This window comes from Pelobates fuscus, chromosome 3 (genome assembly GCF_036172605.1).
Source record: "Pelobates fuscus isolate aPelFus1 chromosome 3, aPelFus1.pri, whole genome shotgun sequence".
NCBI classification, from domain to species: Eukaryota; Metazoa; Chordata; class Amphibia; order Anura; family Pelobatidae; genus Pelobates; species Pelobates fuscus.
In genome coordinates this window covers 165,185,279-165,432,100 of record NC_086319.1, presented here as the reverse complement: position 1 = coordinate 165,432,100, position 246,822 = coordinate 165,185,279, and the positions used below count along the sequence as shown (strand labels likewise).

The 246,822-nt window shown below is 44.3% G+C and overlaps 2 protein-coding genes across 4 annotated transcripts in view; both read right to left on the bottom strand.

The window, feature by feature from the left end:
* ETV6 (ETS variant transcription factor 6) overlaps positions 1–72,853 on the bottom strand; it is a 90,455-nt gene extending 17,602 nt beyond the window's left edge. Inside the window, exons 1-3 of one of the 3 annotated variants that reach the window (XM_063447629.1) lie at positions 72,836–72,853; positions 71,723–72,007; positions 17,547–17,682 (exon numbers count right to left, since the gene is read on the bottom strand). In XM_063447629.1, coding sequence (XP_063303699.1) covers positions 17,547–17,682; positions 71,723–71,749 — 163 coding nt within the window. In that variant the 5' untranslated portion in view covers positions 71,750–72,007; positions 72,836–72,853. Of the gene's footprint in view, positions 1–17,546; positions 17,683–23,934; positions 24,017–71,722; positions 72,098–72,835 lie in introns of those variants that run through there. The other 2 variants (XM_063447631.1, XM_063447628.1) reach the window with 2 other exon arrangements.
* Positions 72,854–108,717: 35,864 nt separating this feature from the next.
* LOC134601684 (zinc finger CCCH-type antiviral protein 1-like) lies at positions 108,718–246,187 on the bottom strand. Its single transcript, XM_063446198.1, has 14 exons — positions 245,865–246,187; positions 237,825–237,960; positions 236,099–236,411; positions 175,999–176,328; positions 175,228–175,947; positions 167,849–167,950; positions 167,044–167,167; positions 164,940–165,102; positions 160,244–160,364; positions 147,111–147,207; positions 146,893–146,995; positions 136,369–136,499; positions 111,376–111,527; positions 108,718–110,733 (listed from the first exon to the last, which is right to left on the bottom strand). The coding sequence occupies exons 1-14, from the start codon at positions 246,149–246,151 to the stop codon at positions 110,444–110,446; spliced, it is 3,069 nt and encodes a 1,022-aa protein (XP_063302268.1). The 5' UTR covers positions 246,152–246,187; the 3' UTR covers positions 108,718–110,443.
* Between the last annotated feature and the right edge of the window lie 635 nt (positions 246,188–246,822).

Genomic DNA, 246,822 nt, shown 5'->3' with positions numbered 1-246,822 from the left:
CGGATTTGGCCTCGTATCGGACCATCGTCGGGTCCGCCAGGCGCTGACGTGACGTACAGTAACTGCTTCCGGACTCATGTATCACGGATATACCGTTTGTTTCTTCACAACGTTTTGGCGGCACTTTTTGCACACCGTATTCTCAATTACCGTTTCTCGACTCATACTATCACTCAGTTTTCACGTCGGCGTCGCTTATACGGGCTATGCAGGACAAGCTTTAGCGATCTGATCGAACGGGTGAACGGAATTCCCACCTGTTTCATATCGAACACCGAAGCATCACTCCGCCTCCATTTTTGGCCAAACCAATATTATTCGAATCCTTATCTGCTAATTAGGGACTTGTCTGCACGCCCGACATTCACGGGGTCCTCCATGCGCAGTCAATTCATTCGTCACGCATTTGTCGTCGTTTACGCTTCCCTTGATGTAAGCCTAAGTAGCTCATCGGGAGTTACTTTCGGTCATACTGGATGTTCAGATTCAAGGCGTAACACCTCATGCATCCTGTAGTTCAATCCTTTACGTTCTCGTGCCTACCAAGTAACCGCTATAGGGTACTTGCTATACGAGCACATATCGTCTTCATTTAGTCAAAGCTTCTTTTCTGGTTCCTCTCTCGTACAAACGTTTCCCTACGGTGGGTCACGGCTTGGCATTCTGTTCCTTGTTTTACATCACGGCTGTCTCGCCAGGCGCGGTTACAGTCCTTCTTCGCTATGGTTTAATGCAGGTATTCGCACGTGTACGATCAGGTTACGCTTTTCCACCCTGCCGCGCATAGATGGTACAAGTCCACATGGCCCAAATCGTAGGTGGAGCTTCTCTCAAACACAGGGCTACTAGCACGGCCTCAACTCTTACGGGATAATCCTTATCCTCACCTACCGGTACCCATTAGCTAGCAGCTCTTCTACACGAGTAAGCTCAATGGGCTTCCGAGTTTTGCATAATTTAAACTTATTACGTTTCCTCCCCCTCACAGCATACTACAAGAACTAGCTCCAGGTATAGCATTATCTTTAATAAACGCTAACCCTGACGTCTCAAGTCCCCTGCGGTATCCTCCGCTTTCGCCACTTCCGAAGCCCTGAAGTCGGACCTTGCTTAAGCATAATGGTTGAGATAAAAGTACACGCGGTCCAGATTTCCTCCGCAGGTCAAAAAAGGTATCAATCATGCCTGAAGTTAGAGGCTATGCAGGTAAGGCTTGTCTACTAATACTAAGCCAACACACTCTGCGGCTTACGATATGCGTAAGTATTGTACGTGGTGCAAGTTACTAAATGCGTTCCGATTATTATGGTTGCTCGTACAATTTTTTGCCACATCTCTCAAACAGTTCATGCTATACATTCGCTCCTTGTTTGTTAGTCTTGGCCTCAATCCGAATTCCTTCTCGGGACATACTTTCCGCATCAGGGCCGCCACAGCAGCCTCAAGTCGTCCAGTTCCAACTCATCTTGTCAAGAAGATGGGTCGCTGGAAGTCCTCGGCATACTACCGATACATTCCAAATCCAGAAGAATCAGGCTCGCTTTCTATAATACGTCTAAGTAATTTATTATGTTTAATAATGTCTCACACTTTTTGGCCCTCTTTTGCAGGCCTAACCTCACGTCGGTTTCGGCACACCTCAACCGACTCTCATATATTAAATTACACACAGTTTAGTGTGCGCCCCTTCCATAATCCCGTACACAAATAGAAGGCATATGCCTGAAATTGTGGGAGGGATTTAGGCCTATTTAAACCCAGCATTCCCCTCACTCACCTGTCTGCGACGATTTCGGAAATTCCCTCCCACCACACCCTCTTCATTTATCATTATACCTGGGTGGGCCCTCTTTTGCAGGCCTAACCTCACGTCGGTTTCGGCACACCTCAACCGACTCTCATATATTAAATTACACACAGTTTAGTGTGCGCCCCTTCCATAATCCCGTACACAAATATACATATATATACACACACACACACGTGTGTATATATATATATACACATATATATATATACACACACACACACACACACACACACACACACACGTGTGTGTGTGTGTGTATATATATATATATATATATATATATATATATATATACACACACACATATATATATATACATATACACACACACGTGTGTATGTGTATATATATATATATATATACACACACACACACACACACATATATATATATATATATATATATACACATAAAATATACAAACCAGTGCACTCGCTTATTAACTAAACAGATTTCAAATCCTAAATAGTACTATTTAAAAACACCTCACCTAGGTAGAAAATAATGGGGGTTTGGTATTTTCTACCTAGGTGAGGTGTTTTTAAATAGTACGATTTAGGATTTGAAATCTCTGTTTAGTTAATAAGCGAGTGCACTGGTTTGTATATTTTTTGTATTTTGGTCCAAGTAGCACCCTGTAATATATGCATGTTTAGGTGAGTGCAGCCCTCCTGACTTTGTTTATAATTTTGGGGGTCTAGGCCAACCCCTGGGTTTTGCACCCCTCCCTGTCACAGGTGTCTCATTCCAGGACCCTATTTAGCCTTGACTTGCAGAGAGTCCCAGTAAGGAAGCATTTCCCAAGTAAGTGGATTAATCTCATAAGAGCAAGCATTAGGCTGCTAGAGTAGGAACTGCCAAGAATGGGGTACTTTGATGCAGTTGGCAGGCTTATGCAATGTATGATCATATAATGTAACCAAACCCCCATTATTTTCTACCTAGGTGAGGTGTTATTAAATAGTACTATTTAGGATTTGAAATCTCTGTTTAGTTAATAAGCGAGTGCACTGGTTTGTATATTTTTTGTATTTTGGTCCCAGTAGCACCCTGTGAAGTGCCAAAGTGCATATATGTGCAGACAAGGGATATCCAATATAAATTTAAAAAAAAAAAAAAAAAGACTGATATACTTGCAGAGCTTCTGGAACAAAAAATACACGGCTCTGTAATACAAATAATACAACACCTAGTGCAATATGTTTGTGCAGTGCATAATTAACAATAAATAAATATGTATCTCACTCACACTATCTGTGTCCCCTGCTGAAGCCAACCATTGCCCAATTGAACCTCTTAACAAACCTAGCAGCCCAAGACAGGACAATCCACGGGTCATTCAACTAATGCCAAGCCCTATCATGCACCCATTGCTTCTTAATCAGCGCCATGCTGTAGAATTCAAGCAACCTCGTCTGGGCACAGATGACGGGCAACAACGGGAAGGCAAGCCCATGAACCTATTTTGAGTGAGATACATATTTATTTATTGTTAATTCTGCACTGCACAAACATATTGCACTAGGTGTTGTATTATTTGTATTACAGAGCCGTGTATTTTTTGTTCCAGAAGCTCTGCAAGTATATCAGTCCTTTTTTTTTTTTTTTATTTATATTGGATATCCCTTGTCTGCACATATATGCACTTTGGCACTTCACATATTTTGTAAATCTCTTAAAGCACTATAGCACTTTGGTATTATTGCATTTTAATCAAATGTGTTATATGCCCTTCAGATTTTTTTAAGTGTGATAAACACTGTATTTTATTTATTGTAAGCGCACTCACCATTACTTATTACCTATTTAGCACTTAGGAGATCTCACCAGGACTCCCAGTGAGTTGCAGCTATTTGTTTCTATTTATATTGTGTATGCTCGATATACATATATATTTTCCTCCCTTTGCGCCATTTAACCTTCTGTCGATTATTTATATATATATATATATATATATATATATATATATATATATATACATACATACATACATACATACACACATATATATTGTGCGTGTATGATAAATATTAGTGTATGTGGATGGATGCAGAAGCAGCAGAACCAAGCTGGACACGTAAGTGGAGCAAATAAAAACATGGATAAGCAAAATAAATATTAAAAAGATTATTAAATCCGGGGGCGGGGCCTGACAGCCAAGATGGCCGGTCGCACTTACTGAGAGCTCCAGCACCAGTGGGCCCAATTAAGCTCTTTCTGACCCACATACTGCAGACAGCAGCTCATGGTGCCCAGGAAGTGACACAGAATCGAACGAGGAACGAACGGATACCTGTCATGTCTCGATACGGTATGAGACTGTCAGCACCGGCCATGCGGCCTAACCCGGAGAGGGACCTAGCGCCTGGGGGAAGCGGCCGATCCCCCGGCGTGGAACACGTTCACTCCCGAGAACCCAGCACAGCCCTGCTACCCCCCCCCCTATGGACTGGCGGGGGATATCCCGGTCCTCGCTGGGGACGATTACCCCCACAACTAAGCCTGTAACTCAACAGAAACGCAGTACCTCCAAGGCTGCCACCATAACGGAGCCTGAGCAACCTGAGGTGGGGGTGGAGAAACTGACCGATAGCTACACTGAACAAGTAGACTACTCGGCAAGGCTAGAAGCGATCTTCGAAGCTTTCTGGCACAAACTTGAACGGCGCACACAGCATCACCCTGCTAACAAACATGGTGTCAGCTCCTCAAAGCACCCACGAGGTCAATACAAAATGGCAGCTGTGCACCAGCCCCAGCGCCCACAGGGCCAACGAAGCCGCCTAACCCTGCACGGCAAACAGAGGCCCCAAGCACCTGCCCGGAGAGGCAAACCTCCCTCTGAACGAGGAGCCCGACAGGACCACAGTCAGTCCCACCGTCCGCACACCCTGAGGGACTCCAAGGAACCGGAGCCCCAGAAGGCACGCGGCCCCACCAAGCTGAGAGGAACAACCCAAGGACCCGGGGCAGTGATCCCTGCACGAAGTGGGACAGGGAGATCAGACCGGTCATTGTGCCACCGCAACAACCTTCCAAGTTACCTGATGGGGTTTGATCTACGTCGGAACCCTGCACTGTTAGGAGGTTGCAGCGCGGAGACATCCCCATCATGGCCCGCAAGAGGGGTCGGCTGACCGGCACAGGAAGCAGCCGCTCACAACACGAGCAGAGCCCAGAGACACTCAGGACTAACCCAAACCAAGATGCAGAGCGCAACCCCCAGAGAGATATGTAACGATAAATATGTGCCACTGACTAATCAATATGTGACCAAAATCACTATGTGCCTACGAGTAGTATGTTATATACGCCTACTTTAGCATGATCCTAATGTTTAGCTATTTGTTTTGCAATCTCTACCCAAGCTTATTGGATAGCACTATAATGTCTTTTAGACATAACTCCAGAGAGCTTGCCACCTTCCATTTCCGAGCCGACAGGTCAGATTGCCTGGCGTCTCATTTAAGCCCTGTGCCCCTCTCACACTTGTGACTCATACACACACCATATAGCATAATCATACAACACATGAGTACCTCACATAGACTGCCTTTGTGGCTCTACCATCCACGTCCTGCATAAGCTCTAGCTTGATATGACCTGCAAGTAGCATTACTGAATAGGGCTCTTGCAACACCATGTTACAAGCATGTCTATTATACCACAAAAATGTGCATCCCTGTAATGTGCCTTGCAACGAAAACTGATACCTACCCCGTCCGTTATGTCTGTTGCGCTGGCGTGGCACCACGGACCAGCCTGTTATTCTTGTTACAACAATACCTAATAAGCGCTGACTTCGATGAAAGTTAGACATGGTCAATATTAAGTTAATGTTTCAGCTAAACAGACTAACAGATGTTAATACGCTAAGTTACGCCTAAATAATCTTTACCCTATCTCGCAAATCGGTCTCCATGCTAAAGCACGTTAAGCGAGATCCTTATCATCACCGGTAATATGCCTGTCTCTACAGAGTGAACCCAATTTGCTAGCATATACGCTAAAACCGTTCCTCTTATGTGGAAGTAATCTATTTAGTTCTAGCATGTTACTAATTCCCACAGTTACCGCATTAATTTAAACATGTTTGTAAGACTTATACACCTATACCCATGTAAAGCGATACCTTAATGCTATGTCTTTTAAGCCTGACAAAAAAGAAAATTGTGCCTGTTAAGAATATACCCCGCATGCTCGCGTGGGAAAAGCCTGAGGATTGCCTTCGGGGTACCTCATGCCTACCTGTAATTTATGCGTGCACTACAAAAATAAAGAATTAAAAAAAAAAAAAGATTATTAAATCCAGTATTTGCACTTAGTCCCAGATGGTTGGGAACAACACACACAGCCGACTGAGGAAGCTTTATATAAGCGAAATGCATCTTGGCAATTGACTACAACTGTTGCGGACCCTGGGTAACCCAGCTGGTTACCTCTATGCATGAAGAGATCCATTTCCCCCCAAGAAACTGGACGACACACAGTTCCAGGGGTACAACAACAACTTTATTGGCCAAACTCGGCTTTATACTTTCCCCATGCAAAGGGTGGATCACACATGAAGACAATGTCCTCCCAGGGGTCGTGTAATGGAACCGGAACCCCAGTCCCTTTGTCCCCTCTTCCCGCCACTCCGTGTCCCCTCCAAGGGCCCTCCCACTCCCAGGGGTCCCTGACGGAAACGGAACTCCAGTCCCTTTGTCCCCGCCACTTAGTGCCCCTCCTAGGGCCCTCCCTTCTCCCAGGGGTCTTCTTCACAGAAGTCTCTGTATCTGGGGGCCTGGGGGCGTGGGAGAGCCTGCCAACCTCCGCCATTGTCCCCGAAGGATGTCTCCACCAATCTCAGGGACCCCCAGAATGTTAACCGTCACGAACAGCCACCGTTCGCGGGGTCCCTGTTTGAAACCCGGCAAGGGAAGTGCCTCCTTTTGGGACACGAATGCTCCCCCTGGCCGGCGCTCATCTGTACGAACGGCGGCCACCCAGAGGAGCACTCATTAATTACTGCCTTTGTGGTTTCACACTATGTTGTGAGTTCCAACTTACTAATTGATTGGGGTGAACATTCCAATGGGTGCCGGGGAGGTCCTCATTCAGAAACCAAACTAGGTGGGAATCGATCTGCAAATGCACCCCCTGGGTGACGTTCGTCTAATGAAGGGCTGCCACCCAGGGGAGGCACGCACCGAGTCTTCCCATGCGGTTTGGACACCTCGTTATTCTAAATGAGGTTTTGTGGTGGTCCCCGTTCGGGAGGTGAATGGAGTCCCTACGTGGCGGCACTCCCGAACAGGGAGCAGGCAGCTCAGACGAACACATAGAGTGAAATACATGACTAAGATAGGGAAAATACACGAAACAACACATCACAGAACAACCCAGTCAATTCACAGTTTAGTGGTGGTCCCGCTACAAGAACCATCTGGGACTAAGTACAAATACTGGATTTAATAATCTTTTTTAATATTTATTTTGCTTATCAATAAATGGTTTTTATTTGCTCCACTTACAAGTCTAGCCTACCTCTCCTGCTTCTGCATCCATCCAAAGGGGTTGTATCACCCCAAAAGTTGACTCAAACCTTAAGGACCTATTCAAGGGGAGCTTAACTTAAAAATTAACCATTTAGTATATAAGCTTCCATACATGCTACACCATTGTTTGTATGTATTTTCTTTCTACATATACGGAGATCTATACTGCTACACAAGGGAAGGTGTTATCAGGCTCAGTACTATGAGTGTTCCTATTTCACATCCAGTTGCCCTGTACATTTAATACCATTCTGCACTATACACTCTCTCTTTTTGTGTTTTTCATATACTGCGCCTCTCTATATAACTTACAAAGGGTAGGCTAACTGGATGTTTTTTTATGTATAGTATTAAATAAGTTTTCATGAGCGCTACACTATATATATATAGGCCTAAAAAACAATAAAACATCTTTTGCACAGAAGTGTATTTCACCCTGCAATGTAAACATTGTGGTTTATAAAAACAACTACAATGATTCACATTGCAGGGCTAATATGACTGGACCACTGCATCCATGCCACTTCATTAAGATAAAATGGTAAGGGTGACTTTAGTGGTTTCCACTGACAATCTCAGAATTACCATCAATGAATCCTCGTGTCTGCAGAGAGTCATCTAAGTACTTATGCAATTAAGCTTTAGAATCCAGTGGCTAAGCCGTTTTTGTGCTGGTACAAAATAAAACAAATTAACTCCACTGTTTCCGAAACACAGAAAAGTTAGAAAAGAAAATAAGAGGAAATGAGAATAAAGATGAGACAAAAAAAAAAAGGCTTGATGGATGATTGGGTGGATTTATTGCCTTGACACTTTAGAAATACACAGCCATCACTGAAGCAACAAACAAAATATATATATCATTAATAGTAGCTTATAGAGTTCTGCCTCGAATAGCAAGGACATAGAAGATATATGGCAGAGATGTTTTTGCATTGCTAAGTGTTGGGTGGCTCTACTGGTTGGAAAGGTGACACCCAGAAATTACAATTTAGTGACATTTTCTGGGAAACTCCCGACAGTTAGACGGTGATCAGTGAACTCAAATGACTTAGCTTGGTCTTTTGTAAGACATCAGGTCACAGACTCCTTTATGTAAGAACATCTCCTGCAGGCCGAATCAGACTTGACCCATGTGTCTTAAATTGATGGCAAATGTCGATGAATGCAAAAGTAAGAAATATAATGAAATTACAGTGCCCAGCAAGTAGTTTTTCTGTCACAGATTGTAGGACTCTGTTAAATACAATTTGAAATGTAAAGTGTGTATTTTTATAAGCACCCCCCATAAAATGGCTTGTACGGACAATGTGCAGTCTGCAGGCGACTGCTGAAATTACCCCTAAAACGTAATTGTTTTTTTTTTGCTAATCCTCTTTGCCGTGATGACCTATTTCTCTTATGCTGGGCAAGCAGCCTGAAACGGTCGGAACGCCTTATGAAAACCATCTCAGGAGGCACCTATCTGACTTTCCTTAGTGCCTGAGAAATTCATTATCACGGTGTATATTTATATAGAATCCAATAATACCCAAGTTACAGTCATTTTATTTCTTTAGTTTTTAAGAACCTGTAAAAAAAAAGAAAAAAGAAAAAGAAATGTACTATAGATACAGTTTGCAGTATGCAGTTGCGAGGAAGGTTTGCAATATCTGATTTGTTTATATTAAGGATGGTGATTCCTGCTGCACATTGGTGAAGGAGTTAATTTTAGTCAAAGGCTGCCATGCACATTTTTAGTTGTGACTTGAATTCGTCATATAGTTAGGAAACGCTACCGCGTTCCAAGAACCGCTGTGCCGGAAACCTCATCAACCCACACAGGAAATTCCTTGCACTCCAAATTCCCCAAATAGGAAATTTCCCTCATGTTCCAAAAGAAGGGACAAGAAGGTGGGGGAGGGGGGCCACCTATCTGTACCTAGTCTGCGTTTGCACAGACAGGGGAGAGTAATTAACTGTATATGGAGACACATGGTGCTGACCAGAGCTTCCTATTTTGTTTTACAATACATTTTTATTGTGAGTAGGAACAGTAGAGTGCAAGCAGAAGTATAATATGTAAGAAAATAAGTAGAAGTGAAAAGAAGCGAATCGTACAGGTTTAACTGACACTTGTTTTTAAAGCAATGTAATATAAATGACTATACACATTTACACTGTTCAGTGTATATTACATACTCAAAATAAACAAAAAAGCATAGAAACAGCAGGGATATTTCTTGCAATAGCCATTAAAGAAACCCAAAAGCGTGCAGTGATCAGAATTTCACACAAGTCATGCAGTGCGGTGTAATAGGAACAAAATAACATGAAGCAAATGCAGGTTAGGTCATGCCAGCAGGAAATGTGAAACAGCATAATGTAAAGGAAATTGGACAGTTAGAATCCACACAACCTCTTAAAGGGTACCGGTCATGGAACTTTTAACGCATGGCTTGACAAATCCCAGGCGCCTGGTCGCTAAGGTGACTAGGAATTTTGTATTGGCACCTTGGTGTTTGTCAGTCCGTTCAACACCGGTCACCAGTCACCCGAAGGTGGGCATTTGTGAGAAATGGAGGGAGCTGTAATCTTCACGCTCATCTTACTCTGTTCCCTCAGGCATCCTGCTGTGATATGATGTCACTCCAGCTCCGGCATCACGAAAGAGTGCGTGACGGAGCAGAGCAAGAAGAGCATAAAGATTACAGTATCACAGCAGCTCCACTAAAAACCCAGGGGAAGGAACCACTCCACCTATTCTAAAGTTAGGGCTGGGCAGACTTGAAGCGACACTGTAGTCACCAGAACAACTACAGCTTAATGTATTTGTTCTGGTGAGTATAGTCAGTCTCTGTAGGCTTTTTGCAGCTTACATTGTCCCCTGGGGACACTTTCAGATGTTTGCTAGAGGTGCTTCCTGGGACATTCAGTGTCGCTGAACATTCCTCATAGAGATGCATTAATTCAATGCATCTCTATGAGGAGAGTCTGATTGGCCAAGCCAGTGTTTGATCCCGCACCTATCCCACCTCCTTTCTGATCTCAGCCAATCCAATGCAGATTGGCTTAACTCATCAAATCTAATGAGGTCAGCAAAGGAGGCAGATAGAGATAGGGGCGTGGCCAGCACCAGCAGATCAGCGCATCTTTTAAGGGTTTGTGTTTGTGTTCCTTTAAATTAAAATAAAACAATTTGTGTATGTCTCAGTGTGTGTGTGTCTGTCAATGTGTCTGCGTTTAGGTGACTGGCCCCCCTCTGATCGAATGGGAAAGATGATTTTACTCACCTTTTACCCCACGATGTGCCAACCTCACATCCGTGGCTGAGATCATTATTAAATCCAAGTTTTAGAGCAATTTACTTTTTTTGTAAAATTATATAACAGACATATTAAACAGAATCTGCATAACAAACCTCGTAGGTGCCCTGACTGCAATGCTGATGGCCACGTTGACCTAAATTTAGCAAAGAATTGACATTATGTGTAACTATTACAAATATCTCTATATGTGCTGCGTTTCAAGCTGAAAAGCTCTTCTGAAAGTAAAAGTGGTCATGGTTGATTGTTGGAGTATACTTTAAAAACAAAGGTTTCTCTGACTAACCTGGATAAGTAACTCTAAACCCTAAAGCCTCCAGTTTCAGCAATTCTCTACGTATTTCCATCAACCTGGCAAGGTCCAACTATTAAAGCATTGAGTTTAATGGTACAGTTCAAAATAAACACCATTTAACGTTCAACCAACAATATTAAATTGTTACATATGCACAGAGGCAAATTCTGATCATTAAAGGATTAAATCTTAATGACAGTGAAAAGTCACCAGTTCCTATCAATCAATATATTAACAGAGCTATACACAATCTACAACTTTAGAGGGAAAATTAAGATTTCACAAGTTTAAGCTGCTGCAGAAGCTCTTAGAAAGGCGAGCTGTCACTCGATCGCATATTTCCATCGGCGCTCCTTATAGATCGTTACATCATTACTGCTTCTCTCTTTCTGCAGCAAGGTTTCAGATTCCATGCTTTTGGGGCCACGGAGCCATGGCGATCTCAGAATGACACTGGACACAGTGCTTAGTTATACACAAGGTTAATAAGAAAAATAACAGCGAATTTAACAGTCAAGCTTGGCCATCTAAAAGCACAGGCTTTATTCTTGATCTTGTTTATCGATCCATCTAGACAGCAGCATGTGTATGCCAAACTTTCTCAAACTCTTATCCTAGGTTGTTACCACCTCTACTGGAAGATATTTTAAGACATCTACAACTACTTGAGTGAAAAGCACTAAACCTAAACCTTTAATCCCTCCATCCAAATTCAGACCATGTTCTCTTGTGCTAGCTACCACATTTACATTTAAGTGGTATGATTTTATTTGGATAAATTTGGCCGATTAAATCTGAAATCTGTATTTAATCCACCATAAAGAACCCTCTGAGTAAAGGTCTGTTATCCATATGATGGATTAGTATATAAAATATATAACAGTTTGTAAAAACCGAGTATCATAAAGAGTTAAGAAACATCCTCCCCTTCAGGAGAAAAGTTCTGTAAAAAAGCTTTCCCATGAACTTGTGCAATTTCTCTAGTCTAAAAATTCCCCTTTTCATACGGCCTGAGCTATGAGAGATTCTGAATGAAAATGGTTAGATTGGTGCATGACTGTTACAGAGAGCAGAAGGGGTTTGCTATGGAGGACGTTGAGGCAGGCATGGTATATTATGGGCATGCCAAAGTATGTCGTGTTAATAAGTTGCACAATATCATAAGAAGAATACAGTCACTTTCTTTAAACATATACCGGACATATTCTGAGCATTGTATATGGATTTCACATGCATGTCTACTATAAAAAATATGTGCTATTTCCCATGCTGCTTTCAGAGATATAACTCCTATAAAGAAGTTTCCCTTTTACCTGAAACAGGGTAACCAATTGTATGCACAACAATAGGCACCCAGACCACTTCAACGCATTGAAGTGGTCTAGGTGCAGTGTCCCAGTGACACTTAGTCCTGCAATGTAAATCATTAGCGTTTTTGAGAAACTGCAATGATTACATTGCAGGAGTAAAACTGACTCTAGTGGTTGTCAATCAGACAGTTGCTAGAGACACTTCCTGGTGGTTCTACATGAGGATATTCAGCGTCAAATAAATCCCCAATAAGAAAGCATTAAAGCAATGCTGTCCTATGGGGAGGGCCAAATGTGCTCTCAGCATATAAACATTAACCCCCCAGTTTGCTGTGGGAGGAAAAGCACCAACCCAGATCGGTGCTGGAATCAGGCAAGTGTCAGAAGTTTTTTTTTTTTAAATCCTTGCAACAATGGCGAGGGGGGAGGGGGGTAAATACAGCTTTGCATTCTATAAACTATAGAATCCCTTTAAATATATTTATTGACCGCGGAATTGATTATCATTATCTACATATTTTGATTATCTACAGATTAATTCTACATTGTTAATGGTATATTTATTTAAACGATTATTGCTTTATTTAAACTATTATTGCTTCACTACTTTGTGACATATGGTTGCTGCAAAGAAGCATGTGTATCTGGGGGGGGGAGAGGGAAGGGGGAGTTGGGGTAGTACTTTATTAGCAACCAAAGCTAAAATATTAATTTTGATTACTTGCTCCCATTCAGTGGACAATGATCAAAAGGGCAGAACAGATGACAACAACATGAAAATGAGTGTGATATAATTACCTCACTAATGATATCAAGGTGTAAAGCTGAAATGTGATTTGTTTGATATCAGTCAGTGAAATGAGACTGCTCAAACCACAAGGTGTCAATTCAAAAGCCTCCAAATAGAAAGAAAATTATTCTGCTGTAGTCACAATTTGGCTATTTTGCCCTAAATAAGGAACTTTGCTTTTCAGCTCACTGCAATTCAGTGGTTACAGAATAAAACCTGGAGTTTAATATAACAGTATCTTTGTAGGTTATATAACTATTCTTTCTGTAGATTTTTTCAGTCCCTAGCTACAAATATTTGAATTTGTATATTATACAAGCCATTTCATTAACTAGAAAGATGGAGAGCACAGCAGTAAACCAAAAACCAATGACATTCCTAATTCTTAGATACTAGCAAGCTCTAAAAGCACGGTTCGTGCTGGTCCCTAAGGCTTTCACTGGGTTACACAATGACATTTACTGCGCAATTTACAGACTTAAATCAAATAGCCACCAAAGGGACCTTGTTTTGCAAGTGTTTGAAAAAAAATCAGTTTTATCTCCTATCTAAAATACTGCATAATGTTAAATCTCTTTCGAGCAATGATTTACAGATGCACTGCATTTTGAGTACAAATGCTGTATTTGTGGGCAATCTAAAAATTCACACCGGAGACTAGATCTGTACATTTACCATATAGATACCATTATATAGACCAGAGAGATTATACATTGTTTTAAAAATGAGTTATTTCATTCTTCCAACTACCACCTGCTTCTTGTAGTTTTATTTTATTTTATATTTTTACTCCCCAATATAATCTCCTGTTTCTGGTTAAAGCTTGTGAATGTGTTTCTTATTTGTTTTCTGTTGTATTCCTATATTCAAACTGTACAGCTCTTTAGAATATATCGGTGCTATATAAATGCAAATACCTACAATAGATTAGGTAAGAGAAACAAAAATATTATCAGTGTCTACTGATAGTTTTCACTATATAATTTCTTGTAAGAAAAAAAATAAAAATCCACACGTGCTTGTTTCGTTGTATTTGTTATATTAAGGTTCCATCATCTGCACAAGGTGAGTGGAACAGAAGCGAAAAGGATTTAAAGGAACATACAATATTTGGTATGTTCCTTTTAACCCCTTAAAGGATCACTATAGTGTCAGGAAAACAAAGCGGTGGGTACTAAAAAAGACTGGACATACCCTATTTGCAATACCTTGGGTTGTCTACTTTTGCAAATGGTATGACATCATGGGGGTAATTCTCATTTCTGGGTTACCATACGTTCTAAAAGGCAACATAACCAATCTGGCAAAAAAATAAATAAATAAATAAAAAAGGAAATTCAAGCCTTATATTTGACTCCGTAAGTTTTGAAAACACTAAAACGTGTACATGGGGATACTGTTATACTCGGGAGACTTCGATGAACAGAAATATTAGTGTTACAAAATAATAAAACGTATCACAACAATTATATCGTCAGTAAAAGTACAGTGTGTGTGTGAAAAATGCATTTTTGTGATATGTTTTACTGTTTTTTTTTAACACTAATATTTGTGTTCAGCGAAGTCTCCTGAGTAAAACAGTACCTCTAATGCACAGGTTTATGGTGCCCTGGAAAGTTACAGGGTTAAATATAGGGCTTGCGAGCCAAATTCTCTGGACTTTCTGCCTGGGTTGTCGGGTAGGTCCCTCAGATTGTAATTAATAAAATGACTTAATTACGTAAAAATATTATATAAATATATTTGTGTTTATATATATATTTATATATATATGCACTACTGCAAGGGATTCTGGTTAGGCGTATGCAAATGAGCTCAACAAAGAACCACATTTTTTCCTCATAGTTCCACTTTGTACATGGATTCCTTGGAGTATGTGTCTGCTGTATACAACTGCTTTGAAACACAACTCAGGAAGAGGAGCAAAGCCAGTGAACCAATCTTGGACAGCTGTTTCGTTGTTAATGCAACTCAAGTAACACCAAGGCTCCATTGCAAGCCAGTAACCAACCTAATGCTGATGAGTTGCATTAACAACGAAACAGCTGTCCATGAGTGGTTCACTGGCTTTGCTCCTTTTCCTCCTCTTCCTCTGCGATCACATGGCTGGAGGGGGGGGGGGCAGATCAGGGAGAGGAAGTCTGCCTGTCCCAGGCAGACCCCAGGATCACAACCGCCGGCATGGGATCGGCGGGAACCCGATAAGTATGAAGGACGGTAGGTACGTTCTATGCCGCCCGCCGGCGTTTAGTACTGCACCAAAAAGGATGGCAAAGAACGCCCGCCGTCCTTAAGGGGTTTATGTTACCCAAAGGTAGGGAGGCTGAGTGGATTTCAATTAAAACAAAAATGTGTGTGTGAGCCTGTCAGAAAGAGTGTGTGTGTGTGTGTGTGTGAGCGAGAGCCTGTCAGAGTTTGTGCGTGCGAGCCTGTTGTCAGCGTAAGAGTGTGTGTGAGCCTGTCAAGAGAGTGTGTTTGAGACTGTCAAAATAGTGTGTGTAAGAGCCTGTTAAGAGAGTGTGTGTGAGAGCCTGTCAAGAGAGAGAGAGTGTGTGTGTGTGTGGGGGTAAGAGAACCTGTCAGAGTATATGTGTGTGTGTGAGAGAGCCTGTCAAGAGTGCGTGAGAGCCTGTCAAGAGATTCGTGTGCAAGCCTGTCGTCAGCATGAGTGTGTATGTGAGCCTGTCAGTGTGTGTGCCCTCAGATTGCATGAGGAAGGTGTTTTTAACTCACCTTTTTTCACATTTTCCCCATGCCGTGCCAGTTTTGCCATGGCTGATATTACCTTCATGGCTGAGATTATCAATGTTTATGATCTCAGCTAAGCCAATGCTTTCCCTTAGGAAAGCATTGGGAGGATTGTGTGCATGCGCAGCAAATGTACCAATCCGCATCTCCTCATAGAGATGCATTAAATTAATGAATCTCTATGAGGAACGTTCAGAGCCTCCATGCAGCGTGACCCAAGACTCTCTAGTGGCCTTCTGAATGACTGTCACTAGAGGTGTTACTAAGCAGCAATGTAAACTCTGCCTTTTTGCAGAAGATTGATTTAGTGCATCTCTATGCGTAGTTGTTGATTTGCGCAGCGAGGCGTTTTGCCACACATGTGCAATAGCCTCCCAAAAGCATTGGATTGGTTGGGATAATCAAGTTGGATGATCTCAGCCTTGGAGGTGGAGCCAGCTGCCAGCGTAACTGGTGCAGTGTGAGATAAAAGGTGAGCAAAATTGCCTTCTTACTGGGAGCAGAATGGGACAGTCACCTAAACAGTCAGGATTATATTGTTAGGAATACATGTTTGACAAACTGGGCCCATTTCTATTTATTCACGGATATTAGCCCCCTCTTCAAATGCATTCTCCCCTAAACAATGACAATAGTTCTTAAAACCAGCTAATACATCCTGTACTTGCATTCAACCAATGAAATGCTTCATTAGCTGATCAATGGTTACTTAACAGCCCTCCAATTAAGAGAATATGTCACTGTTTATATGTGGGTGTGGTTAAAGGGACACTATAGAGTTAGGAATGGAAACATCTATTCTCAATGCTATAGTTTTTATATCACTGTACACATGTTCCCCCTGTGAAGGGTTGAACAATGATATTTTACTCTTATATATTAGGCATAACACTAAATCCTGTCACTACTGAGTGGTTACAATGGCTATAATATTCAACTCCAACATATAAAAGTACCATTGTTATAGCCAAAGTTTACGCTCACCTACCTAAGTCAATCACTCTGGCTCCAACAGGCATATTCTTCGGGTTATAAGAATTTCCACTTTTGTCTCATTAGAGGTTTTATATTTGAGCAGATAGCCAGAGTGAAATAGGACTCATAGGTTAGCATTACAGTTGGCAAGTGAGCTTACACCTCAAGGTCACTATACTAAATCCCTTCTGTTTAAAAGTGTGCATACAAATAGAGTGAAAGGAACTTTTTTTACTTTGATATTTTTTGATTTAGTTTTGATATGCTCAGTTTTGCTCTATAAACCCAAACTTTTTCACCCATCTTTTCTTCTCGTCTAAAACAACTGCTGTACATGTTTTTAAAACTTGGGTTTCTGTAAGTTGCCATTGATCTATAGGCTTACACTTGGAGAAAGCGGACAATTGAACGACAAACTCCAAAAACCTTGCTGTACTGACGAGGCCCTCGTTATGGAATATGCTTGGCTCTGCTATAGAAAATGTAGTTAACATTCTTGGCTTGCTATGATTGGTTTGGCAGGGGTCATTCTACTATGGACGTGACAAGTTCCAAATGTATTACTAGAATTTTGTATGAACTTTTTAAAATGTGTCCTTTCCAGTTATAAATATATTTACTACAGCAAAATTCTTTGGCTCAAATGTGATCTAATTTTGAAAGTTAGCAGCTTTGAATTTCCAAAAGGGAACATAGCTTGAGGCATTCTGTACATATGACTGGAATAAGTGAGCTCTTGCAAATATGTAGACTAGGTGGGCGGTGGTACTCACGCAGGTGTGCCGGCAGCCTGACTGCATCCTCTTCCATCCTGTAAACTCGTGCCCCAGGTGCATGGAGAAGGGAGGGTGAGGACGTGTTGCAGTTTTGCCCAGGGCTTTCTGGGGGTGAACAAGAAATCTGCTCCTGCTGGAACATGAAAAAGAAAGACAAAAACAAAGTGAGGGTTAAAACAGAAGGGTTTATTTTCTTTCTAGTTTTTATGGATTGCCTGACCGCAGTGGATTAAAAAGAAGTTAACAGTAATTTCCCCAAAAAACGGTTGTGCCATACAAACCCACACATATCCATAATGTGGAGGTAGAGAGGAAGGGAGTATAAATAATGGTGAAGTATGAATTATGGATAAATAATGTCATCCTCATGTTCAGAAGAGATGATAAACTACAAAACTGAAGGTGAAGTGGTATATGAACATTTTCGGAACCCTGAGATGGTATTATTTTATAATGGACTGTTCAAGGTTATGCATCTTTTACACTGCAAGACTTTTTTCAAACAGAAACAAAAACAAAAAAAACACAAACTTTTTGCACACTGGAACATACGTGTCTTGACATGCCCAAGATTGGTTTGTGGTACACTCCTAAGCAACAGCTGCAGTTTACTCTTTGGCTCTTTCCCTTTCACTGATATGCCAGGTGAGTAGCTAGGGAGACAGAATTGTGCTGTCTTCCCAGATCTTCTACAGATATATCAGTATGGATAGAAGGAATTAATTATTTGTAGTTGTTGCAAAGATCAGATGCGCTCTAGAGCCATCCATAAACCACTTTGCTTTGCCTTCAGACTTTTTATTTTCCCACAATGCATGGTTCATAGTTGCGTATACTCGATACACACATGCATAATACAAACATAGAGAAGCAAATATAGATTAAAAAATGTTAAAGGACCACTATAGGCACCCAGACCACTTCATCTTAATGAAGTGGTCTGGGTGCCTGGTCCCTCTAGGATTAACCTAGATTAAAAGAAACTGCTATGTTTATATTAGGGTTAATCCCGCCTCTACTGGCTCTCTCATTGACAGCCGCTAGAGGCGCTTGCGTGCTTCTCACTGTGAAAATCACAGTGAGAAGACGCCAGCGTCCATAGGAAAGCATTGTAAATGCTTTCCTATGAGACTGGCTGAATGCGCGCGCGGCTCTTGCCGCGCATGCGCATTCAGCCGAAGAGGAGGAGAGCTCCTCAGCGCTGGAAAAAGAGGTAAGTTTAACCCCTTCCTCTCCATCCAGCCCGGCGGGAGGGGGACCCTGAGGGTGGGGGCACCCCATCTGGGCACTATAGTGCCAGGAAAACGAGTATGTTTTACTGGCACTATAGTGGTCCTTTAAAGTCAACATTTGCATATGAAAAATAGGGCAATGTCGTTCTAAAAATGCATTTATAATACTACACTCTAACATCACAACTGTCTTCCTGAAATGTTACAGGCTAGGCGATACATGCAACTTTATTTTTGTCTAGTACAATGAATTGATGGCGGATTAGTAATTTTGCCTTTTTTGGGGATTTGACAGTGGTTCCTCATTTCCCCCAGAAATAAAGTTTCATGACTTGGGCTCAAAATTGCAGCCCTTCATCAAAAGGAATGCTGACAAACCCACTTAATCGGCATGGGAATTGAGATATTCAGCAAAATGCAAAAAAAGAAAGGAAGCTAATTTGCATAAAATTTCCTTACTGTGTCTTAAGAAGCATAGTTTTATAAGTACAGATATATGTACAGATATATGTGAGCCATACACAGTTTGAAATTCTACATTAAAAATATTAATCTCAAACAAGATAGTTTCTCTTTATATTAGTCAATGGAATATAAAGTGGACTATTACTGATCATTTTTTTTTTTAATTATTATTTAAATTTGCAACAGCCTCTTTATAACCTACAAAATTGACGTTATATATGTTGGTGTTTTATACAAAGAACAACCTCATGTTTTATCTAAGAAGATGGTAAATTGTTTTTATTTAAAAGACGGAACTAAGTTTGTTTTTCCTGTCTCCACAGAGTAATCTGGTAAAACTGAGGAAGTAGAGAGTTCACTGCCAAACAACATTAAGCATCTAGGAAATCAGATTTTGCTTTTAAAACTGACTAGAGCATACAGACACCTCCACAAAAAGCTTAACTTTGATCAACAGTTCATAAAAAAAGGATAAATGGTGTGAAATTATTGTTTTGATCATTTAAATCAAGCATGTCAAACTTGCAGCCCATGGGCCGCATGCGGCCCACAAGGACCGTCTTTGCGGCCCGCCGAGTCGCGAGTACATGCTGGTGTTATAGCAGAGTAGGCACCTGCTTTCCCCATATTGCAGGTGCCTACTCTACTAACATTTACCCGGTTGGGGAGGAAGCAGGACGCTGGCAGCAGCAAGGGAGCTCAGCCCTTCTGCTCCTCACTGCTCCCTTGCGCCGTCTGAAGTGAAGCCGGGCGCCGGAATATGACGTCATATTTCGGCACCCAGCATCACTAAACCGCGCGAGGGAGCAGTGAGGAGCAGGAAGGAGATAAGTGTGTGTGTGTGTGTGTGTGTGTGTCTGGGTCAGTGTGTGTGTCTGTCTGTGAGTATGTATGTGTGTGTGTCTGTGAGTATGTGTGTGTCTGCGTGTGTGTGTCTGTCAGTGAGTATGTGTGTCTGTCAGCAAATGTGTGTGTCTGTCAGTGTGTGTCTCTATCTGTGAGTATGTGTGTGTGTGTATGTGTGTCTGTATGTCAGTGAGTGTGTGTCTGTGAGCAAATGTGTGTGTCTGTCAGTGAGTGTGTGTGCGTGCGTGTCTGTCAGTGAGTGTGTGCGTGTCTGTCAGTGAGTATGTGCGTGTCTGTCAGTGAGTATGTGCGCGTCTGTCAGTGAGTATGTGCGCGTCTGTCAGTGAGTATGTGCGCGTCTGTCAGTGAGTATGTGTGCGTCTGCCAGTGAGTATGTGTGCGTCTGTCAGTGAGTATGTGTGCGTCTGTCAGTGAGTGTGTGCGTCTGTCAGCGAGTGTGTGCGTCTGTCAGCGAGTGTGTGCGTCTGTCAGCGAGTGTGTGCGTCTGTCAGCGAGTGTGTGCGTCTGTCAGCGAGTGTGTGCGTCTGTCAGCGAGTGTGTGCGTCTGTCAGCGAGTGTGTGCGTCTGTCAGCGAGTGTGTGCGTCTGTCAGCGAGTGTGTGCGTCTGTCAGCGAGTGTGTGCGTCTGTCAGCGAGTGTGTGCGTCTGTCAGCGAGTGTGTGCGTCTGTCAGCGAGTGTGTGCGTCTGTCTGTGAGTGTGTGCATCTGTCTGTGAGTGTGTGCATCTGTCAGTGTGTCTGTGCATCTGTCAGTGTGTCTGAGAGTCTGTATGTGTGTCTGTCTGTGAGTATGTGTGTCTGTCTGTGAGTATGTGTGTCTGTCTGTCAGTGAGTGTGTGTGTGTCTGTCAGTGAGTTGTTTATGTGGCCCGATCCAGACTTTGAGTTTGACATGCTTGATTTAAATGAATTCTCCAAGTATCATAACCAGTACAGGACATTTCTGGTTTTCAAGTTTTGGCTGGGAATCATGTTGAAATTGCTAGTGAGGTATGTGCCTGCCCACTGAAGGTCAGAAGGGGCCTGTCTGGCTGGCTGGTCAACCGTCTTCACTACTTTGCTGCTGATGAACTCTCTGCAGGATCCTAGTGCTGTTCACAGCCTAATCGCATCTAATGATGCGCCTGAGCTGTGTTACCAAATGACAGTTCCCTAGTGTCCCCAGATGCGGGACATCAGTGAACTAAAGCGGGGCAGGACCCCACAATCTTGTCTGTATTGCTGAAATTGGGACAGTTGTGGGACCTGTGTAAATAAAATTAGGCATGAGAATTTATGATAACAAAATTTAAAAGGCATAAGTTAAAGTTAAACTTTGAGTTAACGTTAATTCGGACCAGAGCCTGCATATTAAAGGAACCTTCTAGCATTAGGAATGCACACATACATTGGAGAATGTATCCTCCATTAGGTCATTAGGTCCCCCCCACCCTCAGGGCCCTCTCCCGCTGGGCTGAAGGGGTTAAAACCCCTTCAGCCACTTACCTTTATCCAGCGCCGGTGACCTCTCCTCCCCCGGCCGACGTCAGATCTGAATGCGCGGCAAGAGCCGAGCGCATTCAAACCACCCATAGGAAAGCATTACTCAATGCTTTCCTATGGACATCCAGCGTCTTCTCACTGTTATTTTCACAGGGAGAATCGCGGAAGCGCCTCTAGCGTTTCTCTGAAACTGCTATGTTTTCAGCTGCAGGGTTAAAACTAGAGGGACCTGGCACCCAGACCACTTCATTGAGCTGAAGTGGTCTGGGTGCCTATAGTGGTCCTTTAAGTTATTGGATTTTCCAAAATGAAAGCAGTAAATAAGTATACTTGCCTTTAGTCCCCTGGTGCGATGGCCTTGCTGCAGCCACCCCTCCTTAGCCAAGTGATATCATCATTGCGGATAATCTCAGTCAATCGCTACGATGCATCAATCAGCATCTCCTCATAGAGATGCTTTGACTCAATGCATTACTATGCAAAGCAGTCTTCGTCTCTGTGCAGAGTTTGGCGGCACTGAACATCAGTCCTGCAAAGATTGCAGTAACACATACAGGAATGTATGTGAAAGCTACTAGAGGTGGTGTTATGCAGCACTGCCCTTTTTTTTGCCCTCAGAAAATGCAGTGTTCACACTGCTGTGGCTGCAAGGACAGTCTCTTTACTCCAGAACCACTAAACTGTAGTCTTTTTTCGTGCCTAGTGTCCTTTTAATGACATTTAGGGTTAAAATACAGCTAGGTCTGAAAATGTGATATTGCATCAGTTTTGTGAAATTCAATTGTGTGTGTCAGACGTGTGTGTGTAAAATAGGAAACTGCATCAAAACGTTTTCGATATTATTCAAAACATTACATTAAACAAACTATTAATGGACAGCAAGCACCATTCTTCACCCCCACCCGTTGTTAAACAGATTACCAACTTGCAGATAACGACTAGCACCCAATGTACTCTGAATAATTGGGTTCAGTAGTGAAACTACAATGTCAACTGTATGCAAGTCATCTGACAAACTAGCCGTGCCTGTAACACGAGAGGAGCGAGGGACCATGTGAGCCCTCACATAGTACCACAGAATTAATAGAATTAACATGCTATTTTGACTAATTTGCCCATTTAACACTATTTTTTCAGCTAAATATGTGCTGGTCTGTTCCTATGATGAGGTTTCGCAGATCCTACCAGAAAAGTAGCATTTCTCTAATTAAAGACTAATTAACTGATTAACTTGGTCTATGACTAAGCAACATGCCAAGTATCATCTTCAAAGAAAGATCACTGGTTTAAAGTTGCCCTCCGGCCTATACTTCTGAACAGTAATTAGCCCTCTTTATTATACAGTCAAGCAATGCTGCCTAATTAGATTGTAAGCTTTCTTGGTTATACACACTTTTTGCTATTTTTGAAATTTCCAGATATCAAACTTCAATGCAGATTCTCTCTATGACAAACACATGCTATGTGCAAAGGAACTGCCTGACAAATACAATTTTATAAAAATAAAGCAATCAATCAATGATTAACATTTACAATCCCAGAGGTGTGTTACTTTGGATTCCATAACAGCCAGTAATCCACTCTTCTTGCTAAAGTGATACTTTGTATAGCTATGTTATATTCTCTTAATTTTCAGATGGCAGGAAAAAAGTATATGCGACCTCAGGCACAATAAAGGCTGCAGACTACAACTATTATGGTAAGTCCTTCAGTAGGTAGCTAAAATATACCACAGTACGAGTGTCCAACATTGGCTGTCTTGCTGTTATGGACTTCATTTTCCATAATGGAGGCAAAAATAAAACAAAAGTAAAAATAAATAAATAAATAAACAGCTGGAAGGCCAATGTTAAACACCTGGTACTTTTATATAGTGTACGTTTAATAACATTCTGTAACATACTATTTATTTCATAAGCTTATTGTTCTTTCCATTCCGCCTTTCTTGCCCCCTGCCCATCTAGTGTATCCATCATCAATCATAAAATGATTTCATTTCTAACCCGCTTCTCTCCTGGCATTTTAATAACACGGCAGCTGCCAAAGTTTCTTTATATAGACTCCCGTGTGTGCATGCCCTTCCATACTCTGTCTGAATTTTTTTTTTTTTTTTTTTACACACACCCCCCTGTTTAATCAAAGCCTTAACCCTGCGACAACCAAGGATGAGAAACAGAAAGCTAAAAATGACTTGCATTAACTGGTATTTGCAGAGTTAACCATTTATAATCCTCTCCACTTATTCTAATACTTGTTACTTTGCCAACAGTTCCCCTTCTCCCCCCATCCCCGTACCTCTCATTTATTATTTCACAAGTGGTTTCTGTTGCTTTTTTCCTTACCCATTTCCTCCACCCTCTTCTGCTTCTCTCCATGTCCTTTATCTTTCTTTCTTGTAACCCAACCGCGTCCTCTTTCCTTGACCCTCCCACCTCCCTCTCACCCTGCCGTGACTTCTGTCTAGTTTACTTTCCCTTCCTAGTTTCTTTTTCTCATTCTTCCTGCACGGTCACTCCCCCTTTACATTTTGCTCATTGCTTTTTCTTATTTGCCCAATATTCATAAGACAGTAACCCTTAACTGTCAAAGGAGCCACCATCTCAAAGTAAAGCACTCAGGGCCTTGTTGAGCATGAATGGGTTAAAGGTCTTCCATCTATTTGGGAGAGTCTACATCTCTCAGCCACTGGATCAGATCCAATGAGAAACGGAAGTCAACAAACTGACCAAACTGGTTGAACGAACCATGAGTCAACATGGAAATGCCCAGATCTAGCTTTCTGAGCTGATCACATGGGAGTCTCTATTTACATTCAAGCTTACAATTCTAAGCCTGTTCTTGCAGCTTCATCAGCCACAGTGGTTCTTATCCTTTTTTTTTTTTTTTTTTTTTGACAGTGACACAAATTCTGTACACGGCATTATTTTGGTGATCCATTCTTAAATTTGTAAAATTAGCACATCCTCGCCAGCACACAATATATCTATAGTGACATAAATTCTACAATACATTCTGAAGTCTACTTTCTTTAGACTCCCAGTGTCAAAGTGAGCATCAATTGTCCTGGGAAAATCAGATAGGTTACAAAAAGAACACTTTATTTCGGTCGCTTGGCTATAGTTTCATGAATAGAACTGTTCCAATTAATAGGGTCTGCTGAAAATCGCACACCAGTTTTGGGTCCTGACCCAAAGGTTAGCACTTTATAAACAACAGTAACTAAATTACAAAATACTTGCCAAGAAACCCATTTATTTAGGGCACAAACATATACCCCATCTCAAGAACGATGACAGTTATACAAAAAGGTACAAAGAATTTAAAAGACAAAGCAGAGCCACCAAGTACATGATGATAAAGATGTTCTTAACAGAATCGTCATGTTCTACTGTATATAAAGTGGATATATGCTACTGGAAATATCTTCAAAATAGCTTTTATAAGAAATGCTAACACAACGTAGTTTTCTGCTTTTACGGAATAATGCAATATTTTTTTTCTTTCCATGTGACATGCGCTTTAAATACTGGTGCTTGAAATATGCTTCAGGCTCACCAGTAAAATTCCCTGGACAAACCAGTTTTTTCTTCTTCTTTTTTTTTTTTTTTAATTAATCTTACACACTGCTGTACTATGAAACTTAATTTTTTGGCTCAAATAAAAAAATATCTTTATATATTTTAGATTAGAAGTTCACTTTCTCCAAAAGTATTCAGGTCTTTTAAGTTGACATTTAGGTAAAGGTGGTGGTGGGAGGTGGGGGCAATAACTGCTGATTAAGTATCACAAAAAGAGGTAAGCAAAGGGTTTATTTAGAAGCAATTCTGGAACATGTGTCAAATGTGAAGCCATTTCCATAGAGAGAAAGGAAGTGTTCTACTTTTAGAACTTTGCCCCAGAACTTTTGTATTGGTATATCTCGAACAGGGGAAATATACACTTAGATCCTTTTTACACCATGATCTGGACTTCATGTAAAGAACTCCATGCAGATCAACAGACAAACACCTTATACTATGCAGAGAATATCATTTGCCCCTTAATGACCACATAACTGTCTATTATGTCATGCAGTGCAGGGCATTAACGCTCATTGACAGCATAGACCATCATGCATTAAAAGTATCAGCCGAGTAAAATCTCTGCTGGCACCAAGGAACACCAGATATCACTTCATACTTAAAAGTCCCCTCATTGCTGCACATAGGCTTTTTAAATCCATTTAAATATTGCGGCTCAACAATTGCACTTAGCTGTGGTAATTCTAAGCTTCCCCCATCTTAAAACTAGCAGCCCCAAGTATCTTTCGATACCGGAGGGTTCCTTCTGTCATCTGAGGCCACAGTTAGTGGAACTCGACTGACAGATAAGCTAGGTGAAAATGAGAGCTGCACATGGCCATTTAAAACTCTTTAAATCACCTTGCGCTCAGCTTTAGTGATTCTGGGCATGGCCCGGCGATGAGGGAGACCACCAGGGTCTGAAAAGTAATTGCCCAGCTCTGCCAGCTGCCCAGCACGGATCAGTTTCAGGAGCTGCAGCATGAGAGGGAGCTCACACAGTACAGAGTACTTACACAGCAATCTCTCTACTGTGTGAGCTGGAAATCTCTCTGGTGATGTCAGTACTGAGGTAGGATTATGGAGTGGGATTAAGAGCAAGATTAAGAGCTGGATTATTAGGATTGTGAATGGGATAAGGTTTGGATTAGGGGTAGGATTATGAATAAATGTGGGGTATCATTGTACAAGATAAAAGTAGGAGAAAAAAATGGTCTGTGAATTTTGTCAAAATAAATACACACATGTAAAAAAAAAAAAGTTACAAATAATTAAATATTTTGTCTAAGGTTCATGATAAAATGGTTGAATGAAAAAGTGTATACATGCTCAAGGGTAAACAGCCATAAATAGCCTGGGGGATGTACTTTGTATAAATATATACTTTTATGTAGCAGTCTTGGATTCTGTGTCTACCAAGTGTTGTAATCCTAGCATGCCCAATTTTGCTAAATTTTAGCTTTAAACCAATTGTGGTAGAATTAATGCATGGTAAAACTGCCAAAATGGCCTTGATCATAAAGGTGTTTTAATAGAGCATTTTCTTACAGGTTTAATGTTGGCTGATGTGAGTGGTAGGATACAAGGATATTGTAGTATTTATGCCAAGTATTTTACAGAATGTCATAATCAAAAGTAGAAACTTGTAAATAACGAGAGATTTTAATCCAAAAAGATAAATATCCATAAATGTCATAGCAAAGAGGGCACAAGAGCTTTGTCCATATTACAAAGATAAATGCTTAAAGGAACACTATAGTGTCAGGAATGCAAACATGTAATCATGACACTATGGTCTTAAAGGGACTCTCCAGTGCCAGGAAAACATATCAGTTTTTAGTTGCAGTGCCCCTCTCCCTCCCAGCCCCCATCATGTTGCTGAAGGGGTTAAAACCCCTTCAGTGACTTACCTGAATCAGGCTCCGCCCCCGCTCCTCTGACGTCGGCGGGGGGAGACCTAATGCGCATGTGCAGCAATGGCCGCACGCGCATTAGACTTCCCCATAGGAAAGCATTATTCAATGTTTTCCTATGGGGTTTCCGGCGACGCTGGTGGGCCTCATGCATAGCGTGAGGATGTCCAGAGTAGTTTAAAACACTTTTTGTGTTCTAAGAACACAGAAGTCCCTCTAGCCACTAGAGGAGGACTTAACCCTGCAAGGTAATTATTTCAGTTTATAAAAACTGCAATAATTACACTTGCAGGGTTAAGGGTGGTGGGAGTTGGCACCCAGACCACTCCAATGAGCAGAAGTGGTCTGGGTGCCTGGAGTGTCCCTTTAAGTGGCTGTTTAAATGACTGGCCCCCTCCAATTTCAGTAAAAAGTTGATTTTACTCACCTTTTCCCCAAGTCATGCCATTCTCACAGTGGCTGGCCCTTCCTCCATGGCTGAGATCATAAAACTTGATGATCTCAGCCCATAGGAAAGCATTTAATGTGCCAATCAGCATATTTTCATAGAGATGCACTGAATCAATGCATCTCTATGGGGAACAATCAGCATCTCCATGCAGAGCGTGGAGACACTGAAGGCCACCTCTAGTGTCACTCGAAGTGTTACGCCAGCAATTTACACACTTTTTTCTGAAGAGGCAGGGTATACATTAAAATGTATGCTGGGACTCACTACAGACACCAGAACAGCTACATTAAGCTGTAGTGGTTCTGGTGACTATAGTGCACCTTTAATCTTGGTAATATGGAGGCATCAACATTTTTACAACCCAGCAAAATAGAGTGGAAATTGAGACTTGGCAGTTGGCTGAATTTTACTTGTGGTAGCATATACCATTTGGCTACTGAGTAAATTGGAAATCAGAAGTAACATTATGTTCGAACAATGGAAACTATGAATTAAGAGATGCACCCTGAGACAATGCATTCTCAGCTACTATTGATATACTGACAGGACTGGGTGTGTTAGTTGACAAAAAACATTTTATATACTATTTGTGACTCGAAAGAAAGAAAGAAAGAGAGAGAGAGAGACTTTTTTTTTTTTTTTAAAGGATGAATCCCAACTGCGAGGTTATTGGGGTTTACTTGATATATTTGTTGCATAACCCAATTATTAACCAGGGTACAGACCAAATAATTCTCACTTCTGAATCATGCCTCCAGGTTACATGTCGGTTTTTTATCTACACACAAAAGACAAACATTTAAAAAAAAAAAAAAACATTTCGTGGAGGATCCCCTGCCAACATGAGCTCAAAATGTAACTCCAGCCCTGCATATAAAGCAGTAAGTACACCTGCAGTATCTTCCATTTATGTGTGCTAATTCAGCAGTGTTATTTTAGGACCTGTAAAATATTTTTTTATACTTTGTCTGTGGGGAAAGATGGCATTCTGAGTGTGGTAACTGAACACGTCGCCTGCTTATTGTACACAAAGACCTTTTGTCTAATCTCTTTATGTTTAGAAAGAGTTTGTCTCTGGCAATACCCGTGCTGTACACAAGCGTGCTGTACACAAGCGTGCTTACTATAGTTTGGCAGAGTATATATTAGAATATCAGAAAAGGCAGCATCTCCATAGCTCACTAGATATACATACACTTGGTGTTCACTTTAATAAGTATTACTTTTCTAATAGTGACTAGGAGCCTGGTTTGTCCGTAGAACACTTAATTGCTTGTGGCATGGGTTCAAGAAGGTGATGAAAACATTGCTTACAGAGTCTGGTCCGTGATGACATGATGGCATAACACAGGACTGTACATTCATGCTGTGAAGACTCCATTCCAACACAGAGGTGGTCTATTGGATTAAGATCAGCTGAAACAGAAGGCCACAGGAGTACACTATATCCTCACTCTATGGTATTTTAAAACACCCTTTTTGATATTAATGGTTTCCTGTGTGCCAAGAAAATATTCCACATGCCATAACACATCGCCACAAGCCTGAACTACTGACACAAGTGAGGATGGATCTATGGATTCATGTTGTTTATGCCAAATTCTGACCCTACCATCTGAAAATCACAGCAGAAACCAAAGCACATTAGACCGTGAGAGGTTTCCCCCCAATCTTTTACTGTCCAGCGCCAATGCCACAAAGCCTCAGTTTGCTGTTCTTATCCGACCGAGGCGAAAAAACTGGAGTGGTCCTCTGTGCTGTAGCCCACCCACTTCAAATTTTAATGTGCCATCACAGATGCTCTTCTACACACGTTATAAAACATTATCTCAGGTGCTGCTGCCTTCCCTTCAGCCAGTCTGACCACTGTCTACTGGCCTCTCTCAAATGGTGTTTTTAACAACAGAAATGCAACTCGCTGTTATCTTGCTTTTTGTATCAATACCAACCACTGTGTCTGGTACCAACAATCATTTTACAATCAAGACCACTTAGACACATTTCTTTTCAATTCTGATGTTTGGTTTGAACCTCGTGAACTATTTGGCAATGCCTGCAGGCTTTTCTTCACCGAGTTTCTGCCACATGATAATATTTGCATTAACACAGAGGTGTATACAGATATCAATTAAAGTGGCCACTGAGTGTAAATGCAAACGTATAGATTTTCTTAAAACAATCTGGTCCAGCTCTATGCTAACAATTAATTGACAGCACAGAACAAGACAAAATTCCTTATTGTGCTCTCTGTCACAGCAATTACAGCACATATACCATAGTTCTTTTGACTGTTCCTCTGCTGTGTGTGTCAATCTAAGCAATATACCTGCTGTAGCTCATTGTAGTGGTTATAGTGCAGGAGTCGTTAAGTGCCACCCTATTCCTTTTTATGACAAACTCTCTAAGCATCCAAAGTTTGAGCCATCTGCATGTCCCCGTTACAAACAGAGAGCTGTCCAATCTTAAATGGAAATGGCTTTCTGTTGGGTTGCTGGACTGCTTTAGACAGATAATGTGGAGGTGAAAGTTCAACATTATCAGAGCAGTTGCAGAAGGGCTGGGCTTTCGGAGCCATTAAAGGACCAATTTCCAAAAACTGTTTGAAAAAAAAAAAAATGGGGTATGGCACCTAAACATTGTTTGTGCCATAACAGTGCAATACGCTAGTGCTTAGAATGTCCTTTCAGATTCTGACTTTCTTTTCTGTGACATACTCACATATTTATTTAATATATTATACACACATTTGTTGGTTTTATGGAGATCAGCGATTCATTTAAAGCAGCTTTAGGACTCCCACTGCCACAAAAAATGGTATTTCATAAAGATAAAATGCAGTAAATGCAGATAAAGTACAGCACTGACATGGGCTCCTGGGAGATGAGGTTCCAGGAGCTGAAAAAGTTCAATCAGACCATCATGGAGAAAAGAAAGAGACTGCACCAACAACTGCAATGTACATAAACAAACATTCTGACCTGCACTGCAAATGTTGGTTACAATGCCTTCAGATATGAGTTTACAAAGCAATATCTAATAACATCTTTACTTCTTGACCCTATTGTTAAATACTGGTGTATATATATATATATATATATATATATATTCTTTATTTTAATTGTGCATAGATGATACAGACAGACTTGCAATGCCACAACAGCTAGTGCAAGCTATTCGGTCAACATAGATTAACAATTATATGGCATTTAAAATTTCTGCACATTTTTATAAGGTTAAAACATTGGTTCCCAAACTTTTTAGGTTCAAGGCGCCCTTAATATTTCAATATTTTTCCAAGGCACCCCAAGACAAAAAAAAATGTCTAGGTTGTATATATGTACAGCGCTGCGGCATATACTGGCCCCCTAATCTTGGGAGTGGCACTGGTAGATTACGTTGTAGTGGTTATGGTGCCAGTAGTGCCATAGTGCCCTGCAAGGGTAGGTACTCAAACTGTTTAAGAACAGTTTGACAACTTACCTGGGGTCTGCCGGGATAGTGGTGTAGTGTGTGTGTGTGGTGTACGCAATATGTGTGTGAGGGGTGCAGTGTGCGTGTGTGTGAGGGATGCAGTGTGTGTGTACAGGGGTGCATTGTGTTTGTGAAGGATTTAGTTTGTGTGCGTGTGGGGTACAGTGTGTGTGTGGGGGTGTCAGTTTGTGTGAGGGGTACAGTGTATGTGTGTGTGGGGGTACCGTGTGTGTGGGGGTGCAGGTTGTGTGAGGGGTTCAGTGTGTGTGTATGGGGGGCAGTGTATGTGTATGAGGGGTAAATGTGTGTATGGGTGGTAAATGTGTGACTGGTGGGATAATTGTGTGTATGTATGGGTGGGCAGTGTGTGTGTATGGGGGAGCAGTGTGTGTGTGTATGGAGGGAAGTGTGTGGGGGGGCAGTGTGTATGTATTGGTAAGCTATTGTGTGGTGTGGGGTCTGTGGGGGAAGGAAAACAAACACATAAATATATATATATATATTTATTTATTTTTTTATTAAAAACGCTGACAGACACAGCAAACATTCTTGCCACAGCTCGCATTGATGTGCCATCCTGGATGAACTGCACTGCTTGAGCCACTTGTGTGGGTTGTAGACTCCGTCTCATGCTACCACTAGAGTGAACAAATCGGTTTTCCTGACACTATAGTACCCTGGGGGTGCCCCCACCCTCAGGGTTCCCCTCCCGTGGTGAAGGTGCCCCTTCATTTACTCACCTTCTTCCACCGCCGGGCTCCCTTACCTCTCCTCCCCCGCCGACGTCAGCGGAGCAGAATGCGCAAGCGCGGAACTGCCGCGCGCGCATTCAAAGTGTCCATAGGAAAGCATTTTTCAATGCTTTCATATGGACGCTCTGCATGATGGAGGCATTAAATGCCTCCAGCGTCGCAGATGCGCCTCTAGTGGCTGTCCTGAAGACAGCCACTAGAGGCTGGCTTAACCCCAAATGTAAACATAGCAGTTTTTCTGAAACTGCTATGTTTACAGCAGGCAGGGTTAACCCTAGAGGGACCTGGCACCCAGACCACTTCATTGAGCTGAAGTGGTCTGGGTGACTATAGTGTCCCTTTAAAACTGTATCCTATATCTTAACTATTGCCCTCAGTCTGTGGATTCTCATCCCCAGTCCTCATCTAAGCTCTCCCAACCAGGAAAAAAAAAAACACATGCACAGTTAGCTAAGACCTATGCTCTGTGCCACTGCACTACTTGGTAAACAAGATAATTACGTAGTAGAGAGAAGTTGTAAAGAAGAAAAAGGTGACAATATCCTATTTATCTTTTACACATCTTCAAAGCTAGTGAGGAATGAGGAAGCAGGGGAATTTCTTGGGGACAACAAAGCATTAACCCAGCCGATCACATCACTACCCAGGCACATTTATGTTTCCATGTATTACTGCTTATTCATTCAAGAACTGGTAGGAAGGTTAAATTGTCACTACAGGCACAGAACAACTTTACCTTAATAAAGCACTTTTGGTGTATAGATCATGAGTGTGTACTTACAAAACAATATGACCTTTATAAGTTTGCTTATTTTTAAAATGTATTATTTGCAATATAAATGTCTTTGTGGAAAATTCTTCTTGAGTTACTGATATGTTCCCTGCTTTACTGTCCACATACTATAGGGATGTAAGGAGGACAATATACACCTGGGAGAATTTGTTTGTCAAGTTATCTGCATGTTTACAGACACGTATAGATCCCAAAACTTAAATGGTGTTGCCGAACCAGTATTACCTGCAGGTAGCTAATCTTAGATCAGGACACAAATTGATCTTTAGGGTTTCTGCAGCTTTACACATATGTATCGCAAAAAACTGGGAATCACTACTTTAGGTATGATGGACTGATTGATTCTGCACTAGAGGCTTCTGTATTTATGTCTGTTTCACTTACTGAACCCTGTGGGTTATCGGTTTTGTTTCACATTCATTACTTTGCTGCAAATTTGTTCTGTCTAAAAACATTAAAGATATACTCCAAGCATCATTTCCACGTCACTTATTTGAGATGGTCATGATCCTTGGAGTCTGTATGTGCAGCGTTTCACTGTGACACACTATACATATAGAGAAAACACTTTTTGTTGTTGGAGGTGTTACCTCCTGCAATGTCATTAGAGAATGGAGCCCAGAAGAGATCTGGGTTGGCTAATTTTAATACTGTGCATATTTGCTGTCTCATCAGCATGTTGCTACAGACCACAAATGCCGCAAAAAGTCCTTCCTTTAGCCAGTACTGTGTAATGTCCCTCATCCTCCATGAGAGGTTCAGGCTGCCAGGAAAACTTGACCTTGCTGCTGAGTCAAGGTCAGTTTCTCCTACCTCTCTCTCTTGCTTTTTTTTTTTTTTAAATATTCTTCAAAGTGCTAAGGAAATTTTTGGTAAATTCTTTACGATTGTCTATGACAGAGGTAGTCAACCTTTTAATACCTACTGCCCACTTTTGTATCTTTGTTGATGGTAATTTCCTTGCCGCAGTAACTAATTTTATAGTGCAAGTGCAATTAGAAAGGAGGGTTTAAAAAAAAAAAAAAAAAAAAAGTACTTAAATGTATATATTTTTTCATTTTTTCTAGTGTGCGTGTGTTTTCTCTAAATTTGCATCACCACTTCTTTGACTGACAGGTGCACGCCCTCATTGACACATGCACTGACATACACTCACTGACAGATACACAGTCACTGGCACACACATACTGTTCAAACAACCCACACTTTCACTGACAGACACACACTCACTCACTGATTTGACACACTGACAGGCACACACATTCACTCACTTACAGACACATACTGACAGCTACACACACTCATTGACAGACATACACACACACATACTCTCCCTGACAGACAGACACTCACTGACAGACATACTTACTAAAAGGGGAAAGCATTGGATTGGCTAAAAATCTGCAATTCTGATGACGTCACCCAAGACGCGGATCGGGGGCAGGACCAATTCCGGCGGACTCGCACGGCGATGGAAATAAGGTATTTTCATTCCTTTTAAGGGGCCTGAGAGGGGTAAGCCAACTAAATGGTGGGTTTAACTCTATAGGGTCAGGAATACATGTTTGTGTTCCTGACCCTCTAGTGTTCATTTAACCCCTTAAGGACAGAGCTTCAGAAGCTTATCTTTCACTTAATGACAACGGCATTTTTTGCTGTTTGCGTTCAACTGCAATTTGCATTTTACTAATTTATTGCACCGACACCTATTATATACAGTTTTTTAAAGGACAGAAAGGGCTTTAATTTGATGTAATATATATATATATATACATAAATGCTTATTTATTATTAAAAAATACAGAAAAATGCAAAAAAAATGAAAAATTTTGATTTTTTTTTACAGTTTTTGCAATAATAATGTGTGCACAATTAGTGCAGGTTAAGGAAAGTAATTAAAAATAAATTCATTTAGTTGTTCTGATTTACAGAATATATAATGTGTCTGGGATTTTAAGTTTGTTTTGGTAGTTACAGGTCACAAAACACAAGGAGTAAAATAAACTTTTAATGTGGAGCGATTTTAGAATTTGGTATGTTTGTCTTGTAAGCTTAATAGCCATAAAAGAAAACAAAATTGCCACACAAAAGTATATATTTATTTATATAAAGTAGACACCACGGGCTATTTACCTAAGGTTGTTTTGACACTTTCTACATAGCCATTTTACCGCCAACCTCTGCTAAATATTGGAGTAAAATTGTGTTTTGGGGTTTTTTGGCACACAAACTTATAACAAAGAACTTCTCATGTGTATTTTGTAAAGTTGGTGTGTGCTATTCCTGTACAAAGTTTTATTATGTGTTCATTTACTTCTGCTGAGTACAACGGTACCCCCATTGTATGTCTTTGGCACCATTTCGTGAAGCTACAGTGCCATATAGGAGACCTGTCCTTTTCAGTATTCACAGTAGAATTTTGAGAGACGGATTTAATGAGCCTATGCTTCCATTTGGGGTATTATAACAGTTTGACTGTTCAAAAAAACCCCACAATGGCCTACCATTTGTAAAAGTAGACACTCCAGGGTATATCATAAGGTGCATATTGTGCCTTAGCATGCCCCCATTTTTTCACCAATATATGCCAAAGTATGTGGTAAAAAACAATTTGGGGCATTTTTTTTACATACGGATTGCATTTTTGCTGGGCATTTTGTATATTTCATATGTGCCACTAAGTTCAAAACCTCCAAATTATGCTCAGCTAAGTCTTCTGAGTAAAAATACATCCCCAATGAATGTATTTGGCACTATTTTGTGAAGCTACAGTGTCATATTTGAGGCCAAGCCATATCAGTTTTTACAGAACTTTGAATTTTGACGCTGGGCCTATGTGCAATTTCCAAGCATCTTCGCAGGTTTTAAATTCAAACTACACCACAAAGGCCTACCATTTCTTAAAGTAGACACCCCAGGGTATTTCAAAAGGCATATTTTGAACCTTAGCGTGGGATAAATTTTCCGATAGCTTGTACCAGGTGTAGTGGTAATAAGCGTTTTTTCTGCCTTTTTGACACACAAAGTGAGTTTGCACAGTATATTTTGCAAACCTTATGTGTGCTACCACTGTATAATACTTCATATGTTGCTCAGCTATGTCAGCTGAGTACAAAAATACCCCCGTATGTACCTTTGCCAGGTATATGTGGACATCGGAGGGGCACATTTGGGACACAGCCATTCCATTTTTTTTCAAACTTTAAATTTTTACGCTGTGCCCATGTCCCATTTTAGAGTATTTTACCAGGCGATATAATCCAAATACCCCATAAAGTCATACCATTTCTTAAAGAAGACATCCCAGGGTATTTCAAAAGGCATATTTTGATCCTTAACGTGGGATCATTTTTCCGCTAGCTTGTACCAGGTGTAGTGGTAATAAGCGTTTTTTCTGCCTTTTTGACACACAAAGTGAGTTTGCACAGTATATTTTGCAAACCTTGTGTGTACTACCACTGTATAATACTTCATATGTTGCTCAGCTATGTCTGCTGAGTACAAAAATACCCCTGTATGTACCTTTGCCAGGTATATGTGGACATCGGAGGGGCACATTTGGGACACAGCCCTTCCATTTTTTTTCAAACTTTAAATTTTTACGCTGTGCCCATGTCCCATTTTAGAGTATTTTACCAGGCTATATAATCCAAATACCCCATAAAGCCATACCATTTCTTAAAGAAGACATCCCAGGGTATTTCAAAAGGCATATTTTGAACCTTAGCGTGGGATAATTTTTCCGCTAGCTTTATAAAAACTTTTTTTTACTTTTTAAAACTATTTTTTAAACTTTTGTTTTGCTTATTAATTTTTTTAAAGTTTCCTAAACTTTCGTAAAACTTTTTTTTTACAGATTTAACATTTTTCTAAGCTTTTTTTTTTTTTTACCGTTAACCCCTAACTAGCAGTAAGCAGCACTAACAGTAAATTCCCCATTTTCCCATAACTCCCACCCACCCCAGCTAGCAAAATATTTAATTATACAATATTTAAATTAGTTAATTAAATAAATTAAACCCCTGAGGGTTAAAAAATAAATAAAAGTTAATCGTCAGGGGTTAAAAAAAATTAGATCACAGTATAATACTGTGATCTGTATTTTAATCACTGTAGGCAGTGATCGACTGGTAGGGAAGGGGTTAATTTTTATTTGGACTGGGTAAAGGGTTTATTTTTTTTAATTTTTTACTTAAACGTTATTAAAACTTTTTTTAACTTAATTTTTAAACTTTTTAAAGCTTATTTTAAAACTTTTTTTAACGTTAACCCCTAGTTAGCCTAACACTAAATCCCCCAATTCCCCACTAACTTCCACCCTCCCCAGCTAGCTAAATTTATCATTTTAAAATATTTAAATTAATTAATAAAATAAATGTAACCCCTGAGGGTTAAAAAAAAAAAAAAAAAGAATTAACCCTCAGGGGTTAAAAAAAAAATCAGATCATATTAAAATGTAATCCCTGCCAATTGATCACTGTAGTCAGTGATCAATTGGCAGGGAAGGGGTTAATTTTTTATTAAAATGGGTAAACGGGGGTGGGATTTTAATTTTACTTTATTTTTTTACACTAGGGGGCAGGATCAGCACTGATCCGTCTCCCTGCACTTCACAGTGAACCCGGAAGTGCAGGGAGGCGGAGGTAAGTATACAGAGCACATGTGCTCGCTCTGACATGCTGTTAGAGCGGGCACATGTGCTGGGGCAGCACTATCGGGTGCTCCCGGTCTGCCTCTAATACAGCGGCAGACCGGAGCACCATTAACCCCACGATCGCCGCGATTGCGGCGATCTGGGGTTAATTTTACCGCATGACGGACGAGGTCCGTCACCCGTCTTTAAGGGTATCCTCAGGATGACGGACCTCGTCCGTCACCCGTCCTTAAGGGGTTAAAGGAACACTTTAACACACAAACTTGTATTCATGAAACGATTTAGGTGAACAGCCCGGCTCTATGGGAAAAATGTTTTTACTCACTTTTTTCCCCATGCTGCGTCTGTCTCGCTACACTGTACTAGGAAGCACCTCTAGTGGCCATCTGAGTGACTGCCACTAGTCGTTTTATTAGGCATGAATGTAAACACTTTCTTTTGCTCAGCCTGCAAGGACATGCTATAAACACCAGAACCCCTATGTTAAAGGAACACTATACAGTCAGAACACAAACATGTATTCCTGACCCTATAGTGTTTAACCCACCATTTATGTGGCTGGCTCCCTCCCCCACCACCAGAAAAGGTGAAAATTCACCTTATTTCCAGCGACCCATGGGTCCGCCGATGCTGGCCTGCCCCGATCAGCCTCCTTGGTGACATCAGAATTGCCGTTTTTTAGCCAATCCAATGCTTTCTCTTAGGTAAAGAATTGGACTGGCTGAAATCGGCAAGGAGGCGGGGCCAAACACAATTTTAGCCAATCAGCACCTACTCATAGATATGCATTAAATCAATGCATCTCTATGAGGAAAATTCAGCATCCCCATGCAGCGCACGGAGACAAAGAACGGCTCTTCTGCCTACTGTGCAGCACTGCCCCAGGAAGCACCTCCAGTAGCCATCTGAGGAGTGGCCACTTGGAGGTGTCCCTAGGGGGCAATGTAAATAATGCCTTTTCTATTCCTTCTTGTATTAAAACTACATTAAGCTGTAGTTGTTGCTTTAAATTAGTTAGATGTTTAAATCATTTGAAGTTATATTCAAAATCAGTGTATGAATACAATCACTCACATGCATATGTACACACAGACACATTGATTGTGTGTATATACACACACACACACACACACACACACACACACACATACATACATACATACATACATAGATACACAGATATCCCCACAAATAATAAATGGCTAAAGTTGGGCCAACACAAATCACACATTTTCAAACAGGCAGAATTACAATTTAGATACAGAGACATTCTGGTAGACTCCCATGTTTTTTTTAAGATGATTGCTCTTTGGTGGTATCCCTGTTATGATTAAGTCATTCTATTAACTTTATGCCGCAAGTTGTCAGGAATATTGTTCATTTATAGCACCACAGCAAAAGCAATATAACATAGTGACAACATAGTGAAAATAGTAAACCTAAAAGGAGAATGTATGGAGACATTCCATAAGCTTATCATGCGTAATGTAAATTCTCTTACCAAAACAACAGGCAACCTTCACTACTTGAGATGTTGTGGACTATATGTCACTTGATGCTTTGCCAGCATTGGGGGCTGTAGAAGCATTATGGGAGATGTAGTCCACAATGTATGGAAGGCCAAAGGTTGCCTAACCGTGCCATAATATATCTTTCTGCTGGCTACCAAGTAACTTGCAACAAATTTTGAAAGCCACTCTGTAGCAGCAACACTTTAGCACTTTACTACTTTAACACTTTAGTAATAAACATAGTATGGTTATAATGTTCTGGAAAAACCCTATCATTAACTAAGAAATACACTTAAAAACTTTCCAAGATATAAGCTCTGATAGACCAACCTATGGGGCTGTGGCATTCACTAATGTTCCTTCAGATGTTGAAAACTTTGACCTCTAACTGACATGGATAAGATCATCTTGCAAAACCACCTTAAATTCAGGTCAAAGAAACTCACGAACATATTGCACTTATGAATAAAATTGATTCAAGAAAGGGGTGGGGCTGGACAAAGTGGCAGACATCGTGCTTTGCACCAGCTTCTGTTGACCTCTCTACATCATGTTCCTAATGCCAGTGGGTCACGAAGTTAGGAAAAGTTTGAAACTGGATGTCAGTCTTGTGACGCTTTTTTAGAAAACATGGGACACAGCTTTGGCAGCCCAGCCAACATGACTCAGCTTATGCACTTGCTAACTGTAGCATGAGCCAAGAACACAAAATAATTGGTCTTGTACTTTATTTGATTTCCCACCCCATATTAAATCCCCTTCTATTTATTTTACAAGAGACAAATCTGATTACACATTCTCCTTCTAACTTAAGCTGAATTTCCATGAGAAAAAAAATGCTTCTATAGATCTTACCTTCTACACCCCTACCCCTCTATAGACTTGGGTAATGAGACAGCTACCTATTAAAGAATACACCAAGTTGTTGTTTTTTTTGACCCAAGAACTCTTGAATCAAACTTATCCTCTTTCTAACTTAGTCCCATTAGGTTTAGCACAGAATCCTCAGACTAATAACTTCAAACTTGTTCATGATTAAAGAGGACATATTTAGTTCAATCAAATCATATTGGTTGATCCAAGTATGTAATCAGAGTGTATCTAATAAGCAGCTAATCCTGGGTGAAGTTGCACTGCAGAAACCAACAAGACATTAGCTTTTTTTATGCAAAACTGAAGAGATTTAAGCAAGTACAAAACTACACGAATATGACTACCTACCAAAAACTCTTAAATTGTTCCTTTAGTATTCAAGAGTGTTCCTTTAAAAGGGAGACTAGAGGCACCAAATCAAATTGAAGGGACACTATTCACTATAACTATTTAATCTCATTGAATTGGTTATAGTACCTGGAGTCCCCTGGCGCCGCCCCTCCATTTTCAAATAATTTACCACCATATGAGTGTCCTCATTTGAGGCATGGCTCAGATTTCACACTTCCTAGGCCATAACAATTAATTCCAGCAATGGGCGACTGTGACACTCTCAGGTAGTCACTGCAGCCCACTGGTGCTCAGGCTATGATTCATTTTGCATTTCAGTTCTCACTCATTTAGTTATACAAAAACAACAAAAAAAAAGCATTGCTCTCTGCATCAAAACCCGATCCCCCTAGCAAAAACTCAAATTGTTCCCAATTGTAATGTCCTCTCTGGCAGTGTACGTACACAGCAAAATAGCTGGGAGAGCCTGCAATCTGTAAAGAGAAGATGGGGACAGCCCAATGAGACGCAATGCAAGTACCGTACGACATGTTTTGTTTTGCCTCCATTGATGCCTTAGGTATGTGGACCAGAGGCCATGCAGCACTCATATGGCCTTTATATTAACCGAATTCAGGGTGATGAGATCCTGTGCTATTCCACTTCCATGCAAAGCTCTCGTTAATCCCGGACTTTCCTTGCCCCAGCCAGAAATGTTGCTAACTGAAGAGAGTGGGAGTGTCAACTTTACGCTCCCTTCAATTTAGGACAGCTTTTTGGACAGATCAAGCAGTGCACGCAACGAGTGCCCCACAGCCGAAACAGGACCAGACTGTCCATTGGCCAATGCCTGGTGGGCCATTATGGCCATGGGCCACGGCCAACAGGGGAGATCATAGGATCTCCCCTGTGCTTCTATTCAGGACAGCACCAGCCAAAGAGGACGCTCTGATTTCCCCAATCGCCCTTTAATGCATACCACTCAACCATACCAATTTTGGCAGGATACTTCTGATTTTCGAGTCCTGTCCCACTGCCCGCCTTAGTTCCCTGCAGTCCTGCTTTTGGGGACACTAGGGATCTAACCCCAACAATCATAGCAATCAGGCAGGTCTGACGCCTTTGGGATCAGAGGTAGTGACATAATCAGGTCACTGGCCTCCCACACACAAGCGTCCCGATTCGGAGGACACTGGAGTTGAGAGGTGTGCATTAATGTACACAGATCTCCTTTACAGGTCAGGCATAACTTAATGCCAATGTGTGTGTGTGGGGCTGGCGGAGTAAGTCATTAGACAATTTCTCTGCTAAAAGTCATAACCAAAAAACAATAATAATAATCCATAGGTTAATAATCATACCCTGTTATACATATTCAGAATGCGGACAGTATTCCCTCAATAAGTAAAATGCCCCTATTTATATACATGCAGTCTATATGGCTGTGTATAATGTCACACTCCCATCTATATGCTCACAGACTAAATATGGCTGTTCTCTATACATAGTCAATATGGCTTTTGTTGTCTATAGCTGAATTATGTAATTCAGTCAGGTAATAAACCTTGCACTTTAATGTATTTCAGTTATAGTGCAATCTTTATTAGTTATCTTACTTACATTAGAGTGCAAGCTTTATTAGCTATCTGAATTACATAAGAATGTGAGTTTTATTGTCCAAAATAGGTGCTGCCTCTCCTAAAGAGGGATACTTAAAGGACCACTATAGGCATCCAGACCACTTCAGCTCAATAGTGCCAGGTCCCTCTAGTTTTAACTCTGCAGCTGAAAACATGGAAGTTTCATAGAAACTGCTCTGTTTCACTGAGGGTTAATACAGCCTCTAGCGGCTGTCTCACAGACAGCCGCTAGAGGCTCTTCCACGATTCTCACTGTGAAAATCACAGTGAGAAGACGCTGGACGTCCATAGGAAAGCATTGTGTAATGCTTTCCTATGGGCGGTTTGAATGCGCGTGCTGCTCTTGCTGCGCATGCGCATTCGGAGCTGATGTCGGCAGGGGGAGGAAAGGTCACCAGCGCTGGAAAGGTAAGTGGCTGAAGGGGTTCAGCCCAGCGGGAGGGGGGCCCTGAGGGCGGGGGGGACCTAATGACCCTATAGTGGAAAACGAGTTTGTTTTCCTGGCACTATAGTGGTCCTTTAAGAGTTCTGTCATTTTGTGTCGGTAACATTGCTCCTGGAAATTTATGTGTTCTGAGAGCTAGACCTAACACTTCTACTTTTCCATGTCCAGCCTGCATAACAAGCGTCCCGATTCGGAGGACACTGGAGTTGAGAGGTGTGCATTAATGTACACAGATCTCCTTTACAGGTCAGGCATAACTTAATGCCAATGTGTGTGTGGGGCTGGCGGAGTAAGTCATTAGACAATTTCTCTGCTAAAAGTCATAACCAAAAAACAATAATAATAATCCATAGGTTAATAATCATACCCTGTTATACATATTCAGAATGTGGACAGTATTTCCTAAATAAATAAAAAAGGTCCATACATGACAAGTGTTCCTTAAGCCGTTGTAGGGAATAAGGGAAGTCAACTACACTAAGTATGCAAACTGGTCTATTAAGGTGTGTTTGGAACGAAAAAATTGCGACAATTCCACAGATCTAAAAAAAAAAAAAAAATATGTGCCTGGTGTAAAGCAAGTAATATATATTTTTTCGTTTTTTATATAAACTGGTGTTTACATTGCCCATAGGTGAGGTGGGAGGTGTCATCAACCTAGAATAAATAGTCACGTCTGCCCTATACCCTGTACATCCTTTGGGGCCGGCTTGGACAATTGAGATGAGCACAAAGGCTATAAAATTTGACACACAAATTACAAATTGCTTACTGGGAGTAAAAATCGAATTTTTAGCAAGTTGCCATTTTCTATGCTGGAACACCGTGGAAAGATACAATTACTATACTAGCAAAGTGAGTAAATAGGATTTTCTGTTAATTTTCTCCTTTTTATTTTAACTGTTTTGTTTGTGTAACTAATTTGTTTAACATCTATTTCTCATATATATATATATATATATGTGTGTACAGTGACTATTTTTCCTCATAATGAATATTCTTTTATTAGTCAAAGAGAAACCATAGGCACCTTATGTCCCCCCATTTTGAGCACTGCAAGTGAATACATTGTGGTTCTGCACAATGGAAGAGTTTTTTCATTGCAATCACAATGATCTCAGCCAAAGAGGTGGGATGGAGCGATAACTCACGTCGTTTCCATAGAAACATAGAATGTGATGGCGGATAAGAACCATTCGGCCTATCTAGTCTGCCCAATTTTCTAAATACTTTCATAAGTCCCTGGCCTTATCTTATAGTTAGGATAGCCTTATGCCTATCCCACGCATGCTTAAACTTCTTTACTGTGTTAACCTCTACCACTTCAGCTGGAAGGCTATTCCATGCATCCACTACCCTCTCAGTAAAGTAATACTTCCTGATATTATTTTTAAACCTTTGTCCCTCTAATTTAAGACTATGTCCTCTTGTTGTGGTAGTTTTTCTTCTTTTAAATATAGTCTCCTCCTTTAATGTATTGATTCCCTTTATGTCTTTAACTGTTTCTCTCATATCCCCCCTGTCTCGTCTTTCCTCCAAGCTATACATGTTAAGATCCTTTAACCATTCCTGGTAAGTTTTATCCTGCAATCCATGAACCCAGCTCCTGGGCTCCTCTTCTACAGCCGCTAGCTCCGACAACAATTATGTCATGACTTCTGCGATCTTGTCCAATCCAATGCGTCTCATAGAGAAACACTGGATTGGAAATAGTCATGTGCGGTCAAACACTATGCTCCTTCAATCAATATGATATCAGCAACATTTGATTCCAACACAGAGTTTCACTAGGTTCTGAAGCAGGAAGACATCTAGTCGATTTGTATTTAAATGTGCAATGTAAACATTGCAATTTTCACAGAACTTTACATTGCACGGCTAAAATGACAGGACCACTGCTCCCACACCACTTTATTGGCATGAAGTGGTCTGGGTGACTTTAGTGGTCCTTTAATGTACTTGAGATACACTATATTCAACTCCAGTATTTCAGATTGCCTGAATTGATGATAAGAGATGCCATATACTTAGTGCTACTTTTGAGTAAAGAAAAAAATTAAAACAATACATTTGTGCAAAGCTACATTAATTTAAAGCGGCACTGTCATGCCGAATCCTGTTTTTTTTTTTTTTAACCCCCCTCCCGCTTCCACTACATCCAATCGACCCCCTAGTCAACCCCAAATGCCCCTAAGCCCCCCACATTACCTATTTTTTATTCTTTATATTCTGCCCCGATCTATATTCAGGGCGCCGCCATCTTTGTGTGGGTAGGTGAAGTCCCTGTGGGACACGTCATCTACCCACACTACACAGACTGTAAGATTCCCGCACATGCCCAGTGAAACACCTGGACATGCGAACGGGAATTTCATCTATTCATTCATTCATCAGACAGACGAATGAATGAATAGAAAAAATCAGATGAACAAACTAACACTGAGTATCAGTGTTCGTTTGTTCGTTCAGTTTATTACAAGGAGGGAGCTACCGGCGTGCAGCTCCCTCCTTGTAATATGTAACTATAGAAGCGGCAGGGAGCAGAGCTCCCCACCACTTCATAAGCCCCCCAGGTCCCCCCTCACTCTATCGGGGTCAATATGACCCCCATAATAGCACAAGGGAGATTAAAATCTCCACAATGCCCCTACTCGCTATACCGCGAGTAGGGGCATGTCCACTAAACAGTGAGCAGCCTGTGTCTGCTCACTGTAAAAAAAAAATTGTAATAAGGGGGGGGGGGGGGGGGGGGGACCTACTGTCCTCCCCCCTGGCCCCCACCCCTGCGCGGTGGGTGGGGGCCCTGATAAAACAATAAGGGGGGGGACACCTACTGTCCTCCCCCCTGGCCCCCACCCCTGAGCGGTGGGTGGGGGCCCTGATAAAACAATATGGGGGGGGACCTACTGTCCTCCCCCCCTGGCCCCCACCCCTGAGCGGTGGGTGGGGGCCCTGATAAAACAATAAGGGGGGGGGCCTACTGTCCTCCCCCCCTGGCCCCCACCCCTGAGCGGTGGGTGGGGGCCCTAATAAAATAATAAGGGGTGGGGGACCTACTGTCCTCCCCCCCGGCCCCCACCCCTGCGCGGTGGGTGGGGGCCCTAAATGAACCCCCCCCCCCCCATCAAGGTGACTAGGGATCCCAAGCCCCTAGTCACCCCCCCCACCCAAAACATTCTATCCCCTACCTACCCCCCTCACCCTAAAAACAGTGAGGGGGGAATAAAATAACTAACCTGTAAAAAAAAAAAGAAACTTACCATTTGACTTCTTTTTTCTAACTTCTTCTTTCTTCAGCCCCCCAAAAGGCCAAATAAAAATCCATCATACCCGTCGCACTTTAACCCCTTAAAGACACATGACATGTGTGACATGTCATGATTCCCTTTTATTCCAGAAGTTTGGTCCTTAAGGGGTTAAAAAAAAAAAAAACAAGCGCAAACAAAAATTAATCCATGTTCACCCATGGAGGGCACGCCGCGTACTGAGCTAAGCCTTGCCCCGCCCTGCAATTAGGCCTAGAACACACTGATTGGTTGGTTTAAGCCAATCAGAGTGCTCTGTGTCATTTTACACAGCGTGGGAAAATTCAAAAGAACTTTCCCACGCTGTGTAAAATGACAGATCACTGTGATTGGATGGTTTTCAAGCCATCCAATCACAGTGCTCTGTGTCATTTTACAAGCGTGGGAAAATTCCAAAGAACTCAGGGGTGGGGGCCAGGGGGGAGGACAGTAGGTCCCCCCCCTTATTGTTTTATTAGGGCCCCCACCCACCGCGCAGGGGTGGGGGCCAGGGGGGAGGACAGTAGGTGTCCCCCCCCCTTATTGTTTTATCAGGGCCCCCACCCACCGCGCAGGGGTGGGGGCCAGGGGGGAGGACAGTAGGTGTCCCCCCCCCCCCTTATTACCATTTTTTTTTTACAGTGAGCAGACACAGGCTGCTCACTGTTTAGTGGACATGCCCCTACTCGCGGTATAGCGAGTAGGGGCATTGTGGAGATTTTAATCTCCCTTGTGCTATTATGGGGGTCATATTGACCCCGATAGAGTGAGGGGGGACCTGGGGGGCTTATGAAGTGGTGGGGAGCTCTGCTCCCTGCCGCTTCTATAGTTACATATTACAAGGAGGGAGCTGCACGCCGGTAGTTCAATTTTCCCACGCTGTGTAAAATGACACAGAGCACTGTGATTGGATGGCTTGAAATCCATCCAATCACACTGCTCTGTGTCATTTTACAAGCGTGGGAAAGTTCTTTGGAATTTTCCCACGCTTGTAAAATGACACAGAGCACTGTGATTGGATGGCTTGAAATCCATCCAATCACACTGCTCTGTGTCATTTTACAAGCGTGGGAAAGTTCTTTGGAATTTTCCCACGCTTGTAAAATGACACAGAGCACTGTGATTGGATGGCTTGAAAACCATCCAATCACAGTGATCTGTCATTTTACACAGCGTGGGAAAGTTCTTTTGAATTTTCCCACGCTGTGTAAAATGACACAGAGCACTCTGATTGGCTTAAACCAACCAATCATTGTGTTCTAAGCCTAATTGCAGGGCGGGGCAAGGCTTTATAAGTCCCCCTTAATCACTGTGTATCAGTGTTAGTTTGTTCGTTCAGTTTATTACAAGGAGGGAGCTACCGGCGTGCAGCTCCCTCCTTGTAATATGTAATCTCTGCTTTAACCACACCTCCAGTGGGGCGGAGCTATATAAACCAGGGACCGTCATTCATTGTTAAACAGCTTAAAATGGGTTAACACTGAATGGAGAGCCAGTGCCAGGGGACTGCAGGCACTATAACCTAATCAATTAGATGAAATGATTATGGTGCCTACAGTGTCCTGTTAAATGCTCTGTGGAATTGAGTTGGTGACAGTACGGTTTTAAATAATAATATTGAAATAAACAAATAATTTTTTTTTTTAAATTGACAGGAAACCCATGATATATCATTGGTCCCCAAGGAGGGTGTTTTGCTTTTCAAACTAAACTTTCAGAAATTCTAAATTCCCTAGAATGTGTGCTTTAATATTTCAGCTCCAGTGGTTTCCTTTTGTCTCTATTTATGTTTTGAACATTTTCTTGAAAATGTTCCTGAATTTTTATCAGTCTTTTAGTTATTTTCTTCACTGCTATGATATGAAGTTCCACAACTGGAGTAAAATTAATTTGTAGGACAGAACTTTTATAAACATATATTATATTATATTATATTATTTATAGAGCGCCGTCAAATTCCGCAGCGCTTTACATCAGATAAAGGAGGCTAACGTGAAAGAAAAGAGAAAAAACAAAAACTATTGGGTTCCCATTTCGAACATTAAATGTGTGTTTGTATACCAACAATGACAGGAGCCAAAAGCAATATACTTGTGACTGCTGCTCTGGTCCAAGTGCTTTCAATAGGAAAGCACTTGACTGCTGACTCCTTCGATCACCAAATCCCGTTACCCTTCCATTCCCAATAAGTAACGCAACACCATGTTAAGTGGGTAATGGCAACGGCCACAGCTTTATTTAAACCAGCATAACCAAATACTTTCAGCTGATGGTTTTACCCAGCAGACATGTACACTTTAAACTTCTTCCAAAGCCTCTTCAGCCTGTCCTTCGTCATCAACCAAATTCAGGCTGCGACTCCCCAAGCCCGTCCGGGCATTATTCATTTACCCAACTTGCTGGCGCAGGAAACCCGCCACCGCAGACCCCACCCCTACTAGAGGGAGGGGGATGCGTCCCCCAAATCCAGCGCCTGTGTCATTATTGCTTGTAACCACATTTTAAATGTATCCAAACCAACATGAGTAAGATGTACCAAATTAGTATGCATAGCATTATGGTTATCTCCTTCTAGTTCAACATGAGGAATCACCAATCCACCCAAGCATTGTACGAATCGTGATATTGTCATGTTGAAGCGACATCCACCTTATTATATCCCTTTTTGCGTTGCGCGCTCTTGACCCAGGTAATAACCACCAGCGTGGATCAGCAGAATCAGCAGTATAACTGGTTCCGTCACATATCGCTGAAGCAATCTCTCCAGATAAAATTGCTGCCAGCACAACCCCCTGATCCCACACCACCTAACATTGACCTGGTGATGAGTAATCCCAAGATCCTGGTCATCCGACCTCTGGTCTACCTGACAAGCTGCCCAATAAATAAAAGAATGTCCAAGGATCCAAACATATAGAGAATATCTAGCAATAAAGAAATCAACCGAACATTAACCATACCCAGGCACCTATTAAAGGCCGCACATACAATCGAAAACCTGCTCATTCCCACCGACCCAGCAGTCAAATGGAAGAGTCTGACAGACCTAACCTGCTTGCCTGCAGAGTCAGACCGATGTGGAATGAATGAGTTGAATAACCACTATCATTTTTTTTATTTTTGTTTGGGAGTCCACTCCTAACAAGCGCAATACAGTATAATCCACTCCTAACGAGCGCAACACCAACATAAACATTCTAGTGAATTGATAATAACCCATATGCATGCACTGGAACGTATCTCCAATTATGGACGCTCCAATCCTAATCCAAATTAGAAATTTCACTTCTTTTTGAAACTAAAGAACCTCCTTCCTAAAAAGGGGTGACTGAGCTGTAGAACTCCCCCAATCTGCCGACGCATAGAGTTGCATAAAACACACAGAAAAGGCTACCCGAAACAGAATTGCCTCCAATGGGAAAACATAAATAGCAGGCAGGATCCCACCTATGTCTACATGAAAGTGCACAAATACAGGATGCCCAACGACCGTCACCAGTTTACGTCTCCAACAGTGCAATACCAGCTGAACCACAAATGCTTTAGTCACATCTTCCCCTTACATGAAGTGCATTAAGATTGAAAGAGCTGACATACCCTGTTCCACTGACACGGATGTCCCTCGATGCCGCAAGTCAGAAAGAAAGGCTAAGTGGATAACAACCTACTTTCTGAAGAAGACCAACCAAATTGATCCCACACCGTCAAGTATGCTGCCCAAGACTTAGGAGACAGGGATCTCTCAATCAAGTCAGTCAAGTTCCAAAACGGAGGTTCAAGAAGAATTCAGGGCCCTCCACAAGCTTCTGCCTCTGGAGTCATCTCCTGAAATTCATCCTCCTGGAAGCGAGAAAGAGAGTCGGAAATACATTAGACACACCTGGCACCTGCACCCAAACAAATTTTAAAATCCAAGCAATGCAGAACCAACCGTCGCAATAAAGCCCATCCCAGAAGAGAACCCAAAGATAACTGGTTAACGACATGAACCACACTAAGGTTTTTTGCATGGAAAAGAACCTGCTTCTTCGCCAAAGCTGAGACCCAGAGCTTGGCCGACGCTACAATCGGGAATAGCACCAAAAAGGAATCTGACCACGCCAACATCATAGCCCTCAGAAAAAAGCACCAAAACCAACTGAGTTGCAGCCTCTGTAAACAGCTCAAAGGCCAAGTTAGACACTGTTTTTACTGCGCCAAAATGTCTGACCATTGTAACCCACGAGGAACAAAACTCCAAACTCACAAAAGGCAAAGTAAAGTTAAAAGGTAGATGAATACCAACCACAGTCAAGGAAAGTAAGTGATTGAAAGCACGCCCCATGGGCATGACTTACAGCCAAAAATCAAATGGCCCTGTTGGGATTGCATTATTCAAATAGCCCAATTGGGAGCCCCCTAGATATGACACGAGATATGACAACCTGAAGCTTAGTCTGTATCTAAATCCCCAGGAAGAAAAATCGTACTAGTTGGAACCCCAAAATCCGTCACAACCCTATGAAAGTGAAACAAGTCCGTACAAACCTGAGAACCCGACTAGTGCAGAAAGAGATGGACAAACCACTACACTGTGATGAATTAGAAAACCGACAAACAAGAAGTCGTTGAGATAGTGAAGGAGAGAAGAACAACCCGACACCCACGCCACAATCCATTCCAACAAGGAACTGAGAAACTTAAAATATAAAAACAAGGAATTGAACAACCCATGAGAAGGCACATGTCGAAGAAAAATCAACCTGAAACTGACACCCCAACAGATGAAAACAATCTGGGTGACCTGGCAGCACCCGAAAAGCCGACTGGATATCAGACGTCGCCAACAGGGCCCCCGGGTACTACTCCACAAACCAAATCCAAAGCCCAATCAAAAGAAGTGTATCGCACCCGACAGTCCTCCTTTGAAATCCCATCATGAACCGAGGACCCCGACGGATAAGACAGATTTCCTACAGCTCCACCTCCTCCCCTAGCTCGGCTGCCAGGACCCCCTCCTTACCCCGAACCGAGGACAGGCTAGGAGCAACGCCTGAGACAGAGTGAGAGCCACTTCACCTGTCTTTCTGCCCTCAATGGCGTCCTCTCCCTAAGGAACGTAATCCTTGGGACTCCGACATCGGGTGGGGTTTTCACCTCTTAAAACAACGGACGGCTGGGTGAGCCCCAACAGATGCCCTTCTTGTGACCCGCCGATGCTCCTCCGGAAGTGCCAGCGGCCGACAGGGATTAATCAGAAGCAACCATAGGTTTCCGTCTTTCGAAATCCAAGTTTGGCCTAACCGCTGTATTTTTTATTTTATTTTTTAACTGCTGGTCGTATTTAAACCAGCATTGCCCCCTGTACACCTTATAAGCCCCCCAAATCAATTCCAGATGCAAAAAAACATGATGGGGCCTTTTCCGGAAACCTAGCTGATAGGATGCAACCAATTCCCTGAGGTATGGGGGATCTGCTTACCTTTTCGCCCTCAGCTGCGTCACACCGACGCAGTCTATCCGCCTACTCCTTGTCAAATGGTACCAAGGATAGTAAGTCCACATACACACCCTTAAGTATCTTTTCTCTCACCTCCAAAGACACATGTAACCCCAGGGGTGCAATGTCACAGACAGTTCCCCCTGAAGTACTCACCTCACTTGTACCTGAAGGGGGAGCCCCAGAGGGAAGCGCTGAACCCTGCACATGTCTGCTGCCCCAACGGTCCCTGCAGGCGCCGACCGGCCAAGCGCTAAGCGCAGAAATTACACCAATTCTCCTTGACCCTCCCCCACTAGCCCTTAGTCCCCCCCTAACTCCTGCCAAGCGCAAGCACACTCCAACTCACGGTTCAGGAGAAGGGGTCTCTCTATCCCAGGCCTATTCTGGTCCTTCTTGCTGTGAGGGTTCTGCAGTCCGCCTACCTGCTGTTCTGCCAGTGGAGCGGAGGCTCACACCCCTGGGAGTTCCAGTCCGTCCATGCCAGGCATGTGGAGGGGAATCCTGCGTCCCCCCCTGGTGCTCCTTGGCCTCCGGTCCAGAAGCTGGTGAGATCCTCCACCAGCACGTCACCACCGGGAGCCAGCTGTGCTTCTCCTCCGATTCCCCAGTCCAAGGAGCTCTGGGAATTCCGGATTCGTTGGGGGGGGGGTCTGTGACGTCTGCGTTGCGAGATTTGCAGACGTCACGTACGCGCCCCCCCGAGTTCCGGCGTCCGAGTTCCGGCGTTCACGCCGACGTCACTTCCACAGCCACCGGAAGAGAAGGGTGAGGACTGTGTGACCTCGCCTCTGGCGCCATCTTGGGGACCGCCATCTTGCTGCCCAGGCCCAGCCCGGCCATCTTGACTTCTGCAGCACCTGCTGCCATTCCTCTGCCTCGCGCTGCCCGCATCCTGCCGCCTGGAGCCAGCCTCACTCAGCCCCGGACCCTTTTGTGGACCCTGGACCTCCGCACTGGACTAGGGGACAGTCTGGAATGCAGTCTGGAATGGTGGGCCCGATGTCCACTCCTAGTCTGCACTTCCTTCACCGGCCCCTCCTAAGCAGCCTGCTCGCCCTGGGCACTGTGGAGCAGCGAGTTGAAGGATTCAGCCCCATGGGTCCTCTGGAAGGCCTGCAATAGGGTAAGCAGGGCCTCTCTAGACCCAGCAGGGGTGTGGGCCATCCTTTACCCCCAGTAGAAGGTAAAAGTAATTTCTGTCTTTTTTTTTTTTAAAAGGGAAACAGCACTGCCAGGTTTCCTCAGGGAGGGAAACAGAATTTAATAAAGTCATTTTTACAGACACTACCAGAGGAAAGACACTGCCAGGCTCCCTCAGCATTGTTCACCAGTAGTCTGGTAATTTTTCCCAGAATTCCATGCTTTCAACTGTAAAACCAACTGTATCCTTTTGGTTGCTATGCCAACTCCTCATGGCAGCAGTCATGCTCCCCCCTCCCTATTCGCTCCGGGGGTTGGCCTGGAAGGAGTATGTATACTTTGACTAGGCTTAGACTCACACGCGTATTATGTTGCGCATGCATATTAAAAGTGCCGGTGGTACATTTGGAAGAGTACCATTCACCTGAAAAAAGTTCAGCAGCCAAGTGCTTTTTCTTCTGGTATTTTGTGTAGTTACATTTTCTTTTGCATTATTTAAAATTTATTTACATAATGCAATAAAAAAAAGAAGTGTCACTTCTTTGAAAATTAGTTGCTCAATCCTTTAGTTAATATTACTGAAGAGTTTACACTGCTGAGGTAAACAGCAAAGACGCGTACAAAAATACACAGCATGTCCTGGTCAGGAATCTGTCATTTCACAGTGCTCGCTGCGCGCACATGTGCACTCTGGACTCCACTTGGAAAGTGCTCTCCAGCCACTTATACAATACAGGGGGCACCTTAATGTGGGTGCTAATAAATAAACAAGGAGACCTAGGGTCTTTGCAGGCCCTGTCCATGATTGGTGGGTGTGAGCAATTGAAAAATATAGAAGGGGGGAGTACAGTCAGTATGCCTGGATTTAAATTTGGCCTTTTGTGGGGCTGAGGAAAAGAAGTTGTAAGAAAAAAAAAAAAAAGATGTGTGATATTTTTTTCCTTCTTGGTTTTTTCCCCCAGGAGTTATTGGGCACCTCCCTCACTACTATTAGGGTGAGGAGAGGAAACAGATTTTTTTTCTTCTTTTTTTTTAATTGGGGGGGACCGCTAGCCACTTGGGATGTGGGGGACTGGCCACTATTTTTTTTAACAGCCCCCACACACTAAACAAGGATGGAGGTTGGTTAGACACTAGACCCATTGTTTATTTAATTATTATCCACCACATGCTGGCCATGAGTGGGGGGTGGAGGTGGACAGTGACCTGTTCACTCCCTATTTAAAGTTTAAACCCCCAAGCGATGCCCATAGGTAAGGGCACTGGGGGTATCGTTTGCCTTGTTCCCCCATTTATTTTCTTAGTGATTGATCAGCAACAGCTGCCTAGTCGCTATGTTGTAAATTATAGTGAATAGTTAGTGCTACCAACAATAGTTGAAAACATTTTTTTAGCAACAACTTTAGACATTTATTAGGTGTTATGTGGAATGTAATCACCTTATCCAATATATTCAAATGTAAATTATAGTTACCAGTTTTGAAATTCAAACTGATAATTATCAGCTCCCAATAAGACTTTAAATCGATCCAAACTAATACACAGCTTATCAGGAGCTCATATTGACCATCGGCTCTAATTAGAGTGAAGACTAAATTAGAGTGGAAAAATCTAAAATAGTTAATTTTGAAAAATATTTTCAACTTAGCCACAACTTTTTGCCTCAGCATTCAGATTTAAGTTGGCTCGGTCAAAAAATGTTTCATTTATTTAGCGATCATACTTTGACAAGTGTCCCCCAACTTACCCCCTTTCTCACATACCTTTTTCAATGTGAAAACTCAATTAGTGTCAGTGCCTGATGCTCCTCCCTCAACACTGGCATCTTTCTCAGTTCTACGCTGATGCTGGCAGCTCTCCCTCACTTGCCCTTCTGTGCATACAAAGTGTTGTGCATGTGACCCTCTCCGCTCCAGTTACAACATGCCCGCTGCTATCAGCTTTCTCAGAAAAGGCAGAGGATAAAGCAGTACATTAGGCCACACTACCAAGAGCACATCCTCCCTCTTGTCACCTTTTTAATTTTAAAAGAGCAATTTTATTGGGGAAGGAGGAGAGGGGAGAAAAACACGTCTGCACTTGCAAGAAGAAACTCAATAGTCTGTTGCCAGTGTGCGGACGACTGACATATTCTATGCACATAATTTACACTAGGCAGCCCGGAACTCACATGTGCTGGTGGTGCAACTAGCTCCTAGCACAAAAGTGCAGATAACTCAGTATGTGCAGTGAAATTCCAAAATAGGTCTTAAAAGAATGCTCCAAAACCTTAATGCACTTCAGCTGAAATACTTTAGGGGTTAATAGAGTATCATCTCTGTTTTATTTGGGGGCATGGCTGACAGACTGACTAGACGTGCTTATGTGGAAGGAAATATGGAAGGATGACCTCTGGGAAATACGGCAGGACATGGGGTTTATGCAGAAGCGGCTAAAAGAAGTAGAGGAGAAAAAGACACAGCCCGGGAAGCACAGCTGCACTCCACCGGACGCACGCTGCAGGTCCAGAGATTGCACCACACAGTGGCTCCCTGGAGTCCAGACACAGGCGCAATATCCGCCTGAGGGGGATCCCTGAAGAATTGGGGGAAGGCAAGAACAATATCACACAGCGAGATCTGAGTTCCTAAGTTTGGGGAGATTGAGGGAACCAGGCACATACTCACCCACGTTCTAAAGAGGGCAAAGCACCCACAACAGAAAAGTAATGTTAAGTTTCTAATGTTTATTTTCCAATGCCATACTGTGACGAGAATGAATGCTTATATGCAAAAATTAAATAAAAAATATAAATAAGTCTGTTTTATTTTATAAACGTGCTGTGTGTGTGTGTGGGGGGGGGGGGGGGGGACAGTCTATGTGTGTGTGAGGGGGGGCAGTCTGTGTGTGTGTGGGGGGGGGCAGTCTGTGTGTGTGGGGGGGGCAGTGTGTGTGAAGGGGGGGCAGGGCAGTGTGTGTGAAGGGGGGGCAGGGCAGTGTGCGTGAAGGGGGGGCAGGGCAGTGTGCGTGAAGGGGGCAGTGTGTATGAAGGGTGCATAGGGTCTATGCTCGATGTAGGTGGGTAATGTCTCCCTCTCCCTTCTTCAAACAGGGGTGAGTTAAGACCTTTGTTTGTCCTATATGAAGCTTGTATTAGTGCAATACTTTACTTGTGATGCCCTGATGAAAGTCCCAAGAGGGACTGAAACGTTGACTTGCTGGAATTCGTTAAAAAGAAGAACCTACCTGAATGAAAACCTTGGAGTGCCAGTATTTTTGTAGATATATATCTTCCTCTTCTGCAACTGTCACTAGTCTAATACTATACTTACCCTTTGTGTCATTTTACTCCACTCCCTCTAGCATGTAAACTCATTGAGCAGGGCCCTCAACCCCTCTGTTCCTGTGTGTCCAACTTGTCTGGTTACAACTACATGTCTGTTCGTCCACCCATTGTAAAGCGCTGCGGAATTTGATGGCGCTATATAAATATCATAATAATAATAATAATAAATCACCATTTAAAAACATGCCATGGGGGATATTCACTAAACCAGGAAAGAAGAATCAACACAGGAAATTGAAAGCCAAAATAGCTGGGTTTAAAAAAAAAAAAAAAATTGTTCCAATAAGTGCTTTTTTCAGCTTGACTATTTTGGCCTATAATGTGTAATTCCTATGTCAATTATCCTTTCAGGTCCTAATTTAACAGTATGTGAATTTTGTAGCGCTGGTGCTCTGAGATACATACACCCCAAACTTTACTATGTATTGTATTACTAAAGATCTCTATGACGCATTCATACATACCGTACATTACTGAGAGTTTCATTGCTGTTGAGATTGATGATAAACTGATAAACTCAAGTTGTTCCCAAGTTGCTCACTTGGGTCAGAAAGATGGATGGCTTGACTGGGTTCTCAAAGAGGAAACGTAGGTTAATATTGTAACCTCTACGCACTTGTACTTATCTAATAAGAAATATATCCTGCGATAAACTTTTATGATTCCAAACATTTTTGCTCAATGGATTACAAAATAACAATTTTGAAATGCAGTCATTCTGCATGACTAAGTGCATTATAGCACCTGTAATACTATTTAGCGACCAAAACAGCTCCTCTGACTACAATAGTTTCTAAAAGCAAATAACCAGCAAAACAGCTCCTAATACATCATCAGAATGATCATACCAACAGCTCTGACTACATCATAATTATAAACATACCAACAACCAACACCTCATGCTACATACTCAATGCTACCATATCTCGCAGGTTTGAAGGAACCCATAAATTAACATCAAGGTCACTTGGCTCTCAATTTCTCCAGAGGGATGTCTCCACTATCAAATATTTGCAGTTGGCAATCAAAAGCCGTTGTAAAATGCAAAGAAAATATTCAAAATCAGGGGTTGGCAACCATTGGCACACGTGCCACTCATGGCACTCAAAGCCTTTGCATGGCACTCAGGAATGCCAGAGACAAACAGGCATTGGCTTATCAGGAGTCCCAATAGGACTTGCTAGTGCAAATCAAGCAGTGATTGCAGATGATGAGCAACAACACTTAATTTATGCATTGCAGCACGTAGAGGAAGTGATCTCAGATCACTTCCTCCCAGCACTTGTGGACAGGAATCCACACTGGAGTATAGCAACCCAGAGCAGTTCCTGCCCTTGACCTGTACTTGGCCAGCCAAGTCCCCGATGGACACCAGGAAAGCCACCTACATTCTTAGACATACACAGAGTTCCAGGAGAAGCCTCCCTGTCATACAAATAATACAAACTGTCCTCACACATACACAACACCACTGGCAATCTACACGCAACTGAAGCAGCAGCATCTCACATGCAACACACCAAGCCAGGGCTTGACAAATTTGTTTGGAATCTGGGAGCCAGCTAAAACAGTTAGGGGACAGTTTTTTTCTTTTTCTTTTAAGGACACTATAGTAACCAGAACCAGTTGTTCTGGTGCCTATAGCCTGTCCCTGTAGCCTTTTCAATGTAAATGTTTACATTGCTGCCTACTAAGACCTCTAGCGACATTCAGTTAGACGGCCACTGGAGTCTCCTGTGTCAGTGCTCTGCATGGAGGCGCTGAATGTTACCTGTAGAGAACATGCGTAATATCCTCCCAATGCTTTCCTATGGGAAAGCATTGGCTCAGCTGAGATCATTAAGATCTCAACTATGGAGGCAGGACAAGCTACAGCAAAACCAGCACAGCGTGGGAAAAAAGGTGAGTAAAAACACCAATCATGTGATCGGAGGGGGTACCTAAACCCCCAGGTACCTAAACAGACACTCTCTGACAGATATACACACACACTGACACAATCATTGACAGAGACACACACACACACACAGACATACACACTTTCTCTAACACTTCTCTAAAAATTCATACGCACACAGGAACACAATATACAATTTTTTATAGAAAAATAAGTACAAACATAAAACACTTAAAATGGCCAAGCATACTTTTTAAGTTACCATTTACATAAAAAACGGAAGGGTTTCCCTTAAGGGGTCTGGGAGGGAGGGAGAATCTGGTCCTCCATCTTAGAATTGTATAAATCATTAACGTACACCCAATCCTGTCTTAAAAACTGAGTAAAACGTTGTGATTATCTTACAGTAGTTCTATTTGATTAATCCATTAATTCAATTTGTCATATTAAACCCTGATTATACCTCTTTCCATTTTTAATTGATATTTGAGCTGTTCCTCTACTATAGACCAGATTGGAGTATTAAATGATTTCCAATTTTTAGCTATCGTTATTTTAGCCGCTAGCAATAAATGTGTAACTAAAGGGGCGTCACATCCCCCCCAAAAAATTGACATTCAACTGTAGTAAAAACAGACCAGGGTTACAATTACAGTTTTTTTTGGTAAGCACTTTAATCTTGCTCCTGATCATATTCCCAAACAGTCCTATAGGGGGACACTGCCACCACATGTGGAGATATTCCCCTTTTCAAACCCCACAACTCCAACAACTATGATATCTATCTGGATAGATTTTAGACAATCTGGATGGAGCCAGATGCCATTGATTTAAAAGTTTATATTGACACTCTAGTAAATTAAGACAGTAAATGTTTTTATAGGTCTCCCCCCAAGACTTCCTCCAGTCTTCACAACTAATTGGAGTATTTAAATCCAAAGCCCGTTTCTTGAGAATAGGTTTAATATATATTTTAGGATCACTTATACCCAGTTCTATACATCCAGCTACCAACTTTGTTAAAGGACTACTATAGGCACCCAGACGTCTATTAAGTGGTCTGGGTGCCAGGTTTCCCTAGTTTTAACCATGCAGCTGTAAACATGTTTACATTGATGGTTAATCCAGCCTTTAGTGGCTGTCTCCCTGACAGCCACTAGACGCCATTTCCGTGATTCTCAGTGTGAAAATTACACTGAGATGACGCTGGATGTACACAGGAAAGCATTGAGTAATGCTTTCCTATGGGCGGTTTGAATGTGTTTGTGGTCGGCAGGGGGAGGAGAGGTCACCAGCGCTGAGGGAGCCTGGTGCTGGATCACTATAGGCACCCAGACCACTTCAGCTTAATGGGTCAATACTTGTTCGATTTTATACCATATTTGTTGCTTGGCATCTTCTGATTGAGTAATAAGAGCATGTGATAAATTACAAGCTTGATGGTAAGCATTTAAAAGGGGTAAACCTAATCCTCCCATTTTGACCTTAAGTTCCAAATCTTTAGCACTAATTCGTGGTCACTTCCCCTGCCAGATAAACTTATTGATAATGGTCTGTGCTAATCATACCCAGCTATCTGGACATGCTATGGGCACCATGCGAAACAAGTTGATCCACCTGGGAAGTATATAGGATTTCACCGTGTTTATTCTCCCCCACCATGATATGTTCCTCCATTTCTTTAGCTTTCTACCAGTTTCTTTTAATAAAGACAGAAAATGTAGTTCCATTATTTTGGAAGGATCTCCTGTGATCTCTACCCTCACAAATTTATATTTTTAATTCTAATTCACCCAGCCTAACTACCTTTGGGAGAGCTGAGTGGACTTTCTCTGGGGTCCAGTGGGGCTGCTATACCTGTGTGCGAGGGAGCAGTGATCTTCCTGCAGCTCCTCTCTGCTCCCTCGCACTGTCTGCAGTGATGCCGAAACCGTAATGATGACATATTCCGTATCATTACACAGCGTGAGGGAGCAGAGAGGAGCTGCAGGAAGATCACTACTTCCTCGCACACTGCCTCTGTCTGCCGCCTACATTCTTACATTCTCGCCTCCACGATCCCTGAGCCGGCCGCCTCCATACAGCCCAGTGCGGCCGGCTACATGCTCCCGCGGGCGGATACTTTAGGTAAAAGGCTGACAATTCCCAGGCGCCAGGGAAGAATTTCTGGTTGCCATGGCGATCTTGCGCCCGGGATTTGTCAAGCCCTGCCCTAAGTAGTACCACACATACACAAACCACCAAACACACTATTTGACATATCATATACACACACACATAATTCCACAAGCAGTCCTCCTACACAGCCAACATTCATAGGTATCGTACACAATACTACAACTACTCATGAATATAACAGTCCACATATGGACAAATACAACTCTACAAAGAAACTGCAGCACCCATAAAAAAACACAAACAGAATACAGCAACATACACACCTCAATTTGAGAAAAAAAAAACATAGGACTGGAACGCCAAGGGACTTCAAGATCTTGCTTTGGCACAGTACTACTAAAAGGTAGGTCATTTTCGATATTTTGATAATACATCATAGTTTAGTAAAAGAAACAGACAGAAACAGCAGAGGTTTGTTAATATATCGAGCAAACATTTGTCTTTCTTACCTGTACCAGTTTTAATTTTGGTGGCAAATTTCAATTTAGTTTTAGTCATTGTCTTTTGCCTAAAACAAGCAATTTTAGTCCTAGTCGTATTTTAGTCGACTAAATCTCCAGAACATTTTTAGTCAACTAAATCTCCAGTAGACAACTAAAATCTAGTGGGTTTAGCTAAAGCCTTTATCGGTCTCTTTTGCCCCTTCCCGAGCCCGCCTGAGCAGTGTTAATTTTGGCAGCAAATTTGAATTTAGTTTTAGTCATAATCTTGCATCTAAAATGCCATTTTAGTTTTAGTCGTATTTATCATCTGGATTGTTATAGTTTTAGTCGACTAAAGCTCAAAAATGTTAGTCAATTAAAATTTGACTAAAATTGTTAGTCGACAAAACGAACACTGACCTGTACATCTGCTTTTTGTGTTGTTGTGTTTATGTTTATTAATCAAGATGCAGTAGCTGTTAAGTTACTGTAAGTTCCATTAAATAAATTGTGATCTACAGTTTGTCGTTGGGACTCGCATATCAAACAGAGTACCAGTTTATTAAATTGAGATACTGCCAATCAAGGACAATATTGCATGGAAATTCCCATCAGTTAACGTACTCTGTAACTGAAGAAAGGGATTTTTTTTTTTTTTTTTTAATACCACCAACTGTGCCTTCCCTTTAAAAATTTACATGAGGTTTTGTTTTCATCAATATATTCCTGTGGAACTTTCAATATGCTCTCAGGGTCACCTTAAACATAAAGTATGTCTGAGTCTCAACATATTACTAACATACGGCTACTATGTCATAAGATTAGTACAGGAATCAGTCAAATATTTCCATTTGATATAAAATCAGCCTTTCACTCAAAGCATTGAACATGTAGAATACTGTAAAGGAAACGTGGATATTACCTGCGTCATAGATCCGCATCCATCAGGCTGTATTGCGACATTTCAACATGCAAGTACATTTTTCATATGGTGCTTGATCTTATGTAAGACCATTTTTCTGATTATAGACTGGCACGTTTTATTTAATACTTAATTATCCTACTCTCTTACTCCATAAGTGCCAAAATTTGCTTGACCGGGTTTCAGAAATTCAATGTTTGTGCCTGCAACTGCTGATTTTTTTTTGGGCAATGGCTGCTATATGTCATTAATAACGCATGGTCAAAAGAAAACAACTAATGGTTTATGCAGAACAGGCAAAAAAAAAAAGTAAAGAAAATCAATACTATAATGACTACTTTAAAAATAACATATAAACATTACTTTATGCTTTAATGATCAATCATACTGAGCAACTGCTAACAGTGACAGCAATAGGAAGACTTTGTTCATTTCACACACTTTTTGGTACATAAAACACACACTATACCCTTTCGCACAGTCTAAGGCTGTAACAGCCAGTGTTTAAACAGGAGAGAAGACAGAAAGAGGGGGAGAAAAGAGGACTAGGGATGTCCAGAGAATGGAATTAGGCTACGCAATACACAAGGGAAAATTCAGTGAGGGCTCCAACTAATGTCCAGCAAACACAGAAGCCAAGGATACTAAAAGAAGTGACAAAAGAAAATGAATCTTTAGGACAGGGCAGTCACATTACAGGAACAATACGCTGAACACTAGATTCTCTTTTTGGAAGAACCAGACATTGATCAGAATCATATCAACTAATAATGGAACATCACTTTTGAGACAAACAAGAGGAAGACGATGGCAATGAAAAGGCTACTAAAACATTGGTAATTAGATAATGGCTTGTGAAATGCACATTGGATGGGAGAGCTGGAATCACAGTGTATTTATTGAAACTGGTAAAGTGAGCATATTATTCATACCCCAAGTCTTATTTCCATCACAGGAAAATTGCAAAACTGAGACATTATCTAGTGATACAGCTTGGTCAACAAAATATTACCTTTATTCTGTAAGCTTGTGAGTAGGACTTTCAAAAATGTTTTATCAGTTGAACACTATATCTTCTATAACTAACTTTTTTCCTCCTTTCCTAAATGCAAGGAAGGCTACAGAAGTTGTTTTACTTAATAACATTTTCAAAAGGTCCATACATTCAACTGAACACAACAAAATTATATATCAATTGAAGCAGGAGTCTACCACACCAGGCCAGACCCAAGGTGCAGACTGTGCAAAGAGGCCTCCGAGACAATCCAGCACATACAGTCAGGTCCATAAATATTGGGACATCGACACAATTCTAATCTTTTTGGCTCTATACACCACCACAATGGATTTGAAATGAAATGAAATGAACAAGATGTGCTTTAACTGCAGACTTTCAGCTTTAATTTGAGGGTATTTACATCCAAATCAGGTGAACAGTGTAGGAATTACAAGTTTGTATATGTGCCTCCCACTTTTCAAAGGACCAAAAGTAATGGGACAATTGGCTGCTCAGCTGTTCCATGGCCAGGTGTGTGTTAATCTCTCATTATCCCATTTACAAGGATCAGATAAAAGGTCCAGAGTTCATTTCAAGTGTGCTATTTGCATTTGGAATATGTTGCTGTCAACTCTCAATATGAGATCCAAAGAGCTGTCAGCTGAAGCAAGCCATCATTAGGCTGAAAAAACAAAACAAACCTATCAGAGAGATAGCAAAAACATTAGGTGTGGCCAAATCAACTGTGTGGAACATCCTTAAAAAGAAAGAACGCACCAGTGAGCTCAGCAACACCAAGAGACCCGGAAGACCACGGAAAACAACTGTGGTGGATGACCGAAGAATTCTTTACCTGGTGAAGAAAACACCCTTCACAACAGTTGGCCAGATCAAGAACACTCTCCAGGAGGTAGGTGTATGTGTGTCAAAGTCAACAATCAAGAGAAGACTTCCCCAGAGTGAATACAGAGGGTTCACCACAAGATGTAAACCATTGGTGAGCCTCAAAAACAGGAAGGCCAAATTAGAGTTTGCCAAACAACACCTAAAAAAGCCTTCACAGTTCTGAAACAACATCCTATGGGAAGATGAGACCAAGATCAACTTGTACCAGAGTGATGGGAAGAGAAGAGTATGGAGAAGGAAAGGAACTGCTCATGATCCAAAGCATACCACCTCATCAGTGAAGCATGGTGGTGGTAGTGTCATGGCGTGGGCATGTATGGCTGTCAATGGAACTGATTCTCTTGTATTTATTGATAATGTAACTGCTGACAAAAGCAGCAGGATGAATTCTGAAGTTTTATGGTCAATATTATCTGCTCATATTCAGCCAAATGCTTCAGAACTCATTGGACAGAGCTTCACAGTGCAGATAGACAATGACCCAAAGCATACTGCAAAAGCAACCAAAGAGTTTTTTTTTGTGCAATATATGATTTTTATTTTCAGGAATCAAAAGGGTGATATGGGGATACAGAAAGGAAGAAGGGTAATTGCAATGAGTAACAATTAGTTTAGAGTATGCGTGACAGTCAGCGTTGCTCATACAGAAAGGCAGTAGGTATTAAGACATACGGTATTCAAATCCAATGAGTCATACAGTCACTCTTAAGTTACAACTTAGCCGGTTGATTTTTGTTATAGCTATATGTCGAGTAAGAGTGGAGGAGGGGGGAGGGAGGGAGAAGGAAGTGAGATGGAAAAGGGGAAAGAGGGGAAGGAGGAAGGAGGAAGGACCACAGCTCAGAGCTCTTCTCCTATCTTCTTAAATCCATTATCCTGTAGAATTGTATATTGAAGAGGTTGAAGATATTGCGAGGAATTCAGTTTCGTTTTTTGGCGTATGCGTGATGACTAGTTAGGTGCTCTGTCACCTTCATTGTTGTTACAAGGAAGGACTTCTGTTCATTGCGGACACGACGTGTAGTTAGGGGTAACCAGGTTTGTGGCTGTCAGCCAAGGTTTTCACTGTGACTCTAATTTTTCTGCTTTCACATGTGTCTCAGAGGAGAGTAATTCGTATCTGTAATATTGATATACTTTTTTGGTTAGATCTTTATTAGTTGGGCAATATGTGGTTTTCCAGTGAAGTGCCAGGAGATTTCTAGCAGCTAGAATTATTATGGTAGCTATTTGTCTAGATTGTCGTGTCCACGTATCTGAGAACAATAGTAATAAGCCAGTTTTGGGAGTAAGTGTGGGGCAGCCCCCTGTGCCTAGGGTAATCAGGGCTTTGACATGTGACCACAGTGGGCTGATTACTTTGCATTCCCACCATATATGAGTCATGTGTCCTGGTGCGCTCTGGCAACTCCAACACACGGGTGCTACTGTTGGGTAGATTTGATGTAGGCGGTGTGGTGTGAGATACCAGCGAAATACAATTTTCTTGTGCGCTTCTATATGGGAGAAACAAGTTGTAATGCCTCGTAAGGCATCTAGCGATTTGAGCCATTGTTCTGTCGTTAACTTGGGTATACCTTCTTTTTCCCATTGTGAGGTGTATTTAAAGTGTTGTGGTGGGCTGCTGTCCAGCAGTGTTTTATAACATAGAGATAGAGTTTTAGGTTTCGACGGGGTCAACAAGCATCTATTGATGAGGTTTGTCTTGCAATTTTGTGGTATGAAAATGCAACCTTAGTGTTGATAATGCTCTTCAGTTGAAGGTATGAGAATATAAAGGAATTTGGCAGGTTGAACTGCTTTTGTAGGTCGGGGAATGGTAGAATGTGATCTTTGCCGCATAAGTCTTTGATGTGATAGATACCCCTTTCAGTCCATGATTTAAATGAGATCCATTGAGAGATCGCTTCTAGTGCCATGAGGGGAGCTCGAGAGTCGAAGCGCTTGCTTTTAGCGGAATCTGTGTGGAGAAGGTCCCAGACTCGCAAAGTGAGGGCAGTCGTGGGATAGGGTGTGGTTTCTAGGTGCCTATATGGTTTTGGGGTCCATAGGACAGACCGCAAAGAGTGTGGGTGTAACGCTTCTTGTTCCATATCCACCCATTGGAGGGTATTTGCAGGCGTGTGGAGTCGGACTGCTGCTTCCAGTAGGGCCGCCCTGTAGTATGTAAGAAGTTTGGGTAAGCCCATTCCTCCTGCTTTAGGTGACATTTGTAGCAAGGATAGAGGCAAGCGCGGGTTCATTCTACCCCAGACAAATTTAGTCAGTATCCGTTGCGTGGTCAGGCCACGCCCCCTACCAAAGAGTTTAAGGGAAAGAAGTGGAATGTTATGCAATGGCCAAGTCAATCACCTGACCTGAATCCGATTGAGCATGCATTTCACTTGATGAAGACAAAAAGGAAGGGAAAATGCCCCAAGAACAAGCAGGAACTGATGACAGTTGCAGTAGAGGCCTGGCAGAGCATCACCAGGGATGAAACCCAGCGTCTGGTGATGTCTATGCGTTCCAGACTTCAGGCTGTAATTGACTGCAAAGGATTTGCAACCATGTATTAAAAAGTGAAAGTTTGATTTATGACTGTTAATCTGTCCCATTACGTTTGGTCCCTTAAAAAGTGGGAGGCACATATGCAAACTGTTGTAATTCCTACACCGTTCACCTGATTTGGATGTAAATACCCTCAAATTAAAGCTGAAAGTCTGCAGTTAGGGCACATCTTGTTTGTTTCATTTCAAACCCATTGTGTTGGTGTATAGAGCCAAAAAGATTAGAATTGTGTCGATATCCCAATATTTATGGACCTGACTGTAGTAGACAGATGCAAGATGTTAGCTGAAGCAGCATTCACTGTAGAGGCACAACCAAGTTGCTGGAATTGTGTACCGAAATATCTGAACAGAATATAAGCTGCATCTCCAGATGGGAGATACCATAAAGGGTAGTTAATAATGACAGGGCTAAGATCCTGCGGGACTTCAAGATCCAGACAGACAAGTACTGGCCAACCATTCTGACATCGTGGTGGTAGACAAGAAACGGAAAACTGCAGATGTGGTGGATGTAGCAATACCCACTGACTAGAACATCAGGAAGAAGGAACATGAGAAGATGGACAAATACCAAGGACTTAAAGAAGAGCTAGAAAGGATGTGGAAAGTGAGGGCAGTAGTAGTCCTGGCTGTAATAGGAGCACTCAGGGCTGTGACTCCCAAATTGGGGGAATGGCTTCAACAGATTCCAGTGGGACATTGCTATCCAGAAGAATGCAGTTCTAGGTACAGCTAAGATACTGCACAAAAGCCCCAGACTCCCAGGCCTCTGGTAGAGGACCCAAGAATTAGGAAAAAACATACCACCAAGGAGGTATATATATATATATATATATATATATATGAAACATGGGGGATGGTGTGTATATATATATATATATATATATATATATATATATAAAATATATGGATCCATGCACTCACGCTCACATATGTACATAAAGTTGGTAGTACTTGCCGGGTGCCAGTCCCCATGGGGATGTAGATAAACATAGAGAGAAAAGGAAATCCAGGGCTGCACTCACGGTCTTAGAATGAAAAAAAGTCTTTATTCCATAAAATGAGAGAGATCAATGTTTCGGTCCACGCAGGGACCTTCCTCAGGATCAAATGACATACAAATACCCCACAAATAAATCTAATATATAGCAGCAATAATTATAGAAAAGTGACTTCACAAATGAAAGCAGGTTCACACTGAGCACATGTGACAGACATGACAGAGTCTGGAGACGCCATGGAGAACGTTCTGCTGCCTGCAACATCCTCCAGCATGACCGGTTTGGCAGTAGGTCAGTAATGGTGTGGTGTGGCATTTCTTTGTGGGGCAGCCTGACTGCCATTAGGTACCGAGATGAGATCCTCAGACCCCTTGTGAGACCATATGCTAGTGCGGTTGGCCCTGGGTTCCTTCTAATGCAATACAATGCTAGACCTCATGTGGCTGGAGTGTGTCAGTAGTTCCTGCAAGACGAAGGCATTGATGCTATGGACCCACCCGTTCCCCAGACCTGAATCCAATTGAGCACATCTGGGACATCATGTCTCACTCCATCCACCAACGTCACACCACAGACTGTCCAGGAGTTGGCAGATGCTTTAGTCCAGGTCTGGGAGGAGATCCCTTATGAGACCATCCGCCACCTCATCAGGAGCATGCACAGGCGTTGTAGGGAGGTCATACAGGCACGTGGAGGCCACACACACTACTAAGCCTCATTTTGACTTCTTTTAAGGATATTACATCAAAGTTGGATCAGCCTGTAGTGTGTTTTTCCACTTTAATTTTGAGTGTGATTGAGTGTGACAAATCCAGACCTCCATGGGTTGAAAATTTTGATTTCCATTTTTTTATTTGTGTGTGATTTTGTTGTCAGCACATTCAACTATGTAAAGAACAAAGTATTTCAGAAGAATATTTAATTCATTCAGATCTAGGATATGTTATTTTTTTGTTCCCTTTATTTTTTTTTTAGCAATATATATATATATATCATTTAGAAGACTTAAAGGAAGACTGTTACATTAGGAATACATATCTGTATTCCTAACACTATAGCTCTGATGCCCCTCATCAGTTAGGTCCCCACAGTGTAAAATAGAACACAGGAAAAAAAAAAAAAAAAACAGGAATAAAATAAAATGAATCACTATGCATCTCTATCATCTATCCCCCCACAAAAAAAAAACAAAAAAATACAGGACAAACATTCCTTCTGATGTCATTTTCCACTTATCAAAGCTTTCTATGGTCTATTTAAAGGGATATTATAGGCATCAAAACAACTTTAGCTTATTGAAGCAGTTACTGCCTTTTAGGAGTTACAATCACCTTTGTTTTTGTTAATGCAGCAAAAGCCACACCTCCCCTGGCTTTGACTCACACAGGCTGAATGAAAACAAAATTGGTTTCATTTTCGATAACATGTTAACTTGCTTGTTTTTATCTCCTGCCCTGTAAATCAGGCTTTGATCAACCACAGGAGGCTCCTGCAGGGTCTAGAATGCTATTAACAGGGCAGGAGACAAGACATTCTACATTAAACAGCATGTGCAATAAACAAAGTTTTAACATTAGATCTCTCTTTACAGGAAGTGTTTAGGAACGTTGTGCAAGTCACATGCAGGGAGGTGGGACTAAGGCTATATAAAAAAAAAGTGATTTAACTGCTAAATGACAGAGAACGGAGTAAAAACAAAACTTCTTCATTAAGCTAAAGTTGTTTTGGTGCCAAGTTCTCCAGGAACCACAAAGTCACCTAGCCGAAAACAGTTCCATAACATTCGCGGCCAAGTTCCGCTGAGGTGACCGGGAACCACGAAGTCCTCATGCCGAAATTAGTTGCATAGCGGTCGCGGCTCAGTACTGTTGAGGACCGTACATGTGAACGGCCACTAGGGAGCTAGCGTTTGGTTCCATTTGTGGGAAAGGAAAGTGCCGAACCGGGGCACAGAGGGAAAGCTGCTAATGGTGGCTGCGCAGGGTAACTCCCAAACAGGGTCTCAGACCTAGACCACAGTCGGTGGCAGGAGGCCAGCTTCCACACTCCTCCAGGAGTTTGTGGCAAACGTCCGTGGAAGAGAGCTTTTGTCACACTCATTCTGTTAATAAACATTGGTTTTGTAGACCTGTCACTCAATTAATTCTGATGAAGAGTTTTCAATATAGAGGAAATCTACCTTCCATAAAATTGAATGCTAAAGACTGCGTACATAGACTCCTTAAATGTCTGTGCAGTCTTTGGCAGGTCTGGTCATAGCACATAGATGAGACTTGCCTAAACTATTCCCAGCTGCCTCAGAAGGCCCAAACACTTAAATCTGTAATGTCACTAGGGGATTTGGTGTGGACTTTCTCTTTTATGTTTGTTTTCCAGTACAGTTTTATCTAACTCATGGTCCAAGGCTTAATGGTCTAACTGATGGTCCGCTTTCTAATCTGCCTCTTGGGTTCATTTTTGGCTGTAATGGGTTTTATGTGTTAGCTGTGTGGTATAGAAGCCTAGACATGTGTCTGATGTATTATCTCACGACTATTTTTATTTTGGTTGTACTATTGTCTGCGTTTTGAACACAACATTAAGCAATGTCTTTGTATATATAATTTATATGCATTACTTTTTGTTTTTAAAGGGATACTATAGGCACCCAGACCACTTAAGTACCATAACCGCTATAACTAAATATAGTGGTTATGGTCCAAGAAGCCTTACTGCCATCACCCGGGATTGATGTCAAACCATCTGAATGATTTCACACAAACAAAATGCAGCTTCTCATTGGCATCTACAGCTCTGTTCCACCAATGCAGCTCAGCTAATCACATCAGCCCAACCACCTTTGGGTTGAAATTATAGTCTGACAGTCAAAATACTCAAAAACTGCTCAACACAAACTGAGGGCACATGGCCCACAGACTATAGTTGTTACCGTGCTTAGATTGAGTTACCCTATGACTATCAAGAACTCAATTAAAACAAATACAAGAGGCCTTATCTAAAACAGCACTAGTAATTTTGCACAATTAACAATTTAAATTGGGTCATTAATGCTTAACACAAGTAACTAGGGCTGTATGTTTACAAAAATCAGATCTCTTAATATCTCCATTAATATACTCTGGGAACTCCCCATATAGGAGGATCCCCAAAAGTAAGCCCGGTGGGACTGTCTCCCACATGCCCATGCACAGTATCCCTTGGTATGAGTGCCCCTAGACGCCCAGGCAAAGTAAGTGTTTATTGCTGAATGGAGGGACAGTGCCAGGGGACTTCAGGCACTACCACCAATGCAATGAGATTAAATAGTTATAGTGCCTAAAGCAACATCTGGAGGGCAGGAGTTTGGGGAAGCCTGGCCTAAAGTGTCCATTTAAGGGCAGAGGCAATTGTCCAACTTCTGATGCAGAGAAAAATAACTAGAATTTGTGCAATGTGTTTGTTCCACTGTAATATAAGAGTTTAAGTGCACCCAAACATATCATATATTGTTTTTTATCAGGGGACAGGAATGTATTTAATATTCTATATGTATACCTAACACAACATCAAGTATAAATAAAAGTGGAGTAACGGTAATAAATGCACAATTTGTCACAGTTTTGTTTAGAATGCATTTTACACATCAAGTGCAACTAATGAAGTTAAAATGTATCCAATTATTATTATTATTATTGCCATTTATATAGCGCCAACAGATTCCGTAGCGCTTTACAATATTCTGAGAGGGGGATTTAACTATAAGTAGGACAATTACAAAAAACTTACGGGAACAATAGGTTGAAAAGGGCCCTGCTCAATCGAGCTTACATTCTATAGGAGGTGGAGTGTAAAACACATTAGGAGAGGAATTTGCAGTCAAATAAGGTGGGCTGCCCTTTAGGAGAGAGCAAGAGACAGGTATGTGAGGTAGAGGTTAGTCTTGGAGGCTATACGCTTTCCTAAAGAGATGGGTTTTAAGGCACTTCTTAAAAGATGCAAGTCTAGGAGAGAGTCCAGATAATGGAACACAAACATGTATTACTAACACTATAGTTACCTGTTCAATGTTCAAGTACCCCACCCCACACCAAGTGCATGAAAACTTACCTTTTCTCCATAAATGCACTGGTTCCGCCGCAGCTGGCCCTGCCTCCAAGGCTGAGATTATCAATCAATTCAATGCTTTCCCATAGTATTGGATTCCCATAGGAAAGAATTTGGGAGGTTATTGTGCATTGGCGACAAAATGCGGTGCCACGCCAATCATCAACTCCTTATAACGTGCATTGGATCAATGCATCTATATGGGGAATGGTCAGCGCACTAAACCGAAATAGGAAGCACCTCTAGTGGCAGTCCGAGTGACTAAACCTGACCTAGTGAGGTGTTACTAGGCAACAATGGAAACAATGTGTTTTCTTTGAAAAGGCAGTGTTTACGTTAAAAAGTCTACAGGGACAGGCTAAGGATGGCAGAATCACCTCACTAGGCTGCAGTGGTTATGGTGACAGTGTCCCTTTAAAAACACCTCACATGTTTAGGATCTAAATTAATTTTCAGTTGTTAACGCCATCTCTAAACCAACCAAACACCAAACCCTACACTTAAGGTAACTAACCATACACCTACCCTTACCTCTAACCTTAACCCTACGCCATCCCTAACATAGCATTAACCCTTATTCAACACCAATCCAAACCCTATAGGACATCATATCGAACTCTATAGAAAATCATAATGTCTTCAAGGAATTCAAGACATCTTGATATTTCATACCGACAGCTTGCTTAACATAATGGGAAACGTAGAGCACAAACATCTGTAGTAACAAGGTTGTCCATTAGTCTAGACAGCTCCAGTCCCGTAGGTTATGCCACCTCTACTGGGCTACTTTAACTTGCCTTCAATAGACAAATACTTTATTGTAGTAAAATAATTTAATACATGTGTATATAATAATATATACAGTGCTGTACAACAGATGCACTAACAAAAAAGTATTTGCAACAAGTCATGTTGGATGTAATTTTCAGTAGTGATGTTTTTCTTATTAACGTGATAATTTGGCATCGTTTGGTAACAAATTTCTACATGGTTATTTTCTAAACAATTAATTACTGGGAATCACAGACTAACACAGAAAAACTCAGCTATTCTTCCCGCTTAGTTATATTGGCCTAAAATTTGCAAACCCCTGGTAAATTGGCAATAATATTTATTAAGTATACCTGAATACCTATGTATATGCACAACAATATATTTTTGGGGTGGAGAAACGAGCATTGCCTTATTTAAAATCTTCAACACACAGTATTTAATAAATCTAAAGTTATAGAAGCAAAAATCTCACATATCTCTGGTATGAGTGTACATGTGTATAGAAATGTTCACACGATCATTCAAATCACACCTACTTTTTGTTTTCAGGGGAGAATGGGGAAGCACACAGTTAATAATGTTACAGACTATATCAAAAAGTGCAGGCATTATATAAAAACACTGCACACCTTGTACAGCTAAAAAGGTAAAACAACCTGCAAACAAGGGCCAAAACAATGCAATAACCGTGCAGTGTCACAGTGAACGGGAGAGGACATTGAAAAACCTTGGACTGAGAAGGAAGAAGACATAAATAAACATCATGGGACTTACCTTAATGCAACACTGTATAGAAGACATTGCCAGAAACAAGAACGTACTGCTATGTGGGGTGGCCTAGGGCACAGCAGCCCCCCCTGACTACCAGAAGTTAGCACATTGTATTCCAGGGTGCCAGTATAGGGGTCCACATTAGTATTAGTAGGAGCCCCTTCAATAATCTGTTGCTTGGCTAATTAATATCTAGCAGATTGTGTGCCAGTTGTCTTGTCCTTTCTGGTGTTCTGCAGTTGAATGTTGTTTTGCCTTTTTTCTGTTTTCCTTCCTGGAAGAGAGAAACTAAAAAGGCAGAAGTGAGTCTCCCCCCTTCCTCCCTCCGGCTCATTGATCTGAAAGTGTGCAAGTCCTGAAACTGACGTGTATTCCCAGCACTCAGCACTGCCTCTTAAAGACACAGTGCATCAGGAAGCAAGCAAGACAGGGAAATTATAGGGGAGGGGGGACAAAAGGTGCTCAGACCATAGAGAGGAGAAGAGTTTGAGGTGATGGATAAAGAGACAATATGGATGCATAAAATATAAGGCAGATTGAATAATTCTACGTGCAAGGAAATACAAAGAAAGTTGTGGGCATTTATTAAGGGGGGGGGGGTATTAAAAGACAGCACTGAGGGATGAATGGAGGCAAAATAAAAAGGGAGGAGGTCGAAGGCAAGCAGAACAAAAACTATTTAAGAGGCAGAATGGGAGGTCAGGAGTTGATGGGTATTGGGGGAAGGTGGAAGAGAATTAGGAAGTGCAGGGAAATGGAAGGAGGGGGTTAAATATACTGCTACAAAGGGAGAATAAATTAGAGGAAGTAGACAGGGCAAAAAGGAATTACAGGAAATGATGAGAGACAGGTGGATAGAAAAAAAATATATGAAAGATTCGTTATAGAGATGATTACTTCATTGTATCTACAGTAAACAATAAAGAACTTGCATTATCTGGCAACTATTATCTTCTAGCCCTGTTCACTTGGTTTTTAACCCTCTCACTGCCAGATGGAATTAAGACCGAGCTAGATACAGATTGATTATTTATTAGGACTTATTATTATTATTATTATTATAGGAAGGTGCATGATGTGTGTAGAAAGTGGCGCTGTGCCTTTAAGAGCCTGTACCCGGAAATGTCAGCTAATGTTAGCAAGACAGGGCTGGAAATGAGGAAGAAGAGAAAGGAGGGGGTGGGATTGGAGAGAAGGGGGAGGGGAGGTCCGAGGTAGGGAATGTAAAGAGGAGGGAGAGAGAGGGAAGGATGGTATGTCTGGAAGAAAGACACAGAGAGGAAGGGGTAGGAAGATAGACAGGAAAGAGGAGAAAATGGGGGGCAGACATAGAGCTGAGTGGAAAGGAAACAGACACATGGGAGACCCAGCACAGCAGATGGGACTGGATTGAGACATAGGAGGAATAAAGCAACCTATGGGGGATTACTAACTAAGCCAATTAATGTGAGGATGAGAGGAAGTGAATGAGAACCGGGAAGTGAGCAGGACATGGGTTAATATGAGCAGTAGGGATACACTGAATCTAAATCTGCATTAAAAAATAGTAATCATGGATGAATAGAGAGTCTGACCACAATGCATTGCTTTAACCCCTTAAGGACACATGACATGTGTGACATGTCATGATTCCCTTTTATTCCAGAAGCTTGGTCCTTAAGGGGTTAAACACAGACTGTGCGAGACAGGTGAAAGAAGTGCTATAGAATCTGGAGTGGGGCAATTAGAGAGATAGAATGCAGGTAAATTACAGTGTGGGATTGGGAAGAGGAAGGGCTGGAATGGAAGACAGTGCTAGAGTGTTATTCTAAACAAGATTTTATCATAGGCAGAAGTGTTGCAGACATAGCCTGTGTTGAGAAAGAGCAGTCATTCTAAAGAAAATGTATATACACACACCAACCCAAAATACAGTGGGATGTGAGTGGATTGACGCTAGTGCAAGTGCCGCTCCCCTAGTGTCTACAACCACTAACAAGACACCATATAATATAAAGCATAATAAAACACAAAAATAGGAGGCGAAACAATAATCACCAACACACAGTCAATATGTTAAATTATGCTTAATCACTGTTAATGAGTGATTAACAGTGAATAAGTATAATTTAACATATTTACTTTGTGTTGGTGATTAATGTTGCGCCTCCTATTTCTGTGTTTTGCTAAAGAAAAATTTGCTCAGCAATCTGGAGTAAAGGAAAGAATGGATCTAGTTAGCATGCAGAAGGGTTTGCGACAGTAGCTGTAGAAGATGCAGAATTGGTGTGATGAGGGGAAGAGAGTGCCATAAAATCTAGCGGGCAAGACAAACCGATAGTTATTCACTAAGGTATGAATTCAAAATTTTGAGCCAAATTTAAATCATAGTCAACTTTGAGATTGTATCCACTGCTGCAATTTTGGTCTAGAATTTGACATTCACATTGAATTCCCTACAATGTACACTTTAGTAAATATCCATACATGTATTGCAGCGAAGGCGAGACAGGCAGAGTTATTTACTAATATGAGAAGTGGAATTTCACATTTATTTCCAAAATAGCTAGATGAGTGAAATACATACATTTCACCCATTCCTGTTCTAAAACATTGATTCATGTGTGTTTGTGTATTACAAATACATCATTACAGCTACTATTATCTTCAGGATAGCTGAATAAGAGAGTCCCTGCAGTGTTTTACTCAGCATTGCCAATTGGTCAATGTCTACTTTTTTCATTTTAGTATTCTGAACTATACTGACGCACTACTGTAGTGATGCGGAATTTGAACTAAAGGGACCATGGTGCGATGAAAAGAGTTACAAATGGAATATGGAAATCACTTGTAGATTTATTCACTTAATTGGAAATTATACCAAATAAAATCTGTATTGCAAAATGGAAGTTAAAATGGCTGGTGCAGAAATATCCTCTAACTCTACTTGACTATTTGTATAAAGCATCAGTTTTGCTATTTTAATGTAATTCCCTAAGTTTCAGTATTTAGTGAATAAAGAAATGCCATTGAACCACACCACTTCACACCAATAATAAGTATTATTTCGCTACTAGACTAACTTTTGGCTCCAAAAGTATCCCAGAAATCTTTGATATATTCGCAGAAACCTTGACTTGGCTCTTACTTAATAAAAGCAGATGTCCAGTAGTGATTCACTATCTGGACGATTTTCTCTCCTTTGAACCACACCACTTCACACCGTGCAATCTACATCACATGCTTTCACTATTTGAAAATCTGGGAGATAACATTCCTGGGTATCACGCTAAATTCAGTTTCCATGCAAGCTAGCCTTCCTCCGGAAAAGGTAGATAGGATTTTAACAAAACTGCAACTCACAAGGGTCTTGCACCAGGAAAGAACTACAGTCACTTCTAGGGTCACTCAACTTCACTATGAGGATTATTTCTCAAGGAAGGTCTTTCATCTCTAGAATACTCTCTTCTACACGGTCTCCCTGACGACGACACTAGAACTAGTTTAGACGAACCAGCTAGGGCCGACCTAAGAATGTGGCATCTCTTTTTATCCTCTTGGAATGGCAGGTCCTTATTCATTCCCCCCCATCTCTGGAGATTCCCCTGTAATTTGGACTGACGCAGCAGGAGCCATAGGTTACGTTGCTATCTTCGGCAACGTATTTCAACAAGACCTCAGTACTGTTCAAAGTTTTCCCAATAGTAGCTGCAGCACACATATGGGGCAAGGAATATAAAGGTAAAACAGTTAGGTGCTTTTCAGACAACTTAGCAGCATGTAACATTATCAACAAAGGCTGCTCTTAATCCCTTTCAATAATGAACTTGGTGAGGAAACTTACCTGGTTAGCGACAAATCTACAGTTCTGTCTATGTTGTATCCACATACCAGGCATTCTGAACAACGCAGCTGACGCTCTGTCAGCGAACGTACATGCTTAAATACGCTGTTAAAACACAGTAGGTCACTAGCACAAGCTGGTTTGTCAATCAATACTAAAAAAGCCTATACCAGAGCATATGATCTGTTTAAAAAATTTGTGCGTGATTTTAATATAATAAATGTTTTTTTACATAGAATCCATGGTTGCATTCACAACTTTTTGCCACAGCTCTTCGAAATTAGCATACAATACAATCAAACTTTACTTAACAGGCATACAACATTACATGTTAACTATTTACCCACACAAAGCTCCAATCATAGCCTCTTATCCAGTCAAAAGGGTCCTGAGAGGTATCCAGAGGCTAACACATCAGAATCCCTTTAACCCCTTAAGGACCAAACTTCTGGAATAAAAGGGAATCATGACATATCACACATGTCATGTGTCCTTAAGGGGTTAAAAGACTTCCGATAGATTGTAACATATTTAGGAAGATCTCTGATTTATTAGATAACCCTTTTGACAGTCTCACTAATCTGGTAATCAAATCAGCAGCCTATATACAGTAGATCTGAAGATCCTGCAAAGAGTAGTAGTGAACATATACCTTATACATATACGTAAGAACATATACATAAAGAATATATGAAACACATGGCGAACACATCCTAAACCAGGGTTAGGCAACTTTCAGCACGTTCAGATGTTGAGAACTACATGTCCCTTGATGCTTTGTCACCATTATGGCCATAAGAGCATTATGGGAGTTGAAGTCCACAACATCTGGAGTGCTGATGGTTGCCTGTGATAATAATATTCCATATTAATTAAGAATGATTGATCACTATTGAGCAAATCAAACTATTAGATAGTCAAGATGGCGCCGGTACACAGTCATCATGCATAACTTTTTAGATAGTTATGAGAACAGAGCTAGCTTTTTAGATAGTTATGAGAACAGAGATAAAAACCGCAGAGATCTGGCAAAACATTGTTGTGGGACTGAACAGTCTGACCAACTGCAAGTCCTATCCAACACTTTTTGCAAGGTTTTTGCTGGGCTGCGCTGATAAGAAGATTTGGTGAAAAAAGTACAGACTATTCACCCCATTGATTATTAATAACGTATAAAAAGGCAAGAGAATTTGGCACTCATTGGAGTACTACCCACCTGCAATACGGACGCATATTGCTGGTTAAGCTGATTTCAGAATAAGAGAGGGTGTCTCTCAGTCGAGTGCAGCAAGTTTCTCTCTTATGGAGATGTATTATTAAGCTGTTTTTGTATTAAGCTGTTTCTTTGAGCTGTTCCTTTAAGCTGAATGATTATTAATTAAGTCTTTGTTAGTCCATAAAGTTTGTATTGATTATTTACAAGTACTTGATGTCAGTGTTTTTTCCTTACTTAGATACTCAATTCACTCATCTGAATAGGGTTTTGGTGCCCACCAATATCTTTAAAAACCTTAGGGTAATTGATTATTGCTTCATGAATTTAATGATTAGGCACAACACCTACCCCTGTTCTAGACCATGAGATGCCAATGCAAAGACTTATAATGTACACCAGATGGCACCAGACACCAGTAAGTGAATCAATACATACCACAAGATATGCACATCAGTGGATCTATGGGGGGCTTATAATACAATAGGAAGGAAAAAAGGAAATGATGGCACTATTTATTATATTTACAGAAAAACAGAGAGAAATGGAAAAAAAGACACTCACAAGCAATAATGAATGTGCAAAATGTGCATTGATTTGGATGGCCAAATAGTCCCACCACACAGTCTGTGAATTGCTGATGGATGATAGACACTGCTGGCCCTGTGGTCGCGACTCCAGTGGCTGCTGGATTCTTCCTCCTTTAACAATTCGTGCACAGTCTAGTGGGACTATTTGAACTGTTCAAGGCAATGCACATTTTGCACAATTATAATATGTGCATTCTTGCTTTTTTAATTTTAATTTGGTTTTTTACTTATTGGTGAATGGCGACACTCTAGTGCAGGGGTAGGCAACCTTTTAACAGCACTGTGCCAAAATAGGATTGTGATGTCCCGTAGCGTGCCGGTTCTATTTTTTTAAAATTGAGGTGTGTACAGTAGGTTGCCATATTCTGCTTCTTTTATACTGCAGTTGCTTTGTATTGTTGGATTTGTGCGTATATGAGCTATTATATTGTATATGTTCATAAGTAGTTTGTGGTGTCGTGTATGATCCCTATGAATGTCGGTTGTGTATGGGGGCTGCTTGTGGAAATGTGTGTGTGGATGGATATTTCACATAGTGTGTATGGTGGTGTGTGTATGTGAGGGGCTGTTTAGGGTATTGCATGTGAGAGGCTGCATGTGGGGTTGTGTGCATGTATGTGGTTTGTTAGTGGTGTTGAGTTTGTGCGGATTGTGTGTATGTTTGTGTGTGGGCTGTTCGTATTATTTGTATGAGGGGAGGGTTATTCTGCAGTTCTGTGTATATCTAGCGGTGTGGATGGCTTCCTTGGGTTCCAGTGGAGAGCAGGTTGGCCATATACATGTCAAGGGCAGGAGCTGCAAAAGCTGCCAAGGGCTGCTCTACTCCAGTGTGGATTCCCATTCACAAGTGCTGGGAGGAAGTGATCTGAGATTACTTGCTGCAATGCATAAATTGAGGATTGGTCTTCACCACTAGAGATGTCCCGAACGGTTCGCTGGCGAATATGTGCGATGTTCGGTCCGCCCCCTATTCGTCATCATTGAGTAAACGTTGACCCTGTACCTCACAGTCAGCAGACACATTCCAGCCAATCAGCAGCAGACCCTTCCTCCCAGACCCTCCCACCTCCTAGACAGCATACAATGTAGATTAATTCTGAAGCTGCATTCTTTTTTTTTTTAGACAGAAGTGCGTTATATTTTAGCATGCTAGGCTGAACGTGCGTAGATCATGGCTAGTTGCACTGAGGGTATGAGTATATAGCAGTACATTGTTGTGAAAGATGGCTGTCATGTTTAGGGTGTAGCTTGCACGTTCTCAACTGTGTATTTATATCAGCAGCTCCACCACTAGTTATAAATCAAGTGTGAGTCGCCCCATGACATGAGACTAGTGAATAACATAATACATGAACGGTTAAAGTAAAGGCATGTAAGGAACTACGACAATAAACTCTTTAGGAGGTGAAATAATGACATGTTTAAATGCTTGCTACTTTACGATTAGTTAATGTGCAGAGAGCAGTTCATGTGATCAAAGGCATGGTGTGGAGGATCGGCTATAGTGGGACATGCTTGGCAGGCTGCTGTTTACTGCTTGTGCTCATCCGATCCCTTCTGGGCGCCAGGTGCAGACCCTGGGAGTCCCTGATACCTGAAACAACAAAGGCAAGTCTCTGGCTGAGTGCCGGGTTCGCGGTTTGAGGTGGTGGAAGCTTGTTTTGTCGGGTGGTCGGATCTGTCCCGGTGGTGCTTCACGTCCGGTGCGGGATTGTGGTGGCTTAAGGTGGAGGTGAGTGCTTGACGTGGGGCAGGCTCTGCATTTCTGTTTGTGCCTCCGGTCCCGTCTTCTATGCCTTTTGCGTTGGTGGATTTTAATGGGGACTGCTTCGCTTAGCTGTGGTGGAGCTTGTTGGGGCTGTGGTGGAGCTTGTTATTTGCTTCTAAAATTGATTATAGTCTGTCCAGCTTAGACTCAATATTCTGCCATGCTTTGCTGGTACCAGGAGGACACGTGGCTGCCGCCATAATGGGAGAGTCGCAGATGAGTATGTCAGCCTGGGCGGCTGTGCTCTGTGCGTCCATTAGCTCCAGACAGCCTCTCACGGGTGGACCGGGATAACCCCCACCGGTCCGAGGGGGGGTAACGGAGCTCCCGCCGGGAAGTAGCTGCTCCTGGGCATCCCAGGATCGGGAGATCGGCCACCTCTCCCGCCCGGTGAGCACCAGGCCACACTTGCCACGCGGAGGTAAGTAAGACTCTGTTGAGTTGCTGACCGCTATTAAGCATGTCGGGTCGGTCAGGTAGGAGCAACATTGCTGGGTCATCCCCTTCTGGGGTGAAATTCGCTTGTTGATAGCTGCTTAAAGTGAGATATTGAGGGAGCGTCTTTCCTCCATGACAGCTAGGCCCCGCCTCCCGGAAGCTGCATTCTTAGTGAGAGGAGGGACAGTGTAGCTGCTGCTGATTTGATAGGGAAATTGATAGCTAGGCTAGTGTATTCAGTGTCCACTACAGTCCTGAAGGACTCATTTGATCTCTGCTGTAAGGACAGCACCCCAAAAAGCCCTTTTTAGGGCTAGAACATCAGTGTGCTTTTTTTTTCTGTGTAATCTAACTGCAGTTGCCTGCCTGCCAGCGTGTGTGTCAGGCTCACAGCATATACTGTGCCCACTTGCCCAGTGCCACCACTCATATCTGGTGTCACAATAGCTTGCATTTAAAAAAAACAAAAACTTTTTTGACTGTAATATAATAGCAGTCAGTTTCCTTCACACGTGTGCGTTTCAGGGCCTGCCAGGGCACAGTGTCACACCAGTGCAACTCATATCTGGTGTAACAGTAGTGTACATTTAAAAAAAAATAATAATTTTGACTGTTATAGATTGAATAGCAGTTAGTTGTCTGCAAGCGTGTGTGTCAGGCCTACAGCGTCTACTTTGCCAACTTCTGCCAGTGCACAGTGCCACTCATATCTGTTGTCACAGTAGCTTGCACGCATAGTACCACTAATCGAAAATAAAATGACAGGCAGAGGCAGGCCACCCTGCAGGGGCCATCGTGGTCGTGGTGCTGTGATTCCCTTTGGCCCTAGAATAATGCCCAGTGTTCAGAGGCCACGTACCCTGAACCTTTCGGGGACCCTTGGTGTTGTATGTGGCTGGGTGGGGGAAGAGACCTTCAATGACATCAGTGAGGACAAGGAACGGGACATGGCTAGCTTGGTATCCAACCTTGTGCAAATGGTGAGTTTGCAGTTGTGCAAATGGACTATTTGCGGTTGTTTGCGGTGCGTTAAACGGGGAGTTTGGTCTGTCACTGTGAAGCGGGCATAACCCTTACACTACCTGATCGATACAACATCATACCTGATGTTTTAAAGCACGTTATTCCAAACAATTTAGGAATGTTAGGTGATTTATGCCCTTTATGGATTAAAACCAGACTCTGCATCAACTATGTAATTTTCCATGGGAGTTTTGCCATGGATCCCCCTCCGGCATGCCACAGTCCCGGTGTTAGTCCCTTCGAAACAACTTTTCCATCACTATTGTGGCCAGAAAGAGTCCCTGTGGGTTTTAAAATTCGCCTGCCTATTGAAGTCTATGGCGGTTCGCCGGTCTCGAACATTTGCGGAAGTTCGCGTTTGCCGTTCGCGAACGGAAAATTTCTTGTTCGCGACGTCACTAGCTGTGATACGTTTTACTGTTCTGAAACACTAATATTTGTGTTCAGCGAATTCTCACGAGTATAACAGTACCCCACATGTAGAGGTTTCATAGTGTTTGTGAAAGTTACAGGGTCAAATATAAGGCTTTATTTTATTTTTTTATTTTTTTCATTGAAATTTGTCAGATTGGTCATGTTACCTTTGAGAGCGTATGGTAGTCCAGGAATGAGAATTACCCCCATGATGGCATACCATGTGCAAAAGAAGACAACCCAAGGTATTGCAAATGGGGTATGTTCAGCCTTTTTTAGTAGCCACTTAGTCACAAACACCGGCCAAAGTTAGCGTTTCTTGCATTTTTAACATGCAAACAAATATAAATGCTAACTTTGGCCAGTGTTTGTGACCAAGTAGCTACTAAAAAAGACTGGACATACCCTATATTGAATACCCTGGGTTGTCTACTTTAAAAAAAAAAAAAAAAATTACATGTGGGGTGTGATTCAGAGATTTATGACAGATAGTGTTACAGTGTCACTATTGATACATTTAAAAATATATATATTGAAACAGCAATTTCCTACTTGTACTTATAGCCATATAACTTGCACAAAAAAAAGCAAGCATTAGCTTTTGTAGACAAGTAAAAGATTTTTCAAGTAAAAGTCCAAAAACATGTTTTTTTTTCAATTTTTCACCATATGTTATTATTTTCTTTAAAGTAAATGATATGACATGATACAAATAATGTCCTGAAAAAAAAACAATATATAACTTGTATGGGAACAGTAAATGAGAGAGCGGAAAGTTACAGTTAAACACAAACACCACAAAAGTGTTAAAACCACTCTGGTCGTTAACGTACAACATTGCAAAAACAGGCCGGTCCTTAAGGGGTTAAAAGTTCTTATCTCCTTCTCTGTTGCATCCTGGGCCATCTTAAAGGACCGCTCCACACCCCAAAAGCACTTCAGCTTGCTGAAGTGATTTATGGGTGAGGAGTAGCCTGGTTTAATCAGTTTATAAAAGGGCAAATTTCTGTGAGAAATCTGCACTTTTATAAATTTGCTAAGGAACACCCCCCTGGCTGTCGATCAAATAGCCAGGGAGGTTTCCTGCCTCCATCCGTTAGCTCCTCTAAAGGTGCCTTCTCCTCACAGACCTCAGACCAGAAGTGTGCGCGTGCACTCATAACTGTGCGCGCGCATGCACAAGTGCACCAATTTAGAGACTTCTCAATGAGAAGCCTCTGATTGGTTATTTCCCTGTGAAGACACTGCAAGTCTTTTCCGGGAAAAAAGGGGAGGGCATGCTAAGCCTGTAGTTCATAAGACCTGCAGCCTTTGCAAGCTCTGTTAAGATGTACGCCCCAATGAATACATGCCTGACTGCATTGGGGGTATATCTACTAAACAGTGATTTCGATTCGGCAGTGGAGCGCTCCTTCTAACAGGTGCTCCTTTAACAGCATTATAGACCCCTAGGCAAAGCAGTGCTCTGTCTACACAACCACTCACAGGAATACAAATTTAAATTATCGATAAAATTAAGCTTATATTTATTGGTACCTCCAACAAGTGCAATACATACTACATACAATACATACACACAGACTGCTGAATACATTTACAGACTGCTGAATACACACACAAACAACCTGCTGAATACATACACACAGATACTGCTGAATACATACACACAGATACTGCTGAATATACACACACAGATTGCCGAACACACACACAGATTGCCGAACACACACACAGATTGCCGAACACACACACACACAGATTGCCGAACACACACACACACAGATTGCCGAACACACACACACAGATTGCCGAACACACACACACACACAGATTGCCGAACACACACACACACAGATTGCCGAACACACACACACACACACAGATTGCCGAACACACACACACACAGATTGCCGAACACACACACACACAGATTGCCGAACACACACACACACAGATTGCCGAACACACACACACACAGATTGCCGAACACACACACAGATTGCCGAACACACACACACACAGATTGCCGAACACACACAGATTGCCGAACACACACAGATTGCCGAACACACACAGATTGCCGAACACACACACTGTCACGATACTGGGGAACCCAACACGCTAACACACACACAGACACACAGACAGAAAGTGTGCAGTACCGGTCCTTAGAGTGGCCGGGCTAAGCACACACAGAATAGTCAGGAGACAAGCAGAGTAAGGGGAACCAGAAAACAGAATAACGAGAAACAAGCCGAGGTCAAAGGGTAGGAGAAAGTCACAAAGTCAGTATAACAAGCCAGAGAGTACGTAACCAGAAAGCACACGTTCAGAATCAATACTATAAAGCAAAGACCACAACAGGGCACAGATAGACAGGAAAGGTAAGTATTTAAATCCTAGCCTGAATCCTGATTGGCTAACCACCAATCAGTATTAACAAACACACGTGGGGGATATCTATACCCCCCACTGTGTTTGTTGCACTGTAGCTTTAACGCCGGGTCATGTGAGTGACCCCGGCGCTTAGATAATAGTGCCGGCTCCCAGCGTGCAGCGTTAGACATGCTGCCGCTGGGAGGAGAAGAGGAGGACGCGAGCGGCGTGTCAAGAGGAGAGGACGCCGCTCGCTTATCGGTAAGGGGAGAGGGGACCGCGGGCGGCGACGGACCGAGGGTGAGTGCTGCAAGAGGATTGCAGCCTCCCCTCACCGCTGCCCGCGGAGCCCTGACACACACAGATTGCCGAACACACACACAGATTGCCGAACACACTCACTAACTGCTGAATACGCACACAGACTGCTGAATACGCACACAGACTGCTGAATACGCACACAGACTGCTGAATACGCACACAGACTGCTGAATACGCACACAGACTGCTGAATACGCACACACACAGACTGCTAAATAAACACACACACAGACTGCTAAATACACACACACACAGACTGCTAAATACACACACACAGACTGCTAAATACACACACACAGACTGCTAAATACACACACACAGACTGCTAAATACACACACAGACTGCTAAATACACACACACAGACTGCTAAATACACACACACAGACTGCTAAATACACACAGACTACAGTGTGGGGTGCAGTGTGTGAGAGAGGTGCCGTATGTCTGAGGGGTGCTGTGTGTGTGTAAGGGGTTCAGTGTGTGAGGGGTTTCAGTATGTGTGAGGGGTTTTCAGTGTGTATGAGAGAGTGAGAGGTGCAGTGTGTGAGAGGGGTTTAGTGTGTGTGAGCAAGTGCAGTGTGTGAGATGTGCAGTGTGCATAAGGGGTGCAGTGCCTGAGGGGGTTCAGTGTGTGCGAGGGTTGCAATGTGTGTGAGCGGTGCAGTGTGTATAAGAGAGTGAAGTCTGTGTGAGGGTTGTAGTGTGTGTGTGTGAGAAGGTGCAGTGTGTGTCAGGGGGTGACTGTATGTGTGAGATGGGTTTCAGTGTGTATGAGTGTGGTGGAAGCTCGGTAAAAAATGAATTTACTAGGACAAGATTGCCACGTGGTATGTGCACTTGCATATGTTGATGTATCGGTCGGTTGGCTGCACGTGGCAACGATACAATCAGTAGTGTAAGGAGCATGTGTAGGAATACAGGATATACAAGTATTTCCCCTCCTCCATTGTGCTGGGCAAGCCATGTGGTCAAACAGGAATTTAGTCTATTCGGTTGATGTATAAGAGTATGTGTAGGTTGAACTGATTATGGGAGGAGCTACATGCCTATATAAGGGACCTACACTGTATGATCAGGACTCAGACTTTGCTGTTTTTTGGTGACATTAGTCCCTCGTAGTCCCGGTCGGTGAATCGAATAAAGAATCTCTTCCTTCCTGAAGAAACCTGTGTCCACTTCTCTGTGCTTGGCTTCCGTCAGTTTCTCCGGTATCATGAGGAGTACAGTATGTGTGATAGGGTGCAGTGTGTGTAAGGGGGGTGCAGTGTGTGTGAGGGGTGCAATGTGTGTGAGCAGGTGCAGTGCGTGAGGGGTGCAGTGCGTGAGGGGTTCAGTTTGTGTGCATAGGGTCTATATTGTATGTTTTCTGAAGTTACTTTCTGGAAAGAACCGAGTTGCTGTGGTAAAGTGGTTCAAGGGGCGAGGACTGTTATCTGTACGGCACCCTTGGTAGCAGTATTTGTGAGTGCTTGATGACGAGATACAGACATGACATAAACACACCCAAGTGTGGGAGTTGATTCAGGGCGAGATAAGAAGAGAGAAGAAGAATAGAATTATTAGTATTCTTACTATTATTTTCAACAAGGAGGAGCAGTAAAAAAATTAGATATATATTTATTGAATAAATATAATATAAACATATATGTTTTTTTTACTGCTTCTCCCTTTTTCCTCTCTATTGCTCATTTCTCATTTGGTCTGTGACTAAAATCAGTGACTTGTTCCCTAGCCATCAATCATCTTTTTTGAGGTATATTTAATCTCAGAGTTTGGAAATTCGGACCAAATTCATCCGAAGTGCAGTTCGACCTAAAACGAATCTCCAAATATAGCTAATTGTGAAGTCCTGAGAAAGCACCTATTAGGCAATGGGAAGAGATGAATGTTTGTGGCTCCACAATCCATTTTTGCAGGGTTTTTGTCATATTTTATTACACTACATTTCCCATAATTCTATACCAGACCATTGCTGGGAAATAATTATGGAAACCGTAATGCAACAACAGTTGGGAGGAATCAGTTCTACACCGCTGACACTAATATGTGATCCAATTACCTTATGGCCAAATTCTGGCATGGACGCTTTGTCCCAATGTTCAGGACACTCTGCAGTCTTCAGGGGAGAATTTTGTGTGGTTTTGGAGGAACTTGAGCCATGTAGCAGAAAGTTCAACAAAACACATCCACAAGTAGAAAAATAGCTTTAGAACTTGATGATTACCTGCCCTTCAGTTTTGTCACATCATCAATAGACAGAAAGTTGGGCCTCCTGCGCACTTCTTTCTGAGTTCTATACACCATATTCTTCTGTATCATAACTAAAAGAAAAAGTATAAGAAAATAAATAGAACGGCTTATTTTATCAGCTTAGTGTGCTGTATAGTACCTCACTTGTCCACAATTCAGAACCAAAACAAAACCTTGAATTTGATCTATAGATTTGTTCCAACATAATGTAAGGATTTATTTTCAAGTGCTCTCATACATAATATATATTTTTTTTTAAAGGGAATGAAAGGGCTTTCATTTTAAATTCTATATACATATATTCCAAATACAACATTACATGTGAATAAAATTTTTAAAATAGGAAAAAAATATATATTTTTTAAAAATTATTTATTTTTGTTGTGCACAGATTAACAATACAGGCTTGCCTTGCCACAACAGCATCAGCAAGCATAATTATGACACACAATGATATCCATTCGTATGGTAGACCAAGAAACAGCAAAATATTTGATAAACATGCAGAAACAGGTTGATAGACCTGTATGTCATGAATGTAGAACTAAACTAGCATATTACAACGGATAATAGAATAAATCAAACGTGTTTATAAGCCTAAGCATGTGCAGTAGTAAAGGAATAGTAATCAGGCTAGGTAGGAAAGTAGTTAGAATGCCACTGGGTACTTGTCATGAAATAGAGTGAGACAAAGATCAATATGGAGTCCCCTGCACTGTTAACAGGATTAGTTACGAGCAGAAGCTTTGCCACTAGGAACTCACCCAACACCACTCGTTGGCCCCATTTTAAATTCCATCTCCGGACCAGGCATGATCTCATCGGAAGTCCACTCGCTGTATTGGGTAGTTAGCCGGGCTTCATGCTTGCGAGCTGTGGGAGGTATGCTGTATTCAGGTTCTACACCCCCCTCAGCCCAAGCCTCATGGGAAACCATCGCTGCACCTCTAGGGATCCTCCTACTCTGGATGTCGGAGAGTCCATCGGGGGTTTAGGCAACTTTTGATAGGTACATCCATATAGGCCTCCAGCCCACAGTGGGCCGGCGATCTGACTCAGCAGCTCGAGCTTTGGGTTCGGCAGGCAGAGTATTGGTGCGGGGTTGCCTATATGTGCATTCCCAAAAACTCTTGGCAGAGCTTGTCAAAGTGTGTGTGGGTTTCCCCAGTGGGGACCGGGATATCCCCCACTGGTCCAAAGGGAAGGTTGCACTGCCTCAGGGTATGCTGTGTTTGTAGCAAGCCACGTGACAGGAGATCAGACCTCTTAGTCATCCAACGTGAATTCTCGGTTTACAGGCACAAATTGGCTATCCTCGTATTCCCATTTGATACAAGGCAGTGTGCCAATCAAGTGAAGCTGTATTTGTTGAGTTATTAAACAATACATTTCAATCCATGCCCAAACGTCTCGGAGCTCTTGCAAAGAGCTCCGAGACGTTTGAAAAATACGTTTTTCAAATCTTTTGCTTATGTTTTTTTACACATCCAGTGCAACTAATTCAAAATAACTCAAAATAGATTCATATATCATTCCTGATTGTTAAATGCCTAATATGTTCAGCATTTAAATTAATTTTTGATAGTTAACGTTAAACCTATACCAATCCACACACTAACACTCTACTCCTTACTCAATGGTTACACTAACTCTAACCGTATGTCTACACTAATCGTAATAACCTTAACCCTACAAAATGCCTAAACCTAAAACAGCATTAACCCACACCCTACAATAACCCTTTCCCTAACACTACTCTAACCATAACCTACACTAACCATAACCCTACAGCTAACCCTAACCATAACACTCTTTTTAATCTTACACTATTATTACCCCTGAATCTAACCGTAACCCTACCATAACTCTAACCTCACAACTAAGCCTAAGGAAACCCTTTGCTAATATCAATTCTCATTATAGAAAATTGGTTTTACTATTTAACACAGTAGATAGTGGTCTGTGACCACCATCTACTGGCAGTTTTCATAATTACACCATGTGTAATTATAAATAGAGCCCTATTTCCCAGCTGATCACACCGAGTGGGGTACTGGGCAGCTGGCAAAGCCAAGCACTGGTCACAGATGGCTGGGGACAGCCTGGGATACCCTGAAGTAGACTGTAGCCCAGAAAAACTATGACTTAGAAATCATGCTTTTATGAATCAATTTAAAGGGCTCTACACAGTACTGACTTCCAGCGCTGCACAGCACTCATAGGTCAGTCTGAGGCCACTAACAATGGCCCCAGCAGACTAAGGCATTGATACATGGAATGTGAGGTATAAGAAGGGATTTAACCCTGCTCACACTGTGTAGGCATTTAAATGCCAATTAAAATAGCTGCTTGCAGCCCTGACTTCCAGCACTGCAAACAGCTCACCAAAAGTCTGGGGTCACGAAAAATGGCTCCAGCAGACTCAGAGGAGCCCCAGGTACCATTGATATGTATAATTCAGATCAGACAGTCTCCTCGCAGCTATAAGATCATCATACTTAATGATCTTGGTCCAATCAAATGTTTCTTACAGAGAAGCAGTGAGGACCTACTGTGCCTTGTTTACCAAAGAACCATTGAGGTGTGCACACAGCAGCAGCGTTACAACATATCCACCCAGAGCTGAGACTAAACAATATTGGAAAGACCATCCGGAAGAAAGAAGCATCACTTAACACCAAGTCCCAAGTGGCTACTGAAACTTGAAAGCAGATAACTGCATGCTCCCAGAGCAGGAAGCAGTCACCATCACAGTAGGAGATTTCCAACAACAAATAGACCACATAAAGAGTTGTTAGCACCAGGACCAGACATGATCAATGCCTACTGGATAAAGAAACCAACAACACTGCATGAACACCTAGCAACACAAATGAACCACCCACTAGCAACAGGCTCCCAGCCTAAATAGATAACACAAGGCCATGGAGGATCTCTCACAAGGGAACACCACCATTTAAATCACAACCAATCACCTGCCTCTATACAACACGAAAGGTCCTGTCAGGTATCATAGTCTTGAAGGTAATTGAACATATGAGTGTAGCGGTACTTACCCTTTCCAAGGGCCGTCCGGGGTCGTCTGTTCGAGCCGCGCGCGGTCCTGCTGCTGCACAAGCCACGCGCGGCTCATCCGACAGCTGGAACAGGAAGGCGGGCAGTGACCGCGAGAAGCGGTCATGTGTCCCGCCTGACTCTAAGAGCGCGCCGCGGGTCTCGGGCGCGCTCTTAAAGGGACAGTGGGAGCCTAAATTGGAAAAGGCCTCCCATTGGTCTCTGTCATGCCACACTCCCCATACACTTACCTTTTGGGGACGTGGATATGACGAGGGCCAATCAAAATAAATGTTTAGTTATATATACTCACCACGTTGTTTCTGTTTCAGTTCCCTTTAGCACTTGTTGCATTCAGTTGTGTTCCTTCGTACTTGACCTTGGCTTTGTTTTCTGACTACGTTATCTCTTTATCCTTATCTGTTCGCCGGCTTGCTGTTTACTGTGTACCAGACCCCCGGCTAGTCCTAGTTTACGCTGTCTCTTTGTGCCCCTGACCTCGGATCGTTCCTGACTCCGTACTTCTCCTATATACGTTGAGTCCGGCCACTCTAAGGTCCGGGAGACGTATCTCCCCTCTGTGTTGTCTTCGGTTTAGCTGAATCTTGTGTTTTGGGGTATATTTTCGTTACATTACGATAGGGCCATGGACCCGCAGATTTAGCTCAGCAGATGGCGTCCCATGAGGCTAGATTTGTAGAGCAGGATCACCGTATGGATCACATAGCCCAGGCTCTCCAGACGCTCTTATCTAGAACTATTCCAACAACCACACCTAACCTTCCTACACCTCTTCTTCCTGAAGTATCTACTTTGCCTAATACTTCGGCCCATTTAACACCTCCTCCTAGGTATGGAGGGGACTCTAAGACATGCAGAGGTTTCATTAATCAAATAGAATTCCACTTTGAATCCCACAGAAAGGTCTAAGGTGGGGTTCCTTATGCACCAACTTACCGATAAAGCACTTGAGTGGGCAAATCCTATTTGGGAGGCTAATGGACCTATGGTGCATGATTTCAACAGTTTTCTTACGGCTTTTCGTAGAACTTTTGACACAACGAAAAGGTCAAAAAATGCCGCAAGAGCATTAATGAGAATTAAACAGGGTTCTAGGTCTGTGGCTGACTATGCTATTCAGTTTCGTACCCTTGCTTCACAGGTAGATTGGACCAACAATGGGTTAACTACCGCATTCATGGAAGGTTTATCTGACACTATATTGGATGAGGTAGCAGCTAAGGAGCTTCCTATTGCATTAAGTTCTCCAGTTGTCACTCATGAACCTGTACTGTTACACATGTATACAGGGGTTTTACATTTTGAAACCATTCGGTTGCAGGTCATCTCCTCTCCCTCTTCACACCTCGTGTTAGGGTACCCATGGTTACGTACTCACAATCCCATTTTCGACTGGGAGTCAGGGCAAATAAAATCATGGAGCGAAGCCTGCCAGAGAGTCTTGTACTATTGAAGTCACCCCTTTGAATTCTATTAATGTTCATACTACTCCTCCTTTGTCTACGGTTATATCCCCTCAGTACTTATTTCTCAAGTCTGTCTTCGATAAAAGGGAGGCTGACAAATTACCGCCTCACAGACCCTACGATTGTGCTATTGATTTATTGCCTGGCAGGGCCGCCACCAGAAATTTTGGGGCCCCTGACAAAGCACAAGGTCTGGGCCCCCCACACCCCCCCACAATGAATGCAGTGTGTGTTAGTGTAGTGAACGCAGTGTGTGTGTCAGTGTAGTGAACGCAGAGTGTGTGTCAGTGTTGTGGATGCAGAGTGTGTGTGTCAGTGTAGTGAACGCAGAGTGTGTGTCAGTGTAGTGAACGCAGTGTGTGTGTCAGTGTAGTGAACGCAGTGTGTGTGTCAGTGTTGTGGATGCAGAGTGTGTGTGTCAGTGTAGTGGATGCAGTGTGTGTGTCAGTGTAGTGAATGCAGAGTGTGTGTTAGTGTAATGAATGCAGTGTGTGTGTTAGTGCAGTGGATGCAGTGTGTGTGTGTTAGTGCAGTGGATGCAGTGGGTGTGTTAGTGTTGTGGATGCAGTGTGTGTGTTAGTGCAGTGAATGCAGTGTGTGTGTGTGTTAGTGCAGTGGATGCAGTGTGTGTGTTAGTGTTGTGGATGCAGTGTATGTGTTAGTGTTGTGGATGCAGTGTGTGTTAGTGTTGTGGATGCAGTGTGTGTTAGTGTTGTGGATGCAGTGTGTGTTAGTGTTGTGGATGCAGTGTGTGTGTTAGTGTTGTGGATGCAGTGTGTGTGTTAGTGTTGTGGATGCAGTGTGTGTTAGTGTTGTGGATGCAGTGTGTGTGTTAGTGCAGTGGATGCAGTGTGTGTGTTAGTGTTGTGGATGCAGTGTGTGTTAGTGTTGTGGATGCAGTGTATGTGTTAGTGTTGTGGATGCAGTGTGTGTGTTAGTGTTGTGGATGCAGTGTGTGTTAGTGCAGTGGATGCAGTGTGTGTGTGTTAGTGTTGTGGATGCAGTGTGTGTTAGTGCTGTGGATGCAGTGTGTGTTAGTGTTGTGGATGCAGTGTGTGTTAGTGCAGTGGATGCAGTGTGTGTTAGTGTTGTGGATGCAGTGTGTGTGTTAGTGTTGTGGATGCAGTGTGTGTTAGTGTTGTGGATGCAGTGTGTGTGTGTGTTAGTGCAGTGGATGCAGTGTGTGTGTGTCAGTGCAGTGGATGCAGTGTATGTGTTAGTGTTGTAGATGCATGTAAATGTAATGAAAATTATTCCCCCCTCCCTGTTTCTTACCTGGTTCAGGGAGGGGGGGAGATTCTTTGATCCCTGGTGGTCCGGTCTGGTGCCATTGTGGGGCCCCCCACAGAGGGGGCCCAGCGAGCTGCAGCTATACTTTCCAGCATTTCCTCGCTCTAACTCCCGTGAGACGTGGTGTGCGCGGCGCGCGGAGCGTTGCCATGGTAACCCATGGCAACGCTCTAACGGCCGCACGTCTCGCGGGAGTTAGAGCGAGGAAATGCTGGAAAGTATAGCTGCAGCTCGCTGGGCCCCCTCTGCAGATACAGGGAGCCGGGGAGCCCGCAGCTGCACCTATATATAGCGATCATCGCTATATATAGGTGCAGAAAGTAACTGTGGGGCCCTGGACTGCCAAAGCAGTCTGGGCCCCCCAGGACCGCCGGGCCCGTGACAACCGTTATGGTTGTCACCCCCTGATGGCGACCCTGTTGCCTGGCACTATACCTCCAAAGGGCAGGGTGTACCCTTTATCTGTTCAGGAAAACCGTGTCATGGAGGAGTATATTAAGGAATCACTAGAAAAGGGGATAATTAGGAGATCCTCTTCTCCGTCTGGAGCGGGGTTCTTCTTTGTATCTAAGAAAGAAGGTGATTTAAGACCGTGTATCGATTATAGAGGTCTAAATAAAATCACTATCAAAAATGCATACCCTATACCTTTAATCACTGAATTATTCGACAGGCTCAAACATGCTACTGTATTCACTAAATTGGATCTTAGAGGTGAATACAATTTAATACGTATTAAGAAAGACCACGAATGGAAGTCGGCATTCAACACTAGATCTGGCCATTACGAGTATACTGTTATGCCATTTGGTCTATGTAATGCCCCAGCCGTATTTCAAGAATTTATTAATGACGTCTTAAGAGACTTTATTCACACATTTGTAATTGTGTACTTGGATGACATATTAATATATTCTACAGATTTACACACTCATCATAGACATGTTACAACAGTTCTGAAGACCCTTCTTGCTAATGGTCTTTATTGTAAACTGGAAAAAATGTCTATTTGACCAATCCGAAGTCCAGTTTTTGGGGTATTTGATTTCCGCTAAAGGTTTTCGTATGGATCCCCAGAAGCTTTCTGCTGTCATAGAATGGTCTCTACCACAAGGCTTGAAAGCCATTCAGCGTCTTCTTGGTTTCTCTAATTATTATAGACGTTTTATTAACCCCTTAAGGACACATGACGTGTGTGACACGTCATGATTCCCTTTTATTCCAGAAGTTTGGTCCTTAAGGAGTTAAAGGTTTCTCCTCTATTGTAGCGCCTATCACCCGTATGACAAAAAAGGATGGCAATACTCGTGTCTGGTCTTCCGAGGCACTTCAGGCTTTTGAATTTCTTAAGACTACGTTCGCCTCTGCACCTATTTTACAGCATCCTGTCCCCTCACTGCCCTATATTCTTGAAGTTGATGCTTCCGATATCGGGGTAGGTGCTGTCTTATCCCAAAGAGAGTCGCCTGAAAAGCCATTGCATCCTTGTGGCTTCTTTTCCAAACAAATGTCCAAAGCAGAAAAGAATTATGATGTGGGTAATCGCGAACTCCTTGCTATTATTTTAGCACTTAAAGAATGGAGACATTTGTTAGAAGGAACTAAGGATCCTATCCTCATATTTACGGATCACAAGAACCTATCCTACCTTAGTGAGGCTAAAAGATTGTCTTCTAGGCAGGCTAGGTGGTCACTGTTTTTGTCTCATTTCAATTATATTTTCACCTATAGGCCAGGTGATCGCAACACTAAAGCAGACGCTCTTTCCAGACAGTTTGAAACTGCTGACAAACAGGAGATTGATGTTACTCCCGTCATTCCCCCAGACAGGATAATAGCTACTACTATTTTGTCTATTTCCTCGTCCCTCTTGCAGGCCATACAAGCGAAACAAAGCATGGCCCCTAGCGAGAGGCCTACTGATAAACTATTCGTTGATGTTCCCGAGAGACGGGATATTCTGTCGTTGTATCATGACACTAAGACTGCTGGACATCCTGGTATTTCCAAAATGGTGTCAGCTGTTTCTCTGTATTTCTGGTGGGATTCCTTACGCAAGGATGTCACCGACTATATAGGTGCTTGTGCTACTTGTGCCTGTATGAAATTTTCTCGTAGAGTTCCTTGTGGGCTGTTGCATCCGTTACCCGTTCCCGAGAGAACTTGGTCTAACCTGGCCATGGATTTTATTGCTGAATTACCCCCTTCGAATGGTAACACAGTTATCCTAATGATAGTAGATCGGTTTTCCAAGATGGCCCACTTTGTGTCTCTTCGCAAGCTGCCCACGTCTAGGGAACTGGCACTTATCTTCGCCAGAGAGGTGTTTCGGTTGCATGGCATTCCCGTATCTATTGTGTCCGATAGGGGTAGCCAATTTATTTCCAGGTTCTGGAAAGCCTTTTGTTCGGAAATGGGTATTACTCTCTCATTTTCTTCTGCATACCACCCCCAGTCTAATGGAGCTGCTGAACGTGCCAATCAATCTCTGGAGCAGTACCTTCGTTGTTTCATATCCCACCATCAGAACAATTGGTCTGACCTTCTTCCTTGGGCTGAGTTTGCTCAGAATAACGCTACTCATGATTCTTCCGGAAAAAGTCCTTTTTACGTTGTCTATGGCCAGCATTCCGTTGTTCTTCCGGCTGCTTTCTCCTCACAGGGCATGCCAGTTCTGGATGAGCATTTGGCTGGTTTGCGTAATACTTGGGAGCAGGTTCAGCGTTCTTTGGTGGGTTCCGCTGCTCGCCAGAAGGTGCAGGCTGACAAGCATCGCAGGGCGGCTCCTTCTTATGTCGTGGGGGACAGGGTTTTGCTTTCCACGCAAAATATTCGCCTCCGGGTGCCTTCTATGAAATTGGCTCCCCGCTTTATTGGTCCTTATCGCATTTTGCATAAGGTTAATCCTGTTTCGTATGCCTTAGGTCTTCCTAAGAATCTGCGTATTCCTAATGTCTTTCACACCTCGTTGTTGAAGCCTTACGTACGCAACCGCTATACCCGGCATACTCCTCCTCCCCCTCCTGTCTCTGTGGAGGGTCATGAGGAGTTTAAAGTTTCTGCTGTTCTTGACTCTTGTTTCCTTAGAGTTCGACTTCAGTACCTGGTGCATTGGAAGGGCTATGGGCCTGAGGAGCGCAGTTGGATTTCCACTGAAGCTGTTCACGCTCCTCGCCTTGTGCGTTCTTTCCATTCTCGTTTTCCTGCCAGGCCTGGCCCTCCCCGCCCGGAGGGCGTGTCCTCAGGGGGGGGGTACTGTAGCGGTACTTACCCTTTCCAGGGGCCGTCCGGGGTGCTCTGTTCGAGCCGCGCGCGGTCCTGCTGCTGCACGAGCCGCGCGCAACTCATCCGACGGCTGGAAAGGGACAGTGGGAGCCTAAATTGGAAAAGGCCTCCCATTGGTCCCTGTCATGCCACACTCCCCATACACTTACCTTTTGGGGCCGTGGATATGACAGGGGCCAATCAAAATAGATGTTTAGTTATATATACTCACCTTTTTCCCTTAGTTCCTTGCCCTATCGTGGTTTCTGTTTCAGTTCCATTTAGCGCTTGTTGTATTCAGTTGTGTTCCTTCGTACTTGACCTTGGCTTTGTTTTCTGACCATGTTATCTCTTTATCCTTATCTGTTCTTACAGACACACACCTTGCATCCCTTATGCATACAAACACAGATTCACACAATGCATCCCTTACACACAACCAGAAACACACAATACATCCCTTATACACAAATGCACACTGCTTCCACTACACACAAACACACTGCATCACCTACACAAACTGGTATCCCTATACACTACATATCATAAGCACACATATTTGATCCTCTACAATAACACATAACACATCCCCTACACACTCCACTCCCTGTGAGCGAACTCATGGGTGGGTGGAACATATAAGTGGACTTATGAGTGGGCCTTATGGGCATACTCACCGTCAGGCCTTGGGGCCCAGACCTTGAGCTGTGTAAGGGGCCCCCAAAAAATGGAGCTGCTTCCAATTCTCCCAGAACATTGAATTTTGTGACCACAGTTGCAAACAGCCTCCAGAGATCCCGTTCTACACCAGACCAGTGGAGCCAAACTGCAGCCCATCATCATCCTCATCTTGTTGTAAGTAGGCAATCTAGTATATTATTAGTGACACTAATCTATAATTTACCTCACATTAAAGGGACACTTTAGCTTAATGAAGTGGTTCTGGTGTCTATAGCTGGTCCCTGCAGGCTTTTTAATGTAAACACACACTGTGTGCAGCACTGGCGTTAGTTCATATGGCAGGTCATATGGGTGGGGCATTGTGATGGGGGGGGCGGCAAATTTTGCTTTTGTCTACGGCGGCAAAAATCCTTGCACCGGCTCTGATCCTGGGCAGGTGCACCAGTCTATTGTATATATCACTGGTGGATCCAGGGAGGCAACGGGGCAATTGTCCAATCCCCCCCCTTTCCTCCCCTCCCATGTCCGCAGGCACCTTGCGGGCAGCCGGCAGGGGAGGGAGGAAGAGAGGACCCGGGAGCTCAGCCTGCAGCTCCTCTGGGTCCTTTTTGCGCGAGCACAGAGCATTGCCGCGGTTACCACGGCAACGTTACGGCTCTTGCGAGAGTAAACTCTAGCCCTGGAGCTACGGGCTAGAGTTCACTCTCAACACTGCGACCACCAGGGATTCCTGGTGGTCGCAGTGGTGAGAGTGAACTCTAGCCCCATAAACACACTGCCCCCCCACACACTATACACATTCACACACTGCCCCCACACACCATACACATTTACACACATTGCCTCACACACACACACACATACACTGCCCACCCATACACACACAGCCAGGGGTCAAGTCCTGGGTAAAAAAGTGCAGGAACTCACCCCAGATCCACTCCCCGCCCCCTCCCCCCCCCAAAAAAAAAAAATTATACGCTTGTATGCAGGGGCTGAGTAAGGGCACGGGGCTGAGGAGAGGGTGACAGGAACTGAGGAAGAGGGACAGGAGCTTAGGAGGGTGGGGGGGTGGGGGCATGGGCTGAGGAAGGGGACATGGGCTGAGGTAAGGGATAGGGGCTGAGGAAAGGGACAGGAACTGAGGGGCTGAGGAGGGGGACCGGGGCTGAGGAGGGGGACCGGGGCTGAGGAGGGGGACAGGGGCTGAGGAGGGGGACAGGAGCTGAGGAGGGGGACAGGAGCTGAGGAGGGGGACAGGGGCTGAGGAAGAGGGACAGGGGCTGAGGAAGAGGGACAGGGGCTGAGGAAGAGGGACAGGGGCTGAGGAAGAGGGACATGGGCTGAGGAAGAGGGACATGGGCTGAGGAAGAGGGACATGGGCTGAGGAAGAGGGACAGGGGCTGAGGAAGAGGGACAGGAACTGAGGGGCTGAGGAGGGGGACCGGGGCTGAGGAAAGGGACAGGGGCTGAGGAAGAGGGACAGGGGCTGAGGAAGAGGGACAGGGGCTGAGGAAGAGGGACAGGGGCTGAGGAAGAGGGACAGGGGCTGAGGAAGAGGGACAGGGGCTGAGGAAGAGGGGCAGGGGCTGAGGAAGAGGGGCAGTGGCTGAGGAAGAGGGGCAGGGGCTGAGGAGGGGGACAGGGGCTGAGGAAGAGGGACAGGGGCTGAGGAAGAGGGACAGGGGCTGAGGAAAGGGACAGGGGCTGAGGAAGAGGGACAGGGGCTGAGGAAGAGGGACAGGGGCTGAGGAAGAGGGACAGGGGCTGAGGAAGAGGGACAGGGGCTGAGGAAGAGGGACATGGGCTGAGGAAGAGGGACATGGGCTGAGGAAGAGGGACAGGGGCTGAGGAAGAGGGACAGGGGCTGAGGAAGAGGGACAGGAACTGAGGGGCTGAGGAGGGGGACCGGGGCTGAGGAAAGGGACAGGGGCTGAGGAAGAGGGACAGGGGCTGAGGAAGAGGGACAGGGGCTGAGGAAGAGGGACAGGGGCTGAGGAAGAGGGACAGGGGCTGAGGAAGAGGGGCAGGGGCTGAGGAAGAGGGGCAGGGGCTGAGGAGGGGGACAGGGGCTGAGTAAGAGCACTGGGCTGAGTAAGGTGGACAGGGGCTGAGTAAGGTGGACAGGGGCTGAGGAGGGGGACAGGGGCTGAGGAGGGGGACAGGGGCTAAGTAAGGTGACAGTGCTGTGGAAAAGGGACAGGAGCTTAGGAGGAGGGGGGGACATGGGTTGAGGAAGGGGCCATGGGCTGAGTAAGGTGGCAGGGCTGAGGAAGAGGGACAGGAGCTTAGGAGGAGGGGGGCATGGGCTGAGGAAGGGGCCATGGGCTGAGGAGGGGGACAGAGGCTGAGGAGGGGGACAGAGGCTGAGGAGGGGGACAGAGGCTGAGGAGGGGGGCAGGGGCTGATGAAGGGAGCAGGGGCTGAGTAAGAAGACAGGGACTGAGTAAGGGCTTGAGGAGGGGGACAGAGACTGAGGAAAGGGACAGGGACTGAGGAGGGGGGCAAGGACTGAGGAGGGAGACAGGGCTTGAGGAGGGAGACAGGGCTTGAGGAGGGAGACAGGGCTTGAGGAGGGGGGCAGGGACTGAGGAGGGAGACAGGGACTGAGTAAGGGGACAGGGCTTGAGGAGGGGGGCAGGGGCTGAGGAAAGGGACAGGGACTGAGGAGGGAGACAGGGACTGAGTAACGGGACAGGGCCTTAAATAGGGGGACAGGGACTCGGGAAAGGGACTTAGGAGGGGGACAGGGACTGAGGGAGACAGTGACTGAGGAGGGAGACAGTGACTGAGGAGGGAGACAGTGACTGAGGAGGGAGACAGTGACTGAGGAGGGGGACAGGGACTGAGGAGGGGGACAGGGACTGAGGAGGGGGACAGGGACTGAGGAGGGGGACAGGGACTGAGGAGGGGGACAGGGACTGAGGAAAGGGACAGGGACTCAGGAAAGGGACAGGGACTGAGGAGGGGGACAGGGACTCAGGAAAGGGACAGGGACTCAGGAAAGGGACAGGGACTCAGGAAAGGGACAGGGACTCAGGAAAGGGACAGGGACTCAGGAAAGGGACAGGGACTCAGGAAGGGGGACAGGGCCTGAGGAAGGGGGACAGGGCCTGAGGAAGGGGGACAGGGCCTGAGGAGGGAGACAGGACCTGAGGAGGGGGGCAGGAACTGAGGAAGGGGGGCAGGAACTGAGGAAGGGGAACAGGGCCTCAGGAAAGGGACAGGCCTGAGGATGGGGGCAGGGACTGAGGAGGGGGACAGGGACTGAGTAAGGGGATAGGGCTTGAGGAGGGGGGCATGGACTGGGGAAAAGGACTAAGGAGGGAGACAGGGACTGAGGAGGGGGGACAGGGCCTCAAATAGGGGGACAGGAACTGAGGAGGGGTGACAGGGCCTTAAATAGGGGGACAGGGACTGAGGAGGGGTGACAGGGCCTTAAATAGAAGGGCAGGGACTGAGGAGGGGGGCAGGAACTGAGGAGGGGGGACAGGGCCTTAAATAGAAGGGCAGGGACTGAGGAGGGGGGCAGGAACTGAGGAAGGGGAACAGGGCCTCAGGAAAGGGACAGGCCTGAGGATGGGGGCAGGGACTGAGGAGGGGGACAGGGACTGAGTAAGGGGATAGGGCTTGAGGAGGGGGGCATGGACTGGGGAAAAGGACTAAGGAGGGAGACAGGGACTGAGGAGGGGGGACAGGGCCTCAAATAGGGGGACAGGAACTGAGGAGGGGTGACAGGGCCTTAAATAGGGGGACAGGGACTGAGGAGGGGTGACAGGGCCTTAAATAGAAGGGCAGGGACTGAGGAGGGGGGCAGGAACTGAGGAGGGGGGACAGGGCCTTAAATAGGGGGACAGGGACTGAGGAGGGGGCAGGAACTGAGGAGGGGGACAGGGCCTTAAATAGGGGGACAGGGACTGAGTAGGGGGGCAGGAACTGAGGAGGGGGACAGGGCCTTAAATAGGGGGACAGGGCCTTAAATAGGGGGACAGGGACTGAGGAGGGGGACAGGGCCTTAAATAGGGGGACAGGGACTGAGGAGGGGGGCAGGAACTGAGGAGGGGGGACAGGGCCTTAAATAGGGGGACAGGGACTGAGGAGGGGGGACAGGGCCTTAAATAGGGGGACAGGGACTGGGGAGGGGGACAGGGACTGAGTAAGGGGATAGGGCTTGAGGAGGGGGGCATGGACTGGGGAAAAGGACTAAGGAGGGAGACAGGGACTGAGGAGGGGGGACAGGGCCTTAAATAGGGGGACAGGGACTGAGGAGGGGGGACAGGGCCTGAGGGGGGGGGCAGGAACTGAGGAGGGGGGACAGGGCCTTAAATAGGGGGACAGGGACTGAGGAGGGGGGACAGGGCCTTAACTAGGGGGACAGGGACAGGGACTGAGGAAAGGGATAAAAAAAACACACAAAAAAAAAACCTAAAGTGCCTTCCCCCCTCCCTGAGGCTTACCTTGGGCCAGGAGGGGTGGGACAGGATCTGGAACCTGCAGCCTGCAGTCAGTGGAGTAAGCCGGCCTCTCCTGATGATGTCAGGAGGAGGGGGCATGGCTTCCTCTGCTCCCCAGCGGTCCTGTGAGAAGAGCAGAGAAAGTCACGCCCCCTCCTACTGACATCATCAGGAGAGGCTGGACGACTCCACTGACTGCAGGGGGAGAGGTGAGTTTAGAAATCCGAGTCCCCAGTCAGAGGCAGGGGATTCGGATTTGTGCTCCCCCCTGCTCTCGCAGCCGCTTGTGCCAGCCCTGGGTCCTGCAGGACTAGTAATGGGAACGGCGTTCCTGCTGTGGAAAAAGTGCAGGAACGCCGTTCCCACGCGTTCCTGCAGGACTCGAGCCCTGCACACAGCCCCCCATACTAACATTGCCACACACATACATTGCCCCACACACCCTACACATTCACACACTACACCCCCTCACACACACTGAACCTTTCACACACACTGCACCCCTCACACATTGCACCACTGCTCCTATACCCTACTACAGCCTCATATCCCAGCAGACCCCAGGTAAGTTGTCAAACTGTTCTTAAACGGTTTGACTACTTACTCTGGGAGGGGGGCCTGGCCCTCCTGGCACCATAACCACTACACAGAGCAGTAGTGGTTATTGTGCATGGATTATTTCTTTAACCCCTTAAGGACCAAACTTCTGGAATAAAAGGGAATCATGACATGTCACACATGTCATGTGTCCTTAAGGGGTTAAATAATCTAAGTGCCCCAGTAGCCAGCAAGCCAGCCAGCCCACAGGCCAGCCAGCCAGCCCACAGGCCGGCCAGTAGCCAGCCAGCCCACAGGCTAGTAGCCAGCCCACAGGCCTACAGCAAGCCACAGGCTTACAGCCAGCAAGCCCACAGCCTGCCAGCCGCAGCCAGCAAGCCACAGCCTGCCAGCCAGCATGCCACAGCCAGCAAGCCCACAGCCTGCCAGCCGCAGCCAGCAAGCCCACAGCCTGCCGGCAGTAGCCAGCAAGCCCACAGCCTGCCAGCAAGCCCACAGCCTGCCAGCCGCAGCCAGCAAGCCCACAGCCTGCCAGCCGCAGCCAGTAAGCCCACAGCCTTCCAGCAAGCTCACAGACTGCCAGCCAGCAACAGTAATTAAGGTAAGAGGAGCCAACTTGGCCTAGGTATCAGCGAGTTATGTGGTGTTGCTAAATTGTGAATAGGAGTGTTGGAGAGACCCCCCTCCAGGCCCCATTAGACTCCATTGTAGTCCCTAATGGGACCTGGAGGAAATTCTTTCTAATCCACTCTCTAAAGGACCCTGAGATAGCCTCTACTAGAATGACCCCACCTCCATGGCCCATTAGCCCTCAATTGTAGTCTCTACTGGGGCCTGGAGGCGACTGTTTCCAGCAGGGACGCTGAGATGGCCTCTGTTAGAAAGACCCCCTTCCAAGCCTATTAGACTCCATTGTAGTCTCTAATGGGGCCTGGAGGGGATTCTTTCTAACACACTCTCTAACACACTGAGATAGCCTCTGCTAGAAAGACCCCCCTCCATGGCCCATTATCCCTCAATTTTAGTCTCTACTGGGGCCTCGAAGGGATTATTGCACTTTTGTTCCTTGTGTCTAAAGATTGTGTAGGGTGTGGCTGGAGGCGGGACAAGGGTGGGGCTTGCTGTGATGCATGGGTGGGGCCTGTAAGGGGGGCCTTGATTTATTTTGCCCGGGGGCCCTGAGGGTTCTCAGTCCGCCCCTGCAGTCAATCCATGTAGCGTGGCTGAGCTGGGTAGAAGAAACAGAATATCCTCTAGTGCGGTCTGCTCTGCCACACTACTTGGAGGAGGGAAAGGTGGTAAGACACAAAAAGGTGGTAGGTGGGAAATGAGGCACATGGAGGGACTGGTAGGTGAATGAGACACACGTAGGGGTTGGGGGGGATGAGACACATGGAGGGGCTGGTAGGAAAAAGAGACAAACAGAGGGGTGAAGGAAGGGGATCAAGAGACAGGGCTGAGGAAGGGGATCAAGAGACACACAAAGTGGTGGGGGGCAGAAATATAGAGAGTATGGGGAAGAAGACAATGACACAGAGAAGGGCTGCGAAGGGGATAATGACACAGAGGAGTTGGGGAGGGGACAGGGATACACAGAGGAGATGGGGACAGGGAGCTGAGGAAGGGGACAATTACACACAGAGGAGCTGGAGAAGGGGACAAAGCAACAGAGGAGCTGGAGAAGGGGACAAAGCAACAGAGGAGCTGGAGAAGGGGACAAAGCAACAGAGGAGCTGGAGAAGGGGACAATGGTACACAGAGGAGCTGGAGAAGGGGACAATGACAAGGAGGAGCTGGAGAGGGTACAGAGAGGAGCTGGAGAAGGGGACAATGGTACACAGAGGAGCTGGAGAAGGGGACAATGACTCAGAGGTGCTGGGAAGGGGTTAATGACACAGATGAGCTGGAGAAGGGGACAATGACACACAGAGGAGCTGGAGAAGGGGACAATGACACAGAAGGGCTAGGAAGGGGATCAAGAAACACACAGAGGGTCTGGAGAATGGAATAATGACACACCGAAGGGCTGGGCGAAGTAAGATACATATAAAGGGCTGTAGGGAAGTAAGAGACAAACAAGGCGGCTGGGGAAAAGTAAGACACACAAAGGGAAAAGTAAAAGACACACAAGGGGGGTGTAAGACACAAAGGGTAAAAATGGAGGATAAAGTAAACTTTAGTGGGGGTAGATATACTAATAGGGGTAAGACATTCAAAAGATGGGATAAGAAACGGGGGGTTATTTTTTTCTAACATACTCTCTAATGGATGCTGAGATGGCCTTTGTTAGATGGTCCCCCTCCAGAGTCCTTTATTATTATTAATAGTGAGATGGCCTTTGTTAGATGGTCCCCCTCCAGAGTCCTTTATTATTATTAATACTGGCATTTATCAGGTATGGGAAGTGTTGTGGGTGCAATCTGGTACTTCGGATTATTTTTGGTGCATTTATGTTGTGCATTTATATTGTCACCAGGATGTATCTCTTTTTATATGCAATGTTTGATTTCTGCTGTATTATCTGTATAGTTAATAAAATAAAATTTATTTTGTAAATGTACTTGTTTTAATTATAATCTCCCAATGTTACCACCTAAAAACTTGGCAATCCAATATTACCAATTTATAACTACCAAACCAACTCATCTGACACTGATCCAAAGATAAAAATCATATTTAAACCCCCCGCCCCCCATCTCCTTCTCCTATCTCTCACTCGTCTTTCCTCTAAGTTCTCCGACAACGATTCATAAACTGTTTGAATAACAGATGCAGCCCACCTCAACCCGAGATTGCTAACGGATGCATCACACACTCACACTCACACATCAGACTGGAGGCAAACACCTCTACCACAACATCACAAAATACTAAAGTCGATCACTAAAGTCGATCCGATAGCCTTCACCACCTCATCAGGGATGAGGCCCAAAGGCGGCAAGGACATATTAAAAGTGACCAACAGGCTGACACAACATACAAACTATAAGTATACCTATCCTTAAGCCGCAACCCGGTCACCCATATGACGACTCTAACGTGTTAAACATGTTTACACAACATTTCTGTATAATACGTACCATTGTTCAAATGTTGTCCATGCATTCTTCGCTGGGACCTGCGTGTCTATTATATTATGTTTGCTTGTTAAATCTAAACTTACATGCTACTGTACATCGATCAGGGCAAGCCCTGAAATGTTTCTGTATGAATAAAGCCATTTTTGACCAAAAATCATATTTAAAAAGAAAACGAGTCATTAATGTTATAATAAGGTGCACTGCTATATAAAATCTTAAAAACAATAAAGACACAATTATTTTTAACATTAGAGTGTTTCTTTAAACGTTTATGACTGTTTACATGGTCTACAAACTTACTGATTTCCCATACTGAATCCATGTCCCTTTTTGATCTTTCCAGTACCAAATTCATCTGATTTTTAAACTGATGATGGGGTGCTGAGCCGACGAATGGGTCTAGATCCAGATTTCATTGTGAGAAAATCAAGTGATGAGTACCTGCAGAAGAATAATACATACCAAAGAACAGTGCATCCATGAGTCTGTAAAGTGAATTTGAGGACAAATGTCAATAAACAGCAAAGGTTTGGTGCAAGTCATGATAAGGAAACCACACAGAAATGCAATCACAAACCATGGTCTAATCAGAAAATTAAAGGGACACTATAGTCACCAGAACAACTACAGCTTATTTTATTTTTTTTATGGTGAGAATAACCAACCCCTTCAGACTTTTTGCAGTAAACTCTGTCTTTTCAGAGAAAAGGCAGTGTTTACATTACAGCCTACAGATTCCTAGGATGGCTACCAGAGGTGCTAGATGTGGATACTATAAGTGCTTCCTGGGGTTGTGCAGTACTGACATTCAGTGTCTCTATCCTCTGCATAGAGACACTGAACTTTCCTAATATAGATTCATTGATTCAATGCATCTCTATGAGGAGAAGCTGATTGGCTAGGGCTGTGTTTGACTTGTGCTCTGCCTCTGATTTGCCTCCTTGACACTCTCAACTAATTCAATGCTTTTCTATGCACACTGAGTATTGTTTCCCAACATTTAAAATCAACTAAACGCTTCCTTTTAAGGTGGTGTGGTTGAAGGTGTGGTAAGCGGAGGACATATTTCAGGACATTTTTGATGGAACACTATAAGAATACAAATGAGTAATCCTAACGCTATAGTGCCCTGGTCACCATTAAGATGGGCGAGGTTCTGCATCCAGGGTTAAAAGGGTAGTTTTACTTACCTTTTATCCCTTGGAGCATTGGTCTTCAGTGTGCAGCTCAGCCTCTTTGGCTAAGATCATCAAGATTAATGATCTTAGCGAATCCAATGCTTTCCCATAAGAAGCTTTGAGAGGCTAGTGCGCATGTGCGACAAAACTCTGTGCTGCCCCAATCAGATGATTTCATTGTTTTTAGCTAATAAAATGTGAGCAGAATATTGCTTTGCTGTAGAGGAATTTAGATAGATTGGGGGACTGAGCACTCAAATGGCAGATTCAATTTAATGTAGAAAAATGCAATGTTATGCACTTCAGGTTATAGAAGGCACACACAACTTAAACCCTAATGGTAGTGAATTAGGGATAACAACACATAAATAGAATTTGGGAATTTTTATAGACAACAAACTAGGCAACAATGTGCAACGTCAATCAGCAGTTGCAAAGGTCAGTAAGGTATTTACTTAAGTTTAAAGTGTTAAAATTAGTTTTTTGCATTTTTCACATACAGACAAATATAAACGCGGACCGGATAGGAGCTCGGCCACGCTACAGGGAAGGGGAGGTGAGGGAAGGAGTAATAGAATGGGATGGGGGGGGGGCGAGTAAGAAGAACAGGGGGGGGGGAGTAAGAAGAACAGGGGGGCGAGTAAGAAGAACAGGGGAGGGGAGTAAAAAGAACAAGAGGAGGAGTAAGAAGAACGGGGGGAGTTAGAAGAACACAGGGAGGAGGGGGTAAGAAGAACACAGGGAGGAGGGGGGAAGTAAGATGAACACAGGGGGGTGGAGAGTAAGGGTGAGGAGAAGGGGAGATGAGGAGAACACGGGGGGACTGAGAAGAACACAGGGAGGGCGGGTGGTGAGGAGAACACAGGGAGGGGGGAGGCGTGGAGGACACAGGGAGGAGGGGGGGTAAGAAGAACAGAGGAAGGCGGGTGAGGAGAAGGGGAGATTGTCACGTATTCATCCGCTTATAAATTGGTGGAATGGACAGGGGTAAGTAAGTGACTGGATCATAAGTCAGTTCGATTTGTGTGAGTTCTAGTAGAACTGTTCTTATGGCTTCCCAGAAGGGTTAGATTCGCGGGCATTGCCACCATATGTGCAGTATGGTTCCTATATTTGAGTTGCATCTCCAGCAGGTCGGGAGGCTAAAGGGAAATAATGTCTGAAGTCTCACTGGTACTAAGTACCACCAGTATTTAATTTCATGTGTTGTTCCAAGAGTGTTGCAGATTTGATGTCTTTTTGGGGAGACAACTATGTCTTCCCACTGTTGTTGTGTAATCTCATCTTTGAGTTTGTGTAATCACTGTTTCGCAGCTGTGGCTTCTGGTAGTGGTGTGTAATCTAAAAGTAAACAGTAGCACATGGAGATTGGCTTAAATGATGCAGGTAAACATTTGTTGATACATATATTCTCCCAGATAGTGAGGGTGTTCGTGTCCGTTTGTTGTTGTAGGGGGCCTTGAGGTTGGTTTTTATGCAAAAAGAATTGCAATTGTCTGTATGAGAATTGTGAGGTTTGTGGAATACCGTGTGTTGTCCAGGCAGTGGTAAAGTCTTTGAGCTGTGTTCGTGCGTAGACGCGGGTCAGGTGTGTGAGGCCGTTCTCCTGCCAATGTTTGGCGTGGAAGTTGGGGATGCAATATGTAAAGGCCCATGTGGGAGTAGCCTGGTAAATTCGAGAGCAGCAATATGTAAGGGCCCATATGGAAGTAGCCTGGGAAATTCGAGAACCATTGCTCAATTTAGGTCTGTGCAAGTCCCAGACTTGCAGTAACAGGGATATCTGGGCTGGTATATTTTTCATGGGGGGCCTAAGCGGTTTAGGTAGCCATAGTATGTGGGGGATTTCATATGTCTCCATCAATCGTCTTTCCAATGTCACCCATTGTGGGGGGGGGGGGGGAGCTTGTCTAGAAAGTGTGGCAATGCAGATGCTAGGATGGATGCATGGTAGTAGGTGCGAACATCTGGGACTGCTATGCCACCCGCCCTCAGGAGTTTCAATGATTCTCAGGGTCTCACCCCTGCCCAAATAAATTTGGTTATGTCCTTCTGGACCGTTTTAAAATAGGATTGCGGCATACGAAGTGGTAGGGTTCTGAAGATGTACTGTAACCTTGGGAGTATGGACATCTTAATTGCCACTATACTTTCAGTCCATGTAAGGAAGAGGGGGCTCCATTTAGTTAAGATTTGTTTATATTCGGTCCACACTCTGATATAGTCCCCTGTAATTAGGTCAGTGGCTCTCCTGGTGAACAGGAGTCCCAAGTCCCATGCTCTGAATGGAATAGGGTAATACCCCCACCCCTGGAGGATCAATTGGGCTCTCAAATCTGTATACAGCATCCTAATGCCCTCTAAAAAATATCATTGCTCAGCAACTCAAATAAGTATAGCCATTACACTCTGTCGAACGCCTTCTCTGCATCCAGAGAGAGGAGCAAAGAATGCGTCCGAGAAGCTTCCATGCTCCACACCAGATCCACTACTCTTTGTGTATTCTCATATAACTGGCACTCTGGGATAATACCCACCTGGCTTTTGGTACTTATTCAAATGTGCTTTCGTCTGTCTTGCAGTGAGGAGAGACTTCTGTCTGACCAGTCTGCCATAAAGTTCAGATAGGTGGAGTTCTACAGTGATGGTTGTCCTTCCGCAAGTTTCTCCCATCTCTACACAATGTCTCTGGAGTCCACCCAGAGTCGCCATCGTGTTCTTGGTCTCATCTCGCCTTCTCCACTGACTGGCCAGGCGGGCAGCTCTAGGAAGAGCTAGAATTATGGAGGCCACTGTGGTCTTAGGAAGCTTGGATGCAGCTAATTTATTTCACCATCCGCAGATCTGTGCCTCCAAATTATGTCCTATCTAATGAATTTGCCACTAGAGGACTCCAATCAAAGTGTAAAAATATCTCAAAGATGATCCAGAGATGTCATTATGAGTGTAGATTCATTTAACAATTGTAGCATGAGTTTGCATGTGTTTTTGCGATAGTTGCCCAAAGTTGGTTCATTTCTAACTGTTATTTTAAATTAAAAACAAGATCAGCAGCGTACAAACTGGCGCTCTGTGTCATTTTCTGTATCCAGCAAGAAATAAAAAGAGTCATACAAATAAAAATCTCAAATTAGATAAGTTTGTTCCTTTTTTGGTCTATCAACCTCACTGAGAAATAAAGTGTCATTCAGATTTTAATTGTATTTATTTTTAATAAATATTTTAAAACAGTAAAATAAGGTTACATAACAGTCCAAGTCAGTGCTTGTAAACCGCGGATACATAGAGTAGTAATAACCTTTTTAATAAACTTTTTTTCACAGAAGAAACAAGGACGAAAGAGAGGAAAGAAAAACAAAGTAGAAAGGCAGTGGTGAGAAAAAAAAGAACAAGGTCACTTGATGGATGAGACACCAGGGGTGCATCATGGTATATGCAGTTATACGAAGGCTGAAGACAGGTATACATGATCCACATGCTCTAGATGTTCAACAATATTCGTTTAGTATTCATTAAAGGGACACTATAGTCACCCAGACCACTTCAGCTCAATGAAGTGGTCTGGGTGCCAGGTTTTAACCCTTCAGATGCAAACATAGCAGTTTCAGAGAAACTGCTATGTTTACATTTGGGGTTAAGCCAGCCTCTAGTGGCTGTCTTCCGGACAGCCACTAGAGGCGCATTTGCTACGCTGGAGGCATATTATGCTTCCATCGCGCAGAGCGTCCATAGGAAAGCATTGAAAAATGCTTTCCTATGGACACTTTGAATGCGCTCGCGGCATGCGCATTCGGCTCCGCTGACGTCGGGGGGGAGGAGAGGTCACCAGCGCTGAGGGAGCCCGGTGCTGGAATAAGGTAAATGGCTGAAAGGGGTTTTAACCCCTTCAGCGCCACGGGAGGGGGACCCTGAGGGTGGGGGCTCCCTCAGGGCACTATAGTGTCAGAAAAAACGCTTTGTTTTTCGACACTATAGTGATACTTTAATTATAGCAAACCTTCTACATATAACTAATTTTGTGTGGGGCCACAGGAAGAGAAAGGTCCATCCCTTATCAGTTTTGCTACAAAAAGTATCAAAGCTGTATATATTCTGTATAGCCAGCATAATTGGTGTTTAGAGACACATGTATTGTAACTTTTGCCATTCTGTACAGCCAGTAGTCTTGGAGGGATGTCAGTGCAGTCTTTAAGCAGTTGGAAAACTGGTGTACACAGATCACTGAATATGAAAATACATTCAGCTAAGGTAGGCAGCGCTTGCAGGTTCATCCTTACTGAATTAGATCATCAGTGAGACCCTACAGTAATGTCTCTGGGCTTAACCCCTATATTGAAAATAGAAGCAAAAAATTCAAAACGCTCTCACGCAAAATAGTTTTTGAGCGTGAGCGTTTAGCTGGAGACATAGCAATTAACAATGTTAAATATGCACTTAACCAAATAGTAAAGAGAGCAGGTGTTTATTATCAAAGCCTGTTGGCTAAACCTCTGACTGATATATGGAAACCATTATAGTAGTACAATTTCAATATCTGGCTTTATTAATTTATTTGCCAATGTAAGGAGATTACCTATATATCAGGGTACCATATTAAGTAGTGCAAATTATCGCACTGTTAAGATGCAAGTTAGGTGAGATGGTTTGGTATGTTAATTACCAGAATAATGTGGATATCAGTCTCTTATATAGGTCTAGCCAACAGGCTTTGATAATAAACACCTGCTCTCTTTACGATTTGGTTAAGTGCATTTTTAACATTGTTAACTGTTTCTCCAGCTAAACGGTTAGGCTCAAAAACTATTTTACGTGAGAGTGTTTTAAATTTGTCGTTTCTATGTACACAGATCACTGACTTCTGAACAAGTCCTCCATATGTGATATTGTGTTCTTATGAGCCACAAAGGAGGAGGATAGAGTCAGCATATAAGCCATAAGACCTGTGTCATATATAGAGTTATTTGTATTTCCCTATAGGAAAGCATAATGCTTTCCTATGGGGAGGTCTAATGCGCGCGTGACCATTGCCGCGCATGCGCGTTAGGTCTCCCCCGCTGGCTGACGTTGGCAGGGGAGGAGCATGGGCGGAGCCTGACCCAGTGCTGAGAGACATCCGCGCTGGATTCAGGTAAGTGGCTGAAGGGGTTTTAACCCCTTTAGCGACATGGGATGGGGGCGGGAGGGCACTCCAGGATTCTCTAGTTTCAGGGAAACGGGTTTGTTTTCCTGGCACTGGAGAATCCCATGGTGGCAACAATAGCCAATTTTTTGAGGAGAGCATGGTTTAGATACTATGTTCATAATTTCTATAGAACATCACAATTTATCCATAAACAGTTTAACTTCTTTAGGGAAAGCGGGAAATATATTTAAAGTATTTAAATAATGTTGCAGTATTTATTCTCCTGATAGTTTTGCTTCATACAGTTGTTCCATTAGGTCAGACATTGACACATGGTCAAGTTTAGCTAATGCAGCAGGACTTCTTCTCCTCCTCTTTATACTCTATAAGGTATTCTGGATAAATCTGATGTTTTTCAAACACCACGTAGATGGTCGGTTGGTATGTGTCGTCCACACAGCTGTCATAAAAGTGGGTCATGCTCCCAGATTTGGATGGTGGTCGTCTTAGAGTAGAATTCCCAGTGATATAATCTCCTATTAGCACACGAGCCACAAACATTGTTCTTTTACCATCACTGGCTTTTGGTGAATAGTTATGAGAGTAAGAGGCATCTCTTGCAAAGTAACTTCCTGTAGGGTAAAAAGCGAGAGCAGTATTATAAATAGATCTGGCAATCATGCAAATACTACTACAACTTGCTGACCATCCGAGCAAGAATGTATATATATATATATATATATATATATATATATATTCCAAATGCAGAGCTAATGTATTCTAGACCATGGGAAGCCAATACAAAGACTTACATAGGTCCATCTGGTTCTCTTACTTACTTTATTGTTTAATGGAGCCCTCCAAGCACCATAACTACTACAGGAGTACCATGATGCCTCGACCATTTTAAGTAGTCAACCGTTTTAGAATGGTTTGCCTTCTTACCTGAGGTCCAGCAGATGCAGCTCCCTGCCTCCACTACTTCCAATAGAGAGCCAAAAGCTTTCTGATCGAGCTAAGCCCAGCAACTGACACTGTGTGCCAGAGCTTAGCTCAGTAGAACCAAAGGAAGATTCTGCTTACCAGCTTTTGGCTTTCATTCAGAATTAATGGGATGGAGAGCAGATCTAGCAGACACCAGGTAAGAAGTGAAACCTTTCTACAATGGTGGACTACTTACACTGAAAGCTCGCTGTTGTGATTATGGTGGTTGGAGTGTATCTTTAATAAAGTATTCCAAACCATTTCATCATGCTACAGACCTCAACACTTACCTTGTCCATACAGGGTACCATGAGTCCCACAGATTCGCCAGTCAAAGTTCGCATGACAGATGGGTGTAATGAAGGTACGGTCGGTCCCATGAAACAGCCTTTTCTCATTCACTTCTGCCCCTTTATTTGCCTTCTTCATCTGATCCTTCTTCCTATAAACAATATAGATTCTGAGTCTAAACGGATACTATGGCAATACACACTGGTACTACATACAGTGCTAATCAAAATTATTCAACCCCCACTGAAAAGCAGGCTTACAGACTTTCAGCTGTTTGCAATGAACACAACAACAATAACTCAAAACAACAAATTGTGATTAGTGATTAGCCCAAATTCAATTGAAAATGCAACTTAAAATGACTTCTCCAGTCTCAAAATTATTTAACCCTGAGGCATTGGCTGACATGGACATGCCACTCTAATCACCCACATGCCTCAAGGACACAGTTCTCTATGTCACAACCGGCACCAGGGTACTCTACTAGGCCCTTCTACACCCATGCGGCAATTTTATTTTATGTTATAACTTAAGTTTTCTTTGACTCATTAGTCGCCTACCTACTGCTGTGCAGTGGCGTCTCTAGGATTCATTTTTAGGGGGGGCACATGGTGGGCCAGGGACAAAAGTAGGGGGGCACATTTAACCCTGCCCTCACTGCAGTTTGACCCCGCCCCTGCTGCATGTTAAGCCCCGCCCCCAACACAATGTGTTATTTTTAAATAATCCCTGGTGGAGAATTCATTATTTTCCACCAAGGATTATTAAAAACCAAACACATTTCCCTTGATACAGTCCATACACATACACAGACTGCTGAGTCCTTACACACACAGAGAGACAGACTACTGACCATACTCACACACAGACTGCCGAGTCCACACACACACACAGATTGCTGAGTCCATACACACATACAGACTGCCGAGTCCATACACACACACAGACTGACGAGTCCATTCACACACACAGACTGCCGAGTCCATACACACATACACACTGCCGAGTCCATTCACACACACAGACTGCCGAGTCCATACACACATACACACTGCCGAGTCCATACAAACATACACACTGCTGAGTCCATACACACTGCTGAGTCCATACACACACACACACACTGCTGAGTCCACACACACAGACTGCTGAGTCCATACACACACAGACTGCTGAGTCCATACACACTGCTGAGTCCATACACACACACAGACTGCCGAGTCCATACACATACACAGACTGCCGAGTCCATACACACATACAGACTGCCGAGTCCATACACACATACAGACTGCTGAGTCCATACACACATACAGACTGCTGAGTTCATACATACATACAGACTGCTGAGTTCATACACACATACAGTCTGCTGAGTCCATACACACATATAGACTGCCGAGTCCATACACATACACAGACTGCCGAGTCCATACACATACACAGACTGCCGAGTCCATACACACATACAGACTGCCGAGTCCATACACACATACAGACTGCTGAGTCCATACACACTGCTGAGTCCATACACACATACAGACTGCTGAGTCCATACACACATACAGACTGCTGAGTCCATACACATACAGACTGCTGAGACCATACACACAGACTGCTGAGTCCATACACACACACAGACTGCCGAGTCCATACACACATACAGACTGCTGAGTCCATACACACTGCTGAGTCCATACACACATACAGACTGCTGAGTCCATACACACATACAGACTGCTGAGTCCATACACATACAGACTGCTGAGACCATACACACAGACTGCTGAGTCCATACACACACACAGACTGCCGAGTCCATACACACACAGACTGCCAAGTCCATACACACACAGACTGCCGAGTCCAGACACACACAGACTGCCGAGTCCAGACACACACAGACTGCCGAGTCCAGACACACACAGACTGCCTATTCCAGACACACACAGACTGCGAGTCCATACACACTGCCGAGTCCATACACACATACAGACTGCAGAGTTCATACACACATAGTGTAACGAGTATATACCCCTACACGCAGGATCCAGCCTAACAGAAGACAGTACAGAGGAGAGATACGTCTACCGGACCTTAGAGTGGCCGGACTCGACGTAAAAGGATAAGACAGAGTCAGGAACGATCCGAGGTCAAGGGCACAAAGAGACAGCGTAAACGAAAACTAGCCGGGGACTGGTACACAGGAATCAGCAAGCCGGCAAACAGTACAGAATAGGATAAAGCGAAAACGAAGTCAGAATACAAAGCCAAGGTCAAATACGGAGAAACACAACTGAACACAACAAGCACTAAAGGGAACTGTAGCAGAAACCACGATAGGGCAAGGAACTAAGGGAAAAGGGTAAGTATAAGTAGCCTTCAAACTAATGTGATTGGCTCCTGTCACTTCCACTCCCCCAACAGGTAAGTGTATGGGGTGATTGGCATGACAGGAGCCAATGGGAGCCTTTTTGCAATTTAGGCTCCCACTGTCTCTTTAAGAGCGCGCCCGAGATTCGCGGCGCGCTCTTAGCTGCAGGCGGGACACGTGACCGCTTCTCGCGGTCACTGCCCGCCTTCCTGTCTGAACAGTCGGCTCGTGCAGCCGCAGGACCGCGCGCGGCTTGAAGAGAGGACCGCGTCCGGCCCCCGGATAAGGTAAGTACCGCTACACATAGAGACTGCAGAGTTCATACACACAGACAGACTGACAGACTGCTGAGTACATACACACATACAGAGTCCATACACACACACAGACTGTTGAGTCCATACACACATACAGACTGCTGAGTCCATACACACTGCTGAGTACATACACACATACAGAGTCCATACACACACACAGACTGCTGAGTCCATACACACATACAGACTGCTGAGTCCATACACATAGTCTGCTGAGACCATACACACACACACTTCTGAGTCCATACACACACACACTTCTGAGTCCATACACACACACAGACTGCCGAGTCCATACACACACAGACTGCCAAGTCCATACACACACAGACTGCCGAGTCCAGACACACACAGACTGCCGAGTCCAGACACACACAGACTGCTGAGTCCATACACACTGCCGAGTCCATACACACATACAGACTGCCGAGTCCATACACACATACAGACTGCAGAGTTCATACACACATAGAGACTGCAGAGTTCATACACACAGACAGACTGCTGAGTACATACACACATACAGAGTCCATACACACACACAGACTGTCGAGTCCAGACACACACAGACTGACGAGTCCATACACACATACAGACTGCAGAGTTCATACACACATACAGACTGCAGAGTTCATACACACATACAGAGTCCATACACACACACACACACGCTTCCTCACTAGCAGACAGACACACACACACACAAGCACATTAAGCCTACCTGTCACTGGAGCCTGATGCTGGGAGTCAGGCAGCCATCTTCTATCCTTTCCAGCAGCAGCATGGGCTGCTGCTTAACGGCAGGGGGCGGGGCTTATGTGCGGGAGGCGGGGCTTTGTTTGGGGGCTGAAAACACCCAGCACCGTTCCAGCTGCTCTGCCCTGCATTCCCTTGGGCTGTAACAGACTGTTACAGCCCAAGGGAATAGAATGTAAGGACATGGCCAGCAAGTTGCTGGCATTTGGGGGGGCTCAAGGGGGGGCACAGCATGATGTAGGGGGGCCATGGCCCCATCTGCCCCCCCCCCCCTAGTGACGCCACTGCTGCTGTGTACACTTTACACTACATTGAAGCACTCCAAGGGTTAATCTCATTAGCAACATTATACAGGCTCACCTAAACAGTCTCCCCCAAAACACATCCATTATACACACACACCTCGCTTACAATCCAGCATGCTTAACCCCTTCAGGACGGAGTCAATAGTGCACGTTCTGATCAAAACAAAACGTAAACAAAAACTGGAATTTGCGCTATATGTCTGTTCAACCGTAATTCACCTCTTTCATATTAAATGCACCCACACTTATTATATATCATTTTGTTCAGGAGAAACAGGGCTTTCATTTCATATAAAATATTTATATATGAAACAATTTATTATGAATAAAATAAAAAAAAACTGTAAGAAATTAGAATTTTTTTTTTTAATTTGTAGTTCCGCCTCACATTTTAGCTGTAAATGTCATAATACTGTTAGGTTTTACTGCAACAAAATGCACATATTTGTAATCAGCGATGTCTCACGAGTACAACAGTACCCCCCATTAACAGGTTTTATGGTGTTTTGGAAAGTTACAGGGTCAAATATAGAACGTTCCATTTTCAAATTGAAATTTGCCAGATTAGTAATGTTACCTTTGAGACGGTGTGGTAGCCCAGGAATGAGAATTACCCCCATAATGGCATACCATTTGAAAAAGTAGACAACCCAAGGTATTGAACGTGGGGTATGTTTAGTCTTTTTTAGTAGCCACTTAGTCACAAACACTGGCCAAAGTTAGCGTTCATATTTGTTTCTGTGTGAAAAAAGCAAAAAACTAATATTTGGCCAGTGTTTGTGACTAAGTGGCTACTTAAAATGACTGGACATACCCCATTTGCAATACCTTGGGTTGTCTACTTTTGCAAATGGTATGCCATCATGGGGGTAATTCTTATTCCTGGGCTACCATACGGTCTCAAAGGCAACATAACCAATCTGGCAAATTTCAATGTCAAAAAAATGAAATGCGAGCCTTATATGTGACTCTCTAACTTTCCAAAACACCATAAAACCTGTACATGGGGGGTACTGTTATTCTTGGGAGACTTCACTAAACACAAATATTAGTGTTTTAAAACAGTAAAACATATTACAACAATAATATAGTCCATAAAAGTGCCGTTTGTTTGTAAAAAATGCAAAAAACGTCACTTTTACTTAAAATATCATCGTTGTAATACAATTTACCAGTTTGAAACACTAATATTTGAGTTCAGCGAAGTCTCCCGAGTAAAACAGTACCCCCTATATACAGGTTTTATGGTTTCTTGGAGAGTTACAGGGTCAAATATAGTGCTTGCGAATTAAATTCTCTGCACTTTCTCCCTGTGTTGTCAGGCATGTCAATCAAATTTTAATTAATTAAATGACATAATTATGTTAAAAAATTACTTAAATATACACGTAGAATTTTAATATATATGCATTTATAGGTATTTAAATTCTACGTGTATACTAATGTAATCTTTCATGTAATTATATGTATTTATCTATCTATATATATTTGCGGTTATTTGTATTTTATATATAGATAGATATATATAGAATGTCATTCTAAGTGTATTCTGTTTCCAATATATATATATTAATAACAAAATACAGTTAGAATGAAATTACATATGAATATATAATTTATTTTAAATTTTGTTTCAATATTTTATTTATTTATTTTATTATTTTATTTATTTATTATTGTAATTATACGTATATATATATAATATATATATGTAGATCTATTATATATATAATATATATATACATATTATATATGTAACGTCATTCTAAGTGTATTTTAATACTAATATATATACTAATATTAATATTAAAATACATTACGTATGACGTTACATATATATAATATGTATATATATTATATATATAATATATATACATATATTATATATATATAAATACTTGTATTTTATTTTAACATGTGTATTTAATTTTTTTTTTACACTACCTACCAGCAGGGGGACTCTCTAATATTTTAGACAGTCCCCCTGCTGGCAGATCCATAGCCAGCTATAGGGGGCCATGTGATCGCTCTTTGAGAGCGATCACATGGCCCCCGGGGGCCTCATTTGCCGGAGGGGGGCTGCCTGGGCTCTCAGGCAGACCCCCAGAAGAGGATCGCGGCGGAGGTAAGTATAGCTTACCTCCTGGGGGCTTCAGCCGTTACGGCGTTCTATGCCGCCGCAACGGCTTTAAAGCCCTTTAAAGCCGCGACGGCATAGAACGCCGTAACGGCGTTAAGGGGTTAATGTGTTATAATCTTGTTTACACCACAGGAGAGCCACACATGTTGCTACATATATTAGTCTGTACGGAGCCTGACTTAAATAATATTATTCTCCTGCACCACAAGCATACTCCACATACTTACTAGTTTTCACTGCAGAGACCCATCAACTGTGTTTAGCTTGTTTATATATGACAAATGTGCCAGAACTCATGCCACTATCTGGCCTGTATGCATCTATATATATATACTAACTGTTGTGGCGTTTTGACAAAGCTATGTACCTACTTGCACACAAAAAATAAAAAAAGAAAAAAGAAAGAAATAATAATAATAAAAATATATTCAACCCCTTCATGGCATGCATCCTTAGTACTTAGTAAAGCACCCTTTTGCTGTTATGAACTGCTGCAAATGGGATGCATAGCCAGACACCAGCTTCTGGCAGCATTCCTGTGGAATCTTAGCCCATTGCTCATGAATAATGGCCTCCAGTTCAGTAATATTCCTGGGTTCGCATGATGCAACCACCTTCTTCAAATCCCAACAGAAAAAAACTTTTTCTAACTTTGATCGCCAAAATCTGTTACGCATCTACAACCGCCAAAAAACACCCGTGCTAAATAGTTTCTAAATTTTATCCTGAGTTTAGAAATACCCAATGTTAACATGTTCTTAGCTTTTTTTTTTTTGCAAGTTATAGGGCTATAATTACAAGTAGGACATTGCTATTTCAAAATATTTGTTTTTCAAATTTATCAATAGTGACATAGTAACACTGTTATCTGTCATAAATCTCTGAATCACACCTCACATGTACATATTTTTTTAAAGTAGACAACTCAGGGTATTCAATATGGGGTATGTCCAGTCTTTTTTAGTTGCCACTTAGTCACAAACACTGGCCAAAGTTAGCATTTATATTTGTTTGTGTGTTCAAAATGCAAAAAACTATTTTGAACGCTAACTTTGGCGAGTGTTTGTGACTAAGTGACTACTAAAAAAAGCTGAACATACCCCATTTGCAATACCTTGGGTTGTCTTCTTTTGCAAATGGTAGGCCATCATGGGGGTAATTCTTATTCCTGGGCTACCATATGCTTTTAAAGGCAACATAACCAATCTGGCAAATTTCAATGTGAAAAAAATGAAAATCAAGCCTTATATTTGACCGGGTAACTTAATAAACCCACTATAAAACCTGCACATGGGGGGTACTGTTATACTCGGGAGACGTATGTATAATATGGATATATATATAAATATATTTATTTATTTTGTATTATTTTTATTTATTTATATATACATAGATATATATAATTTATATTTTAAGTGTATATTGATATAAATATATATATATAGTAATATAAAAAATACAGTCAGAATAAAATTACATATATATATATATATATATATAATTCTTTTTAAAAACTTTTTTGTATTATTTTTTACATATTTTTAGTTACTTACTATTTATATTTTTATACTATTTATATTATTATAAAATATAAATAGTAAGTAAATAAAAATATGTAAAAAATAATACAATGTAAAAAATAATACAAAAAAGTTATATATATATATATATATATATATATATATATATATATATATATATATATATATACATATATATATACAAAATGTTCATAGTCTGGCACTCTACCTTTAAGTAGATCCACAGGGGAAAAAAGCCTCGGTGCTGCAAAGCGTAAATATATATCCAGGAAAAGAGTAGAGCACTCCAGAGGACTTGTTTAAAGTAGTTTATTCCGTGAAAAAATCGACGTTTCGACCCTCAGGTCTTTATCAAGATACTAAACAAAGTACAACCGTGACCTTATATACCCTAACAAATTAAAGGGTAATCACTTACCCTGAAAAAGCTGTGCGCCCCAAAGCCATGTGTGCTCGCTGGAATGTGATTGCAGAAACCGCCGTGGCGATCCCGTCGGTGTGTGATTAACTTTCTGTATGCCACTACACTTCTTTATTAGTGCTTTGACACACTTCCATATATGCACATAGCACTTTAGGACCACTCTCCACAGGTTCGTTTATGGATATAATTGTCAGTTCACGTTTTTGTTTAGTTTTATCACGTTCTTTATACACACTCACTTTACACTCTGCTCTCCTTTTGTCCCTTTCCCTATTCTTACATACACTTTAGCATACCCAGCTTTCACTTCCTTGCACTTGCCCTTTGTGGCCAGTATCCTCTATATTACTTATTCCATGTGTACTATACATACATATTATGCTGTTCTGCACTGGGTCTATTAACTGCAGGATCACTATTTTATGCATACAATACATGTCCATTTCAGTACTCGGTTTCACCATCAAATTTATTCTATTCCCATATCTCTTTAATTCTCATAATGTTCGTAACTTCACACATATCACGTAAATCTGTCCACACTTGGTTCCCTTGGTTACCTAGACGTATGATCACGGTTTTTGTCCTGTCGCACTATTGGTGACGTCATCACACACCGACGGGATCGCCACGGCGGTTTCTGCAATCACATTCCAGCGAGCACACATGGCTTTGGGGCGCACAGCTTTTTCAGGGTAAGTGATTACCCTTTAATTTGTTGGGGTATATAAGGTCACGGTTGTACTTTGTTTAGTATCTTGATAAAGACCTGAGGGTCGAAATGTCGATTTTTTCACGGAATAAACTACTTTAAACAAGTCCTCTGGAGTGCTCTACTCTTTTCCTGGATATATATTTACGCTTTGCAGCACCGAGGCTTTTTTCCCATGTGGATCTACTTAAAGGTAGAGTGCCAGACTCTGAACATTTTGTTTATATTTTCAAAGTGTATGGCGATACACTATCTGTGCACCTCCATAGGAACAGTACTAGAGTTCCACAATTGATGTATTTTTTGTGAGGTATACACTGCCTGGATTAAGTGTTTTCACACTCTTAGCCTTTGTTAAAGGAATATGGAAGATTTTTTGTTAAGGGCTGGAGCCCTATCCGAAATAGCAGAAACTCTGCAAATGAATGAACGGGATGCAGATAAAATACTATGGCCTAACACCACGACAGAATTGACACATACAGATTCTATCAGAGATCTATATAATGATTTGACCAAGTTAAAAAGACGGGAGACAGACTTGGACCTACATGGCATTTTTATTTCCGATTATTATCGGGCCAAACGTATCCCCAGAGGGTTCAGAGTCCGTAATTCCCCCACGATTGGACGCCAGAATCCCGAATTTTGTAAAAAAAATGGGTCGGGATCTCGAACAAATGTTCATTAGATTGGATGTTGATAGTAGTGGAGGAAGTGAGAAGTGAACTAATCTTCACCAAGGACTCCATCAACAAATTCGAGACACTACATACATCTACGTTGACAGCTGCGACCTCTACCCAATACATGGTTAAATTACAAGATGAGATCATGAGATACAGGAACGATCTAATCAGATTTAAAAAACAAAAATTGGAACGGGTAAATTTTGACTACACCCATCACCAGGTTTACCACTGGCTGTGTGGAGAGCGACGCAAACCTAATTTTGCCAGATATAAACAGAAGGTTCGCAAACCACAATTTTTGTCAATTGACACCAGCTCTGCTGAGTCCACATCTGAAACCGAGGGAGCGGGAGCATCCCAGGACACTTCAGAGATGCCATCTAGGAAATCCACACGACCGCCTTTTTTTCCCCAGGACCAACATTCCAACGACCCTCCGGGATTCAATACAAGAGGGCGCAAAGATCTAAGAAACCCAAAGTCACTAGACGAGGACAGGGGGGCAAGATATGTCGGCACACGGCCAAGAATACCGAACAGGAAGATTTAACGCCCATTTTTAATCTATCCTCCAAGACTCTCAACTCTGAACATATCAAAGTCCTGTCGGAAGGCCTCACTTTTGTTCCAACTCCAAAAGTTGACGTGTTCAAAACTGACATAGATTTATACAAGATGGAACGCACTTTGAATTTACAAGCATTAGTACATAATTCGTACTCGCAGTCTAAAAATCACCTCCGCCTAAAAAGCACATGGGAACCGAAAACGGCCCATTCCTCTATCAAATTCTTCTCCAGTCTATTAAAGAATGATGTACATCAAATTATTTCAAATCCTAAGCCTGTTCCACATAACCTAACAATGAAGGAACATAAGGCACTTGAGGATCTTGCTGATGATAAAAACATTATCATCAGACCTGCCGACAAAGGCGGAGCAATTGTCATACAGAATTACGTATCTTACCGTATGGAAATTCTCAGGCAATTATCTGACACGACTACGTATAAGAAAATTGCGTTTGACCCCACAAAGACCATCACACAAAAATTACAAGCCCTGGTCAACAGGGGCGCCACGGCTGGTTGGCTTGACGATCAAACTGCTAACTATTTGATTGATTTACACCCTAAAATTCCTTTATTGTACACCTTACCGAAGGTACACAAAGATGCTCGAAACCCCCCTGGACGCCCCATCGTCTCCGCTAAACGCGGAATATTGGAACCGTTGGCCAAATTTATCGACCATCATTGCAAAATGTCCACGCTATCAATACCCACGTGCCTCAAGGATACACAGGATCTTCTCGCCCACCTCAAACAAGTCATCCTCCCGGAAGGCCCCATCACTTTGGCAACGGTAGATGTGAAAAATCTATATACAATCATACCCCATACCGATGGGATAGAAGCTATGAGACAGGTCCTCATTCAGTCTGACCTATATACGGGACCTCCTATCGAGTTTCTCCTTGAATGCCTTGACTTTACTTTGAGCAACAATTATTTTCGTTTTGAGAAATCTTTTTATAATAAACTACTTTAAACAAGTCCTCTGGAGTGCTCTACTCTTTTCCTGGATACATATATATATATATATATATATATATATATATATATATATATATATATATATATATATATATATATATATATATATATAACCCTTTAGTATATATATATATACTGCTCAAAAAAATAAAGGGAACACAAAAATCACTACTCAAAAAAATAAAGGGAACACAACAATAAAAAATCCTAGATCTGAATGAATTAAATATTCTTCTGAAATACTTTGTTCTTTACATAGTTGAATGTGCTGACAACAAAAATCACACAAAAATGAAAAAATGGAAATTACATTTTTCAACCCATGGAGGTCTGGATTTGGAGTCACACTCAAAATTAAAGTGGAAAAACACACCACAGGCTGATCCAGCTTTGATGTAATGTCCTTAAAACAAAATGAGGCTCAGTAGTGTGTGTGGCCTCCACGTGCCTGTATCATAGTTATCATAGTTACATATCTGAAAAAGAGACTTGCGTCAATCAAGTTCAGCCTTCCTCACAAATGTTTTTGCTGTTGATCCAAAAGAAGGCAAAAAACCTAGTCTGTAGCGCTTCCAATTTTGCAACAAACTAGGAAAAAATTCCTTCTTGACCCCAAAATAGCAGTCAGATGTCTCCTTGGATCAAGCAGCTATTACCCCACTTATTAGAAATTCTATCCCTGTATGTTATGTTTTTGCAAGTATTTACCCAATTTTAGTTTAAACATCTGTATGGACTCTGATAAAACCACCTCTTCAGGCAAAGAATTCCATATCTTTATTACTCTTACTATAAAAAAACCTTTTCTTTGCCTTAGATGAAATCTCCTTTCTTCCAGCCTAAATGCGTGACCTTGTGTCCTATGTATAGCCCTGTTTATAAATAAATTTCCAGATAATGGTTTGTACTGGCCCCGAATATATTTGTATAATGTTATAATATGCCCTCTGAGGCGCCGTTTTTCCAAACTAAAGAGATTTAAGTTTTTTAACCTTTCTTCGTAACTAAAATGCTCTATTCCTTTTATCAATTTTGTAGCTCGTCTCTGCATTTTTTCTAGTGCCATGATATCCTTCTTTGCCCCAAATTGCACAGCATATTCAAGGTGTGGTCTTACCAGCGATTTATAAAGAGGCAAAATTATATTTTCATCCCGAGAATTTATGCCCTTATTTATACATGACAAAACCTTACTGGCCTTAGCAACTGCAGATTGACATTGCATATTGCTGCCTAATTTGTTGTCAATAACAATTCCCAAATCCTTCTCGTGTGTGGTTATCCCTAATTCACTACCATTTAGGGTGTAAGTTGCTTGTGCATTCTTGCCCCCGAAGTGCATAACTTTGCATTTTTCTACGTTAAATTAAACTGCCATTTTAGTGCCCAATCCCCCAATCTATCCAAATCCCTCTGCAGCCAGGGGCGTATTAGCCGCGAGGCAAACAAGGCATTTGCCTTGGGCGGCATTTTCCAGGGGGCGGCAACAAAAAGCCGCCCCCAAATGCCCAAGGCAAATGTCTTGTTAGCCTTGCGGCTAACAGACATGCCGGCGGGCTGCTGGGCGATCGGGCGGCACTGCCTGGAGGGCGGCCGGCCGGCGAGGGAGCACTTCCCCTGAGCTGTCTGCTCAGCTCCCTCGCCAGCCGCAGAGTGAGGCTGGGAGGCGGAGCCGGAATATGACTCTGAGGCGCGCGAGGGAGCTGAGCAGACAGCTCAGGGGAAGTGCTCCCTCGCCGGCCGGCCGCCTGCCCGCCCGATCGCCCAGCAGCCACTGGACCACCAGGGAGGAAGAGACACCCCCCTCCCCAGCATTCCCAAAGGTAAGGAGGCTGGGGGGGGGGGTGGTAAATAAAAAAAAAATGTGCTAAAAATACATTTTAAAAAAATGTGTTACAAATAAATTTAAAAAAAACGTGTTAAATTTTTTTTTTAAAAATGTGTTAAAAATAAATTTAAAAAAAATGTGTTACAAAAAATAAAAAAAAATGTGTTAAAAATAAATTTTAAAAAAATGTGTTAATGTGGGTGGGTGAGTGTGTGTCTGTGTCTGTTAGTGTGTGTGTCTGTGTCTGTTAGTGTGTGTCTGTGTCTGTTAGTGTGTGTCTGTGTCTGTTAGTGTGTGTGTGTGTCAGTGTGTGTGTGTCAGTGTCTGTTAGTGTGTGTGTGTCTGTTAGTGTGTGTGTGTCAGTGTGTGTGTCTGTTAGTGTTTGTGTCTGTTAGTGTGTGTGTCTGTTAGTGTGTGTGTGTGTCTGTTAGTGTGTGTGTGTGTGTCTGTTAGTGTGTGTGTGTCTGTTAGTGTGTGTGTGTCTGTTAGTGTGTGTGTCAGTGTGTGTGTGTGTCAGTGTTTGTGTCTGTTAGTGTGTGTGTGTGTGTGTGTGTGTCTGTTAGTGTGTGTGTCTGTTAGTGTTTGTGTCTGTTAGTGTGTGTGTGTGTGTCTGTTAGTGTGTGTGTGTCTGTTAGTGTGTGTGTCTGTTAGTGTTTGTGTCTGTTATTGTGTGTCAGTGTGTGTGTCTGTTAGTGTGTGTGTGTCTGTTAGTGTGTGTGTGTGTCTGTTAGTGTGTGTGTGTGTGTGTGTGTCTGTTAGTGTGTGTATGTCTGTTAGTGTGTGTGTGTGTGTGTGTGTCTGTTAGTGTGTGACTGTGTGTGTCTGTTAGTGTGTGTTTGCCTGTGAGTGTGTGTGTATGTCAGTGAGTGTGTGTGTCTGCTAGTTTGTGTCTGCTAGTGAGTGAGTGTGTGTCTGTTAGTGTGTGTGTGTTTCTGTTAGCGAGTGTGTGTGTGTGTGTATTTAGAATGCGGGGCGGGGGGAAAGGTTGGGTGGGGGTGGCGCGGGGGGAGGGGGAGGCGCCTGAGTTTTGTCCTGCCTAGGGCAGCACAAAACCAGGATACAACACTGTCTGCAGCAAAGCAATATCCTGCTCACATTTTATAACTTTACAAAGTTTTGTGTCATCTGCAAACACTGAAACATGGCTTTCAATGCCCATTTCAAGATCATTTATAAATATGTTAAAAAGAAGCGGTCCCAAAACAGAACCCTGAGGGACACCACTTACCACTTTTGTACAGCCTGAAAATTTACCATTAATGACAACTCGTTGTACTCTATACTTAAGCCAATGTTCTACCCAAGAACAAGAATAATCATCTAGACCAATTTCTTTTAGTTTGAAGACTAACCTATTGGGAGGAACCGTATCAAATGCCATGGCAAAATCCAAGTAGATCACATCCACTGCAACACCCTGATCTATACTTCTACTTACTTCTTCATAGAATGCAATTAGGTTAGTTTGACATGACCTATGTTTCATAAAACCATGCTGATTATTGCTAATAACAAAATTCTTCCCAATGAATTCCTGAATATTATCCCTTAATAGCCCTTCAAATATTTTACCAGTCACAGAAGTTAAAGGGAAACTCCAGTGCCAGGAAAACGATCCGTTTTCCTGGCACTGGAGGGTCCCTCTCCCTCCCACCCCCCAATCCCCAGTTGCTGAAGGGGTGAAATCCCCTTCAGTGACTTACCAGAGGCAGCGACAGGTCCCACGTCGCTGCTTCCTCCTCCCCCGCTCCTCCTTCTGCTTACGTCGGCCGGTGGGCGAGACTGATCTCGCCCGCCGGCCGAGGAGACCTAATGCGCATGCGCGGCAATGCTGCGCATGCGCATTAGCGCACCCCATAGGAAAGCATTGAAAATGAATTTCAATGCTTCCCTATGGGGAATAGAGTGACGCTGGAGGTCCTCACACAGCGTGAGGACGTCCAGCGACGCTCTAGCACAGAAAACCTGTGCTATAGAGCAGGAAGTGTCCTCTAGTGGCTGTCTAATAGACAGCCACTAGGGGAGGACTTAACCCTGCAAGGTAATTATTGCAGTTTAAAAAAAACTGCAATAATTACACTTGCAGGGTTAAGGGTAGTGGGAGTTGGCACCCAGACCACTCCAATGAGCAGAAGTGGTCTGGGTGCCTGGAGTGTCCCTTTAAGCTCACAGGTCTATAATTTCCAGGCAAGGATTTTTAAATATATGAACGACATCTGTCTTCCTGCAATCTGTGGGTCTTCCCATGACTAGTCTAGGAGGTCTGGCTCTGCTTGTTGGGTAGGTTGGGGCTGCACGAAGCTGAGCAGGTGTTGGTAGTCCTGCTCCAGCTCCCACTCCCTTGTTACCAGGTGGGTCATGTCTTTGCTCACCTCACATTCGTCAGCCCAGACATACATGCCCATCCGGTAGTCGTAGATGTCCCAAAACCTAGACCCCTCCGTGCTGCCAAGATCAATGTCGTCCTCCAAGGCATCCCATAATAAACCCGGGCCATCATAATCATCCCCCTCCGGTAAGTCGTGCTCGGCCGTCCAGGGGGTAAGTCGAACGGTATGCCACCAGAGGGCCTGGTATGCGTTGTCTAGCCAGATCGCTCGCCATACCAGGGTCTCTAGTTTTGTCACCCACTCATCCAGGGGCTGATCTCCCAATAGATACATCCGCATCGCCACACGCTTCTGTAGCCGCTGCTCATCACTGGGGAGACTCTCACCTCGCCGCCACTGGGCATCTTCCAGGGCATCATACCAGAGTTCCTTTCTGTCTGCATCCCTGTAGTCCGCGGCCGCCTCCTCCTCCTCCTCCTCATGGAACGCTGTCCGAAAACTAGCCAATTCCATCCTGCTGTAGCCAGGGGCGCTGTACGGATAGTAGTGTTGCCCTCAATTTGTAACTCCAAACGTTACCAGTGTCTCTGAGCTGCTTCTCCTCGCACTAGGATGCCATCCCACCGCTTGCCACCAATGTAACGGATCACCTGGCACCCCAACTGGGTACCTCCGTTGAAGGATGCTCCTAGCGCTTCCTGAGGGCTCCAAGCACTCTAGCAGACACCACAACCACCAAACCGGAGAAGAATACAAATGCTCTCTAGCATATGAATGCTGTAAACAGCTGAACAGGAAAAGCATACAATCAGCTTACACTCCTGGCAATCAGGATACAATCCAATTCCCCCAATAACGAGACAACACTTCATTTTGAGGGTCAAGCAGAACTGACTGTACTGGCACATACAGCCTCTTTTATTCCCAATCCACAAACCTAGTACTGCCCACAGGGTTTTGAAATACAACCAATCAATCCTTACAATACACACAGACACTCCCGAACAAAATCCTCCCCTCTGCCTGTGATATGATTACTGAACACAATGGTTAATATAATTATCACAGGGAGAAAAATACAGTTTTATAAAACATATCATAGGGACTCCAAAACATGCAATATCCTCAGAACCGGGGGATCTGGGTGAACCACATATCCAAAATTCACCCAGATCCGTTCAGCAGTTTGGAAGATACAGTTTAATGCAGATTCCGCAGAACATATACAGGCTATATGAAAAATAATTACTGTATAATGTGTCCTCTGTTGTATAGTTTAAAACTACTGCACGATGTCTTTGTGCACCAAATACCAGCGAGATGGCCCCGTGTAGAAAAGTCCAAACAGTGTCTGTGAGTTAAAATGGCCGCCATCCATTGTTCTCACCATGTGCTTCATCCATTGTTCTCACCACGTGCCTCTGACATCATGGTGGCCACCCAGTAACTCCACAGTATGTCCCCAGATGGTTCTCAAAGGGCCAGCAGCAGCATAATAAAATACAATATGCCCAAATCAGTTCCTAGAAGGGCAATACATCCCAGGGCCATAGTCGCAGGGCAAGAGGCAGGCAAGTAGTTCTCTCCAGGCACAAGTGGCGGGGTTGGTTCCGCCACAACTCCGTTTAATGCTATTACTAGAGTGAAAGCACCGCCAGCATTCAAAAGTGACCAAAACATCAGCCAGGAAGCACAGAAACTGAAAAGTGGTCTGTGGTCACCACCTGTAGAACCACTCATTTATTGGGGGTGTCTTGCTAATTGCCTATAATTTCCACATGTTGTCTATCCAATTTGCACAACAGCATGTGAAATTGATTGTCACTCAGTGTTGCTTCCTAAGTGGACAGTGTGATTTCACAGAAGTGTGATTCACTTGGAGTTACATTGTGTTGTTTAAGTGTTCCCTTTATTTTTTTGGGCAGTGTATATATATATATTGTAACGGACACCTTCTGTTAATGGACGCTTCCTAGCTTGCACCGAGGACCACAAGCACCGCACTGGACACCACAACCACCGTAGCTTAACTGGAGCCTTGCCGTCTTCCGTCCACCCTGAAATCAGCTTCTGTCCTCCAGGCCGTGTGGGGAAGACCTCTCCTCCAGGAGAGCGTATCAGGAACAAGAGCTAAGTGATTAAAGCTCAAGGGAGTATGCAGAGCATAGCAATCCCCAGTGTGATTATAACAGCTCCCTCCAATAACGAGACAAGGCTACGTTTTGAGGGATCAAGAAGAACTGGTTTAATGGCACACACTCTGCTTTTATGCAGTGCTCCCCTGCAAGGGAGACGCCCACAGGCAATTAGACATTAACCAACCAGATAACGGTTACATCCCACAGATTCCCTCCCCTCTGCTTGGGAGATAATTTAGTTTCTTACTGTATCTACTCAATTATCTCCAAGCTAAAACTTATACTTTTTATAAATTTTTATAACTACCTGATTTTACATCACACACGAATAAAACTTATATTTCTGTGATCAGAACAACCCGGGGAGCAACATGTGTAAAAATCACATGAATCCATCCAGGGGTTAAAAAGTTAGGTTGAGGTCCCTTTATTATCAATTGCAAGCATGGCTTTTCCTGCCCAAACCAGTTCCCACTGGTCTGGCAGTGTCCCTGGGACAACGCCCTGCTAAAGAACAATGGAGCTGGGGGAGGGGAAGAGCCACACTTTCCCAGGGATTCAAAGGGTAAGAAAATGTGTCCAAAAAGTTTCCATGTGTCCATACACTGTTTTTAAAAGGGCCAGCACTGTACAATAAAAGTCCATAGCCCAAATACAGTTCTTAAAGGGCAATACATCCCAGGGCCATAGTCGCAGGGCAGGAGGCTAGCAATCAGTCCTCTCCAATGCCCAGTGGCAAATGGCAGTTTGTCACATATCTCCCCTGTGGGGGAAGACAAACCAGGCACCTGACCTTCTGTCGGTCAGTGCCTATGTTAGTCGATCCACCAACCCACAATAAACAAGTGCCAGAGCAGCCCACCCACAACAAACAGTTACTGCACCAGGGTATCCCTCTGGGGGGATGGGGCAACATGCTGCGGGGACGTGAGGGGCAGAGGCCAGCGGCGCTCTGCCCTGATGCCAGCGCTTCTGCTGGGATGAGGGGGTTGCAGGCCAGTCCTGTAACAAGGGGGTCATTAGGGCAGAGGCCAGCGGCGCTCTGCCCTGATGCCAGCTCTTCTGCTGGTATAGCCTGCAGGACATCAGGCTCTGGACAAGGGACACAGGGAGGGCAGAGGCCGACTGCACTCTGCCCAGCTGCCAGCTCTTCTGCTGGGGTACTTGGAACATATTCCAGCTCAGTAGCCAGGGGAATGTAGGGGTCAGTGGGGGGTTAACATTTCCTCTGTTAACCCTGGGGCCAAGTTAGGAGTTAGCTGGGGAGGGGAAATCGTACTTACCCACTCCTCCTGTTGTCCCTGTGAGGGTAGTTGGGGATCTGGATAGGCTGTCCAGCATCCCTGTAGGTCAGGCACAGAGACCACAGTCCCATCTACGCCGTCTGGGAGATTGGTGTCTCCCCTTGGTAGGGTAAGCTGCCGCTGGGGAGAATTGGGTGCTGTGCTCCTCTCCCTGAAACACAGGCTGCCGCTGGAGAGGGAGACCGCCTGTCTCCACTCCCATAACATTGTCCTGCTGCTGGAGAGAGAGACCAACTTTCTCTGTAGGACCCACTGCTGCTGGGGGGAAGGACGACACCTTCGGCCCCCTGGAATTCACACTGCTGCTGGGGAGGAAGGACGACACCTTCGGCTCCCTGTAACTCGCACTGCCGCTGGGGAGGAAGGACAACACCTTTGGCTCCCTGTCAGGGGCGTATTAGCTGCGAGGCAAACAAGGCATTTGCCTTGGGCGGCATTTTCCAGGGGGCAGCAAAAAAAGCCACCCCCAAATGCCCAAGGCAAATGTCTTGTTAGCCTTGCGGCTAACAGACATGCTGGGCTGCCGGGCGGTCGGGCGGCGCTGGTGGGCGGCCGGCGAGAGAGCACTTCCTCTGAGCTGTCTGCTCAGCTCCCTCGCGCGCCGCAGAGTGTGGCTGGGAGCCGGAATATGACGTCATATTCCGGCTCCCAGCCTCACTCTGAGGCGCCCGAGGGAGCTGAGCAGACAGCTCAGAGGAAGTGCTCCCTCGCCAGCCGCCCGCCCGCCAGGCAGTGCTGCTCGCCCAACAGCCACTGGACCACCAGGGAGGAAGAGACACCCCCCCCCCAGCATTCCCAAAGGTAAGGAGGCTGGGGAGGGTGTTTAAATAAATTTTAAAAAATGTGTTAATGTGGGTGGGTGAGTGTGTGTGTGTGTGTGTCTGTTAGTGTGTGTGTCTGTTAGTGTGTGTGTCTGTGTCTGTTAGTGTGTTTCCTTTAGTGTGTTTGCCTGTGAGTGTGTGTGTCTGTTAGTGAGTTTGCCTGTGAGTGTGTGTGTCTGACTGTGTGTGTCTGTTGGTGTGTGTGTCTGACTGTGTGTGTCTGTTAGTGTGTGTGTTTGCCTGTGAGTGTGTGTGTATGTTAGTAAGTGTGTGCAGGGGCATATTAGCCGCGAGGCAAACACGGCATTTGCCTTGGGCGGCATTTTCCAGGGGGCGGCAAAAAAAGCCGCCCCCAAATGCCCAAGGCAAATGTCTTGTTAGCCTTGCGGCTAACAGACATGCTGGGCTGCCGGCGGGCTGCTGGGAGGTCGGGCGGCGCTGGTGGGTGGCCGACGAGGGAACACTTCCTCTGAGCTGTCTGCTCAGCTCCCTCGCGCGCCGCAGAGTGAGGCTGGGAGCCGGAATATGACGTCATATTCCGGCTCCCAGCCTCACTCTGAGGCGCGCAAGGGAGCTGAGCAGACAGCTCAGAGGAAGTGCTCCCTCGCCAGTCGCCAGCCCGCCAGGCAGTGCTGCTCGCCCAGCAGCCACTGGACCACCAGGGAACACCCCCCACCCCAGCATTCCCAAAGATAAGGAGGCTGGGGGGTGTTTAAATAAATTTTTAAAAATGTGTTAATGTGGGTGGGTGAATGTGTGTGTGTGTGTGCTTGTTAGTGTGTGTGTCTGTTAGTGTGTGTGTCTGTTAGTGTGTGTGTCTGTGTCTGTTAGTGTGTTAGCCTGTGAGTGTGTGTGTGTCTGTTAGTGAGTTTGCCTGTGAGTGTGTGTGTGTTAGTGTGTGTCTGACTGTGTGTGTCTGTTAGTGTGTGTGTTTGCCTGTGAGTGTGTGTGTATGTTAGTGAGTGTGTGTCTGCTAGTGAGTGAGTGTGTGTCTGTTAGTGTGTGTCTGTTACTGAGTGTGTGTGTTTCTGTTAGCGAGTGTGTGTTTCTGTTAGCGAGTGTGTGTTTCTGTTAGCTAGTGTATGCGTTTCTGTCAGTGAATGTGTGTGTGTATTTAGAATGCGGGGCGGGGGAAAGGTTGGGTGGGGGTGGTGCGCACCTGAATTTTGTCCTGCCTAGGGCAGCACAAAACCAGGATACACCACTGCTCCCTGTAACTCGCACTGCTGTTGGGGAAGAAGGATACGCTGTTGTTGGGGCGCAGGGACAGAATACTTCGCCATCTCTGCCCAATATTCAGCTTCCTTCTGCAGACCCTCGGCCAGTTTTCTCCTCATTCTCTGTACACGTTCCTCCGTTGGGTTAGGCCCGTAGAGCTCCAACCGCCCCTTCAGTATAGCGTCAAACCGTACGTGACTATACTAATACTCCAGGCTTGCTTGGTGTTCCCAGGATGGTGCTCCTCGCACTAGGGAAGCCATCCCACCGCTGCCACCACTGTAACTGACGCCTTCCGTTAATGGACGCTTCCTAGCTTGTGCCGAGGACCACATGCACCGCACTGGACACCACAACCACCGCAGACTCCACAACCGCCGTAGCTTAACTGTAGCCTCGCTGTCTTCCGTCCACCCTGGAATCAGCTTCTGTCCTCCAGGCCCGTGTGGGGAAGACCTCTCCTCTAGGAGAGCGTATCAGGAACAAGAGCTAAGTGATTAAAGCTCAAGGCAGAGCATAGCAATCCCCAGTGTGATTATAACAGCTCCCTCCAATAACGAGACAAGGCTACGTTTTGAGGGATCAAGAAGAACTCTGGTTTAATGGCACACACTCTGCTTTTATGCAGTGCTCCCCTGCAAGGGAGACGCCCACAGGCAATTAGACATTAACCAATCAGATAACGGTTACATCCCACAGAATCCCTCCCCTCTGCTTGTTAGATAATTGAGTTTCTTACTGTATCTACTCAATTATCTCCAAGCTAAAACTTATACTTTTTTTTTTTAATTCTATATTTTTGTTGTGCTTTGAATTACATACATGCTTATACCGCCACGATAGCTGGTACAAGCCGATGGAATAATACAAGATGAACAGTAGCATGGCAAGCGTTAACAGCACAAATTTTATAGGTCAGGTTAGGAAGAACTGGCTATAACCTTAATTTCCACCAGGCTAATAGTATTGAAGAGTAAGATAGACAGGTTAAGAAAGATCTGAAACATTCCAAGACTAATCATGGTTTAAGCCTATGAGGTTAGCTGAGCTTCTGGGGCTGATTGAGTGTGTGAGCGTAGGTATGGTGTCTGCCTGTTGACCTGTGCCCTTAGTGTAGCAGGTGAGGTTATCCTGGGGTTAAGTGGCATAATAGCAAGAGGTATGATGAGGCATTGCTATGTTACATGCTTTGGAGTTGCGTGTGTGTATAAAGAGGTTTATACATGAGGGTTTCCAGGCAGGCGGGCTTTGCCTTGGTAAGTGAGTGGGTGACAGGCTTTCTGAGAGCGTTAGTAGTGTGAGTAGTAAGGCATTGCAGATGTGGGAAACGCATATAATGATATTGCTAACTAAATAAAAATGTTCATAACAGTGGGTTTCGTTGTAAAGTTCTGCGTTGCTCGTGATTCTCTGTTGAGGAGATTGCTGTGCGTCTGTTGCAGCAGAGGTTTTGAGTACGGACTTCTGTTAGTCCCAACTTGTGAGTTCACTTTTAACCTATGTCCAGCGCAGGGAGAGGTGTCAGAGGTGTTAGGAAGTCCTGCTGGGGGATTGTTGGGTACAGCATCACTGGTTCCAGTGGTCGGTTCGCCAGCCCGTCGTTGTGGAGGTGGGCTTTTATGGCACAGGTAGGTGGAGTCCCTCTTTGGCTCTCTGGGGCTTTCCGCGGTGTCAGGTTAGTATGGAGCTGTGAGGGTAGCTTGCTAGTGTGTGGTCGCTTTATGGGTCTCTGCTTCAAGCCGGTGCTTTGAGAGGCTTGTGGGACACCTCTGGTTGGGATGTGTATGCAGTGCGGTCTTGCCTGTTTGAGCGCGAGCGGGAGGGGTCTCCTTCTCCAGCGCCATTTTGAGGGTCCCCTCAGGCGGGGGCCTGTGTGTCTGCAGTGGGGACTTGCGAGTTCTTCGGCGGGTATGTGCGCTGGTGCCTTGGCTTGTCGCTCTCTGCTGGCCAATTTCGCCCAGAAGGCGTCGAGTAGGGCATCGAGCTTGGTTAAGGTTTGGTGCCTGTCTGTTTGGAGGTTGTGGTTACATGAGGCGTCAGCCATCTTGAAGGCCCGTGTGGCAGAGGGCTGCCTGTGCGGTCCCTTTATCAGCACTCGTCTCGGCCCCGCTGCCTGGAGAGTTTGGACCGGGATCACCCCCACCGGTCCTAAGGGGGGGGGGGGGGGGGACGGGTAGCTGGTGGTTTGGTGTCTCCGGCGTAGAGGCGAGGAGAGCGGCCGTCTCCCCCCAGCTCCATCCGCCGCAGGCTACCGCCTGCTGCCTTGGTTACACGGTTGTGGGATGCACTCAAGTTTGGTATCGGGTGATTCACCAGGTGTCCCCCGACATGGGTAGGGTATCCCGGTGTCATTACAGGCTTGTAAACGGTGAATTTTTCCCTTTGAAGCAGTTTGTTTGGCGGGAGCTTCTCCACCATGCGACTGCTCCATTTGTAGGTCAGGCCCCGCCCCCCAAAACGTATACGTTTTATAAATTTTTATAACTCCCTGATTTTACATCACACACGAATAATATTATATTATTATTATATTTCTGTGATCAGCATAACTTGGGGAGCAACATATGTAAAAATCACATGAATCCGTCCAGGGGTTCAAAAGTTAGGTTGAGGTCCATTTATTATTAATTGCAAGCATGGCTTTTCCTACCCAAACCAGTTCCCAACGCCCTGCTGGAGAACAATGGAGCTGGGGGAGGGGAAGAGCCACACTTTCCCAGGGATTCAAAGGGTAAGAAAAAGTGTCCAAAAAGTTTCCATGTGTTCATACACTGTTTTTAAATGGGCCAGCACTGTACAATAAAAGTCCATAAGCCCAAATACAGTTCTTAAAGGGCAATACATCCCAGGGCCATAGTCGCAGGGCAGGAGGCTAGCAATCAGTCCTCTCCAATGCCCAGTGGCAAATGGCAGTTTGTCACACACATATATATATATATATATATATTTTTTTTTTTATTTTTTTATTTACCAATACAGGTATATATATTTTTTCCCTATTAAGGGTTAATAAGCATGTACGGATGTATATAAAAAAATACCCCTTTCTGTCTCATTAGAGATATTTTTGCCAGAAGCTCAAGGAAGCAAGGCAAATGGTTAGAGTAGGACCCACCTAAGAGGTCTGCCTTGACGTGGCAGGTGGGCATACCCTCTCATGGCCATTGGAGGTAACTAAAAAAGTCAATTTGTTTAAAAATACATAAGGATGTGGAAAGAGCGCAGGTAACTTTTTTCTTTGGTTTTTCTTATATTTTTTTCTTATATTTTTTCAGAAGCAGGGAGACTGCCTGACAGCCCAGGAACTCCCCCTGCAGGCAGCACTATGGACGCCTATTGCGACCATGTGACCGCTCTTTCAGATGTTGCTCACATCCAGCGGCTTGCTCAGCTCCTCTGACTACAAACCGCAGAAGCACCGGACTAACAGGAAAAAAATATTTTCCTGTCAAGTTGTGGCTGAGTGCAGCCACATCTCAAAGCGGCCCCAGGGCCGGCGGCCTACCGGGAAATTTCCCGGTATCCCAGTAGGCCAGTCCGGCCCTGGGGTGTACTCACTTTTGTGAAATACTGTATATCACCTGCAAAAATAGTGTAACAGAGAGAGATGATATGTTTCTGGTCAGGGTCCGACAAATATACTTTTTCTAATTTTGACATTTCCAATTTATTCTCATTCGGACCCCAGTCGGAAACATCAAATTGTTCTTTAATACATGTTACCAATCTCTCATGCATGGGGGCATCAAAAATGCTTAGGCGAATTTCTCTCTAAATTAATTAAAAGGTAAGAACAAGTTATTGGATGTAAACAAATCATTAATGTGGGAAATCAAATGGAAAAGCCAATATTCAACATCCAAATCAGGCAAGGCATAGCATAACGCAGTCAGGGGCAAAGTGGCATTAGGTGGCATTAGGCTGGATTTCCTTGTATAAAAGATTCCATGCTTTAAGGGTCATTTTAGTAGAGGGAAACATCTCTGCCAAACGCGGGCGCTGAGAAGGAGGCAGCCACAGTAAGTCTTTCATTAAATAAGGGAGAATTTTATTTGCCTCCATCTCAAGCCACCGGGGACGGACGTTATCCAAATTCCATTTGATTTCCATTGCGGCATTGGTCGCGTAATAATAATGAATAAGGTATGGCAAACCCATACCTCCACTGATCCTGAGCTTTTGTAAAATGGATAATTTAACCCTACTTGTTTTTTGTTCCAAATAAATACTATAAGGGCAGAGTAAACCTTTTGAAAAAAAAAGATAAAGGTACAGAAAGGGGGATTGTCCTGAGAAAAGATTAAATATTAAATATTGAATTTTTGAAAGGAGAGTCATCTTAACCAAATTAATCCTACCTAACGAAGAAATTTTGAGACTACACCATCTCTCTATATCTTCCCTAAGCTCGGACCAGATCTTATCAGGGGTTGAATAATTTTGATTACAACTGTTTATAGCACAATACCAATAAATTATTTGAGTAAAGGCAGTTAGAAGTTCACAAAGCAATAATTCTCAGAGATTGACACATACCACTGATAAACCTCCCAAAGGGACGGATTCTGTATACGACTGATCTTCTTCACCTCAAAGCCTGACACCGTCTTTGTGAACATGTCTTGGATAGATGAGGCTTCTGATGAAGTCAGGGGGATATCTACAAGCTGTAAGGGAAAGCAAACCACAGTAAATTATATGACACAGAAGAACTGACCGGTATCAAGAGCCTAGATCCGAAGTGACAAAACCAATCCACCATCCAAAAAAGCATGGATTTCCAACAACCATGGCACATTTTAAGATCTCCAACATTTATGAGTATTCTCCCAGAAAATATAGGCTTGGTTATAATATGTATACATTAAAGGAACACAAATCTGTATCCCTAACGCTTCAGTTTTCCTGTCCCTATTTATATAGGTTTCCCCCTTGTGTCTCATAAAAATAATAAAATAACTATTTTCAGCACGAGGTTACCTCAGTGCTACTTACCTCCTCTCCTCTTGCAATGCCATAAGGGAGACATGGCCTCCTCTGACATGGTCCAATGCAATGCTCCTCACATAAAAGCACTGCCAACCCTATGCGCATTCATTGTGAGTGACAGTGCTTCGCCTTAGGAAAATATGGAATCAAGTTTACTCACCCAGTGCAGCAGAAGCACCTCTAGTGGCTGTAAATGTAACAGCCATTGGAAGTGTGTTTAACCATTTAGGGTATATATAACAAGATTATCTTTATTTACTAATATGACAATGTTTACACAATACTCACAGTAAGATAAAGCATCAATAAGTGCATAGGCAAAGACAACAAAAAGAAAAAATAATATGGTTTACACCAAGCCTACCAGAGATGGACACGTGCCAATAAACACTCAACCTTTCAACAAAACTAAACTGTGCCTTTCTCAAGTAATATTTACAAGATTGGTCTTTCAGCCTTTTGGTAGATAGCTCCCTAATAAGGTGGGAATTAGGGAGCTATCTATTAAGCAGCTGCAGGATGCAATGAAATTTCGAACTGAACAAAAGTCCAGAATTTCGTCTTAACACGAATGGACGAACTGCTCTCATTCTGTTAGGGCGAAATTCTGTAGTTTTGCCGGCGTTCGGGAATACGGAGGAAAGGTAAGAATTGTGGGAACATTTCTCTGACCACAGGAAATGAAGCACACTTGCTACTCCGCTGGTCATATATGGTCAGGCGTAGGAAACCTCCATAGGACAAAGTAGTAGGGATCGACCGATATTGTTTTTTTAGAGCCTATACCGAAAATCTGTGAACTTTCAGGCCGATAGCCGATATCTTGCCGATATTCTGTACATTTACCATTTTGAAAAAATAAACTATTTCTAAAGGTAAATGCACAAAATATACATGCCACATGTAGTGGATGCAGTGTGTTTAGACAGGGGAGCTGTGTGTGTGTGTGTGTTTGTGTAGTGTGCATAGTGAATGCAGTTAGTGTGTAGTGTGTATAGTGAATGCAGTGAGTGTTTGTGTAGTGTGTATATATAGTGAATACAGAGTGTGTGTTTGTGTAGTGTTTGTATATTGAATGTAGTGTGCGTAAAGTGAATGCAGTGTGTGTGTAGTGTGCGTAGTGTGTGTATATAATGCAGAGTGTGTGTGTAGTGTAGTGTGTATATAATGTAGTGTGTGTGTATTTAATGCAGAGTGTGTGTTTGTTTAGTGTGTGTATATAATGCAGAGTGTGATTGTGTTTGTGTATTGTGTGTATATAATGCAGTGTGTATATAATGCAGTGTGTGTGTGTGTATATAATGCAGAGTGTGTGTGTGTTTGCAATGCAGAGTGTGTGTGTGTTTGTATAGTTTGTGTATATAATCAGGGCCGGCCTTAGGGGTGTGCGAGCTGTGCGGCCGCACAGGGCGCCATGGAGCAGGGGGCGCCGTGGATTTAAAAAAAAAATGTTGTTTTTTTTTTACATTTGCAGCGGGGGCGGGGCTTACCGTGCGGCGGGGGCGGAGCTAAAAGCGCCGGAAAACTGCTGCAGGGGAAGCAGGAAGGAGTCCCTGCTTCCCCACCAAACAGTCACCAGGAGCTGCACTGCCTCCACAATGAACTCCACAGGTAACTGTGGGATTGTCAGGTGAGTGTGACTCTCTGCCTGTGTTTATTACTGTCTGTGTGTGTATGACTGTCTGCCTGTGTGTGTCTGTGTGTATGACTGTCTGCCTGTGTGTGTGTGTCTGTGTATGACTGTCTGCCTGTGTGTGTCTGTGTGTGTGTGTATGACTGTCTGCCTCTGTGTGTGTCTGTGTGTATGACTGTCTGCCTCTGTGTGTGTCTGTCTGTATTACTGTCTGCCTCTGTGTGTGTCTGTGTGTATTACTGTCTGCCTGTGTGTGTGTGTGTGACTGTCTGCCTGTGTGTGTGTGTGTGTGTGTGTGTGACTGTCTGCCTGTGTGTGTGTGTGTGTGTATATGACTGTCTGCCACTGTGTGTCTGTGTGTGTATATGACTGTCTGCCACTGTGTGTCTGTGTGTATTACTGTCTGCCTCTGTGTGTGTGTCTGTGTGTATGACTGTCTGCCTCTGTGTGTGTGATTGTGTGTATGACTGCCTCTGTGTGTATGGCTGTCTGCCTCTGTGTGTATGGCTGTCTGCCTGTGTGTGTCTGTGTGTATGACTGTCTGCGTGTTTGTCTGTGTGTATGACTGTCTGCGTGTGTGTGTGTATGACTGTGTGTGTCTGTGTGTATGACTGTGTGTGTCTGTGTGTATTACTGTCGGCCTCTGTGTGTGTCTGTGTGTATTACTGTCTGTGTCTGTGTGTATGACTGACTGTCTGCCTTTGTGTGTGTGTGTGTGTGTGTGTATGACTGTCTGCCTGTGTGTGTTTGTATAGTTTGTGTATATAATGAATGCAGTGTGTGTTTGTATTGTGTGTGTGTTTGTGAAGGGATGTAATTTGTGTTAAATGGGGGGGGGGAGCAGGGGCATTTTTTCTTTTAATTTTATTCTTAATATTTATATATATCTTTTTTTGTCCCCCCTCCCTGTTTCATACTTGGCCAGGGAGGGGGGCTTTAGCAGTCCCTGGTGGTCCAGTGGCATGTACTGGGCAGTGAGGGGGCTGGCAGCAAGCGCTTACTTACCTTTCCTGCAGCTCCATTCTGCTCCCAGTGTAAATCCCAACGCTCTGTGGCCACGGGACTCGCAAGATTTACAATGGGGAGCTGGAGGAGCTGCTGGGAAGGTAAGTAAGCGCTTGCTGCGGGCCCCTCCAGGACCGCCGGGCTTTTAATGAGCCCGGTGGTCCTAGGAGGTACAATATCGGTATCTCTATTGGCTGATACCGATATTGCTGAAATACCGAATATCGGACGATAATATCGGTAAAACCGATAATCGGTCGATCCCTACAAAGTAGTCCCTACTTTGTCTTATGTTTTAAAGAATACTAGAGCAGACAGGAAGAAATGAAGAACAGATCTTGACAGAGGGAGAGAAGAGGAAGCGATTGGGGAAAGGTAAGTTTGGCATGACAGTGCCGTTTCAAGACAGTAATTAAAGTCTGGAAATATATATTTGGAAATATATGGAAAATGTATTGAATTGCAATTTTTGTTAAGTTAAAAGAACACTCATACATAACCACTACAGAGCCCTGGCACTCCCCAGCATGTTTGACTCCTTATCTGGTGTCTGCGTGGCACCGCTCCCCACCTGTCACGGTGCTTCTCGTCTGACCCTGCCTTTGGATTTCCCCTTAATCTGTACTGTGCTTCTGGTTTTTGCCTCCTCCCTGTGCCATCTCCTGCAACTGGGCTCCAACTCCTGTTAAACTGTTACATAAGTCCCCAGGTGACTGTTATACCGCCTCTCTCCTTCCTGTCTAAGATTCAGAAGCTCAGGCTAGAAGCGTCCATTAGTTCTATTGAACTAAACTGTGAGTGCAGTGCTTGAGCTAACCTCTGTCAGCCAATGAGCTAAGCCCTTCATCACGAGACTTCAGGCAGAGAGTGTAACGGATCGCCTGGCACCCCGACTGGGTACCTCCGTTAAAGGATGCTCCTAGCGTTTCCTGAGGACTCCAAGCACTCTGGCAGACACCACAATCACTGAATCTGAGAAGCATATAAATCCTCTCAAGCCTCTGAATGCTGTATACAGTTGAATAGGAACCATACGAATAGGTTTGCACTCCTAGCAGACAAACTGGAACAGCATGCAATAAATCATCCACCAATAATGAGACGACACTTCACTTTGAGGGTTAAGCAGGAACTGAGGCTGGCACTCCCAGCCTGGTTTTTATTACAGTTGTTGAGAATACAGGTCCGCCCACAGGGAGGGACAAAACAACCAATCAATCGGTGCAATACACACAGACACTCCCACACAAAATCCTCCCCTCTGCCTGTAATAGGATTACTGAACACAATGGGTAATCTCATTATCACAGGCAGAGGAATACAGTTTATAAAAAATATCACAGGGACCCCAAAACATGCAATAACCCCATATATATCCCAAGTATATCCTCAGAACCAGGGGATCTGGGTGAACCACATATCCAAAATTCACCCAGATCCATTCAGTAGTTTGGAAGATACAGTTTAATGCAGATTCCGCAGAACATATACAGATTATATAAAAAATAAATAATTACTGTATAATGTGTCCCCTGTTGTATAGTTTAAAACTACTGCACAATGTCTTTGTGTGCCAAATACCGGCGAGATGGCACCGTGTAGAAAAGTCACAACAATGTCTGTGAGTTAAAATGGACGCCATCCATTGTTCTCACCATGTGCTTCATCCATTGTTCTCACCATGTGCCTCTGATACATGAAATGGTGGTCACCCAGTAACTCCACAGTATGTCCCCAGATGGTTCTTAAAGGGCCAGTAAGGTCATACATAATCCATTATGCCCAAATATTGTACTTGAAGGGCCATATCTCCCAGGGACCATAATCACAGGGCAGGAGGCGAGCAAGCAGTCCCCTCCAGGAAACTGGGGCAGACTCTGGTGCAGGGTCCAGTCCGCTACAGAGAGCTTCCAGCTTTTAGACTGAAAATAGTTTGACTGCTTACGTGGTGGGGTACCATGGCACTCCTGGCACTATAACCACTATAGTGAACTGCAGTGGTTATGGTGCTTGGAGCGTCCCTTTAACCCCTTAAGGACACATGACATGTGTGACATGTCATGATTCCCTTTTATTCCAGAAGTTTGGTCCTTAAGGGGTTAAAAATGCTCTGTGTTTCAACCCCCTCTGTTCCTGTACGTCCAGTGGTCTGATCTCAATTATGTGTCTGTTAGTCCACCCATTGTACAGCGCTACGGAATTTGTTGGCGCTATATAAATAATAAAATAATAATAATAATAATAATAATATATTCACTAATATACAAATGCTACCTCAATTGAGACAAATGGATCCCTGCTATTTTCAAATGTAGCTCATTGCTGTAGTGAGACTCATTGCAAAACAGCTGAACTGCAACCAGGCATAAAATAAATAACAAAAAGGATTAGGGAATGAAGGGTATTTAAGATTTGGGTATCAGGTTAAGAAGGGTTAGGGTAGTGTGTAGGTGCCTTGATTGGGAGTATAGTATAGGTGCACTTGCACTGGTCTGTAGCAGGGAAATTGGATCAACCGAATAATATTTCCATGTGTTCATTCTACTACGTTTTCACCCTTTCTGTTTAAGTGTACCCATACATATTATATATACTATATTTAAAGGACAAATAGGGCTTTTGTTTAATACCGTTTGCATAGATAAGACAATATTAAATATGAATTATTTTAATAATTTCTACACAAGTGCAACTAAAGAAATTTAACTAAATCAGAAGTTATAAATCTAATATTTCAAAGAGTTAATTACAGTTTTTTTATTGGCATGCTGAAAGTACAACTTTTATAGTAGTGAAAGAATCCAAAACCAATACACAAAAGTACACTGCTCAAAAAAAATACAGGGAACACAAAATTAACACATCCAAGATCTGAATGAATTAAATATTCTTCTGAAATACTTTGTTCTTTACATAGTTGAATGTGCTGACAACAAAATCACACAAAAATAAAAAAATGGAAATCAAATTTTTCAACCCATGGAGGTCTGGATTTGGAGTCACACTCAAAATTAAAGTGGAAAAATACACTACAGGCTGATCCAACTTTGATGTAATGTCCTTAAAACAAGTCAAAATGAGGCTCAGTAGTATGTGTGGCCTCCACGTGCCCGTATGACCTCCCTACAACGCCTGTGCATTCTCCTGATGAGGTGGTGGATGGTCTCCTGAGGGATCTCCTCCCAGACCTGGACTAAAGCATCTGCCAACTCCTGGACAGTCTGTGGTGCAACGTGACGTTGGTGGATGGAGCGAGACATGATGTCCCAGATGTGCTCAATTGGATTCAGGTCTGGGGAATGGGCGGGCCAGTCCATAGCATCATTGCCTTCGTCTTGCAGGAACTGCTGACACACTCCAGTCACATGAGGTCTAGCACTGTCTTGCATTAGGAGGAACCCAGGGCCAACCCCACTAGCATATGGTCTCACAAGGGGTCTGAGGATCTCATCTTGGTACCTAATGGCAGTCAGGCTACCTCTGGCGAGCACATGGAGGGCTGTGCGGCCCCCCCCAAGAAATGCCACCCCACACCATTACTGACCCACTGCCAAACCGGTCATGCTGGAGGATGTTGCAGGCAGCAGAAAGTTCTCCACGGCGTCTCCAGACTCTGTCACGTCTGTCACATGTGCTCAGTATGAATCTGCTTTCATCTGTGAAGAGCACAGGGCGCCAGTGGCGAATTTGCCAATCTTGATGTTCTCTGGCAAATGCCAAACTTGCTTCACTGTGTTGGGCTGTAAGCACACCCCCCATCTGTGGACGTCGGGCCCTCATACCACCCTCATGGAGCCTGTTTCTGACCGTTTGAGCAGACACATGCACATTTGTGGCCTGCTGGAGGTCATTTTTCAGTTCTCCTCCTGTTCCTCCTTGCACAAAGGCGTAGGTAGCGGTCCTGCTGCTGGGTTGTTGCTCCTCCATGTCTCCTGTTATACTGGCCTGTCTCCTGGTAGCGCCTCCATGCTCTGGACACTACGCTGACAGACACAGCAAACCTTCTTGCCACAGTTTGCACTGATGTGCCATCCTGGATGAGCTGCACTACCTGAGTCACTTGTGTGGGTTGTAGACTCTGTCTCATGCTACCACTAGAGTGAAAGCACCGCCAGCATTCAAAAGTGACCAAAACATAAGCCAGGAAGCATAGGAACTGAGAAGTGGTCTGTGGTCACCACCTGCAGAACCACTCCTTTATTGGGGGTGTCTTGCTAATTGCCTATCATTTCCACCTGTTGTCTATCCCATTTGCACAACAGCATGTGAAATTGATTGTCACTCAGTGTTGCTTCCTAAGTGGACAGTTTGATTTCACAGAAGTGTGATTGACTTGGCGTTACATTGTGTTGTTTAAGTGTTCCCTTTATTTTTTTGAGCAGTGTATATATTTATATACTAGGAAAGAGTAGAATCCTTATTCCACATCATCACAGAAACACGTGTCCGTAGGACACCAGAATCTATGCTGTTTCTTTTATACCATTCTCTGATTGCCAAACCTAGATGCATTCTCCTCAACCACCTCCTCATAGCACCTACATTACTTATCCCTACTAACTGCTATAAACCTATAGCCCGCTCTATCAGATCCAAAAAGTGGAAGCCACGACACATGGAGGAACTCACTTATTCCTTCATGCATATTTATGACCGATACACAAACTTGTGAACTATGGATTAGCTTTTTAAACTGGTATACTAAGACAATTTTTTCGTGGGTGTGCCTCTTCTTTGCTCCCTCTTCACCTCCTTACCTTTTCTCCCTCCTGTTTTTCCTCCATCTCAATAACTACCTCAGGAGAATTGTTATACTTCCTAAAAATCCACACACTTATGATCACTACACACAGGCTATAGGCAGCAGGGGTAAACCCCACAATGTTACTTTCTTGATCCACTCAGACTGATTTCTGGTCAACACTTGTTATTTTGGATTCACCACCAATATCATACATTCCTCCTTTCCTCTTGACACACACCGCTCAGAACTAGTCTCTCTAATTGTATAACACTCACCACTGTACCTGGAGACAATTTCAGTTCAACGGTTTCACACCGCACCTATACTAGCATAATAGTTGTAATAGTTTGATATCTGCTATCTCATGCAATGTACTGGACTTCTATATTGAAAGTATGCTTCCGTTTCCATCTCAAAAGTGCATATCCACCCCTATATAACGACAGATGCGGCTAAGGTGTTGGTTCATTCCGCTATCCTCTCTCTCCTTGACTACAGCAATCTGGTCCTCGGTGGTCTTACGCGTTCCCAGCTGTAACAGTCCATAATGAATGTGGCGGTGAGGCTCATCTTCCTGTCTTATCAAAAAGGGAAGGTTCAGGTGTCCTATCTGCCCGCACCCCCCATGCATCCCCCTCTGTTAGTCCTTACACTGGTTTCACGTAAGATTCGCTCAATTTAAAGTTCTGGTACTTGCTTACAAATCTGTACATAACACTGCTCCTACCTATCTATCCTCACTGATTCACAAGTATGTCCTGTCCAAGTCCTTACACTCTGCCAAAGATCTGCACCTATTCTCTGTTCAAACTTGAACCTCTGACGCCCACCTCCCTATGGAACTCCCTACCCTGCTCTGTTAGATTCTTACCTAGTCTCAGTTTCTTCAAAGGATCAGTAAAAACCCACTTCTTTAGAAAAGAATGTCAATTAAACTGTTAATAGTTTTGCCTCTTCACACCTCTGTATCTCACCTTGCTACCTCTCCTGCCATTGTGTCATCCAAAAAAAACTAACCCTTCATTGTACACTACTCCAGTAACCTACTTTTTTCCATACTTGAACTACATCCTTCCCTTACCTCTTGTGCCACTTTACCCCACTCACTCTAGAAGTAAGCTCGTTTGAGCATGGCCTGCTACACGCCTTGTTGCACATACTTGTCTGTTGGTCTACCTATTGCACAGCGCTGCGGAATTTGTTGGCGCTTTATATATAATAATAATCATCTAATGTATTAAGCTATTTCACATGTCTACTTTTACTCTAGGGAGTCCATTTGCAGAATTTTTTATTATATTTTATATTTTCTTGCAAACAAATAGCACAAATGTAAATTCTACAAGCCTTGAAACTTCCTCTACAACATATTAAATGCATACAGGGTAATTTACGAAAGTTAATAATTAAAATTTTAAGGCCAGAGCAGCTACATGGAAAGCACAGCTGACTTAAGAGAATTTTTACAGTTTGGCTATGTTCACCTTAAATTTGAAATTAATTTTGAATTCGCCTTGTATTCTCATTTTACTGAACAACCCTGATAAAATCTGAGATATAATAAAGATTATCTTTGTAGTTTTTATTTAAACACATGATACGTTTATAGGGTAGTAAAGGACAAAACCTATGAAGCATATAGTACATTGTGACATCAAATGACCTTTTAAAGGAACACTTCAAGTACCATAACCACTACAGCTGACACCCTGGTACCTCCCACAGTAAGTAGTCAAACAGTTTTTAAACAGTTTGAGTTTTTACCAGCGGCTGGGCAGGCACTGCTTCTACTGCTAATTCTACTTCTAATTCCTCTCTGGAGTGAAGAACTGCAATGCAGGGCTTATCTCAATGACTGAGAATGTCAGGTAACAAGTTTGACTACTTACAATGTGAAGAAGAGGGAGTAGCACGCAGGCACCATGATCACAACAGAGAATTATAGTGGTTGGACTGTTCCTTTAAGTATTTGTGACCAGAACAGCATATAATTTAGAAGAGTTATACAAGAATGCATTCTGCACAACAACACTTTATTTTAATGCACCTAAAACGTGTGTTTGCTTAGTAAGCAATCTGCTCATCCTAGCTCACGTTGTACCTGTCCAAATATTGAAATACAACATCCTCTAGGTAATATATAAGGAATATATTCACCAACACACTAGCAAACTTGGTACCAAATGTACAGATTAAAATATTTATCTGCTTTAAGTTTATTTCCTCATATACAAATATTATGCCCATCACAGTGGATGTATATGAAACTGCAAACTCCTACAATGCTAATCGTGACATCCCGAGAAAGCACACATTAGTCAGTGGGAGGAGACGGATGTATGTAGATCCACAGTCTGTAATTTAAGGTTTTGTCTCAAGTCTAGCAGCAAAGAGGTAGAAGTCACAAAAAAATTAAAATAAAGCATTTAAACATTTGGTAGTAATTTTGCATTTTTATAAATTAATTCCTTGACAGATGCACTTGAAAGGGACATAAATAAAACCAGAAACTGTGATATGATATGATATCCGGTAAACCAAGATTGTGAAAGTACCGCCTGCCATAGATTACTACACTACATTTCCAATAATTCTCTGCCAGATGATTTCAAGGAAATAATTATGGAAGCTGTAAACCAACAACGACAGGGAGTCATGCGCTCCTGCCATTAAACTGTTATCAAAATACCTTATGGCCATATTCTGGCATGGATGCTTTGTCCCAATGTTCCGGATAATTTGCACTCTTCAGGGGATGATTCTGTGTGGTATTGGAGGAACTTGATTTTGTACTTAAAAAAAATAAATAAAAAAAATATTATAAGTCATGTAGACTTCAGCCATCTAGTAGACAGTCCCACAAACATATCAACAAGTGGTCAAATTATATCAAAAATTGATGATTACCTGCCCTTCAGTTTTGTTACATCATCAATAGACAGGAATTTGGGCCTCCTGCGTACTTCTCTCTGAGTTCTATATGCCATGTTCCTCTGTGTCATAACTAAAGGAAAAAGTTAAAATTATATAGAACAGCTTATTTTATCAGCTCTAGTGTGATGTATAGTAGTACCTCACTATGATGGCATCACTGTTACTAGTAAACAGAAGATTGGATTCTCTAATGGAACACTCCATTATATAAACAACAATTTAGTAGATATGTCACCTTGGTTTGCAATAGCCGCAGACATAGTATCTGTAACAAACCCAGCCCCTCAGCTACTTCCAAAGCACAGACTTTCTGTAAACGTCCAATCACCGACTTCTCATTCTTTATTACAGCTTAGCTCTCTGGGAACATGCCCATGTCCACAGATTGCCTATGCCCATGTCTCTGAATGCCATTCCCATTTTTCTGATTGACAGTGGAGAGGTGTAAGAAGCCAGCTAAAGTGCTTTATTTGTTTGCAGTGTTCCTTTAAGAGTTTACTCTGCACCGAATAGCATTTCCTCCACTGACATTGGTGGAAAGTAATAAACCTTAAATCTGCTAAAAGAATACACCCCTTATTCTAAAATACAAAACAACCAAATCTAAATCCATTCACTAAACAAACAAAAAAGCTGTGAATTAAAAACCAACCTTTAAAATATAGGCCAAACTAGTAAGTCAAGTAGAAAAAAACAACTGAATACATTTGCAAATTAGTTTTCAATTCACTACTTTTACTGTTTAGTGAATAAACTTTAATTATAAACATTTAAATATTGTTTTTTGTTTTGTTTTCCATTTGACAATTTTTATAAATTGTATAGCGATTACAATTCAACAACATTATAAATGCGTTCAGTAAATGAGTATATACAACAAGCATTACATATCTCCAACATTTTAGCAAATTGTTTTAAGTTTAATATATACCGTACTTTATTGACAGACAATAATGCTGCATCAGTTTTTCCTTGAGTGTAAAAGGAAGAACCTAATAAAGATTGCCATATTCACATGGGTGTAAGGATATCATAGAGTCTGCAAAGAAGGAGCAGACATAGGGGAAGAAGATATAAAAAGTAGAGGTAAGAAGGGCAGGGGACGTAAACTAGGATATGGGGTAAAGAGGTACTGGGTGAGCTTCCTATCTTGTTGATCGGGATGTTGGAGGCAAGCTCCCATTTAGGGGACTCTCATATCCTGATTACTTGATGTGTAGTGGTGTTACTGTGTGGGTTGTTTTATTTTTTTTTCCACAAAGCCCTAAGCACTGTCTATTTTAAGGTCCACATCTGCTGATGTTGCCCCTCCTTGCTTCAGTATGCAGCTAACCCAGCTTATTCACCCTACACCTGGACCATATATGTAAAGCTTGTTGTTTAGCTTTTTGGGGACCAAATTGGGCCATGAACATGGCTTTGTATGTCCAGTTTAAGTTCAATTGGTTTAAGAGTAGTGTGAGTGTTGGTGGGGAGGCAAGCTTCCACAGTTTTGTAAGTACCATACTTGATGAAATGCGTACATGATAAAGAAATATTCTGTATTGCTTGGGTATGTCACCAGAGAACATCAGCAATGCACAAAGCTCCTGGGTGAGGGCAATTGGGTAATACTCCTGCCACACCCTCCCAAAATACCTTTATAAGTAAGCATGACCACGAGATGTGAAGCATTGTCCCTTCATCTAGGCTGCATCTCTAACATGCATTAAATGTGTCAGTGTCAGGGTGGGGCTATGAAAAATGAAATATATTTAATGTAGGATTTCATCTTTGTAATATAATTTTTGAATTAGTTGAAATTAATTTCATTTCAAACCACTTTCAGACAAGGAATGCGGTATTACAGACTTTCATTGTATCACCACATATGGTTCTTGTCCAGATAATGAGGCATGAAGGCTTGTTGATATTAACTTTTAACCAGACTCCTTGTGTATTTGGACGGCTCAAATTTCTGAAAGGCATTTAACCATGTTTATTGAAAGCCTTTGTGTAACTCATAGTTTACAGCCAAATATAAGTTATGGCTTGATTCATAGATTTTAAATAGTTACTAAGCCACCACCTTTTTTTCATGATAGCCAATTATTTTAAAGCATCAGGCAACCTTATGGGTACGCCTTCTTAGTAATTGAAATTTAGACATATAAAATCTTTTGCAACTAGAATGTCTTTACCAATACTTTTAACATCAAAAATGGAAACTATCTTGAAGTGCTTACACAATGCTACTGTATTGGTCCAGATGTGTGCAGGGACATTATGCAATTTTTAGATGTTGTGTATGTTTGAATAAATATACATTTTTGGCTGCAAGACACTCGTATTTGATTATTAGAACACTGGTGTGGGACAAACAAAAATCTCAAGAAAAGCTTATTTCCTACATTTAATGGTGGAGAATGCGGGCAGGATTTAAGTCTGAATTATTACTGACTAAATATCTAAAGATTCTGCTACAAGCAGATAAGAGGATTACAAGAAGATCACTGAAGAAAAATTCTAATTGTTCCCTGTTAAAAGTTTTAGTACCCGTCTTGAAACAGGAGAAACATATGTGACTGAAACGGCATGACGGCATTCCAAGGATCCTTTGTTTAACCCCTTAAGGACACATGACATGTGTGACATGTCATGATTCCCTTTTATTCCAGAAGTTTGGTCCTTTAGGGGTTAAACATTGCAGAGTTACTATGCAAAGGCAGAGGTGAGCAGGAAGAAATCGTTTGAACGTGGTTGCTTTACCCAGTACTGGAGGAATTTGAACATAATTAATTGAGATGCGAATCTGAATCCTTTTTATCCATGATTATTTATGAAGAAATAATTCAAGACGACTTGCAGATCGACTATTGCATTTGCGGAGGATTCTCAAGAATAGCTACATACTCCAAAAAGTATTCTTCCATCTGATAATGCGCAAATCTGTGGAAACCAAAATACTTCAAAGGGTATTTGTCTTTTGTAACACATCTGTAGAAAGTTGCTCATTTGTATATTGTTTTTGTTAAACAAATTGTTTTAACTGTTTAGTTAAGTATGGAGTGGCTGTAAAAGACTGCTGCCAAATGTAACGGAGATCTGTCTGTAAAAGGGTTAATCCTGAAAATACTAATTGTGTATTGAAATGCTTAGACAGATTAATTGATATTGAGCAACGCAATGTGTTTAACAAGAAAAGTCAAAAAGTTGCAGTAATGGCTTTCTTGAAAATAATGATTCTATGAATGAATGGTGTCAACTTAAAAAAATCAAGTAATTGTTATGTTTGTAATACAACGGAAAAAAAAAGAAATATGTTGTATAAACAACTGAAAAATATATGTGTTGTTGCAAGGTCTAGTAATTTCTCTAGACCCCTAGCAAAACTCCTCAAAAGTTGTTAAAGAAGGGAAATCTCCCCCCATAGCTCTCTTTTGATAGTGCATTGGATGCAACATTAGTTGAAACAAAAATTCAGAAGACTCTTGGCAGTTGTTGAAAATATTTAGTCATGTTGAAGAAGTGAAGATTTTAAAATAATGAAAGAAGTGCTTAAGAATCAGATTGGTCTGTTAGACAGAACCCATAAAACGATGTCTCACATGTCTAAGAATTAGACTTAAATGTTACTAATTTTGACAAATTGCAAAGACAGATTGCTAATCTGGGGAATGCTACAGATATTTTGTGGAAAAATCAGAAAGATATGGATTTTACTTTGAAAGCAGAAGTTGATAATGAAAAGAAATTGGGAAATTGTGCAAGAAGGGGTCAGATGGATAATCTCAAATTAGGCAAATTGATTAAAGATTTGACTAAATATGATGAGCAGAGAGGACCTTTTTACAATATGAGTGTTTTTGAAGGTGAAATAAAAGAAATTTTGATGATGTTGTAGCCACCAGACATCGTTTGATCTAGCTGCCAGCCTCATTAAGTGAATAGGTTAAAAAAATTTACTCGTTGATGTATTAGAGGGTAAGGCAAGTATAAAGCCCAGAGTTTAGTTGGAGGCATTTTTTCCAAATAATACGTAAATATTGCTAATGGTTGTACAGTGTGCAACTGGTGTGGATAGTTTAAATTTTCTACTCTTAATTTAAAATAGAGAAAAATTATGATATACGTGTTTGTGCTTATTTAAAGGACCACTCTAGTGCCAGGAAAACATACTCGTTTTCCTGGCACTAGAGTGCCCTGAGGGTGCCCCCACCCTCAGGGTCCCCCTCCCGCCCGGCTCTGGAAAGGGGAAAAGGGTTAAAACTTACCTTTTTTCAGCGCTGGGCGGGGAGCTCTCTGCCTCCGATCCTCCTCCGTTCCGCCCCGTCGGCTGAATGCGCACGCGCGGCAAGAGCTGCGCGCGCATTCAGCCGGTCGCATAGGAAAGCATTATCAATGCTTTCCTATGGACGCTTGCGTGCTCTCACTGTGATTTTCACAGTGAGAATCACGCAAGCGCTTCTAGCGGCTGTCAATGAGACAGCCACTAGAGGATTAGGGGGAAGGCTTAACCCATTAATAAACATAGCAGTTTCTCTGAAACTGCTATGTTTATAAAAAATTGGGTTAACCCTAGCTGGACCTGGCACCCAGACCACTTCATTAAGCTGAAGTGGTCTGGGTGCCTAGAGTGGTCCTTTAAGGAATAAGGCATGGAATTTGAATACAGACACAGAACTGTCTGCAATGTCTAAAGAACAAAAGCAGAGTGTTAGTGAATATGTCTCTAGAAAATCAGGGTTACCAAATTAGATCAAATTAAGAACTTTTGATGCACTTACAGTAGATTTTGCTGCTACGAAATTATAAAATCCTTGCGATTGTTGAAAAGGAAAACACACTAAAATTTTGCACAGACACACTTTTCTCTAGGCATACTTCAGCAGGACTACCCCTGTTGACTATGTGTATAGTCTAGAAGCTTGAGGGAGATATGAGGTTATTAATTGAAATGGTAATTTCCACAAAATTACCAGGGTACTATAAACTATTCGGCCCCACCCTAAGATAGATATTATAGGGTGAATCAGAGTAATCCTACGGCATGCTATAATTGCAACCAAGAAGGTCATGTTAGGAGATATTGTCCTAAAAAAACAAACAAAAAAAACCTTACCCAGTGAAATGGAAAGAAAATGTAATTTTCTCAGACCATATGAATCTACAGAGTGTCTACATAACCCCTAGTTATTATCATGTTTAGCTTGCTAATATAATTCTGAGTGAAGATGGACGACCATATATTTATGGAAGACTAGAGGGAAATATTACACCCCAAAACGTGCCGCACGCACGTTTACATAACTTATGACGTTTTTAGCGCAGGACTGAAGCGCCCGGCGTCCATAACGTTGGACCCGGCTGTAGCAGAGAGGTAGTATAATCCACAGTATCTCTGCTGGTAGACAGGAACAGCATAAAATAATCCAGGCAAATAAGTACAGCATACAATAATCCCGGTAGAGTTGTAAGAATCCTTCCTTCCCCAGAACTAGACGTCACATAGGCTGGGAGTCAACTGAGCGTTTATTCACAGGTCACAGTATTTATAGGATTCCCCATGCAAGGGGTTTCCCTACTGACATTACAGGGGTTGTACAGTAGGGGATTACATGGGGGAGTTAATAACCTGGACATTTCTCCCATCATGCACTGCTGCACGAGAGGGACACTCCCACTAGAATATACAGTTAAGTGGATTATCCCTCCGTGCAGCAGAACTGACATTTTACATTAAAATACATAACTTGTACAATATTCGGTATATTTAAACGAATGGACGTTCGGTAGATAGCTGGGGTCTGAGCGAACATTTTGTGAGAATACCGCTCAGATCCCAGCCTAAATAACCGAACACCGCACGAAACAAACATTACGTTGACGTTACCTTCAAACTACCGATTGACTTTAGGGAACCACATTACCGAATGGCCGGGGCTCCCATCCAGCGGTATTCGTGTCGTCGAATAGCCGGTTTTAGTTCCAGGCGCTCGGCGACCAAATACCACTGGGCTACAAAGGATCCAAAATGGCCGACCGCCGCGTGGTCGGTAGCCGAACGGCGGCCACCCTGAATCCTTCTAATTACCGATTGCAACAATGTTGCAATCCTTAATGGGAGCCACACGACCTCCTGTGTGTGGTCTCCCTTCGGTAGTTTGTTCGTTTCACGAACAGTGTTGAAATTCACTGTTCGTGAAACTATTGTATGAATGCTGGCGGCTTTCATGCCGCCCGCATACGAACGCTATTGTTCGCATAGAATACATTATGCAGACATACACTTGGTTCTTAAAGCGATATACACACATTTATGAAAATACAGTGGCTAGTTTTGCCACACCGGCCGCTACACCAGATGTGGATTAGGTAAGTAACCTCTCCCTCCTGCAGCATGGCAGCACCGATCGGGCGCTTCCACATGATGCCAATCGGGCACCATGCGAGCGCACTGATCAGGTGCAGCCACACTGCGCCGATCAGGCACCGTGTGAGCGCACCGATCAAGTGCAGCCAAAATGCATCAGATGCTGAAGGCCATATCTGTTTCATTTTGGTCGGTACCAGGTACCACTTATATAGGATTTTCCTATGCAGTTCAAAGTGTGAGGCACATGAAAAGGTGTCTTCATGCACCATGTAGGCTTCTCACCATGAATTGTTGTCTATATCGTGATCAAGTTCTACTTCCCAATATTTCTTATATATTTGTAAGGGTGGTTGGTTGAAGCTATGTGGTTGTTAGATAATACCAAATATTTCAATTGAAGGTATGAGAATAACAATCTAGATGGGAGCATATAATGCTTTTGTAAGTCTGGGAAGGAGAGGAGGGTCTGGCCTGCGTAGGGAGCTGAGATTGTATCTATGCCATTGTTACAAATCGCTATTTGTAACTGGCCCTTTAAATGGAAAATTGCCCTGCTTCCCTGGATTGTGGAGAAGCCTATTTGCCAGCCTCCTTCCTCATGACTATGGCCCCTGGAAGATTGTGCCCCTGAAAACTTATTAACTTTTATTGGGTGTGTATGGCCCTTTAAGAACCGTCTGGGGACATATTGTGACTTTGCTGAACAATGTTCCTTTAAGACTATGTCCCCAGACCTGTAAAATAACTTACCTCTGGCTTTCCCCCACTTGGTTCAGTAAATAGGGCTTACTGAACCAAGTATTACACAGGCGGACCACCCAGAAGTTAAAGTGTGCAGGCAATTTACCTCCCAGGCTGTGAGGTTACTACAGGTTAATTGCACGTGGCGGCGGCCATCTCAGCGGTGTATGCTAAAGATTCTGTGGAACTGAAATCGGCTACACATTTTGCCGAACACCGCTGACCCTTACCTTCTCCTACACTTCGTTTTTCAGCTCCAAAGACTAAGTCCCGTTCGAAATGGGACTTAGTCGTTTTTTCGCATGAAATTGACCGGCCGCACAGCCCAAATCTATGGAACTGTTTTGGGCAGGAAATTGTGCTTGCGGTCGGTCATAAAGGGACCTCCAGCTAACTTTTGATCCACTGGGGGGATTTGGCTGATTTTTGGAAGTGTTTATGTTTGATGTATGCTGAGTTCAAATATGTAATTTTTATGGAGATTGAATGTATAGTTTTAAAGCTACAGTGTATGTGTGAAAACTGTATTTTTACTGTATGCTATAATTATGTTATATGTTTATCTGAGGGGAGGAGACGTGGGGGTGGTACCATGTATGTGATTGGTTAATTTCAACCTCCCCCTGGGAGTGTCCTGTGTGTACCTTTTTGTAATAAAAAGCAGGCTGGGTGTCCCAGTCCTCAGTTCTTCTTGACCCTTCAAAACGTAGCCTTGTCTCGTTATTGGAGGGAATTGCTGTATCACACTGGGGATTGCCCTGAGCTTTCAATCACTTAGCTCTTTTAAGAGCTTGTTCCTGTTACGCTCTCCTGGAGGAGAGGTCTTCCCCACACGGTCCTGGAGGACAGAAGCCGATCCAGGGTGGAAGGAAGACGGCGCGGTTCCAGTTAAGCTACGGCGGTTGTGGGGCCTGCGGTGGTTGTGGTGTCGTCTGCAGTGCTTGGAGTCCTCTGAGAGCGCTAGGAGCATCCTTCAACGGAGGGTACTCGGTCGGAGTACACGGAGCTCCGTTACAGCCATGTTTTGTCCATGGTTTATAATTAAACGCTTGAATTACCACTGCCAAGGTCTGGATGGGAGTAACCAATGAAAATGGGGCAAAGGTGGATACTTTATGTCCCACTCTGTCCCAAACTTGTATCAGTAAAGACGATGAGGGAAGTAAAGTGAGAAATCCCAGGAGGAGCTTTGGAGCCACATGAATGAGAACACGTAGGCCTAATGGTCTGGACCAGAAGTTCTCTATCATCAGCCACAGGGGGGTTCTGGGCCAGGTTGTAGATGGATTATCGTGCCTTGAATTGTAGCTCTAATATAAGTGATTAATTTGGGAAGACTAAGACGCCTTCAATTATACCCAGTTGCAGAGTTTTAGATGCTACTCTTACTTTTTTGTTCTGCCATGAGAACCAGACTAATAGGTTTCGCATTGTTTTCAGATAGGCATTGGGTAATGTAATTTGTAAAGAGCGGAACAGGTATTGAAGTTTCGCCAGTAAGGATTGGGTACCTGCGGGGTCTCACGTATGAGTGAGGGATTATTATTATTTTTATATAGCACCAACAAATTCTTTAGCTCTTTACAATGGGTATGGATCATATCGAACTAGAAACACTAATGCACCTTGCATACGTTTTAGGTATCTACTCCTTAAGGTGGACGAACAAAATAACTTGTGCTACCTGCTGGGCCTTGCCTTGACCACAACATAAAATACCATATTAAAACAATAATAAATATAACTAAAACTATAAACAAATTACAATATCACAGTATAAATTTAAAGCAAACCGGGCTCTCCTAGCGCCTTGCAATAATGCTGGTAACCGGTTTGGACAGTTCATCATTTTTTCACCTTCTTCCATTCCAGTTATAGATAAGTCAACAATTAGGTTTTCTCTCGTAGATCGGAGAGAGGGAGTTCCCAGGTCCGGAGGATTCTTCGACCCTCTTCCAGGTACAACACAGTGGTGAGTACTCAGTTGCTATGGATTAACAGATGAATCGGGAAGCAACCCCTGTATTGGATCTGTTGGGTCCTTAGGGTGATTTCCTTGAAACTTTACCTCTTCTGTAGCGTTTGGGAGGACAGGTTGTTGTATAGATGAATGGAGGAATATTTCGCTGGCAGATCTTTGGCTGTTCTTGCCGCGTGTGTCTGCATGTTCTTTTGTGTGAAAGTAGTGTAAGTGCACCAGGACATCTCCGAAATTTCTGCATGTAGAAATTTGGGGTTTTCTACCCTGTGCCGTCGGCCCATAACTAGCACATGAGTAGGGATGGCAGAAGTAAGGGCCTTGAATAGCCCTGTTAAAAGATCGTTACTTAATGTTCTCTGGCACACCTCTGATTCAGAGGTTTTGCCTCCTCGATCTGTCCTCGAGATCCATTGGCTTGCTTTAGCAGGTCTCCAGCCGTTGGACATGGTCAGTCATGTCATTGTAGGCCTCTGCGTGCTCCCCCATAAGGTGTTCTATGTGAGAAGTACGCTCACCCAAGAGATTTATTGATGCTTTGCAGCATCATCTTGGACATTTCATCTAAACACGCTTGGAAAAAGTCCTGTGTAACAGGGAAGTTTCCAATGTTTGGAGAATAGTGCAGGGGAAACCCTCTCCAGGGCCCATTAGACTTCATTATAGTCTCTAATGGGGCCTTGAGAGGATTCTTTCTAACAGTTTACAAATGTGTGCAATAAATATTCTTGAAAACATTCAAATAATTGTGGATGTATTTACATTTTAAAGGGGGAGAGGTGAGAAATGCTCTAGGTACGCCCCTGGATCTATTATGGGATACTCTGTATATAATCTCTTTCTATTTTCATTTTGAATTTTCACTAGGCCTTCCATCTCTGTAGATACAGAGTTGGAATATCTAAATGTATGTCCTGGAAACCAATAGAAGCCTAAAATCTTGATGATGCTTGCCAGTAGAAATGTCCTTCAGATTCCTATAAAAAACTGTTTAGTATATAAACCTAAAAAGTGCAAAAATAGACATGGGCTTCCATGTGTATTATAACTTTATTATGAAAACTGGATAACAGTAATTAACCCCCTCCCCCAAATGTAGTGAACCCACAGAGTATTTACAGAGAGATATGCGATGGGGAGGATAAAATCTCCTAAACAGTTATGATGGTCGGTAGGCTGCCTAAATAGTTTTGATGCTATAGCCTACAGTACCACCTGAACAATTTAGGAGTACAGGGGAGAGGGGAGGTTTACTACTGTTTATCCAGTTTATATAATTCTCTGATTCTCTATGGAGCCCATGTCTGTTTTTGCACTTTTTAAGAATAAGTGTTGAAGTGTTGAATTTCCACCAGAAAAAAATAGTGCAGTAGATGAGATTGATTGCAATATTAGAGGAAATTACAAGTGCTGCTGTACACTGAATATTAAAAACGAACTGTTGCTTGTGAGATTTTTGCTCAGCTGAACAGCTAATTCAAATATAGCCATTTTTTTTTTTTTTTAAAGCCCGTAGTGCCCATTTTTGTAATTTACATCCTCTGCTTTTAGGCAATAAGGGAAAACAAAGTTGACCAAAGCCAGGAAGTACAGTGGAGATAAGTATTTAGTTTTTTTACTTGTCTCCACTGATTTAGTCACCTGAGTAAATACCACATACTGGATTAAAGGGGTAAAGGAACAAGGAATTGTACTTCCAGGGAAGTGTTAGTTCTGTTTTAAAGGAATGCTATAGTCACCTAGACCACTTCAGCTCAATGAAGAAGTCTGGGTGGCAGGTCCTCCAGGTTTTAACCCTGCAGCTGTAAACATAGCAGTTTCAGAGAAACTGCTATGTTTACATTGCAGGGTTAATCCAGCCTCTAGTGACTGTCTTCCTGACAGCCGCTAGAGGCGCTTCCCCGACACTCAATACGAAAATTGCATTGAGCACGCAGAACGTCTATAGGAAAGCATTGAGAAATGCTTTTCTATGGGCTTTTATTATGCGCGCACGTCTCTGGCCGTGCATGCGCATTTGGCTCCACTTGGGAGCTGACGTTGGAGGAGGAGGAGACATCTCCAGCGCAGAGGGAGCTCGGCGCTGGATAAAGGTAAGTTTCTGAAGGGGTTTTTACCCCTTCAGCCCAGCGGGAGGGGGGCACTGAGGGAGGGGGGGATTATATAGTGTCAGGACAACGAGTTTGTTTTCCTGACACTATAGTGATCCTTTAAATGTGCCAGCATTGTAGTTAGTGACCCTGAGGTATAGAGGGGCATGTTAAACATAACTGCTGGTGGTATACATTATTAAAATACTTTATATTCCACCTAAAGCCTGTTGACTAGAGGACACATGAATAAAAGCTCTTCCAGATAGAAGGCTAGAGGACACAAGAATAAAATCTCAAGAGCTTTTATATGCTTTTACTGGTAATATCATTATGAAAATTATAGAGCAAAAGGTACAAGTCAATTGCTGATCTAGGGTACCCAGGGAAGAACTGACCAGTTGGGCACTCAGTCACATACACCAGGGTAGGTCCCGGAAGTTTGACAAGTGTGCTGCCTGGGGCACCTCCACGCAGCCTGCCTGGCACTCATATGAAGAGGGCTGCCACTGCTAGAGCCATCAGTCCGCATAGCAGTTGCCATCTTTAAGCAGCCATGCAACTATCCCTACCTGCCGCCTGATCGGATGAGAAGAAGAGAGGTGCTGGGTGAAATAGGAGTGAGGTAAGGAAAAACAAGGTAAGGGAAGCTGAATGAGGTGGGCGAATACAAGATTAGAGGATTTGCGTAGGGGCACAAGGAGTGAGACATAAGAGGAGAGGCACTAGATGAGAGGAATTGGGTACAGTGGAGGTTGACAAGAGGTAAAGGTTATTGGGTGAGGTTGGGGCATAATAAGAGAGGAATTTTTAAGGACAAAAAGTGAGAGGTATTGGGTGGGTTGGGGGCACAAGTAAAGGGACAATGAGGGCGTAATGGGAGGGGCACGATTTGAAGAAATTTGGTGACAAAAAGGCACAAGGGAAGAGGCACAAGTGGGGAGATGAGGTGAGAGGCCTGAGTGGGGTTACAAGGTAATATTCTTCTTGGGGGACATACAAGTGGGTAATTAGGGAGGGAAAACAAGATGGGAATTGAGAAGATGAAAAAGCAGGATATAACCGGTAAAGAGGTGAATTTAGGAGAAGTACAAGTGGACAATTGGGGGAGAGAAGAAAGAAGTGTAGTTGAGGATTTATGGAGGAGACATAACTGGGGGTTAGGATGCAGAATCATACGTGGATATTATTAATCCCAGCCAAATTAAGCCCTGGAACACAAACAAATACACACACACGAACAAACCCACCCAGATTTCTGTCAGTCCATCCCTAAAGGTACTCCATGTTTTCTATTTCAATAAAAAATGGGTGAGAGAAAGACTCTATTGGTTAGAAAACAAACTGCACACTTTTGTTACATACTTGATTCTAATGGACTCCGATCTGTTTGTTCTATTTTTTTTTTTTTTGGGGGGGGGGGGGGGGGGGGGGGGGAGGGGGAAGTGGTGGTGTTATAACTGAAAAAGGTGAAGATGTAGGTCACCAGTTGGTCTCAGAAGTCAGCTGGCAAGGCTGACCTTTTCTATGACTTTCTAGCGGAACTCTTTTTTTAAGACAAACTTTCTCTAGTTAATTAATCTCTTGAGGTTTATTGAGGCAAACTGAAAATACGATGACACACATGCAATTTAGTGATCAATAGGAATAGTGATCAATATGAGTACAAAAAAGTAACATTAGTTAAAGCTGTACAAGGAAAGTTGTAAATTGCATCAGAAAGCAATGCAGCACAATACATTTTTATAAAGAATACAGATGAAAAAGGAGAAGGAAAGAGAATAGAACAAGGATGGCATAGGAAGGAGAAATGGTGAAAGAAGAGGAAAAGGAAGAAAAACATATTAGACAAAAGAGACAAGCAGGACTTCTCCAATAGAGGGAGAACACGAACATAGTAAGTCATTTGGTAATTGTACACAATACTGAGAAACACTCTTACGTTTAAAATCAATCTCATATTGCTGCTGTCCTGCATGGAAAGGGATTGTATCATTTGGATCTGATAGATAGATATTTTCTAGATCTTCTGAAGACATGGAAGCGCTCACCTGCTTTGCATTCTAGGAATCAGGAACAGAGTTTTAGTATTATGTTTGGTGCAAGAGGACGACTATAATATGTCATAATATGTTATTAAAAAGGAGAACTTAAAGAAGAAATATTTGCACAAAATGCACATTGTGTTTGTAGATTGTTATGTTAAAGTAATGGCAAACCTATTTATTTATTTTCATCAGATCAACACGGGCGAAACGCGCGCGTCAGGGGCTCAGGATGCTTAGTCGGCTACACCTTTGTTTTATATCAACACAGCCGCGATTTTGCCAGATACCGCTCTTTCTATATAGGCATCCTATTCTTGATATTGGTCCGGTTCTTCACTAACTATTTCAGCCTGCTATGGGGGGGACCTAGTGGCAGTGTAAGCATTTATTAAGGGGTGCCCTAGAAGGCACTTAGATTATTGACAAGCCAGCGCTAGGATGTGTCACATTTTTCTACACTGCTACTGATCTTCACTCCCTATTCTTAGCGATTCACTGCCATTGGGAACCTCCTGTGCTATAGGCACCTTTCTTGGTAATTACCACTTTACCTCCTTAAGCCTTATATGTTTGCTGCTGACGAATTAGATACTTGGTTTTGTGCCAAGAGACACACTGATTGGACTTGTTTCTGCAGGACAGTCTAGTCGATATATGTGCTCTGCACTAGTGATGTCGCAAACATAAAATGTTCGGTTCGCGAACGGCGAACGCGAATTTCGGCAAACCGCCATAGACTTCAATAGGCAGGCGAATTTTAAAACCCACAAGTTGTTTCAAGGGGGCTAACACCTGGACTGTGGCATGCAAACTCCGATCAGTGGCTGCATCTTGCAGCCGCTTAGTAGATAACTCCCTAATTCCCACGGTATCAGGGAGTTATCTACTAAAAGGCTGAAAGACCTAAATTGGTCTTTCAGCCACATTTACTAATACTAAGTAAAGATTACTTAGTATTAGTAAATTCTGCCCCTACTCGTTATACTGCGAGTAGGGGCATGTCTAGTAAGCTGCTCACTGTAAAAAAACAAAACAAAAAAAAAACCTATTGGCCCCCACCCCTGTGCGACGGGTGGGGGCCATAAATTACAATGGGGAGGGGACCTACTGCCCTCCCCCTGGCCCCCACCCTTGAGCGGTGGGTTGGGGCCATAAAGATGATGAGGGGGGGACCTACTGTCCTCCCCCCCGGCCCCCACCCCTAGGCAGTGTGTGGGGGCCATAAATTACAATGGGGGGGGACCTACTGTCCTCCCCCCCCCGCCCGCACCCCTGCGCGGTGGGTGGGGGCCATAAAAATAATGAGGGGGACCTACTGTCCTCCCCCCCGGCGTGGTGGGTGGGGGCCATAAATCACAATGGGGGGGACCTAATGTCCTCCCCCCTGGCCCCCACCCCTGAGTGGCGGGTGGGGGCCCTAAATACTAATAAGGGGGGGACCTAAGGTCCTCCCCCCTGGTCCCCACCCCTGAGCGGCGGGTGGGGGCCCTAAATACTAAAAAGGGGGGGACCTAATGTCCTCCCCCGCGGCCCCCACCACTGAGTGGCGGGTTTTGGGCCCTAAATACTAAAAGGGGGGGACCTTTAACTAAGTACCTGTAAAAAAAAAAAACCTTACCATTCGATGTTTTCTTTCTTCTAAAATCTTCTTTTTTTAGCCCCAAAAAAGGGCAAATAAAAAAACATAATAACCGACGCAATAAAAAAAAAAAAAAAAACGAGCGCAAAAAAAATAATCCATGTTCACCCGGCGAGGGCTCCGCGCAGACTGAGCTCTGCAGGGCGGGGGAAGGCTTATAAAGCCTTGCACCACCCTGCAATTAGGCTCAGAGCACTCTAATTGGGTTTAAGCCATCCAATCAGAGTGCTCTGACAGGTAAAAGAAGAGACTGACAGGTAAGTCTCTCCATTTACCTGTCACAGCACTCTGATTGGTTGGTTTGAAATCCACCAATCAGAGTGCTCTGTGTCATTTTACACAGCGTGGGAAAGTTCTTTGGAATTTTCCCACGCTGTGTAATTTGACTCATAACTCTCTGATTGGTGGATTAAGTAACCAATCAGAGAGTTATGAGTCAAATTACACAGCGTGGGAAAATTCCAAAGAACTTTCCCACGCTGTGTAAAATGACACAGAGCACTCTGATTGGTGGATTTCAAACCAACCAATCAGAGTGCTGTGACAGGTAAATGTAGAGACTTACCGGTCAGTCTCTTCATTTACCTGTCAGAGCACTCTGATTGGTGGGTTTAAGCCATCCAATTAGAGTACTCTGAACCTAATTGCAGGGCAAGGCTTTATAAGCCTTCCCCCGCCCTGCAGAGCTCAGTCTGCGCGGAGCCCTCGCTGGGTGAACATGGATTATTTATTTTGCGCTCGTTTTTTTTTTGCGTCGGTTATTATGGTTTTTTATTTGGCCTTTTTTGGGGCTGAAAAAAGAAGATTTTAGAAGAAAGAAAACATCGAATGGTAAGTTTTTTTTTTTTTTACAGGTACTTAGTTAAAGGTCCCCCCCTCATTATTTTTAGGGTGAGGGGGGTAGGTAGGGGGCTAATTTTTTTTGAGGGGGAGGGGGTGACTAGGAGTTTGGGGACCCCATGTCACCTGGGGGGGTCATTTTTTTAGGGCCCCCACCCGCCGCTCAGGGGTGGGGGCCAGGGGGAGGACCTTAGGTCCCCCCCCTTTTTAGTATTTAGGGCCCCCACCCGCCGCTCAGGGGTGGGGGCCAGGGGGGAGGACATTAGGTCCCCCCCTTATTAGTATTTAGGGCCCCCACCCGCCGCTCAGGGGTGGGGGCCAGGGGGGAGGACATTAGGTCCCCCCCCTTATTTGTATTTAGGGCCCCCACCTGCCGCTCAGGGGTGGGGGCCAGGGGGGAGGACCTTAGGCCCCCCCTTTTTAGTATTTAGGGCCCCCACCCACCATTTTGGGGTGGGGGCCAGGGGGGGAGGACATTAGGTCCCCCCTTATTAGTATTTAGGGCCCCCACCCGCCGCTCAGGGGTGGGGGCCAGGGGGAGGACCTTAGGACCCCCCCCCTTTTTAGTATTTAGGGCCCCCACCCACCGCGCAGGGGTGGGGGCCGGGGGGAGGACAGTAGGTCCCCCCCCCATCATTATTTTTAGGGCCCCCACCCACCGCTCAGTGGTGGGGGCCGGGGGAGGACAGTAGGTCGTTCCTCCATATCAATGAGTTAACCCCCCCCCCCCCGCCCCCACCCCCTGAGCGGCGGGTGGGGGGGTTGTCAAAGTTTACTCAATGATATGATGATATGGAATAGGGGGCGGACCGAACATCGCATATGTTCGCCCGCCGTGGCGAACGCGAACAAGCGATGTTCGCCAGGAACTATTCGCCAGCGAACTGTTCGGGACATCTCTACTCTGCACATCCTCCTTTTATCATAACTGCATACTCATGTGGTAATAGGTATATCTAGACAACTAGTATCTTTCTCATTCTACCCTCTTTGCTTTATTTGGAAACCAACGGCTCCTATGCTGCTCTACCAAGATTATCTACCCAGGACCAATATTTCGCTTTTTGCTTTTATTTTATTTTGTTCTTATTTTCTTTTTAGTAGAATTATTAAAAGTCATGTTTTATGCTTACCGTATTCGATATTTTGTCAATTTAGATTGTTGTACTATTTCCATATTTACTTAGGAGACACATATCAAGTCTATTTTTTACTTTATTGAGTTAGGAGACACCTATTGGTAGTTTTTTGTTTTCTCTTTTTCACTTCTATCCTTTAGCAATTTAGGAGTTATCCCCCATTTTTTCCTACCATTACTTTGTCTCTCACTTACATTCTGGCTCTACCTTTTCTTTTCTTTTCAGTCATCAACTATTGAAATGTATTCACAGCCAATAGCTAACTAAAAGCTAAAGTACAACCTGGGCATGCCATGCAAATAACATTAACAAAAATGTAGGTACTTTAGCTACAAAAAAATGCGTACATACTTTTATAGCATGTTTTTGAAAAACATTTTACCCATTTTAGTTATTTTGAATGATAAATCCTAGAAAAGCCTACTTCTTTAAAATACAATATATACACTAAAAATAAAACAAGGAAATAATAATTAAATAGACTATTATGCAGAGCGTACCCTACACTCACTCTTAGCTCTAAGAGGGGCTTATAAATGCAGCAAATACCCTACACTCACTGTTAGAGGGGTTTATAAATGAAGCAATTTGTCAAATCTCAAATCTGTGAACCAGACCTTATATAAATTATGGCAGCTGAGATATGGTTGTTATCAACACTATGACTCTGAACTAATTCTGCTAATTCTTATTTTAGAGAAGCATTCAATTCAATGCTTCCCTTTGAGATGCATCGGACTGAAGGCGTGCAGCAATTGTTGAACATGAACCCTATGTCTCCAATGCTTATCTGTGGCTGCATGTGGGGAGATTGCCCTGGTGCTGGATTATAGGTACATTTCATGGCTTTATTTTCATTCTTTGATTTAAAAAAAGGGTGACAGCAATATAAGAACAAATAATAATTATAATAATACAATTATATTTTTACAGTTTTCCTTTAAAGCTTGTTTAGATGGCCAACAAACTTACTGATTTCCCATACTGAATCCATGTCCCTAATTCATCTTTCCAGTACCACAACCACTCTGTGGTCAGAACAAATTCATTGGGTTTTGAAACTGATGATGGGGTGCAGAGTCGACGAATGCGTCTGGACCCAGATTTCATTGTGAGAAAATCAAGTGATGAGTACCTGCAGAAGAATAATAAATACCAAACAGATCAGTGAATGTAAAATGAGGTCATATACCATCAAACAACAAAGGTTAGGTACAAACAGCATTGTAATCACAGAGAGAACACTCTGGTCGCATCATACCAACGAGTATAAAAAAAAAAGAACTGAGTAATCAGATAGACAAGTTCATTTGTTGCTCTCTTTCTTAAACAAATCGATTATTTTGAGAATTGATCCACTCATCCATAGAACCCCTTTCAATTTGTTTTCAAGCTGATCAATCAGTACTTTGTCAAACAACGCAATTAATTTAAGTAAGAATTCAACGAATGAATATGTTTATAATCAAACAAAGACATTTTCCATCATTTCAAATAAACTGAACAAAATTATAAATGCAACACTTTTGTTTTTGCCCCCATTTATCATGAGCTGAACTCAAAGATTTGAGACTTTTCCTATGTACACAAAAGGTCTATTTCTCTCAAATATTGTTCACTAATCTGTCTAAATCTGTGTTACTGACCCCTCCTCTTTTGCGCGCGCATTTAAACTGCCCATAGGAAAGCATTACTCAATGCTTTTCTATGGACATCCAGCGTCTTCTCGCTGTGATTTTGAGTGAGAATCGCGGAGGCGCATCTAGCGGCTGTCAGTGAGACAGCTATTAGAGGCTGGATTAACCCTCAGTGAAACATAGCAGTTTCTCTTAAACCGCTATGTTTTCAGCTGCAGGGTTAAAACTAGATGGACCTGGCATCCAGACCACTTCATTTAGCTGAAGTGATCTTATTGCCTATAGTGGTCCTTTAAGTGTATGTATCTGCATGCAGTGGCATACATGCCCGCCGCCATGTGTTGCGGTCACGAATCAATTTTCGCACCGGGACCCCATGGATCGTGTGTACTCCACTGCATTGAATGTACTTAAATTGCCCTTCTTCTATAGAAAGATGGAAAAAAGTGGGGTCAGTATTCAAGAGGACTAAATTACAAATGCTATAATTATGTTGTAGTTTAAATGGACACTGTAGGCAACCAGATCACTTCAGCTCACTTAAAGTTGTCTGGGTGCAGTGTCCCAGGTCCCTTAACCTTGCAATGGTAATGATTGGAGTTTTTGATAAATTGCAATAATTGCCTTTTGAGGGTTAACTCCACCTCTAGTGGCTGTCAACCAAATTTTTTGTCCGCTTTGCATGAGGACATCCAGCGTCATGTAAAACCCCATAGGAAAGCATTATACAAAGCTTTGCTATGGGGGAAGTCCTAATGCGAACTAAGGTGGAGCCTGAACCAGCACCGAGGGACATAGGCGCTGGAATCAGATAAGGGACAGAAGGGGTGACAGAGGGAGTGGGCACTACAGGGAGCTATAGTACACTGTAGTCACAACTACAGCTTATTGTATTTGTTCTGATGAGTACAATCATTCCCTTCAGGCTTTTTGCTGTAAACACTATATTTTCAGAGAAAATGCAGTGTTTACATTACAGCCTAGTGATAACTCCACTTGCCACTCTTAGATGTTTGCTAAAGCTGCTTCCTGGGGCAGTGCTGCAGAGTAAGCAGCACTGCCCTTCAGTGTCTCCACCCTCTGCATGCAGACACTGAACTTTCCTCATAGAGATGCATTGATTAAATTCTTCTCTATTAGGAGATGTTGATTGGTCAGGGCTGTGTTTGACGTATGCTGGCTCTGCCCCTGATCTGCCTCTTTGACTGTCTCAGCCAATCATATTGGAAAGCACTGTGATTGGCTCAGACCACCACTGATGATGTCAGCAAACACAGGCAGTTTCAGAGGCAGAGACAGCAGCTTCATAATTGAATACAAGTAAGATTTTACTATATTTAAGGGGGCAAAGGTGGGTGAGGGGGGCTAGATGTGTTCCTGTAATGTATTGTTTAATATATTTGAATATATTTGCATATCATAACATTTTGAAATTGTACCTGTCCTTTTTAGGGTCACAGTACTCCCTTTCAATTGTTTCCATTTCTGTCAAATCTTCCCATTTTGTGTCTAATGAGATTTGCCAACGGTAAGGCAGGTGATAATGCATTCCTTCACATCTACCTACAAACACAACACAAAAACTGAAGAAACAGATTCCACACAAAAGTTAATATAAGGTGTTCTAAGGCAGACGATTAGGGCCCAAGATTAAAAAAAAATACTTGACAAACTCTGCACTATGCACTATGACTATACTAAGAGTAAAGGAGCGTATTGACTAGGGCTAAGTGGGTTTGTAATCCTTCTTTTATGTGGTCTAATTCAGAAGATGTACATTTGTATTAAGGAGGCCAGGAAAGTTAAACATGGTGCATATATTTAGAATTGAATCATAGTACATCCATGTCCATTACTCAACTCTTTTAAAACCAGGCTGCCCTCATTACAGTGAGTACTGAGAGTGCTTCTTCATTTTCTACAACACCATCTAACACTGTTGTTCTAGAGGAAAAGTCTGAAATCTATACCTGGCAACTAATTTTATTAAATAATAAAAATATATTAATGTTAGACATAACAGGGCTAAAAATAAATTGCGGACTACTACCTACTTAGAATGCCCTATGATGAACCATGCCTTGATTAATTGACATATTCCTATTTCTGTATTTTTCCTATCATGCTTCATGTCTAAGCAGGGTAGAGAAAAATGTCAAGGTTAAAAAGTTCAGAAAGTCAGTTTACAGGAGAGTAGGGTCGGGAGAGCAATACGAAGAACATTATTGGGGTTTGGTCACATACTTCCAAACTTGCAGAATTTCCAGACATTGGAAAGGCAGATCTCTGTAAAGTCAGTCACCTTCTTAGGCTCTCGATTCTTATTTATGTCTACATTTTGGTTCACTAGAAAAAAATAACCTTGTAATTAGTGATTTAAAATGTAAAAACATCAGAACAATTGTATGTGGTTCTATATTTGATCTCCCACTAATACTATTTTTAGTACAAGGTTCTGAGATGCACCAATATTTAAACCAGGGATGTTCAGACTTCAACCTCTAGCTGTTGTTGGCTTGCGTTTCCCACAATTCTCCTTTAACATCAGATGGGTTAAATCTTAAATTTACTCTTTTCATTCACTACCTACAAATGTTTTCAGTCACTACTGGTATCTTCAAGTAAAAGAGAAAAAGAAAAAACATACCTAGAAGAAAAGTATTTTCTGCCTAGAGAAGGGATCACCTGTATTATTGTAAGCAATATAGCTAGGGGTGGGGGCCGGGGGGGGGACAGTAGGTCCCCCCCCTATTGTGAATTTTAGGGCCCCCACCCACCGCTCAGGGGTGGGGGCCGGGGGGGGGGACAGTAGGTCCCCCCCTATTGTGAATTTTAGGGCCCCCACCCACCGCTCAGGGGTGGGGGCCGGGGGGGGGGGGGCAGTAGGTCCCCCCCTATTGTGAATTTTAGGGCCTTATTTTTTATTTTAGGGCCCCCACCCGCCGCACAGGGGTGGGGGCCGGGGGGGGGGCAGTAGGTCCCCCCCTATTGTGAATTTTAGGGCCCCCACCCACCGCTACAAATGTTTTCAGTCACTACTGGTATCTTCAAGTAAAAGAGAAAAAGAAAAAACATACCTAGAAGAAAAGTATTTTCTGCCTAGAGAAGGGATCACCTGTATTATTGTAAGCAATATAGCTAGAGTTTCCCTCCAATGAAGGAAAACAGCTATTCGGTAGAATTGCATTTGACAATAGTCTTCTCTTACTTCAACAAGATGTAGATGAATGATTGCCATAAAATTCTAGAGCAATGTCACTAACCATGCCTTAAAAGACTTTGCCACTTGCAAGCCTGGAGGGTAAATTCTATACTAAACAAAAGTCAACTTCTACTCTCCATGGCTACATTTTCCCTCGCCAATAACTATACTATAATATAGTGTTCAACCAGTAAGGGTATATTTTAACTACATCTTTTTTTTATTTTATTATTGTTACTCAACTAAATGGTATTTTTTCCATTAACCTTCAAAGAATGAAAATAACAATTTGATTCTTGCAATAATCAAACCTGTGATACTGATGTACAGTACACAAATATCTACTGAGCTCTCTGCAAATAAAAACAAACCTAAACAGTATGAGACTTCTCGTTGGCACATATTTGTACAGCTCTCTGTGATATTGAGTATCATGCTATAAAACCCCTGTAATCAATCACTTATTGTGGGATTGGCAAGCGTGAAGAAGACCTTTGCCATCCAAGGCACAAGTCTCACTGCTCCCTAGAACTAACCAACAACTACACTATGTAATTGTGCTTCCTCTATTAAATGCTGTAAAACCTTACAAAATGTCTTGACCTGCTAACGCCTTGATTTAATATTTTTGGATAACATTTTAAAATGATTTATCATTGTGAAAAAATATATACATTTTGTAATATTTAGATTTTATATATATATATATATATATATATATATATATATATATATATACACATATTGCATATGTTGAAAACATTATTTGAAAAGTTTATCCAAAAATATTAAATAATTTCTAAAGCCTACCCAACAAGATTAAATCAAAGCCTAAATTGGAAAAAACAAACAAACACTCTCAATCCTATCAATCCTGGTTTAAGGCAGTGGAAGACCTTAGACCTACTGAGCAACTAATCTATCACAATACAGTTCAGGATACTCACAAACATCTAGGATTACCCTTTCTCACTCCCCCAAACTGTGTGGTGATAGGGCCGGCGCCACCGTTAGGCAAACTAGGCATTCGCCTAGGGTGCCGGCCTGCTGGGGGCGCCCACTGGGATATTTCCTGGTGGGCTCCCCCTGTCTTGAACCGCAGCGCTGGGTGAGCGGCTCTAGAGCCGCCACCACTCAGCACCGGGCCGCTCCTCCAGGTGCCTGGAGGTGGGGATGCCCAGAGAAGCCATGTCACAGTATGGCAGAGCAGGCACCTTCTTACTTTGATGACAGGTGCCTGCTCTTTCATCAAATGCCAGTGACTGAAGGAGAAAGCAGGTTGCAAGGGAGGCTCTTCTTGCAGCCTCTCACTCCTCCCTCGCCTGCCCTCTGTGATGCCGGGAGCCGGAATATGATGTCATTCTGGCCCTGGCATACTAAATGGCGGGCGAGAGGAGTGAGGAGCTGCCCCACACTGGACCCCAGGGAGGTGAGTGTTTGAGTGTTTGTCAGTGAGTGAGTGAGTATCTGCCTGTGTGTGTCTGTCAGTGAGTGAGTATCTGTGTGTGTCTGTCAGTGAGTGAATGTCTGTCAGTGAGTGAATGTCTGTCAGTGAGTGTCTGTGTGTGATTGTGTCTGTCAGTGAGTCTATGTCTGTCAGTGAGTGAGTGTATGCCTGTCAGTGAGTGAGTGTATGTCTGTCAGTGAGTGTGTGTGTGTGTGTCTGTCAGTGAGTGTGTGTCTGTCAGTGAGTGTGCGAGTGTATGTCTGTCAGTAAGTGTGTGTGTGTGTGTGTGTGAGTGTATGTCAGTAAGTGTGTGTGTGTCTGTCAGTGAGTGAGTGTATGTCTGTCAGTGAGTGTATGTATGTGTCAGTGGGTAATTGTCTGTCAGTGAGTTTCTGTGTGTATGTGTGTGTGTCAGTGAGTGTGTGTGTATGTCTGTCAGTGAGTGAGTATGTTTGTCAGTGAGTTTCTGTGTGTGTCAGCGTGTGTGTGTCTGTCAGTGAGTTTGTGACATGAAGGGGCGGCAAAATGGATCTTTGCCTAGGGCTGCAGAATTCCTTGCACCGGCCCTGTACGCAGGTCTTGTTACAGTTCTTTTCTGCTCCCCATGGCTCAGTATCTAGCCTGCTTGGTGCATTCACGTAAGAGCTCACAAACTCATTGATTATTTTTACGCAGACACTAATTGCAATTTAAAAAGCCATAGGTGTGGGAAATTACCGGTTAATTGCCATTTTAACCTGTGTGTCACCTTGTGTGTCTGTAACAAGGTCAAACATTCAAGGACAAAGATTTAAGGGTATGTAAACTTTTGATCATGGCCATTTGGGTGATATCTGTTATCATTATGATTTTAAAAATGAGCCAAACAACTATGTGATAATATTTTTGCATGATTAGTCATATTTTCAAAATCAATGCCAACATTTCACAATTTCTGCCAGGGTATGCAAACATTTGAGCACAACTATAATATATAACAAAAAAGAACAACGCTGGTAAGAAATGGAACAAGTCCATCCACCAGGGTTGTGATGGTTGAGAGATACAATGGGGCCTAACCCCTAAAGATATAGAAAGAAAATAGGACTAATGGGTGGCGGATATAAAACAATCTGCCTCCCAAAAAGACCTTGTATCCTTATATAGAAGGCTACTCTGCAATTATAAATGTAAGAGTGGAGTGCAGAGAGCCAAAAACAAAAACTCTATAATAATCCCTATTAGGGGAGAAAATCAAACGTACTAAACAAACAAACAGTAGAAATAGGACCTAATGGAATAATGTATCGACTAGTCCAAAAGTAATAATATAATCAGAGAAGTAACTGTAAATATATGTATGGCAGATTTGCCAGTAATAATAGCAGGTTACTTATAAAGAAAGAAAGAGATACAATAAATGTAGCAAACTAAAGACCCTTGGGTACAAGGTAAATAGGTTCTATAAGTACCAATAAGTGTACCAAATGCATGAAAATCTAGCAAAGTTAGTTTGCAACATAACAGGAAAAACCTGTACTCCAAATAACCAGCAATACTGATATAAAGCAAAATGCCTAAACAGCTATAGGAGATTTGGGGAAAGGAGTCCCTAACATCATGCTAGTAGTAAACTGGTATCTAATCCCACAAGAAATAATAAAGTATAGGACAGTCAGAAAACCAAAAGAATCCTAAATTAAAATCATCCGCTTAAATAGATGCCCAACGTGCGTTTCGGCGAAACAGGTCGCCTTTATCAAGAGCCTATTTAAGCGAATTATTTTAATTTAGGATTCTTTTGGTTTTCTGACTGTCCTATACTTTATTATTTCTTGTGGGATTAGATACCAGCTTACTACTAGCATGATGTTAGGGACTCCTTTCCCCAAATCTCCTATAGCTGTTTAGGCATTTTGCTTTATATCAGTATTGCTGGTTATATGGAGTACAGGTTTTTCCTGTTATGTTGCAAACTAACTTTGCTAGATTTTCATGTATTTGGTACACTTATTTGTACTTATAGAACCTATTTACCTTGTACCCAAGGGTCTTTAGTTTGCTACATTTATTGTATCTCTTTCTTTCTTTATAAGTAACCTGCTATTATTACTGGCAAATCTGCCATAGATATATTTACAGTTACTTCTCTGATTATATTATTACTTTTGGACTAGTCGATACATTATTCCATTAGGTCCTATTTCTACTGTTTGTTTGTTTAGTACGTTTGATTTTCTCCCCTAAGAGGGATTATTAAAGAGTTTTTGTTTTTGGCTAGTAGCCTTCTATATAAGGATACAAGGTATTTTTGGGAGGCAGATTGTTTTATATCCGCCAACCATTAGTCCTATTTTCTTTCTATAATATATAACATTTAACATCTGCTTACCCCATATCAAAATTTCACCACCATCAACTCTCCAACCTCGCAGAAACCTCAACTCCCTCGATCTCCAGCACTTCTCCACCAAACTCCAAACACTCCTTTTACCCATCTCAAATCTCAACTGCCCTAACTCTGCAACCTCACTCTAAAACTCCACTCTCTCCTCTCAACTTGACATCATGGCACCTCATACAGTTAAACGCAGCAAGCGCCCCCAATTACAACCCTGGCACACCAAGCTGACCGGTTCCCTCCAAAAATGTTCCAGAACTGCTGAAAGCTGCTGGAAAAAGTCTCACTTTGCATCTGACTTTGTCCACTATAAATTTATGCTGCGCTCCTACAGCATGGCTCTTTCCTCTGCAAAAGTAAACTACTTCAACACCCTCATAAGCACACTGTCCCATCAACCCAAACACCTGTTTCACACTTTTGATGCTCTTCTTCGCCCTGTGACTCCCCCTCCTTCCACCACCTTGTCCGCCACAAACTTTGCATCTCATTTCACTGAGAAGGTCTCTACAATCAGGAAAGAGAGCTCTAATCTCTCTCCTACCCCTATCGTTACATCACCCAACCCCACTCCCCCTGCCATCCTATGCTCAGTTGCACCTGCTACAGCACAAGAGGTTTCTGCTCTGCTCCTGTCCTCCCGCCCCACCACCTGCTCCCTCGATCCTATCCCTCGCATCTCATCCGCACTTTGTCTCCCTCTCTTGCTCCTCCTCTCGCTAACATTTTCAATCTCTCCCTTTCCTCTGGCACATTTCCCTCACCCTTCAAACATGCAACCGTAACCCCGATTCTGAAAAAGCCCAACCTTGATCCCAACTCCCCATCCAACTACCGCCCTATCTCGCTTCTGCCATTTGCCTCCAAGATCCTCAAGAGAGTTGTGTACGCCAGATTGACTGACTTTCTTGAATCCAACTCTCTGCTTGACCCCCTTCAGTCTGGATTCCGCGCTGGTCACTCTGTCGAAACTGCTGTGACCAAAGTATCCAGTGATTTAATTGCTGCTAAATCTCGCGGCCAATACTCTATCCTAATCCTCCTTGATCTTTCTGCCGCCTTTGACACTGTTGATCATCAACAGCTTCTTCACATTCTCTGTAACTTTGGTCTACCGGATACTGCTCTCTCCTGGTGCTCCTCCTACCTCTACCAGCGCTCTTTCTGTCGGCGTCCCCCAAGGTTCTGTCCTCGGCCCCCTACTGTTCTCTATCTATTCTGCCTCCCTTGGTAAACTCATCAGCTCCTTTGGTTTCCAATATCATTTATATGCAGATGACACGCAAATCTACCTGTCCTCCCCTGATCTCTCTCCGCCCACCTTGACTCATGTTTCTGACTGCCACTCTGCTATTTACAACTGGATGGCTGTTCACTTCCTTAAACTCAACCTGTCCAAAACAGAACTTCTAGTTTTTCCTCCCTCAAGTACTGCTACTCCCGTGTCTGTCTCCATCCAAGTCAACAGCGCTACTATCACCTCTACCTCGCAGGCTCGCTGCCTAGGGGTTATTTTTGATTCTGACCTCTCTTTTACTCCTCATGTCCAATCGATAGCCAAATCCTGTCGCTTCCAACTCAAGAACATAGCGCGCATCCGCCCATATCTAACGCCGGACACGGCTAAGGTACTGGTTCATGCTGCTGTTCTCTCTCGCCTTGACTATTGCAATCCCCTTCTCACCGGTCTTACATGTTCCCAGGTTGCACCGCTGCAATCTATAATGAATGCAGCTGTGGGGCTTATTTTCCTGTCCGGTCGCACCTCCCACGCCTCCACGCTCTGTCAGTCCCTGCATTGGCTTCCAGTTAGATATAGGGCCCAATTCAAAATTCTGGCGATTGCTTACAAATCCCTACATAATGCTGATCCAACATACTTATCCTCCCTCATACACAAGTATATCCCATCGAGACCCCTGCGCTCAGCCCAAGACCTACGCCTATCCTCTGCCCGGATCCCCACCTCTGATGCTCGCCTTCAAGACTTCTCCAGGGCTGCACCTATTCTGTGGAACTCCCTTCCCTCCTCAATCAGACTTTCACCCAGCCTCCACTCCTTCAAAAAATCTTTGAAAACTCACTTCTTCATTAAAGCGTATCAATTAAACTGTTAGCAGGTTTCTCATCCCCCACCCCATGACTCTTTTCCTGCAACTGTCAAAAATGAACTACCAAGCACTTATTAAACCCTTCTCTAACAAACTATTTAATTCCCCTACTTTAACCCTTTGTGTCACTATACCCCACTCCCTCTAGCATGTAAACTCATCGAGCAGGGCCCTCAACCCCCTCTGTTCCTGTACGTCCAGTGGTCTGATCTCAATTATGTGTCTGTTAGTCCACCCATTGTACAGCGCTACGGAATTTCTTGGCGCTATATAAATAATAAAATAATAATAATAATATATATAAATATATATATATATATATACGCACACACACACACACACACACACATATACATACATTACAGTTGTGCTCAAAAGAAAATGTATATATATTTTCTTTTTTTATGAATTATCTATTTAAGTCATTGACAAATCTAAGGTAATTCTTGGCCTATATAAAACATTTAAGGAATATATCATTACCTGCTGCTGTATTAGTAAGAGAAGGAGCACCAACAGAATTGTGTGCAGTGCCTACATGATTAGGTGATATATTCAGTAATTTAAAATCATCCAATACACAATTGTTTTTATTGGCCACTGAGGGTTCTCTGGTAGGTGTAGGAGTTATTTTTTGTGTGACAGATGGTTTTTTTGGAAAAACAAGTGGATGGATGCCGGCTACTGTGACTTCTTGTGAATGGGGTTCCCAATATGCACCTACAGCATTTCTGACAACTGTTGATTCCTGGTCTCTAGATGATCCTGCAACAGGCAGAATTGTAGATATATTGTATTTGACAGGCGTGGTTTGCAGGGCATTTGATGAAAATGTAATGGGCACTTTGGTGGTTTGCTGTACATTGCATGATCCTCCAGTGCACACTTTTGTGGATTCATTAACTCGGACAGCTGTGGCTTGCTGGGCACTGGATAAACCTCTAGTTGACACTTTTGTGGATTCATTAGCTTGGACAGTTGTGGTTTGCTGGGCACTGGATAAACCTCTAGTTGACACTTTTGTGGATTCATTAGCTTGGACAGTTGTGGTTTGCTGGGCACTGGATAAACCTCTAGTTGACACTTTTGTGGATTCATTAGCTTGGACAGCTGTGGCTTGCTGAGCACTGGATAAACCTCTAGTTGACACTTTTGTGGATTCATTAGCTTGGACAATTGTGGCTTGCTGGGCACTGGATAAACCTATAGTTGATACTTTTGTGGATTCTGTGGCTTGCTGGGCACTGGATAAACCTTTAGTTGACACTTTTGTGGATTCATTAACTTGGACAGCTGTGGTTTGCTGGGCACTGGATAAACCTCCGCTGGATACTTTTGTGGAGTCCGGATGTTGAACAACTGTGGTACGACTACCAAATCTGGCTGCATTTTCTTTTTGTTTTGATAAATAAATCTCGTACAATTCATCCAAATTTGATCTTGATGGTTGTTCTAAATTGCCTGTTGATCCATGTAGCATGGAGTCCTCTATTTCATCACTAGAGTCAGTCCCAGGAGTAGAGCATTGTCTCTGCTCATTACTGCCCACACTTCTCCCTTTAGATCTTGTTTGTGAATGGGGGCCTGAATTAAATAAAACAAGAAATGATTAAACAAGACTGGGTTATATAAACACAGAAACACAGAAATATGTCCACAACATAAAAGTTATTCTAAAACCAATACCTGTTGATATACCAAATATATGTCATTAATTAAGAGTAAAATAAAAATGAACATGTATGTTTATTTTCTGCAATAAGTATTGAAACGTAAATTTGTAATCATTTAAAGAGACATGCATCACTTTGAGACAACTGTCTCATTCAAAAGTCAAAAGCTTTAACTTTGAATGATACAGTTGCCTTATTGTTCAGGCTGAAAAAAGCAGGTAAATATAAAATTGTTATTTTTATATTTACCTGCTTCTATTTTCTTATGCGCTTCACACCCACTCCAGGGTGACACTGATCTAACCAATCAGTGCCCTATCCCTAGGAATATAGGCATGTCAGATTTACACATGGGGAGGTGGAAGATTTTTTCATCTTGCCATAACCCTACAGGCAGGGCCGTCTTTAACGCGGGGCAAACGGGGCAGCTGCCCCGGGCCCAGTTACTCCTGGGGGGCCCAAAGCAGCTGCCCCGTCGCCCATAGCCTGCATAAGAAAAATTCATACTCATACCCATACTCTAAGGGGGCTCAACGGGTGGCCAATACACTTAGGGCCACCCGGTGAGCACGTTTCAGCAGGGGCCCGGTCGGTTGCTGTGGCCCTTTAACCCCTTAAGGACACATGACATGTGTGACATGTCATGATTCCCTTTTATTCCAAAAGTTTGGTCCTTAAGGGGTTAACAGCACGACCGGGCCCCCTGCAGCCTGGGAGGAAGTGGCGTCCGTGAGTCACTTCCTCCCTCAGAGATGATGAGCTGCGCGGGAGGGAGGCTGAGCAGCGAGGAGGGGAACTGAGCAAAGAGAGCCAGTTCCCAACTCCCAACCACCCAAGGCAGCACACTGGACCCCAGGAAAGGTAGGAAACTGGAGGGGGGCTTTACCGTTTGCATATGTGTATGTCAGTATGTGTGTGTGTTTATGTCTGTCAGTAAGTGTGTGTGTGTCTGTCACTATGTCTATGTGTGTGTGTCACTAGGTCTGTGTGTGAGTATGTCTGTGTGTGTTTGTCAGTAGGTGTGTGTGTGTCAGTAGGTCTGTGTGTGTGTCTGTCAGTAGATCTGTGTGTGTGTGTCTGTCAGTAGGTCTGTGTGTGTCTGTCAGTAGGTGTGTGTGTGTGTCTGTCAGTAGGTCCATGCGTGTCAGTAGGATCTGTGTGTGTGCCAGTATGTCTGGGTGTCAGTATGTCTGTTTGTGTCAGTATGTCTGTGTGTGTCAGTATGTCTGTCTGGGTGTGTGTCAGTATGTCTGTGTGTCTGTCAGTAGGTCTGTGTGTGTCAGTGAATGTATGTCAGTATGTCTCAGTATGTGTCTGTGTGTGTGTCAGCATGTCTTTCAGTGAATGTGTCGGTGTCCATATGTCAGTATGTATGTGTCAGTATGTCTGTCAGTTTGTGTCTGTGTAAGTGTCTGTCAGTTTGTCTGTCTATGTGTATCTGTAGATCTATGTGTCTGTATGTGTATCAATGCGTATATTTATGTGTTTCTGTGTATCTGCATGTGTGTCAGTGTGTGTATATGTGTGTCTGCATGTGTTTCAGTGTATATATCTATATATATATATATATATATATAAATGTGTGAGTGTGTGCGTGTGTATGTGCATACATCTCAGCATTCACACACTAACACTACATACAAATACACCCCTGCATTCAAACTCCAACACTACGTACAAACACACATCTGTGTTACACACCAAACTTATATGTAAACACACCCCTGAATTCCAAAACCAACACTACACATAAATACATGCTTGCAAGTACGCCAACACCACATACAAACATATTCCATACAAAAACCTGTTTACATTCAAACACACAAAAACAGTTAGTGCTAAATACAAACCTTCAAACATGGGTAAATGGTAGAGCCCCAGCTGTCAATGCATTGCTGGAGTTGCACGACAGATGGGGAACTACCTTTTAATCACCCGTGCGATAGGGAGGCTCAAAAAAATTCAATCAATATTAAAGACGGCCCTGCCTACATGGGGAAAAAGAAAGGGAGTCTGATCAGTATGATCATGCAGAGCAGGCTTCGCTGTCAGGGTTATGTCATTAGTGGACTGGTCTGAAAATGGAGATGGGTTGGTAAGGGGGTTGGCGGGCTGAAGAGAAGAATCTTCCCTAGCTGAGAGGCATGCCCAATAATGCATTCTTATATTTATATAAGTTATATAGTTTAATAATGTTTATTACATTACTTTTCCAAGTTTTTCTTGCTTTATTTTGGTTTGTATATTTGTTTAAAAGTGTTTGCTTGCTGGTATAAAAAATAATTGTCAAGTGATGCATGTCCCTTTAAGACGTATGATGCTACATGTATTAAAGAAATGCTCTTATCCCCTTAAGGGCACAGATTCAGAAGCAGGACTTTAGGACAAAAGCCATTTTTGCATTTTTTGCAGTTTGTGTTGAAACCACAATTTGCATCTCTCTCATTTATTGCATCAACACATATTATACACATTTTTTTAGAGGGCAAATATTGCTTTAATTTGATGTCACATATACATATATAAATTCTCATTAATTATATGAAAAATGACAAAAAATTGTCATTGTCATTAAATTAATTTATGTTTCTTGATTTATCGAGTACATGATATATATAGGATTTCATCTTATTTTGAAAGTTACAGGTCCCAAAATACAAGGACTAAAATAAAATGTCACTGTGAAACAATTTCAGAAGTTGGTATGTTTGTCTTTTAAGTTTAGTAGCAATCACAGAAAACATAATTGACACACAAAAGTATATATTTATATAAAGTAGACACAACAGGCTATTTACCTAAGGTTATTTTGACACTTTTTACGTAACCATTTCATTGCCAATCTCTGCTAAATATTGTAGTAGAATTGTTTTTTTCTGTATTTTGGCATATACACATATAACAAGGTTTTTTTAATGTGTATTTCTTAATGCTGGTGTGTGCTATTCCTGTATATAACCCCACATTGTGTTCAGCTACATCTGCTGAGTACAACAATACCCACATTGTATGCCTTTGGCACTTTTCTGTGAAGCTACAATGCAATATAAGAGACAAGGCTATTTAAGTTTCTATAGTTAGAATTTTCATAGATGGATGTGATGGGCCTTTGTCTCATTTTGGGGCATTTTAGTAGTTTGACTGCTCAAATGACCCTACAAAGGGCATACATTTGAGAAAGCAGACACTCTCGGGTATTTTATATGGCGTATATTGTGCCTTAACGAGTCAGCATTTTTTCACTAATTTATGTTAATGTTTGTGGTGAGGAAAAAAAATTGCATTTTTTTTACATATATGTTTGTAATTGTCAGGATTACTAATTGATCCAGCACGCAGAATTGTATCACACCTAGGACTAAGTATAAGGTCTAACCGGACCTTATAATGGCCGGACTTAACGTATCCAAGAATAGTCAGAATACTTGCCGAGGTCAGGGATACAGATTCAGACAAAGCCAAAAGTCAAGGACACCAGAAATCAGGGAAGTCAGAACGAAGCCAAAGTCAAATACCAAAATATCAAGATCAGGAACGCACTCTCTGATTACCATGAGGCAGAAACGACGACAGGGCAATGAGAGAATGTAAAAATTAGTTTAAATAACCCTCCTGTTTATCCGATTGGTTGTAACCGGCCTTTGACCCCAAAATGTGCACGTGCGTGACGTCACACGCCAACATCATCATCAACGTGTGCGGCCATGGGGCTATAAAGTGGCATAGATCCGCAGCGGCCAGCATCCCTAGACATGCTGGGTTTATCAGGTATCCGGTCGCATGGTTTCAGATGGGCACAATTATTCCTGTCAGGACGGTAAATACCATCATAAACATTTATATGTGCGGATGAATCCGTTACATTACCCCCCACCTTAAGACTGCCCACCGGTTTGACAGGAAACTTGGTGTGGAAAGAGCGAATCTTACAGCCAGCATGGATATCAGAAGCAGGAATCCAAGAACGGTCGGCAGGCCCATATCCCCTCCGATCAACCAGGTATTGCAATGAACCACAAGAGAACCTGGAATCAATAATGGAGGAGACCTCATACTCCTTCTGACCGGAAACAACCAAAGGAGGAGGGGGAATCACCGGGACTGTATATTTATTGCAAATACAGTGCCTTGCAAAACTATTCACCCCCCTTGACTTTTTACCTATTTTGTTACATTACAGCCTTAAGTTCAATGTTTTATTAATCTGAATTGTGTATGATGGATCAGAAAATAAGGGGTCAAGAAGGAATTTTCTAGTTTGTTGAAAAATTGGAAGCGCTTCAGACTAGGTTTTTTGCCTTCTTTTGGATCAACAGCAAAAACATATGTGAGGAAGGCTGAACTTGATGGACGCAAGTCTCTTTTCAGCTATGTAACTATGTAATACAATAGTCTAAGTTGGTGAAGTGAAATGAAAAAAAATATATACATAAAACTATTTTTTAGAAACAGAAAACAGAAAATTGGCATGTGCCTATGTATTCACCCGCTTTATTATGAAGCCCATAACAATCTCTGGTGCAACCAATTACCTTCAGAAGTCACATAATTAGTGAAATGATGTCCACCTGTGTGCAATCTAAGTGTCACATGATCTGTCATTACATATACACACCTTTTTCGAAAGGCCCCAGAGGCTGCAACACCTAAGCAAGCGTCACCACTAACCAAACACATTCATGAAGACCAAGGAACTCTCCAAACAAGTAAGGGACAATGTTGTTGAGAAGTACAAGTCAGGGTTAGGTTATAAAAAATATCCAAATCTTTGATGATCCCCAGGAGCCCCATCAAATCTATCATAACTAAATGGAAAGAACATGGCACAACAGCAAACCTGCCAAGAGACGGACGCCCACCAAAACTCACGGACCAGGCAAGGAGGGCATTAATCAGAGAGGCAGCACAGAAACCTAAGGTAACCCTGGAGTTCCATAGCAGAGACTGGAGTATCTGTACATAGGACGACAATAAGCCGTACGCTCCATAGAGTTGGACTTTATGGCAGAGTGGCCAGAAGAAAGCCATTACTTTCAGCAAAAAACACTCCCAAATGTATGGAGAAAGGTGCTCTGGTCTGATGAGACTAAAATTGAACTTTTTGGCCATCAAAGAACGCTATGTCTGGCGCAAACCCAACACATCACATCACCCAAAGAACACCATCCCCACAGTGAAACATGGTGGTGGCAGCATCATGCTGTGGGATGTTTTTCAGCAGCCAGGACTGGGAAACTGGTCAGAGTTGAGGGAAAGATGGTGCTAATTACAGGGATATTCTTGAGCAAAACCTGTACCACTCTGTGGGTGATTTGAGGCTAGGTTCACCTTCCAGCAAGACAATGACCCCAAACACACTGCTAAAGCAACACTTTAGTGGTTTAAAATGAAACATGTAAATGTGTTGGAATGGCCTAGTCAAAGCCAAGACCTCAATCCAATAGAAAATCTGTGGTCAGACTTAAAGATTGCTGTTTACAAGCGCAAACCATACAACTTGAAGGAGCTGGAGCAGTTTTGCAAGAAGGAATGGGCAAAAATCCCAGTGGTAAGAGGTGGCAAGCTCACAGAGACTTATCCAAAGCGACTTGGAGCTGTGATTGCCGCAAAAGGTGGCTTTATAAAGTATTGACTTTAGGGGGGTGAATAGTTATGCTCATTTACTTGTTTTTTTTTTATTTTGCCCTATTTGTTGTTTGCTTCACAATAAAAAATAAATCTTCAACACGGTGGGCATGTTCTGTAAATTAAATTATGCAAATTCTCAAACAATCTATGATAATTCCAGGTTGTGAGGCAACAAAACACGAAACATGCCAAGGGGTGAATACTTTTGCAAGGCACTGTAGGTGGTTTGAGTAAAGATACATGAAACGAATTAGGAATGTGCAAGGATGCAGGCAGGGCCAGGAAATAAGAAACAGGGTTAATTTGTTTAAGGACACGGTAAGGACACGGTAAGGACCATCTGGTAAACTGGGTTGGCACGCTGCCGTTTATCAGCATGGAATTTAAAGTGAGCAGACGCAGTTTCAAAAGCGGAGTGAACCTTAGTCTAAGTATCATGAATAGAGGTAAGGTGGTCATCCAGAGCAGGGATAGCTGTGTCAGAAAACATATCAGGGAGAATATTAGGATGGCGACCGGTATTGACAAAGAAAGGACTGTGCCTAGATGCATCATGGGTAGCATTATTCCTGGCAAATTCGACCCTGGGCAACAAATTAGCCCAGTTAGACTGAGTACTGTTCACAAAGCAACGTAAATACAGCTCAAGCAATTGGTTAGCCCTTTCAGCCGCACCATTGGTCTGGGGACGGTAAGCAGAGGAAAAAGACAATTTAATGCCCAACTGTTTAGTAAATGCCCTCCAGAACCTTGACAAAAATTGGGAACCCCTATCAGACACACTATTTTGACAGATCCCATGAAGCCTGACAATGTCGCGGATAAATATGGAAACCAGATCCTCAGAAGATGGCAATTTTTTGAGTCAAATGAAATGTGCCATTTTGGAAAAGCGGTCAACTACCATACGGATGGTGGTATAACCATTAGAACTAGGTAGGTCAACAATGAAATCCATAGATAGATGAGACCATGGAACAATGGGTATAGGAAGTGGATGTAACAATCCCCACGGGAGTGTGTGTGGAACCTTAGAGACTGCACAAACAGAACAGGTTTCCACATAATCCTTAATATCTCTTCTCCCACCAAAATGATCTGGAAATAGCGGACACAGTCTTATTAATGCAGAAAAGGGTGCAGGGAGACAGCGCCTGTAGAATTGTTCTCAAATCCGGTGATATATGAAATAAGCAGAAAAACGTAATATAGTGCAGTATATTATGAATCCTGGTTAAATATTAAAAAACAGAAATGCACTTACAGTTTTCTGGAGCTTATGTTCAGCTCCAGATTGATGCGCATGGACGGAACAAACGCCGTCTGTAGATATAATAGTAGATCCTAGTGCTTCTTAATGGGTGTTGGTCCCAGGCTTTGGATTGTTGTCCCGCTGGTGGGCGGTCAGATGTCCTCAGTATAAAGGGGAAGATAAAAACAGACTACAGTGCTCACTGTTTGTGATAAACTGAATAAAAAGAGAGGATAAAATATACTCACAAGCAGAGAGCAAATCCAGGTATTGCTCAATACTACAAGGCTAAGGTGGTATAATCCCCACCAAGGATGTTCCTGTGAGAATCTTCAGGATAAACTATCAGGATAAAACATATTTTCAAAGATAGGTCTGGAATCTCCAAGGTAGTATAAAGCAAAAAACTTTATTTGGAGATAATAAAAAGTATAAAAATCAAACATAAAAAGATAAATAACACTAACGCGTTTCACCTCTGACAGGCTTTTTCAAAGTGATTACAGTTTGTGAGACCTACCTTGTTTAAATAGCTAAAAACAGGTGGTATTCATTGGTCATGTGACCATGAGTTAGTTAATTAAAACATGTTTGAAAAATGAAATATAAACGAATAAAAACAACAGACTGAGCAAGAGATGTTATATAAAACTATACATGATATTCAAGTAACATTTATTATAAAAAAAAAAAAAATAGTGATTTTCTATTTTGTGGCGTGGCTTTAAGAAGAAGAAGGGGGGAACCAAGATGGCCGCCGCAATCTCCATAAAAGGAGTATAAAGATGGCCACCGCCAGTTTAATTGGAAGAACTGGCTTCAAATAATGAAATAAAGATAAGATTGCCGCGAACACGTGGAAATGTCCCGAAATGGCGGCCACCCAGGCACTTAAACAAAGCATTCGTGCTTAAACAAAGAATTTGTTTCTATACAGACTGGATGTGCCAATCATGGAGGTAAATTACCACATAATTAAGTAGCAGGGTGGTCCGGTGTTCGGTAGTTTGCATTCGTATGATGAATGCTGAGTCTATAGACGATAGTCATACGAATGCAAACTACCGAACACCGGACGACCCTGCTACTTAATTATGTGGTAATTTACCTCCATGATTGGCATGAAGGGGAATGGGATAGGCATTTTTATGGTGATTTTATTTAATACCCTACAGTCAATGCAAGGACATAATTCTCCATCCTTTTTTGACACAAAAAAGAACCCTGCACCAGCACGGGAGGTTGATTTGCATATGTGACCATTACTTAAGGCATCTCTGATGTACTCCTCCATGATTTTACTCTCTTGTGGGGATAGAACATATACTGCCCCTTTAGGAGGCATAGCTCCGGGCAGCAGATCAATGGAACAATCATATGATCTATGTGGAGGAAGAACATCAGTTTGACTTTTACTGAACACTTCCCTAACCTCCCAATACTGCATGGGTAGTGGGTGTAATAGTAGGTAAAGTAACATTGCCCACTCTTTTAGTAACAGATGACATACAAACCTCCTGACAGTCTGTATCCCATTCCAGTATTTCCCCTTTGGCCCAGTCAATATGAGGGTTGTGCTTGATGAGCCAAGGGAATCCTAATATGATGGGACAGAAAGGGGAAGCGATTATCTGAAATGTAAGGAATTCTTTATGCAATGCTCCTATAATGATACAAATAGGCAAGGTCTCGTGGGTAATCAGTGGTTGAGAGAGAGGGAGAGAGGTCTCCCATCAATAGCCTCAACAGCCAGAGGTGAAGATTTCTCCTTGACAGGTATAGAGCGTTTTTTTTTTTTTTTTTAACAAAACCAATAAAGTTACCTGCCGCACCTGAGTCTAACAGGGCTTTGCATGAAAAGTTTTTCTTGTTGCAAAGGGTGACAATGTCAATGAGAAATCTACTTTGGTTATTACTAGAGGACGTATCCATCATACCTAAGACCTGTCCCCTTAAAGGTTCTTAGGTGCGGAAGTTTTCCGGGCGTATAGGACAAGTATCTCTCATATGTCCTTTTTTTGACACAATATAAGCATAGACCCTCTCTTCTCCTATACTGTTTCTTTGACTATGACAATCTCATAACCCCCCAGTTGCATAGGTTCGGATTCAGATCACACCGGGAGGTCAGGGACAACAGGTTTGGAGAATCGAGGTGCTAGTGACAAGGTCATACGTGGTTCTGCTTCTAGTAATTTCTCTGGTCCTAAGTCTATATCAATCTGCATCACAAAGTTAATAAATTTGTTTAATCTTTTCGGTAGATCTTTGGCAGCAATTTCGTCAAGTATATTCTCAGATAATCCTTTTTTAAAAACAGAGATTAATCCGTTATTAGTCCAGTCTACTTCAGATGCCAAAGTACGAAATTCTATGGCATAATCTGAGATAGATCGGTTCCCTTGTTTGATATGCATTAAGGCAGTGGATGCATCTTCCTCCCTGCCTAATGTTTAAAACGTGTTTGAAATCCGCAAGGAATTCTTGGTAACAATGAGCGATACTCCTATTACTTTCCCATAATGGATTAGCCCAAGTTAAGGCCTTACCTTTAAGTTGGTTCATCAGATACCCAATCTTAGCTCTATCTGAAGGAAATTAACCAGGTGAGGCCTCAAAGTGGTACTCAATCTGATTGAGAAATCCCCTACATTCCTGGATATTACCAGAAAAATGCAGGGGAGGAGATAAGGAGATTGTAGGTGCCTTATATACTCTGGTGGAGGTACATTAGGCAGCTGTGACATAATCGGAGAAGCCTCAGGTTGTAAATGAGCTGTCCTAGTAAAGAGCGTGCTAAAAGCCTGGGCAAATTGATCCATCCGGTGATCATTCTCTTCTAGCTTTCTCTCGCAAGCTGCTATGTGCTGACACAATTCTGCAGGATCTATGCAGAACTCTGACACACCTAGGACTAAGGATAATGCATAACCGGACCTTAGAATGGCCGGACCAAGAATAGTCAAAATACTTGCCGAGGTCAGGAACACAGAATCAGACACAACAATGAGGGAAAGCCAAAAGTCAAGGATACGAGAATACAGGGAACTCAAAACGAAGCCGAAGTCAGGATCAGGAACGCACTCTCAGATAACCATCAGGATGAAACCACGACAGGGCAATGAGCAAAAGGAGAATTGGATTTAAATACCCTCCTGTGGATCTGACTGTCTGTAACCAGCCTTTGACTCCAAAAGCAATTATCAGGTTTCCACGTGCATGATTGCTGCTCAGCACAAACCCTCCTGTGGATCTGATTGGCCACAACCGGCCTTTGACCCCACAAGCAATTACCAGGTTTCCATGTGCATGATTGCTGCTCGGTACAACTTTTCCTGTCAGGACAGATAGATATATATTTTATTTCGTTCTAAGTGTATTTTGATATCAATATATATATATATAATACCTTGTAGGAAAGCACTCACAGGACTTGATATGGTTCAAAATAGTGCTTCTTTTTTTTTTTTTTTGTTATCCATTGTTCCTTTTTTTTTTTTTTTTATTCAAGCGGTTTTATTATTTTTTTTCAATAACAGGAATGTTACAATACGTTATTCAGAACATGGTGTATGTAGTCTCATAAGGCGCAATTCAGACATCTTCATAGACAGTAAGGAATGGTCAATGATAGGTGCTTACAGTTAAGTACAGTGGGACAAGATAATCATAATACATAACTAACATTCTACATGGTATTCTCACAGATGAGGCATATGCCTGTGTCTAAGATGGTAGTTATAATAAGAAAACAAATTACGGTATATGTATGCAGCGACGCTTCTCCGGTTTCTGCATTAATATTAAGGGCAGGTAGCAATTACCATCATTCTTGAGCTAAGCCTAAATACACCTAAGTATTAGTTATAAAGGCCCTATGTGTCCGGTTTAATAAAGTAATGTTAATGCTTATACAATCTGATGGTACCAGTTAATGCTTTATAAGGCTAAGTTAGTAAGTGATAGCATATTTTGATTAACCTTCATAATAAAGCATATTTGCTGGAATCTTATGTCTGCATTTTCAATGTGAAATAATAAAAAGTAAACCAAGTAAACTAAACTTAAATAAAAAATATTTCACTGGCAGCCTCTGGGAGCGTATGCCAATGGTGCATGAGTATCTAGGTGAGAGGTTGCTATGCAAGAAAAAAGCAAACAAACAAAAAAAAAGGTACGCCTCCCAGGGAGGCAGCTGCATATATCACAGGAAGTACTGATAATAATAACGCACTATGGGCAGAGTTAGCAGTCTGGTTCTGGTTGCTGCATATGTTACTGAGGAAACATTTCATAAACCATCAACTTAAGAAGTAGCCTAAATATATGCATCTAAACAGCATAGTAAATCATCATGTATTTCATATTGACCATTTATGCCATAATTGTTTAAGCTGTGAGAAGACTGTGTTCCCTCACAATTTTACGTAGCAATTTAATGCAATACTGAGTCAAGTTATCTGATCAATGATGGTATAAATCATGGCGGCATTCTAAATAAACATATTATTATAACTCCTGTTCCTGCATATATTTCTAAAAAACTAATAACATTAGTCAGCCCCAGAAAGCATAGCCTAAGGATATAATGAAATGTATTAAAGTAAAAAATAAGTAAGTAGAAAAGAAATATCCAGACTCTCTGTGGAGTCAGTAAGGGGGTATAGGGATTACGTGTAGGCCCTCGCGTGAGTTTCAGAGTGAATTCATCTCCGGGCTCCCTTGGGTCTGGTCGGTGCACATATCTCCAGGCGTTCTGTCACGCCAAAATAAAAACGGGAATGGGTATATAAGTCAAAGGCTATAATCATGGCTATCATGTCCTTCCCTCCGTGCATGCGTCCTGTCCCATGTACAGCGGGGGGGGGGGGGGCTGTGAGTGAGGCGCACCAAGGCAGGGGGCCCGCCACAGATACCTCCGCGGGTGGCCCCGGGGCCATCAGCCATCTGCCAGTAGTTCTCCAGACCATGCCAGGCCTTCTGCCAAGAGTTCCACAGCCCAGCGGGCACTCAGATATTCAGACCCCCCCTCCAAAGTCCACCCACCGGTCGTCTCCTGCACCCCCACTGTGCTCCAGAATCTCCAGCCGGGTAAGATGAGGGCCGTCGATTGTCTCTCCCATGTCCGGCCGCTCAGGGTCGGTATCGACCATCCTCACAGCCACCGGTCCGCCGGAGGTCTCCGCTTCCCGGTACCCCAGGGCTCCCAGCTCTGGGGACAAGTTCCTCCAGGCCCCCCACAAAGCCTAGAGGCGACGGCTCCATGATCTCGGCGTGGCACAGTCCCGGAGCACCGCCTTCTTGCCAGTCAACCTCACGGGTGCCGCAGCGGCAGCATGTCAGGCCCCGCTGCCCACGCGCAGCACCCCCAGAGCCCCCTCCGTCCCTTAGGTGTCAGTGCAGCACGTAGGCTTCGCAGAGTGTTTGTTTCATGCTTAGTGAGGCAGGTAGGCTCATGGTATATGCAGGGCCATCAATGTAAAAAAAAAAAAAAATGAAACTTGTTAAACTTGATAACAGCAAACAGTAGGCCGGGATAACCCCCACCGGCCTGAGGGGGGGGGGGGAGCGGGGCCGTGGCTCCTGCCGTCTCAAATTAGCTACTGCTTGTCATCCTCATTATAATTCAGCAGTCTGGGTGTCTCTGACGGATCATACAGGCTCTTTCCACATTTCCCAGCCAGAACAGGGTCTGTCATTGTTAGTGCAGGATGTAGGGCCGAGGCTCCAGTAAAGCCTTTTCCCAGGTGAGATCAGTATCAGACGGGCATCAATCGAAAGCAGGCATACTCCTCTGCTTGTTTCTGTCATGTCAGCCGGTAACTTATTAGTAATTTGCTAGATTTTGAGCGTTTTTTCAGGTTTTAGGACAGGAGCTCCCAGAAATGGCTGCTGACAAGCTCTCAGGCCTTGTCCCGCCCCCCAAAATAGTGCTTCTTTATTGCAGCAAAAATGTCAACGTTTCAGTCCCATCTGGACTTTTATCAAGACAATTAACCCCTTCGCGACCGCGGACGGATATTTCCCGTCATTTACTAAAGTTAACCCCAGATCGCCGCAATTGCGGCGATCGCGGGGTTAACGGTGCTCCGGTCTGCCTCTGTATTAGAGGCAGACCGGGAGCACCCAATCGGGCTGCCCCAGCAGCAGTGCTCGCTCTGACAGGCTGTCAGAGCGAGCACATGTGCTGCATGTACTCACCTTCCGCCTCCCTGCACTTCCGGGTTCTGTGTGAAGTGCAGGGAGACGGATCAGTGATGATCCTCTTCTCCCTGTGTAAAAAAAATAAATAAAGTTAAATCCCACCCCTCTTTCCCCTGCTTTAATAAAATTAACCGCTTCCCTGCCAATTGATCACTGACTACAGAGATCAATTGGCAGGGTATACATTTTAATGTCATCTGATTTTTTTTTTTTTAACCCCTGAGGGTTAATTATTATTTTTTTTTAACCCTCAGGGGTTAAATTTATTTTATTAATTAATTTAAATATTTAAAAATTATATATTTAGCTAGCTTGGATGGGTGGAAATTAGTGGGGAATTGGGGAATTTGGTGTTAGGCTAACTAGGGGTTAACGTTATAAATATTTTTTTAAATAAGCTTTAAAAAGGTTAAAAAAATTTTTTTTTAACTGTTTTAGTAACGTTTAAGTAAAAAAAAAATACCACCCCCATTTACTCAGTCTAAATAAAAATTAACCCCTTCCCTGCCAGTTGATCACTGCCTACAGTGATCAACATACAGATCGCAGTATTATACTGTGATCTGATTTTTTTTTAACCCCTGAGGATTAACTTTTATTTATTTTTTTAACCCTCAGGGGTTCATTTTATTTAATTAATTCATTTAAATATTTTATAATTATATATTTTGCTAGCTGGGGTGGGTGGGAGTTATGGGAAAATGGGGAATTTACTGTTAGTGCTGCTTACTGCTAGTTAGGGGTTAACGGTAAAAGAAAAGTTTAGAAAAATATTTAAAAGTGTAAAAAAAGTTAAGAAAATGTAAAACATTTAATAAGTAAAAAAAAAGTTATGGGGGGCGTGGCCTGGAAGCCGTCGGAGATGGCCGCTTAATTCCTGAGCTCCGACCCGCGCAGCATTGTAAGAAGCACTAACCGCAGCACTACTCTCCCGATGGGGCGCACTAAACGAGCAGACACCCACCAGACCCCCAGGAGACCGCTGAACAGCCCGCACGCCGGCTCCCTAGACGGCTACCTGCAAACACCGAGCAGCCAGCCGCGCGGCGCACAAGGCCCCAAGATGGCCGACAGACAGTACTCACCGCCAGGGACGGAGCCCCATACCCTATCCCTGGCAGACATCAGAGCAGATATCAGGGCCCTTACTGCCACCATGAAAGATGACCTTAAAAGCACCTCGGACTCGCTCCATGAGGCGATTAGAGCAGAGGTCGCCATCTTGGGAAGCGACCTGGCAGCACAAGGCAGCCGCATTCAGACCCTGGAGGCCGCAGAGCAAGCGATGTCTAGCCGCATAGAAGCCAATAACCTGGCAATTACTCGACAGGGAACTATCCTACTGCACCTCAGACGACAAGCTGAAGATCTGGATAACAGAGGGCGCAGGTCTAATATAAGAGTTCGCAACCTCCCTGAACCTAACGGCGAAGAAGACGTGGAGGCCGTACTTACCGCCCTTTTCAAAGGTATACTGGGTCCGGATGCACCGCAACATATCCAATTCGACAGGGCTCATAGGGCCACAAGACCAAGAAACATAGATAATTCTCCCAGAGACATTATTTGTTGCCTGCATGAATTTAAACTGAAAGAACTGATAATGTCCAAGGCCCGCTCTAAACAGTCCTGGCCATACCAGGGATCGGAAGTAGCCCTTTACCAGGACCTGTCACCTCTCACCCTGGAAGCTCCAGGGCGCTCAGGCCGGTAACCCAACTTCTGAGAAGCCGCAACATCCCCTATAAGTGGGGCTTCCCCTTTAGCCTACTGGCCCGCCATGACAATGAATGGATCCCGGTACGGTGGCCAGATGAAGTGCCGATATTTTTGAGACGACTGGGCCTACCGCCCACGGAGGTGGAAGACTGGATCCTGAGGCCGATAGAACCACGCCCTGGCCCGTTAGCACAAAGACTCGCACGACGCCGCAGAGAAGAATCACCACACAGACCGCCTGCGCACCGACCGCGCAACCCGGCTCAGCAGGCCGACTAACGTATTGGCACCAAGGCGGACGTTTTGGCGATTCCCCCGGCTGGTGGGACTGAGGCATCCATGTGACTGAGATGGTAACAGCTAAGTACATTTATGTTATTGTCCTGACACGCATTGACTTTGACCTGGGACTATTGACTTTTATCACCTGAAATGCTCGCTAGAGGTGTTGGCGTGGACTGAATCCTTGCGGACTGTTGCCACCTACCCGACAACACCTCCCCTACCTAATGAAACCTGAGGCGCCTATACACCAACGAGATATTGGCAGCATGGCATCACTGTATAGAGGGTACGGGACCCTGGACGCTTCTTGGGGAGGGGGGTGAAAGATGGGAAAAGGGACTTCACCGCATAATGAGACGCAGTACCCAGACCACCGTCAACCTGGGGGAGCAACCTGATGCTGCCCCCGGCTCTACTAGATGATTGAGACTGTGGGGGAGGGGGACTAGGGACATGTTAAATGTTGGTGGGAAAAATACTTGGGTCGGGTGAGCGGGGGTGGGGGAGGAAGAAAATATATAATGGAGGGAAAGGGGGAAGTGAGACATGGGGCCCATTGAGCATTATACATGGCATGGGAAGGTCCTAAGATTACTAGATAGGACAGGTTGCCAAGCGTGGGGTGGATACACCCTGTAAAGCTTCAGACACACGTCCCAGACCTAGCTCAGAAGCTTATGCCAACCCTACACCCAACGCAGGTTTTCCCACACCATAGACCACACTCGCACTGAAGATGCAAGCACCCAAGGGACACGCCCACCGTTACTGACCGCCACTCGGCCAGCACACCCCCCCCCACCGCGACGATGACAAAACGTGATGACCTACGTTTAATCTAATCTAACCTGACTGACTCTGACACACCCACCGCTACCTGAGAGCTGACCGGTCGTAGGACACTGTGGTGCCTGGACCGCCAGACGGGGGAGACTCTACTAACGCAATATTAGAGAGTGCTGACATGGACCCGAAGGGAGAGTACATAACCACTTGTAACACAAGCAACATAGTGCACACAAGACGCTACGCCTTAAGCGGGAAAGGTAGCCCACTTGAGACTTCCAGACACACCCGAACCAAGCCCGTGCAAACCAGAACCACTGAGGGGGCCACAGCCGCGGCTACTCTGGTATATACCGTGCAGTGGTACGGCTCTGGACACCCACCCAGTTACACGGGACCTCCTCCTACACAGGAGGGGACACTGACACCCTATACATAAGTAGGCACACACACACATATGGACATACCCTACACAACAGCCGCGCACACACTCTCACCACCACACACAACTAGGCACACACACACTCTCGCGGACACACTAAACACAAGTAGGCACACACACGCCTACGGAGCCCCCCCCCCCCCCCGCGGACGACTTACGGCTGTGACACACGACCACAGGGGGGACTTCATACTCACAGCGCTCTAACTCATCGCTGGACGCCCCGAGGGCGCTTGCCTGGCCCCCCGCCCCCCCCCCCTTCCTGCCTCTCTCTCTCTCCCCTCCGCGCTCTTCTTCCCTTCCCTTGCTCCCGCTCCTTCTCACCGCCACCCTACGGCGGACGATCTGGCAAGCCCCGGACCCTTACCCGCGAAAAAGGGGAGGAGACCCCTGACAGACGGTACATATTTGACCGCACACAGCTGACCAAACGAGTGGGACACTGCGATGGCTTACTCTCCGGCACCCCTGATCATCACGACACAGAACTGTAGGGGTCTCAACACCCCTGAAAAGAGATCGCACCTCTTGAGAGCCCTCAAGAGGCAACACGTCTCAATTGCTCTCCTGCAGGAGAGCGGAGGCGAATTCGTTACTCAAAAACCGACACTACCCACTGAATTTCTATAGCAATCACCCTACAATGCGAAAAACGGGGACAGCTATCCTAATCGCAGCTAACCTCCAATTCGTGCCCACAGACCATCTGTCAGACGGCGACGGCAGATACGTCTTCGTTAAGGGGATCCTGGCGGGAAGGACGTATACAGTAGCAAACATATACACCCCGAACTCGGGACAAGTCAGCTTCGTCCGCAGGACACTGAGAAAGCTTGCTAACTTCACAGAAGGAGTGCTGATACTGGGTGGTGACCTAAATGTTCCACTAGATCCTCTGGTTGATACGTCCATGGGACGAAGCAGTGTACCTGACTCGGCCCTGCAAACCATTCGAAAATCCCTCAGAGCACTTCGCCTGACTGACACATGGAGGGCACTCCATCCTGCGGACCGGGACTACACCTATTACTCAACGCTGCACCAAAGATACTCTCGGATCGACTACATATGCATGCAGCAGGAAGGACTCACATTCCTCCGAAAGGCAAACATCCACTCCACTCCCTGGTCAGACCACAGTGAAGTGAGGGTGGAACTAGAGTCACCACTGTATCGCCCAGCCAGAACGACGTGGAGACTCAATGACGCTCTCCTCCTAGATGTACCGTCGAGAACGCTGATTGCGGACCACATCCGTCAATACTTTGAAGAGAACTCCACAGACGACGTATCAGACATGACCATCTGGGAGGCACACAAAAGTGTTCTGAGGGGCCATCTCATTAGAATGGCTACACAAAAAAAGAAAGAGGCAGGTGCACAGATTAAAGACCTCACCAAACAGATAGCGGACCTGGAACAAATACATAAAAGAACCCAACACGACCCGACATACCGTGAGCTGACCCTAAAAAGAAAACAACTCACGGACATCCTGGAACGTAACCACATGAGACAGGTGCAACACTCAAAGTCGTTCTTCTACACACACGCTAACAAGGGGGGCAAACTTCTCGCCCAAATGCTCAGGGGCCCACAGAAACAGGCGCAGGTGCACACCCTGCACACCGGACAGGGTAAGCTAACACAATTCCCAGGAGACATCGCAAGCGAATTCCGGACGTATTACTCAAAACTGTACAACATCCCTGACGCAGACGGAGATACTACTACCGCACAGAAGAGAATTGAAACCACCAACTACCTACAAGGTTTCAATCCAGACGCCCTCACCCCGGAAGAAGCGGAAGAACTTGAAGCGCCTGTCACCGAAGGGGAACTTAAGCTGGCCTTAAAATCCGCAAAAAATGGTAAGACGCCGGGCCCGAATGGGTTCCCAGTGAAATACTACAAGAAATATAGTGATGACCTGATACCGAGATTAGTGAAGGCCCTTAACAACCTACGTGATGGAGCATCCTTTCATAAGGAATCCCTGGCGGCGACGATCACAGTGATACCTAAACCAGGCAAGAACACGGAGCAGGTGGGTAATTACCGCCCAATCTCCCTCATCAACACAGACGTAAAACTCTTCTCCAAGATACTCTCCATCCGTCTGCAGGCCTTCATGCCTAGGCTAGTCCACCCTGACCAGACAGGCTTCATCCCGGGCAGAGAAGCCAGAGATAGTACGCTCCGGCTCTTTATGCTACAACACATTGCAAAACACCTGAAGAAAAAGCTACTTCTGCACGGATGCGGAAAAAGCATTCGACAGGGTGAACTGGCACTTTATGATGGAGACGCTGAGGAGGGTTGGAGTCGGGGAGGGAATGCTGACGTGGATCCAGACGCTATACCATCAACCGAACGCCAGAGTCAGGGTGAACGGAGCTCTCACAGACAGTTTCACGATTCGGAATGGAACCAGGCAGGGGTGCCCACTCTCACCGCTGTTGTTCGCGCTTACCCTGGAACCGTTCCTTGACAAAATCCGTAACAACCCCCGGATCTTGGGCCTTACATACAAAACACAAGAACACAAAGTGGCCGCTTACGCGGACGACATGCTGTTCTTCTTAGCCGAACCCATTGAGTCGCTCCCACAACTCATGAGCGAATTCCAGTTATATGGTGCCCTATCAGGGTTTCTTTAAAACCCTCCGAACAGCGTTCATCAGATATATATGGAGGGGAGATAGAGCCAGAATTAAACATGACACACTCTGCCTTCCCAAACCATGGGGAGGCCTGGCCCTGCCTAACCTCCACAAGTACTACCAAGCCACGGTCCTACAACGCATCAGGGAACTACACTTGGCGACCCCTCATAAACGGTGGACCTCCTTAGGCAGGGAACTTGCGAATAATCATCTCCACCTCTTCCTCTGGCACAAGGAAGCTGACGCCAAAAAGGACCTCGGGGGGGACTCACCCATCACCCAGACCCTTAAGACGTGGACCCGATTGAGGAAAACATCCTATATCTCGCCCACCCCGAGCCCCCTGATCCCCATCGCTCATAACACATACATAGGCGATGGAATACCACCACCCGCATGGCCACTAACTAACCAAGATGGGTTCATACCGATACATATTGCTGTAACAGACAGAGGGATGAAGACGCTACAGGACTTGTCGGAAGTAGAGAGGCCCACGATGATGCACCAATTTCATTATGCCCAACTCAAACACTTTTACCACAACTTGCCGCATAAAAATAGACTACATAGAGACCTATCGTGGTTTGAAAAGCTATGCTACCAGACACCCGAGGCGGATGGCACAGTCTCCATAATGTACCAGCGGTTGGCGACGGGCGAGAGGGAGGGGAAAGATACTTTCAAGAGGCGCTGGGAAGATGTACTAGACAAAGAGTACACGGAAAGTCAATGGGAGCAAATATTACTGCTACAACATAAGAGCTCATCCAGCTCACAATACCAGGAGACAAATTACAAATTGCTGTCTCACTGGTACCGCACCCCATCATTGTTACACCGAATCAGCGCGGAGATACCAAACACATGCTGGAGATGCGAGACTGAGACTGGGACCCTCCAGCATATCTGGTGGGAATGCGACGGTATTAAGCCATACTGGAAGAAAGTTGGGGAGGAAATACAAAAGATACTTGGCGAACCCCCGAACCTGACAGCAGACCTAGCCTTACTGCACCACACAGATAAAACGCTCTCAGTATATAAAAAATCGATCCTTCGACACCTCTTAAACGCGGCGAAGATACTGATACCACTGCTGTGGAAAAAGACGCACCCGCCGACAATCGGACAATGGAGACGCAAAGTGGACGATGTGCAAAAAGCCGAATCCACGATAGCAAACCTGCTGGGCAAACAAGACAAGCACATGGAACAATGGAGACCCTGGTTCTTATACCGCACGCAAAATGCAGATGTTGACTAGGAGGGGAGAGGGAATACAGGGCCTGGACTTGTCAGATACAACTTCTCCACTTTTGCACTAGCCCACCCTATCCTCACCCAGGGGCTGGGGGACAGGCGAGCAGGGACCCCTGCGGGACCGGAGCGGAGACCTCACTACTGACAGAAGTTGGTATATGGGAGACGGGAGCGGGGGGAACACCATCCGCGAACAGAGACACCAGATTTGCATATAGCGCGCGTAGGGAGATGACCATTATCTTATAACATAAAATGACCGTACTGGTAACCGATGCCACACATGCGCGACTAGCCCCGAACTAACCCACACAGGAGACAGCTGGCATATAGGGAGGCGGAGAGTGGAACATAATGGACACATGCCACACGCACATACTAGTACCTAAGATCACCTGAATAGACACACACACACGAACCAGAAGCTCGACTGGTCAAGAGACGGCCCCCCAGATACTGAGGACCTTAGAGGATGAGTGAATAGAGGGAACACACTGGCCATTGACCCCAGTAAACACGGGACCCGACAGCAGTCACTTAGGCAGCTGGAACAGACGGGGGAACAGACGACCTACTGACCTTACACTAGCCCTGATCCATGCACCGGATGCCCCGGTACTAGCCAAACACATGAACACGCCATTGGTGGGACACATCAATTCCCAAGCAAAGCTATCCTTCATGGAACCGCACAACACCCACTGGTAAATACCGGTGAGGGGAGGGGAGAGGGGGGGGGTAGGGGGGAAGAGGATGCTTCATACATCCCAGAGAATGCATGGTAATAAGGTCCACCCTGACCAGACAGGCTTCATCCCGGGCAGAGAAGCCAGAGATAGTACGCTCCGGCTCTTTATGCTACAACACCTTGCAAAACACCTGAAGAAAAAGCTACTTCTGCACGGATGCGGAAAAAGCATTCGACAGGGTGAACTGGCACTTTATGATGGAGACGCTGAGGAGGGTTGGAGTCGGGGAGGGAATGCTGACGTGGATCCAGACGCTATACCATCAACCGAACACCAGAGTCAGGGTGAACGGAGCTCTCACAGACAGTTTCACGATTCGGAATGGAACCAGGCAGGGGTGCCCACTCTCACCGCTGTTGTTCGCGCTTACCCTGGAACCGTTCCTTGACAAAATCCGTAACAACCCCCGGATCTTGGGCCTTACATACAAAACACAAGAACACAAAGTGGCCGCTTACGCGGACGACATGCTGTTCTTCTTAGCCGAACCCATTGAGTCGCTCCCACAACTCATGAGCGAATTCCAGTTATATGGTGCCCTATCGGGGCTTAAGCTCAACCTACCTAAATGCGAGGTCTTGAATGTGACGGTACGTGGTGAGGAATGCGCTACCTTGCAACACCGGTTCCCGTTCCACTGGTGCACAGAATATATGTCATATCTCGGGCTCCGGGTCACACCTGAGGCTAAGGACCTATATGCACATAACTACACACCCCTCCTGACAGACATCCTCGACGACCTTAAGAGATGGAACTACAACCACATCTCCTGGCAAGGTCGTATAGCAGTCATTAAAATGAACGTCCTTCCAAGGATATTATACAAGTTCCACACCATACCTCGCACAATCCCACCGGCATTCTTTAAAACCCTCCGAACAGCGTTCATCAGATATATATGGAGGGGAGATAGAGCCAGAATTAAACATGACACACTCTGCCTTCCCAAACCATGGGGAGGCCTGGCCCTGCCTAACCTCCACAAGTACTACCAAGCCACGGTCCTACAACGCATCAGGGAACTACACTTGGCGACCCCTCATAAACGGTGGACCTCCTTAGGCAGGGAACTTGCGAATAATCATCTCCACCTCTTCCTCTGGCACAAGGAAGCTGACGCCAAAAAGGACCTCGGGGAGGACTCACCCATCACCCAGACCCTTAAGACGTGGACCCGATTGAGGAAAACATCCTATATCTCGCCCACCCCGAGCCCCCTGATCCCCATCGCTCATAACACATACATAGGCGATGGAATACCGCCACCCGCATGGCCACTAACTAACCAAGATGGGTTCATACCGATACATATTGCTGTAACAGACAGAGGGATGAAGACGCTACAGGACTTGTCGGAAGTAGAGAGGCCCACGATGATGCACCAATTTCATTATGCCCAACTCAAACACTTTTACCACAACTTGCCGCATAAAAATAGACTACATAGAGACCTATCGTGGTTTGAAAAGCTATGCTACCAGACACCCGAGGCGGATGGCACAGTCTCCATAATGTACCAGCGGTTGGCGACGGGCGAGAGGGAGGGGAAAGATACTTTCAAGAGGCGCTGGGAAGACGTACTAGACAAAGAGTACACGGAAAGTCAATGGGAGCAAATATTACTGCTACAACATAAGAGCTCATCCAGCTCACAATACCAGGAGACAAATTACAAATTGCTGTCTCACTGGTACCGCACCCCATCATTGTTACACCGAATCAGCGCGGAGATACCAAACACATGCTGGAGATGCGAGACTGAGACTGGGACCCTCCAGCATATCTGGTGGGAATGCGCGGGTATTAAGCCATACTGGAAGAAAGTTGGGGAGGAAATACAAAAGATACTTGGCGAACCCCCGAACCTGACAGCAGACCTAGCCTTACTGCACCACACAGATAAAACGCTCTCAGTATATAAAAAATCGATCCTTCGACACCTCTTAAACGCGGCGAAGATACTGATACCACTGCTGTGGAAAAAGACGCACCCGCCGACAATCGGACAATGGAGACGCAAAGTGGACGATGTGCAAAAAGCCGAATCCACGATAGCAAACCTGCTGGGCAAACAAGACAAGCACATGGAACAATGGAGACCCTGGTTCTTATACCGCTCGCAAAATGCAGATGTTGACTAGGAGGGGAGAGGGAATACAGGGCCTGGACTTGTCAGATACAACTTCTCCACTTTTGCACTAGCCCACCCTATCCTCACCCAGGGGCTGGGGGACAGGCGAGCAGGGACCCCTGCGGGACCGGAGCGGAGACCTCACTACTGACAGAAGTTGGTATATGGGAGACGGGAGCGGGGGGAACACCATCCGCGAACAGAGACACCAGATTTGCATATAGCGCGCTTAGGGAGATGACCATTATCTTATAACATAAAATGACCGTACTGGTAACCGATGCCACACATGCGCGACTAGCCCCGAACTAACCCACACAGGAGACAGCTGGCATATAGGGAGGCGGAGAGTGGAACATAATGGACACATGCCACACGCACATACTAGTACCTAAGATCACCTGAATAGACACACACACACGAACCAGAAGCTCGACTGGTCAAGAGACGGCCCCCCAGATACTGAGGACCTTAGAGGATGAGTGAATAGAGGGAACACACTGGCCATTGACCCCAGTAAACACGGGACCCGACAGCAGTCACTTAGGCAGCTGGAACAGACGGGGGAACAGACGACCTACTGACCTTACACTAGCCCTGATCCATGCACCGGATGCCCCGGTACTAGCCAAACACATGAACACGCCATTGGTGGGACACATCAATTCCCAAGCAAAGCTATCCTTCATGGAACCGCACAACACCCACTGGTAAATACCGGTGAGGGGAGGGGAGAGGGGGGGGGGAGGGGGGAAGAGGATGCTTCATACATCCCAGAGAATGCATGGTAATAAGGTCCACCCTGACCAGACAGGCTTCATCCCGGGCAGAGAAGCCAGAGATAGTACGCTCCGGCTCTTTATGCTACAACACCTTGCAAAACACCTGAAGAAAAAGCTACTTCTGCACGGATGCGGAAAAAGCATTCGACAGGGTGAACTGGCACTTTATGATGGAGACGCTGAGGAGGGTTGGAGTCGGGGAGGGAATGCTGACGTGGATCCAGACGCTATACCATCAACCGAACGCCAGAGTCAGGGTGAACGGAGCTCTCACAGACAGTTTCACGATTCGGAATGGAACCAGGCAGGGGTGCCCACTCTCACCGCTGTTGTTCGCGCTTACCCTGGAACCGTTCCTTGACAAAATCCGTAACAACCCCCGGATCTTGGGCCTTACATACAAAACACAAGAACACAAAGTGGCCGCTTACGCGGACGACATGCTGTTCTTCTTAGCCGAACCCATTGAGTCGCTCCCACAACTCATGAGCGAATTCCAGTTATATGGTGCCCTATCGGGGCTTAAGCTCAACCTACCTAAATGCGAGGTCTTGAATGTGACGGTACGTGGTGAGGAATGCGCTACCTTGCGCTACGATAGCAAACCTGCTGGGCAAACAAGACAAGCACATGGAACAATGGAGACCCTGGTTCTTATACCGCTCGCAAAATGCAGATGTTGACTAGGAGGGGAGAGGGAATACAGGGCCTGGACTTGTCAGATACAACTTCTCCACTTTTGCACTAGCCCAACCTATCCTCACCCAGGGGCTGGGGGACAGGCGAGCAGGGACCCCTGCGGGACCGGAGCGGAGACCTCACTACTGACAGAAGTTGGTACATGGGAGACGGGAGCGGGGGGAACACCATCCGCGAACAGAGACACCAGATTTGCATATAGCGCGCGTAGGGAGATGACCATTATCTTATAACATAAAATGACCGTACTGGTAACCGATGCCACACATGCGCGACTAGCCCCGAACTAACCCACACAGGAGACAGCTGGCATATAGGGAGGCGGAGAGTGGAACATAATGGACACATGCCACACGCACATACTAGTACCTAAGATCACCTGAATAGACACACACACACGAACCAGAAGCTCGACTGGTCAAGAGACGGCCCCCCAGATACTGAGGACCTTAGAGGATGAGTGAATAGAGGGAACACACTGGCCATTGACCCCAGTAAACACGGGACCCGACAGCAGTCACTTAGGCAGCTGGAACAGACGGGGGAACAGACGACCTACTGACCTTACACTAGCCCTGATCCATGCACCGGATGCCCCGGTACTAGCCAAACACATGAACACGCCATTGGTGGGACACATCAATTCCCAAGCAAAGCTATCCTTCATGGAACCGCACAACACCCACTGGTAAATACCGGTGAGGGGGAGGAGAGGGGGGGGGGAGGGGGGAAGAGGATGCTTCATACATCCCAGAGAATGCATGGTAATAAGGCCATAACAACTACCCTCCTGATCCCGCCTAGTGGTAAACTGCACCTCGTGTAGCCACTCCCACTGCAACGGCAATTTGACGCCTGCCCACCCAAGATCAAGTAGGGCTATATGCATGACCCCATCTGAAATGCTAGTCCCACTCTGCGGGCCCCGAACCACACCTCACGCCTAACACCATTAGGCCCCTGTGTCGGATATGGTCGGATAGGTCGCTAAGCTGGTACCCATGACCTATAACAATCCACACGTCTCCTTATTTAAAGCTATGAAAACCATATCCAACTGCCTCACTTGATACTCCCTGTAGTACACCACTGGATTTGACCAACTACACATGGGGGGCGGGGGGGGGGGAGCTGGTTGGGAGGACCAGGCATGGAGGGGGGCAGGGGCGGGCTGGGCCGGGGGGCAGGGAGGCAATTGCCCCCCAGGCTGCCCGAAATTCTTTTAGGACCGGCCGCGGTGGGCCGGCCCTTTAAATGCTGCAGCCGCCGAGCGCTCTGTAAAGAGCGCTCATACGGCTGTAGCAGCTTCTCCCCTCCCCTGTAGCGTGGCCGAGCCGGTCTCCGGTCCGCAGTCCCGGCCGGAGTGATGGGAAGGTGCACACTGAGTGTGCACCTTCCTGTCAGTCCGGCCGGTTACAGGAAACAGAAACTCCTGTTCCGCGCGGAGTTTCTGTTTCCTGTAACCGGCCGGACTGACAGGAAGTGCACACTCAGTGTGCACCTTCCCATCACTCCGGCCGGGACCGCGGACCGGAAAGCAGCTCGGCCACGCTACAGGGGAGGGGGTAAGAAGAGGGGAGGGGGGAATAAGAAGAGGGGAGGGGGGAGTAAGAGGGGAGGGGGGGAATAAGAAGAGGGGAGGGGGTAATAAGAAGAGGGGAGGGGGGAATAAGAAGAGGGGAGAGGGGGGGAGAAGAGGGGAGGGGGGGGAGAAGAGGGGAGAGGGGGGGAGAAGAGGGGAGGGGGGGATAAGAAGAGGCGAGGGGATAAGAAGAGGGGAGAGGGGGGGATAAGAAGAGGGGAGGGGGATAAGAAGAGGGGAGGGGGATAAGAAGAGGGGAGGGGGGATAAGAAGAGGGGAGAGGGGGGGATAAGAAGAGGGGAGGGGGGATAAGAAGAGGGAAGGGGGGGATTAAGAAGAGGGGAGAGGGGGGGAATAAGAAGAGGGGAGAGGGGGGATAAGAAGAGGGGAGGGGGGGATAAGAAGAGGGGAGGGGGATAAGAAGAGGGGAGGGGGGATAAGAAGAGGGGAGGGGGGATAAGAAGAGGGGAGGGGGGAATAAGAAGAGGGGAGGGGGGAATAAGAAGAGGGGAGAGGGGGGAATAAGAAGAGGGGAGGGGGGGATAAGAAGAGGGGAGAGGTATGAAGAGGGGAGAGGGGGGAATAAGAAGAGGGGAGAGGGGGAATAAGAAGAGGGGAGGAGGGGAATAAGAAGAGGGGAGGGGGGAGTAAGAGGGGAGGGGGGGAATAAGAAGAGGGGAGGGGGAGTAAGATGGGAGGGGGGAATAAGAAGAGGGGAGGGGGGAATAAGAAGAGGGGAGGGGGGATAAGAAGAGGGGAGAGGGGGGATAAGAAGAGGGGAGAGGGGGGAATGAGAAGAGGGGAGAGGGGGGAATAAGAAGAGGGGAGGGGGGAATAAGAAGAGGGGGGAATAAGAAGACGGGAGAGGGGGGATAAGAAGAGGGGAGGGGGGAATAAGAAGACGGGAGAGGGGGGATAAGAAGACGGGAGAGGGGGGTATAAGAAGAGGGGAGAGGGGGGAATAAGAAGAGGGGGGAGGGTGAAATAAGAAGAGGGGAGGGGGGGAATAAGAAGAGGGGAGGGGGGAATAAGAAGAGGGGAGGGGGAGTAAAAGGGGAGGGGGGTAAGAAGAGAGGGAGGAGGGAGTAAGAAGAAGAGAGGGAGGGGGAGTAAGAAGAGAGGGAGTGGGAGTAGGGAGAGGGGGGAGTAAGAAGAGGGGGCAGTAAGAAGGAGGGGAGATAAGAAAAAGAAGGGGGTGAGTAAGAAGGAGGGGAGATAAGAAAAAGAGGGGGGTAAGAAGAAGAAGGCGAAGTAAGAAGAAGAGGGGGAGGGGGAGTAAGAAGAAGAGGGGGAAGGGGAGTAAGAAGAGGGGGGGAGTAAGAAGGAGGGGAGATAAGAAAAAGAGGGGGGAAGGGGAGGGGGAGTAAGAAGAGGGAGAGGGGGAATAAGAAGGAGGGGAGATAAGAAAAAGAGGGGGGAAGGGGAGGGGGAGTAAGAAGAGGGAGAGGGGGAATAAGAAGGAGGGGAGATAAGAAGAAGAAGAAGGGGGAGTAAGAAGAAGAGGGGGGAGTAAGAAGAAGAAGGGGGTAAGAAGAAGGGGGGGGTGTAAGAAGAAGAAGAAGAGGGGAGAAGAAGGGGGAGTAAGAAGAAGTAGGAGGGTTAAGAAGCTCTAAGGGACAAAAGGGACAGCTCTATAGGACAGGGGGCAAGACAGGGAGCTCTTTCACACTATGCGCACACACACACACAATGCATCCCTATACATACACAGAAACACACAATGCATCCCTATGCATACACAGAAACACAACATACTTCCCTTACACAAAGAGAAACACACAATGCATCCATTACACACACACACAATGCAACCCCCACACAAAGACAATGCATCCTTTGCACACATACACAGAAACAGACAATGCAAACACACACACACACATACAGACACACACCTTGCATCCCTTATGCATACAAACACAGATTCACACAATGCATCCCTCACACACAACCAGAAACACATAATACATCCCTTATACACAAATACACACTGCTTCCACTACACACAAACACACTGCATCACCTGCACAAACTGGTATCCCTATAAACTACATACCATAAGCACACATATTAGATCCTCTACAATAACTCATAACACATCCCCTACACACTCCACTCCCTGTGAGCGAACTCATGGGTGGGTGGAACATATAAGTGGACTTATGAGTGGGCCTTATGGGCATACTCACCGTCAGGCCCTGGGGCCCAGACCTTGAGCTGTGTAAGAGGCCCCCAAAAAATGGAGCTGCTTCTAATTCTCCCAGAACATTGAATTTTGTGACCACAGTTGCAAACAGCCTCCAGAGATCCTGTTCTACACCAGACCAGTGGAGCCAAACTGCAGCTCATCATCATCCTCATCTAATTGTAAGTAGGCAATCTAGTATATTATTAGTGACACTAATCTATAATTTACCTCACATTAAAGGGACACTATAATTTAATGAAGTGGTTGTGGTGTCTATAGCTGGTCCCTGCAGGCTTTTTAATGTAAACACACACTGTGTGCAGCACTGGCGTTAGTTCATATGGCAGATCATATGGGTGGGGCATTGTGATGTCACATGGGGGGGCGGCAAATTTATATTTTGTCTAGGGCGGCAAAAATCCTTGCACCGGCTCTGATCCTGGGCAGGTGCACCAGTCTACTGGTGACCCACAGGAGGGGAGTTCACTGATTGCACTGCACTCTCCTCCTGCCCAGACCCGTCTTGACCGCAGTGCAAGTGCCCTCTGCCCTCTGCCCCTAATTTACAGTGGCTCACACTTACAACAAGCAGTGCCTGGAGCCCTTTTACAGAGACGGAAACAAAGAGGTTCTGCGGCAGCTGGCCGTCCTGCAAGCATTACATTAAACAGCTGTTCCCCATGCAGCCACAGGTGGCGTTGCTGGGAGACTGTGATTACTCTTCACTTCCTCCCAGCCTACAGAGCAGCGCATTGGGGAGAGAGAGGAGGAGGCATGATTTAATTTTACAATAAATCCTCTAAGCAAACCTTTATAAATTTGGGGGGATCAGCTCTGTTTCCACAGTTTATTGGTGTTTACTCTGATGTCTGTATTAATATTGAGGGATGTCTAAGTAGTAACGTCAGTGTGTGTCAGCAGGGCCAGCCATTGGGGTGGGCAAGCTGTGCGGTCACGCAGGGTGCCATGACAACAGAGGCACCCGGCGGCCAACACAGCTCACAAGTTGGGTACACCAGCATATTTAATTTAAACGATTCGCTGGTGGTCCACTGGTGCGCACCAGCAGTAGGTGCAGTCAGATCATATCCTCTCCCTCGTGGTTCCAGCGCTCAGTTAGTGAGTCAGAGCACAGGCTCAGAGATTCTCAGCCTGTGCTCTGACAACATTGAAAGTCAGAGCCGTGAAGGAGTGGGTATGGCAAAGAGCTACTGATTAGCATAACATCAATATCCGTTATAAAACCAGGAAAAGGTGGGCATGGATGGTGAACTGATTTGGTGGCGCAATGGGCCACTTGACTGGTTTTGCCCCCCAGGCCTAAGGCTGCCAGCCCTCCCCTGGAGGGGGGGAAAACAGAATGTTAGAATATTGGCCGTAAGAGAAAGGATACTCATGTAATATGGTGACCTGCGTGTCGCCTTAATTGATATGATAGTATACAGTTTTTACATGCTACCGTTAATGTACTAGATTGTCGGGACCTGCGTGTCCCAATCGAAGTTTACTCAAGGTTGAATAACAAAATGAACAACAAAATACTTCAATAAACACATATTTACAAAAAAAAAGTAAACAAAAAGTAAAAAAAGATTTACAAAGTAAAAAAATACATTAAAAAATGCTCATTACCACTACACTTGGTACAAGCTAGCTCAAAGCTGGCTCAAATGTGCCCCTTCAATGTCCACTTATACCTGGCAAAGGTACATACGGGGATATTGCTGTACTCAGCCGACATAGCTGAGCAACATATTAAGTATTATACAGTCGTAGTACACATAAGGTTTGCAAAATATACTGCGCAAACTCACTTTGTGTGTCAAAAAGGCAGAAAAAATGCTTATTACCACTACACTTGGTACAAGCTAGCGGAAAAAATATCCCACGCTAAGGTTCAAAATATGCCTTTTGAATTGCCCTGGGATGTCTTCTTTAAGAAATGGTATGCCTTTATGGGGTAATTCGATTAAATAGCCTTGTAAAATACTCTAAAATGGGACATGGACACAGCGAAAAAATTCAAAGTTTGAAAAAAAAAACTGGAATGGCTGTGTCTCAAATGTGCCCCTTCAGTGTCCACATATACCTGGCAAAGGTACATACGGGGATATTGCTGTACTCAGCCGACATAGCTGAGCAACATATTACGCTAAGGTTCAAAATATGCCTTTTGAATTGCCCTGGGATGTCTTCTTTAAGAAATGGTATGCCTTTATAGTGTAGTTGTAATATGTAGCCTGCTCAAGTGCTCCAAAGTGGGACACGGATGCATCAAAACCCTCCATGAAAATTCACACTTAAAAACCTTTACTTGTTATGTCTCTTTTACAGCAGTGTAACTTCACAAAATAGTGTCTAGGTCATACATTGGGCATATTGTTTTACTCAGAAGACTTAGCTGAGCATAATTTGGGGGGTTTGAACTTAGTGGCACATATGAAATGTACAAAATGCCCAGCAAAAATGTAATCCATATGTAAAAATTGCCCAAAATTATATTTTACCACATACTTTGGCATATATTGGTGAAAAAATGGGGGCATGTGAAAGCACAATATGCACCATATGAGATACCCTGAGGTGTCTACTTTTACAAATGGTAGGCCTTTGTGAGTTTTTTTGAAACAGTCAAACTGCTATAATACCCCAAATTGAAGCATAGGCCCATTAAATCCGCCTCTCAAAATTCTACTGTAAATGTTTAAACGGACAGGTGTCCTATATGGCACTGTAGCTTCACGAAATAGTGCCAAAGACATACAATGGGAGTACCGTTGTACTCAGCAGAAGTAACTGAACACATAATAAAACCTTGTACGGGGGGCGTGGCCTAGCAGCGGAGCGGAATGGCTGCCTAATCTCTGAGCTCCTCTGTGCCCGCCCTGCAAATCGCTAGAAAGCTGCCCCAAACGCAATTATGGGGAAACACACAAGGACCGGGGGCACCCCCAAACCATCGGGCACCCGCCTACCGGCAACTCAGGCGTCGGGTCAGGCAATATATGACCGCACAGCCGGATCCATCGTCCCAGGCCTCCGCTGAGGCCTTCCTGTACTCGGAGGCCTCATCCATGAGCCCGAGCTCCCAGGGCGGCGAGGCTGGCGGGGAGACCCCGGAACATCCCCCGTCGGATTGGATGGCCCTGCTGAGAGCACTGCCTACCAAGACTGACCTGGCCCAAGCCACAGCAGCCCTCCATGCCTCGATCCGGGCGGACCTCCAATTGATGAGAGCAGACATGCAAGGTACGACTGGAAGCAGACCATGACAACCTCAATGCTGCCCACACAAGCACAGAGTCCACGCTCTATAGTCACACTGCCCACATGCAAGCCATGACACGCCACATCGAAGACCTCGACAATAGGGGCCGCAGAAACAACCTGCGGATCAGGGGCCTACCTGAAAGCGAAGTATCCCCAACTCAACTCACTGACACGCTCACCGCCCTATTTAACGACCTCCTGGGCCGTCCTGCGGAATCACCAATCGATTATGTCCGAGCCCACAGGGCGCTAAGACCCTGGGGCCCGGAGGGGGCACCACCGAGAGACGTCATCTGCTGCCTAACCATATTCTCCCTCAAAGAAGACATACTTCATGTTGCACGCAATATGGGGACCATCACGTATGAAGGGCACCCTATACAACTGTTCCCGGATCTATGCCCGGCCACATTGGGCTACCGCAGGGCTTTGAAACCCCTCACCCGGGCCCTGACGGCACAGAAGGTGAGATACCGGTGGACTTTCCCAACTGGCCTAACGGCCAACACACCTAGCGGTCCCATGCCGGTACGTAACCAACAAGACCTGCAAGATCTCACCGACGAGCTCCATCTGCCACCCTTAAACATGGCATGGCCCGACCCGCTAGACTTCTACGCTAGCCCACCAAGGCCGGCACAAGACACCCCACTGCCACGAAGGAGAACCAGACCCAGAATGGAGACGGTACGACCAGCCGGTAACCCACGTTGAGTTGCACCGCACCGGAGAGACTCTGAGCCCCACCGATCACGGTAACTGCCTGTAGACTATAATCTGCCCTGGGGCCTACCATACTACACCCCACTAGACGCACCGAACTGCTGGACTCCCATTCTTGTCTCACTCTTGGGTGGGGGGCATGAACAGGGGGCTAGTCAACTCAGCGGCCTGTACATCACAACCGCCTACTATATGCTCCACACACCACACCGACGGGGGACATGCCCCTAGCCGGCCGGGCCACCATTGGGGGAAAGACACACTGCCACACTACCCGGCACTGGCCGCTGAGACACAGAAACTTGGGGCCGCTGCACATCCTGAGACCGCCAGGACTGGAGGCACCGAGTCCTAGACGGAAGGCCCAACCTCTTCCAACGACCACGCTACTGGGACCTTGGGATGGGGGAGGGAGGGCAAGTGGGGGGTACAACCACCATACTAACACTCGCCACTTAGGCACAGGACCACAATACAACACCCCACTTAACACAACATGCCCCGGAGCTCACACCCTCACACGGCACACAAGGCCTGACAACTGGTTCGCACGACACACTCAAACTTCACGACACCCCACTCACACGATAACTACTACTACAGGGGCTAGAGTACTCTTTGGGCGGGGCGGGTAGGGGGTCATTGGAGGGGTCTTCCGCGTGGGAGTTTTCGTTACCGCTACAGGTGCCCCCGCGAGGAGACGCCCCGTCTTCTTCTTTTTTTTTCTCTCTGAATCGGGACCCTGGATAGGGACCGAGCATACCCGAGAGACATTTTGTAATAAGTAGGCCACGTTCCCACTTGGCCGGGGTGTTCAGAAAAAAGGCAAGGGGACTCGACCGGACCGCCCAACATGGACGGGACGACTCCACCTCTGCCTACACCCAAGTCATTTACCATGCATTTCATTGTTTATTGTTTGACTTGTGTTTATTTTGTCTTTGCAACTACTCCTAGGCACTAAAGTTCGGCTGCGGTGCCTGCGAGGGGACTCGGGGAGGAGCCCTACCAGACACAACCTGCTCAGGTAACACTCTCCTCTCACACCCCTGAGACGCGCCTCCCCTGAGCCCACCCGGTACTTGGGACGCGACACAGCCCACAGATCCACCACCTACCCACCCCCACTACCCCCGGGCAGAGCACCTATCAGGGCTACACCATGCAGATCCCGAAACCACCGACAAGGGCGGACATCAACATTCTCTCTATTAATGCTAAAGGCCTTAACCAACCCGTAAAAACGATCACAGGCGCTCCGCCAATTCCACAGCCAAAGAGCACACATAGTGTTCATACAGGAAACCCATTTCAAATAGGGTCTGACCCCTAGACTGACTGACAAGAGGTTCGCCCAATGCTTTCTTAGCAACAACCCTATAGGGAAGTCCAAGGGAACGGCTATACTTTTCCACAAATCCCTACACTTTACACCTACAGCAACCCTGAAAGACGACTGGGGTAGATTTATATGTGTTAAGGGAACGATAGCCGACCGTACATACACGCTAGCCAACCTGTATGCCCCAAACACCGGACAACACCGCTTCATGACTAAGACGATGAAAGCCATCATGGGGTTTACAGAAGGCTGTTTGATCCTGGGGGGAGACCTTAACGTAGCCCTACAACCGACCCTTGACACATCTGCGGGCACCTCGACGCTACCCCGACACGTGTTAGCCACCATCAACAAAACCCTTAGAGACCAACGCCTGATAGACTGCTGGAGAGCAACACACCCTGACGATAGGGATTATACTTTCTACTCCAACCCAAATAAAACATACTCTAGACTGGACTACTTCTTCATGCAACACTACTACTTGACGGATGTCAAGACGGTGAACATAGGCACCGCGACCTGGTCGGACCACGCACCACTTACCATGACGTTGACTTCGCCCCTCTACAGACCGACGTGCAGTAACTGGCGGCTAAACGAAGCCCTACTTAGCGACCTGATAGTGACCACGGAAACTCGAACCAAACTCACCCAATACTTTGCAGACAACGCTACCCCTGACGTGACACCCCTGTGTGTGGGAGGCTCACACATGCGTTATCCGGGGTTACTTCATAGCCAAAGGCGCAGCTATAAAAAGGGAAAAGGCAGCTAGACTGGCGGCCATAATCGCGGACATACAGGTGGTGGAGGCCAGACACAAACTAACCAGTCTCCAAAGTGATGGGACCAGAATACTGACACTGCGCAGGGAGCCGGCCTCCATCATGAACACGAACTACCAAAGGGCACACCTGCGCTCCAAAGCTTTCTTCCATACAAACGCCAACAAATGCGGTGCCTTGTTGGCCCGCATGATAGCCAAGAAAAGGGCAGAATCATACATCCCTAAAATCCGCGACAAAGACGGGCGCCTAAAACACCTCCCTGGAGATATGGCAGCGGCCATACGGGAATATTACGCCATACACCGTTTGGGGGATGACCTACCTGAGACCAGACAATATCTACACACATGCATTCACAAACGCCTCCCCCGAGACGCCACGAACACCCTAGACGAACCGATCGCACCGCACGAACTTGCCTGGGCCATTAAAACGTCGAAACAGGGTAAATGCCCGGGCCCCGACGGCCTCCCCACTAGGTACTATAAAAAATTTGCAGACGTATTATCACCGCACCTCCTGACTGCCCTCAACGCCCTTCGAGACGGAACTAGACTACCCACACAGACTCTAGCGGACAATAAGAAGAGGGGAGAGGGGGGAATAAGAAGAGGGGAGGGGGGGGGATAAGAAGAGGGGAGAGGTATGAAGAGGGGAGAGGGGGGAATAAGAAGAGGGGAGAGGGGGAATAAGAAGAGGGGAGGAGGGGAATAAGAAGAGGGGAGGGGGGAGTAAGAGGGGAGGGGGGGAATAAGAAGAGGGGAGGGGGAGTAAGAGGGGAGGGGGGAATAAGAAGAGGGGAGGGGGGAATAAGAAGAGGGGAGGGGGGATAAGAAGAGGGGAGAGGGGGGATAAGAAGAGGGGAGAGGGGGGAATGAGAAGAGGGGAGAGGGGGGAATAAGAAGAGGGGAGGGGGGAATAAGAAGAGGGGGGAATAAGAAGACGGGAGAGGGGGGATAAGAAGAGGGGAGGGGGGGAATAAGAAGACGGGAGAGGGGGGATAAGAAGACGGGAGAGGGGGGTATAAGAAGAGGGGAGAGGGGGGAATAAGAAGAGGGGAGAGGGGGAAATAAGAAGAGGGGAGGGGGGGAATAAGAAGAGGGGAGGGGGGAATAAGAAGAGGGGAGGGGGAGTAAAAGGGGAGGGGGGTAAGAAGAGAGGGAGGAGGGAGTAAGAAGAAGAGAGGGAGGGGGAGTAAGAAGAGAGGGAGTGGGAGTAGGGAGAGGGGGGAGTAAGAAGAGGGGGCAGTAAGAAGGAGGGGAGATAAGAAAAAGAAGGGGGTGAGTAAGAAGGAGGGGAGATAAGAAAAAGAGGGGGGTAAGAAGAAGAAGGCGAAGTAAGAAGAAGAGGGGGAGGGGGAGTAAGAAGAAGAGGGGGAAGGGGAGTAAGAAGAGGGGGGAGTAAGAAGGAGGGGAGATAAGAAAAAGAGGGGGGAAGGGGAGGGGGAGTAAGAAGAGGGAGAGGGGGAATAAGAAGGAGGGGAGATAAGAAAAAGAGGGGGGAAGGGGAGGGGGAGTAAGAAGAGGGAGAGGGGGAATAAGAAGGAGGGGAGATAAGAAGAAGAAGAAGGGGGAGTAAGAAGAAGAGGGGGAGTAAGAAGAAGAAGGGGGTAAGAAGAAGGGGGGGTGTAAGAAGAAGAAGAAGAGGGGAGAAGAAGGGGGAGTAAGAAGAAGTAGGAGGGTTAAGAAGCTCTAAGGGACAAAAGGGACAGCTCTATAGGACAGGGGGCAAGACAGGGAGCTCTTTCACACTATGCGCACACGCACACACACAATGCATCCCTATACATACACAGAAACACACAATGCATCCCTATGCATACACAGAAACACAACATACTTCCCTTACACACAGAGAAACACACAATGCATCCATTACACACACACACAATGCAACCCCCACACAAAGACAATGCATCCTTTGCACACATACACAGAAACAGACAATGCAAACACACACACACACATACAGACACACACCTTGCATCCCTTATGCATACAAACACAGATTCACACAATGCATCCCTCACACACAACCAGAAACACATAATACATCCCTTATACACAAATACACACTGCTTCCACTACACACAAACATCACCTGCACAAACTGTTATCCCTATAAACTACATACCATAAGCACACATATTAGATCCTCTACAATAACTCATAACACATCCCCTACACACTCCACTCCCTGTGAGCGAACTCATGGGTGGGTGGAACATATAAGTGGACTTATGAGTGGGCCTTATGGGCATACTCACCGTCAGGCCCTGGGGCCCAGACCTTGAGCTGTGTAAGAGGCCCCAAAAAATGGAGCTGCTTCTAATTCTCCCAGAACATTGAATTTTGTGACCACAGTTGCAAACAGCCTCCAGAGATCCTGTTCTACACCAGACCAGTGGAGCCAAACTGCAGCTCATCATCATCCTCATCTAATTGTAAGTAGGCAATCTAGTATATTATTAGTGACACTAATCTATAATTTACCTCACATTAAAGGGACACTATAATTTAATGAAGTGGTTGTGGTGTCTATAGCTGCCCTGCAGGCTTTTTAATGTAAACACACCACTGTGTGCAGCACTGGCGTTAGTTCATATGGCAGATCATATGGGTGGGGCATTGTGATGTCACATGGGGGGGCGGCAAATTTATATTTTGTCTAGGGCGGCAAAAATCCTTGCACCGGCTCTGATCCTGGGCAGGTGCACCAGTCTACTGGTGACCCACAGGAGGGGAGTTCATGATTGCACTGCACTCTCCTCCTGCCCAGACCCGTCTTGACCGCAGTGCAAGTGCCCTCTGCCCTCTGCCCCTAATTTACAGTGGCTCACACTTACAACAAGCAGTGCCTGGAGCCCTTTTACAGAGACGGAAACAAAGAGGTTCTGCGGCAGCTGGCCGTCCTGCAAGCATTACATTAAACAGCTGTTCCCCATGCAGCCACAGGTGGCGTTGCTGGGAGACTGTGATTACTCTTCACTTCTTCCCTGCCTACAGATCAGCGCATTGGGGAGAGAGAGGAGGAGGCATGATTTAATTTTACAATAAATCCTCTAAGCAAACCTTTATAAATGTGGGGGGATCAGCTCTGTTTCCACAGTTTATTGGTGTTTACTCTGATGTCTGTATTAATATTGAGGGATGTCTAAGTAGTAACGTCAGTGTGTGTCAGCAGGGCCAGCCATTGGGGTGGGCAAGATGTGCGGTCACGCAGGGTGCCATGACAACAGAGGCACCCGGCGGCCAACACAGCTCACAAGTTGGGTACACCAGCATATTTAATTTAAACGATTCGCTGGTGGTCCACTGGTGCGCACCAGCAGTAGGTGCAGTCAGATCATATCCTCTCCCTCGTGGTTCCAGCGCTCAGTTAGTGAGTCAGAGCACAGGCTCAGAGATTCTCAGCCTGTGCTCTGACAACATTGAAAGTCAGAGCCTGTGAAGGAGTGGGTATGGCAAAGAGCTACTGATTAGCATAACATCAATATCCGTTATAAAACCAGGAAAAGGTGGGCATGGATGGTGAACTGATTTGGTGGCGCAATGGGCCACTTGACTGGTTTTGCCCCCCAGGCCTAAGGCTGCCAGCCCTCCCCTGGGAAAACAGAATGTTAGAATATTGGCCGTAAGAGAAAGGATACTCATGTAATATGGTGACCTGCGTGTCGCCTTAATTGATATGATAGTATACAGTTTTTACATGCTACCGTTAATGTACTAGATTGTCGGGACCTGCGTGTCCCAATCGAAGTTTACTCAAGGTTGAATAACAAAATGAACAACAAAATACTTCAATAAACACATATTTACAAAAAAAAAGTAAACAAAAAGTAAAAAAAGATTTACAAAGTAAAAAAATACATTAAAAAATGCTCATTACCACTACACTTGGTACAAGCTAGCTCAAAGCTGGCTCAAATGTGCCCCTTCAATGTCCACTTATACCTGGCAAAGGTACATACGGGGATATTGCTGTACTCAGCCGACATAGCTGAGCAACATATTAAGTATTATACAGTCGTAGTACACATAAGGTTTGCAAAATATACAGCGCAAACTCACTTTGTGTGTCAAAAAGGCAGAAAAAATGCTTAGTACCACTACACTTGGTACAAGCTAGCGGAAAAATGATCCCACGCTAAGGTTCAAAATATGCCTTTTGAATTGCCCTGGGATGTCTTCTTTAAGAAATGGTATGCCTTTATGGGGTAATTCGATTAAATAGCCTTGTAAAATACTCTAAAATGGGACATGGACACAGCGAAAAAATTCAAAGTTTGAAAAAAAAACTGGAATGGCTGTGTCTCAAATGTGCCCCTTCAATGTCCACATATACCTGGCAAAGGTACATACGGGGATATTGCTGTACTCAGCCGACATAGCTGAGCAACTTATTACGCTAAGGTTCAAAATATGCCTTTTGAATGGCCCTGGGATGTCTTCTTTAAGAAATGGTATGCCTTTATAGTGTAGTTGTAATATGTAGCCTGCTCAAGTGCTCCAAAGTGGGACACGGAAGCATCAAAACCCTCCATGAAAATTCACACTTAAAAACCTTTACTTGTTATGTCTCTTTTACAGCAGTGTAACTTCACAAAATAGTGTCTAGGTCATACATTGGGCATATTGTTTTACTCAGAAGACTTAGCTGAGCATAATTTGGGGGGTTTGAACTTAGTGGCACATATGAAATGTACAAAATGCCCAGCAAAAATGTAATCCATATGTAAAAATTGCCCAAAATTATATTTTACCACATACTTTGGCATATATTGGTGAAAAAATGGGGGCATGTGAAAGCACAATATGCACCATATGAGATACCCTGAGGTGTCTACTTTTACAAATGGTAGGCCTTTGTGAGTTTTTTTGAAACAGTCAAACTGCTATAATACCCCAAATTGAAGCATAGGCCCATTAAATCCGCCTCTCAAAATTCTACTGTAAATGTTTAAACGGACAGGTGTCCTATATGGCACTGTAGCTTCACGAAATAGTGCCAAAGACATACAATGGGAGTACCGTTGTACTCAGCAGAAGTAACTGAACACATAATAAAACCTTGTACGGGGGGCGTGGCCTAGCAGCGGAGCGGAATGGCTGCCTAATCTCTGAGCTCCTCCGTGCCCGCCCTGCAAATCGCTAGAAAGCTGCCCCAAACGCAATTATGGGGAAACACACAAGGACCGGGGGAACCCCCAAACCATCGGGCACCCGCCCACCGGCAACTCAGGCATCGGGTCAGGCAATATATGACCGCACAGCCGGATCCATCGTCCCAGGCCTCCGCTGAGGCCTTCCTGTACTCGGAGGCCTCATCCATGAGCCCGAGCTCCCAGGGCGGCGAGGCTGGCGGGGAGACCCCGGAACATCCCCCGTCGGATTGGATGGCCCTGCTGAGAGCACTGCCTACCAAGACTGACCTGGCCCAAGCCACAGCAGCCCTCCATGCCTCGATCCGGGCGGACCTCCAATTGATGAGAGCAGACATGCAAGGTACGACTGGAAGCAGACCATGACAACCTCAATGCTGCCCACACAAGCACAGAGTCCACGCTCTATAGTCACACTGCCCACATGCAAGCCATGACACGCCACATCGAAGACCTCGACAATAGGGGCCGCAGAAACAACCTGCGGATCAGGGGCCTACCTGAAAGCGAAGTATCCCCAACTCAACTCACTGACACGCTCACCGCCCTATTTAACGACCTCCTGGGCCGTCCTGCGGAATCACCAATCGATTATGTCCGAGCCCACAGGGCGCTAAGACCCTGGGGCCCGGAGGGGGCACCACCGAGAGACGTCATCTGCTGCCTAACCATATTCTCCCTCAAAGAAGACATACTTCATGTTGCACGCAATATGGGGACCATCACGTATGAAGGGCACCCTATACAACTGTTCCCGGATCTATGCCCGGCCACATTGGGCTACCGCAGGGCTTTGAAACCCCTCACCCGGGCCCTGACGGCACAGAAGGTGAGATACCGGTGGACTTTCCCAACTTGCCTAACGGCCACCACACCTAGCGGTCCCATGCCGGTACGTAACCAACAAGACCTGCAAGATCTCACCGACGAGCTCCATCTGCCACCCTTAAACATGGCATGGCCCGACCCGCTAGACTTCTACGCTAGCCCACCAAGGCCGGCACAAGACACCCCACTGCCACGAAGGAGAACCAGACCCAGAATGGAGACGGTACGACCAGCCGGTAACCCACGTTGAGTTGCACCGCACCGGAGAGACTCTGAGCCCCACCGATCACGGTAACTGCCTGTAGACTATAATCTGCCCTGGGGCCTACCATACTACACCCCACTAGACGCACCGAACTGCTGGACTCCCATTCTTGTCTCACTCTTGGGTGGGGGGCATGAACGGGGGGCTAGTCAACTCAGCGGCCTGTACATCACAACCGCCTACTATATGCTCCACACACCACACCGACGGGGGACATGCCCCTAGCCGGCCGGGCCACCATTGGGGGAAAGACACACTGCCACACTACCCGGCACGGGCCGCTGAGACACAGAAACTTGGGGCCGCTGCACATCCTGAGACCGCCAGGACTGGAGGCACCGAGTCCTAGACGGAAGGCCCAACCTCTTCCAACGACCACGCTACTGGGACCTTGGGATGGGGGAGGGAGGGCAAGTGGGGGGTACAACCACCATACTAACACTCGCCACTTAGGCACAGGACCACAATACAACACCCCACTTAACACAACATGCCCCGGAGCTCACACCCTCACACGGCACACAAGGCCTGACAACTGGTTCGCACGACACACTCAAACTTCACGACACCCCACTCACACGATAACTACTACTACAGGGGCTAGAGTACTCTTTGGGCGGGGCGGGTAGGGGGACATTGGAGGGGTCTTCCGCGTGGGAGTTTTCGTTACCGCTACAGGTGCCCCCGCGAGGAGACGCCCCGTCTTCTTCTTTTTTTTCTCTCTGAATCGGGACCCTGGATAGGGACCGAGCATACCCGAGAGACATTTTGTAATAAGTAGGCCACGTTCCCACTTGGCCGGGGTGTTCAGAAAAAAGGCAAGGGGACTCGACCGGACCGCCCAACATGGACGGGACGACTCCACCTCTGCCTACACCCAAGTCATTTACCATGCATTTCATTGTTTATTGTTTGACTTGTGTTTATTTTGTCTTTGCAACTACTCCTAGGCACTAAAGTTCGGCTGCGGTGCCTGCGAGGGGACTCGGGGAGGAGCCCTACCAGACACAACCTGCTCAGGTAACACTCTCCTCTCACACCCCTGAGACGCGCCTCCCCTGAGCCCACCCGGTACTTGGGACGCGACACAGCCCACAGATCCACCACCTACCCACCCCCACTACCCCCGGGCAGAGCACCTATCAGGGCTACACCATGCAGATCCCGAAACCACCGACAAGGGCGGACATCAACATTCTCTCTATTAATGCTAAAGGCCTTAACCAACCCGTAAAAACGATCACAGGCGCTCCGCCAATTCCACAGCCAAAGAGCACACATAGTGTTCATACAGGAAACCCATTTCAAATAGGGTCTGACCCCTAGACTGACTGACAAGAGGTTCGCCCAATGCTTTCTTAGCAACAACCCTATAGGGAAGTCCAAGGGAACGGCTATACTTTTCCACAAATCCCTACACTTTACACCTACAGCAACCCTGAAAGACGACTGGGGTAGATTTATATGTGTTAAGGGAACGATAGCCGACCGTACATACACGCTAGCCAACCTGTATGCCCCAAACACCGGACAACACCGCTTCATGACTAAGACGATGAAAGCCATCATGGGGTTTACAGAAGGCTGTTTGATCCTGGGGGGAGACCTTAACGTAGCCCTACAACCGACCCTTGACACATCTGCGGGCACCTCGACGCTACCCCGACACGTGTTAGCCACCATCAACAAAACCCTTAGAGACCAACGCCTGATAGACTGCTGGAGAGCAACACACCCTGACGATAGGGATTATACTTTCTACTCCAACCCAAATAAAACATACTCTAGACTGGACTACTTCTTCATGCAACACTACTACTTGACGGATGTCAAGACGGTGAACATAGGCACCGCGACCTGGTCGGACCACGCACCACTTACCATGACGTTGACTTCGCCCCTCTACAGACCGACGTGCAGTAACTGGCGGCTAAACGAAGCCCTACTTAGCGACCTGATAGTGACCACGGAAACTCGAACCAAACTCACCCAATACTTTGCAGACAACGCTACCCCTGACGTGACACCCCTGTGTGTGGGAGGCTCACACATGCGTTATCCGGGGTTACTTCATAGCCAAAGGCGCAGCTATAAAAAGGGAAAAGGCAGCTAGACTGGCGGCCATAATCGCGGACATACAGGTGGTGGAGGCCAGACACAAACTAACCAGTCTCCAAAGTGATGGGACCAGAATACTGACACTGCGCAGGGAGCCGGCCTCCATCATGAACACGAACTACCAAAGGGCACACCTGCGCTCCAAAGCTTTCTTCCATACAAACGCCAACAAATGCGGTGCCTTGTTGGCCCGCATGATAGCCAAGAAAAGGGCAGAATCATACATCCCTAAAATCCGCGACAAAGACGGGCGCCTAAAACACCTCCCTGGAGATATGGCAGCGGCCATACGGGAATATTACGCCATACACCGTTTGGGGGACGACCTACCTGAGACCAGACAATATCTACACACATGCATTCACAAACGCCTCCCCCGAGACGCCACGAACACCCTAGACGAACCGATCGCACCGCACGAACTTGCCTGGGCCATTAAAACGTCGAAACAGGGTAAATGCCCGGGCCCCGACGGCCTCCCCACTAGGTACTATAAAAAATTTGCAGACGTATTATCACCGCACCTCCTGACTGCCCTCAACGCCCTTCGAGACGGAACTAGACTACCCACACAGACTCTAGCGGACAATATTTCCCTAATCCCAAAAGAAGGCAAAAACCCGGAATACTGTGCAAGCTACAGGCCTATCTCCCTGCTAAATTGTGACCTCAAACTCTTCACAAAAATCCTAGCCCGCAGATTACAAGACTACCTCCCTGACCTCATACACAGAGATCAAACAGGATTTACACCACGGAGGGAGGCACGGGACAACACCGTTCAAACACTTGACCTGATACACACAGCACAGTCCAGAAGGGAAGGCCTTCTCTTGCTCTCCACAGACGCGGAGAAGGCCTTCGATCGCATAGACTGGGGCTTCATGCTAGCCGTACTGGAGGCAATAGGCCTGGGCCCACATATGATGTGTTGGATTAGGGCCCTGTACTCTACGCCCACAGCAAGGGTATGTGTGAACGGGTCGTTCACGAACCCATTCCCCATTCGGAACGGCACAAGACAGGGATGCCCTCTGTCCCCCCTACTGTTCGTGCTGGCACTAGAGCCATTCCTTAACTCAGTCCGAGACAACCCGACCATTCGAGGACTGCAAGTAGGGCAGACGAGACACGTAGTGGCCGCCTTTGCGGATGATCTGTTGTTTTATGTCACCCAGCCCGAAACATCCATGCCCGCAATCATGGAAGAGTTCCGACTCTACGGTCAGCTCTCTAACTTCAAAATCAACCTCACAAAGTCCTCAGCGCTGAATGTCTCGATCCTCCCCAGCAGAGCAGATGCCCTGAAACACACGCTCCCATTTCAATGGTCAGACACTACCATAAAATACCTAGGCACCACCATACCGAGGGACCTGACACACCTCTACGCCACTAACTTTCAACCCATCCTGACCACTATACGCAGAGACCTAGAGGAATGGACCAAGGTCCGTCTCTCCTGGTTTGGCCGGATAGGAGTACTGAAGATGAACATCCTGCCCAGGGTGCTCTATCTGTTCCAGACGCTCCCAATCCACATTCCCAAGGCTTTTTTCTCAACACTGCGCTCCATGGCCCTCAGGTTTACATGGCACAACCTGCAGGCACGGGTCAAACACGACACACTCACGCTACCCAAGCGGAAGGGGGGCCTGGCCCTCCCAGACTTCCAGGTCTACTACAAAGCAACACACCTCCAGAGGATAGTGGAATGGTCCAAAACAGGGGTCCACAAACTGTGGAAGGAAGTAGAGTCAGACCAGATAACCAGACCGATAGGGCTCCTTCCATGGCTAGACCACCACCAGGGTAGACAGCTGGCTAATTCACACCCCCTAATTAGGGCGACCTTACTGGTCTGGCACAAACTGGGGACGTCCTCCTCACTCACCACGCCCATCTCTCCACTCCTCCCCCTGACCCACAACGACGCCTTCCCACCCGGACTAGACGCTGGCCCGTTCCAACATATGTTGGGAAAACCACTACCTAGACTCTGCCATGCCACCACCAACGGCACGGTGCGGACGCTTGAGTCCCTGATGCCCGCGGAGAGACCGACATTCATGACGCTGTTCAAATATAGGCAACTACTAGACTACCTGCTCACCACCACCAGAAACGCCCACGCCCACAGGCCACTTACGGACTTTGAAACGCTTTGCCAAGACCCAGACCCGCTGGCAAAGGGGCTGTCCACGCTCTATGGCCTCCTCATGGAAGCGAAGAGGCTACCCCCACCGAGCTACATGGGTAAATGGGAAACGGACCTGGGGACCACACTCTCGTCAACCCAATGGGAAAAGATCTGTACCCTTTCCCTTCACTGTGCGACATCCAGTGGCATACAGGAAACGGCATACAAGGTGCTATCCCACTGGTACCGCACGCCCCAGGCCACCCACTCCTATGACCCCACCACCACCAACAACTGTTGGAGATGTGAGAAAGCACAGAGCTCTTTCTTCCACATCTGGTGGACATGCCCCTTGATCCAACCCTACTGGGCAGCGATCCACGCGATTCTCACACGCTTCTCTGACATACCTCCCCAACTGGACCCAGCAGTCTTCCTCCTGCACCACACCACAGCCCGTAGCCCAACCTATAAAAAATCCTTGACGATCAGGATACTAAACACCGCCAAAAGCCTAATTCCACTGTACTGGAAACAACGAACCCCGCCACCTGTATCTGCCTGGTTCAGGCGCATGGAAGAGCTCATACATGGCGATGTGGACACACTGGATACTGACCACAGCGAAACCCGACTTCCAAACACTCCTCAAGGACTGACCAGACATACAGCGGGGACAAAGACCGCACAGACGAGCGGGTGGGACAGGGACTGACCACAATACAATACACCTAGTACATCAAGCCACTAAACACAGCAACTGAGGATATAGATTTGGCCCTGACGGGGACACGGGACCATCCAGACCCAGAGGGCGTTGGTAACACCTACCCCCCTCCCCTCACCCCCTGCTATGTTAGTAGCTTGCTAGACCCTGCAAGAGCCTCCTGTATAGGAATATAGTTCAATTTAGAGATTGAGATACAATTATTTAAGGTAAATTACAGCTGTTTGAAAGTGAAACCAGGTTTTTTTTCATGCAGGCTCTGTCAATCATAGCCAGGGGAGGTGTGGCTAGGGCTGCATAAACAGAAACAAAGTGATTTAACTCCTAAATGACAGTGAATTGAGCAGTGAAATTGCAGGGGAATGATCTATACACTAAAACTTCTTTATTTAGCTAAAGTAATTTAGGTGACTATAGTGTTCCTTTAAATTACTCAGGAGTAAAGGGAGTTATACATTTTTTTTTTAGTAATTAAAGTGCCACATAGCTAAATAATCCCAAATAACCAGGGAGTATCACTCCCATCACTAAGGACTCCCACACCAGGCAGTTGATGCACATTAAACTCAGTATAAAGGCTTATGGTCTTTAAGTTATAATATCAGTGGCTAGCTTAATTGTAGCCCTCATTAAACTAAAATGTGACTACTTTTAGCTGCTGCAAGTAGATAATACTTAATCCTGTCTTGATAATTACATAGTCAATTCATTTATACACAGAGTTCACCATATTCAATTCATAGTTAATGGAACCATACGTGGTTAAGGTTGTTATAATCTAATTAGGAATCAGCTAAGATTACTCAACATAAAGCCGAAAATAACTAAATCAAAATCTATAATAACTAGATATACAAACTCCTAGAAAATATCACAGATATATACAAGAAATGTTAAAAAATGTTTTACCACTGATGTATTGTACTCAACAATATATTATAGTAATGATAAAAATATTTATCTTTTAGGTAGAAAGCAATATAGTGGATTTTTTTCATTGAGTCCATGTGGGGACATAGTGTAAAGGGTGTAGATCCAATACGCTTCCCTCTGTAATAAACGTGTATCTCTGTCACCTCCTCTGGATAGGGCAGGGACATGATCAATGCCCATGAATCTAAGGGAGGGAAGTGTATGTCCAGCCTCCAAAAAATGCCTTGCCACAGGGGTATTAGCTGTATTATTCTGAATAGCCAAATGTATAGCGGACTGATGTCCCCTCATCCTCTCTCTCAAATCATTTGAAGTTTTTCCCACATAGACTAAGCCACATGGGCACACAATCTGATATACCACATGAGTTGTTATACAAGTAATTCTGTATCTAATTTTGTACTTCTTTCCAGTTCTTGGGTGTGAGAACTCTTTGACAGGGGTCATAGAATTGCACGCAGTGCATTTGAGACATCTGTAGCAACCAAGATTAGTATTATCCGCTTTCTGTACGATTTTAGTAAACTGATCCGTATGAACTAAAAAGTTCCTTAAATGTTTGCCTCTTCTATAACTCATAATTGGGCTTTGTGAAAATGAAATTGGTAATGTTGTATCTTTGCTTAATATTCTCCAATTCTCACGCACCGCAGAAGCTACTTGAGATGATTTGGTATGAAAAGATTGAGGGAAGATCAAACGTATTGTCGACTCTTGATGGTATCAGTTGCTCTGTAGTTGAATTTTTGCCTGCTCCAGTGCACGATTTAACACCATTTTTGAATAACCCCTTTCTAAGAATGTCTCATACATTAGATTTAATTGGTTTGTTGCTAATGTAGGGTCTGAGTTATTACGTATTACCCTCAAAAATTGGGAAATGGGTAATGATTCCTTCAATCTCTTCGGGTGGAAATTGGACGCATGCAAAATACTATTTCTATCAATCTCCTTAGAATACAGTGTATATCCGAGTTTATTATCTTTAACCTCCCTAGCGGTATTCCCGAGCGTGACTCGGGGTTAATTTTCGCTGCCAGAAGCGGTAACCCCGAGTCACGCTCGGGGTAGATAAGATTTACTTACCTCCGCCGCGATCCACTTCGGGAGGACTGCCTCACAGCCCAGGCAGCCCTCCCACGGCAAATCAGGCCCCCGGGGGCCATGTGATCGCTCTCAAAGAGCGATCACATGGCCCTCTATAGCTGGCTGTGGATCTGCCAGCAGGGGGACTGTTTGAAATATCAGACAGTCCCCCTGCTGGTGGGAAGTATAAAAAAAATAAAAAAAGACAAGTGTAAAAATAAATTAAATATATTTTTATATATAATATGTATATATATTATATATATATATATAATAGATGTACATATATACGTATCATTAAAATAATAAATAAATAAAATATTGAAACAAAATTTAATAGAAATTATATATGCATATGTAATTTCATTCTAACTGTATTTTGTTATTAATATATATATATCGGTAACAAAATACACTTAGAATGACATTCTATATATATATAAAATACAAATAAGCGCAAATATATATATAGATAAATACATATAATTACATAAAAGATTACATTAGTATACACGTAGAATTTAAATACCTATAAATGCATATATATTAAAATTCTACATGTATATTTAAATAATCTTTTAACGTAATTATGTGATTTGATTAATTAAAATTTGATTGACATGCCTGACATGGGGGCGGAACTGGGCGGGTAATTCAAATGCAAAAAAATGGTACCGCTTTTGGTACAAAATTCCTGACATAATCATACCGCCAGGGAGGTTAACAAAGATTCGAACATCCAAAAAAATAATTTGAAACTTGCTACATTGGAATGTGAATTTCACTGGAGAGTTCATCATATTTAATGTATATATCATAGACGTAAATGATTCCTCATCACCCCTCCATAATATTAGGATATCGTCAATAAAACGTAAGTATTTGGGGGCGGAGCCAAGCAGCGCACAGGAGCGGTCGCCATTTCCTACAGCTCCTGTGTGCACCAGCCGATAACGCGGAATATCGCCAGCATCCCGCGAGCCACAAACCTCTAAACACCGGTGCTGCATTCAGGGCACCGTCCGGAAGCGGCCGATGCCTTTCTTTTCGACGCCGGGCAAGAAAAACCGCAAACGAGGCTTTGGGGCCGGACGCACGCAACGGCTGGGGAACACTTTCTCTGGGGAGACCCGGACCTGTCAGACCTGCTACCACTATACCAGGCAAACGGAGAAATGGGGAGAAAATCCCAAAAAACGCCCGCGACCACAGCAAAAACACAGCGCGACATAGGCCAGATGTGGTCAGCCTCAACGCCATCAAGAGACTCACAGGAACCCTCTCCCACGAGAGACCCCACACCACAACAGTCTGAAAGTGAGTACTCACCCCAGAGCCCACACCAGGCCACCCAGGACACAGCCAGCACACCTGGACACTTGACCACTGCCACAAAACAGGATATACAGGAGATGCTCTTAAGCCTCCAATCAAACCTCAAGAAAATGTGGGAAGCTGATCTGGCAACACTGACCACAGAGGTACAAGCTGTTACAGCGCGCACCCAAGCCACTGAAACAGATGTCGCAGCCCTGAAACAGGACTTCCAGACACTGAGCGACAAGGTACACCAGTTGCAAAAGGTCCAACTTGACACCAACAGACAAGTGAGCACCCTAGATGACAGAGGCAGGAGGAAGAACATAAAGATAAGGGGAGTCCCAGAAACCATCCCCTTGGAGGAACTGCCGCAATATGTGAGGAGGCTGGTGGAAACTCTCATGCCTGCAAAGCGAGCTAAGTACTTTACGTTTGATGGGGTATATAGAATAGCCAAATCCCCCAGGGCCCCAACTGCAGCACCCAGGGACATAATCCTCAGATGCCAAACGGTAGCCGATAAAATAGGGCTAACAGCAGCGTTACAGGGAAAAGCCCCGTACAATTTTGAAAACGGCCACATATCCTTTTTTCAAGATTTAAGCAGGGCCACCCTGCAGTGGCGTAAGAGCATGCAACCTCTCACGATGACATTACAGGCGGAAAACGTAACCTATAGATGGGCTACCCCAAACACCCTGTGGGTCACGAAGGACGGGCAATCCTATAAGGCCACAGCCCCGACGGATGCTCCTGCACTGCTAACAACGTTGGGCCTACCCACCAACGGAACCCACACACTCGGAACACTAGGCTCCCGATCTGAAGCATCTACGCAGGAACTGAGACGGAACACGAACCCCACCACTTGAATGGGACACTCACAGTCATATATCCCCCAAGAGGGAAAGAAGGGACACCATTCAGCTGTTGCTGGAACTAATGGCCCCTCCAAAGCCGTTATTTGTTAAAGTTGATATGTATGATTTATTTCTTATTATTTTTACTTTTTGTGGCAAACTCACAGCGAAGCAACTCACTTGCTGGTTCACCATACTCACGCAAACACACGAGAGAGGCGACGAAATCTTTAAGGCCCTAGGCCTTTGATATACACGTCAGGCATAAAACGAATCCACAGATTGCTCACACAGCAACACACCCCCCCCAGGGAGAAGGGGTAAACACTAGAAGGATGTCGGAGGGACACCATGTGGCATTAGACCACTGTAGCACTAGACAAGCCCCGCATGGTAACCAACATCCCCACATTATCATAGTCAAGCAGCACGACTTATTACTTGCTCCTCGGACACGTAGCTTACACCGCTGTAACATATTGGAGCAACACCTCCATGACATACACAACATTACTATACCTAGCGACTATAGACTAGCTCATCCGAGCTCCAAATAGAACCACACAGGACATGGCGGTACCATACAAACAACTAGGTCACCTTGTTATAACCACACAGTCCACCATCTCACAAAATGTGCAAACATATTGAATGCCATACCTGATGTATAACTGTTACACTCTGACCACAAAGCAGTGGCAACTATGTATACCATGCTATGTTATACGCAAAATGCACCAAAAATAAAGAATTAAAAAAAAAACGTAAGTATTTAAGAATCTTCTCATGGTGTTGGGCCAAAATATGTTTAATTTCAAACGAAAACATGTATGCATTAGCATACATCGGAGCCATAGGCGCTCCCATCGATGTACCTGTTAATTGAACATAGTAGGCGGATTCAAAACGAAAGTAATTGAGAGTTAGACACAATTGTAATAACTCCATAATATATTCAATGGGCGGAGAGACTTTTTCACTGTATTGTAACAATACTTCCCTCATTGCTTACATATATGAATTTCAGCGCTTAATAGATAATCCCCTTATTAATAATTAGGGTCTACAAAATAAGAAACAGTGAAAAAATAATAAAAAGCATATAAAACAATAAACCATATAGGGAACAAAAGATAAAAAAGAAAAAATAATAAAATCCAGCAAATAATCGTCCAGAATCAGTTGTGGGAAATAACCACTATAGAAAATCCAAAGTACACTAAATAGGAGTGTGAGTCCTGCACAAAAAAAAAATGTGTAATGGAAGGTAGGGGTCCAAAAATGCGAGAATACCTTGGATAAAAGGGAAACAGAAACGGTATATAGTGTAAATCCGTTACAAAACTTATTCCAGTTATAAAATCCCCCCCTACATAAATACTCTTACACGAAAAAAGAGATACTCATCATAAAGCAGAACACTTCCATGCCCAGTCGTTTGTATGTTCGGATGAAGCTGCAATTTCTCCAAGAAGACAGGAGCTGCCCGGTGCACTCGGGAAAACTGTCTGTGATGCTGGCAGGAAAAAACGAACTTGCGGCAAATGCGGCTTTAGTTAGAAGCCGATTAAGCAGGATATGCTGCAGACAAGATCTCGGTGGACACCTGATCAACGCGTTTCACCCTTTCTCCGAGGGCTTTCTCAAGATTCCCTCATTGCTTGTATAACTTCCTTGTGAGGGATTATAGTATATAAGCTACTGACATCAATGGTGGCTAGGAGGATGCCTTCCTGTGGTACTTGAATGCGTTGCAGTTCCTTAAAGGGACACTATAGTCACCTGAACAACTTCAGCTTAATGAGGTTGTTCAGATGAGTGCTACAGCTCCCTGCAGCCTTTTTCTTGTAAGCACTGTATTTTCTGAGAAAATGCAGTGTTTACATTGGAAGCTTGGAACACCTCTTGTTGCAGTCAATCAGACGGCCACCAGAGGGACTTCCGAGTTCAGAGGCCCTAAAAAGGCCTCACGTCTGACGTATTCACGCATGGGTGAATACTTCAGACGGGCTATCAGCACACAAAGCACTGTGCACGCGCTTTGTGTGCTGAGGCTGTCAGCACTGCTGTGGGAGTGGCTTCAGCTGACAGCTGAAGCCCGAACCCCCAGGGACTCTTTCTGGCCACAATAGTGGTTGAAGGGGGGGGGAGGAGACCTACTCTCCTTCCCCCCCCACGGCCCCCACCCCTGTGCGGCGGGTGGGGGCCCTAAAATTAAAGAGTAAAAAACGGGTCGCAAGAGTATTCTGAGAACGGACAGCAGCTGAAATAGCCTGTCCTTCGGTGGGTCCCCGCTCAGAACTCAAGCTGGTTTTAGCTCATCTTGTGACATTACAGAGAGAACATATCTGAAGCATATCAGACTGGTCCCACCCATACGGGCAGTCCAGATCCGAAATGCCAGCAAGTTCTCTCTGCACGAGAGATACAGCAACCCCAGACGATCGTTTCAGCCTTGTTAGGCATCATCAGTGAGGCATAGCTGATATCTCTCTAGGCACCGTGAGCAAGGGGTCCACGTCTGGATTACCCTTTAAACTTATGGAGAGTAAAAAACGGGTCGCAAGAGTATTCTGAGAACGGACAGCAGCTGAAATAGCCTGTCCTTCGGTGGGTCCCCGCTCAGAACTCAAGCTGGTTTTAGCTCATCTTGTGCCATTACATAGAGAACATATCTGAAGCATATCAGACTGGTCCCACTCATACGGGCAGTCCAGATCCGAAATGCCAGCAAGTTCTCTCTGCACGAGAGATACAGCAACCCCAGACGATCGTTTCAGCCTTGTTAGGCATCATCAGTGAGGCATAGCTGATATCTCTCTAGGCACCGTGAGCAAGGGGTCCACGTCTGGATTACCCTTTAAACTTATGGAGAGTAAAAAACGGGTCGCAAGAGTATTCTGAGAACGGACAGCAGCTGAAATAGCCTGTCCTTCGGTGGGTCCCCGCTCAGAACTCAAGCTGGTTTTAGCTCATCTTGTGCCATTACAGAGAGAACATATCTGAAGCATATCAGACAGGTCCCACCCATACGGGCAGTCCAGATCCGAAATGCCAGCAAGTTCTCTCTGCACGAGAGATACAGCAACCCCAGACGATCGTTTCAGCCTTGTTAGGCATCATCAGTGAGGCATAGCTGATATCTCTCTAGGCACCGTGAGCAAGGGGTCCACGTCTGGATTACCCTTTAAACTTATGGAGAGTAAAAAACGGGTCGCAAGAGTATTCTGAGAACGGACAGCATCTGAAATAGCCTGTCCTTCGGTGGGTCCCCGCTCAGAACTCAAGCTGGCTTTAGCTGCCCGTTCTCAGTATTCTCTTGCGACCCATTTTTTCTACCCACAAGTTTAAGGGATAATCCAGACGTGGACCCCTTGCTCACGGTGCCTAGGGAGATATCAGCTATGCCTCACTGATGATGCCTTACAAGGCTGAAACGATTGTCTGGGGTTGCTGTGTCTCTCGTGCAGAGGGAATTTGCTGGCATTTTGGGTCTGGACTGCCCGTATGGGTGGGACCAGTCTGATATGTTTCAGAGAAGTTCTCTCTGTAATGGCACAAGATGAGCAAAAAACAGCTTGAGAACTGAGCGGTGACCGACCGAAGGGCAGGCTATTTCAGTTGCTGCCCGTTCTCAGTATTCTCTTGCGACCCATTTTTTCTCTCCACAAGTTTAAGGGATAATCCAGACGTGGACCCCTTGCTCACGGTGCCTAGGGAGATATCAGCTATGCCTCACTGATGATGCCTTACAAGGCTGAAACTATCGTCTGGGGTTGCTGTGTCTCTCGTGCAGAGGGAACTTGCTGGCATTTTGGGTCTGGACTGCCCGTATGGGTGGGACCAGTCTGATATGTTTCAGAGAAGTTCTCTCTGTAATGGTACAAGATGAGCAAAAAACAGCTTGAGAACTGAGCGGTGACCGACCGAAGGGCAGGCTATTTCAGTTGCTGCCCGTTCTCAGTATTCTCTTGCGACCCATTTTTTCTCGCCCTAAAATTAAAAATAAGGGGGGGGACCTACTGCCCCCCCCCCGGTCCCCACCCCTGTGCGGCAGGTGGGGGCCCTAAAATTAAAAATAAGGGGGGGACCAACTGCCCCCCCCCGGCCCCCACCCCTGTGCGGCGGGTGGGGGCCCTAAAATTAACAATAAGGGGGGACCTATTGTCCCCCCCGGCCCCCACCCCTGAGCGGTGGGTGGGGGCCCTAAATACAAAGGGGGGGGACCCTAGTATCCCTCCCCCCCCCAAAAAAATGATCTCCCTACCTACCCCTCACCCTAAAAATAATGAGGGGGGGGACCTTTAACTAAAAACCTGTAAAAAAAAAAAAAAATTTGATAAAAACAACTTACCATTCGATGTTTTCTTTCTTCTAAAATCTTCTTTCTTCAGCCCCAAAAAAGGCCAAATAAAAAGCCATAATAACCGACGCAATTAAAAAAAACCAAAAAAAACGAACGCAAAAAAAACAATCCATGTTCACCCAGTTCTGTGCAGACTGAGCTTTGCAGGGCGGGGGAAGGCTTATAAAGCCTTGCCACGCCCTGCAATTAGGCTAAGAACACTCTGATTGGCTGGTTTAACCCCTTAAGGACCAAGGACCAAACTTCTGGAATAATGTCATGTGTCCTTAAGGGGTTAAGCCAATCAGAGTGCTCTCTGTCATTTTACACAGCGTGGGAAATTTCCAAAGAATTTTCCCACGCTGTGTAAAATGACACAGAGCACTGTGATTGGATGGATTTCAAGCCATCCAATCACAGTGCTCTGTGTCATTTTACACAGCGTGGGAAAGTTCTTTTGAACTGTGATTGAATGGACAGTAGGTCCCCCCCCTTATTGTTAGTTTTAGAAAGCGAGCTGAGCTGTCAGTCAGACAGCTCAGCTCACGAACGCGCATTCCGCGCACATGCGCGGTAAAGCGCTCAGTTTCTTCATAGGGCGGCTGTCAATGCCGCTCTATGAAGAACGCGATTGGTGCAGTGCGAAGCCGCACATGCGCACCACATCGCGATGACGCTTCTCTCAGAGAAGCGTCCTATTGGGCCCCGCTATTTCGGCATTTTGACGAAAAAGGGGGTGCGGCATGGCTGGGAGCTCGTCGCTGGAACGGAGGTAAGTTTTTAATATAAAAACACTCCGAAAATTATTTTTAATCAATGAAAGTTCATATTAAAGCAAGAAGGAAGGCTGGGGGGCCTGTCTTTCTTGCTTTTATATGTTGACTATAGAGTCCCTTTAATCACTGCTGAGGTGTCTTTAACACATGTTGGTAACTTCATCACTAGTTTTTTTAATATATTATCCAACCATTTGCCAATGGGTTCTAATAACCCTCCTATGGCCGACACAATAGGACGACCAGGAGGTTGTACAGGATTTTTATTAACCTTAGGAAGAGTGTATAGTATGGGACATCTTGGATGTATTTCAAATAGGAAATCAAATTCCTCCTGTGATAGACATCCGGCTTCAAGGCCTCTGTTTAATGTATTCATAATGATGTTACTGAATTGTGCACAGGATCTTTATCCAGATGTCGATACACCTTGGGATCTGTTAGTTGCTTCAAGATTTCTGATTTATAGTCCTCCTACTGCATGATGACGATAGCTCCCCCTTTGTCCGCAGGACGGACAACAATTGATAGATCATTCGCAAGATTCTTCAGAGCCTCTCTTTCACTTTTGGAAATATTGGCATTCCTAGTAGGTTCTTTATAATAGGTAAACTCTTTAGTATCATTTCGAATATTGTTTGCAAATACCTTCAGTGATGCGTTAGTAGCAGGAGGGTCAAACGTACTTTTTAATCTAAAAATTTCATTCTGTTTTTCTGTGGGTGTTGGTACTTTAAAAAATTCAGCTAATTTTAGTTTAAGATTGAATTTAAGCTGATCAACCTCCCATTCAAAGCGGTCAGCACCCGTTTTTGGTACAAAAGTTAAGCCTTTAGACAATACAGTAATTTCACTGGTGGTTAACATTCTGTGTGAAAGATTAATAATTGGGTTGTCTGCTACCTTCTGGGTGGTCGACCTCTGTGACCGGTGTTTCTTCCCCTTCTGGCCTCTCCGGATGTTGTTCCCGTGGATAGAAATTCTGCTTCTGGTCCTCGTACCCCCAAACTCATGGGTTCTCTGGTAAGTCCCAAACCTGGTTCTAAAAAAGGCACATTTTTATCACTTCTAGTGGACGGTTTGGTTATATCAAATTCTACCTGAGTATTAATATTGTCTGTATCCGAAGCAGATTCTCCTGATGTACAATCCACTGTGGAGCCTCTGGGTTTTCTTATACGTTGTTGATAAGGTCTCGAGTACGGTCGACTAGTCTCCCCTGACAACCATTTATAAACTCTATGTTCGGCATAGTCATTCTGAACTTTGTCTAATTTTTGTCCGGGAAGTGAAAGCGGCCAACTCGAGACCTATTTTTCCAATGCTTTTCAACACAGCCAGTACAGATTTAACTTCATCTGTTCGGAAGAATTGGAATATAGTGGCATTGGATCCTACTCTCCCTAAGAATCTCCGCCAGAAACCGCTGTTTTGTTTCCGAAGAAACAGGAATTTAAAGGATATGTTAGTGAAAACAGATCCACAACATTGCTATGGTCCGACAATAAAAGATACCAAGAACGTGGGGTGTGTAAGGTGTTTGGGATGTGTCACGTGTGGACATATCATCCCTTCCAAAACCTTTAGTCATCCTTACACGGGCAAGGTATATCGAATTCAACATCGAATTCACTGTCGGAGTGAGTTTGTCATTTACAAGTTGACCTGCCTGTGTGGCCTTAATTATGTCGGCAAAACAGAGACGGCACTTTGTGAGAGAATCAGGGGTCACAGATCTAGTATCCGTCTAGCCTATCGTGATGGCAAGTCGGACAAACCTGTGGCCCGACATTTTCTTGAGTTACAACATCCACTCTCATCCTTAAGGTGTGTGGCGATCGATCACGTCCCTATTCCAGCTCGTGGGGGAGATCGGGGCAGACTACTATTACAAAGGGAGACGTACTGGATAACACAGCTCAATACCCTTTCACCTAGGGGTCTGAATGAGAAATGCTCCTTTTCAATTTTCCTGTGACTGTCCAGACTTAGTTCTCCATAACATAAAGGAGTTACTCACGAAGATGTTTTATCCTGGAATTGGCTCATTATAGCCGATGGACATTGTCCTTGAATATGCATTTATAGTACCGTTGATTTTATCTTTTTAATACATATATTTAGGAACTTTTTGTACTTGTGAATTAAGAAGATTTCGAGAGAGATGTAAATAAAGGGACCATATTTTGGGACAATATGAAATCTCCTATATAAGCCTTTTAATTTTAATTGATTTGGTGTCCTGATGAAAGCTCCATGAGGAGATGAAACGTTGATGTCCTATGTGAAATAAAGAATATTGAAAGATTGCAAAATTCCTGAAGTGCCGGTATTTTCTTGGATATATATATATATATATATATATATATATATAAAATATATCTATTCCCCAAAAACACCCCATTAGCCTCTTCCAACAAACACATGCTACCTCTAACAGAAAACCTAAATTGCATAAAAATATTCTTTCCTCAGCACGTGCCACCCAATATATGTACAACTGCCCTGACATAACAAAGACCCAGACATAACAAGGACAGTTGCTATGAAAAAAATAATTTTATACAAGATGATGAAACACATACAGTCAAAAACGTTAATTGCAATCTACGCAAATGCCATATTGCAGTACCAGAAAATCCAAGCAATCTGCAAAGAGTGCAACGAATACTGAGCCACATCCTATTCATCCACCAACAAGCCTATGTATAACACACTGGAACATTAAAAACAAGTCAAATGAAAACCATTTTGATGCACCAATAAGTGGCCTGCTCCTGCTGTTTGACAACTCAAAAAACAACAAAATAAGCTAATTGAGAAAAAGCCTCTCCTGTAGCTCCAATCATAATCCCTTTACCATTCCGATTAGTTTATGAGCAATGGACTGAAACATACACCGGAGGAGCTTGACAGTAACCAGCTGGTGCCCATCAGTCCCTTCCTTTCTCTTCCAAATTCGCAGGACTCGCTTTATGTAAAATTCTTTAGTTACGTCCTTTCCCCCGAATAAACACAATAAAAAAGACAAAGTCACTAAGTCCTTTTCTGCCGCTGCACAAAACCTAATCTCAGAATATAATTTTGTTAGGTACAACAAAGTTGCCTCCAAACCCCCTGAGTCAGAAGCAATACCCCTCCTCTCGTCTGACAACTGTCATGATAGGGTGGAACCAAAACACACAGACCAAATCACAATAAATAGACTTTCCGTATACCAGTCCTTAGAATGGTTGGGCTAATGGATAAACAGAGTCAATAAGGATGGCCAAGGTCAAAGGGATTCAGAAGTCAGGATAAACGTTTCAATTCAAATTGTCATCCTAATAAATTCAAAACATACAGGATGTACCAGCAGAAGCCGGAGAACTGACTCAATGTCTGATTTGGCCAGCAATGTGCCCGCTCCAGCCTCCTGAAGCAGTTCTAATGCCCTATTCAAATGATGCGACTATTCTGTCTACTAATTTTAACAGTGAAACATGCAGATTTGCAAAAGGGGGAAACTCATCCTCCCGAGATGAGTCTCTTTGGCCAATTTCTTTTCCAAAAAAGATTCCTTTCCCTCGAACTAAGCGCAAATTGTCCAAAAAATCCATAGCATCAGAATGAGCAAACAAAAGAACCCAGCCTTGCGTCATCCTACCTCCTCACCTCACTTGAGTAGGTTATAGACATGAGGGAGGCCTGGACTTGCGAGCCCTCAGACCATGGAGGGAGAGTTCCCTGAACCAATGACACATCTGCACACCACTGCATACTTGCCAGAACCTCCTCCAAGGACCCTAACCCATTTGACTGCTGGTAAGCCTGCAGGAGGTCTATCTGCGCAACTTTGGGTCACTGTTGCCATGTCACTGAGCTAGCCAAAACCTTTCACTTAAATTACTATTATTTTTACTTTATTTTTTCTTCTTCATAGCCCTCAACGCCATTAAACAGTCAGGTAAAAAGATAGGCTCATACAACTCCACTTCATCGACTGATGAGTCCCCTCCCCATCACCCCTTTTTAAGCCTTCTCCCTACCTGTTACAATGCATCCCCTTTATCCTACCCCCTAACCATTGACAACCCCTATCTGCCCAGGGGAATCCTTTATGTTGAACATTGGATGCATTTTCACAGTTGCATTCATTCACTATACTTCCAGATTCAAACATAATACATTACAAGCAGGTATATGCATTGTCATATCAATAAATGTTTTTTTTAGATAAAATAATTAAACAAATTTTATCTACCATTTTGAGGGAGGAGCAAGGGCGCTTAATTGAGTGCCTATACGCACCCAACGTATAAACCTGTCCCTGTTCACAGAACAGGTTTACATGTTTCTGTGAAGAAATGATTAATAGCCACATAGTGATTTTGGTGCAAGATGCTGTCCATTTTCTCTGGCAATGTAAAACATTGATGTTTCTGAAAAATTGGGTGGGGTCCATTATATAAATGAATACAGGAATGCTGTAACACTAAAAGAAAATGTTTTTAGAGCAATTCATTTAGTGGCAGTAAGATGACTAAATTATTGCAGCATTTATTCTTTTATAACAACATTTCAAACTATTTTGTGCTTACTTTAAAATATACAAAGCGATTTACTTGATCATACCTTTGTGTACATTATTTCTTCCTCTGCCTCCTCTTCTACCCCTGGATGCACCTCTGCCCCTTCCTCTTCCTGTTTGCTCCCCCTGAGTTTGTAGAATCTGAATGTTTTTAAGAACTGCGAGCATCTGGAAATTCTCAACAGATACAGCAGGGATTCCAAACCTTTTGATGAGAAGATTGGTGCTCTCCTCTAGTATGTTGTGGGATCTTTTGCATGTACGCCGATTACATTCCCCACGCATGAAGTAACCGCACATATGAAGCCAATAGCACTTATCTTGATCACACTTGTCGTGCAGATATTTCACACAAACCTAATAATAAAAAAAATAGTTAATTTAAACTCCAAACAATGGTTTTGAGGAAGATCTCTGGAATGTTAGACACAAGAGAGGGATCTCTACACTTCGACTTGGATAAATTGGGAGGCTGGGCAGAAAAGTGTCAGATGTGATTCAATACATATAAATGCATGTCAAGTGGCACAATGGAGTTTTTAAACTTTCTTTATACTCATATTAACCATAATTGTTATTTTTGTTTTCATTTGAAATCTGGCAGCTAGCTAGCTGCCACATGGTTAGTTCTCGCACTGTCAAGAGTTTTTGTAACTATTTGCCAGCTGGCTGCTAGTACTACAAGTAAGAAAATAGTACATCAAATTGGCTGATAGTACTTCAATTGGCTATCAGCTGAGAATTGGCTGAGAGTGCTCAGTGTTGCAGCTCTGCTGAAGGGTGGCTCTGTAGAAGTAGGTACATGAGGATCCTTGGCACACAGAAGGACCCAGGTAAGAGGGCAAAACAGTTTGCCCATAGGAAAAGAACAGGATACTCCTAGCATATCCTCCCTACAATAAAGAACTTTAATGTCTATATAGAGATTTATTTGGTTAGCTACTGCATGTATGGCTCAATGCATCTCAATGGGGAGTATTTGTGCCCTGCAAACATTGGTCCTGCAAAAATTGCAGAACAGCTCACGAAAGCTCCTCTAGTGTCTTTCTGAGTGAAAGCCACTAGAGGTAGCTGTAGAATGCAATGTAGACACAGCCTTTTGCTAAGACTGCAGGGATAGTATATTTGCACCAGAATGAAGCTGTAGTAGTTCTGATGCTTAGAGTGCCCCTTTAAGCTGTGTTCTGTTTGTTTTAGAGCTCTTAGATTATTTTTACAGTTCTAAAGAAATGAAAAAGTAAGGAAAAGTTTTTAATTGTCTTCATGTACAAGTTGTGCATGTCACCATGTGTCATTATGTATAACATGTCATCAGGAGCTTTGTAATTTTCTTTATGCCTCTATTTTACGAGACAGCATAAAGGCACAACACAGACACCATAACCACTTCATCTCATTTAAGTGGTTATTGCACCTGGAGTTCCCATGCATCATCCTCATTTCACTGTTAAAACATTTTTGAATGTTTTTAACATCGTATTAGGTTCCACAGCAGCCCAGAGTCTAGCCCCCTATGACAGTATAGCGAAGGTGAAGTTATGTTGCACCATACTAAATTTACACCTGGGATAGTGGCCTGTGAAAGATGACCCTAATTCACTGTTAAACTGCTTAAAAATAGAACACCGCTATCTGGTTATGCCTTTCTAGTACTGCACTGCAAAGCGGAATGGAACTATCATATTGCCACTAAAAACCATGTTAAGACTTCATCTTAAATATGTGGAACACTTTAAGAATGCATTTTATTAGCGACAAGTTCACACTGACCCCCGGCATTAAAGAATGGTCATTCTGGAAGAGAAGGATCTTTAGTTCTTCATCATTCAGCCCATTGACGTTATCGGCCTTCAGTACGGTCAAGTTATGTTCTGATTGGGTATCATGGGAATATTTGCATGTGGATCTAAGAAAATATATATAGAAAACTTAGGAATTTTAAAGGCAACAGGCAACAGCAAAATAGGAAGCATAAGGACTCCATAAGATGACCAGTAGGGAAAATAATGCAGTAAATATTGTAGTAATTAACAAACCTACATATATTCTTTGTACAAAACAGTGGTGAGACCTCACTTGGAGTACTGTACACAGTACTGGAGACCCTATCTTCAGAAGGATATTGATACCTTAGAGAGAGTTCAAAGAAGGGCTACTAGACTGGTTCATGGATTGCAGGATAAAACTTACCAGGAAAGGTTAAAGGATCTTAACATGTATAGCATGGAGGAAAGACGAGACAGGGGGGTTATGATAGAAACATTTAAATACATAAAGGGAATCAACACAGTAAAGGAGGAGACTATATTTAAAAGAAGAAAAACTACCACAACAAGAGGACATAGTCTTAAATTAGAGGGACAAAGGTTTAAAAACAATATCAGGAAGTTTACTGATACTGAGAGGGTAGTGGATGCATGGAATAGCCTTCCAGCTGAAGTGGTAGAGGTTAACACAGTAAAGGAGTTTAAGCATGCGTGGGATAGGCATAAGGCTATCCTAATTATAAGATAAGGCTAGAGACTAATGAAAGTATTTAGAAAATTGGGCAGACTAGATGGGCCGAATGGTTCTTATCTGCCGTCACATTCTATGTTTCTATGTAACACCTTGGTGACCAGACCGTTTTTAAATTTTCTTACCATTAATGACCAGGGCTGTTTTTACATTTCTGCAGTGTTTGTGTTTAGCTGTAATTTTCCTTATACTCATTTACTGTACCCACACATACTATTTACTGTTTTCCAAGTAGACAACCCAGGGTATTCAATATGGCGTATGTCCAGTCTTTCTTTTTTAGTAACCACTTAGTCACAAACACTGGCCAAAGTTAGCATTTATATTTGTCTGTGTGTTAAAAATGGAAAAAGCAATTATGAATGCTAACTTTGGCCAGTGTTTGTGACTAAGTGGCTACTAAAAAAGACTGAACAAAAAACATACCCCATTTGCAATACCTTGGGTTGTCTTTTTTTGCAAATAGTAAGCCATCATGGGGGTAATTCTCATTTCTGGGCTACCATACGCTCTCAAAGGCAACATAACCAATCTGGCAAATTTTTATGTGAAAAAAAACAGAAAATCAAGCCTTATATTTGACCCTGTAACTTTCAAAAACCTGTACATGTGGGGAACTGTTATACTCTGAAGACTCTGCTGAACACAAATATTAGTGTTTCAAAACAGTAAAACGTATCACAAGTTTATCATCAGTGAAAGTGCTGTTTGTGTGTGAAAAATGCAAGAAACTTCACTTTCACTGAATATATCATCGCTGTGATATGTTTTACTGTTTTGAAACACTAATATTTGTGTTCAGCGAAGTCTCCCCAGTAAAACAGTACACCCAATGTACAGGTTTTAGGGTGTCCTGGAAAGTTACAGGGTTAAGTACAGTGCTAGCAAATTTAATTCTCTGGACTTTCGGCGTGGGTTGTCAGGCAGGTCCCCCAAATTTATTACATAAATATGCACAAAAAAATTTGATATATATATATATATATATACATATTAATATATTTGAAGTCTATGTGTATATTTATGAAATTATTAATGTAATTATGGATATGGACATATGTATATTTCTATTTTTACTTATTTATATATACATATATATATAATTTCAAAATACAGTTAGAATAAAATTACACACACACATATATATAATTTTTTCATTATTTTTTTTTATTATTATTTTTTATAATATATATATGCATATATACACACAATATATATAGTTATTATATATTATATATACGCGTGTCAGGCAGTCCCCCCAGAATGGGAGCAACACCAATCGCCGGCGTGGGAACGGCAGTGATCGGGTAAGTAATTAGGAATGCTGCGGACCGTTTTTGTCTGACGTACCTAGTATGGCCGTGGTTCTTAAGGGGTTAAAGATGTAAGCATAATATCATCTGGTCTGTCATTTAAAATGGTGCAATTTGTATAGTTTAATCATGCTGCAGAGTTGCTAGGTACCAGACCAAGTTACTAAACAAATGTGACTTGAGGAGCAATATATGGATTTAAAGGGTGACTCCAACCAAAGAAAACACTTTAACCTTGCCTATACTGCGCCCAAAAGGAAATAGCAGTTTTATTGGATCAAAATGCACACTGGTAAAGTTTTGACCTTATCACGAGATCGAAACATCACTGATGTGCACTTTGATCCAATAAAACAGTTGTTCACTGAGCTATGGTGTGCCAGGGCCTCTTTAGAATTTGAGTTTTGCTACTTGACTTTTAATTCACTCCAGCTTACTCTTTAGTGAACAGTCCACCAAATAATGTTTTCCGCTATTTGCATAATTATCTGGATTTATTGCCCTGTATAAAAACAGCTCCTTTGAAACTCATTGTACAACTATCTTTGTAGCAGAATTTACCAAATGAAATAAACCATGCTAAGAGTTGATTTCGCTAATGCTATTTATGGTTACTATTACTATAGTTAATTATAAGACAGTTTTAGACAACCTTCGAGGCCCAATGACCCGCCATTCGTTATATTTCCAATTAAGCAAATTTCCTGCATTTTCCTAGTTTATCCAGATCATTCACAACATACTCTGTTAACAGTAAATTTCCAGCATTGGATTGGCTCAGATCATCATGCTTGATGATCTCAGCCATAGAGGCAGGGCCAGTCGAGGGGAGACCAGCACGGCGTGGGGAGAAAAAGAAAAGGTGAGTAAAAACACTTTTTAAATACACACAGACACACAGCTACACCATGACACAGACACACAATGACACAGACACACACACAATGACACACACACAATGACACACACACACACACCATGACACAGACACAGACACACAATGACACAGACACACACACACTATGACACAGACACACACACACAATGACAGACACACCATGACACAAACACACACACACACACCATGACACAAACACACATACAGACACACAATGACACAGACACACACCATGACACAGACACACAATGACACAGACACACACACCATGACACCAGGGCCGGATTAAAAGCACACTAGGCCTGGTGCTGACAATTATGATGGGCCTAATTACGGAATCTTATCGACCAAAAACATTAAAACAATCATACCTCCCAAGCGTCATGTATCTGATGGAGATGGTGCTGGAGGGAAACTCATAGGATGCAGCTATAAGAAAGCACATACTCTATGCTAATCTCTCTCTAATTTATATCTTTCATCTTTCAATTAAATCCATACCCCCTAACAGCAGTGTCCAGTGAAGCAGGCAGTCAATGGGCGGGGTAAAAGGGTGGCCACTGGTGCGAATCACGTGACCAGACCTGCCAAAAGGGAGAACATGCCCAAAAAGGGGGCATGTCTGTCCAAAGAATTTGAAGGACAGCCTGGCATGAATGCATGTCAGGCTGCCCGCCAATCATGCAGGCTGTCCAACTAAGGGCATACTATGCAGGCAGCACCCTGAGCTTAACATAAATGCGTCTAATGATGCGCTCACTCAATGCTTTCTAAGGACTGTCCCCTAGCACTCGCTGGTCCACTAATCTCCTTACCTTCTTACTAGCAGGCAGAAGTTCCTGGTATATAGTCTGAGACAGATAAAAGGTGTATGTAGTGAGTGTAGATGAATGGGGACATGCCACAGTGTTAGAGAGACCAACGTCTGCATTACCTAAACTAATTTTATTGTCAGCCAGTCCACACAAGTTTTGTTCCCATACATCCCTCTTAAGCTTCCAAACTTAAAGGGACACTATAGTCACCAGAACAACTACATCTTATTGTATTTGTTCTGGTTAGTAGAATCATTCCATTCAGGCCTTTTGCAGTAAACACTGTCTTTTCAGAGAAAATAACTCCACTGGCCACTCCTTAGATGGCTGCTAGAGGTGCTTCCTGGGGCAGTGTGCAGCACTGCCATTCAGTGTCTCCACCCTCGGCATGCAGACACTGAACTTTCCTCATAGAAATGCATTGATTCAATTTATCTTTATGTGGAGATGCTGATTGGCCAGGGCTATGAGTTCTGCTGGCTCTGCCCCTGATCTGCCTAGTTGACAGTCTCAGACAATCCTATGGGGAAGTATTGTAATTTGCTCAGACCACCACTTCTGATGATGTCAGCAGACAGTCAGTTCAGAGGCAGAGCAGCTGCAGCCTTGAATTCAAGTTATATTTTACTATACTTAGGGAGGCAAGAAGGGGGCAGGGTGGTGGTTTTAACATAATAGGGTCAGAAATACATGATTGTGTTCCTGACCCTATAGTGCTACTTTAAGCAAGAGTATGTGGAGAGTAGTTAAGGTTGCCACCTTGCTTGGAACAAAATACCAGCCTTAATCCTTTGTATAATCACAAGGAGTGACATCAGAGAAAATTCTGTAAAATCACCAACAAACTACTCACAGTTTGATTCTGCTGTATAGATGGATTGCTCCCAGTGTCTCAGTCTCGCAAGTCACCCAGTGTCTCAGTGTCCCTATGTATCACAGTGTCAGTGTCCCCATGTCGCCTAGTCTCCCAGTGTCCCCATTTCTCCCAGTGTCTCAGTGTGTCCCCATGTCACTAGGACACTGAGAGACATGGAGACACTGAGAGACATGGGGACACTGAGACCTGGGGACACTGAGAGACCCGGGGACACTGGGAGACATGGGGACACAGACATTTAGGGAAACTGGGAGAAATGGGGACACAGACACTGGAAGACATGGGGACATTGAAACTTTTGGGGACACTAAGACACTAGGGACACAGAGACATGGGAACACAGACACTGGGAGACTATGGGACACTGGGAGACTAGGGGACACTGGCTGGGAGACAGACACTTGGGGACACTGGGAGACATGGTGACAGTTGTGGACATTGACATGGTGACACTAGGCACACAGAGACATGGGACACAGACACTGGGAGACTTGGGGACACTGAGACACTAGCGACACTGGATGGGGGACACTGGGAGAAACAGCGTCCCCATGTGTCTCAGCATCCCCATGTGTCTCATTGTCCACAAGTGTCTCAGTGTTCCCAGGTCTCCCAGTGTCTGTGTCCCCATGTGTACTAGTGTCTGTGTCCCCATGTGTCTCCTAGTGTCTCAGTGTCCCCATATGTTCCCTAGTGTCTCAGTGTCCACATGTGTTCCCTAGTGTCTCAGTGTCCCCATGTGTCCCTGCTGCCTTCCCCCCCCCCATCCCTCACTTATCTGAGCTGTAGAGCTGCTGTCTGGACTCTGTGCTGTGTTGCTGGTCCCCACGGATCAGTGAGTAGTACAGAGAGGCAGGGATATGCATAGACATAAAATACTAGACGCCGCATTGACTGCTACTTCCTATTGGCGCTGATGAGCCGCGGGGCCGCCATCTTGGATCGGTCACAGTGTGATCTGCAGCATAGACATATATAGAATATATATGTCTATGATCTGCAGAGCAAGGTCCTCAAAGTAAACATGGTTAGTCTTAAAATCCACCTGGAGGGTGTATAGATCCAGTAGCATGATGTTTAATCCTGGGATATTAAATAAAATTAACTGACATTTGCTGCTTTAAGACCTCTGTGGTTATTTACGTTATCGACTAAATTTACTCAATACATTGAAATTATTTGAATTTCCAGATTGAAACTATGCGTTGCATTTGGATTTAGGTTTGCTAAAATTATAAGTTTAGTGAACTAACCCCACAATCTATCATCTTAATATACGTTTTAAACTGGGACTGGATCTTTGCCTGATTTGTAATGTATTTACTTTTCACCTTTTTTTAACTAATATGGATTTTGGAACTGTGCAAAATAAAATGTAGATATTTACAAGTCTTTATTATTGTGAGCTCTGTCTTTTGCACTTTGAAGTCCGCATGGAGATAGCATAAAGAGAATAGGAGAACAAACAATCACATCGCTATTTACTAAAGTGAGATTTGTCACTAAAGGCAAAGTAAATTAAAAAAAAATTAGGGACAGAAGTCCTAATATATAGACATATAATACCACACCAGGTGACCGGCCCAAAATGGCGCCCGCATTTCATGGCCCCCCGAGGTCAATGCGGCGTCTAGGTATTATATGTCTATGGGGATATGCTGTAACTTGCAGAGTAATCTCCACTTATTCTGAGAAAAATACCTGCATTTGTATTGCCAGTATTACTGCAATACCGGCACGGCCAGGCATTCTCAAATACCGTCTGTGCCAGTAAAATACCAGTCAGGTGGGAGACCTAAGAGTAGTGTGTGTGTGTGTAAAAAAAAAAAAAAATGTAAAAAAAAAAAAAAATTTTTTTCAGTGGGCCTATTCCATGGGCCTGGGCCTGGAGCTGCAGCTCCATCAGCCCCTATGTTAATCCGGCCCTGCATGACACACACACACATACACACACCATGACACAGACACACACACACAATGACACACACACCATGACACAAACACACACACACACCATGACACAAACACACATACACACACACACCATGACAGACACACACCATGACACAGACACACAATGACACAGACACACACACCATGACACATACACACACACCATGACACAGACACACACACACTATGACACACACACCATGACACAGACACACACCATGACAGAGACACAAACACCATGACACACACACACACATACACTTACACTGACACTGCCAGAATTACACATTTTACCTGTGGGTGACCGGCTGGGTGGGCTAGTGGCCGCAGGGAGAGGTCTTCTGGCGGCCGCTGGCTGGGGGAGGTCTGTTGGCCGGCGGCCGCTGGCTGGGGGAGGTCTGCTGGCGGCTGGCTGGGGGAGGTCTGCTGGCGGCTGGCTGGGGGAGGTCTGCTGGCGGCCGCAGGGGGAGCAGGCTGTTCTGTCTCTGCTCCCCCGCCCTCGCGCGCTAGAAAGAGACCGGCGCCGGAATATGACGTCATATTCCGGCCCCGGTCTCATTAAGCTGCGCGCGAGGCGGGGGAGCAGAGACAGAACAGCCTGCTCCCCCTGCGGCCGCCAGCAGACCTCCCCCAGCCAGCCGCCAGCAGACCTCCCCCAGCCAGCGGCCAGCAGACCCAGCTGTCTGCCCGGCCCCAGGTGCCGACGGCCCACCGGGAAATTTCCCGGTATCCCGGTGGGCCAGTCCGGCCCTGGCGCCATGAAATTCCGCAGTGCTGTACAATGGGTGGACAAACAGACATGTAGTTGTAACCAGACAAGTTGGACACACAGGAACAGAGGGGTTTAGCTTACATGCTAGAGGGAGTGGGGTAAAATGACACAAAAAGGTAAGGATAGTATTAGACTAATGACAGTTGCAGAAGAGGAATCAGTCAGGAGCTATTAACAGTTTAATTGATACGCTTTTATGAAGAAGTGGGTTTTTAACGATTTTTTGAAGGAGTGGAGACTGGGTGAGCAGTATGTAACCTACCACTCATACTAATTGTATTATATCTAAGAATACCAATATAATATCTGATTTATTTTATTGTTGCCCCAAGTCATAATGTGTTGCTTTCAGTTTGCTTAATTCTTGTGTATTCTTCTTAGACCTTATTTCTTAGCCTAATTTCTCTTGCCACAGGTCCCTCAGGTATAGTCTGTGGGTCCTCTTTTGTACTGAGGGTCATTTCTCATTTGTCACTGGGTAGGTGGACCTTCGATGTTGTTATTAGAATAGAAACCCTCTCATAATATCTGCTCCTCAATTAGGATCTAGGTACTTTTCTCCCAGGACTTGGAAAAGCCCAGTCAGCTGATCTTGATCCAGTCCTATTCTGACCCCACTGATTGGGATACTTGTTCACCACACCAATAAAGCCATTACTACTTACTTTTTGCCAGTTTTGCAGCGACCCCGCAGGTAGGAGCAACAAAGGTGCAGCTTCCCACACTCATCCTGCTCCTCCTCCCCCTTCAGGTACTTTAGGCAGAGCCTGATCGGACTCTGGGCTAGCACCACATCCCCGGACAGTGGAAATCTCAGGGACTCCTCCTGAAGGATGAGCTCTATCTGTTCCTGGGGTAGATCCAGATACTGTGCCACCCTGGCTTTAGGGAGCCGCCCCCCATTGGCACACAGCTGTTTAGTAAGGAAAGCAGTCACCACGGGGTCCGACATAGCTGTGACTGATGAGCTAACTGAAGCAAAGCAAAGTCGTCGTCACTAAACACCAATCCTGGTCTCCTCCCATCCAGCAGGCTGAGCTACCAGAGAAACGAAACTACTTGTCAGCCACTGATAGACTGACATAACATGAACAGACACTAGATGGCGACATGCCTAGATCTGTGGCTAAACATAGACGGTGTTCGATCAAATTTCCCTACCGGTGTTCCATCAGAGGGTATGGCATTTTCACGGACAGGGAAATCTGATAGAACACCGGAACAACAAATGTATTTTTTTATAGAATGCTCACTCACAGTTTAGGTTCAAATGTGAAGCTTACATTCCAACACTATGTTTGATGTTAATCCCTTAGCCATTATTTTACTATATACAATTACGATTTATGAGTTGAGATCCAAATGGCAAAATTGAGGCTAAAGTCGCCAAGCTGTTACTATAGCTAAACTGGAGAATTATGCCAAATCAGCAATTTTAGCCTCAGTTTTTCAGCTCACTAGAGATCAGAGCTTAGTGACAAAACCTTTATAGGGGTTGCATAGTGAACTGAAAGCCGAATGTCAAATATAGTCAAAAAGTAAGTGCAAATTAACATTCCCACTCATAGAGGGTCATTATGCACTACACATCAGATTTTGCCTAAAAGGACAAAATCAGATGAA

Excerpts from the sequence above, each read along its gene's own strand:
- LOC134601684 (XM_063446198.1), bottom strand. The coding sequence starts at position 246,151 with ATGTCGGACCCCGTGGTGACTGCTTTCCTTACTAAACAGCTGTGTGCC. Across the intron at positions 167,168-167,848 it reads GAAATTCTGCAAGTTTGGAA|GTAGATGTGAAGGAATGCAT; the intron begins GTATGTGACCAA and ends TTGTGTTTGTAG. Across the intron at positions 111,528-136,368 it reads CTTTGGGAGGTTTATCAGTG|GAAGAAGGATCAGATGAAGA; the intron begins GTATGTGTCAAT and ends TATTGTTTATAG.